At 43.9% G+C, this 245,922-nt stretch overlaps 7 protein-coding genes and 1 pseudogene across 17 annotated transcripts; 3 read left to right on the top strand and 5 right to left on the bottom strand.

Moving 5' to 3' along the window:
- Positions 1 to 28,487: 28,487 nt before the first annotated feature.
- Positions 28,488 to 33,511, top strand: LOC115909255 (annotated as a pseudogene).
- Positions 33,512 to 35,747: 2,236 nt separating this feature from the next.
- JPT2 (Jupiter microtubule associated homolog 2) lies at positions 35,748 to 48,353 on the bottom strand. 3 transcript variants are annotated; one of them, XM_030958217.1, is made up of 5 exons: positions 48,221 to 48,353; positions 41,759 to 41,907; positions 41,157 to 41,299; positions 38,865 to 38,910; positions 35,748 to 38,110 (listed from the first exon to the last, which is right to left on the bottom strand). In XM_030958217.1, the coding sequence occupies exons 1-5, from the start codon at positions 48,262 to 48,264 to the stop codon at positions 37,926 to 37,928; spliced, it is 567 nt and encodes a 188-aa protein (XP_030814077.1). In that variant the 5' UTR covers positions 48,265 to 48,353; the 3' UTR covers positions 35,748 to 37,925. The 3 variants fall into 3 exon arrangements, with proteins under 3 accessions (XP_030814077.1, XP_030814076.1, XP_030814078.1); XM_030958216.1 differs by lacking the exon at positions 48,221 to 48,353 and adding an exon at positions 47,816 to 47,971; XM_030958218.1 differs by lacking the exon at positions 48,221 to 48,353 and adding an exon at positions 47,122 to 47,660.
- A 3,284-nt stretch (positions 48,354 to 51,637) lies between these two features.
- On the bottom strand, positions 51,638 to 100,649 carry CRAMP1 (cramped chromatin regulator homolog 1). 3 transcript variants are annotated; one of them, XM_030957915.1, is made up of 21 exons: positions 100,309 to 100,649; positions 97,786 to 98,135; positions 88,616 to 88,809; positions 87,036 to 87,189; positions 84,067 to 84,150; positions 81,578 to 81,626; positions 74,201 to 74,286; positions 73,399 to 73,522; positions 72,233 to 72,314; positions 69,918 to 71,177; positions 67,534 to 67,708; positions 65,180 to 65,361; positions 64,437 to 64,511; positions 63,140 to 63,221; positions 62,346 to 62,450; positions 61,498 to 61,676; positions 60,891 to 60,959; positions 59,352 to 59,586; positions 58,871 to 59,035; positions 58,096 to 58,241; positions 51,638 to 55,796 (listed from the first exon to the last, which is right to left on the bottom strand). In XM_030957915.1, exons 2-21 carry the CDS (start codon positions 98,132 to 98,134, stop codon positions 55,632 to 55,634), a joined length of 3,960 nt encoding a protein of 1,319 aa, XP_030813775.1. In that variant the 5' UTR covers position 98,135; positions 100,309 to 100,649; the 3' UTR covers positions 51,638 to 55,631. The 3 variants fall into 3 exon arrangements, with proteins under 3 accessions (XP_030813775.1, XP_030813773.1, XP_030813774.1); XM_030957913.1 differs by lacking the exon at positions 100,309 to 100,649 and adding an exon at positions 98,609 to 98,703; XM_030957914.1 differs by lacking the exon at positions 100,309 to 100,649 and adding an exon at positions 98,609 to 98,703 and having other exon boundaries at positions 88,616 to 88,806.
- A 3,876-nt stretch (positions 100,650 to 104,525) lies between these two features.
- On the top strand, positions 104,526 to 189,650 carry IFT140 (intraflagellar transport 140). Of its 3 annotated transcripts, none has more exons than XM_030958543.1 (30): positions 104,526 to 104,643; positions 109,793 to 109,968; positions 111,086 to 111,307; positions 114,691 to 114,812; positions 115,478 to 115,620; positions 119,299 to 119,474; positions 122,514 to 122,605; positions 123,723 to 123,829; positions 124,991 to 125,139; positions 132,217 to 132,420; positions 132,812 to 132,884; positions 134,004 to 134,095; positions 134,892 to 135,019; positions 136,516 to 136,633; positions 137,064 to 137,191; positions 141,539 to 141,674; positions 143,289 to 143,420; positions 145,659 to 145,855; positions 181,047 to 181,224; positions 183,371 to 183,561; positions 184,506 to 184,601; positions 184,948 to 185,080; positions 185,160 to 185,303; positions 185,695 to 185,823; positions 186,031 to 186,213; positions 186,904 to 187,110; positions 187,273 to 187,485; positions 187,565 to 187,731; positions 188,705 to 188,846; positions 189,310 to 189,650. In XM_030958543.1, exons 2-30 carry the CDS (start codon positions 109,822 to 109,824, stop codon positions 189,508 to 189,510), a joined length of 4,350 nt encoding a protein of 1,449 aa, XP_030814403.1. In that variant the 5' UTR covers positions 104,526 to 104,643; positions 109,793 to 109,821; the 3' UTR covers positions 189,511 to 189,650. The 3 variants fall into 3 exon arrangements, with proteins under 3 accessions (XP_030814403.1, XP_030814401.1, XP_030814402.1); XM_030958541.1 differs by having other exon boundaries at positions 141,539 to 141,686; XM_030958542.1 differs by lacking the exon at positions 104,526 to 104,643 and adding an exon at positions 104,686 to 104,798 and having other exon boundaries at positions 141,539 to 141,686.
- TMEM204 (transmembrane protein 204) lies at positions 146,072 to 173,895 on the bottom strand. Its single transcript, XM_030958551.1, has 3 exons — positions 172,957 to 173,895; positions 159,974 to 160,129; positions 146,072 to 148,317 (listed from the first exon to the last, which is right to left on the bottom strand). The coding sequence occupies exons 1-3, from the start codon at positions 173,234 to 173,236 to the stop codon at positions 148,073 to 148,075; spliced, it is 681 nt and encodes a 226-aa protein (XP_030814411.1). The 5' UTR covers positions 173,237 to 173,895; the 3' UTR covers positions 146,072 to 148,072.
- Positions 181,912 to 209,551, bottom strand: TELO2 (telomere maintenance 2). 3 transcript variants are annotated; one of them, XM_030958545.1, is made up of 21 exons: positions 209,170 to 209,550; positions 208,465 to 208,742; positions 207,905 to 207,973; positions 206,797 to 206,944; positions 206,314 to 206,416; positions 205,497 to 205,565; positions 204,508 to 204,649; positions 203,111 to 203,247; positions 202,307 to 202,395; positions 200,953 to 201,063; positions 200,231 to 200,316; positions 199,889 to 199,986; positions 198,881 to 198,997; positions 197,869 to 197,940; positions 197,163 to 197,333; positions 196,428 to 196,519; positions 195,518 to 195,617; positions 194,943 to 195,007; positions 194,230 to 194,345; positions 191,120 to 191,230; positions 181,912 to 184,425 (listed from the first exon to the last, which is right to left on the bottom strand). In XM_030958545.1, the coding sequence occupies exons 1-20, from the start codon at positions 209,490 to 209,492 to the stop codon at positions 191,127 to 191,129; spliced, it is 2,490 nt and encodes an 829-aa protein (XP_030814405.1). In that variant the 5' UTR covers positions 209,493 to 209,550; the 3' UTR covers positions 181,912 to 184,425; positions 191,120 to 191,126. The 3 variants fall into 3 exon arrangements, with proteins under 3 accessions (XP_030814405.1, XP_030814406.1, XP_030814404.1); XM_030958546.1 differs by lacking the exon at positions 181,912 to 184,425 and having other exon boundaries at positions 190,479 to 191,230; positions 200,953 to 201,060; positions 209,170 to 209,551; XM_030958544.1 differs by lacking the exon at positions 181,912 to 184,425 and having other exon boundaries at positions 190,479 to 191,230.
- An 89-nt stretch (positions 209,552 to 209,640) lies between these two features.
- RNPS1 (RNA binding protein with serine rich domain 1) lies at positions 209,641 to 218,902 on the bottom strand. The gene is made up of 8 exons (XM_030958422.1): positions 218,841 to 218,902; positions 218,300 to 218,461; positions 214,944 to 215,099; positions 214,479 to 214,670; positions 213,227 to 213,329; positions 212,511 to 212,664; positions 211,923 to 212,064; positions 209,641 to 210,717 (listed from the first exon to the last, which is right to left on the bottom strand). Exons 1-8 carry the CDS (start codon positions 218,900 to 218,902, stop codon positions 210,612 to 210,614), a joined length of 1,077 nt encoding a protein of 358 aa, XP_030814282.1. The 3' UTR covers positions 209,641 to 210,611.
- A 2,059-nt stretch (positions 218,903 to 220,961) lies between these two features.
- On the top strand, positions 220,962 to 232,391 carry LOC115909325. Of its 3 annotated transcripts, none has more exons than XM_030958549.1 (4): positions 220,962 to 221,174; positions 229,249 to 230,200; positions 230,380 to 230,552; positions 231,278 to 232,391. In XM_030958549.1, the coding sequence occupies exons 2-4, from the start codon at positions 229,864 to 229,866 to the stop codon at positions 231,653 to 231,655; spliced, it is 888 nt and encodes a 295-aa protein (XP_030814409.1). In that variant the 5' UTR covers positions 220,962 to 221,174; positions 229,249 to 229,863; the 3' UTR covers positions 231,656 to 232,391. The 3 variants fall into 3 exon arrangements, with proteins under 3 accessions (XP_030814409.1, XP_030814407.1, XP_030814408.1); XM_030958547.1 differs by having other exon boundaries at positions 229,249 to 230,248; positions 231,278 to 232,384; XM_030958548.1 differs by lacking the exon at positions 220,962 to 221,174 and adding an exon at positions 221,189 to 221,507 and having other exon boundaries at positions 229,249 to 230,248; positions 231,278 to 232,384.
- The last annotated feature ends 13,531 nt before the right edge of the window (positions 232,392 to 245,922 follow it).

Here is a 245,922-nt window from a genome sequence, read left to right as displayed (position 1 = left end):
TGAATCTAACAACCAGATTTTCAAATGTTTCCACACAGAGCAGACCCAGCCAAGTGCATCAAAGGCACTGGGCACATAGATACAAGAAACAAATGTGAAAAAACTCCTGCTCAAAAATTTAAAACGCAGTAGGTCACCCATGTTGGGCCTTGATTCACTCTGTCTTGTATGGGAAACTTTATAGACCAAGAGTTGTACTGTTATTCACAACAAACACAAGAGTGTGCCTTATTAAATGCAAGATTGCATTTAACATATTATGAATAAAAATGTACAGGTGAACAGACAGAGAAGCAAGGCAGGCAAAGAGAAAGGTAAGATTTATTCACTAATTCCATATTACACTGAACTTCTAATCTCGTGTAATCTAGATAGCATGTGAAAACATTTATAAAGTTTTCTTGCATTTTGTCCACATACATAAGAAACTGAAACAATGGATGTGACACAAACTAAAGCCTGTTGAACCGCAGAGACTAATGAGCCCATGGCATTACCTACTCTTCTGATTCTAATCCCAACAGATCTGGCAGGCATCCCTAAGGGGAGGGGATATCAACTGAAGTGCATCCTCCCTTCTACAACAGAATCCTGGTTCAGATCCAGTGACATTGTTAAAGCTCCCGCTGAAAGATAGGAGCCTTAACTTAAATTGTACATTAAAATATACATTCCTATATTTATAAATTCATAAATAACTTTGAGTTTATAGATCAGTCAAGAAATGGCTGGAATGCTAGGTGCTGCCATGCGTGAGAAAAAATTAAAATACCACTTCCAGATCAAAGCTGGCACAAAATATTTGCTTATTCTACCCTTTTGGGGTTTTATTGCATCTAGCATAGGAGTTTATCTAATATTCAAGTTGTTAGTTGCTTAGCACTAAATTAAGCAAACTAAAAACTGACTGTGCTATACATATGCAATTGTGTTATGGCTGTAAGGGTGCTTTGCTGAAGAGCTTACCTTTCCAAGTAGGCAAACTAAAGGCACAAGGAGTGAGAAATGCATAGAAACACTGAGACTATGCAAGGAAAATCAGGATTCTTATGATTCATATGATCATATGATTCATATGATCTCCAATTAACTACTGGGGTTTTTTTTCCCTTAGACAGGTGGAACTTTGCTTTGTGAAAGAGTAAGTATTTTTAGGTGTCTTGGTGTGGATATTCTCAGTTCAGTCAAAGAAAGAACAGAGATGACTTCTCCCAGGCTGAGCCTGGTAATCTTAGAGGAAAAAATTTAAACAATTATTATCTCTCTTTCTGTAACCCTTGTTTATAGATATTCTCCAGAGTGTGCTATTCATAGTTCACCAATAGTGTGAGATGTTTCTACTTTGAGACCAATCAAGTATCACCTTAGTGAGTCACATTATAAAAAGACCCGCTACTTTCATTAAACGCTTTTGCCTTCTGATCCACCTGAAGACTGCAGTGTTCTTTCTGTCCCCGACTCAACAGCGTCACCTTGGTTTGAAAGACAGGTGTCTGCCAAGGAAGGTGGTGTAGTATATGGTAGAGATAATTCATGCTATTTATGTATAAAATATTGTAAACTCCAAGCTATGTCTTTGACCACCCCGGCTGGGAGCAGAGTCTTATGTTTATTCAATTAGTTCCCCGGACAACGTTAAGATAATATCAAGTCTGCTAACTAATGAATGAAACCTTCCGTGACTGCTGACTTCCCTGGAATGTCAGGGCCACTCATGAGGGATCTGCACCTGGGAGATTGCATCTAACACACTCAAGCACTGGAGCCACTCTGCTACATGTGCATGCGGACTCTTCCGAAGCGTTCAGACAACCATCTAGACACCTGGACTCACTTTTGTCTATCCCTGCACATGTATAGCCACAGTTCTACATGTGAAGAGACACAAGGAAACATTCGGTCATCTCTGCCTCAGGCAGAATAAACTGTATATAAGCTCGCTGCATGAAGCAGTCAGGGTGAACCACTGGGGAGACGCTGACACTTTGTCGGTCTGGTCCAGGTTCACCCAGCGCTGATCCTGGGTTCAACGCTGCCCAAGGCTGTAGTGGTTTTTTTTCCTGATCGAAACTCTGCTTTGCTGAAAATCTAATAAATCATTGCTAATTTTTCTTATAAATTTGGCTGTCGATTTGATCATTTATAACAGTGGGAACCTCCCTTGGAATAGAAAATGTGACTCCCTTCCCTCCAAATTATTATAACTCTGAAATTACGGGGTTTTCGGGAAAAGGTATGATAAAAGAAATAACGGTTCTTTACTAGTAGATATATATATGTATGTATAACAAGGCAAAGAAATATGAACAATGGCAGCAACAACAAACCAGAAACCCAACCACAGCCTTGTCTCACCCGCAGGCACCTTCCCCCTTTGGTGCAGTTCTGGTCACAGCCAGCAGGGGCACTGGTGGCTCCTGGCCTGGCAGGGTAAGTGCCATAATTCCCCCGCGGCTGCAGGGGGCACTGTGGCGTGAGATCAGCCGCTTCTCCACACGGTAATGGCAGCTCATCTGGTGAGGCAGAGAGAAAAGGGGCTTTATTTACAAACCCACAGGGGCGGCCAGTCCCAGTGCCCCTCCAGGTGGAGAAATGGGCTGCAGCGGGAATCTCGGAGCGCTGGCTGGAATGGCAGAGGTGGGCACCCAGGGTGACAAACAAAATGTAGCAGAAAACCTTAGCTTTAGCAGGAGCTGCAAGCGTTGGATGGACGTGGCTTGTTGGGTTAGGGTGTAGCAAGAAAGCCCAAGGCAGCGGCAGAAAGCAGTGGGCTGGGCAGCAGCAGCTGGGCTTCTCTGTAGCAGTGGCCGCACAGACCCAGGAGACGCACCCTTGGGGAGGAGGGAAGGGTTTGGGGTTCTGGGTTTTCCCTGGCAGCACCCAAGTAGATGGTGATGGTCCTTTCCAGTCAGATCAGGTATTACTAAGGTCCCAGTTCAATGGCTGCTCTTAGGAGCAGAGGCTGACCCACAGTAAGGAAGAAAGCAGTAATGGGCTTGACTCCACAGTGGCAGCAAATTACCCCGTGGTAGCAGCAGCTCAACTGTTCCCCTCTGATCCCTAGAGCAAAAAAAGAGCCAAGCCCAGCCCTCTGACCCCCCTGCAAAACGTCTCCAGCTATCTTTGCCCTTCTCAAGAGAAAAGCCCCCGGCTAAGTCTGCAGCCAGCCGCACCCCTTCCCCTCACCTTGGGCACTTTTGTCTCTCTTAAGTGCTGGTCATTATTATCTCTTAGACAACAGATGGGAGAAAATTCCCTGAGGGGGAAAAAATTCCTAACATTAGGTTTCTACTTTGATGGCACACAACCAACGAAAATATGAACTTGTTTTTAGTACCTAGAATTCACCTTCAATTAGTACTGAGCTGCAGCAAAAGATGGACCACAATAACATAGGACAGTTGTGGTAGAGAAAGAATTTATGTAAACCAGGTTTTATGTGCGAAACAGAGTTCACTTTCTAAAATCTTTTAAAGTTTAATACTGGATAAAAGAAGAATTCAGTGCTGGGGTGCTTTTGGCCAAAGACCACACTGGTAGCTTAAAATCGTGTTCTCTATATACAGTTACATTGCTGGGGTTACATGCATATTCATTATGTTATAGATGAGTGAATGGTTGACTCTCACAATTAAGGGGTGAACATTATATGTATGTTAAAACAAGTTTTATAAATGTACAGTTATGATACTGCAATGTGCTCCCTCCCCCCACTATGTGTTATCATGGGATGGTCTTGGTAATCTGGGGATTTAGGAAGGTTGGCTTGTTACTATGGCAGCACCTGACCTCCAATCAGAATGTAAGAAAGCGACCTCTACCACTGGACAGCAAGGTAGGAGTTGACTGACAAGGCTCTAGGAGAGGCTAGCAATAAAAAAGGCAAATTATCCATCTTGAAGACGAGATGGCCACGTGGTAGGCAGCCATGGGAGGCTTCCAGCGCTGTGTTCTGGTTTGAAAGCAAAACCAGTGAGAGACTCCAAATCAGAAATACAATTTATTAGGAAAAGGGAAAAGAAAACCAAAATACATGCAATAATACAAAAGAAAAACCACTGACAAAGTCAGAATACTGTTGTATTGTACTAAACAGTTTATTTAGTTGTTGTTTTGCACTGGGTGATTAGAGGTTTTGCACTGCGTGGTCCTTATATTGCACTGAATAGTTGATGTTATCACATGGTTTGTTCTTCCCCCCATCACATGGTCTTTCCCTCACCCACCCCACTACCCCCACAGTGGTCACTTCCTGGGTTACCCCTCCCCTCGCCACTCCTCACTGGTATCCCATTGGCTGTGGGCCTCCTCCTCCGCCCCCCATTCCCCCAGGTATAAAAGTCTCCCGCCGTCAGGCCACGCCCTCTTTCTCACCTGGGGAGTCACCAGAGCCTGAGGTGTCTCCTAGCAAGTCAATAAACAGAGGACGGGGAGAAGAGCGCTTCTTGTCTTTTGCTTTTGTCTATGTAAGGTCGTGTGGGCTACGGTCAATAGCTAGTCGGAGTGGACCCACACAGCCCGTCCGAGTCACGGTCTTACAGAATACAACCTGACACCCTGTTGGTCAGGGTGTTGGCGGCAGTCCAGTTGGATTGGTGGCTGCAGTCCTCCTGGAGTGGCAGATGCGGTTATGTTGGAGCAGTGATCCTGTAGAAAGGGTGTCGTCTTCCTCTGAAGATCCGGTAGGAAATATGGCTGTTCCTCTGGGAATCCAGTAGAGAGACTAACTGTTCTGTCCCAAATCCCAGATTATATCCAGGTGGGGATGCTTAGCTTCTTTCCCCCTGGGTGGAGCATCTCACAATGGGCTGTTATTCTCTGAGTCATGTGGTGGGTCCATTAAAAAGAAATGGCTCCTGAAGGGAGTTATCTCTGAGTCATGGGGAAAGGCATTGATAGGCCCATTAACAGCAGATAAAGAAAAAATGATGCCCCTCCTGGTTTCAACAGCTCTTGAGGATGGGAATAGAATACATCTTAATATTGTAACCTAGGATATGCTGTTTTTCCTTATTTCGTCCTTTTGTTGCACTTTTGCTAAGGTTGAATAAACCTTTTAAAATTTTTGAAGTGAACAGTTGTTTCTCACAATTACTTTCTACATTATTAAACATTCCTTTGAGTTTTTGATGTTCCAGGAACTCTTGTTTGGTTTTAACCTCTGACTTGTCTGCAGGATATTCTGTAGATTAGGTCTGTATATTTTATTTCTTCCTGTAGTTCTATTCTGTTGTTTCTCCCTGATACACTCCCTGATAGCGCAGAGTCAATAAATCTTTCCTGGATGCTTATGCTCTGTTTTTTGTCACTGTTATCACTTGGAGAGGCCAGTCCGCAGATGTAAGAAACAGAACTGATTTATACCTTTCTCTGAGTTAGTTACATAAAAGTATTTTAGTCTCTATTTTAACATTTTGCTAAAGCCTACAATATATTTATCACACTACTATTCATATGAACTATACAGTACATATGTTAAAAACGGGACCATGCTCCCAGTACTAAAAGTGATTTCAGCATTTATTATAATAAAAAGACTTAAAGCAAGGGACCTGCAGGCTGAGCAGGAGCATTCCTGTCGAGGATGCTGCAGCGCCGGCGCTGGGGCTCCTTGAGCAGTGATGTCCCCGATATTCCAGGTGGAGCAGCCCAGATTCAGTGGGTCAGAAGCCCCTTCTTATCCTGTTTTTTGTCCCTTTGGATTGGTTTCTTTTTGGATCCTTCATTTGCATGAAGTTTGAAGGCACTTGATTGGCCCATTACAGTCCTGTCCAGGCTGGCTCTTTCACTTGGGAGGAGGTGCACTTTACTTAGGTGTATTATGGTACGTTGAGTAGCATATTTCTTATAACTACCCTTTTAACCCCTTTTACCATAACCAAACTAACAGTACATGCTTAACAATTATCAACTATTTTACAACAGTTTCTAACCTATTTTTGACACATACATAAACTGACAGATTATACTATTTACTACTATTTAAAGTAGTTAAAAGTAAGTATAAATTGTTCTGTATCAAAATACTTGTGATGCAAAAAGCTAATCTATGAATGCAAAAACCAACATTATATTATCATCTATAACATCTACAAGTGATTATTCTTGTTTAAAAATACATGGACAGCAGGAACTACTTGTGCTTTCTTTCAATAAGGCAGTAGTATCTGGAGGGGTGACTGACAAGCTTTAGCTCCTGGGATAGGAGTGTATAAAACCTTTTTTAAAAGGTTTATCTCTGTCTAGAATAAGAACTGGTTAGTGGCATTCCTATTTAAAATTTTAAAAGGAGTTTGTGATTTGGCTTCAAATTGTCAGGAAAATTCATGCACAAACACCAGAGGTTTATGTCCAAAAGGGAGACAGAGGAGTCTTGTAACTTTATTTGAATAAAGGGAGAGGTCATGGGGCATTTCCCCTGGGGTCTCTCAATATTTGGAGGACACAGCCTCCTTTTTATCCTGATTTCCTGGCCGCATGTCACTCTTTCTTTCCCCATTGGCTGAGGTACTTGACAGGTACAGACTTTCTAAAACGCCCAATACCTGAAATGCCTAATACATAAGACCTTCTTCTAATGTATAACCCCCCCTTTGTCTTTTTCTTGTGTCACTCAGTGGAATTCTTCACAGAATTTATGGTTCTTCACATTGTTTCTTTCATCTCTCAGTATTCAATTTGATTTATCAGCAGACCTCCAGTTTGTTTGTAAAGACAAATCTCTCATTCCATTTATCAGTCAGTGGAATCCTTCCCATTGTTTCTTTTATCTCTTAGTATCTAGCTTTATTTACCAGCAGATCTACATTTTGTTTGTAAAGACAAGTCCCTCATTCCTTTCAAAATAGTTTAATGAAGTTCAGAAGCTTATTCCATATTTGTTAAGGTCAGGAAAACCCATTGTGGTAGTTTTACAAAACCTCATTTGTCAAGTAATTTCTGAACTGTGACTGGTGGTGACTGGTGCTTTGGCCAGTAAATGTGTGTTATACAGATTGTTAGCCTTTATTTTTAAATAGACAACCTGCCATGTATCTTGGAAATCTTTATCAGTATGTCCACCTTTAAAGTTTTCATTTTTAGTTTACAGCCACAGGGTGAAAGCAGTTGACCAACAGTTAGCTCATGTAACTATGAGTAAACTAGTGAGTCAGCAAATATTAATCACAAGCCTAAGAAGCAGGATGCACCTTAGCTTTGTTAAGATAAGAGAAACAGAATGTACCTTGTCAAGATGAAAGGAACAAAACCTGTTGAAACTGGCACAGAAAACGTGTAACCAGCCAGCAAAGGACTGGGCATGCTTCAGAAAGGTGAAAAGCACAAAGTGAGGAAGACTGCCAGTCTTTGGCAGAACAACCCCTGAGGAAGACCCAGAGCCTTCTTCAATGCAACCACCAGAATACACTGTGCTTCTGTGTCACATATGCTAATGATATTAATAACTTCTGAGAATTGATTTGTATAACCACTCCTATTGCAAGGAATGTAATGAATATGCATGACATTTAACCATATATTATGCTGTGTAAAAGTGCTGGGTTAGCGTGTTAGGAGGAGCAATTCCCCACATACCCACCTCACTGAGTCAGTCTCTGAGGTGACTCTTAGCTCAGCATTGGAGTGAATCAGAAGCTATCTCAAATCAGACATCATCCTTGTTAGGTACTCAGAGACCACAGACTCTACTATTTCTGTTTCTTCTGTTCTTGTCTGACTGCAGACTCTATGTAGTTGTCTACATTATTATAGAGTTTTATTAATTAAATGGGCTGAAAAAAAAAAGATAAAACTATGGGTTGGATACATTCACAACCAGGAAATTTTTGTATAGACTAGCTGTGTCCATCTGAGCACTCCATCATCGTTTGGCAAACAATACTCCTGTTAGTCAAAATGTAATTAATGGCTTCAGTGTAGCATTTTGCTTTCTCTAACCAACAGAGAAACAGGTGAATATGCTGGTGTGTTCCCTCTAATCCTTTATATTGCTTCAGTGTAATAAGTGGCACTGGTATAAGTGTGCAAAATAAACAAAATAAAAACATGTTCAACCAGGCAAGACTGTGAAAATACCAAGCAGGATCTCAGGCTGCTGCTCCCTGTTCAACACTAATGTTACATCAAGGAGGTGTTTGGAAGTTTCTGAGAGTGCTGTACCCAATGCTTCAGTGTGCAGAGGATGGGAAAGGAAAAGGGAACAGAAAATAGAAGGGAAAGGGAAAGGGAAAGGGAAAGAGAAAGGGAAAGGGAAAGGGAAAGGGAAAGGGAAAGGGAAAGGGAAAGGGAAAGGGAAAGGGAAAGGGAATAGAAGGAAAAGGGAAAGGGAAGTAGAAGGGGAAGTCAGGCCTTGTAGGGAAGGCTCAGGAGAAGTTTTGCTTGGTGTTCATGAAACATTAGTGAAAGCAACTTTCATTCTGGGTGAAACCCCCAAGATTCACAAACATGGATTTCTGCATCCCTGAAAGCAACTCCAACTCTTTCTTCATACTCTATTTTATTTAACTTCTTTAAAGAACATAAGAAAGCAGAGGTGAATTCACTATAAGCAGTGTGATTCTGTATTTGAAATGCTTCAGATAGTTATATTTTTTACAACATTTTGATCAAAACACAGATTTATAAATTTTGCTGTAACATTTTTAATCCTCTGATTTGATGAAGGTTGAAGTGCCCTGCTCATTTCTGTGCTGAGGTGGTTTGGCAACAGAAAAGTTATTTTCTCCCCTGCCTTCTAGACAATGTTAAAAATGGCATCTGTGCCTAAAGCAAATGCCTTTTGCCACAGTCCCCCAAATTAGCACATATCCAGTTACCATCCACTTTTTGATCTGTAACAATAAACTGCTGGACTTGTGCACTACCTACCTTGTCCCCAACACTCACAACTGAAGGTCCCCTGAGAACTCTGTCATCTATCAGGAAATGATGGTTGAGTGGAGCAGCATTGTGCTAATTGCCAAACCTTAAGTGAAGTGGGATCTACTCCAAGGAACTGTAGGATAGAGGTCCTGTCTTCCAGCCCTGTATTCCACTAATTCCCATTGCTGTGTTATTGATATCAAAGTGTGCTTTTCAGGGAAAGTGATAATAACATTCACAGTGGATATAAACATCAGAAGTGCATACAAAAGTGTAAGTTCAGAGTTGGTTTCTTTCTATTAACTTGCATGCAAGCTTTATTAGTTTTTTCATGCATATTAAAACAACGAATAGACCTTGAACTGAAGGTAAACAAGATTTCCTGAATGAGGCTGTAATATATGTTGGGAAATAATTCATGCTATAAAAGAAAGTATTTTATAAAGATTGTGAAATCCAAACAAGTCTCTGACCACAAGCAGCCCAAGAGGAAGACGTCTATTCGAATTCCAAAATTTCTGAAGGCGGCAGGAGAACAATCGGCAGTTAACTTATGAATAGACGCACCCAGCGCGATGATCACTGTTATCCCGAGCCATCGGAAGATGCCTAAGAGCGATCATCGCCCTGTTGATAACATCGATCAAGATAGCCGAAGTCGCCAGAAAGATACATGTGAATACGCGACTTCCCGGGATTCAATCAACGCTGGCTATCAACCAGGAAACGGCTATTGTCCAGCTCTGCACAGTGAAAGAACCAACTATGAATATGCAGCATTGCAAAAGAAACTGGGACTCCTCCGCCTCAGGCACAATAAACTGTATAAAACATCCCCGCAAGAAGCGGCTCTCGTGAACGGGGAAGGGTCCGATGCGATAGAGGTCGGATCCAGGTTCAGCCAGCGCCGAACCCGGGCTTGATGCCATCTCTTTGGCTGTGGTGGATTTGAGGACTGTATTTCAGTTGCAGAAAAAGATAAAAAAATCTTTTCGCATTTTTGATAATTTGGCTTTTGATTGATCATTTATAACAAGGCCAAGATGTTCTAGCCTGCTGATCTTACACATTTCACTCCCTGCCCTATACAGTATAGAGTGGACAGAAAAAGCAAGCTATGTTATACATAAACCGTAGCCTCTGCTAGGAACAGGTATCTCATGTTAAACTAAGAAAGAGCTAAAAAGTGTAGTAAAATATGCAGAAGTGCTGGCTGCTTCTAAAATGTTTTGTAGTAACCCTTTGCACCCAATAGTGTTCCATCCAGTGAGAGACAGAAAGATGAATGGAGTAGGATGGGAGATAGCCAGTGTCACTTTTGTGCATATATTCAGTACCTGCATGCTGCTTTCTTTTCCCTGTCCCGGACTCCAACCCCTGCCCCACTTTTCCTGCTGTACTCTCAGCTGACAAGCTGCAGGGGCAGACAGGCCTGGCTGAGGACAATTTCTTCAAGCAGGAAGGTGCAGCTGCACACACCTTAGTGGCTCAAAAATTTACAGCAACATCCCCATTTATTTCATTGCTTTGTACAAAGCAATATGTCTCGGATTAGAGACAAGTTTAAGAGAAAACGCTCTGGAATTAATGTTTCCTCTGAAGAAAAGGGTTTCAGCAATTTCTTCCGACAAATAAGAAATTAATGTTAATGGATGAAAGTGGGAAAATCCAGCCATTTACTGACAAACCAAGTGTCTACACGGCGCAGGAAAAAAGTGAATAAATACTAGATATTGAATTGTCAGAACCATACCACACCCACACCAGGGGAAAAAAAGGAAAAAAACCCCCAACACTTAAAAAAAGAAAAAACACCACCACTCCCACCACCACCCCCCCCTAAAAAAAAAAAAGAAGCAAGAAACAAACTACGGCTGACCACATGGCGGGGAGGAGGGAGAAAAATGGCAAAAAATGGCTTTTGTCTCAGGGAAGAAAAAAACCAACTTCACGCAGTGTTATAAGTTAAGTTTGTGAATTCTCTAAGCCAATCAAGAATTCTCTGAGCCAATCAGAATACCAACTGAGAATCTATTGAGCAAGGATAACGAGCAAGTTCAGCGCACTGGACAGGCTGGGAGTCTCTGCTCCCCAAGGCCCGCCCTTCCCACCCCCTGAGTTCGTCTTTTATCTGCTCTTTCTTCTGCGTACATGCGCCTGCTCTGGTCTGTTGCTAGGGGTCTTTTCCTGCCTCTTGGTGGTCGTGGGTTGCTTCTCAGCCGACCTTTCTGTATTTTGCAAGCGAGCGGATTCCTATCCTGGTGGGACTTCCTGCTGTGCTTATCGAGGGTCTGTGCTTTTCCTGTTAAACACAGCTTGCAAGCTATTGATTATTGTCTGCATTCATGGCTTGTGCAGTTACAAGATTTCCTGTTAAGTATACAAAGCTTGTGACTTATAGTTACATTACATATTTTGATGAACAAACATCAGTTATTTATAACACGCAGCAGTTCGGGGGAAAAAACATATGGGAACCTGATGCATCTCTGGTCTCCTCTTTACAGCACGTGAAGCTGGTGGATTTAGGGTCCCTTCGTCCAGTGGGTCGGCTTTCCTGAGGTCTGGGGCCAGGACGGACCAGCTGCTCGGCTCTCCCGCTTCTCTCGTCAATAGTCCTCTCTGACCAAACCAAACCGAACAGTTCAAGAGAAAAAGAAAGGCCACCGAGGGATTGTTGCCACAGCCTCCAAGGCCCGGGGAAAGGGAAAAGCTTTTCTGCCTAGGCTAACAAAAAACCCAAGCTAACTAAGCAACGAAAAGAGCCCGCTCTTCTCACACCATGGACGCCTGGGGAGTGAGGTTTGGAAATGCCCCCGCAAGAGCCCAAGGGCTCCCCCCTGCCCCAAACTCACCTTAAACCTACAGCAACCATTCCTGGGCCTAGAGCAGACGGTCAGGGGATAGAAAACTACCCCAAGACACAATGCATGAAGGAGATCAGACTCTAGCAGAGAAACCAGAAACCTCAGCTGCCTCTAAAAGAGACCTTCAGAACAAATTTCAGGTGACAGACAGATGCTCAGGTATGGTTGTTACTCTTTTGCCAAGAATGACGCAAGAACAGATGAACGACCCAAATGCAAGTGTTGTATTGCATTTAGTTGTCCTTGCACTAGGTGATAGGAGAAATATTACTGAGTCACTGGATGGTGTGGTCCCCCTTCCTATCAGATGGTCTCTCCCGCAGGTGTCCCTTTCCATACCTGGTTCGGTGGTCTGTCCCACGGGTGACCCCTCCCCATTGGCATCCCATTGGCCACGGTCCTCTTTCCCCGTCCCCCTCTCCCCTGGGCACAAAACCCCACTGCAAGGGGACCGCACCCTCTTTCATGCCTGGGTGGTCGTACCACCTGAGTGTCCTGCCTTAAGCCAATAAACGGATACCTGCACCCACGTGGGGAAGAGCCCTTCTCGTCTTTTGTCCTTCGTCTATGCTGGTTCCGTGCTGGGCTTGAGTTCGGGCTGGCCGAGTTGGACTCATATAAAGCCTAGAAACCCACGGAACCCAGCACAAAAGGATAAAATATTTTATTACAAAAGAATCTTTGGTTTTTATAGACTGATACGATACATTCCACTTGATTGGCTAGTTAATAAAAAATATTTTTCTCACACACTGTTCTTGAGAAGAACAGGAAAACAAGGTGGAGAAACACCACATGCAGATTGTTTATACTAACAAGTTATCACATTCTTCCTGCTTCCTAAAAATTCTTACAAGCCACTGTGAGAAACAATTGTCGTTTCTGTCTCCCTGACCAGCTGGCATCCACATATGGCAATAAAGGGTGTAGGACAAGTACCAAAGAGTCAAGTTGCCTTTATTAGACACTCAGCAAAAAGGGAAATGTGACAAGAACAAAGAATATAATTAACTAACATGTCTGCTTAACTCGGTGCCATAGTAAATCCATAGTGAGTTTGTGTCTGTGCTGAACCTGTGGGAGGGATGGTCTCTAAGCTAGCTGGGATGAACTACAGCAAGTGGAACAGCAATGCCAGGGAAGGGGATTTATTAATTACATGAAAGAGAGCTCTCACAGCAGCAGGACATCACAGGAAAAAATACACCGAAGCTCACAAACATTCACCAACACTCAGACACTGAAGCACACAAACACGCACCAACATGGGGTTTCCTGCCACTGTGAACACTTCTCCTTCCTGCTATTTGTTACATGCTTTGGGATTTTCCTCCCTTTCAGCCCCAACGTCAGCAGCACATATCACTGATAAGCCTCGGACAGTAGCAGTAGTGAAGGGAGATCTGGCAGCAGAATATCCCCTGGGGACCCTGCGAGCCTGAGAGGAGACATGGGCTCATCAGTGAGAATAACAGACAGCCATCAGAAGGAGATGGCAAAGTATGTTGAACTACTACATAATAACCCTCCTGCTGCCTCTGTTTTCAGAGGAAACACACATTTTATTGCAAAATTAAGTATAACACCTGAAAAAATAAAATCCCTCTCCTGCCTGAAAATGTTACCTATACTACAACTGTACTTTAACCTGACTATTCATGACTGAAGAGAATTTTTTTTTCAAAAAGGTTTAATACATGTCACAAACCAAATCTTGCTGTTTTCTCTCATGTAAAGTAATAACTTGGGAACAGGATGCAAATAATGACATATGCTTCAATAAGTTAAATGTTAAAGGACTGTTTATAACACTTAAGGAATCCCTGAGACTGAGAGCTTGTTGATAGAAAATCCAGATAAACAAGGGGAAGCATATACCAGGAGAGATTGCCTGTTTTCAGATAGAAAATTAAATCCATTAAATCAGAAAAAAACTGGCACAAGAAGATCAGGGGCAGGAGGACGACTTGATATTACTTCCAGGGAGTTTTCTGTAAAACTTACATTAAAACTACAATTCTTTGCATAGGTTTTTATGAGAGGACTAAAACCAGGACTTCCAAGAGCTCTAGAAAATAACAAAAGTGCTACCATTTTGCAATAAATTTACAGCCAAGGCAAAATGTTATTATGATATATTTATGGATGCACAAGTGAAGGAACCTGGTAATAGTTCAAATGAAAATCAGAATGACTGAGCATCTATAAATTCAAGTTAATTATTAAGATGACTGGGATTTGACAGAACATAAGAGGCCCAATAGCCAGGAGACAATACTAAACTCATATATATCCTTACAAGGTAGAACCTAAGGTAAATCTTGAGTAAACCAGCTTCTGACAAACATGCTCCAGGATTTACAAGCCATCATGGATCCTCCTCCTCAAAGGGTTTCTTCAAGGATGATTTCCATAGCTTGTGTTCAGAATCTCCGTCTTACTTGTCAGCTAATTGATTTTTCTTAACAAATATTAGTCTTCCTTGAAGCAATAATGGAAGAAGAATGCTAGTCTCTATCTGGTTTGGTCTGGTTTTTGTGCCATAATTGCTGTGAGTAGATGAGGTTTCTGATGCACTGTTGCTTCTTCGGTTTTAATTTTTTTTCTCTCCTTCCTCTATTTCCCGTGTAAAAGCCCACACCTCATCTACTCCATAAGGGCTTGTTACTAGATACAGGATGGAAATAGCAACACTGATGGAAAATACTATTGTTGAAGGTTCAGACTGACATCCCAAATGGTTTCTGGATCATAGGTTTTTAATCAGTCATGTCTATTAGATCTGATTATCTCTTGGGAAGTTCTCACAACAGCACAGACACCAGAGTTGCTGACGTGGAGATTCAGGAGGAAGTATTAAACCTGGCCATGTTGAGAAAATTAATGGATTAAGCACCTGAAGTATTTTTACGCCTGTCCCTTTCCTTACTAAAAACAGCCTAGAGATTCTTCTAGACACAGGGTAGCCTGAATCTGTACAAACATTCATGCGACCATTACAAATCTTTCATGAGTATCTGACCTCTCCATCACTAGTCCTATATCCTCATTCTCACTAAGGGCTTAGAAAGCAAATCCACTACCAATCTATATTCCAGGTCACTTAGGAGCTGGTGCTAAAAAGGAGGAAAAATAGTAAAATCCAAAAACTAAGTTAATTCTACACAAGAAATTCACGCAGCCTGTTATCCAAGGATTGAAAGGAGGGAGAGGGCAATATGTCATAAATGTGAAAATACCATATAAAATTTACATAGATATAACATGGAACATTATGCAATATATATAATGATAGATACTCCCATATACACACACAATATATACAGAAAATATTTCTAAAATGTAGATATAGATATAGATGATATTGATAGATATAGCTATAGCTGTAGATGATTGTCATGGTTTGACGCTGGCACAATGACAGTGCCTCCATGAAAATATATGCTCCCTGGTGTCTGCTGTGAGATGTGACCAGGTGTCCTAGGGTGACGTTATGATGCTTGTATCCCCATTCATATGTTCTGTTTCTGTGGGTTATTATGTTCTGTGCCTTTAAGACTGGCTTTGAAGAGTGAAAGTTTTGTTTGGGTTTTTCTTGTAAGGGACACAGAGGCCAGGCTGTAGCTAGTGCTGCTTTCACTTTTTTTTTTGCTTTTGCTTTTTGCTTTGCTCTCTCGCTCCTGCTTCTTCTTTGCTTCTGCTTGCTTTTTGCTTCTACTCATTAGCTAGTTTAGCTAAACAGTCCAAATTGCTTCCTGGACTGTTTCTCCTCTCCTTTTTTCAACCATCTCGAACCTGCTCCAGACTGGGACCTGGGAACATGGAGAGTTGGCATCTTGTGACCTGCAGCAGCTGCCCCAGCGCCAGAGGGACTGAGAACAGGGCGACCACCCCCCAGAGAGAGACTTTCTGAATTTGTCATCTTTTTCAGAGCGGTGTCATCCGGTATTGTTCATTCTGTGTGCTGGGGGGTGCTGTGCCTGTTAAATAAACAGGTTCTTTCCACTTCTCTCTGAGGAATTCTTCCCGAACCAGTTGTGGGGAGGGGCCGTGTAGGTTTGCTTTCTGGAGGGGGGCCCTCCTTTGGAAATTGTCCACCAAATTTGCCCTAAACCAGGACACCAGGAATACAGCAAAGCAGGCTCCAACTTAGGAATAAAGAAAAAAAAGAAAACTTTATTAACCTACAACTATATGTAAAAAGAAACACACACAGAACTCAGAATGAAAACCTTCTAAAAACATTCCTCCTCCCCCCACCAAATTTCCAATACATCACAATAAGACAAAACCTTGGATTCTCAATTCAGTTACCACCCCTCAGATCACCAACTCAGTTCATCACCACCCTTTAGATAATCAATTCTCAGTTCATCAAGGAGAGAGGAGTCCCTCTTGTACCATAGGCTTCCCCTGGAAACACAGTTGAGACCTCTTGTGTTTCCATGTCACACGTGGCACCACCTGGAGATCATTTGCCATCGTGACATCTTCCTTCCATATCCGGTGCTCTCACCACTGCACATGGACCAGGGCTGCTTCTAGGGTTTCCCTTTTTAAGGATGCTTTGCCCAGTTCCAAAAAGAGCACAGTCTCTCGCTTTCAGGACACCTGTCCCCCCCCAGATTTCTCCCCCTGGGGCCGAGGGGTCTCAAGAACAGAGATCTTCTCCTTCAGTGAAGATCGAGGGCACCACCACCCTCCTCACCTGTCGTCTCTGTTCATGCCACTCCTTCACATAACATCACTGCACTCTCTTGGCTCCAAGCCATTGCCTCCCCCTAACTGCAGTCTCTGTGTCACAGGAAAAATGATTCTGTCCATGGCTATACAAGAAGAGTCCAGCCAAAGGACACTCCATCATCTCCTCCCACCTAGGATTCTTTTCAACTTCTCTCAGATATCTTCCACTTGCACAAACTTGCATCACACTATCCCATTTCCTCCTATTTCATCTCTATCTCGCTTCTCATTCAGCTCTAAGAGGATCAGCATTTGTAAGGTTTCCATCATCCAAGAAAAGGGTTAAAATCTCAGGCTCTGCCTGTCCAGAACTCCCACGATGACCCTGCCAGGCACCTTCTCACTGCACCACCAACCCCCTTCTCCTTCTCACCCATGCTGCCCACACAAGATATCAAATTTTAAGGTGGCACAAGCACAGGCATAGGCTCTCTCTCTTTCTGGGGAGGCTGCCTGATGCCTCTCAGTGCTCCTCCACCTTTCCATCCTGCAGGGGCCTTCACCTCCCCTCTCTGTCCAAGGCCCGGCTCACCTCACCCGGCCACATGGCTTCCCCTCCCGCACCCAGCCCGCAGCTGGGCAGGGCAGCTCTGACCTCCGTCACCCACCTGAACCAAGAGAGCTTCCCCTGGGAATTCTCTGGTTTTAACTCCCTGTGCTGTCAGAGGCGTATCCATGTCCTCAGTGCCCACACCAGGTGCCAAATTCAAACCTATTGGTTTGACCACAGCATCCCAAAAAAGTCACTTCCTTTGCAAACCGGGATGTTGACGGTGGTCACAAGGGTTTCAGGGTGAAGGAAGAGACGAGGTGGACTCCATGATCAGAAGGCTTGATTTATTAAGTTATGATATATACATCTATTATAACTATACTAAAAAGAAAAAGAAAGGAGAGTTTCCAGAAGCTGCTAGCTACCTAACAATAGAAAGTAAAGAATGAATAACAAACCAGCTCTCTCAGACTGTGTCCGAGAGATCTCAGTTCTGGATTGGTCACCAACCCCAAACATCCAAACTGGGCCAATCCAGGCAGACCTGCCACATTCCACAGCAGCAGATAACCTATTGTTTATGTCTGGTTGCTGAACTTCTCAGCTTCAGCAGGAAAATCCTAAGAGAGGATTTTTCATAAAAGAAATGTCTGTGACACCGGGACACTCCACCCTTCACCTCTGAGAATGCACAATTCCAAAATTATTATCAAAATTACATGAAACACACTTCTACTTAAAACAATAAAAAAATATCCCTAGATTTTTACTATCAATCCACCTTAACCTAACAGATGCTTTGCTCTTATTCCTCTTTGATCCCATCTCACAGTTGAATCTTATCACTTGCCCAAAATTCGATTCCTGGTCAGGGGAACCAAAAATGTCATGGTTCGACGCTGGCACAATGCCAGTTACCCTATGAAAATATATGCTCCCTGGTGTCTGCTGTGAGATGTGACCATCTCGCATCATGTTCAGCAAGTAAGCTGGGGAGGAGGTTTTTCCAAGGTATCCATGGTGATCATTGCCTGGGACCAGGTGGACATAAGTCTGTTGATGGTCAGTGATTGCTTGTGCATCACTTGGTGTGGGTTTTCCCTTCATTTTTGTTCCCTTTCACATATTTATATTCTGCATTGCAACCTACAAGTCTTTGTGGCTTTTTTACTCACTTTTGCCCTCTTGCCCTTTGTCTTGGTTTTAAAAGACAGGTGTCTGCTAAGGAAAGCAGGAGCCTCTCTTGAAATGGAAAATGTCAACCACCTCCCTCTGAATTGTTATAATTTTGAAATTAAGGGGCTCTCAGGCCAAGATATGGGAGTAGGAATAACAGTTCTGTATTAGGGAAAATAAAAATAAAAATGCAGTAATACAAGACAACACTGACAAGAGTCAGAACAGGACCTGGCACCCTGTGGTGTTGGCACCACCCAGGGTGGTGGCACAGTCCCATTCAGTCCCATTCACTGCAGCCCTCCTGCAGTGCCAGCTGTGGTTCTGTTGGAGCAGGGATCCTGGAGAAGGGTGGAGTTTTCCTCTGAAGGTCCAGGGGTGCTGTAGATGACCCTGGTCTTCCTCTGGGAATCCAGTGGGAAAAGGCTGCTGTGGTGTTCCAAATGTCAGATTCTATCCAGGTAGGAATGCTTGGCTCCTCCCCGTGGGAGGAGCATCTCCCAATGGGATGGGATGATGGAATCATTTTATCAGCCAGGCAGTGAGACTCAATGGCCCAGTAACAGAAGATGTCTCCTGCAGGCAGGGTGGGTCTGGAAGAGATAAAGAAAACTGCCCCACCTGGTTTTAACAGGTGGCCCAATTAACAGAAGATAACTGCCCCAACTCTGACAGATGACAATAAAATACACACTCCCAGTCACATCTTGTGTTTGCAACTTAAGACACAGCAGAATGAGACACAAAAAATGTGACTGCATCTGCTGGGAGTGCTTGGTCTTAGCTTTCAGCAAACACCAGAGCAAATGCCAGAGCTGGGAGCAGAATCCTGTTTATCAGTTTGTCCCATCAAAAACATGTAATACTAGTCTCTGTTACATCTGTGTCAGCAAAAAGTGTGGTTACTGCCATGCTGTGTCAATTCAGTTTAAGTCAGTGGTCAAAGGATGAATGTCTCAGTTGCTTAGCTGACCATCACACCCACCCACAGAGCTGTCCTTACCCTTCACGCCTCTGTGGTGTTACTACAGTGGAACCTTGAATCATCCCTTTGAACTATTTGAATGCATTGAAAGGGCAGCCTGACATTCCACTTCAGTACATGAATAAATTAATTGAATCCCAGAATTGACAACAATTTCCCAGTTTATCAATCAGGTGTCCAGCCAGAATAACCATCACTGCATTTCTAAGAGAAAACCAGAACAGAAATGTACATCTTGCATTTGCAACTTAAGACACCCTTCCAGTTCTCTTCCCCATCCCACTGGGATGCATTGAGCAGGTGACTGCATGTCAGGGTCTCTGTCTGCCCAGCACAGCTGGGTAAGGACATGGGTTGGCAGCATGAAGCATCCTCCTCATGTAAGACAAGAATGCTGTTTCAGCATCCTCCACACCTGCAGATCAAGGAAGGGGGAAATCATAGGGTAGGGCAAAATAAAAACTACATGGCTGCAGAATTATGTCTAAAGCAACAGCATTTATAAAAATAGACTTTTAGGATTCCTTGTAGATTGACTCTTCACAAGTCAGTTACTCCTAAAATTATTCTTGAACTATTTTCAGTAGATATTATTGAAAAACTTTTGTTTAACATCACATTTCCTTCTGTGTGTCAATCTTTGATCCATTGACATGTGTGGGAAGAAACTCCTGAGTTCGCAAACTGGCTGCCAGCCATGAGGGACAGACTGCCACATCATAATCTTGCTCATGTATTTCCCAAGGTCTGTTTAAGACCAGGTAATGCGCTGGCCTGCAAAGATGTCATTGAGGGTTTGCCTTATTGATGGCTCTTTATGCCTCATTTGGCTAGGAAATCCTCTTCAAATGGATAGAGAAATATACTTGCCCTTTCAATCATACATGGGCTTGGAGTGTGGGATGCGTTGTTTTCTCTTGACATTGGCATGCTCCTGTGACAATGAAGAACCTCTAATTAACACTTGGCTGGTTTCTATCAATTCATTCGTGCTAGTCCTCCCTTCAGAGAGCTCTTTTCTGTGTCTTATATAAGGTGGTGGGAGGCTGCAGGTTGAGCTGGGCCCCCTGCACCCAGGGCCTGGCTGGGGCCCGAAGGGACCCACAGGAGGGATGTGATGGGAGGGTGAGGAGGGTCCGCTCTACCTCAGCCTCTTACAGGTTTGCCATACTGCTCTTCAACTACCTTCTCACATTTGGCTCCTGCTTTGACATCCCCGGTGTCCTACAGCAGCAGTTCCAGGGCATGAGTGCCACGGGTTGGTTTTGGGGGTACATGTTGGGCCTCTGTCCAGGCCATGTGAAAAGGGCTGAACCAGCAAAACAGAGGCATTCGCAGTGGAATTTCCAAACCTTTTCCTATGGTGTCGCTACCTGAGTCATGTTCCAGGGTTTTACCTCCCAGATGCTGGGGGTGAGTGGTTGTTACAGGCACATCCACCGTGGAGATGCATGAGCCGGGGCAAGCTGTGAGAGGTTTGAGCTTTCTCTGCTGCCAGGATAACTGGAATTTAACACCTGCCCTTGCTCAATGGTTGTCAGCTCCCCATCTCCACACTAAAAAATGCCAATCAGGACTTTGCACCACTGCATGTAGGAGACCCATAGCACTGACCATAAGTACCTGCCCTGGGCTGGGAGACAGTGGTCAAGAAGAGGCACTGGAGGTTGGGCACAAGAAAAGCTTTCCTCCGTCTCCAGATCCAAACCTCCTGGCACTGCAGGCATCACTTCACATGTTTGCTGACCCAGAGACAGAGATGTGCAGGGGGGGTGGAGGATGACTCTATCTTGTAAAAACTAGATACAGCCTCAGATGATGGAAAACGCTATTGTTCAAGGTTCAGACCCACATCCAGCAGATTGTTGGGATTTCTGCAGAGATGCCAGAGTGCAAAGGCTTAATTTCTGAACGCCTGACAAATTCTTATTTGACTCATTTTCCTGTCATGTCTGCGTTTAGTTCCATGTCTCCTGAGAGGATTTGCCTCACATGTGCCGTCTTCTGGCAGGTCAGTGTCTGTAGGTGGAGAGTCACCATCCTATTCTCTGTGTGTCTCAGTAGCCAGGGCAGAATAACTAGAGCTTGCAAGTTGGTTGTTTGTTCTTTTTAATTTGAATGCAGTCAATCCTTAATATTCAGACAGTGAACTCCAGGCTAAATTAGGTGCAGTTTGTTATTGCAAACATGAGCTTGACCCCTGAAAAATAGGTCAGTATTATGTCACATTTTGTAACGTAGGTAAGTTTGTGTGGTAGTAAAACTAAGCCATATTTTTCTGTAACTTGTACTGTGCAAACAAAATTTTTATCTGTTGACACTTTTGACATATTTTTACTCTAGTGAATTTCGCCTCTCCCTGTCACACACCAGTGGTACCACAGTAGTTGGAGCAGATGAGATCAAGACTTGCAGTGAAACACTTCATTCTAGAGAGCTGCTTCCTTGTATCCTCAGATATTCCTGCTGCAGCATATCTGAAGGGTTATGAATACAATGGCCATATAAAAAAAACCACCTAATTAAAATAATATTTCTCTTGTGCTTATTTGAGATGTTTAGCTTGTGCCTGCTGGTGTGAAGACCCAGAACTCATCTTTTAATGCAGATGGATTTTCAGTAGCTGGAAGATCATAGTGGGGGTTTCCTGATCATATGGTGTTGAGGAGATGTTGCTTTTCAGTAGCTGTGTTGGTTTTGAACAGAATATTTTTTTGGTAGTTGAGGGTGGGGCACAGAGGTGGCTTCTGCTGGAAGTTTCCACCATGCCTGGCAGAGCCAATCCCTGATGGCTCTGAAGATGGACATGCTGCTGGCTAAGGCTGGGCCAATGCGAGATGATGATAATGGCTCTGTGATAACAAATATTTAAAAAAGAATCAAAACAAAGTGGGGCACAGTTTTCTAGCCAGAGAAGCAGAGGAGGTGAGAACATGTGAGGGGAACACCAAGGTCAGTGGAGAAGGAGGGGGAAGGAGAGGAGGTGCTCCAGGTGCTGGAGCTGAGATTCCTCTGCAGGCCGTGTTGATGACCATGGTGAAGCAGATTGTCCCCCTGCAGCCTGTGGGGGTCCATGGGGGATGCAGAGATCCACCCACAGCCTGTGGGGATCCATGGGGGATGCAGAGATCCACCTGCAGCCCGTGGGGGTCCATGGGGATGCAGAGATCCACCTGCAGCCTGTGTGGAAGGTGCCCAGGCCAGAGCAGGTGGGTACTGGTGGAGGCTGTGAGCCCGTAGGAGACCTGGTAGAGGGAGGGGACCCTTGCTTCCAGGCTGGAGCAGCCTATCCTTGGAGGAGTGTGCCCCGCGGAAGAGTGACCCACGCAGCAGCAGTTTGGGGAGGACTGTTTGTCTGTGGGAGGGGTTCATGTTGCAGCAGGTTGCAGGGAGCTGCTGCTTGGAACCACAGAGATTGGAACCACACTGGAGAAGTTCATGGAGAACTGACTCATGTGGGAGGGACCCCACAGCATTGCAGGGGAAGGACCCCTCTCCCTGAGCAGTGGAAGACAACCTAGGGTGATGAACTGACCAAACCCTCCAGGCCCTGTCTCCCTGCACTGTCGGCGGGAAGGAGGGAGAGGTTAGGGGGAAAAAGGTGTTTTTAAGGGCTTAATTTACTTCTCATTCTCCTAATCTGATTTTGTTAATAATAAATTCAATTTGTACCTCTAAGCTGAGCCTGTTTTTCCTTTGGAGTGGTTTTTTCCCCAGTCCTTAACTCATGAAGCCTTCATTACATTTTTCTCTCCTCGGCCCAGCTGGGGAAGGGGAGGGCGAGTGAGAGACTTTGATGGGTGCCAGGCATTTGGCCAGCGTCAAACCACAACAGTAGTTAACACTATTACATCATGCCAGGTCTACCAGTTTCCAACTCTTCAACAAAGGCTTTAGAACTATGAATTAATGCAGACTAACACTAAGTTTCATATTTACATGTTGCTTAAAACTTTATACTATGGAACAAGGAGTCAGATCAAGGTGAGCTATAGCCAAGAAACTAAGGGATCAGACAAAGCTGATGGTGGAGTCTCCTGGCTTTACTTCTGGACTGAAATGTGCATAAAAGTGCTGAGCTACTGCTGCCACTGCCACAAGAAGGGAAAGGGAAGCTGCGCTGTGCCAGTGGCCAGTCATTTCCCATTTGACAAGGGGTGGCTTTCTGGGAGAAGACACAAGCCCCCTAATGGCTGACTGGTCATGGAAGTGGGAACTGAGCAGACAAAATAGAAATCTAGCAGGGAAGAACTTCATTTTTAAAGACATACATGGGTTTTTGTCTGTATCTGCACCTCACAAATGCTTTGTGACTTGTGCAGAACTTGACCTCAATGGAACTTACCATAACAGCATCTGGTGTAATGGCACAGTGCACTGTGTGGAAGGCTTGTGAATGACTCCAGCTCAGTAAAACCTGCCGTAGGCAATCTATGCCTGGACATGAGTCACTTTGCTCTAGCTTTGGGAGTGGGTGTTTTGGTAGTTGCTTCCAGGCAGTGAGATGTACATTTCTGTTCTGGTTTTCTCTTAGAAATGCAGTGATGGTTATTCTGGCTGGACACCTGATTGATAAACTGGGAAATTGTTGTCAATTCTGGGATTCAATTAATTTATTCATGTACTGAAGTGGAATGTCAGGCTGCCCTTTCAATGCATTCAAATAGTTCAAAGGGATGATTCAAGGTTCCACTGTAGTAACACCACAGAGGCGTGAAGGGTAAGGACAGCTCTGTGGGTGGGTGTGATGGTCAGCTAAGCAACTGAGACATTCATCCTTTGACCACTGACTTAAACTGAATTGACACAGCATGGCAGTAACCACACTTTTTGCTGACACAGATGTAACAGAGACTAGTATTACATGTTTTTGATGGGACAAACTGATAAACAGGATTCTGCTCCCAGCTCTGGCATTTGCTCTGGTGTTTGCTGAAAGCTAAGACCAAGCACTCCCAGCAGATGCAGTCACATTTTTTGTGTCTCATTCTGCTGTGTCTTAAGTTGCAAACACAAGATGTGACTGGGAGTGTGTATTTTATTGTCATCTGTCAGAGTTGGGGCAGTTATCTTCTGTTAATTGGGCCACCTGTTAAAACCAGGTGGGGCAGTTTTCTTTATCTCTTCCAGACCCACCCTGCCTGCAGGAGACATCTTCTGTTAATGGGCCATTGAGTCTCACTGCCTGGCTGATAAAATGATTCCATCATCCCATCCCATTGGGAGATGCTCCTCCCACGGGGAGGAGCCAAGCATTCCTACCTGGATAGAATCTGACATTTGGAACACCACAGCAGCCTTTTCCCACTGGATTCCCAGAGGAAGACCAGGGTCATCTACAGCACCCCTGGACCTTCAGAGGAAAACTCCACCCTTCTCCAGGATCCCTGCTCCAACAGAACCACAGCTGGCACTGCAGGAGGGCTGCAGCCACCACTGAATGGGACTGTGCCACCACCCTGGGTGGTGCCAACACCACAGGGTGCCAGGTCCTGTTCTGACTCTTGTCAGTGTTGTCTTGTATTACTGCATTTTTATTTTTATTTTCCCTAATACAGAACTGTTATTCCTACTCCCATATCTTGGCCTGAGAGCCCCTTAATTTCAAAATTATAACAATTCAGAGGGAGGTGGTTGACATTTTCCATTTCTTTTCAAACCAAGACATACTGTTAAAGAGGGAGTTGGGGATGATTTTTTTTTTGGATAGATTTCTCAGACGAAAATAAAGAGCAAACGGGACAATATTTTATCTGAGAACCGTTTATTGGTAAAGGAGTGTTCCTACCGAAGGGGATAGAAATGCAAGCAGAGAGGGAAAAAGAGAGACGGAGAGAGAAACAGAAGACAGGGACAGTGTTACCATAGGAACCTCAGCGCTCTGTCAGCATCAGCATGGCAAATGGTGTTGCGTGTCGCAAGCCACAGCGAGCTGCGTGGCTCTAGTGGCGGCTTGGCACAGCTTTCAAAACGGCAGCCTGCCTCCGGCATCGGCTGCAAGCCACAGCGGGCCTTGCCTGGCTCCAGGCTGGTCACTACGGATTGGTATCGCGGTGGATGTGGTCGCAGCTGGGTGCAGGCAGCGGCAACGCCCAGGAAACACAGCGGGAGCGGCTGCGGCGGCTGCCCTGCTGGGGAGGCAGCGGAGTGAGAGGTCAACGTGGTGATGAGCTGGTTCACGGAAATGGTGAAGCAGGGCAAAGCAGGTGTGGACAGGGAAGCAGGACCACCAGGATGAAAAACCGAGGGGTGAAGGGGCCAAACCGACACTACAGGCGAGCCCCCACTTCCTCCAAGAAACCCAAAGAATAATGGCTCTCGTTGTGTCGCAGTTAACTGCTTTTATTCGCTAAAGCTCCTCCCCATAGCCCGATTTCCTGGGCATTCTTCCCAGGCATCCGGGCATTTCTCCCACCGGCAAATGTGGGGGAAGGGGATGTCGCTCCCAGCCCGATCGTAGAAGCTTCCTCTGCCCTGACTGGCTGCCGGGCAAAGCCTTCCCGGAGTCAAGGCTGCCAGCACACCTAGAGCCCTTACAGGAATCTTCCATATGTGTAACATATGTTGAGGCATAAATAAAAGTCGGATTAGTCCCTCTCACTCGGTATCACAGAGGTAAGTGTTTTAGGAGAGAGGCACAGAGGAGATCATGTTCTCTAGGTCATAGCCTGCAGTGGAGCTCAGGGCAGAGTCAGAGACTACAGAGTTCAGAGTTCTCTTGAGAGTCCCCCGCCCCTGCCTCTCTAAGCTCCCACCACTGATAATATAATTATTTTGATGATTGCCAACTCATTTAATAAAGAGACCAGTCTTTACAAAATTCAAAGTGGAGAGCAAACTGATAAGGTTTATTGGTGTGTTTTGAGGTTGTTCTTTAGCTTTTTGACACAGAATGTCTTTGTCCTGACTTAAGCATTTCTGTTGAGGTTTGTGCATTTTTTCTGTTTCTTCCTAGATGGTGTTATTACTTTCTCTTTTCTCACTGTGCTGGGATCCCCCACGTTTGCTTTAGGCTTGCACTTCAAGGGCTTGCCATACCTCCTCCCAATGATGGTCATGGCTCTTTGGTTCTGGGAATTGGTCACTTAGTAGTAAGGAATTCACATATACATATTTTCATATTTACATTTTGTAATATATGTTATAAAATAATTCATGCTTAAGGGGAGAATGTATATATAATAAAAATTGTAAAATCCTCTGACGAGCCTCTGACCATGAGCAGCGTGGAGACAGATAACTACATTGGAATTATGAAACTCCTGGAGGCAGCAGGAGAACAATGCTTTGTCTACTAATGAAAGAACATGGCCAGTGCTGAGATGGACTTTCTCTGGAGCTATCAGGGAACACCCAAGGATGATCATCACTTGGTAGATATCATCAATCAAGATAACCAAAGTTGCCAAGGAACATACATCTGAATATGCGACTTTCCCTGACGTGATCAGCGCTTGCCACTACTCATGTCCAGCCCTGCACAGTGCAAGAAGCCTTCATACATATGCGGGTATACAAAAGAAATCAGAGCACCTCTGCCTCAGGCAGGAAAAACTGTATAAAACAGCCCTGCTGGAAATGGCATTCATGAACAGAGGGAGATCTCATGCTACAGAGGTCGGATCTAGGTTCCCTCAGCGCCAATCCCGGGCTCAACGCTGTCTCTTTGGCTGTGGGTTTTGAGGACTGTATTTTGGTTGCGAAGATAAAAATCTTTCGCATTTATTAATTTGGATTTCTGGCTGATCATTTAGAACACATCTTATGAAAGGGTCATTTGTGACGGTGGTCACAAGGGGTTTCAGGTGAAGGAAGAGACGAGATGGTTGACTCCATGATCAGAAGGCTTGATTTATTATTTTAAGATATATACATCTATTATAACTATACTAAAAGAAAAAGAAAGGGAGAGTTTCCAGAACCTGCTACCTAACCTAAAAATAGAAAAGTAAAGAATGATGATAACAAGGCAACTCTCTCCAACTCTGTCTGAGAGAGTTCCCTCCCCGGATTGGACATCAACCATAAACATCCAAGCTGGGCCAATCCAGACAGACCTGTTGCATTCCACAGCAGCAGATAACCTATTGTTTATGTCTTGTTGCTGAACTTCTCAGCTTCAGCAGGAAAAATCCTGAGAGAGGATTTTTCATGGAAGAAATGTCTGTGACAGGTCATTGTTATGTTTGTCCAATTATCCCATCATAAAAAAAAACAAACAATATTTGAGATAGCAGCAATTTTAATTGAATAGTTTAGAAAATATATATTGACAATATAAGTTGATTAAAAATAAGGGATAATTTGGTTCAAATAATAGCGCATAAGCAAAAGATAACTGCGGGGTACGGAGTGCAGGGCTCTTGGACCCCGGCCACCTCACGTACCAGCTTGCCAAGGGAAGATTCACCCCTTATAAGCCAGGTGTCAATGCCATCTCCTCCCATTTTCGATTCATCACACTTCTACCTCCACCCTCATCTCCACCTTTACCACGCATGCTCCACCACTCTTTTAGGTGGTCGCACCAGTCTTTTGGGGTTGTCCATGATGAAGGCCTCTCCTCTTCCTCTTTTGTCCTTTAGTTCACCTTTGGGTTACACATGCGCACCAAGCCTGTACAATGTAAGCCAAAACGAACACATTACTATATTTTAGCATCAAAGCAATAAATCTCTTATAATTAGCATTTTCCTGGGACCCAACCAGATTTTCCCTTCTTTTTGTTAATTTTTAGCAACTGTTATCTCTTGCTTTTTCCTGCCTTGAACATCTGCAGGGAAGGGAGGGAGGGGTGGAGCCCCTCCTCTCCCTTTTTTTTTGGCGTTTCAACTTTTTAACTGTTTTATTATTTCCAAATATTAATTACTGTATCCATATTAATTAAAATGTTTCAATTTTATAAGCACGAATCATACCTATTTACCACAGTCATGATACGTTTTTGCCTTCTAGACCCTTGTCCTACCAGTCGGCTTCACTTCCTCTTCCCCAGTGACTTTTGTGGTTGGCAGACCATTGCTCCTTGATTTAATGAGTGCTGAAATGTTTAATTCTTCCCCTCTAACAAGTTTGTCCTTCTCTCAAGGGTGGGCACTGACACGTGATTTCTCTGCCTTTGAAATTATTTTTGCTTGCCTTATAGGATGGATAAGTTCACCTCCCATGCCCCTGCATAATTTAGTACAAATGGACTGTGAGGCTAGCACATACCTTCTCTGGCACATGCCTCCTCTTGGCATGTGTAGATCAGCTTCCAGCGTGAACTCTCCAGCTTGAGAGAGCTCTTGCTTCTGTGCCATGCTGTTGGTCAAGCCTGTCTGTTCAAGAGAGGATTTTTCTCTTCTGTAAGTTGTGCTGAATTGTTATCACAACTTTCTGGTTCAAGGGGAAGGAGCTGGCACTGGCATTTGGATTGACTCTCCAGTCTTGGGAGTGTCTTCAATTTCTTCACCCAGAATTTTGAGACAAAGTTTGGAATGCAGTGGACACTCCTTTAGTGTTTTCTAGACCCAGGCCAGCTTGCTTTGTCCAATGATTAAAAGAACCTGAAAGAGGTAGTCAGATAAGCAGGAAGTGGCACATGATTTTCCAGTTTTTCCTGTTGCTTTCTATGTGCAATGAGTGGTGTTTTCTGCACTGATGCCAGAAAACCCGCTCTAACTCTATAGTGTCAGTCTGACAGTTTTATTTTCTTGACATATTTTAACATCTGCAGTCACAGATAGTCAGTACTTAATATAGGAGTACTCCCATGGAATAGAAACTTCAGAGTGAAAGAGACAGGAATGAAATATGTTTGTTATTCTGCACTGTGGCCAGCAGAACCTGCTGATTCTGCAGCAGTGTCTGTACTGGTCCCAGCAAAAGATGTCTTGCACATGGCTGATTGAAACCACATTTAAATTACTGTGAGAAGAACCTGAATTGCATATTTCTTGGTGTGAATCTGTTCTAGGGCTTGTATCTTTAGAAGATTTGAGCTTCTCTCCTTCTTTTGGTGCAGCGAGATGAGATCTGTCTCAAGTGGAAGGGAAGGGTTAAACAGCACATGAGTAGTCTACTGGAATGGTGATGTTAGGGAGACTTGCTTCAGTGATTATAGAGAAGTGTGATAATTGAAAAGTGTTATTTACAAAACAAGGCAGTATAAGCCATCATCCACAGAAAAGAGATTAATCTCTTGCAGAAGTTGAAACTGATTAGTGTCCTCTGATTCCAGCTCTCCGAGAAAGCTGTGGTGGGCACAGGATGTCACATCTTGTCTGACATTTAGTTTTGTGGTCAGGCAGCATTTGCAAGCACAGCACAGCACTTCTGTCAATACTTCTGTGTCAATATTTCTGTCAGTGAAGGGGTCAATACATCAGATAAAGTGTGCATTCATCTCAGAAGCTGTTTCAGAAAATAAAATGTGTACAGAACTCCTTCTGAGAAGGACATCTGCAGCAGATGACCATTGTAAAACTTGCTGTGGCGTAGGCAGCATAACCAGACGCACTACTCTGGAGCTGCCTGTGCTCACAGACCAGACTGCTGGGGTAACTGCAGCAGGTCAAACCAATGAAGAGGTACAGCCTGGCTTCCTGTACAGCCATGATATGCCTCCCCTGCTCTGGGGACCAGAGACGTTTCCCAATGCTTTTATCTTGGATTTATTGCATAGTTCTGCTGCAAGTCAGGAGCATTCTAGCCATAGGCCAGCTGAGCTCTGCCTGAGAGACTGGTGGCTTTAGCCTCACTGGCCTCAGGCAGTCCTGCAGCCATGGGAGCTCAGTGGCCAGAGCTCAGGGATTGTGACAGGATGGTACAAGGTGAAGGGTCCTACTCTGTTTTCAGAGAATCCAGGCTTAGGAGTCATGGAGAATTCCACATTTTACATGCAGTGGGTTTTGTCATTCAGTGTTCTCCACTCCCAGGAATTTCCAACACCTCTTGTTTTTCCCAGGGAGCCTCCTCTGTGTGCTGGGGTTTGTTTCAGCCCTCACAGTCAGTGTACTTGATAAAGTGGGTAGCTGGGCTTGGATGGTATTATCCAGCAAGAATCCAAAAAAGTGGTAGGTGGTTTTTTTTCCATCTCCATCCTGGAAATCCCAGGTACAAAAGCACTGCCACCGGAGTGTAGGGAAGGCTGCAGCAACAGGAGCCAGTCCTAACCAGGAGAGGGCATTCGTACGCCTCTGTTCAACCCTACAGAGCAGTGCTGAGGAGATTGCATCTGTGAGCCACCAGCCAAGAGTTCCCTGCCTAGAGCCTTCCAGAACTCAGGTAGTACTCAGAATGGCAGTAGCTTTCTGATCCAGTTACTTTCCGACTGTAGGTGGCTCAGAGGAGCATTCTGCTGGCCTCCCTCTGAACTGCTTTCTGGCTCACAGGATCCAGGATAGGAAATAGCTAATCTGGGCAGTACTGGTCTCTTGCCAGCCCTTATCTTCAATTCCTCCTTGCATTCTGTCTAGGAACAAGCATTATGAGCAATTTGGTCTGCAATTTTTATGCACCTTGATCTATTAGATGGCTTCCTTCTCATGACAGTACTCTCAACCAGTTTCTGTAGTTGGGTTGTGACTCCTGTTTACACTGTACCTTTCCGCTGTGTTTCTTTTAAGGGTGTGCAGTGAACTCTTAACAGAGCCTGCTCAAAACAGTCTCTTGCAGACAGAACCTTCATAAAAATAAGAAAGCTTTTTTTGTTTTCTTTACTGGATAGTGTTACAGAAGGAATGTTTTAGTCAGTACATCTCAACTTTCACTTAGAGGTATATGAGCTGCCTTTTATTTCCCTTTAACCTGTTGTTACTTCTTAAATCTCTTGTGCCCTTCAGTGGTTTGCAGAAAGTGACAATGGTGTGAAGCTGGGCTATTTTCTTGGGGAGTGAGGGCACATCTTGTCTTTGCAGCAGACTCAGGACATACAGCTCCTTCCCCTTCCCTACCAGCTCCTGGCCCTCACCATCATGTTCTTCTAAAACTGCATCTTCCCCTTTGTGGCAAACACCAGGTACTGTTCTATGGCTGTGGCCCACTGACTGACATGAGCCAACAGAGCTTTGCAAGCCTCAGTTTTGGAGGGACTAGGAAATATAGGGGTAATAGGCTTCTTCCTTCCACTTGTGAAACGTGGAGAAACATGCCTTTGACACCTAAAGGTTTGAGGGCTCTTTGACCTTTCTTTCCCTTCATAGATGAGAGAAGCTTCTGAAAGACTGCAAAAATACCTTAAAGGAAAATGATTCACCCAATATTTAGAGCTTCAAACACTGTCAAAGGAGGATCAGAAGGATTTGGGAGAAGGGGAAGGACATAATACAATTTAAAAAACAGCCCATAGACATTTCATCTTTGTGATAGATCAGCAAAGTGGGTTCTCTTGAGCTGGGTGGGGTGTCAACATCAGAGGCCTGGGGCAGCTCTGCCCTGCAGCTGCTGCACTCTGCTATGTCTGGAATATAACTGGGCTTGCTCAGCCTGGGTTTGTACAGGCTCCTCTGTATCTGGTGAAAGCTTCAGACTTCCTTTTTAATGCCTGCCTTTGCTTAAAAGAAAGCAGCAACCTGGCTATCTAAATTAAGACTCCTGCTTCTGTCCTGGGGCTCTGCCACAGACTTGTTTTGCTGCTTTGTTGCCCTTTGTGGATGATGTAGCAGCTTCTGTCACACTACGAGGATGAACTTTTATATTAGGTAAGGGCCTGAAGTAAAAAAAAAAAAAATATTTTGGTAGTATTTCATTAGTGATTTGAAAAAGGCCACTGTGAAATCAGGAGGGAAGAAATGTCATTAGCATGACAACTGATGGGAAGCAGCCATATAGATAGCCAAATCAAATTTAAGTAGGTACAAGATCTTTAAATAAACCCCTGTGAATGACTATAAATTTTATAAAGAATTTGAGGAAGTTTAATGAAATTTCTGCATGGCCCTAACAAAACAGAAAGGCTGGTTTTGACAGTTTTTTGTTGGTTTGTTGTTTTTTTTTTTCTGTAACCAGGTCTTCTTAAAGGAATTTCCTGCACAATTCCTAGTATTTCTTGAATGCAGATGTTCAATATTTTTTCTTGCTGCTAGATTATTTTTAAACCATGGTCCTGCCCCTCAGCATTGACCCCCTTGAACTGATAAGGCTTTTAGCCTCTTAAAAGAGGATGTCAAAACTTCACCCATGTAGCATGGACAAGCAATGGCACACTGCTGCTGTGAGCTGTGCTGATATAGGAAACACATGCTCCACTTTAACCTGCAGTTTCACTCTGCACTTGCAGAAGTGTCTTGAAATTGTCTGAAAATACCAGCTCCTCTGTGGTGTGTATTAATTAAAAAGAAAGTAAACCATCAAAGGCTTGGCACTACAAACCAGACAGAATCAAGCTTGTTTACAAGTCCTCTCATTCAAACCCTTCCTGCCCATATGCTTGTGCTCAAACTTACTTTCTATCAAAATAACCAGATCAAGACTACTAATTATTTTATTTTCTTGGCTTCATTTTATTTTTAGCAAGTTTATCCAGGATAAATATTCTGGTTAAAATCAGCAGGCAGCTGCTTATATTTTTGGGGCAGTATATGAAAGCTCCCTCATTCTCTCTCCAGCAGTTGGCATATTAATTGTGAGTACCCAAAACATGAAGCACTCGCTGATAACTTGTTCCTGATTTTCTGAAATGTCCGCTACAGCCCCCTCAAACAGAATTTCACCTGTTGTGGCTAGACGAGGAGTCCTTTATATCCTTGCAAACTGCAAGACGCACCTTAACCTGACTTAAATTACAAGAAGTAACATTTGCCGATTTTTACCTCTGTCCTGTAATTGTGCTGTGGCAGCATCAAGCCATGGTATATGGCTGTATGTTTTGGGAATTCTGAGATGGAAACAGAAAGGACTGGGATAAGCTTTGCAAGTAGATGGGCAAGGACAATTTGCATGCAATCAGGCCCTGTTTTGTCATAGAGCTTCCATTCCTCATTTCCATAATTACCATGGTATAATGTTTTCCCTTCCCCTTTGTTAAAACCTGGGGTTTTGCTTGAGTACCAGACACCTAGTAACACTTCAGTCTCAGTTCAGAGGTATGCAAGTGGTAGAACAGCTGCTCTGCTACACTGCCAACAGCCAGGAAAGGTCATGCCACTGCCATTCCTGCTAGCCCACTTTGCACAGCCCCGTGTGCCACTAGGACCTATGGGAAACAGGGTCTCCTGGAAGAGGCTTTCTGTTCATTCTCTTCACCAGGACTATGCTGGACTGAGAGGTGTCCTTGCTGTTGTCTGTGCCATGCTGACTCTGCCAGTCTTTGCTTTCCTGGCATTCACATCTGAGCCCCTACTGGTCTCTACCATCTGGCTGGAGATCACTTACTCCTTTGCTACTGCGAGTTCCCAACTGTAGCTGGGTGTATTGTGGCAACACTCCTACATCTGGATGGCATATTACTGCTGCCCTGGTTTCCTGCTGAGCAGGTTTCACAGCCACAGTTTGAAGTCACTGACTTTGCAAGCCTGACATCTTTGCTTAGTAAACAAATAACCCTAAAGAATCAGCAGAAGGCAGAGCACAGAGCAAACAGAGTTTGAACATCTCTGTGGATGGAGACTCTGTAGCCTCTCTGGGCCATCTGTTCCAGTGTCTGACCCCTCACAGGAAAAATGTACATATTTGTATTCAGATGGAATTCTGTGTGGTTTCCCTTGGGCCCACTGAGTCCTGTCCAGAGCAGAGTCTGGCCCCCTCATCCTTTCTTCCTCCCAGCAGGTACTTGAGCACACTGGTCAGATCTTCCAGAATCTTCTTGAGCAGCCCCAGTTCCCGCAGCCCCTCCTCCTGTGAAAAATGCTTCAGTCCCTTTATCACCTTTGTGGGCCCATCACTGCACTCCCTAAATCACATCTGTCTTGTACTAGGGAGGCCAAAACTGCACACAGTGCTCCATGTAAGGCCTCATCAGTATTTTAACACAGCTGGCAAATCAGACTCCTGCTAGACGGTGACTTCAAAATATCCTTAAACCTCCACTTGCTGCACTACTCTTCCGTGCTGAAATCCTGCACTTGCATTTTTTCAGAGGAAAAATCCCATGATGAATTTCCAGCTGTAACTATGAAAAACCACAGGCAGCAGGGCTGTAAATGAATGTTGGAGACTTGCAAACAGAAGAAAATATGTGTTTAGAACTGATTTGTATGTTAATATCTTGGCTTAAAAGCAGTGACTTCAGCCTGGTCTGCTGAAGCCATCAAATTTCTTAGTTTATGCCATGTGATGCAGCAGCTAAATGCAAAGGGGGTTGGTGCTGTAACAAGTGCTGGGATAACCGCTCAAAGTCCTGTACTTACTCCTTCATGGGAGTAGCTCGCTCAAAAGCCAGCCACTCCTGTTTGACATCCCACATCTACCTCCAAATTACTAGAAAAGAAACTCCAGTCTTCTGTTTTGAAGAAGAGATGACATACTTTCCTTAAAGTCTGCCAATGGTTAACAAGATTCTCATTGGTGTGGCACCAAAGCCTCAGTGCCTGCTCTGCTGAGTGTCACTGGGAAGCATTCCTGTCCCTCTCCTGTGTTCACTGCCTATATAGAGAACTTCTGTTGGCTAGAGAGGGTTTTATAAAAACTGTTGAGCAAAGATCCTTGCACTTGCTTACAAAAGCCCTGTCACAGAATCTGAAGATGTGGGGACATCCTGGTGACCTTTGGATCTCTTGCACAAAGACCATCTTCAAGGTGGGAAAACTCTACTGGAGCCTCTCACAGGCAGGGTTCTTCTGGACAGACTGCTCCTGTCTTTCAGCTCAGATGGAAAAAGCTCAAAGCTGACATAAGAGTAGGGAGCCACCCAGCTAGCCAAAAGTGTCTCTGGGTTGAAACACCACAGTTGCCGCTATTTGGTTCAGCAGCAAGGACCAGACAAGTTAAGGCATGCCCCGTTCAGCAAAATGGGTAATAATATCAATACCCACCCAAACTGTACATGCTTCAGAGGAGAGTTCTGAACTGTAAATGGCCAAACACAGAAGTCACTGTAGGAGTGAGGGCTGGCCAAGAGGCTGTGAGAGCATCACAGCCTGGAAGTTCAGGGATGAATGCCACAGATACAACATCCTGGCTGAGAGGCCACTGTGTCCAGCTCACCCAGAATTACAATATCAGTAACTGGAGTTCCCTCCTCTGTCAGCCAAGGCAGTCTGGCACATGAAGGGTGTTTTATGCACTCACTAGAAACACACAAGTGAGGGTATGGCTTCTCCACAGAAAGAATATCCCTCGCACAAGGGGAATTACTATATTTTTCTACAAATAGCTTTAACTATTTAAAATATTTGAATATTTATTCTATTTACAATATTGCTGAAGAACATAACAGAATCCCATCATGGATTGTTGCCCACAAAAAGGCATTAAACTGAGCTCTTGCTACTGTACTACCCCGTCCCCAGAGATAAGAGGTGTCTGTCTCATGGGCAGCCTTGGGCAGGATGTCACAGCTCCTGGGCACAGTCCCATGTACAGAAGGCCTGAAAACATATGTGCAATTTTTCCCATTTCGGACCATAAAATTCACCAGTGCATCTATGGTGAAATACAGTACTGACCGATTTATAAAAGCAGGCATCTATAGCACACAATAAAGTAACAAAATACTTGTTTATTGGTAACTGCACGTTCTGTCATTTGATTTCCAATCCCCTTCTGTCCCAGAGAAATGCTCAGATCAATCTTACTTGAAGAACTGAAAACATTGTTTCCATTTCAAAGAAAGAAATGCAAGAAATTTAACATACTTTAACTAATTTAAGGCCTAGTTAAAATTTGCTCTTTAAAGGACAGGCACTGAAGCCAATGCACATTAGTACTAAATAAAAGATGCCAAATGCTTGGCATTGCAGATAGCATCAGCTACACCAGAGTTTGCAATGTAGGAAGCAGCCTCTGGTTGACTTTTCTATATGACAGCTTCCTGTCAAGTACTGGAACAAGGAACTGAAATGGCTAACATGTCTGAGACTCAGACAGAGGCTGGAGAGCACAGACTCAGGAGGAGGGGCTAAGAAATACATATTTGGAAGTAACGTAAGTTCATTCCAGGGCTGCAGTTTGAACTACTGCCTTGTTTTCCTGGGGGAAAATTAACAGGCAGCTCCAAACCAATCTGAAAGGTACAAAGGCATTTGAATACCTACTTTCCATGGCTGTTTCTATCCTAGCACTTTCCCATATGTTTCACTATTTGAAAAGGCAGCTAAGTCTTAAAGCAATCACCCACAGCTGCTGACACAAGGGAGCTGAGCGGCCTAGGAAGCATTACAATCACAGAAAGGTTTAGCACCTGGCCCAGCATCCCATCTCAATGGCAGCAGTTCTCAGGGAACGTGGGCTAGAACAGCAGTGGATATACACAATAAGGCCACTTGTTCTTTGGTGTACCTGAACAACGCCTGTTTTGATATGTCAGATTTAAAAGGTCAGTATTCAATATATTTAACAGAAAGCACCTAGAGTTAACATTCATATATCAAAGCTCTGGATATGATAATAAAATCCATTCACAGAACAAATCCTCCCCCAAAAACATCTGTGCAAAACATGCACATCTTCCAAACATGATTTATGACAGATTTCAGTAATACAAACCTTCTGTTTGTGCTGGCTTTGATTTTCCAACTAAGGTAATCTACAGCAAAATCAACTACAACTCTAGGTTGGGGAGAACTCACATAGTTTTCCCAACAAAAATCTGAGACAGTCAAAGGCAAAGATAAGGCTGATGCAAGACAGGAGAATTCACTAACAGACTCAGCACAGGCAAAACCAACAGGAAATTCATTGTGGTGGAGACAGGAGAACTGTCCTGGTTTCCACAGGGAGCCAAGTGAAAACCTGTGAAAGCCCTTTCTATGAAGGCTGGGTCAGAGAGACCTGGCTGACACCTCAGCATACGCTCCATGGTAAATTTCCAAGTTGCCTCTGTTCAAAGAGTACCATAAAGCTATTGTTTGCATCCACATTTTTACCAGAAAACATACAAGCACTCAACTAGAAGCACCTACATGAAACAGCAAGTTGGACTGCCACATGTAAAGAACTAGTTACAGTAATCAGCAAATTACTAAAAGCATCCAAAAGACCTGAACACCTAGGCAGGGGAAGACCATAATCTTTACAAATATATGATTGTTTACGAGTATAAAAGAAACTTTCAACATATTTTGTCATTGTATCAGCAATCATGTGCTGCAAGCAAGAAAGGAGAAAAAGAAGCAATGACTGAAGACACTCTTAACCATGTCAGTACTACTTGTTCCAGCAGAACATATTTATAGTCACATGACTGCAAGTCATCTCATGCTGGAAGCTGCATCCCATTTCCGAGGGGAAAGCCCAGCCTATCTGCTGTACTCCAGAATCTCCAAGTGTGACCTTCAGGCCCCTTCCCATTCACAATGTTTGGCGTGTTGACTGTATGGAAGCCTGATTCTACAAGAGCGTCCTGAGCCACAAGCTAGCTAGTTATGTTCTTACCTAACAGTCTGAGGAACTCACCACTAAGTAGCACTAATTTTTCATAAAGTTACACTAATGTCTGGCTCTGCCACCCACCCAGGCAGGCCAGTACTCACATCTTCCACAAGGCACCCATTCCCTCCCCAGCCTTTCCTCCCAAATCACCAGATTATCCTTCCTACGTACTCTAACATAACCCTCATTCATCTGCCTAAGAATCTATTCACAAGCAATAGTGTGTGTATTAACTGACCTCACCACCACAGACAAGAGTTTCTCCATTAGTGACAGTGACATCATGACCCTAATAGAACGCAATGCTGGATTTCCCCCCTGGTGGATTGAGGACTTTGTTGTGCGAGCGTGGCCTTGGTCCTAGTCGGGGCTCGTGATCGTCCATCTTGGGTTCTGGCTCCTTGCATCGCTCCTCTTTGCCCAGAGCTTTTTTCTCGCCTCCGTCTTCCAGGTGTGGTTTGATATTTTCTGTAGCTACATTAAAGAAAACATAATAGATCATCAAATCACTCACTATTCTGTAGTGCACAAAGTGCCTCATTCTCTGTCGCTGCATTTTTTCCCACATCTCCCATCCATAGCACACCAAGGTTTCTCATTACCAGTTCATTTTTCCTGAAGGAAACATGTAGTAAGAAAAGAATTTCACTTTTCACAATAATTCCTCTCTTCTTTCAGCAATCTTTCCAATATTTCATATCCTTTCTAAGGATATAAAGACTGAGCAATACATTCAGAATTATTTTGGCAGTTGCAGGCAATTAAGAGATACAATGTACCAATCAATCTTTTCATACTGAGCTTGAAAGCAGGGATCCCATCATTCTTTAACAGTTAGTTGAGCAATAATAAATTTTGTCAGTCAGCTGTTTATTATTTACAACTACAGAAAGCCAAAATTAGCCATTTGAAGGAGATGGCAAGAGAGGAAGTGGTAATCTGATGTTTTGCCATATACAGATTCCATGCATATTTGTATATACACACACGTGGTATCAAGCAAAGTCTAAACACAGACACACAGAGTATCACAAATCACACCTGTGCTCTCCTCAATGAGAGGAAGAGAACCATTTCCCTGAGACAAGCGATTAGATTTCTGACTAAACTTTTCAGTCATATTATCCTAAACACATGAGACTAGGCTAATGTTTAAGCAAAAGGACAAGAAACTTCCTCATAGTTTATCTTTCCAAAGAGAACAAAGAAAAGAATTTCTCTTGCTGACCTTCTAGCTTCTTTGGTATTTCCTCTTCTTTTAAGACAATGTGATCCTGCAAAGAAATCAAAAACTATCTTAGTGTATTATTGTTCTCAAACAGCAAGTCTGCCACAAAATCCTTCTGGAAATTTTGCTTCATTTTTAAGTTTATAGATCACTGATCAAATAAAAGCAAGCTGCGTGCAGCTCTTCATCCCTTCCACCTCTACAGAACCCCAAAAGCAGGGGAACAAATCTTCTATGATATGGCAAGATGTACATCTCAGACAATTCATTGAAACATGGATGAAGAGGCTACATTAAATCATCAAAATTTAATTAATAACCCAGTGGTGGGTTAACTGCCAGACAATTTTAGAGGCCTTCCCCAGCCTTAAGGATTCATTGATTTTAAGACCAGGAATTACCCTTCTTGTCAAGTACCTGCTATCACACAGAAGTTGGTACACACAACTGTAATACAAACAGCCCTTGAAGACCCTATGCAGCAATTCCTGTCTTCACCAAGTATCCCAACAGTCAGGTAATAATCAAAACATTTTAAGACCATTTCCCCAACAATCCAAACTGACTGCTGGAAATACACAGCCACACTTCAGAGAAGTGTGTTTTCCCACACATGAAACTCAACTTGCCTGTCTTCTTTCCAGCTCAGTATCTCCCACAATTCCAATGCTCTAATTAATGACATAAGAAATTCCACAATGGTGTCTTCCATTTAGTCACGAACTAATGGGAATTAAAGTTACATTTCTAGAAGAGCAGCTAAAAAGAAAGAGCAACCATCCCAGTAAAGGTGTACAAAGAAACAAAGCAAAGCCCTCTCCTACACCAACAGCACTACTCCTGTCAAAACCTAGCTCCCAATCTTATTTTTCCTCCTCATCTTTTCATATGGCCCCAGATACTATTCAGAACATGCAAAAAAAGAAAGCACTCTACCAACACCTTAAATTTAAGGGGAAAAAAACCAAAGGCAAGAAAGGTAAATTGGACTGATCCTTTCTTCCTAAGCTTCCAGGAAAAACTAAACACATTGTGTTTTCAGCACAATGACAATTTCTGTCCTGGTTCCAGTCAGTACAAGGTTAATTTTTGCAGTAGCCAGTGAGGGCATGGCAGGGACCTGAAGCTTATTCTAGACCACATCATGTGCAGGGTGTGGGGTGAGCAGTGGTGGCTGAGCAGTTGGGGTAGTGCTGTGCTCCATGTGGTGAGCCCTCGCGCGTGAACTGTTCATCCTTCCTGTACAGTCCATTATTAATTTTGTTGCTGTTACTGTTCTTTTCTTATCTCATTGCTATTTCCAGTAAATTGTTCATATAGCAACCCATGATTTTACCTTCTACCTCCAATTTCCTCCCAGGGGGAAGGGAGCATGAGTGGTGCACATTTTGGAGTGTTTTCAGTGGAACACTAAACTGGGGAATACCATTCCTAAACCACAGCAGTTTCATAGAATGTTAAATTTCCACGTTATTTGATGTGCCAAAAACATTATCACCCTAACAGCTACTCACTTATTAGTACTTACTTAGAGTAGGGGCAGCAGGTTGTAAATCTGCATATAGGGCACTTAAATACAGTAACTGGTAACGTATCCTGCTTTTTCCAAACACAGATGTGGTCATAACTACAAGTAACTATTACACATCCAGGCTTTAAGATCAAAACTCAACTGTATAATCTATGTGTAACAACTCGAACACTATAATAAGAGACACTTTTGTCTATCTTGTACAAATCAAGTACCTGCTGGTCCTAACACCACTGATCTTGAAGTTCAGTTTTTCACTGTTGATCACTGTAAGCCTAATCTGCTGAAGTGCTTTTAAGGTGACTGTAGATACAAGTATTTAAGAGAGCTGAAGTGCATAGCCAGGCCTCACAAAGGTTTATGACTGTAGCTCACCAACTTCCCAAGTCTGCATCAAGATCACATCTGCTAAAATGCAGAATAAGGAGAAATATTTCCTCCCTATTCAGTTTAAATGCCTCTTGGCTCTGTCAAGAGCTCCAGCTGTACCTCACTTACAAGAAAGATCAAAGGCTCTTTTCTTTTCTTTTTTTTTTGAATGCACATCTATAGTCTAATTAATACTTTCACAACAAACTGCAGAGATCTGATACACCCAAAATAACAAGCTATCAAAAACATTTTGGGAATAACTGTCTAACTCAAAGTCACTCCATGCACATTCAGTTCTGTTCTTAGGGAGAGCACAGGCATATGACAGAGCACAACAGGACCCTGGAGCTGCTTGCTTCTTGATCTGACAGCAACAGAAGTACAAATACCTTGGGTTTGTTCGGGTGTGCTCGCACGATGCCAGGAGAGACAGGAGACCCAAAGATATCGCTTGTCTTCCCACCAGGTGGATTCAAGCGTGGACGAGGCTGAGCAGAACTAGAGTCCTCAAAAATGCCACTTTCTTTTCCTCCTGCAAGGCAGTTGTTAAAACATTTTTTCTAGATTAATTTTATCACATTATATTAAAAAAAAATATATATATATAATTCAAGGACTTCTACAACCCTGCTGCCTAGGGACTTAGTCGTATTTGCCTAGTTGAAATCCTTTGTTATAATTCACCGGCAGGTCTCAAATTGAGCTAACTGCTGACAACTCTACAATACGAAACGGTTTCCCTTCATAATTTCTTAGAATCTAATTTTGGAAAGAACTAAGACTTGAATAACGTGCTAAAAAGTCTGCGAACATGCAAATCACTGAAATATTCATATATCCAGAAGTTTGAAGAGATTTGTTGTTCAAATCTACTCCGTATGTAAGAATGCAACATAAAAAGACAGATCCCAGTGCTCCAGTTCAGGAGCACAAAACCATTCTATGCTGCAATTCAGAGGCCAGTCACACAGAAAGAGGGGGCAGCTTTTACCTGGAGGGTTAGCTCTTTTTGGAATGTTCTGAGGTTTTTCTGATGCTCCAAAGATATTGGATGCCATCCGGTGTGGCCTGCTTGAAGAAGACACTTCTTCTGTACTCCCAAAGAGATTACTAGAATCTCCCCCTGGGGGTTTCAATACTCTATATCACAGAATAAGAAACAAGAGATGAAAGTTCATTTAAAATTTATAGCATTCAACATATTTGATATCCCCTTCCCATTCTCTCCTTGTATGTAACTATCCTGATTTTAATTTACTTTAGGTAATTCTACTATATCCATGAAGTATCTACTTTTCAAGAGCTGTTTTAATATTCTTAAGTTCAGCACAAATAATGCCAACCTCCTGGTCAGTCAACTTGATCATTAAGGTATCTATGATTACATGGAATGATCTTAACACTGCCACCTACACAAATGGCTACACTATCTGTGGTGTTCCAGAAATAACAGAGATTATGATGGTTAGGATTTTAAAAATAACCATTAGAAAATCAGACTTTGTGCTAAACTGCATATGCCAACTTTGAATCTGTGATACAATTCATACCCACTGACTTTTAAATAAAGGCAGACATTTCATAACTACTAAAAAATTTGCTAGTCACAACCATCAGTTATCATAACAGCTGCTGTAGTTTAGAATGGAGAGACAGAATACCAAAAAGTCAATTACTCAGCAATCAAGCTGCAAATCCATTAAAACTAAAGCTTTGCACCAGAGGATATCAAATGGATCTGCAGAAAAATTGGAGCTTACAGCAAAAATCATCTGACTTCTTGAAAACTTACCAAAAGTCATGCTTGTCCTTCAGTAGTAATTCCACAGTTAATGCCTAAGTCTTGTTCAACAGACTACAGGTCCCTCCCCAAAAAGGAACCAAATTACTATCTGGGAGTAGAATCAGTGGAAATCAATTGGAAAATTAATTGGAAAATTAACAGAAAAAGCACATGAAAGAGATTAATACCTAAATATGGCTGAAAGAAGTTCAACAGAAAAAAAAGGCTTGGGAGTGCTGGTGGACAATGGCTGAATATGAGCTGGGTGTGCCCAGGTGAGCAAGAAGGCCAATGACATCCAGGCCTGTACCAGGACCAGGACAGTAACCTCTGCTGGGCACCGGTGAGGCACCTGAAACCGTGGGGGCAGTTTTGAGGCCATCATGACAATAAAGACTTTAAGTGGCTGGAGCATATCCATAAAAGAGAATGGAGCTGCGGACGGCTCTGGATGAGGAGTCTGATGAGGAGCAACTGAGGGAGCTGGCGGGGCTCAGCTTGGAGAAAAGGAGCTCAGGGGGAATGTTCTGGCTCTGCACAACTGCCTGATGGGAGACTGCAGCCAGGGCGGGGATTTGGGCTCTAATGCCACGGAGTAAGGAACAGGGGAAGAGGAAACAGCCTCAAGTTGTGCCAGGAGAGGGCATACTGGACATCAGGAGGAATTTCTTCACAGGAAGAGATGTTGAACATTGGAATGGGCTGCCCTGGGCAGTGGTAGAGTCACCATCCCTGGAGGTGCTCACAAAATGACTCAATGTGGCACTTAATGCTCTGGTCTAGTTGACAAGCAATCAAAGGTTGAACTCCATGATCTCAGAGGGCTTTTCCAACCTTAATGATTCTGGGATTCTGTATCAAAAATAATTTTTACAGTTACATCTACCAATTACCCACAGTATTAGCAGCTGAACAAAGGTAGCAGCTCAATTATACTACTTCTAATCTTAAGCCTGGATCTAGAACCTAAAGTAACCTTTGCTTTTAAACCAAGAGAACAGTTATAAATTGCAAGATCTTGATCCCACTCTACTTGAACAATTCAGATATAAGTGAATTATTACAACCCCTCCTCTCCCTAGCCCTGTGACAACAAAATGTCATCACAGGTGAGCTACATCAAGTATAAAATGAGGTACCTCTTGGTGCCAAGATCTACTCCAGTTAAAGATTTAATTTCACAAAAGTAGAGATATTTGGCTGCTCTGTCAGAAAATTAGTTTTGTGCGCATTTCAGATCTCAAGATGCAGAATGCAGTTTTAGGCCTTTTAGGAAGAAAAAAGTTCTTCTTTTAGTCTGGAAACAGTTTATATACACAGCACTAGCCTCGGAGGGCTGCCTTTGCTGGCCGATTTCAATATTTTAATTCTTAGTACGATTGTGGATTTAATAAACACCTTTAGCTTAAGGAGTAACTAGAATTTCAGCAGACAGGACAACTCCTTATCCAAAGCACAGGTTAGATCATACAAAGCTTATTTATTTACAATTTAGTGTCCAATAGACTACAGATCCAACTAGCCTCTGTGCTCTCCACGTATTTTAGAAGACTTAAACCCACAATTAAAGCAGACATTGTATAGGAAAATTATGTATTTCAAACATTCACAATGCCTCACCATGAGGCAGTTTAAGTACTTAAAGCAGGGAGACAAAGAAAAGGGAACTCTACAAATAAGCAGTTTGGGAAGAAGTCTCTGTTAAAGTGGACTCCTCTCACATAATTTAAATTATTTTTTACTTTACCTGTTCTTTCCAGCTATTTTTAAACTGCATTTCGTCTTTCTTGCATTCCAACTACACTAAGTATATGAGCAAAGAGACTGAAAGAAAGTAAAAAGCTGTTTATACAGCTGGAGTCTCTTACAGCCCAGATTCATTCCATTTACCACACTGTTTGCTTAACACGTGCCTACAAGCATAGGAGGGAATCATAAAATAACTACATTCAGATTTTTTAAAAGAAAAATAGCCAGTCATAAGAATCAAATTACTTCTCATTCTTGTAATGGGTTTTAAGAGCTATTGCAAAAAGAAATTCTAGAGAAAATCCATTTTAAAAGTCTTGATAATTCAGTAAAGAAACTTCATCAAAATCAATCCACTGATTAATCTTATACTGTCCTTTTATTTTCAGCTTAGTAGCTGCACTATGAAAACCCTACTGTTGAACAATTAACCAGAGGCATCACTGGTGGTACTTACAAGGTAGAAATCAGCACAAGTACCTTTTCTGCCAGCATCACGCAAAATTATGTCCTGACTCTATGTACACAAAGCGGATTTACCATCTCAATTTCAAGAACTTGGTAATGCTGGGAACCTTCCTTCCAAGCATTAAGTAAACTTTCAGTGACATCAGGTTAATAAAATTTGAACTAATACAAAGTCAGATAACTAAGTCATTGACAGGAATTACCAAAAACAAGCTTGAAGTACAGCAACAAAGTCTGTCAGCTGACGCCAACAAGAGGAGAGGGCTTTGCACTGGCTTCCTCCAACCAAATATGTGGGAGACGACAAAGTTATTTTCTTTCTGTGTAGCCTCTAGAGCACTGCTGGCCTCCCTGTACTACCATGTACTCAGTTCTAGACCAGTGAGACATGCAGGTCCCCTACACCAAGTAAGAAAATCAGATTTCACCTGTAAATCCTACCAAAGGAAAACAGCATGCTAAACTCAGCTAGCCAAGATGAGCTGCTCCAACAGAGTACACAGAAATTTAACATATAATTCAACATATGTACAGTAACATATGTTAAATTATATGTTAAAAAACTTCAGTTAAAATATGTTTTAAAACTTCAGTTTATACTTTATAGTCATATTAGTTTACATCAGTATTATGCCAGTTTATACAGAGACATTTTTGTTTCTTGTAGCCAGGTATGTTGGGTCTTTATTCCTTTGGGAAGGTATTGCTTTATTCTTTTAAAGCATGAAAAAACAACCCTTTGTCTTCTACAAAATCTAAATCTGCCTCTCTCTCTCGCCCCTCCAGCAGACCAGAAGTTTGTGAACTCCTCGAAAACAGCTAAATCAAGAGCCCTATTCTGCAAGTTTAAAAGCCCACACTAATTGCTTTGTTCTCTTCTGGCAGATTTGAAGAATTTTAATTAGTTTTTCTGGTCTTTTTTTTTAATATCCCCTACATTCTAAAACACTTGATTTTGAATGCCCTTTCCTCATGAAGCCTTTCAGCCAACCTACAGAAAGTTTATTCATTACTTCAAGACACCTGCTACATAATTGTTTTTAATCCTGCCTGAAAGTTAAACACTGAAGTTTTACCAGTTTTTAGACTGTTCTAATACACCAGGTAAGTGCTGCATTATAGATAAGAGACTGGCAGAAAGCAAGTGTTGAGGTTTGGAACCGCAGGCTCTAAAACAAGACCAGAGGTCCTGGGGTGCTTCTGCTGTGGGATCAGTGGAGACTCGCGGCTCATTAAACAGCTCACTCATACAAACAGCAAGCTGTTTTATGCAACCATGATCTTGATCTGAAAGCCCCAAGAGCGCTGCAGTGGCCCCAATGGGAGTAGAGTAACATGAGTATTACATTTCCAAGATGGTTGAATTAACCATTGTCAGCTCTTTGCAGTGGTTGTGAAACTGCTCATACACAGGACAAATCGAGTGTATATTAATACAATGTGTCTTTATAGCGCACAATAGCAGAATGGTACAACCCTGTCCTGTTTTGCTTTTAGAAGCTCTTAGACACGTAGTACCATGTTTTATTTTGAAAAAGCCAAACTTGCTTAAAAATAGTGTCATTGTTGAAGTTTAAAAAAATAAAACTAGGCAGTTAATTCGATTCAGCAAACTAGTTGCTTGCTCTATCACTCTACATATTTAAAGGATCACTAGAAACACATTCCACTGGACAATTAAGTGAAAGCTTTCACTTAAAATCTTCTTAGTATAATTTATTTCTAACAGTAATACCCCTGTACTATGAAGTTCTCAAAATGCAAACACTTGTTTATAATTTTCTAGGCATGATTTTCACACTAGGAAGACCTTTTTTTCCCCACTTTCACAGCTGGTGGTGGTTGCTGCTGGGATTTCGAATTAGGCTCTGATTTAAATAGAGCAACTTCTACGTACCAAGAACTGCAAAAGGATTTGCATTCTTGCTAAACAAAGTTTTGTTCAAGGAATGAGTAAGCCGTGTCTTTAAACCAGGTACTTTTACCCTTGATGGCACAGGCCATAAGTCGATATAGTAAACGCCTCATCGACCACGCTGCAAACCCGCTAAAGGAAGTTCCTGCGGGGCTGCCACAGTCTCTGGTACAGAGCTGTAGTGGCTCCAGCCTGCTCTCAGGCACCACAAACACACCCCGACACGGCAACAGGGAGGAAGCTGTAAGGCCACCTCTGCTCGCTGTTAACTAACAAGTTGCAATGGTCTGCCTGGAAACCCAATTTATGCGTTAAACGCAGTTTCAAAATTATTATGAAAACAGACACTTCTCAGAGACTACACCAAGGACAGAGCATCCTCAAAAGTCTTCTAAAACCATGTTACAGCTTGGACCGACTGGAATACGGGAAAACTTACAGCGTTCTTGGACAATTTCGAAACCCTTCCTCCTTCCCCACGCGACAGCCTCGCACATGGATTAAACACTACACTCACGCCCTGCAGTATTCAGGGCAACTGCCCTCCTCCAAACAAAGCAATATATTTCAACTTCGTAGGGCGAAAACAAGTCGACATCTGTAGGCGTTTGTGCACAGAGAGTAGCTGGGGCCCCTCGCTCCCCGTGAGTAGAAACACGGCGGGAGAAGGTGCTCCCCAGCGCTGGGCCCTTCTCTCCGCGCCAGAGTCCCTGCAGGAGCTCTGGGGTCGGGCCGGGAGCGGCAACCGTGGGTGCCCCGCCCAGCCCTGGGGCTCTCCTCGCGCGCCCGAAGTAGCACCAACGGGAGGGCAATGCGGCCACTCCCCGTCCAGCCCCCGGGGCGCGGGACGAGTAAATTGAGGGACGGCGAAGGCGCCAGCTGCGCGCTGGCTTCTATCCAGCGGTACGGGAGGTAGGGGGCTCCGCTTCCTCCCGCCGCGGCCAAGAGGTCCCTCGGGGGAGCCCGATCTCCTCGGTCAGAACACTACATCCCCGACCCAACCCCCTCTCCCCCTTATGGCCCTCAGCTGGAGCCTGCACCTCCCCGCCCAAACAAAGCCCCGTCAAGGGCTCCGCGACGCCGTACGACTCTTCCCCCCGCCCCGCCCCGCTGAGCGTCCTCCACCGCCCCACCTGGAGCTAGGCTTGGCCGGCTCGGCCTCAGCGCCCTGGAACATGGTGGCACTCAGCAGCTTCGCTCCGCAGCCCCACTCCAACAGCGCCGGGGGGAGGCCGGCCGCCCCGCCTTGCCCGGCTATTGGCCGATTTAGCTGCCCATCATGACGAGCAGCCTATCGAAAGCAGTTAACTCGCTCGAGATCCTGCCTCTTCGGCCAGCCTCGCTGAGGGAGGGAAGCTTAAAACGACCCGCGTCGGCGCTTATCCTGGATGCCTTCCATTGGTCGCTCTGCCCGTCCGTCAGAGGAAACTGCACAGCCATTGGCTGGAGGAAGGGCGGGGCGAGCAGGGGAGAGTATTTAATGCGACGGGGGGGGTTAGGGGTATGCGTTGTAGTAGCGGAGCGGGGTCTGGTCTTACCTTCGGCCCTGCCTGTTCTCGCCTTGCATGGTAATCAGATACATGCCCTTCTGGGCATGCTTTGTTTGCTGTGGTGGTCGCACGGGGGTCTTGGTGGTCTCTGAGGCTGAAGATTGTGGTCTTCCTCATGACTGAACTTTCGAACTTTTCTCCTTTGCGCATGCGCTTTTTGGTCCCTTGGTGCTTATCTGAGTAGTCTGTCGGCATTGATTAGCTTGGAGATAGAGGAGTTCCTTTATCTGGGCCTTTTGTATCTCTTGGTCTTCTCTGGTATTTTTCTTTATGCAAGAAACTTCAGATATTTGCATTTTCCTATGCCCTTTGTACCACGGCAGAGGTTTCTTAAGTAAAAAGGTTAAAATTCAACACATAGTTCTACAGGCTAAACTTTAAATGCTTAATTCATATTGCTAATTCAAGTGAACTCCAAAAATCTCTATTTCAGCATCAGATAAGACCAGGTGGATGACCTGTCCAGCCTGGTAGCAGAGTTACAAGACAAACTAGAAAGGCTGAGAAGTATTAGAAAATCAGAGAGGGACATAGACTGGTGGGACCGTAGCTTTCCTGAGACAAGAGCATCCAACAGAAAGGAGATCCTCTATCCATCCTCCAGCAAAGAGCAGGTACCAGTTGTGAAGTGAGAAGCAAGTGGAGGGCAATCCATACTCAGGGAAGCAAGCAAAATTCTTCTTTGCCCACCTTGCTTTTCCCTCACAATACCCTCATAGGCAAACTCAAGAAAAGTGGGTTGGATGAGTGGACAGTGGGATGGATTGAGAACTGCCTAAGTGGCAGATCCCAGAGGCTCTTGATAAGTAATAGAGTAAGGTTGGAGACCTGTCACTAGTGGTGTCCCCCCGGGCTCTCTGTTGGGCTCAGTGTTGTATAACTTGTTCATCAATGACTGGATAAAAGAGCAGATGTTCAGCAAGTTCACTGCTGATACAAAGGAGTGGCTGATATTTCAGAGGGTTGTGCAGGCCTTCAGAGGGACCTCAACACCTTAGGGAGGTGGGTAGAGAAGAACCTTCTGAAATTCAACAAGGGGAAATTCAGGTCCTGCACCTGTGGAGGAACAGCCCTGGTCACCCCTACAGGCTGGGAGCCACTGGACAGCAGTGCTGCTGAGTAGATCTGGGTGTCCTGGTGCACAGCTATCTGTCCCTGACCAGCTGTGTGCTTTGGGGCCAAAAAGGGCAATATTGTCCAGGCCTTAGAAAGAGTATTGCCAGCAGGTTGAGGGAGATGATCCTGCCCCTCAGCTCAGCCCTGGTTGAAGCCACATTTGGAGCATTGTGTACACATCTGGGCCCCGCAGTACAAGTGAGACATGGAGTGCCTTGAGCAGTTATATCAGAGTGCTATTAAGTTGGTCAAGGGTCTGGAGAATCTCTCTAATGAGGAAAGGCTGAGGGAGTTGGACCTGTTTGACCTTGAGAAGAGATGGCTGAGAGGGGACCTTATTAATGCGTACGAATATCTAAAAGGTGGGTATTGAGAGGATGGACCAGGCTCTTCTCTTTGGTGTCAGCTAGTAAATCAAGAGGCAAAGGCAGCAACTGATGCCCAGGAAGTTCCATGCAAACATGAGGAACAACTTCTTCACCATTCAGTGCACTGAGCACTGAACAGGGTGCCCAGAGAGGGTGTGGAGTCTCCCTCATTGGAGATATTCCAAAATCATCTGGACACAGCCCTATGCCCTATGTTCTGGGATGACCCTGCTTGAGCAGGGAAATGGGATCAGATGAGCCACTGTGGGCCCTTCCAACATGATCGGTTCTGTGATTGTTGTGTGTTGGGCCCTCATCTGGCCTTGTCAGTGTGCACAGGGGTTTGTCAGCACAGTGTTGAGCAGAGTCTGGCTGCTGTGATCCACCCTGCTCCCTGGCATGTGTCCATGGTTTGCTCGCAGCTCTGTGGCTGAAGCATGGGATGGCTGCCATATGAAAACTATTGGCTGTCTGGACAACCTGCACTGGGAGGAGATGGTATAGCTGCACCTGCAGGGCCAGCCTTTACATGGCCTTTCTAACCATTTTTCATTGACTGTGACATTACAAGCTAACATTTTCAGCTGAAGGTTTTATTTCACAGCTCTACAGCTGTGATATGTCAAGAATTAAACTTAGAGGCATAGATTTAGCAGCATAGTGCTGCTTTTGTTTTGAAGGACTGAAAAAACCAAATCAAATAAAGCTAACAAAAAAGCACGAAACATATGTACTATCACTGCAGTATCTTGTTTTGCTAATAATTTTTCAGACTAATTCCTTTTGTTTTTACAGTCTTAAATTTTGGTCATTAAGGGCAAAATTAGCTAAATTGTGAGAGAAGATTCAGTAGCAGCTTTGACAGAAGGTGGAAAAGATTTAAAGGTCTTTTATACTTGACAAAAGCTCACAGCCAGTGGAGGGGTGAAGCTGCACAGAAAGAGCTCAAACTTGTTCATAGCCCAATTTTCTCAGTAAACAAGCGGGAGAGATAACTATGCACTTTTTAGATGGGAAGGAAGTATCAAAATAATACTAATAAAACTTATGTTGAGCTTTTTAGAACATTCCTAATTTCTGATCAATTATACACTTGTGCTTTCTCGGTGCAAAATTAAAGCTACTTTTTTGTATGTCCTAGACACTAAAATCCTAAAAGTGTACAAAAAGGAGTTAGTTACTGACCTAGATCACAGGAACTTCAGGCCTTGAGTCCAACTTGCCCAAAGCAGGGTATGCTGGGTCAGCCCACCTTTCTATGGGCTTCAGTTAGTTTTATCTTGGAAAGCTCTGAAGATAGACTACGCAACCCTATCAGGGCTTCCTGTTCTTGAGTGTCCTAGGGTGAAAAGGTGTTTCTGGTAGTGGCTGTATAAAACATGATGGCCTGAATGCAACATCCACGGCCAAGTCTCTGCCTATCTGAAACTCTGAATAGGAAAAAAAAAAAACAAACAAACCCCCAAGGTATACACTATCATTTTTATTGTACCTTCTTGGTGGTGGTGCTGGTTGGGATTTTTTTGGTGGTTTTCTTGTTTGTTATTCTCTCTTTCTCCCCCTTGTTTCTGGTGCCCGTGGCCCAAGACAGGCCATTCATGATAACCAGTCCTCTGGCTTGCCACATTTCTGAAGCTCACCATGAGCAGACACTACTGAGAATGGAAGCTATAAAGCAAAAACAACCCTACCAAAATTTTTTCTGATCATGGTGAGAATCATCAAAATTCTCGGATGGGAGATGCCAATGGGAGTTAGGCAACTGATTTCACTGCAATTAAATCACCCTGAAAGACTTGGCCTAATGCAAAAATCTTAACTCCCACCCCCACAAGGCCATGATCATGTAAATAAAGCTTAAATTAAAAAAATCTGAGAGGACATGAACAGCAAGGAACACACTGGACACAAGTTAGACCAAGTATTAGTATGTATTTATGCACAAGAATAAAAACAGCTTTACAAGTTGAATTGGAAATTTAAACAGAAGAAGTTTAACAGCCTTTGTATATTATATTAAATAACCAAAACACCTTTTTCCAAAATTGGTAAAGAATAAATAATATAATTTACAGTATGGTACAAAAAATAATCAGTAAGGACAGGCATTTTGCTTTATACATACACTATATAGGTATATTTATAATCTATAAAACAAATTCACATCTCAAACAAGCCAGAAACCTTAGATGATATGGCTTAACTATTATTAAAAGAAACAGCATTACATTCTGCTGCCAGAACCGTAAGCTCTAAAGCAGTTATCATGTTCAATAATTAATGATAACTTATTGCCGTAGTGCTTGCCAAGGTTTCACTTAGGTAACATTTACAACTTGCTGTGAAATTAACAGACTGAAAGGTTTGAAAAGGTTAAAAAAAAGTGCAGTATTTTCCTTATAAATGCATCTGAAGTCTGAGCGTAGAAAACAAAATGCAACTGAATTTCCACTCTGGGATCTGCTGTCAGTATATGAGATGTCTTTATAAGTTAGATTTGAATCAAGCCATTTAATTCAATTTAAAAATTGAGGGTGTCAAAAAAAGGCTTAACAATGATATATGAAAAACAATTACTATTCCTATGCTTAGTAGATTTAGGGATGCAGTATAAAATGGATTGTATGAATGATCAGAATGCAACACCCTGTACAGATCTCTGTCAGTGTGTGCACACACACCTGGGTGGATCCAGCCTTGGGCTATGGTACTGCTCTGCACCCAGCCCATGGGGATGAGACACCCAATCTTCTGCCATTTACCTTATCAGCTACTCAGAACTGCCTTATGGTCACTGAGAGGGAAAAGCCTAGAGCAGTTAATCCTAGACCTGGAGACTGTTAGTGTCCCTTAGTCCTCTCCAACACCTCGTAGTGCTCCAGGAAGGTACTAACCTAATGAAGTCACTTCTGCCTCGGAAATGATACTGTGTGCAATTCAGTGTTACTTGCTTGGATGTCTGCTTAGCCTGACATTGTCCCTCATACAGATTTTGTTACTGTTGTTGGGGAAGCTGAAATAATTGAGAGTGAAGAAATTTTGAGTATTACCACCTTCCCCGCCATCTGTGCACGCATGCACGTGTGCGAGTGTGTGTATACACCACCTCCTTAGCAGTCTCAGGCACAAACTGATGATGACCACTATTGCAAAGTACATTCACCTAAAATCTAGAGCTGGTCTGATCAGAAATGTGTTTAAATGGCCTTTCATATAATAAGGGTAACAGATACTGCATCAATTCAGAATTACCACAATGATCTTAATTATTCTTAAGTTCTTCCCTTTTCCTCAAAGGGCTTTATTCTTAAAAAGCAGTTTGCAATGCACTACATTTCTGAAATCAAACTCTGCTTCATAATGCCAACTTTTAAGGGGCTGATGCCAAACACTTCTAACCCAACCTTCTGAGTGTTGAACTGATTTCAGCAATTTATACTCTGTAATTACTGGGTGTTTCAAGCCCACTTGCAAAGGTTCAGGGTATTAGAAGTTTTCTGATGTTACGGTATCATCAAAAATAGCCACCTGTTCTGCCTTCATTCTGCAGTAGGGTCCTTCCCCCTGGGTATGCTGAGGCAAGGCAGCTGACAGCTCCTTGTATCGTGGGCAAAAAGCCTTCATGGATCAGGATGAAGTGCTCTGCTCTCCACTCCTGCAGCAGGTACAGCAACACTGGTCTTTATTCTAGGCAACTTCAGAGCCAAACCCAGTGTCATATCCACTGTGTTACCAGCATCAGTAAGGAAGATGAAAAGTTTGTCAAGTTACAAATACACTGGAGACCCCCACATTACTTTTGCAGTATTTAGAAGTTTAAGAATGAGAGTTCAGATTTCTTTTTAGACAGTACTTGATTAGAATGTAACACATTTCCTCCTGCACGTTCTGTAATCCACAGCCATAGTAGGTGCCTTCTACTTTTGTCCTGCAAATCTGAAGGATTTCTGGAGACACAGCATATAGAATAATCAGCATTAGTAATGGAGGAACCCAAAGCCAAGAAGGAACAATCTGGGAAACTCCAAACCATAACACAGCTGAATTATAAGTAAAACTGAAAAGTTTTAGTGGGCATGACTCTTGAGAGTAACAGGTGTCTTCTCCATACCAAGGGAGAATGCTCAGAACAAAACAGGCCCCAGCATTCATTTCTGTGACAGCCTTCAACTTTTCCTATTCTAGGTTTATGTGATTTTCTGACAATTCGATCAGAATTCTCAAACTAGGCTCTGTATGCATCAGAAAACTTGTTCAATTTTCTCCTAATGACATAAAACACAAGACCAACTCCATAGAAGCTAAAAATCATCTGCCTAAAGCAGAGTGAAGGGACTGGGCAAACAGCAGTCAGTGCACTGTGAGCAAGTTACAATAGACTCCCAGTCAAAGAAATGCCTCCTATGAGTAGCTAAAGGCAGGCAGAACTACATCCACCAAGTATAGTGCAAGTTAGGAAATGAACCCATGATAACAGCCTACGGGATGGAGAAGGTTTGTTTATTCATTATTAATACAAAGTTGAGGTGTATATAGGAGCAGCCCCTTGGAAAAGTTCAGATCTACTCACACCAGCCAAGGAATGTCCTCTAACTGGAGAAGCAGACAAGTGCTTAGAAAAGGGGCACAACATGAGGGGAGGGGAGGGGAGGAGGAGGGGAGGAGGAGGGGAAGGGGAGGATTAACTATTAACTTGCTATCCTGTTGAACCCACTGGAATCAGTATCTGGGTTTTTCCTACAGTAAAACACAACATTAAATGCATAGGGATTTCAAAGAGGGAGTGCCAGACCCACTCATGCCTGGGAGTGACTGTAATGAAGAATGATGGTGAGGTACTACAGAGCACCCAGAGTTCACAGAAGAAAGAGGAAGCAGGGAAGGACTAAGGGATTAAGCTAGGACTTGACACTTCTCTTCATAACACAAAACTGATCTCAACTGCTTTAGCATTAACCTAGTATTTGTTCCTACACATTACAATATTCTTTCCTATTTCCTCTCCCAGGTAAATCCTCAGTTTTTGCGAAGATGGCAATATTTACATGTTTCCAGCAAAGCCAAGACTAATTATAACAGAGTTTTCCTGGCATAAGCTCTTCTGCCATGTTTCCAGACCTAAAAAACAACTGTTCTTCAGGGAGAGGAGCAATAAAGCACTCTTCCACTCACAGGGTGAACTGTGCAATGTGCTGAAGAATCTCAAAGGTTAAGAATATAGTGCAGTCAGGGTCATGATGATGATTGTAATGTGATGGGGTTTAAAAGTAGGGGATCCAAGCAGCATGGCAGGAGGGCGGATCAGAGCTTCCCTACCAAACAAGCAAGCAGGTGTGAGCCCCGCTGGAATGGTCAAAGAGCCAAAGGAACAGAGTGGTCTGTAAGAACATAGCATCGAGGAGTGGCAGTGCCCTAAACAGAGTGCAAGAACTTCAGTTTGACTGAATGGTAAGAAAGCTGCCAACTAGGACGTGTCGAGATACACAATGGTTCCCCTACCCACACCTACCCTTATCCTCCACAACTTTCATGGGGATCAGAAAGCATGGCGTTTTGATCACTACTCAAACAATAATTCAAAAACAGGAGCTTGTGGCAATCCCATCCCTACTTGAGCTGCTTGCTTAGGCTATTCCAAAGTACAAGTCCAGGACTGTCCCACAAACCTGCAATCTTACATTGCTGATGCAGGGACACACTATCTTCTGTAACATTATTCCATGTTCTGTTGTTGCCAGCATATTGCACATTCCAGGACTTGCAAGAATTTCTTGAGACCTTTGAAACCAATGCTTCTCTGTTAGAAAGAAGCACACAGGACAGGGATAACTCAGACTCAGCTGCTCCCTCATCAGTTCCAGCTCTGCAAGCTCCAACTTAGCCGAACAGTCTGCACCAGCCTGCTGGTCATTTCCTTACTGTGACAGATCCCCAGTCGGGGGACCACCACCTCCTCCATCAAACAGGATCTCCCTACGAGTGGGCTCAGGTATTGACAGTTCCTGGGCAAGGTCATTAAACCGAGATATGTAATCTATGCTGTTCTCATTCATCATGCAAGCCAGCTGGGAATCCACCACCTGGAAGAGACAAGGAGAGAAGAGATGAGCTACATGTCAGTGGCAATTTCATGGAAAAGCTGAGGTTGGAAGGGACATCCTGAGAGCATTTTATCCAACCGTCTCACTTGAGCTGGGTCAGCTTAGAACAGGCTGCCCTGGACCTTGGCAGGTGTTGAATTATCCCCATGCACAGACATTCCAAAACTCTCTGGGTATCCTGTTTCCATGCCTGATTACCTCAAAACAGATCTCGTCTTCAGGTGGAATTTATTGTGTTCCAAATTTTGCTTGCAGCCTCTCATTCTGAGAAGTGTCTGGCTCCCTCAGCTTCCTTCCCAGCCTCTCCTCATATGAAAGAGACACTTTATCTCACTTGACCTGAGTTAGAGAACAGCTCTTCTCATCCACAACTAAATGGAAGCTTCTAAAAAGCCTAACCACCTATAGTCTCAATGGGTCTTACCTGCTCCAATTTAGCATTAAGGTGCACAGGTAGATGATCTAAAGATATGACCTGTACCACAAGAGCTGCTCACCTGTGCATAACATGGAGGCTTATCTCATCTTCTAAAGGGAGTTGGTAATACTGAGGGCTCCAGTGTCACTTCAAAACCATGCAAATAGATTATCATATATTGCTTTAATTAGAACACACCTTGACAACTTACCACCAAGCAAACAGAATCTTCATATTTATGCGAGAAGTGGATCTGTGTTTCAAGTCTGAAGCTGCCAATGTCACACTAAATCAGCATGAGCTTGCTGCAGCTCCTGGTTACATGGTCTGTACAGAACCTCCTTTTGCAAATCCAAAGGGGAGTAGAGAAATGACACATTCCTTCCATAAGGGAAAGTCCCCAAGAAATTACAAGTTATGTGATGTTGTAATGAGTTTAATAACTAAACTGTGGGATAACTGAGACTGGAAGGGATCTGAACAGGTCTCTGATTCAACCACCTGCTCAAAGCAGGTCCACCTATAAGGACAGACCAGCTCACTCGGAGCTTTATTGATGTGAGCCCTGGAAAGCTCTGAAAACAGTCACTGCATAACATTTCTGGGACACTTGTTTCCTTGCCTGCCTATCGTTGAAGTGAAGTTTTTCTATAGATAAAGCAGAACCTTTCTCAGTTCAGCTTTTGCTTGTTTCTCCCACCTCCCATCACCATTCTGTAAAGGGCTTGCTACATCTTCCTAATGACCCTACTGCAGGCATTGACAGGCAGCAGGGTCCCTCCCATCCTGAAGCCTTTTCTATGCTGAACAAGCCTAGACATCACCCTTTCTTCACCGCCTGATTCTCCTGGTAAACCTCAGCTGAGCTTGCTCTGGTTAATCTCTCTCTCCTATATATTGGGTATTCAAAACTGGTGACAATATTCTAGGCATGATCTCACAGCAGGTAGACACCACTGCTCTACAGAGTAGAGCAGGTTAATAATAATTTTGTTCAATATCCTGGCCATGCTCCTGTTAAAAACAGCTCATGATATCATTCACCTTTGGTTCCACACCTTTGGATCCACTCTGGATCACGCTCAGCTCACGTCTGAGGTACAGCAGAGATGCTTCCCAGGCAGCCAATCCCCAGCTGATACTGCTGTGGGGTTATTCCTTAGTCCCTTCCTAGGGCAGGACTTTGTATTTTCCTTGCTAAGCTGCATAATGTTCCTGCAGCTCATTCTTCCTGTCTGTCCTTCTGAAAGGGAGCTCTGTCCTTGAGTGTGTCACAGCCTTAAAAACTGCTGGGCTTCATTCTACCCCTTCAGAAGAATTCAAAACAAAGGGATACCTCTGCCAACAGAGACAAGTAATTCAGCAGCACAGAACCTTCTTCCATCCTCTCAAGTGACCTGCTACTAGCCATGTCCTACTTCTTCCTTCTGGACCTATCTATTTTTTCCTACCAGGCTTCCAACTGTATTGTAGCTGCATCACTATTAATCTTGCTCTTATATTTGGCACTTTCAGTTCTTGCTCTACAAAGCAGGACTCACACAACAGAATGACTGAATCTTTCTCTGTCAGAACAAAGGTATATCCAACAGATGAATATGACCTCCCTCAGCAAAAAGAACCTGGGTTGAAGGCACTTACAGCAGCTTCTCACACCAGCTCCGGGGTCGGGTAATTGCCCTCAGATAATTTTACATCTTTCTGTTATGACTGTAATTCTTCTCCACTGAGCTGAAGTGCAGGTGTCAAAGCACCTCTGTGTTTGAACTATCTCAGGAAGGTCTGAGGCTGAGTACCCAGTAACTGTAACTTCCAGCACTGCAAGGGGAAGCAGACTCTGAGTATAATTTGCTGACATACCTCTGCCACATCTGCCAGGGACCGTGACACAAAGGAGTCCCGTGAGTTTCCATCCAGCAGGCTGGGTCCCAGTAAGGAGGTGCCACTGGTGTTCCCAGCTGGAGTTGGTAACATTTTTCGTCCCTTCTCTGGGGAGATGAAACTTGCTACAAAGAAAAGACACGTCAGTAAGTCACTGCACTGAATGTTCTTAACTGGGAGGATAAAAAAGAAGGGCAAGGAAATTCAAAATGGAGGACAGATATCCATTTCTTCCATCTTTTAAAAATTATGTGTTGCCAGCATTGATACCACACTGCTAAGAGTAAGAAGACTTATTACAATGGCTCTGTGAATTATTAATTAAAAAAAAACTCTCAACAACTAAACCTCAACCAACCCCAGTGAGTGACCTCATGTCTTTGAAATAGTACTTATCAAGCACACACAAAGTCTGTTTTTCCACCAGCAGAGCCAAAGACATCTGTTCATTTTGGCACAACAGTCCAAATGTCTCACCCTAACTGATGAGTCAGGCTCCAAACAGACTACATGGAACTGCCAAGGAATTACTTGTCCCAGGCTATGGGCCCCAATCTAGCAATAGGATCTTTTCAGGAACAGACTTGTAAAGAGAGAGAAAATGTACTCAAGGCAACACTGTGGAAATGAAAGCAAGAAGTATTTGGAATAATTCTACAAATGTCCTACTGGGTTTACAATTTTTCAAAGGATTCACTTCTGTTAAACAATGTTGGGGTTTTTTGGTTGCACTTCTCTGTATCTGGACACTTACAGAACAAGCTGCTGAGGGAGGAGTCTGTGGAGTCATTGGGGTACCATTGGGGATCATGGGTGGGAGACGCAATCCAGTTCTGCTGAGGACTACTGGATGGGGATGGAAGACTTTTGGAGCTGTCACTGCCATTCAGCTTTGCAGGAGAGAGAGAAACACCTTCACCTGTAAGCCGATGTCAGGGATCATGAATTCAGTCAATATGGTAAAATTACAGGACACTGCAACAATTTTTGTTTAGAAAGGAAAAAAACCCCAAACAACAATAACCTCCCCCCACCCCATATTTGCTAGAAAATAAAGGTCGGGCACAGAATTTTATTTCCAACAGATACTTGGAAACAAACAAACAAACAAAAAACAAACCCACAAAAACCTCATAATCCAAGAACTCCTTCCTGGAAAAGTTTCTGCTGCTATGTAAGATGTCAAGAATTTTTTTTGAAGTTGATAGGCAGACTTTAGCTAGTCTTAGACTTACTGTATTGGCCAGAGCTAATGGCTATTTCAATGATGGAATCACTGATCTGAGTGGCAGGTTCGCCTTGGGAAAGCACATCTTCAGGTGGTCCAGGCAGGGAAATATCCAAGAGAGCAGAAACATTGGGAGGAGAGAGCCGAGTACTGGAAGCTTCTGATGAGGGAAGTGGAGGGGTGGACAGACCATTCTGGAGAGAAGTCTTGGCCAGTTCTGGCATAGAAAGGACTGATGTACCCTGTTACAAAAAATGGAATTAAGTGTTCATAAATTTATTAAGAACTCAGAAAACTAAAAAGGCACATTTTGGCTCCTGAGTATCAGATTAAAACCAGACTTCTAAGGGAAAAAATCCAGTAGATATTATGCCTAAATTAGAGGAATATACTATTTATATAATAAATCTGTATTATTTTAATGTAAAGTACCTATAAGAATAAACAAATATGCTTCAGCCCATATCCTGCCAAATAATCTGAAAAAATATGAATCTGGAACATTCCAAAGACAGCCTACATAACGGAACAAGCATAATCTTAAAATTAACATAATTTTGATATATCTACAAGACAGTTCCCAATAGGTATGTATTAATTTGACTTTGTGTAGGCAAAACCCCTTTAACTTCTGGAAGAGAATACACATATTTTAAACTGGTAACTCACATTTATTCACTTTTTGCAGCCAGACTTCCCAAAATTCAACTGATCTTTAAGGAGCCTCATTACCAGTACCTCATCGTAGAACTGTAACTTTTTTTTTCATGTAGTGTATACACAGCTGTCCTAACAGCAAGAACCGGAACCCAAGGCCCCATTACCATAATAAATACCTCATAGGTTCATGTCCTAACATCTTAAAAAATCTTAATCTCCTTTACGCTCTCCAATCAAACTAATTTTTTCACATGCAGGCATCACAGTGAGCATGGAAAGTGCTTCCACTGAAGAAAAGAAGAGACTGTATTCTGAGGCCTAAAAATCCAGCACCAGGTCCTGGATCCCAGCGGAGAAAGAGTCTGGGGACAGGATGAGAACACTCCTACAATAGTGCCATCACAGTTACTATTTAAGTATCTGTCTATGTCTCACTGGATCCCGTACAATGAACAGTGAATTTCTGGAAAGGATGCTGACATTACAATCACAATTTTAGTCCTAATAATCCTCCTTTAGCTACATGGAGGCAGCAGGACTGCAAACTGCTGAAATGAACCCTTGCAATGTCTAAAATATGCACATAGATATAGCAGAGCGATTATAAACTCCTCCACTCTATTAAGAGAGATGTAAAGCTTGTTTGTCCCTCACAAGTCAGGGACTGTCATTGTCACTTTGATTTTAGGGAATGGCACACACACATATTTAAGCAGCTTTCCTAAATTTCTTTAAACTTCTTCAGATGCTAAGGATTTCATTTCCTCTAGACAGTACCAGTGGTGCACAATTACCTGGGAGTACAGAGTTTTAACTAGCAATACCAGTGGTATTTTCACAGAACATTACCCATTCCAGAGCATTGTTCCTCCAGCACACACTGTACCTGGAAGCCATCCTGCTCGGGCCGGGTCGGCAGGCTGATGTACGGCACCCGGCACCCTGGGCCTGAGCCCTGCAAGCACAACAGAAACCACATGAGTGACCAGCTGGGGAGGGAAGAGATAAAGGCCTGTCACCATTCATCTGTGCTCCTCATATATCTCATGTCTTTCAAAATGGTACATCAACTCCCTCAGAACATGACATGGACTAACATGTGTCTGGGTCTCAATGAAAGAAACAGCAAGGAGAAATTACAGTTTCCATTCCAAATACAATCCCAAAAAGTCGATGTTTTGCCCCAGATTTCCTCCTGAATTTCTGAAATGCCATCATCTTTTTTCCAAGCGAGATTCTGGATTGCCAAGTTCAATGCTCTACCAGCTGCAACCCATTTTACAGGATGAAAATTCATTCAATGAGATGATGCTTTGATCCCTCAACCCCAAATACACAGTACACAACACAGACTGGGTCTGCCATGACAGCAGTGTCTAACAGCAAGCCCCAGGAGAAACCTCACTGAGGAATCATAATAATACAGCTTTTTTATACAATGAAAGAACAAGACAGTTAAGCACTTGAAAAAAGCTTGTTTAAGAGCCTCTGACCTCCACAGTGGTGATGGAGCCTCCATTCTGATGTGCTACTGCTGGCTCCTGCCCTGTCACTACTGTGGGCACTGCATCCGGTGACAATGGAGACACACCTGGCAAACCATCTGCATCCAGGACAGGCATGGGACTACCAGGGATAATGCCAGCACTTTTAGCTGCCAAGTCAATAGCACCTTGGGTGAGACAAAACACCAAAAAACATATTACAAGCTTCTTCTTCACTTTGGTATGATTCTCTAAAAGATTATTTTTTTAAACTTACCCAGAGTCAAAACTGCACCTATGTAAAAAAGCAGCAATGATAATCAGATATCAGATGATAATGATCTGATCATCTGGGTCAGCTGCTTCTGTGCACCAAGTGTAACACTGCTTTTAGCTAAAATGTTTAACTTTTCTGCCCTGTTCCAACCTCTTACTAGGTATATCAAAATAGCTGAGAAACATCCCAGCTCCCCTCCCATGCTCCTATTTTTTTTTTCTTTTTGTCCTCCAAATTGGTAAGTAATTATGCAATTTCCAGAAATTTTCCATGGGTTACTAGAGGAGGTCTAGAAACATTTAATGCCTTATTTTGTTATCTTGCCTCTGACAGCCATGTAGACTCTGTGTAAAAATTGCAGGTTGTTGTAAGGGTCAACCTCACCCAGACCTTTTAAAATCCACTTCAAACATCTGAATGTCTTCTCATCTCAAAAGAATCCTCTAGGTAAAACATAGATGCTGTCACTGTTTTAACCTCATTAATTGTTCTAATTATGGAACTCACTCTCTACTGCGAGACAATACTTGCCTGGAGGACACCAGCATGGGTTTTATTGCAAGAATTCAGAATTACTTACTAGACAGATGGTTGGTGGCCTGTGTTGGAAGAACTTTGGGCACAATTGGACGAGAAACAGCAGCTTTAGTCAGTGAGGACTGGACTGGCCGAAATGAACCTCTCCCTGGGGGGAAGCATTAATACCTTTCAGGCAAATGAAATCTAACACCTTTAAGGCAAAACACAACACAATTCAATGGAAGCAAATAAATTCTAAACAGCGGCAAGCTGCAGGAATGCAAGTAGTGGAGATGATGGTATAGCACTAAAATAGTGATGTGAGCTAAGCAGTGTCTTGCCACGGACACGCAACAGTGAGTGCTGCTGTGCCATTGGTGCTGCTCTCATACTGTCAGTGAAGACAACCCTTCAGGCCTCATGCTGCTTCTCATGGGGGATCACCTGTACTACCACTGTACTCAAGAGTGTACCAGCAGAAAAGGACATATGGGCAGTGGATTGCTTATGCTGTATAAAATTTAGACAGTATCCCAGGTACTAGGCTAAGCCCAATATAAAATCTAGACAAATTATTACACCCTACAGAACAAAAATTCCTATCTAAGTATTTTATTCCAAATTTCGTCTTCCTGCTGAGAACTCCTTGCTCTTCTGTGATTTCAATCTTGGGAAATTGAAGAAAAAAATTTTATAAAAAGCATGACTTGCTTCACAATGATCCAGGAGAGCAATTCCATCATCCTGAAGGCTAGTGACACTGTCATTTCGAAAGAGTATTTTCTTCTTTTTAGAAATTACTTCTTTATGCAGTTTTAAGGGACGCTTTTCAGTTTGTAGAAGTGCTAGACTCACCTGTAATGGATGAGTTGGATAAGATAGAAAAGGAACAGACATGCTGGGATGGATTTCCAGACGGTCTAGGGAGCAGTGTTCTCTATGTGAGAGAAACAAGAAACCAGAACAGATTTAAACACAGACAGTAACACTCATGGTGTAAGTTGCAGGAGTTCACAAGACCTTTCAGAATAGCAGAGTATTTCTGTAGCATTACTATCATGCACCAGACACAGCAATGTGATCAGTGTGCTCTTGAGAAAAAAGCTACAGAAAGGAATGATGTGTTTTCTCTGTGAACTACTAAAACAAAGTATTTCCACATGGAAATTCTCAGAGAAAGGCTGATTAGAACTATAATCCTCTCTGATTATACTTGCAGTGATTTACAAATCTCTCTCAGAAGTAATTTTAAGCATGGTACCTAGTCTGTGTACAAACTTATCTGCCCTTAAAATTCAGCAAGTGTAGATGAGTGAGACATCTGTGTGTGCTTGGGAGCTCTTAAAACACATGAAACTGCCCAGATCTGAAGATGTCAGGATCAAAAATAGTCCAGGGGTAATTTCTGCATCCCCCACTCTTACACACAACAGAAGAGAAAAAAATGGTATAGTGACACTTGTGAACTTTGTTTTCCCCAGGTTACTATTAATCAGGTTTCAGATTTCTTTTTTCTCACCTGCCTCTGGTGTCCCTGTCACATGTGCCTTTTCCCAGGGTTAACAGAGCAGTCTGAAGGAAGGTAATACCTGTCTGTCACCAAAGCACCAAGACAACCGGCCATTCCTTCCATACATCTTTTTCCAAGTCCCATTTTTCCCCAAGAACCATTGTTCTTTCAGCGTGTGTTATGGCTTATTTCACTACAGAGGCTTATATCCACCACAGTTTAACATCCACTACTGAGAAGGAAGCAGGAAAAGGATATAAAGGAAAATTTTGTAGTTAAGAGGGCTGCCAGCTCCAACACCGCCAGCACAGGACAGTACAGGGACAACACTGCCTGCGCCTCAGTGCCAGAAGGCCCAGGTAGCAGAACCTGCTTCTAGGTTTCAAAAGCCTCTTCCTGAGGCTTTTTTATTTCTCCAAACTACCTTAGGCACTGGACTTCCACTGTTGTTGATATTCTTCATACAGGGAATGTAACATGGCTAATTACACTAGAGATTGAAGTGTTTGTTCCTTCATAATTTCAGCTTTATATTTCCAGTGGATGCATGAGGGAAATTCAGGGTTTTTTTTGTCACGTACAAATTACTACAGCCTTACTGATGCTCAGGGAGCAAAACAGGCATTTACACTTTGCTCTGACCTGTACTACCAGTGGCTTCCGCAAGTGCCTGTTCCGTAACTTCCTGGGCTTCGGAAGGAAGAAGTCCGACTGCATCTGGACAACAACAGGAAATGCATTACAAGTATTTAAAGCATCCAGACACAGAATAAATTATATCCCCCAAATTCTTATTTTCGATAAAGATGAATTAAGAATTAACCAGAATACTATGTTTTGTTTCAGATAGCACAATATCCTTCCTGCTAGAGTCAGAATATTTTCCACCAAGGATGTATTTTTTCTTCTTTTTTTATAGAGATAAAGCTTTGTCCCAAAAAGCCATTTCATTACCAACTACTTCAGCTTCCTACAAAATTCTTACTGAGATTGTGTACATAAAAATTAGAATTTGACTTATGTACAGCAATGAGGCTATGTTAAAATTAGCTACACATCAGAAGGGGATAAGTTTTTGCTAAATCTAGCACATATATTTGCTGGAGCAACTTAATTAGACAGCAAATAAGTGTCATCAGGCTGTGGGATGGCATTCAGATTTGAATTACCTGAATTACCCGAACAGGTAATGTCAGTTCAAAGCACAGTTACATAGTTAAAATCTCACTCAGCTCATTTAATACAATGTTAAACTTAAACATGATAAGAAGCACTGCTTCACAAGGCAGGCCATACTTTCTGAGGAATTCAGAATCCCTGTGATACCTCCTGGAAGCTGGCTCATGCACACCATGCTGCATTTTCTATTCAGTCCTCTCACTTACACTGATGGTGTCCAGGTGCTGCCGGAAGGTCAGCTCTGCTTCCTTGCTGGGTAGGAACAGTTTCCCATGGCGGCTGTTGGGGGGCAGGGTTGTAGGGACTGCAAACAGTCCACTGTCGGCCTCAGTGCTCCCAGAACTTGAAGGACTAGCCACCAAGATAGGTCTAGGGAGGTTTCTCAAACCTAGAATATTTTAACAGCAATTTAAATTAAATAAAGTGAAAACAAAAAGGAAATAACTCTTTAGTAGCTGAAGGGTTGTAGAGAGCTGGGACTTAAGGATTCAGGCTTTGTCACCAGCTGTTTTCAAAATCAGGAATCTCTCCATATTTCAGTTGTCCCACCTGCAAACTGACAGTATTTACCTGCTATGAACACCACTAATATTCACTTGCTTTGAATTCTTGGAAGTATGAGAGTCAATGTAATTGTACACTACTGAAGAAACCAGAATTGAAGCCCTATTTTCAGCCCCACATAGACTGTGATAATCAGTTTATCTGTTCGGCTTGTAGGCATACCTGAGGGCCTATCCCAGTAAACAAACTATATCTACCATTTCTTATGTAGAGGAAGATAATACAATCACAGAGCCATTTTACAGTGTTTATGATTTATTTACACTCCCCACCCCTTCTTTCCCGATAGTAATTTGAAGTGGAATCCCAATAAAATCAATCTGGTGATGGAGCGGAGATCAATTTACCAAAGACCTTCCCAAAGACAGACTGTCTTCAAAATACATTTGGCACAGTGAAATAATGGTAACTTGTCTGAGTGAAATTTCTCTATTTATGTTTAAGTTTAAAAAAAAATGTGGTAGGATTTCCCTCTGCACACAGCCAGCTTGGATGAAAGCCAGCATTGGTAGCCTGTCCCTCTGAGGTAGCCAAGATCCACACAGGTGCTTTACAGCACCAGTTAACCCAGTTAACCTGCTCCTAGGGTTCACTGCTTCTCAGAGCAGGGGTGTGAAAAGGACTGCCTAAAAATCACAACTGATCTGAGTAATCCCAACACCATCACAAACTTTTCTGAAGGCATAAACATTTGGTGGCAAATGCAACTGGGCTGAAGCACAGAACCAAAATTCTTGGCCTGCATGGCTGGGGCTCACAGGTTACAGCAGCCATACCTCCTATTAGAGAAAAGGCAATTCATAATCATTCTCTATCTTATAATCATAGAATCACACAACTGATTTGGGTCGGAAGAGACCTTGAAGCTCATCTCATTCCACCCCCTGCCATGGGCAGGGACAACTTCACTATCCCAGGTTGCAGTATTCAGCCTTGAATACTGCCAGGCATCCGGGGCGGACGCAACTTCTCTGGGCAACCTGTGCCAGGGCCTCACCACCCTCACAGGGAAGAATTTCTTCCTAATATTTAATTTAAACCTATAGTGGCAGGATGGCACAGAAAATTTTCAGTACATACTTATCAACAGATTTTACACTGGGCATTTATTTGCCTGGTTTGTAAGCTGATATATCTCACACCCTGTGCCAGTCAGCATGTACTGGTTCAGGCTGGGAGGGGGTCAATTTTCTTCAGTGGCAGTTTTGGATTTGTGTTGCAAACAGTGCTCATAACTCAGGGATGCTCTAGTTACTCCTGAGCAGGATTTACACTGGTCAAGGCCTTTGCTGCTCCTCACCCCACACTGCAAGTGAGGGGGCTGGGGATGCATGAGGAACTGGGAGGGGACACAGCCAGGACAGATAATCCCAGCTGACCACAGTGATATCCCACACCATGGGGGGGTCATGCTTAGCATAAGGAGCTGGGGAAAGAAGGGAGGAATGGGGTGGACATTCAGAGTGATGGCATTTGCCTTCCCAAGTTACTGTTACATATGATGCAGCCCTGCTGTCTTGTGGTTGGTTGAACACCTGCCTGCCCAGGAGAAGCAGGGAACGAATTCCTTGCTCTGCTTTGCATGCACAGCATTTGCTTTCCCTAATAAACTGTTTTTATTTCAAACCATGAGTTCTCTCAGTTTTACTCTTTCAGTTCTCCCTCATTCCACCAGAGGGGAGTAACTAAGCAGCTGCATGGGGCTGAGTTGCTGGCTGGGATTAAACCATGACACAGCTCCCAAAAAAACCCAAGCATCTTCTCTAAGAGTGACTAAGGAGAGTTCTTCTGGATTGTGAACTGCATTACTGATGTGCATTGTTATTCAAGATTCAAAGCAGCACTGGACTTAGGACAATTCTAAAGCAAATTAGCACACACCAATGCTCTCAGACAGCGAAGTTCCTAAGAGTAAGAGCACTACTCCTTCCAGTGTTCCATCTCTGGGAAGTTCTCATTATGGTGTGAGGTACTGTGGATTTTTAGGAATACTCACCTGAGGAGCTGGAAGCAGCACCAGGAGAAAAAGTCTTGTTGCGAAGGGCAGACTGATTCCGTGCGCAGCCGGGACTCCTGGTGTTGATGGCAATTACCTTTCCTGGGGGAGTCAGGGCCTGCTCCTCCTGAGCAGGCTTTATAGGTGATGTGGCAATAGAGCTCATCTCGGGCGTCTGAAAATGCACATTAAATGAACATTTTGTGCTGGTACAACAAATGTATTGTGAAACTCACTGTACTTAGGAAGACTTAAAATCTGACATACTACAACACCTTAAAGTACTGTAAGCAATATCTCCTAGTGGGCGTGAGGGGCAGCTGAAATTACCTTCCTGCCCATTTAGCACTGTTGGATGTCACCAATTCAAAACATTAATTTATGTTACAATTGGGTTAACACTCAACAAGCTTCACACAACATGTTGGATCACCGCGGGATAGAAAGAAAGAGAAAAAAATAGTGTTGGTTTTAATTCAGTGCAAAGCTATTTTTCATAAACTCCATACAGAGGGCTGCTCTGGTGAGAGCAGACAAAAACATTTTAATTCTCTCTTAATTCTAATCAAGTAGAGTTTTGAATTTTTTCCCTTCTCTTTCACACTGTAACACAACACTAACAAGAGACACATGCGCATCGATAATTTTACAGGCCTACCCAGTTGTTTCATTAGGTTATTTAAACTGTTTTCTAGAAAACCCTCCCTTTTAAATTAATTTTAAGCAATCACAGGCTTAAAATTACACCCACTGCTCAAGTGCAATGCCACTTCACAGTTTATTTTATGCTGATGATTTTCATTTAAAGAATGAACCACAGCACAGCTGGCTACTTTGGCTGTTACAGATTATCTGGAGAAAACAGCAGGAATGCACACAATCAATCCTTCCTCTTAAAATATCCTGGGGCAAAAATACCATAGTTCCTGTCATTATTTGATGAAATGCAACTTTAAAGACATCTACAGTGCTTTCAGTGAGGCTGTAAATATCTTCCTGGCCTTTGCAATATCAGTGCCACAATGTTCATGTTTCAAGGAGAGTATGTTTTTCTGAAAAACAGTTAGAATAAAGTGGTATTTGACAAATTAAAGGTTGTGTTCCTTTTTTTTTTTTTTGCTGGAACGTACAATATAGTACATATCCTTAAAGAGCTCCTTTATTGTTCAGTAGTGCTATGCTACTATAAGACAGCCAAGAGTGTGAAAGTGACAGAAAAACACATGCAAATCCTAACTGCTGGTTCCTCCCCCCTCTCTTCAATTCCTCTCCCCCCAGGTCTCAGGGATGTCCTTCTTTATAGTTTGTGATTGTTTCATCATGTCATGCCTAGCTGTCACCTGTGTCACCAGAAGTAAAAGTAGATGCCAAAGAGGAGACAGCAGCCCAGATCTGTAAGATGTCAGACCAAAGGCCTTTGCAGTTTAAACAAAGTCTATATCTGGAGCTGCATCTGAACAAAGATGGGTTTAAATTTATAAAATCCTTCATTCCATGTCTGTAGAATCAGCATCAGAAGGAACTTTGAGTGGAGTTAAATCACCAACAAACAAGGATTAAAGAACTCTGTGTTTGGGAACAGTGATACATTTGCATCCTAGGTGGAACAGAATCTTTAGCTCATTGTATCTACCAGAGGCCTTTGAGTAGATCTGCTAAACTCTGTGTCTTTTTAAAAGATGTTTTACTAAGTTTCAATTGGCTGCACTAGGTGGAATTGGCTGCCCAAGTATCATTGGGGCAAATCTTAAATACAGGTTTACAAAGCACAAGAAGGAAAGCAAGTTCATTCCCTAAGGTCTGCCTAAGGACTGGGACTGTTGAACAGCCATCCTGGAGTCTGGGAACTTTTACACAAATCAACTGAGGCAGGCACAGTTCTACTGACTCTGCTGTTCTGAAGAAATATTTTCTTTTCACTCTCACACTGTGTAATTTGAACTACATAAATATTGAAAATCAATGCAGTTTTCATGTGCAATAATAATCTCATCCAGGCTCCATCTCCCACAAAAGGTTGGATTAGATGAGCTTCCAAGGCCTCTTCCAACCTGGACTGTTTTAAGGTTCCATGAATCTGAGAGAGAACAGAAGGCACCTCGCCTCAGAACTGATCTTTTGAGTAATCACGTTAAATGTTCACTGGAACACCAATGAGACTCACAGCAAACTAGAAGCTAAAAGGTAGTATAAAAAGCATATTGAAGCAAAGTTCACTCTGTAGCCAGCTGTCTTGTGTGGTGATTTTTGTATAACTTAAACACAGGAATCTCCAAAGCTCTTGACATGGCTAGCTACCGATTTATTGTGAATGCACAACTGGGCAATTATTCCCCAAATGAAACCAGAGTTTAGCATCTGGTGCATGAACAAGAGCTACTTACTGGTTTGGGATTGACTTCAGTAGAGATGAGTCTCAGAAGGCAATTCAAGAGTCTCTGCTTGTGCAAGGTAGGACATGCAGGGACAACACTTGACTCGGATATCTGCTCTCTAGCATGCTGGGTTTCTGGCTCCAAGACAGCCAACCAGTCATATTCCAGCTGCAGCTTGTTCGGTTTGCCCATCATGAGGTAGACTTCAGCCAGTGTAAGGCTCTCAGAGGTTCGCAGACTCCATCCTTCTTCTCTAACTTGTTGGGAGAGCCGACTTGGGTCATCCTTGAGAGACTTTGTACTGGATTGTCCCTGAGGTGGAGGTGGAAACGAGGAGCCCAGCTTCTCTTGAGAATCCTCCATTACTGCATCCGTGATATCCTTGGTACAAGCATCAAGCTGCTGGCCCTGGCTGTGGCTCACCTGAGTTTCGTATCTGCTGCTGCCAGGGGAAGCCACACCACCTCTCAGTAGCTGGGAACAAGAGTCAGAGGTCTCTGCACTCCTCCTGCTTGGAAAAGCCACTGGAGAAGCATTACCAGCTGCTGAAACAGAGTCTTTCCCATGCAGTTTGTCTGTGCAGAAACATTTCTCTGGGACGATTAGGTCCTGGCAGGACTTCATGTACCGTGGGAATGGATCGAGCAGAGAGAGCTCCTCCACATCAGGGATCCTGCTGCAAGCACACTCTGTGCTGCACGAAGATAGCACACCTGCCTGGTCACTAGCCAGGGCCTCCCTGCCCTCCATGCAGGGGGCCACTGAGCTCACCTTTTCCTGGTGTCCTCCTGGATCCTGAAGTCCAGAAGGTGGTTTCTGGAGGGAATTAGTGATGCCAAGATTTGAGGCTATTCCGTCCACCAGGACAGGCTCTGGGGCACCATCTTCAGTGCTTGCAGAAACTTCAGTTGTAGGCTGCAAGGTTCTGATGGGCTCTGTAGTGCTGTCTCCCCTTCCCACACCCTTACCTTCCATCCCCCGCAGGTATTTCAGCTGTCCCCTTGCTGTCCCCTGACCACTCTGTATGCCAAGGATTTGGGCAGGAGGGAGTAAGTGAGAGTCTTTTGCGTTCTGTTTGCATTTGCCCGTTTCCTGCCAATGTACGGTACAGAAGGCCTTGGAGTGGACCACTCTGGCTACCCCAGGCAGTGGAGTGATGGTACAGTTCTCCCCTGGAAAGAGATGGAGCATCACTTTCTCCTCTGAGAAGCTGCCTCTTGTTTCTGAGTCTCTGGAGTCTTGAAGTTGCTGTTCTTCAAGTGTTTTACGCTGAAAAAAGATGTGTCAAAGAATGTAACAGTCATCTGCCCCTTCCAAAAAAGCACCTGGGAGCCTATTTTGCAAGTTAAAAAATAAAAAAGAAAATAAAAGAAAACCTAGCTGATCGAGGATATATTCTCTATTCGCACAGATTATAGTGAAGACAACTATAATCAGAAATTAGGTTCTTTGTGGTGATAAAGACTGCAGTGAAGACCTGCTACAAGCCCAAATATCCATTCCAAACAAAATTACCTCCCTGTTTCACACACCACTGTAATTGTAAAAAAAAAACACAATCAACAAATTCCAACAAAACCAAGCAAAACCTCTAACACTGCACAGCAAAGCAGCCTCTCATGAGTGCAGTAAACTCCACCTTACACACTCTGACACCCTTCAGAGTTTCAAGTGCTATGCCGCTGCTTCTTCCAGGCTCACAAATTAAACAGAAAAGCCTGAATGAAAGGCCAAAGAAGTGGATAAAACCTACAAGTCAGAAGGACTAGGTTCAGAACAGAACAGTTGCTAACTCACAAATCCTTCTATTGCATGGATCAAATTTCAGAGGCAGGGACACCCTGAACACTGTATGGCTCAGACAGCGCAGATACATTGCAGGTATCAGCAGCTACCTCAACAAGAAGCTTAAGCCTATATTGGTGAAACAGCACAAAGTGCAAAGATCTGTCCTTAATCTCTTGGCTGAAACTGGAAAAAGAATAGTCAGTTATTATCCAGGCTGTACTGGGGTCACCCAGTGATAATGAACCAGACTAAGATCCCTGTTTGAGTAAACTAAATAAAGTCAGGAACATAATTTTTTCTTAACTAGCTTTTATGGGATCATAACAGAGAAGAGTTGAGGTAAAAGCAGAACACTATGGGATCTCCCACAAAAGCTTCCACTAGTGATGCTGAGACTTTATCTGTGTCTTTACTAAGCAGGGACTGGTATATTTATGAAGTAGATTCACTTCTACGATGCAAAACTGAACTCGGAATAGGACGCGAATTTCTCCCAGGACACAGCACGTGGAACAGACTGAGCAGGAAAAGGATACAACCCGCACTTCATGTAGAGCCCACTTCTGCTTCAGGAATTCAAGGAGGCTGGAGACCTTCCGATGTAACTCCACGATCATCCTGTACGCAAGAGAAGCAGAGCGAGGGAACAGAGAACAACTGTCAGCAGGAGCTCCAAGTCCTAACCTTGATGCTAGAAGGGGAATTAAGGAATAAACTGGCATTCTATAATGCCAGCACAAAGAACACTCCCAAGCGCTAAGAAAAACGGCCACAACAAAAAACATATGTTACCCCACAACTTTAAAATTTCGGTTAACTCACAACTGTGACAACTCAAACATTCTAAAAGCCTGTCAGATAAACCTGACTGCCATGATTCAAGAAACTATTTTTTTCCAGATAGAAGAAGACAGGAAAAGATGGCAGGACTTAGCTGAACTGCAGAAGTGCAGGCAAAGCATGAAGCTACTACATAAAGTATAAAAAGAGAAAAAAGGGCACAAAAGACAAACATTTACTTTTTGAAAGCATTTTACTAAATAAACCTAATGCAGAGAAGAGAAGGGATATTTTTATCATTATCTTTGGTCACTACAGCGAAGTGTTGCATTTGAAACAACATTCAACATCACAGAGGTCTCACGTTTGCTGTTCCAAGTTCTGGATTAGATGTAAGGACCAGGATGAACAGCCACTGATGACACTGAACAGCTGCACCAGCAGTGTTTTTCAAGGGAGAAACTACAAACACTTTCCATGCTACTTTAATCACTGGGTACAGGTGAAACATTCAGAGCCTTGGTGCAGGCACCTCTGACCACTGTGTATATTCCCTTCTCTCTGTCTATGGTACATGCAATACAGATTTTAGTAGAACCAAGGCTACTATCTCCATTTTACTTGCCCTCTGCTCTGACATTAAGTGGCACAAACTGTACTCATCTCCAAAGGTAGTAGCTCCTTCATTACTCAAATTAAAAGATATAAAGAACAATGGTAATCTAATTTTCCCACGTGATAACTCATGTTTACAAACCATGCACTGGTTAGACAAAGGCTTCAGACTAAGTACACTTAGGACAACTGCATTATCACAATTGACCTGCCCAACTGGCAAAGAGAGCCCTGAAGAAAGAGGAAGGGGCTAGGATGCTGCTCATCTATTTCCCTATTCTGAGCACCACAATCAGTTCTCCATTACCTAAGCCGTGGGTTCTGGGCAAGACTCTGTACTCGAGCCCATGCATGGTTATTCCGTGGCTGCAACTCCACAGGGACCTTGAGAGGAAGTCGTACTGGCTTTTGGTCCTCTTCATCACTCACACCTGAATGGAGATGAAGCACAAAGGTTCAAAGCAAAGACAACTCAGTCACAGCACTGTATGCTCAGTTACACAATATGAAAGATCAGACACCACCATCACCTACAGACAACTTGAGGAGCTCAGCTTCACCAGTGGAGCCCACTTCCTTAATTACCTTTTGTTTCAATATGTTCTTATCCTTGGACACTGTAGTGGTACTGGGGATTCCAGTTGAGCAAGCAGTGTCAAAAATCAGACCTCTAGAAACTTTAAGCCAGTACAGTATTTCAGACCTTTGAACAGCCTGATTCTACTTCTTGAGAACAAGGAAGTAAACAAAAACCCCAAAATGAAATCATACACAGCTGAATAGGAGAAGGTAAAAAATTTGAAAATGTTCAATGCTAAACACTATACTACTGCTGATTCACTAGCACCTTCACATACAGTGAAAGCAGCAGTGAGCTGGTCGGGTGTGGGTATTTCCTTTTCAAGTTAGCTGGTAAGAAAACTGCATGAGTCCTGAAGTTACTGGGGTTACACGAGCAAACAGGCCAAGACAGAATACTATGCCCAGGACAAACATGCAACAGCCCAAATTTCCCTGCCAGCGATGGACACACCAGAACAAGCCTGCTCACTTTCTATGCTTCCAGCCATCTTCTAGAACACCCTCATGTTCCAGCATCTTATACTCACCATCTGGATCACAGAGTTTCTTCAAAGCCCTGCACATGGGAGCTTTGATACGCAGGTTTCTGCCTTTGTAACGAACAGTTGTAGCCCTGGATATATGAAGAGAGAAGTACTTAGAGGAACCAGTAACAACAGTATGTGAATACAGACCTATCCATCTTAGGCCCTGTCCTCTTCACCATCCTCATATATGACTTGGACACAGGACTGGAAGAGATACTAAGCAAGTCTGCAGATGATACAAAATTGGGAGAAGCCGTAGACTCCCATGAAGGCAGGGAGGCCCTGCAGAGAGAGCTCAACAAATTAGAGGAGTGGGCAATCACCAACCATGTGAAGTTCAACAAGGGAAAGTGCCAGATTGTGCACCTGGGATGGGGCAACCTTGGATGTATGACAGACTGGGGAACAAGATGCTAGGGAGCAGTACTGCAGAAAGGACCTAGGGGTCCTGGTCAAGGGCCAGTTGGAGCTGAGTCACCAGTGCCCCGGAGCCAAGAGGGAAATCCTTGTTCTGGGGGTACCAGGTCCAGCATTGCCAGCTGGGCTGGGAGGGGATTGTCCCACTCTGCTTTGCACTGGACTGGCCTCACCTTGAGTATTGTGTGCAGTTTTAATCACTACCATATAATAAAGATATTAAACTATTAGAGAATGTCCAAACGAGGGCAATGAAAATGGTGAAGGGGGAAGCCATATGAGGACTGGCTGAGAGCACTTGGTCTGTTCAGCCTGGAGAAAAGGAGACTGAAGGGAGACCTCCTTGCAGTTGCAACTTCCTCATGAGGGAAAAAGAAGGGGCAGACACCAACTTCTTCTCTGTGCTGGTCACTGGTGAGAGGACCCAAGGAAATGGCCTGAAGTTGTGTCAGGGCAGGTGTAGGTTGGATATTAGAAAAAGCTTCTTCCCCCAGTGCTTGGGCACTGAACAGGCTCCCCAGAGCAGTGGTCACAGCACCAAACTTGACAGATATCAAGAAGCATCAGGACAATGCTCTCAGGCACAGTGTGACTCTTGGGCATGGTGTTGTGCAAGGCTGGAAGCTGACCTTGATGACCCCTGTCCCTTCCAACTCAGCTTATTCTGTGATCAGGGACACAGCAAAATACTATCATGGCTACAGGAATGAATACAGAAATGTAAGGGTCTGTAGGGCAATTTCATGGAGCATTCAGTCCTTCGTATCACCTTATTTTTCATTGTGGAAGTGCTACTCTTGTGACTCTCCTCTTCCAGACTTTCATTAAACACTTGGTTGTCCACCCAGGGAGGGACTTCTGTTTTATAAGTGGATCAGGATCATGTTACTTCGGTTCAAGAGTACCCTCACAGACAGCTGCTTCATAAAAGACAAGTGGTTTTGATTTAGTCTTCCCTTTATAGGAAGAAAGAGTCTGAAGTCCTTGCAGTCTTTCATTTGGAAATATGATCACCATATCTGGTGCAGACATGAGGTCTAAGAGCTTGTGCAAAAACCTAAACGAAGTAACTTTTTACAGTATGATTTCACTGGTTTAGTTTCAGTATCACTTTAGCAGTTTCAAAGATCCTTAAAAGTCAGAGGTCATTTTTGTTTTCACACCATGAAACGACTTGATTTCTTCAATCCATCAGTCCTGTTTTCTTTGTAGGGACTTAAAGGGCACACATTGAGCCTAATCAAATTACCAATGGCAGTATTACTACCTAATACTCGAAGCATTAAGGATCAGCTGGCATAGAAGCAGCAGGACTGAATGCAAATCCTTGTAGTAAAACAAAATAAATTATAAAGAATATTCCTATGCTGTAAGTAAAACACCATCATGCAGGAAGAGCAGTTGTCTACAGTGCTAGGAGGAAAAATCTGCAAAAGGGCAGCAGAAGTGGAGGCAGACCTGAGAAGATGGAGCTGATGGGGTGAGCAACTCAAAAGTTTCAGTTACTGAACTGTGACTTTCTATAGATTTGGAATATCCCTGGGCTGGAAGGGCAGATTTCTTTTCAGCTTAATTCTTGGAAAAAAGAATTGTTTGAAGACAGTTGGCCCCACCAAGTCCAACAGTGTAAAGTCTCTGTCAGGGTCTTCCAGTGAAAAGACTCTTAGAGAAGGACACAGAAAGCCTTGCAGATATCTAATCAATAAGTTGAGGTAAGGACTAAAGTTAAAACCTCGTCCTGGGCACCTAAGCCTTAGCATGCAACTCCATATCCTCTTGTATTTATCCTTATATTAAAGTATAGATATTATTTTATCAGAAAATCAGCATCTTGTACAATGATCTTCTTCCCTATTTGTAATCTATTTTAATACAGCAAATTCTTTTCACTATTTGTGCAAGCTGAGACTGTCCTCCTTGATTTTAGCTAATGCAATTCTTTATTATCAAATGTGCCCTTGAAGCATGTGAGTGAAGAGTCAGAAATGGCATTATTAGTATAATCATCGTAATTATTATTTTGACAGTTATAACAGTACAAGTAAGAAGAGGTTTGGGGAGAGAAACATTTTTGTATTAACTGATATAATTATATAAACCAATCAAGTTCTGTGGAAATTGTTTCATCACATGAGTGGAAAGTTATTGAAACAAGGGCCCGGCTGCTCAGAAGGCCCAAGAAGGTTTGATCTGCCTAAAACAGATGAGCTAATTGATCTAAGAAAAAGAAAAAATAAGAGAAGCGCTGTTGTTCATTTTTATATTTCCTATTTCTGCTCAAGAGCCCAGCAAGTTGGTCATAAAGCATTTATTGTTGAATCAGGCTTCCTGGTAGTTGTTCATGTTCCATTTGTCTGCCACCTGTGCAGGTGGACCTTGGGCTGCAGGTATCCACCATCTGTTACCATGGAGCAGCTTATAAACGAACATGGATCAGCATTACAAACTCCTGAATGCATCTCTATCTGTGCTTCAAAGGGCAGAGAGATGAGAAAAAAACAACCAACCTAACCAAAACCTAAGATAAAAGCCAGAAAAGAAGTGTGAAAAATATAAGTATATTATGGAAAAGATATTATTTGAAAAAAAAAAAAAAAACAAACCAAAAATCAAACAAAACAACAAAACACTAGGAGGAAAACCACATTGGAGGAAACCAAACAACTGCAAACCTGCTGATACCTATATGGAGAAGCAGGAACCACTGTCTTCCCCGAGCACGAGGCGAAATGGCACAGTTCAGAAGTCAGCAAGCAAAGTACACCATTCAGTAAATGAAGAGACATTTACTTTCATGTTTTGTCACAAATGTGACAAAACATGAAAGACCTCCCATGCAAGTTTTCACCCTGCCACTACAGCACTCTTCCACGACAACAGTTATCAATGTTATTTCCATGGTTCCTTCGAACACACTTTAGAATATCCCAGCTCCCCACATTCAGATGTTCTGCTTCCCCTAATTCCCTTTTCCATTAAGCACACTTAGCTTCAAGGAATCTAGGACAGAGTCTAAAGAATAACTTGTTATCAAACTGATATAAAAGCAGATACACATTTAGACACTATAATTTTCTAATTGAAATCTGTAGCTGGGAGGCTGGAAGAAGACTATTTTTACAAATTTAGGGGAGAGTACAGTAGAACAGTCAGTCTGCAACAGAACTACTTTTAGCTTCAAAATCCCTTTTTTCTTCTGTTACCTAGATCCTGGATGTCTCCAAATGCAGAAAAGGGTAAGTCTTAAAAAAAGTCACTCTACTGACTATGCATTCAGAATTACCTGTCTGACTTGACACCAAGAGCATAACCTGCCTACTTAAAATGGTTTGGTTTATATACTATTTTTTTTCAGTATACTAAAATGGTTTGGTTTATATTTTTTTTTCAGTATGAACTGTTATTTTATGATCAAGATTTTTAGAGAGTTACAGATTTCCCCTCAGCATGCCAAAGAGCTTTCCCAAGGAACTGGAAGATGGTGAAGAATCACTCCTGTCTCACATAAAGTACATTCAGAATCTGAACCAGACAGAACAACTAATGCCTTTTAATGGTTTCTGTCTTTCTTACCTAGTGTTATAAAGAGCCTCTCAAGTTGGGGGGTAAAACCACACACACTACAAGACACTGAAGAGTGCTCTGCTTAACTAGTGCACCATTAAAATACTTCTTTAATCAAGTGTTTTTTGTGGTTTGGTTGTTTTTTTTTTAACTTACCCAAAATTTCTACATATTTACAAAGACATTGAGGAAATATTTTTATTTGTTCCTATGTAGTTTTTTATTAAATGTAAAGGGTGTTGCAAAACCTGTTAAGTAATAATGTTTCCCTCCTAAATATGAAACAAAACAACAAAACCTTCAGTTTATTTAAATTAGTTACTGAGCAGTTCTGCTATACCACTATACATCCTTTTCTTCTTGTTATACATCCAATGACATAATAAATGTGTAGTAAAATTAAAATGCTGTAATAAAAATCTTAGCACAAAGGACTGGACAGAGAGTGGTCCTGTCTTTCAGCAGCTAGAGCAGGCCAGTGTTGCCCTGAGTATGCTGAACTACTCAGAACAGTTACAGAAGCTGACAGAATAATTCTTAGCTTCCCCTTGCATTTATAAAGATGTAGACTGTGATCTATTTTCTGCAAGATTCCCCATTTATTCAACAACTCCTGTACCACTGGCTGTTGACTAGCCTCATTTGCCTGTTTCTGACATTCGGAAGCCAAGTACAGAGATGTACAACAGGCAAACAGGGATGCACCACACAGAGACTTTGCCGATACTTACCAGGGTCAGCTGACAACTGGAGTTGTCAGGCACTCCCCAGTATGCATGACCTGGGTTATAAGCTCAACTAGGAAGCTTTTACATATGGTTTTCTTATGAGTCCCTGACAGGGTCATTTGTTTTTCCACACTCCAAGAGATTAGTACAGAAACAAGAGATGCAAAACAAGCACTGAATTAGAGCATGTAACTCCAGGGTCAGGAGTTGTGCTGCAAATAAATTGCCAGGTAGCTCCTCAGAACCTTTCTTGACTTTTCTTACCAATTAAATGAAGAGAATGTTTACCAACTTAAGGAGCAGATCATCGGAATAATGCATGTTCATATTCCCTATTTTTAATCACTTTGGGTTCACTTTCACTGCTTTCCTCAGTGACAAGCCTTACAAAGTGCATTGCACTCAGAAAAAGAGTGTCACACTTGAAAGAAACATGTTAGCAACTGGAGAAAGAGCTGATTACAAAGAGGGAAGAGCTCATAGAATTGTACCATCACTGAGCAAGATGAGAAGTTGAACCAACCAAGGTACATGCAACGTGTTTGCTTCTGGGAGCTATGAGGCTGCCCTGCACGTGCAAGTGGTGCAGACATCCAGGTGGTAATGAAGACACAGTTTGTTCTTCTTCAGCTGATGAGGGACGCAGGAGAAAAAGGGAAATAAAAATGGGCCTCCCAGATGGAGACAAAAAGCCTATGCAAAAGCAACTGGTTAATGTTATGTACACTCTAATTTTGGCGTAGAAGATTAGCATTAATACTTCCAAATGCAAAGACTCCTCTTCCCAAAATGGTTTGTCACAAAACTGGCTTTCATGAAGTAAACACCTAGACTACACAGAAATCACTAACCCTCGTTAACAATTAATTAGAAGAACTAAAGCCTGAATCATGCAAAGTGATAGACTGATACTACAGCTCACTAAACAGCATCAGGCTCATTTACTATGCTTTAGTTTGTTTGGATAACCCAGTATAAGAAAGGCACTCTAGTATAGCACAGAGTGACTAAACGAACTGCTGATACTCTGAACCATAGAGATATTCGGGGAACTACAGATGAAGGCTCATCCCAGGTCCACTTTAACTGGTAACTCAAATTTAAAGAGGTAATTTGCTTTAAGAATAATGCCATTAAACATACTGTTAATATTTTCCTAATTGTACAAAACCCAAACCACATGGGAATTTCTCTTCTAATTTAAAACCTTGCAGTTAACAGAAGGATGAACAAGTGATTCAAGCATCACACTGAAGACCATCAACACAAGCACACTGTACAAACAGCATTTCCCAGGAGAGGAAAGATTGTTCAACTCCTAAGAAACTGATCTGGGAATTCCATTTGAGAACAAGAGAAAGGGAGAACACCAAATATCTGTATTTTGCAAGGCAAAGTCAAAAGACTGCAGCTGCTGAGGGGGCAAACTCCTGCTCCTGTCTACAGTCAAGTTTACCTCATCAATAACTTGCCTACTACAGTGAACACCCTAAAAGCAAGAATGTAAAAGGTAAAAGCAGACCTGTAAAAGACAGAAAATATTGATTTTTCAAATCACTCTTAAAGATGGGGTCAAGGACACATCAATGCCTCCTAAGTAATCACATACCTTGTCCTTTGAAAGAGATTTCACTTTAAAAGACATAAATTCTAAAAGCTGAACTACTTTGGAAAAATTGATGCACAAATCAGGTATGCCCTCATTTATAATAATAAACAACATCTAACCCCTTCTGCATTCTGGGAGGGCATCGAATCATAGACGGCAACCCCAAATCCCACAACACTCTTTAGAAGTGAAAGAGAACACTCGTTCTTAATGTCAAGGAGATGCAAAAGTCACTGGAGGGCTGAGGCTTCCAATGTGCTGAAGGGTCATTTCAGGTCTGAAAGTCAGGACTTGTGAGCCCTGCTGAGGTAGAATGGTTTGGACATGAACCCTCACTGCAAGAAGGGCATTAAGGGGCTGGAATGTGTGCAGAGATGGGAATGGAGTTGGGGAGGCTCTGGAGCACAAGTCTGATGAGGAGCAGCTGAGCAAGCTGAGGGGGGCTCAGCCTCTGCACAACTCCCCGACAGGAGGGTGCAGCCAGGTGGGGGTCGGGCTTGGCTCCCAGGGAACAAGGGACAGGACAGGAAGAAACAGCCTCAAGCTGTGCCAGGGGAGGTTTAGATGGGATACTGGGAAAATTTCTGCAGTGAAAGTGTGGTCAGGCAGTGGAACAGTCTGCCCAGAGCAGTGGTGGAGTGACCATCCCTGAAGAGATTTAAAAGACCTATGGATGTGGCACCTGGGGACAGGAGTTAGTGGTGGAAGGGCTGAGGTAATGGTTGGACTTGATGATCTTGGATTCCAACCCAAATAATTCTATGATTTCCCTGAGTGAATCTACATGGTTAAGTGCTGTAGCTTCTGTAAAGAATTCTCATTTAATTATTTTATTAAACTTAACTCATAATTTCTTATTAATAACAATTAATGGCTTCATGGAAAAGGGGAGAAATAATAATTTTCCTAATATATTTCCTAATACAAAACAAACTAAGAATGGGAAACATCAAACTTCTGCTCTTGAAAATTAAAAAATGCCCCAAACTTTGGATGATCAATACAACATCCAACTGAACAACACAGTTTCATGAGTGTCAGGAGTAAGTTCTTACTTACCCGGCTTGAATGAGCTCATTGAGTTTAGCTGCGTTCTTGTCATCCATACCTTTCCAGTAAATGAGATAACACAGTGAATTAGGATTTACACTGTTAAACCCAGGGCCTTCTCTGTGTCCTGTTTGGTTTCCAAAGCTATTACATTTTATTCTCACGTAGGATTAACATGCATGTGCTGTAACATAGCTCTTCTGGAAAGTTCGTATTTTCATAACATGCAAGCTTTACATGATCCTTGCAACAAAAATTACTTTTTACACATGGATTAAATAATCCTAGTTTAGATACTACAGTCATCTTTGAACATTGGGCTTTAATCTGACACTGGGTTATTAAAAAGCAAAGCTTCTTCCTGCTCAGTCTCTGTTACTAAGGCAGCAAGGCAGAATGAAACAGCACCCTAGTACTTAACAAGAGTAAATAAAAATAATAAAATGCACATGCAACCCTCACTTTTTCATATGCATTATAGAGCATGTTTTTAGACAGAAATTTTGGTAACTCGATTTATATGACAGTTAGGCCTAGATCTATTCACTGAACAATTAACCTCCCTCTGGCAATGCTAAAAGTATTTCTGGAGTGTTTTCGTGTCTCAATAGCTCTCAGTAAGTCTTCTCCATTTATATGACTGTGAATACCACATGAGGAAAAAAAGAGGGGGGAGAAGGAAGAAACTGCTTTTCTACAGAGTAGACCTGTCATAAATGCGTGTACAGTCTTGCATCTTGAGTACATTTGGTCTTGGAGACAAAAATTTTCTAAGTGACAGTGAGCAAAGTATGTAGCCAAGTCCCAAAGTTCTAAAAAGACAGAAGCCGAGAGGCTGCAGGCATTGCCATGGTGACTGTGTAAAATCTTACTCCCAGTCACAGCAAGAAGGGTCTACTTGTAAAAGAAATGTGGGTACAGGAAAGAAACACTAACACTGATCTCTGCTGACAGTGCAATGTGCCTTGCTTCTGCACCTGCTTTGTCATCAAACAGCTCAAAATTGCTTCTCCAAATTGAGCACTGCTTCTCAAATTAACACACTAGAGATCTTTAAACAAACAGAATAAAGTCGGTATCAACATTCACAACAGTCTCGTTCATTACCTGTTACGACAGCAATCCCAGGTAAGGGAATAACATAGCTAAAAACCTTTCCCAAAATCCCGTAATCCTTTCAGGAATTGTACTTGTTCACTCATGAACACTTTCATGTCCATTTCACCTTACAAGTAGTATGACTTCACAAAGAAGTGAAGGTATTTTGATGGTTTTCCATGTCCCACAAATTAAACAAAGCAGGTAGAAGATGCACTATGATGTAACACTGTGCAAAAAGCCTGGGGACAAATGAAAAAATACGTGGATAAAAAGGTGCATGCACACGAACTGGCACATGTTTCTCTGCCCATTCTTCAAGGCAATCATGTCACAGCTCTCTCTGGTCTGGAAGCCAAGAAAACCATAGGAACCATGTCCTGGGGCTCATCACCCCCAGTGTGGACAGTATGGTAAGGTAGGGATCCTCTATTCTACTCAGGTGAAATTCCACCTGCAGCTCTGGGGGTCCCAGCATATGAAGTACTTAAAGAAAGCTTAAAAAAAAACCAAGGAAAGTCTTCTCAGCAGGGCCTGGAGGGACAGGACAAACGTTGATGGTTTTAAACCACAGGAGGGAAGACTTTTTATTATGAATGTGGGGAGGCCCTGGCACAGGTTGTCCAAAGAAGCTGTGGGTGTCCCATCCCTGGAAATGTTTAAGGCCAGGTTGGATAGGGGTTGGAGCAATATGGTCTAGTGGAAAGTACCCCTGCCCATGGCAGGGGGTTGGGATAAGATGGTCTTTAAGGTCCCTTCCATTCCAAACCACTCTGTAGTTCTGAGAGCCTAAGCTCAGGTACGTTGCTAATGCAGTTAATCAACTGCCAGCAAACAGCAGAGCATTGTTATGGCACACACTCCTCCATCTCTACTCACCGATATAGACAAAACTGGACTCTGGGACTGACAAGGTCAGAACCTATCTTGCTTAGGCAGTAAAGTTATTTCCAATTCTGATTTGTGCCTTTTCATCTTCAGGGTACAGTGAGCAAACATTTAGAGGAAAAACTTAGAAAAATACACCATCCCAGATTTTGACTGCATGGGCACAAATAATTCTGGGTGTAAGCAGTATCATTTACACCCTTAATTGCTTAGGTTTCAATAATAACAGAATAGATAATCTAAGCTTTGTGTATGTTTTCCTATCACCTGTGGGCAATACATGCACAGCATTTTGCAGACAGATAAAACTAAAGAAATCTATCAAAGTGGACTAATGCAACAGACTAAGGAAGGTCTGTAAAAATAAAAATGCATTTAATGAAGAAATAACACCACAGATTACAGCAACAGTCAAGAACTTAAAAGTGGAACTGAACTAGACACTGCCAACCTCAAGGGTAGTAACTTCTGATTCTATAATATAAAAATAACCTGAAGTCATTCATACTCACATCCCCCGATCTTTTTCCTTAGTTCCCCATAGCAGATTAAGCCATACAGCTCCAGGGAAGATTTTTTCAGCCCTTGAGAAAACACTAGAAAGCAGAAGAGGTGTCAGTGAGATGCAGGTTGCAGATACGCACAGCTACATTGCAGATGCTCATTTCAACACTAAAAAGGAGAGGATTTGTATTTTCAATTATGAGACAAATCACAAAGGCAAAATTAAGTTCTGGTTCAAGAAACACCATAATGGGATTGGTTCAACAATTTCCTTTATATGGCATTTTTCAGATTACAGGAAAACAAACTCCATGGAATTTAAACAAATACGCAACTGCTCAATATGCAAAATAAAGCTAATTCATAATAAAGCTAGGTCCAGTATGAACTGTTTACAAAATCTAAACAAAATGTCCAGATGCCACTAAGCACATGCATACAGAACAATTTTACATGAAAATTCAGGGGTAGGTTTGTATTTTCCAGATGACAGATTTTTTGGGTGCACAAACACATCCTAAGAGATTTGATGCAAATTCTAGATTCTAAATTTTTACACAAAAAATTGATGGCATTTTATTCAACCTTGCAAGGGATTTTTTTGTCCTTGCTCTTCAACACACAAGATGCGGACATTAATGCTAATACACCTAAACATCTATGACAGCAAGGACAGTCTTGTGATTTACAAACCAAGTGAAAATATTTATTCTTGTCTATTCATCAAAACTTTAGTTCTCTTTGATCCCAAAATGCAAGCACACATATTTCTATTAATACCAAACCTAATCCTAACTACTGCACTGATTGTTAAAATTCCTTCAGACAATGAGATTCTGGACCCCAAAGACACAGATACATAACTGATTTTTATTTTAAAAATTCTTCCATACTGTGTTCACTGCAACACTGGCTTTCAAATAAAATACTAATGGCTTCATCTTAAACTGCTGCCTTGTTTTGAAAAAAGGAACTCCCAAATACACTTTGTGCCAGGTTGTTGAGATACTCAAGTCCTCCTTTAGGTAACCTAAGCTCAGGAACACAGAAGTTCATAAAGAACTACATATTCATATTATAGTATGTACCATCGTACATAGTATGATACTAAGCATACTGTACACTAGCTTGCATTCCTTCAGCTTCTTTCTAGCCATATCAATTTCTCCTTAATGACTTACTTTTAATAACTCATTATTTTTAATTTTTAGTGAGATTTAGCAAGACCAAGTGCTGGGTCCTGCACTTTGGCCAAAACTCCCTGCAGCACTACGGTCTGGGGACAGAGTGGCTGGATAATGGCCAAGCAGAAAGGGACCTGGGGGTGCTGACTGACAGCTGACTGAACATGAGCCAGCAGTGTGCCTAAGAAGACCAACGGCACCTGGCCTGGATCAGGAATGCTGTGGCCAGCAGGACAAGGGCAGTGATTCTTCCCTTGTACTCAGCACTGGTTGGGCCACACTTTGAGTGTTGTGTCCAGTTCTGGGCCCCCCCAATTTAGGAAGGATCTTGAGATGCTCAAATGTGTTCAGAGAAGGGCAACGAAGCTGGTGAAGGGTCTGGAACACAAGTCCTGTAAGGAGTGGCTGAGGGAGTTGGGTTGTTTAGCCTGGAGAAAAGGAGGCTCAGGGGAGACCTCATCATTTTCCACAACTCCCTGAAAGGAGGGTGTAGCCAGGTAGGGGTCAATCTCTTCTCGAACACATTCAGTCACAGAAAGAGAGGACACAGCCTTAACCTGCATCAGAGGAGCTCTAGGACAGAAATTATGAAGTTCTTCACAGAAAGGATGACTGAGCATTGGAATGGGCTGCCCAGGGAGGTGGTGGAGTCACCGTCTCTGGAAGAGTTTAAGAAAAGACTGGATGTGGCACTTGGTGCCATGGTCTACTTGACAAGGTGGTCATAGGTTGGACTTGATGATCTCAAAGGTCTTCTCCATCCTAGTTGATGCTGTGATAAAGAGATTGTATTTTACACTAGCTTCACATTCCTTTAACTTCTTTCCACATCCATTTCTCCCTGAGGAGTTATTTTTAACTTGAGAGGCTCTGGCCACAGACTATAGATGAATTTACTGTCGAAAATTTTGCTGATATTCAGGAGTTATTCAAAGACCAAAAAATTCAACCACGACAAATTTATGCATCTTAGAATACACCATCAGAATGACCTGAAAACTCTGGAGACTATTACTTAATTACAAGCTAATGGGAGAAATTACATTTTTGATGCCCTCAAGTCAGAACAACTCAATCTTAATAAAATCTGGTCACTCTGAAATACATTTCTTTAGCCTGTTATTCAGATCAGGCCACCCACAGACTAAGCTGAATCCTCTCTGCCCATTCCTAAGTAGTATGGATTTGATAAAAATCCATTTTAAATTAAAATGTTACTGTTATAAAACACCACCAGCAGTTTATCTGACTTCCTAATTTTGTTTTCATTAAACCACTTGCAGAAGGAGGGAAAAGAATGGGAAGGGGAATATGGCACTGGGAATCGTAAGTTATTGGACCCATGGTACAATTTCAAACTTCTTTGAAGTGGGAGCAAATATGTCACCATTTACACTTGTATTGGACTGTGATTTTTTTCTACCTCCCCCCAAGAATTGCAAAGTAGTGCTGGGTCAGTGTGCTTGATGGAGCCACGCCTGATTAATGTCTAGGCAGTTCTTGAAGGTGTGTTCCTGACAATACAAAAACATTTCCTTGAACCTGATTTCCCCCCCAATATTAACAGAAGGATCTGCATTTACTATGGTGCGGTGAATTCACAGAACAGTAGTGATATAAACACCAGGCTTTGGAAAGCATTTTTCACAAAACATGAACTTTGATCGGGCCATGCTAACAAAAATAAGAAGCCAGACACTGTAAACTCCCTGTTCCTCCTCAGTATTTATTTCCTCACCTCTAAAAGGCAGGACTGCAACCCTTGCACCAAGCCCATTTTGGTGCATACTAACCATTGTCAAAGTCAATGTACTTGGAGATCTTGTGCCAGGTGCGGTAGTAGAAGTGCCGGACCTGCTCCTTGTTCTTCACCATGCTTGCTGGTTTGCCTTTCTTCTTGTATTTCAGGGCAATGTTGTTCTGGATAGCTTCAAAATCCTTCCCATGCTGAAGAAAGAATAAATCAAACAGAAATACTCAAATCCAAACCTGGATCTTGTTCTAAGTCAGGTCAAACAATGCGAGGGGCTTTGGGGTTCTTTGAGGGAAATTGGACTTCAATGGTCATAAACAAAATTTTTGGGGACCAGAACTCAAACGTGAAAGAATGACACTGGCTTCCTTTGTTTTAGATAAAATGCAATATGGATACCAAATTAATTACTTTCCAATTTCTTTAGCTGTTTCAAAATAAGAACAGTAAGCTGCTAGCAAATTGAAAAAATCACCCAACTTTACTGACAAATGTGTTAAGTAGCAGGACTGAAAACATTGATTTTCTCCCTGAGCGTTCTTTACTTTCCTCTGCATTTCCCCCACCACTTCTGACTAGAGTAAATGAAAAACATACTATATTTACCAGCTGCAGTTTTATTTACAGTACATTTCATGTTACTGTTACTAGGAGTAAAAAATTTGAGTTTCAAAAGACTTGATTTTATACACATTAACTCCTGCTACCACAAAATTTTTGTATTCGGAAAAGGTTGTAACTGATTTCAATACGAAGTATGAAAATCTTTTATGAAAGGCAGTGCCACAAAATGAATGGTAGGAGGGACTGAACAAACTGAGTCTTGGATCCACCTTAAAACAATTTTTAAAAAATTTGCTTCACTATTCAAAAAATATCAGTGAAATGGCTTAAAAATTACTTGCTTCCCAGGTATACTACTGCAATTCAGAGGAGTTAAAAAAACCAAAAACACTGTTTAAGTGTTCCTTTTGTCCACAAAACATATGCATATGATACCATACCTATGATGAAAAAAAATAATTCAAAAAGATGCACGTGTGCAAAGAAAACTCCCCATCACTGCTTTTTTTACATTGGGCATGTAGTTTCAAAACAGACAAGCTGTTGAAATCATCACAGGAACGGGACGAGCAGGAATCCATCATATAAAACATAAGAGACAGAAGAGAACTTCTTGTCTCTCAGCCCAAGGACTGAACTGGCTCTAGCCTCTTCAGGGCCAAAGATTAAACACAATTCTCTTTAGAACAGAGCAACTTTTCTTGTTTGGTATTATTACTGAGCAAGTGTGTTGCTTTTGAAAGTTCAGATGGGGACATAATTTTTTTAAATTTTAAACAGAACCATAATTAACTAACAACTGAACTTACTATAAACATTTATTAATAAAACTCAGAAATCTTTCCTGTGTATTTAAAGAAAAAAACACCAAGAAACTTGACACTTTTGACATGTAGTTCTGACAGACAGCTGTTTCACAGCCCCGTGTATGGCCCTACAAATGCTCATCTGTAAGTGGCCTTCTGCTCCTGCCAATCTCACCTTAATCAACCTTCTTTAGGAATATCCAGACTCTAACCAAAGCCATCTATGCCTGTTATTTTCTTCTACATGTACCTCATACAGTCCCTCAAAGAAAGTATTCTTGTCCTCCGTGCTCCATGACTCCCACTGCCGTCGGACTTTCTTCCCTTCTTCCTTCTCTCCTGTCGAGGAACCCAGGTTCCTTGCCGCTGACTTGGAATTCCCAGCAGGATTGCTGGGAGGAATTCCTGATGTGCCACAAGGTGCAGCCCCTCCATTATCTGCTGCTGTAAAAAACCATGACCAGAGTGAATATTAAACCAACAAGAGGATTCATGGATAGAGGTAAGGGAGTAACTCAGAATTTTCTTCTTTTTCACTTGACATACAATGGCAAATAACAATGTTCATTTTACAGGAATAAAATCTCAAAGCACAAAAAACAAGGGGAAGATTTCAATGGCTTAATTTTTTATTTCCAGAAGTAACACAGATAAGCAGGCATGTACCACAGCAGCCTCTAGCAGGTAACCCTTGCTGATGCTTATATGCTGCTGAGCCCTGCAGTCACTGCCCTGCAGGCAGGGGGACCTCCTGAGCAGTGCTGAACAGAGAGCTGACCAATGGAGCAAAGTGATGTCCATGAGGAAAATAGGCAGAACCGTGACATCCTTGTCATTGATCCTGCTGCCTCCGGAATAACTGTGGAAAGGGAAGGATTGAGAGATGTCGACTTCAGTTCACCACACAACAATAGATCAGCATTTCCACAATCTGATCCACAGTGTATGATCCTCAGGGCACCACCTCTGACATGGCCCATCTAGTAAAACCTCAGCTATCCAGAGGACAGCAAGTCTCAACCCCTTCTCCTTTCCCAAATCCTGCTGTGGCTATCAGAAAAAGGTACAGAGGTGTAATCTTGATTGTCCCTTTGTCAGTTATCAGCATCCAAAGAACATGGAAAAAGAGATATGAAAAAATAAGAACAATGCTGGATAAAACTAAGAGAATTTGCTGTTTACTCAAGTAGGGACTTGGAAAGAAAACGGGATGGAAAATCTATAAACAAAACACCATGCCTAGTCTGACACTGTATATCAGAGTGCTAATCCAGAAACTAAGGTAAACCCCCCAAAATGTACTCTTTTTTTTTTCTGTAAGAATATAAACATTCCCAGTAACTTATATTTCCAAAATAAATTATCTTCAATTTTATTTTAAAAAATTATTTAGGATTTGACTGTCCTTATTGATGCAGACGTGTACTTAATAAAGAAGTCTTTTAACACTAAACAATCACTGCTTATTATAAAGAATGCTCCTTACACTTTCCTTTTTTCCAGTTATTGGCCTTTACACTTTGTGTTTTACCCCATGATATATTTGCTTGCCTTAGTTTATTTGTTTATGCACCCAGTTTGTACAGCACAGTGGTCCCAATTGGTTTCCCTAACTTTTATATATATCAACATAATTCTCTCTTTCATATTTAGGCTTAAAAAGTTCAATTATCTTTTCTCAACTTCATGAAGCAGGTTTTTTTACCTGACAAAGCCACTGTTTTATATATATATACATACATACATATATATCTATACATACATATATATCTCATTCAAGAATCCAGAGATCCCACTTTGACAATTCTAACAGTATTTTTTTTAAAGTATCAGAAGAATCAGCTGCTACAGGCCCACCATGCTTTAGAGATTTAAAGACTTGTATGTAAATCTTAACAAGTCAGTTGCAATTTGAAAGTAATTCCTTTGGGCAACAAAATAATATTTTCTCCAAATCCTAGAGAAGGTGGTTTGCACAAGTAATGGAGAATATTTGAAATCAAACCTGGAAGTAAACAGGATGTGGGAAAGTACATTTTTTTCATGCATACAATAAATATTTACTTGATATAAAATATGATATTGTGACTATTTTGGAGTTAATATTTCTTTCATTTCCAGGGATGACTATTTGCCTCTTTTGAAAAAATTACTGTCTACCACAGGGAAGCATACAAGGCAAAACATGAAAACCCATTAGACATATAGAAGAAAATGCACTTATAAACAGCTTCTCAAATAAACAGCTTCTTTACTTCCTAAAGTCTTCAGCCACTAATAAAATAATTGAAACTTAAGCCATTTAATTCTGGCACTGTGGAGGTAAATCCTTTAAAAAAAGGAAACCACAAGAAAAAAACGGATCACTTTAACAGATGGCTGAGAAGAAACCCAACACAAACAGAACTGACACTTCCTCATCCTGCAAATGTGAGATTGGAACATCATAATTTGCACAGTAATGAAATACAAATCTTTGGTCAAGAAGGGGAAAGTCAAACAAGTCAGTTCCCAAACTCAATCTCCAATCTCCTGTTGCTACCAGCTCCCAACACAGAAGATGTCCTTTATCAGAAGACAGGTACAGGATTTCAGTCCAGAGGTACTATTCTTATCACAGATCTGTAACTACTGAGAAATCTTTCAGAGGAAGAACAAATGCAGGATTTGGGGGTTTCATTTGTGTGCTGGGTAGTTGGTTTTTGTCTGGGGTTTCTGGGGGAGTTTTTCTTTTTCTTTAATACTTACTCAAGTAAATAAAATCCTAAGTAAGTTGCTTGAACAGATCTTATCAAGGATTTTCTAAAAATTGTTCAGTACACTTGGTACACAAAGTTTTCCTTATAAAAAAGCATAAGAAGCTAAAATGTCAGTGAAGATTTTATGCTCTCATTAGAATTTAAAGTTCAGTTAATGTTCATTTATATTTTAGTGGTAGGTAAGAGATGGACTGAAGAGTTCTAATGGACACGCTGAGGACTCCATGAATTCAACTTCTGCAAAGGACACGTAGCTCATAATTGATAATTTGTTCTTTTATGCACACTTACTATTCCACAAGACAAACTGTAGTCCTGGGAATTTTATCAGAATCTTTTTTGTTTTAAACTCTTTTATAAATTACCATCCAGACAATTGTTCAGAGTATTGTATACGAAGATCTAAAAATCCGAATATCCTGTCACCTCTACAGAGCTCTTACGTGTCATTCAATTGTTTCAGGAACAAAGGCATATCCTCTATCATTCCTTTCAATAAACTTTCTTACCGCTGTGCATGGTAATATTTATCATCAGGTTATCCCAATCCATCTTAGAGCATACTGAACCTTGGTATAGCAACAGAGTACACTATATTCTAAAAAAAAGAACTATAGACCAGTTCAGGATAAAAGGCAAAAACGAGACCAGTCATACATCAATAAATTACCCCCCATAAATTCATTACTTCAATCTTACTGTATGCAATTCTTGTAACATACAGAACAGCTAATGAGATTTCATCCCCTCACTAATGACTGACGATTCTATTATTAATTCCCAATAATGGATGATTTAAAACTTCATCAATGCATTAAAACAAGGAGCTCCCCTGAGGCCAGCTATACCATTACTGCTTCAGAAAGCTGGGGAGAAGAAGAGGACTCACTCTTAACAACCTGCTGAGGTGTTTGTTCAATGTGAAATCATTTATAGAAAGGACAAGACAAAGACAAGCTGGACATTCTCCCACTGTCTACTCATCTTTCATCTCCCAGTCAGTGACCTAGACATCCACATCATTACAGCTGTAACAACTCCTTCTCTTTGCTCCAGGTACACCAGAGCACCAGCACTTGTGTACAAGGTACAAGGCTGTCATTTGGATATGACTGCCAGCATTTTCCCTCAGCCTTCCACACAGTTTGCAAAGACTCCAGGTTTTTGTACTCAGTATTTGAACTACAATGCCCAACAAAATCATGGGTCGGAACACCAGTGTTCCAGAGAAACATATTCCTTCCTTTTGTCCAGTGTTCTCTACCCATCTATACGTCCCATTATTTATTTATTATCCCGTAATTTATCTGTGACTGGCACACTATCATATCAAACTACATTCCCATGGAAAAAGCTGTCTCTGTAGTACAAAGCAAAACATAAACACTTGCAAAAATTTATATAAAGACATTTAAAAACTGCAGTTTCAGAATCTGATATGAAAATGACAAACAATGGAATACACGTTTAAAATAACAGACACTGATAGTATTAGGATCTCATACTGACTACTACCACAACTTCTTCCTTCTAGGTAGCATCTCAGAATCTGCCTTTCAGTCTTCCACTGACAGCTCTTACAGGCCAGCTGATTCGTATCTTCTGTGACAGATTACACACACAGAAGCTGGAATCCCCAGAGTATATTCTCACTACACCCTTGTATCCCAACATATAGGCTGGATTATAGGCTTAGCTCACAACATCTCAACTTCTCCAGGAGCCACCAGTCACTGTAGGTGGAGTGTTCATTTGGGAATATCTCTATAAACAAAATGGGGCATTCACACTCTTGCCGGCTGCAGTTCAAATACCAAATGCAAGGACTAACTCACTCCCCAAAGGGTGGGATGCAAATGTCAACCTGTAACAGACAAGTTCCCCACAAGTCAAGCTTCATTTTGCTAACTTTGTAACTGGAAAGGAAGTTTCCACCCTGCCTCCACAGGACACAGCATGGACACCTGAGAAGGGTGAGTCTAGAACAGCTTATGTCTTATGGCAGGGTTATGCCATAAAGCGTTCTTGTTGTGAATTAACATCCGAAGTTTGAAACACAGACTCACAGAATATTCTGAGTAGGAAGGGACCCACAAGGATTATGGAGTCCAACTCTTACATGAATGGCCTATACAGGAACTGAACCTGTGACCATGGCATTCTTAATATCATGCTCTAACCAACTCAGCTAATCTCAGGCTCAACTGGTAACTGTCCTACACAGACAATGGTAACCTGTCTTCTCCTAACTGCTAATAGTTAGAAAATTAGAGATAGTTGAAAGTATTAAAAGCATACAGAGTGTCAATTGTCAACCTGAGCCTTCTAACAAACCTATACTGAAGGCTTGCTTCTCTCTACGGACAGGATCTGTTTAGTACACAATGTATGAAAGGCAGCACTATCTCAGCTAACCCAGAAGAGCTATAAAAAAACCCCCATGGTTTATTATACATTTGGTCACTCCTCCATCTCCTGTAAATCACTATTCTCTTGCTCCTCCTGAAGAAAACACCCATAAAGCTCAATACAAAGTTCCACTTAACACTGTGGCCATGCAGCCTTGCAGGCAGGCATCTGTCAGAGCTCAGTACCTACTGCACAGAAGGAGAAAATCCTCCTCTTGTGGCATGGGATGAGATACTGTGGTGTCCTGGTCGTAAGCCACTTCAACAGGGAGGGAGGGAGAACTGGTGTAAACAGGATGGCAAAGAATGAATCATGTCAGGGTAGGATAGAAGGAAGAGGTATTAAGTGCAAGTGAGATGGACAGAATTAAGGAGAATGTCAGAACAATGGACTGTGCCACCAGGTTTTAAACAGTGGTTCATGTCTCAGTGAAATAATGCTGGAGGAGTAACATCTCAAATGATGGTTACAATATATTCTGCAACACACGAACTCAGGAAGTTACAACTGAACACACTGTAAGCACATACATCAGGTTTTTTGGTATCTACATCCTCTCTACAGAAGACAGTAGTTGATCTAACCCACATGCTACCAAACATGAAACAAACCAGACTGCTTTTTAGCAAGCTCTATACCATGCCAAAAGACTGAACACTTTAATTCAACTAAGCTTTCAGCTGAATAAGTCCTTTTTCAAAAAAGAACTGATTATTACCTCAAAATTAACGCAAATACTTGTTTGAGCCATTCTACACATTTTAGGAATAAATCCAGAACAGCATGAAAGACATCTTCAAGCTTCAGCTTATCACCATTAGGCTAGTCTTCCTGACTTCATTCTGCATTCAGAAAATGGATAAAAACATGAAAATGGCAATACTCTACTCTAGTTCAAGCTGCATCTACAGCACACTGTGGCCGTGTATTCCGATATGCCTTTTACCAACGTGGTCACAACACACACATGCATACATATTTCATCCACTCTGGCTTCATGGACCAAAGCCTCAAAACACACCCTAACACCTGTGCTCAGCAACCATGTGGCATACTGGTGTTTGAGAAGCAAACTCTCAAAAATGCCTCTTTTTCAGCAACCTTAATTGGTCTGCATCTCCTGCCTCAACAGACCACGCTGCATTGGAACTCCCCCAATAAACTGTCTCGACACCACTAGTCCTTCAAGTTTCTGCTATGGTTTCATGCAAGTTACTTGAAGACTTCCTTTCAAACCTTCATGCTTTAAAAGTCATCCATCAGTTGAAGTGTAGACTACAACCTTGAAAATACAATTAAAAGATGATGAACAGAGTATGATAATAATTCTAAAAAAAAAGCAGAGATTTAGACATTTGTGCAGAAAATTTGATAAACCTTCCCACAATTCCAAATGGATTGGCTCCTGAAGTGAAATAGTTTCCAAACTGTATTTTACTGTACTACTTCCTATGTAATTTTTGCCCTAAACTCAAAAGTGCACCTCAGTACACAAAAGGCAAGAGGCAGGATTCAAAGGTGCAATTAAAGAGTACATCAGGGCAATCTGACTATTAGCAGCATGTTTACACACTCCATGAGGCGAACTTGGGAATTATTATGAGCAAGCTTCCCAGAACCACAGTAAGATAAAGTTGAAAAGTCAGCAGCTGCTGAGTGGGCACACTCTTTTCAGTTTACAGCCAAGTTTACCAATAATTTGTCTGCTACAATTAAGGACCCTAAAAGCATGAATGTCAAAAGTAAAAACGAATTTGCAACACGCAGAAAAAAAAATACTGTTTCCAAAACTTTTCTGAAGACAAACCATCACCTGCTGAGCAACCACAATTTGAAAGAAAGTGCATTGATCACACTCCGTAAAAATTGGCAAGTGAGAGTCTTCCTTTCAGAATACAGAGGTTCTAGAAGTAGAATCACTTCAATAAAATGTTAAGGGTTACACAGCATTATTGAATGCCTATGACAGAAACAAGTTTCTGGTTTCACTGGACCAAGCATAAGCGTGGTCTGGTCCCTCCAGTTGGCCACTGTCAGAGTTACTTGTGCAGCCATCACCTTGACTTTGACATAAAGAATGCAAAAGCTTTCAGGTTCAGAGCTGATGCACTCCAGCTTTTCATCATTTTTATACTTACAGAGGGAGGAAAAAGTTAGTGGGACAGCTAAATGAAAGGATTTAAGTCCAATCTTTATTAGTCACCTCCACCTTTCCATTCATTCCCATCAGAAGCTGGCTCTGTGAGACACTTCGCTCGGAACACAGAGCACTATCTGATCACTAGGCATTTCACTAGGGAGAATTTAGACAAGCCTGGAAAACCTCTCATTAGGCATCTGTGAACATAAAGAGCTCAAATTAGAAAGGATCCCGCTCCATGGCTCTGTTCTCCAAAATCTAACAATTATAATCTCCACTAGATCAGAAAATCCAATCAATCAGACACATTCACACCAAATCTGGCAAGGCAGAGCTGTGGCTGGTCTTAAAATTGAAAAAGTGAAAGCACAGTCATAATTCTAGCACTGTCACTCCTGATGAGTTTAAGAAGTTCTCCCAAACCTGACAACATAGTACAGTGATCGCAAGCACTATCCATGACTGCTGAGTTAATATTTTCTGTTCTGTATGTAATTTTCTTATGTTTGTTTTGGAATCTGAATTGCAAAAGTAAATGAAATTTCTTTTCCTATTGTCTGGATATTCTTAGTTAAAAATAATTCTGCTGCTCTGTAACTGGAAATAAATGCTCATGTACAAACACGAATATACACTTACACAAACACACGTACTTGTTCACACATGTATGGACTTCCAAATCAATGGAATACTTTCAAATGGACATATTCAACTTGTGAATCACAGACAAGACATATTTCAAAGAAACACCTCCTCACATCCAATACTATTTACAATCCTGGAATTAATTATACATAGCTAAACACTCCTGGGTATTCCATTTCTTTATTTATTTGGTTTCATGCAACTGGAAGAAAAATTATGCAGGCCCTTCTGTTCTGTCCTCTACCACCACACAGAGCTTTCATTTAACATTCAAGAGATTAAAGAAGACTTACTAAGGTATTTAGAAATACTTTAGTCAATTATACCAAGTCTCAAGCAACTGAGTTCAAGAACATTTTTCTGATATAACAATAACTAAAATATCCCAATTTGCACTGCTTTTTTACTGCAACATAAAACGATTGTAACTGTAATGCTTACTTAATGCCCAGCATGTGCACACCCCTGAGACGGACAAGAGCGAGGTAACCTCCAAGACAAATTTATGCTACATGGAATTATACTTCAATTTAGCAGACAAGAGTAAATTTCATTATTTTAAATGTTGATGCAATCTTTGAGTGCTGTTTTTCTCAAAAATTAACAGAAAATAACACTTGAGTACTTTAGCACATGATATCCAAAATTAGGCTCAAGTACAGCTCAACTGCAGTGCTGAGATGTCATCAGTCACTGCTGAGCACACACAATAGCACCAAAATGTTTAAATATCCCTCCTGCCTTCCAGCTATTCAAGTTAGAAACAGCACCAAAAATAAAGTCAAATTCTTGTCTCCAGTGCTAAGTGGAAAAGCAGGTGTATGTACGTCTGTACCTACAGAGCTTCAGATGTATACAAACCAATCTTAATAAAAACTCAAATCACAGAGATTGCTCAAACTGCTGTGAAACAGGACTCCCAATACCTTAGAAACAAATATGCCAATATGAGTATTTCATTGCTGTTTCCAAAATAATTATTTGGATAACAGAAATAACTGGGGGAAATCACCAATGCCTTGTGGGCGGGACTTTTTTCCCTATGTTAACTAGCACTCAGTGAATATTTTGTTACTATCCAAGAACAGAATTCAGAGTGCAGCCACTTGATTACACAGCTAGCTAGAGTCTGCTTCCTAACAAAAATACAGGAATTTCCCAAAACTCAAGAGAGATGAAATAAAGACATTAAAGATTTGCTTCAATAATGTAGAATTTTTCCCTCCTCCACCTAAATATCCAGACCCTCCATTTCTGGAAGTGCAGAGGACAGTGGGCAGCAGAGAAGCTGAAGCCTTAGGACACAAAGAAGATTCAGCCATGAGAAACAAGCCCCAAAACACCTTCCCAAAACCAAACAAAAGATGGCATCTACAGAAAGAGAATTATATCCCACAGCCCCACAGGTGCCTCCCCTCTTTGCCATCCCCCTTCCCTGCATGTTTTTAGGGTGTCAAAACACAGTACCTTTGCCTTTCCCGGCAGTGCTGCTGCCTACCGAGGAGGATGCCTGGGAATCCTTCTTCAGTCTCTTGCTCTGAGGTCTGACACTGGACCTGAGAAAATGATGCTGGTCCTGGCTCTGGGAGGGCTGGAGAGAGGCAGGGGCCGGTGACAAGCTGGAGTTCGGTGGGGAGCTGCTGGTAGTGTTGCTGTTAATGATCTTCTCTTCTTTCTTTGTGCTGCTGCTGCCTGGAGCTGCCTCTCCTCCTCCTCCTGCCCCTTCTTCTTCCAGGGACTCCTCATCTCCTCCTGCTCTCTTGCCCAGCTTTTTCACCCCTTCCTCCCCGCTGCTCTCTCCCAGTTTCACTGTCATCCTGCAGGGGAGGAGAGGGAGAAAAGAGGGGGGTAACAGTCAGACCAGGGAGCCCCCCCGGGGAGGCAGAGAAACCCCTGGGCTGAGAGGGGAGAAGTTTAGCTGCAGAAATTCCTCTCAACATGGCCGCCGTTGTTTGTTACTAAATCCCCCTTCGTTTGCTGTCCCGACCCAACAACCTGTGCCGAGGGTGGGAGGGGGAAAGCCCCACCACAACCCCACCCAAACCGGCCCAAACGGCAGTCAGGGGACCCCGGCAGCCCCCCGTCTCTGTCCCGAAGGGCTCCGGGCCGCCTTTGGCCGAGAAATCGCCCGGCCAAACTCGGGCGTGTGGCAGCGCTCGCCAGCGCCGGAGGAGCGGTAGCCGCTGGGCCGGCGGAGCAGAACAGAGCGGGGAGTGGTGCTCCCCCATCCCATCCCCTCCCATCCCACCCCTCCGCGGCTCCCAGGCCCAGGGCTCTCCTCTCTCCTCACCGCGGAGCCGCAGCCCGGCCCGCCGCGGGGGGGGGATCCATGCTCTTGGATGCGGCGGCGGCTTCTCCTCCTCTGTGTGTGTGTCTGGGGCTGGGACTGGCCGAGGCTCCCGAGGTTCCCGCTCCCCTCCGCCCCCACCCCGCACCTCCCCGCTCTCCTTTCCGCCGGGCAGCCCCGACCCCGCCGCCCCCGCCAACGGCAGCACCGTGGGCCGGGTCTGTTCTGTCACCGGGAACGGGCAGGGACTGGCTCCCCAGGCCAGCACCCCTGCCTGCCGCCTCTGCTGGGAGAGAATTAATGCCACCCCATTTTTTTCCCTTTTTTAATTTTTTTTTTTCAATTTGGAGGTCAATAAACTTCAGATTCACCTACAGCGGTTGTGCACCCTTGCCTCGTTGCTCCTGACCATGCAGAGACCCTGGCCAAGCAGGGCAGCCCGGAACCCTTGTGCCAAGGGAGCATCATCCCTGGGCTTTCAAAGGCATCTGTCAACTTTCAGACCTGACATTGGGACCAGTTGCTGGGATGACTACTTCTTGTGCTGACTTCACAAATCCTCTCAATTCTGAAGGCTTTTTTCAAATACTTGGAACAAAATGTCAGATATGGACACAAGCTTAAGACATTAAATCACATTATCTGTTAAAACCCAACAACTGCTTTAATTTTTCCTAAAGAGTGTAAAAATATTACTGATAGCATATCTAAAAGAAGTCAACTTCCAAGAAAGAACCAGTTAGAACCAAGGAGTACTTGGGATGCAGCTGCCTTGACACTTTGGCAGGAGCCACCATCCAATTTCCCTCTAAAAGATAACAAACAAGAGAAGATATCCAACAAGAGGTGGAAATAGGTGGAAATTCTGAATATGACAAACACTGGAATCACTACAGATTAGGCTGACACCAGGATAACAAGGTTCAAACTAACAAAAATGCATCAACATGATATGGCATACAAATTCATCGAGTTACTGCTTAAGAGCTGTATTCCTACTATTAAAATTATATTTTTCCATCTAATTTTCAGCTAAAACACTGAATCCATCCAGAACTGTGTTGGGCAATGTTTTGCTCCTTGAAAACGCCCAATAAACTGCTCTGAACTGTGGATCTAAACTCACACTGAAATTTGGTTATTCAGTCACACGTCCTTAGTTACAGACTGGTTCTTCACTCACCAAAACTTACAGTTTCTAGTTATTTTGAGAACAGAAATATTCCAATTCTGACAGTGTGTGCTCAAAAACTTTGCATAAGCAAGGCTTAAATAGTTTCAAGCTTAGTTTTATTACAGCAAATTAAACGATGCACCCACCCACTGGCCTCCCCCAACAATTAGCAGGGGGGAAACGAAGACACACTCCTTGGGGACAGCTCCTTACAGGACGCGAGTAGCACACCCCAGGATCTGCCCCACTTCTCAACTGCTGGCTCCTTCCAGCATTCTGCCTAAGCCGTGCAGTTTGCCCGTTACAGCTGCTTTCTCCTTTCGTTTTCACCTTCTTCCTTCTTTCCCTTTCTCTCCTAAACTGAAAATTTCTTCAGCCTAGCTGCTTTAGTCGTCTACACCCTCGCGGCCGTTCCTCCGCTGCCTCCCGTAAGAGCCGCAGAGATGCGTTCCCCAAGCAGGGCCGGGCCGGTCTCCCCAGGGCCAGGTGCGTCCCGCCCGGCAGGCTCCATCCCCCGCCCCTGCCTCACCTGCCGCATCAATGCCGCCACGCAGCCTCCGCGCTCCGGCTCCTCCGCCGGCGGCTGCCTCGGCTACTCCGGCACCCACAACTCCAGGCACCTCCGAGCTGCGCCCACACCCGCCAGCTCCGGAGGCGGCCGGCGCGGAGCCCAGCGGCCCTCCCAGTTTTGCTGGCGGCGGCAGCCCCGTTCGTGGCAGTGGGGCCGACCTCTTCCCCGGGCTACTCCGAAACCCTGCCGCAGTCCCAGCGCCTCCAAGCTCGGCCGGGCTCGGGACCGCACTGGACTCGGGCCGGGCTGGGGCTGTGGCGGTTCCGGTTCCTCCTCACCCTGCCCGGGCCGGGGGCGGGGCCGCGGCGCGCGGGCCCAGCTGAGAGCGCCGGCGCTCCCCGCCCCCCAAGCAACGCGCCCCATTGGCCGGGGGCGAGTGGGAGCGAGGCGGGGGCGGGGCCACGGCCCCAGCGCGAGCCAAACAAAGCGCGGCGCGGGGCGCGTGACGAAAGCTCCGCGCGGAGGAAGAGGCGGGGGCGCGTGTCGGCTAGGGGTGGATCGAGTCCCGAGATCTGGCTGTTGATTGGCTGAAAGAAAAGCCAATGGAGAGCCATCAAGCTGAGCCCTTTGGACGGGGCCCAGGATTGCATTGCTCAGGGAGCGGGTGGTTTATGTGCGGCGCGGTGTTTGCGGCCGCCGGGCGGCGACGCTGCAGCTCGGCAGCTCCGTCCTGCTCCGCCGGGCTGCGCCCGGGGTTCTCCGCAGCCCGGCGGCAGCGGGGCTCGCTACCCGGTGACACCGGATCCGCCGGCCGTACCGCTGACTCTCGCTCCCTTCGCCGGGACCCCCAGGAAAGCAGTGGGGCCGCTCTACCTGGAGCAACTGGGACGTTCGTGGGCTGCATTTGGGAGCAGGCGCTTCCCCCCGCCCTGCCCCCCCCGCCCCCCCTCCCGAGGCCCTTCGCTGGACCTGAGTTTTCTGCTGGGCATTCTTCTTTTCGCAGTGGGGGCTCCTTGATGTGGACTGATACTTCTATGTGGTGAATTCACGTTAACTGCTAAGCAGGATAATTTTAAAAAGTCTTATAACTGATATTGCATGAGATACTTTTCCCTTAATAACGTGTTTGTGGAAAGAACATTAGATCATTCTCTTTTTTGAATCTTTATAATTTTCATAGCAGGAAAGGGTGCCTTAGTCCTCTTCCAAGGAAAATCTCTGTAAGCTTAGAAATAAAGTCATAAGTAGTTAAACCTCATGGTGGTGTCCAAATTCTGGAAAATTGGGCTCCCTTAGAGTATGTTGCAAGTAATTATCTATGATGGTAGAAATGTAACGTATCTTGAGCACTGTGTTATCACCTGTAAATATGCTGTAAAGTGTATTTGTGAGTAACCAAGTCGACTGCTTTAAATGGAATTTGTTAAAAAACGTTTGTCTCCAGTGCTGAGCTTTGCGTTTAAATCTACATCTTAATTGTTTGGGTTTTTTTAAAGAAAATATTTTCCAATTTTGTTATAATCTTGCACAAGATCATATAGTTTATTTTTCCTCCTTGGCCACAACCAAATTCAACAATACTGTTAGGAAATGGATTCTGCATCTCCACTACCATGTATTTCCATAGTGCTTTGCAGATAGATGTGCAGTTATGTTCAGCTCTCCAGATGAAGGTTTCCATTATCTGTATGTAAATAACTTTCCCTGCTTGAATAGCCTCATTGCCTCCAGTGGACTGTTAAAGGGTGAAATTGCTCATGTGTCTAAATGTTTGTGAGAGAAAAGCTGACTGGAAAGGAGTTGGACAGGAGCTGAGAGGCAGGGGGTAGGGTGAGACACCAAAAGACACTTGAGCTTCCATTTGTTTGGTTTTGATCATGGCCCTTCCTCGCTATTCTGGTTTTACAGACCTGCACAGCTACAAAATGCAAATAATCTTCCAGTGTTTGTTGTCATGGTTTTCTAGGCCAGGCAAGAACATTAACTTGGATTTGTCCCACATCCTGTGTATTTTAAGGTGTGAATAACAAATTGCATTTTTACTAGAAAATAGAGCAAACAATGCAGAACTGTTCAGCAGAAGGACAAAGTTAATACTTTACGTTTGTTAATTTTTTAAATTTTGAACCTAATGTGCATGATCATTGCAAATTATAACATGGAAGTACTTTTTCCAAAGATCCTAGGTGTAAAAGTCACCAATATAGTGAATGTTCTATATTTTCCTTTTAGATTACTTAGAAGCTAGCAGATTTCATTAATAATTTATTTCTTCTTAAAAGGCTCTGAAATTGTTTATTCTGGCAGACAATAATGGATGATCTTTGCGTTGCTAAAGCAGTTCTTTCCCGTGCATGTAAGAGGATTTAAATGGAAGGACAGACTGCTATTGTTAATCCCGTATTGTTTACAGAATAAGGAAGCACCTAGTCATGCAACTTTGTTTCCTTCTTGGTGTGTGAGATCAAGCCCTTAGGGGAAAGGAGGAAATGGGCTGTGAGCAACTGCACTACTGCAGCCAGTCCTGGGACTTAAGGGATTTGGAGCTGTATCTTTTATGATACCAGGGACTTGGAACTAAATGATTTTTAAAGCCCCTTTCAACCCAAACCATTCTGTGGTTATGTGACTTTATGAGTAGAAGGGAAGATGTTAAGATCCTAGGAGTCCACATTCACTTGTCTATTTATCATAGAAACAGGGCTTCTCTGTCGAATATTGAAGAGCAGGAAAACTTCATTCCCTGCTAAGCCTGCACAAGTAGGAATATGTAGTTTAGTTATTGGGGAAAATATTGTGCAACATTGAAACCAGCCAATTCTGAGAGCTGTAAAGTGTTCGCTTGAGCAGAGACTCAAGTGGGTTGTTTAGACTATTTTTATTCCAGCCCAGAAAAGGATGATAGACTAGATAATTTTTTGAAGTTTCAGCTGGCTGTATGTTTCTTACTCAAGTGTATCATGTAGTTGCAGTAGTTTCCATGACAGCTTAGTTGTCTAAGAAAACAAGGCATCTGCACATGGTCTGCTCAAATCCTCAACTTCTAGTCTGATGAACTCAAGGCTACAGTGAGAACAATTGGCTGGGCAGAGGCAAGGGATGAATTTCTGATTTGGGGAGTGGCACCTGAGTGAGCCAACTGGGCTATTGCATGTTCAAGGAATCCACCACGAAGAGATGCCATAAATGACTGTTAGAGCTGATGCCTTGTAGAGGGAAAAGACAAAAAGCTCCAGGAAACAGGACTTTGTCAGTTCTGTTGCTCTGGTCTATGGGAGTTGCTGACTTGTAACAAGGTCTGAAGCCAGTGTTTTGCCTCTCTACCTGAATGCTGCCCATAATTCTAGCAGATATACAGTGTGTTTCAATGTACTGTATGTCTCTCACTGTGTACTTTTTTTCTACTTGCTACCAAATCAGAGGTGGTTTTTTTTGTTGTTTATTTTGTGGGGTTTTTTTGGTGTTTGTTGTTGTTGTTGTGTTTTTTTTTTTCTTTCACAAGAGTCTCTGCGTATTTGGGAAAGGAAACTTATAAACACCACATAAATGACACATTACACATGGCCAGTCAACCTCAAAATATACAGGAGCTGCTTGTTGTAGCTGTACCAGGTGTGGCTGCTTTTCATCAGCTTGCATAGAAGTGTTGTGACTTCAGAGGAATTACAAATGACTATGGGTAGGACAGTGCTGTGAGGATTTGGTCTTGAATTTTTTCAACCCTTTTGAAGGTGTTAGGCAAGCCTGGCTCTTAGAGCTGGCTGCAGGCCCAATGGGGGCGAGAGCTGGGAATGAAGCTGGGCTGTACCTGACATGGGTTGTAGGCGGCGTGCTGAGGGGGTGTAGGGTGGTAGGAGGGCTTTACGGGTTGTCTTCATTTAGATGTTACTTGAAAGACATAGTCGTTAAGTTAAAAGCTTTTCCCCCCAAAACTCTGAAAGACCCGCTGAGCTCCGGGCGGTACACTTAAATATGGTTACGATATGCGTTTCTATATCACGGAGGTTCAGCTGGGTCACACTTCGTCACAGCAGGTGCTTGATAGCATTGGGGATCGGGAGGGTTTGGGGAAGGATCTCGATTCTCGGAACGGCGGCACAGTCCATCACCTGCGGTAGAAAATACTGCTCACAGGCCAAGCCACCAAACCCTGAAGACGCCTCTGAGACCGTCGGGGACAGCGCAGCCGGACCCGCTGTGCTCGTCACTTTCCGCCACTCTTCGTGTGCCGCCGGGTGGCTTCGCCCATTCCCGTCACTCCTCGGCTTCACTCGGCTGTTTCCGCTCCCGACTCGCCCCGTTGTCGGGGTAACGCAAAGCATCGCGGAGCGAGTGCGGCCTGCGGCGCGGGCGGTGAGCGCGGGGGCGGGAGAGAGGGCGGCGGGCGCTGCCCACGGGCGGGGGAGAGTGCGCAGGGGGCCGCAGCCGCCCGCGGCGTGTCGGCCGGCTCTTCATGGTTGTATCTGGGCCCGGCCCGCGACAGAGGGGTTGATCGCGGGCAGCCGGAGGTAAGGGGCGCTTGTGCTGCTGGCGGCGGGGGCGGCCGAATCCACCCGCGGACGAGAATGTGGTGGCATGGCCCGCGTGTTTGTTTTCTCGGAGCCGTGGAGTTTATGGAGCCCCTTGTTCTGTGCCGGCGAGTGGCGATCATGGGCCGGACGGGGAACGCGCGCAGGGTTCGGTCCACTCCAGGAGCTGCCCACGGCAGCAGCAGCCTGGGCTCTGCCTGGCACAGGCTCCCCACCCCTTCTCCCTCTTTGCGGGTGCAGGATTCAACCGGGTTTTTGCTTCATCTGTTTTATTAGTTAGAGAAGATTGTACATAGTCATTAACCATCTTTTTGTAGCACAGAGCAGTTTTGTATTACCTTTTTTTTTTTCCTGGGGCTGACTCTTTTAAACAATTTCAAATTTTAAAACCAGCATTCTCATAGGTAGAGGTTAAAGGAAAGACCTTTGCTTTGGGAACCTTGCCAGAGAGTCTTGTTAAGGCATCTTGGACAGAGACCCCTTTCACCTTCATCACACTTTTCAGTGTGGTGACTGAGGGGCTGATGAGTCCACAGCTCCACAGGTACAGCAAACCAAGTTGCTATCAACCTCGATTAAATGTGCTGATAAGACTGTGACAGACATAAAAGCACCTTTTTAAGCATTGTCCCCAAAGACAGAATAGCATATATTTTTTTTCCTGATCGTTGATATTATTTTGTGAAATATGTGCACGTGTTCTGGCTCGCTGCTGTCATTTGCAGTCGTTAATGTTGTCTGTAGTGTTTATCTCTGTGAACCTCATGAAGTTTAACAAGGCCATGTGCAAAGTTCTGCCCTGGGCAATCTCCATTACCAATATAGTCTGAAGGATGAACAGATTGAGAGCAGCCCTGAGGAGAAGGACTTGGGGTACTGGTGGGTAAAAGACTAGAAATGACCTGGAAATGCGCACTGGCAGCCGAGATACCCCCATGTCCTGGGCTCATCACCACAGCGTGGGCAGCAGGGAAGGGGGGAATTCTGCTCCTCTGCCCTGCTCAGGTGAGATCTTCGGGTATACCTCCAGCTCTGGAGCTCCAGTGTAGGAAGGACACAGAGCTGGTGGACAGAGTCCAGAGATCCAGAGTCCAAAGAGATGCTCCAGAGTCTGGAGCCTCTCTTCTCTGGAGACAGGCTGGAGAGCTGTGGGTATTTAGCCTGGAGAAGAGAAGGCTCTGTGAACACCTCATTGTGGCCTTCTAGTATTTTAGGAATCCATTCAGTGCCAGTGCTGGTAGCTCAGGGTGTTCTGGCTCGCTGCTGTCATTTGCAGTTGTTAATGTTGTCTGTAGTGTAGTGTGATGTTGTCTGTAGCGTGCAGTTGCAGTGCAAGCTGCAGGTTGAGCTTTGGGTGGCCAGAGCAAGAGGCTGTGAACTGCTGACTCTGCATAACACAGAGCATGGGGACCTGTGGCCCAGCCAGGTGAGGGACACTCAGAGGCACTCAGCAGCAGCTGACAACCCCCAGACTTTCCCTGCCCTTAAACTGAAAGGGTGTAAAAGCCCAGGGGTTCCTTTTTTTGACATTCCTCCTTGGAGATACCAGCTTGAGCTGTGATTTTGTTATTGGACCAAAATGAAATTATTTTAATATCCAGACATCTGAGACTACTATGGGAAACCTATGGTTGCGCTGGTAAGGAAAGCTGGTTTGACTATGGAGGTGTAGCTGCACAGGGGCCTTGGTCCCTGCTTAGGTGGTGCACAAGAGTGATTGTCAGGGTGGCTTCTGGATGGCTGGACAAGGAAGTTGTCTTAAAAAGAACTTTATGGGATCTTGTAAGAAAGATGGATACAGACTTCTTACCAGGGCGTGTACTGACAGGATGAAGGACTAATGGTTTAAACTGGCAGAAGTAGTTTTATTGTGAGAAGAAAAGTTTTATTGTGAGGGTGCTGAGGCCCTGGCACAGGTTGCCCAGAGAAGCTGTGGCTGTCCCCAGATCCTTGAAGTGTCCAAGGCCAGGTTGGACACGGTTTGGAGCAACCTGGGATAGTGTGAGGAGTCTCTGCCCATGGCAGGGGTTGGAACTGGATGAGCTTAAGGTCCCTTCCAAACCATGCTGAGATTCCATGAGGTCTGACCATTTTTAAGAATTGCCTGTGGGCTGTTTCAAAAGTGTCTGTCAGATGTATCTAATTTGATCTTTGAGATCAAGTGTGGGGGCTTGGTCATGTTCTATTCTAAAATACAAAATGGTTAACTTTTTCAGAAATTTAATTTTTTTTGGAACTTTGGAAAAATAGAACATGCCGGATAGTTTGTAGAGGTGGTGTTACTTGGTTTTCTTTTTCTTTTTTGAAGAGTTTTTTGAAGAGGCAGTTGTCAAAGCTAAAGTTTAAATGCATGAGCTAGCAGTAATCACGTGAGTAATGAATTCCCAAGATCACAGCAAGAAAATGAATATTGGTTCAATTATTTTTACACCACTGAGTAATCCACTTATGTAAGCCATTTATTTATTTGTGTGTAGCAGTCTGCTGCACAACTCTGTGTAGTTACTGTGATGGTGAAGAGTATTTTATATTTGGGGTTGTCCATAATTTACCCAACAGTACCACTGAGTCTTGTTTTAGTAAGTGCCAGTCTGCCATTTTAAATTTACACAATTTTGGTTGAAAATTTTTTCTTGCTGTCTATTAATTCCAAAAGTTAAATTAATGAATTAGACAAGAGATGCAATTTGGAAGCTTGATAAACTTATTTCTGTCATTGAAGGAGACTGAAATATCTGAATAATAATAAGTAATATTAATAACTGCAGATGCAAGGAACAACTAAAAGTAGAAAATGGTGTCTGTAGAGAAGATATTACAGCTGTATGGCTTGATAAAACTGTTATTTTATATGAAATGTAGCTTTGTTTTCATTTAGGCATCTTACATTTTTATTTTAATCTGAAGTGAAATTCTTTATTATTTCAAACTTTGAGCCCATCTAAAGCTTATAGTGAAATATGGACTAAATCCTTCCTCTCTTAGAGGAAAATGAAACAGATAAAATAAGGAGTAAGGTAGTAGTATGGGCACAGGATTCTGGAACAGTACTGGAGATGTAAGAAAACTTTTAAAATACATGAAATCAAGATGAAAAACACTCCAAATTTTATTTGAATGGTTTGTTGGTGTGGTTTTTTTTTGAGTGGTGATAAAAGGGGACCATGCAATGCCACTTTGGGAATGCTGAGGATTTTGAAGGATTGTACAGATAAAAATGAGTGGATCTTGTTGGAAGATGAAATGGTTTGTCCTTAGGGTGACTGCTCTTGTCTGCTCTCATATCCAGTAGTTGATGTTGTTCCTTGTATGTGTCAGAGGCAAGATACAGAATTCCCAATTTACTGAACAGTGTTGCCCACCTTTCTAAATTAAGTACCCAGCAAATTAGTTATTTGAGGCACTGGCTGAAGATTTAAAGAAAAGAGACCTTAAGAGTCTGTTGATGCCCATTTTACATGCTGGTGGCTTAGGCTGGTGGCTCACTGCTGTGCATGTGTGTGCCTGTGTATTCTGAACTCATGGTTTACCTGTGCAGAAGAAAACATCTCTTCCCCTTAAATGTCACAGAAGCCTTTTAAACGTTTCATGCTTGGGGGCTTTTTTGTGTGTATGTTTGTTTGTGTTGTTTTCTTGGGGATCTTGTTTTGTTTTTCACCAGGTCTTGGCAGGGTTCTGTACCTGGGGAGGAGTAATCCCATGGACCAGTCCAGGTTGGGGACTGCCCTGCTAGGCAGCATCCCTGTGGAGAAGGACCTGGGGGTCACCAGCTGTCCTTGACCAGCTGTGTGCCCTGGGGCCACGATGGTGGATGCTGGGGTGGGTGAGGAAAGGCATTGTTAGTGGGTTGGGGAAGGGATCCCGCCCCTCTGTTCAGCCCTGGTGAAGCACATCTGGAGCACTGTGTCCAGTTCTGGGAGCTGGGCCTGTTGAGCCTTGAGAAGAAACAGATGAGAAGGGACCTCATCCCTGTCTGTCAGTGTCTGCAGGAAAAGCTCAGGAGAATGGACCAGGCTGTGCTCCATGGGGCTCAGCAATGGCACTAGAGGCAATGGGCAGAAACTGGAACATGGGAAGTTTCATCTAAATATGAGGAAGAACTTCTTTACTGTGGGGTGATTAAGCACTGAATAGGCTGCCCCAGAGAGGATGTGAAGTCTCCCTCATTGGGGATATCCAGAATTGTCTGGACACAATCCTATGCAATGTGCTCTGGGAAGACGTTGCTTGTGCAGGGAGGCTGGGCCAGTTGACCCCCTGAACTCTATGACTCACTGATTATTTGCTAGGAATTTGAGGTGTTTCACTGCAGCTGTTTTTGTTTTGAAACTGAGCTGACTGAATCCCATGACACAAATCCAAAGACCATGTCTGTGTATAAATTATTACAAATTATTACTGATGCCCTTGATTTCTGACCCACAACACTGAAAAGGGTTTTGTTCTCATGTTCTTTACTGTGCAACATCAGCACTTACTTTTTTCATTCAAATGCTGGTAACAGTTCCAATATAAATAGCAGATAGTGTGATTTCAACAGTACAAGCTCCAAAGTGGTGACAACTGTTGAAACTTACTTTGAAAGCCGAGACATGAGACTTAACAACATAAAAGAGTTCAGTTTGTACATTAATTAACATCTTCGGATATGAAGCTACTGGAAGTAGCTTTCTGGTAAATACTGAGTTATTTCAGAGTCCTTTGAAGTAGGCTAGCACAAGCCACTGGTGAGAGACTTGGTACTGGCTTATGCACACTGTGACTCTACATGTTTCTCCTTTTATTTTTAAATGCCACTCTGACATTGTCATGTCTGTGTAGTATATGCAACAAGATAATGCTGTAGTTTTATTTTCCCTCTTGTTTTAACCCGTATATATGTCATTATATATAGTACATAAATTTAATATAAATAGCGTATATGTATTATCTGCATAAGCAAACCTGATAGAGATGTTTTATTCCTTGTACAGGTGTGCAGTCTGAGACAGCTCCTGTTTTTATGGCTGTATACGTGGATCATCGAACAGATGCTCCTGATTCTGTTGCCTCCCCTTCCCACATAGCATGGCACCCACTTCATCCACTCCTGGCAGTTGCTTCCATCAGCACAGCAGGTGGGGGCTGTGTGGATATCTACCTGGAACAGGTGAAAAATCAACAACTTTGCTTTTGCTCTCAATACAGAGTCACAGAATTGCAGGATGGTTTAGATTGGAAGGGACCTTTAGGATCGTCTTGTCCCAACCACTTGCCGTGTGCAGGGACACCTTCCATAGACCAAGTTGCTCCAAGCCCCATCCAACCTGGCCTTGAACACTTCCAAAGATGTGAGATGTGTGAGAAGTCACACAGCTACTCTCAGCAACCTTTATCATTGTTCTAATTTAAAACTTCACATTTTTAATCTCTGTTTTTGCAGGCTTACTTATCCTCCTGAAGTATCTCTGGGTTTTAATTACTGTCTGTGTCCTGTGCTATACGGAACATGACAGATTCATCAGCCACTCATTATATGTATTTTTAAAAAGGTCTTCATAAATTAAATTGATCTTTCCTTTGAAATTTGATGTTTGCAGTCTATAAGTCTTGTTTGTGATGATTACTGATTTGCTTTTTGCTTCTCATAGTGTGAGATTTTCAGACGTGTATGTAAATGAACACATGGTGCTGCTGCTTTTTAACTCTTAAGTGAATAGAACATACTAAGAAATGGAAACTGAACAAATCACTGTACCACCTCAAGACTGAACTGATTTTCTGCCTGTAGACAGATATTTCTTTTGCATACTCTAACTTTTACACGAAAGCCTTGTGTAAGACTTTGGTTTGCATAATTTAGAGAAGTAGCACTAAAAGGTATCTAAGTCTGCAGCAGGCTTACTGAAACACGTCTCTTAATACGATAGCCTATAAAATGTGTACTTTTCAAAGTGTATTCTGAAAAATTGTTATCCAAGTTTAAAAAATGGAAAAAGAAATACTTAGAGAGGTTAAATAATTTGCATGAAATATTCTTGTGAACCATGCCTAAAGGAGGATCTGCCTTTAAGAGTTGTTGAAGCATTGGATTATTCTATGTCCTTAATGATGTTCTTTGTTCTTTTTCAATAGCTGGAATTTTTTTTTTTTACTTTGAAATGTGCTTGAAGCCTTCTTATATCCTTTATATGGGAGAAAAAGCTTGATATTGACAGGGCTATGAATTGGAAGGTTTGGTTGCTGAGTTTCCACTGGGCTGAGCTCACACTGATTTTTGTTTGCAGGGAGAACATGTGCCTGATTCCCATGTTGAGAGAAGTTTTCAGGTCACATTACTTGCCTGGCACCCTTCCAGACCCATTCTGGCATCAGGATGGGAGACAGGAGGAGTTCTGATACTGAACAAACAAGACAAGGAGCAGCACACTGTACCCCCAAATCACAGCGCCAAAATCACAGTCCTGAGCTGGAGTACAAGTGGTACCTGCCTTGTGTCTGGGGATGGGGTGAGTAGCTGAAATGCCGTATGGGTTTGATGTGGAACACAGTCTTGGAAGCTCTGTAATAGGAAAGGATCATGGAAAGGAGATTAATGGGGAAGGGAGACTTGTGTGGGAGGGAAATTTCTTTTCCTTAGGTACAAATTAAAACTGATAGGGAATAAAATAAACTCGTAGTGTTTTAATTTTTTCTACAATATTATTCTACAACTAAAGAATTGCCATTCTGTAATTTTTCTTTAAATAAAATTGTGTTGGATCTCAGTGAGTGCTGAGCGTTGATGAAGGTTTAAGGCTATTTCATGGATGGAATAATTGAGATATAGACCGTTTGATTTCTTTTGCTTCTGTCCATGCACAAGTTTTAGGGCACACTCAAGAATAGCTGTTGAGAAACAAATTCCAGCTACAACATATTCATCCATACTGAGTGCAGAGCAGTGCTCACAGGAAACCCATGCTAACCTCTCTTTTCCTAGTTTTATGAATGCCTTAATATTGTGTCAAATTGATTGTATTGGGAAATGTGACACTCTATTTCTTAATGAACTGGTTGCCCTTTTACATAGTGAAGTGAGAAAGTAGCTATTGAATATTCAGGATTAAGTATTCATAGAAGATTCTGATTTAGCCAGTTCCTGAGTCAGCCAATGAAGAAAAAAAATGCGGTTTTTTCCTGTATTTTCCCTGATTCAAACTTGAGCTTGCCCAAGAATTTCAGTTCTGCTCTTACCTATATGTTAGAATTCCCAATATTCTTATTGAGAGGAAAAGTTATTAGAATTCATTGTTTGTAAAGTTCTGCTGCTGCATTTGACAGAAATGCAGAAATTCAAAATTTATAATAAGGAGAATTTATAATCTTCTTTATTAGAAAAGAGAAAATTCTTCCCAGGCGAAAGATGGACACATCTCAGTGTAGCTGAGGCCTTAATCATAATGAGCCAATGCATTGATATAGACAGAACTTACATTTATGAGCAAAATACTTTTCAAATTGATTTCAAACCAGTGTCACTATGCTATGGTCTGAGGTGCAGCCGAGATATACTTCATTTCTTACATATTATCCAATAGTTTATACGTTTATTTTTAATATTTTTCCCATGAGGGTTTATTTTTAGGAAACTTCCATTAGGTGAGTGCTGCCAGGATCATGTTCTGCTTATATTAGAGGAAATTCTTTAGAAATAAGATAAATATTTGGATCCTGATTAAGTTTCTGTTTCACCTAGAGGCTGATTGGACACTGGAAAGGCTCCCCAGGGAAAGCTCAGAGCTGCAAGGCTTCCAGAGCTCCAGGAGCCTTTGGACTAGCACTCGGGCACAGGGTGGGATTGTTGGGTTGTCTGTGCAGGCCAGGAGTTAGGCTTGATGATCTATGTGAGTCACTTCCAACTGAGCGTATTCTATGATTCTATCTTCAGTAGGGTTTCTGTCATTGTACATTCTGAAATGCAAGAAAATTATTTGAAAATAACTTCATACGGTTGGAATAGGATACTGTGAAAATCAGAAGCTTTTATTTTGTTTTAAGTAAAAAGAACATGAATGATTTCCCCGTTTTGATCACACAGAGGATCTAGGTGCTTTCTATAATGAAAGCCTATTTGTAAGGCAAATTGCTTTCATACCAAGTAACTAAAGCTTTATGTTTTTAAAAATTATTGGGAAGTTACAGGATGGAATCAGAGAATATCTCCATTTGGAAAGGACATTTAGATAGATGATAAGGTCAATGTCCTGTGTCCTTTAAAAATACCATTTGAAAACAGATGAGTTCTGCATCCTTTCCAGTGTGACTTAGGAGAGGTTGTGAGCCTTTTTAGTTTCTAATCTCACGTGCTTCTAACTAAGAATTGAGATTGTGCAAGTCAGGTATCTAGATACAGGCTGGAATATCTAGAAGGAGGTAGAACGAAGGTCAGCAGCTTTAGAAAGCTGCAGGCTTTTCCTCCAGGTTATAAATGGTGCAGGTGATTTTAGTTGGGATCCTTGGAAATTGGTGGCATATAAAGTTGATGGAAGAGTGAGAGGAGGAACCAACAAGGTTGGTTCATAGGATCCTGTGATTTTCAGAGGTAACTAGCAAACATTTTATGAACTGCAAGTATCCTCTTGGGACAGGAGTACAGCAGTGTCACAGTTGCATAGCTGAGTGGCATTCTTTAACCTGCAGACACATAGCACTTAAACAGTTTTGGATGGTATAACTATTGCCATCTTACCGTTGAAAAGAAGTTAGAAGTTTGAATCTTAGGAAAAACAGAAGGAAATGTTACTTTGGAAGGCCTCAGCTGCATCTTGTCTGGCTTCTAGTTAGAATTGTGAAGAATAAGTGACCACTGCTACCACTTCCAGGAAAAGGATGATACTTCATTGAAAACAATAAATAAAAATAGAACAAATTCTAATACCACTTTATGGTTGTCTATCTTAATGAAATAAAATGAGATTGAATTTGATATTGAAAATTGTTGCTGGGTTTTTTAATGTAGTGCTTACAAGGAAGGTTCCTAAATGCAATTTGGTTTCATAAGCACTAGCATAACAACAACAATAAATAATCATCTTAGCATTCCAACTGTGAGGATATACTGTAAGTCAGTTTGTTGGAATTTGTCTCCATTCTTTTCAGTCACCAGGGGTTTGTTGCTCCTGAGCTGGCACTGCAGGGTGTGTTATGTCAGCACCTGTGCCAGGCTCAAGGGCTGGCCTGTGTTGACCACTGTTGAGTTAATTGGCTAACCAGACTTCCTTTCTTTAGCATATATGATTTTTCTAGTTACTAGATTATTTTTCTAAAAGTAAGTTCTTGATTTTTCTAAAAGTAAGCTCTTGAATGTCTGCTCTGAAAGAGGAGGAAAGCTCCAGAAATTAAAAAATTCTGCCCTTAGTCTTTCTACACCCTGTGACTTTACATGTCTAATCATATACCCATGCTCATCTACATCAGTTTTATATACACTTACTGATGCATATGCTCTGCTATCTTTTATTTCAATTGCTAAAAAATAAGCTATCAGACTACTTTCAAGAAAGAATGTGGAAAGGACATTATCAAGACAAATATTTACATCTGCTACTTGCAGAAGAAAACTAAGACTGTTGCATGTAATTGCTCTGGCAGTGTGATTTAACTAAGAAAGGATAGGGCCAACAAGCTTTTTTTAGATAATTTGATTTTAAGGGAGCAAATAATATAATGTTAAAGATAGCTTTGATTCCCTGTGGCTTAGTTTTAAGTGGGCGTAATTGTATGTGACAATTAAACAAAAGGAAGGGTGTTGCTCTATCAATAAAACATTTATTTTTATGTGCAGTGATTAGCTTGAGTCTGAATTCTCATCTGTGTGCAAAGGGTAATGAATTAACTTGTCTTTTTCTAGCACGGTGTCTTGTGTCTCTGGAAAATGGACCATAGGGGCAGAGTGCAGGGTCCTGCCCTGGTTAAGCAGGAGTATGGGAAATGCTTGTGGCACTGTGTCTTTCGGCCACCCCCTCCTAGCGAGTGAGTATTGGCCCCATCAGAGCTCTGATAGACCAAGTCTTTGTCTTGTTCCACAGAAAGAAAGTCCTACCCACAAATGGACTATTTTAAAATATATATAAAAACGTTCTTTTCCTAACTGCCCTATATTTCCAAGCTCTTCTTCCACTCTGATAGCTGGCTCTGTGTCCTGTGTGCAGTAACTGGTCTTCTTTCTCTTCTCCACATCATCTGTCGGTTACTCTTGACTCTTCTGTCTTAGTTCTTCTAATTGGAAATATTGCTGATTGTGGAAAGCCATAAACACACTGGAAACACAATTATCATTATATTATTGTCAAAAATAATTAAATTAAAAGTCAGTTCTTAAACATTATTATTTCTTTCCTGTCCAAGCAAGAAATAGGAAGCAGCTGTAGTGAAAAATAAGAGTTCTCCTTGTCTGGCTTTTCTGTTTCACATCTCTGAAAAAATAGTGATGTGTTTTGAAAAAAAAGGTGAAACAATGCAAATGAAAACTAATATTGAAATTTTGTTTTGTATCTTTTTGAGTTTGCCCTTTTTTCAATCAGTGTATGAAATATTTGTTCTCTTTATACAATATGCTTTATTAACTTCTCATTTGTTCTTTGAGACTGAAACTACTGTTATGAAAAGAATTAGGAATGAAGTATCTCTCTTTTCAGGGACTTTGTACAGCTGGCAAAAGCAGCTGTGAGCGGTGATGAGAAAGCCTTGGATATGTTTAACTGGAAGAAAGCTGGAATAGGACTGCCTCTGAAAAGAGCAGTCCAGGAAGGACTCTCCTTCTTTATCACTTTGACAGATGGTAAGAGCAAAACCACTTTTCCATTTGGCTGGGAAGTTGTTTCCTTAGAGCTTCAAAATAGCTCAGTGCATGATAGTCTTGGGTATATTCATATATCCCTCATATTAATATACTCAATAGGGTAGAGTATTCTATAGGAGTTGTAGAATGTTTGGTAAGAAATGAATAAAACTACCGAAATCTTATCTTCAGGATGGTCTTGTTCACAAGGTCACCAGAGGTACTGGGTTAGTCAGGTTCCGAGGAAGTGAGTATGAGGAAAACAATCTCTAACACACAAGTGTTAGAGATTTTGTGCAAAGCTTCAAAATAATGCATGTGTTGTGGGTTCTTTTTTCTATAAATAGGCAAATTCTGCTAAAACATACATCTTAAATTCTCAATTTTCTTTTCACTTTTTTCTCATGCTTTGAAATGATGCTTCAGTCTTACGGAGCAACAAAAAGTCTGAGAATCTGTTTTGTTTAGTTTGCTGCCTAATAGTGTTTCTTCTCTGTATTTTCCTCTTCCTTGCCTTTTACTCTTCCCTGTCTTTTCCTATCCTTTCTAGTTTTCTGGGTACTAGTTTGCTCTAAGCTAACTTTCTTCCCACCCCAAATTTTTTTGTGATGCCATCTCTCTGTAATTTGCTCTCTCTGAACTGGAGCCAAAATGTGTGTGAGAAGTTGCATAATGGGTGTTTCTGGTAGGTGATTCGAGTCATCCTGTTGATTCAAGTATTAACTGTTCTGAAAACGTTTCAGTTATGCTGGTTCTGCAGCTCCGTTACAATTTGATTCAGTGTCGTACCAAAATTGACACCCCTTGTTTACACCAGTACAGCACCAGTACAGCTTGCAGGAGGGGCATGGGCCAGCTGCGTGGTTGGTTTGCAGTGTACCTTCTTTTAATGTGTGAATACAAGCCTCTTTACTAGAAGGGTACCATTTAAATGGAAAATGGACACAAGGTGTTTCATAAAGATACGAGGAGAGAAGCTTTAGGGAGCTGTGCCGATTCCGTCCTCACCTTCAAAGACGCTGTTGTGATGGTGCAGAGCCCCATCTAGGGACAGGCTGTGTGTCCTGCAGGTGCTGTCCTTGGCTTGGGCCTCTGTCTCGGTTTGAGACAAGTTAGGAGGAAACGTCCTGAAAGGGGCGTCTCCTCTGAAAAAAAGGCCAGTTTGCGGCGCAGCCTGTTCCCATCAGACGAAAGGAATTTCTTGAAGAAAAGGGAAAAAACCTGTTAATTTAACACAGAGAGTGCACGCCAGCACGGGAACAAGAATGAATAATGTTAGATATGAAAACCTTCTCGCTGCAGAGAAAGCTGGTGGATTTTAGAGTCCTGCTTGGCTTCTCCCGAGGTCCGGAGCCGGGTGTCCCTGCAGCCTCCCCCCACTGGGCCGCGGTGTGGGACTCCCTGTGATGGTCTGGTTTTTTGGACTGGAGCAAAGTTGAACAGTTCCAGAAGAAGAAGCCACAGTCCTGGGAAAAACTTCTTGACTCAGCTAACATAAAAAAGCTAGCTACAAGCAAAAGAATTTAACTCTCTTCTCTCCTGAGAAAGACCAGGGGAAGAGTCTGTGTTTGAACACAAACTGACGGAAGAATTCCCCTGGCTTCTCCCCCTCTCTCAGACCTAGCTCTGAGTTACAGAACCTGTGTCTGGGCATAAAGCAGATGATAAAGGATACAGTATTATAAAGTCACCCCAAGACAGCCTCCTTGTTGTATTTCTCAAATTTCAATCAAATGATACTGTCTGACTGTTCTTGTAAGCAGATTCATTGCTTGGGTTGGTTTGAGTGTATGTATTTTGGACTCAGTTTTTAGTCTAGTAATGATCTGCTCTAACTTCCAAATGTCCTGAGAAGGACTTGGAGGTGCTGGTGAGTGAGAGCTGGACATGCCCCAGTTGTGTGTGCTGGCACCCAGAAATAGTCTGTGTGCTGGGCTGATCCCACAGTATGGGCAGCAGGGAAGGGGGGGATTTTGCACCTCAGCCCCACTCAGGTGAGACCCCACCTGCAGAGTTGCCTCCAGCTCTGGGGTTATCAACACAGGGGTGACATGGAGCTGTTGGAATGAGTCCGGAGGAGGCCATGGAGATGCTTCATGGACTGGAGCCCCTCTGCTCTGGAGTTAGGCTGGGAGAAATGGGGGTGTTCACCTGGAGAAGAGAAGGCTTCAGGGAGAGCTCAGAGCCCCTTGCAGTGCCTAAGGGGGCTCTGGGAGAGCTGGAGAGGGACTTTGGAGGGCTTGCAGGGACAGGACAAGGGAACGGCTTCCCACTCCCAGAGGGCAGGGTTAGATGGGATATTGGGAAGGAATTGTTCCCTGGGAGAGTGCTGAGGCCCTGGCACAGGGTGCCCAGAGCAGCTGTGGCTGCCCCTGGATCCCTGGAAGTGTTCAAGGCCAGGTTGGATGAGGCTGGAGCAACCTGGACTAGTGGGAGGTGTCCCTGCCCATGGCAAGAGGATTAAAAAGAGATTCATTTTTAAAGTCCCTTCAAAACCAAAATGTCCTGTGATTTAAGAAGATGAGGATATCTATGCAGGGTTTTATTGCAGGGAGAAAATAAAGCAGTAGGACAGGACTTGGATCAGCCATGGAGTGGCCACAGGCCCAGCACAGAGAGCACCCCCTGTGCTGGATGCTGCTGAGGCACCTGGATTCTGGGCCTCTCATGACAAGAAGGACCTTAAGGGGCTAGAGTGTGTCCAGAGAAGGGAACAAAGCTGGAATAGGGTCTGGAGCACAAGTCTGATGAGGAGCAGCTGAGGGGGCTCAGCTTGGAGAAAAGGAAGCTCAGGGGGAACCTTCTGGCTCTGCATAACTCCCTGATGTTCAGGCAGGTGGGGATTTGTGCTCTGCTCCTAGAGAGCAAGGAGCAGGACAAAGGGAAACAGCTTCAAGTTGTGCCAAGGGAGGGCAGACTGGTGGAAGGAATTTCTTCGCAGGAAGGGTTGTTAGGCATTGGAACGGGCTACCTTGGGCAGTGGTGGAGCGATCATCCCAGGAAGTGTTCAAAAATTACTAGATGTGGCACTTCACTGTATGGTTATTGGGTGTGGTACTACTTGGTCAAAGGTTGGACTTGATGATTTTGGAGGTCTTTTCCAACCTTAATGATTCTGTGAGTCTATGATTATAGAGTAGTACAACTTAATGACATTATAATGGCTTTTAAAATGTTGATGGGTGCATTAGTTACCGATGTCAGTGTTTTTAGGAAAACACTGTCCCATTTGCCAGTCAAATTATGGATTAAAGCTGAATTTGGTGTGTGGTGCAGTGTTTCCTAAGCAATGAAGAACTTCAGGTCCACAGTTTTCCATCATCTCAACTCTGCTGTAAATTGAACCAATTCTTAGCTGCCATTCTTCTTTCACAGATTTTTTTCCAAGACTGAAGATTTCAGACGCTATCATTCATACAGAAAGTTTATTTGCAGTTTAAAATTATTTAAAGTATTCCCCTTTGGATCTTCTAAATGGGGAAAAATATGCTTTGGTTTATTGCTCTGGTCAGCTATTGTACTGTCTATCCTGAGAGGAACTAGAAAATGAAAGAATTTTTGTTATTTTTACATTTTCAGCACTTGAGGAATGTTTTATTAAGGCAGAGAGCATCAACTTTGGCTTTTGTAGCTAAAAGATGTCAGCTAAAATCTGCACCTGATTTATTTGTCCTACAGGTTCTGTGCACTATGTGAATGAGGAAGGGAAGACAAGGCAGGTATTGTCTACAGACAGTCTGGTCCGAAAGCTCCTGTTGCTAGAGGAAAGAGATGTTTTACTTGTAATAACAGAGACTCTGCAGTTGTCTTTACATGCAGTTTCTCCCGAGGGAGAAGCAGAAGAGCTCATGAAGGTAAGAGTCATACTACAGGATAAAGTTGCAATATTTATTCTTTATAAGTTTGTTTTGTTTTTTGATTATCACTATTTTGCTTTCAAATGAATCAACTCTCATATTTGTTTCTCAGATAATATGTTGATGAGGAAGCAAAAATAGCTTATCTAAAAATGGAATAGAATGATGTGGTACTGAACTTGGAAAGATGGTTTTCATATTTTCTTCCTGTTTTTTCATAGTTCTTTTCATTTTGACCCTATCTTAATTCTTTTACACTTGCTTTCAGTTTCTTAGTGAATTGGAAATTCCAGTTGTCCTGGTTGCAGAGGTGGGTGGTGCTTAGCACCATGTAGGTGCAGCTAAGTTATTCTATACCACCTATATCATCACTATTTTCGGGGAGAAAACACACATGCCCCATTAAGTGGGCACCATTCTGCCTTGCTCTCTCTCATGGGGAGGTTGTCAGCATCAGCCCTGCAGACTCTGTCTTCTGCCCCTGCCATCCACCCTCTTCTGTTTTCTCGGAGACACTATGGGATATGGTGCTGAAAGGAAAACTGCAGAACACAGAACTGATGTATGTTGAATGGCAGCACCAATGGGGAGACTCTGGGCAGGGGACAGGGAAGGCCCCCATTCCAGCCAAAGGGAGCCCAGCCGAGCCCAGTCCAGCCAAGACCATTCCAGCTAAGCCAGGCCAAAAGGAGTGCAGCAGAATTTCAGGGAAGTGGCAGCAACCTGTAGGATCAACCCCCAGTATGGCAGAGCGGTAGAAGCAATGGTGCAGGCCCTTGTGTGGAACTGAGCCTAGCAGGGCATCCATCTTGGATGACCCAGTTTTTGGGAGGGTCTGTATGCCATTGTTTTTTGTTGTCTTGGTCTGGGAGGGGCGGTAAGCCTCTTGTCATACTGCCTTTGTTTGCGACAGCATGTGGGAGCCTGGGGAAGTCATGTAGACGCAACCTATGGGGAGCATCCACCATTTTGGTGTTGGTCTCAGCAGTCACATAAAACTAATTTTTTGTGGCTGAAGCACCTTCTGGTTTTGGATATTTTTTAAAATTCATATTGCTGTTTCTTATTCCATTGCTTTTTGCTTTCAGTAAATTATCTCAATCCATACTCTCTGCACGTCTCCCTCCGTTACCGGAAGGGGCAGGAGAAGGGCCATGGCTTATTTGGCATTTAATTTTTTGCTGGTGTTAAGCCACCACATTTAACTGGTGCCCAAGGTAAGGCTCAAGAGGATTGAGATAACTTTGATCTAACCATTTGTGTTTTAGGTAGAGAGCTCCCTGGTTCTAGTGTTGCTTGGTGTGTTCGTGAGGGTATGATACCTAACCCTGCATGTACTCCCGTATATGCACTATGTATCCACCACAGTGATCTGTTTCACAGTGACCTGGGAAGCATGCCCTCGTTGATATGTCTAATAGGTTTCCTCTGTCCAGTGTACACCATGTTAAGATTTAGGACAGAGATTTCTAGGGAAGTTGTCCAGAAACATGTCCTGGGATGGATAGTCATTAGTGGTGTGGCATGTAGGAGAAAATGGGCCAGCTTTTGAAAGAGTACTCTACTCCTGGTTTGGAAGTTCACCCCTGAACAACTACAGGGCCCTGATAAAGTGTTTGAAAGAGAATTGCTGTGGCAGTTCCAGAGAGGTGCAAAATTATGGAATGTGCTGGACCATGGCAACTATTTATTGGACACTGCTTGTTTTTATGCAGCACCCTCAGAGGGAGGAGGAGGAAGGCAAAGCAACAGGCACTATGGCCATTCAAACTGCAGCTTATCCACAAGAGCAGCCTGTGCTAAGAGCAGTTGCCTGTATTCAGAAGAAGAAATCCAAGACCAAATCAGTTCATGTAGTGAGTGATGAAAAGGAAGCAGGGCCCTCACAACAGGAGGAAGAGACAGGGCCAGAGATAATCACCCAAACCCTATCCCTGAGTGAGCTGCAAGACATGCAAAAAGATTTCTCACTCCAGTCAGGTGAGCCCCTGGTGACCTGGGTGCTCTGATACTGGGCTATCGTGGCCCGTGACATGAAATTAGATGGTAGTGACACTTTGCCACTGGGATCCATGTCCTGGGATGCAAGTATTGACCACAGGATTGGGAAAGGACTAGAAACTCTCAGCCTCTGGACGCAGCTCCTGTCAAATGTGAGGGAAAGGTTTCCTTGGAAAGATGACCTTTTAGTGCGCTGAGACAAGTGGAACACTATGGAGGAAGGTATCTGGTACCTGAGAGAATTAGCTGTGCTGGAGATAATATTTTTAAATAATGAGCAATTCCTTACTAATCCAGAAAATATCCAGTGTTTGCAAAACATATAGCAGAAATTCTTACTGAGTGTGCTGATGTCATATGCAAACTCATTGGGAGTGATGTCATGGAAAGAAGAAGAACAGAACATGGACTATTTGGTTACCAAACCTCAGATATATGAAGAAACTATCTCCACCCCATTGTGGGCCCATGTCTCCTCAGTGGAAAGACTGACAGAGGATCTCCAGAAATTAAGAGAGGAAGTTAAAGAGAAAATGTCTCACAGCCTGCCCTGTGCTATTACAAAATGCTGCTTGTGGGTAGACCCCAAACCTTCACTTTTCTAAGATGTTTTTTTCTTTTTATCCAAGACGGAGAAACACTGGACGCATGTGTATTACAGCAGTGTCCACTTCTTATTGATCATTACTTATGTTTGACTAGAAGTAAGATCTGGAATTTCACATTTTAAAGGAATCTTTATTAAATTCTAAGAGAAGTTCTAGTGCAAGAGTAAAATACTGCTCCTTATCTACTTAATTAACCCACTCCAGGGTTTCTTTTATTAAATTTATACATTGCAGTCTTGATGCATTTTATGGTGATCATTGTCAGAATCATCTGAATTTACTATCTGAATATGTCTGAATTGACAGATAGGTCTAGTTAATTTCATATTTTTACTGTTTAGCCAAACCGTGCAGTTCAGATGCTCAGTGTCCTTCAGTGTGCTCCTCTGACCTTCTGTAAATGTATTTATTTGCTAATGGTTAACAGGTGAAGTTGAGTGGGAAGACTGGTCATTCTGCAGACATGATTCTAGTAGACCATAGCCTGGTTGTTACAGCACTAGGTGAGACAGTCATCAGGTAAGAATGAAAGTTGTTCTGGCTGCCCCTGAGAAGGGCCAGCTAAAAGGTACAGTCTGCGATGAACTGAGTATTTTGCTGAAATGTTGGCTGGGGGTTTTTTACCAATAATGAAAAAATCCCAACATTTCCTAATTTTGTTTGTAAAAATAAGTAGAGAAATTAAATGATTTTTTTTTTCAAGGACAGAAACTAATTTGGTATGGCTTGCTTTCTCTCTAGGTATTTTATTTTGTCAGGCAGTGCTACCTATTCTGTTCCTTCCTTGAGTGCTGTTACTAGTTTATTCTGAAAATAAATCCAGTTGGGGGTTTTGCATGAAAGTGCAGCCCCTTTGCCATTCTTGCCTATGTTACTTTCTGATCCTTAGGATACTCATGGCATCAGCAACCAGGATGCTTACTTTTCAGGACGTTTATTTTACTGTAATGTAAGACAAGTATTTCAATTACTTCTTTCCCTAATCCTTCAAAGTCTGTTGCTTTGCCATGCTGTTATGTTACTGTGTTCTGTAGTTTTACCTTTTTTACAATCTTTTCTACCTTGTCTTTACTATGACCTGCTCTACCTGCTCCTCTAACCTTTGGGAGGGTGAGAGTGTTCCATTAATATCAGTATTTCCCTTTATTGAGCCTCTGTCTGCTACTATCAGACAGAATCTTTTGTTCATTTTGTGAGAATGCAATAAAGACCAAATATCAAGAAGGAATAGCTTCGTGGCAGTATTTAGTTGTAGAAAATAGATCTGGAATCCAAAGGACTACTGACTAACCCAGAAATATTCTTAAAATAGAGGAGAAGCATAATTAGGGAGGAAGAAAATTGCAACTGGCCCTTACTTCTTTCATTTTTTTTAGAGCTGCACTTGCTTCTGACTTCTTTCTTCATAGGAAAATATCCCAAAACATGCTGCAGATTAAAAACTCAAAGGAAAAGGAGGAGATTGTTAAGAAATTCACACTCCCCAGGCAGCTTCTGACAATTTAATTTTAAAAATTAAATTATCTAGGTATTGTGGAAATAGTAAGTTAATGCCATGTACGGCATCCTATTGACTGGGTTTGGCAAGACACTTGGAATGAAAAGCATTTTAACACTCTTGTTTTGTGTGCCTTAGGTTCTGGGATTTGGATCAAGATGAGAACTATATGCTCTCCCTAGATATGCAATTTGGCTTTGAGGGGGGAGAATGTATTAACTGTGTTTCTTACTGCAGTGCTAAAGGTGAGAAATAATGTGGCAGCTGTGATCTCTGGTACTAAACCTTGTCAAACCTCAGCCTTCCATGCCCTGTAATAATTTCAGTATGTTTGTCTTGTGACTGAGGATCTCAGTGGTAGTATGTGATGTTGAAGATTTTAGTTTGGATCAGAAATATGCCTTGAAAGGTGAAGGGAAATAATTCAATACTCAGCTACACTTGGACTCACTGTGGAGCTGTCTTGTGGCATATGAGCTGGATTCCCTTTGACATGAGTACCCCTGGAGTACACCTAATGAGCTCCAACATCTTTTGGGCATTCAGTCTACAAGCCTGCACTACAGCTAATGCAAAATAGAGCTTAGTGACATGTATTGTGTATATGCCTGGTCCTTACAACAGATCGTTTCTACAGACCTGCTCCTGGGCACCACCTTGTTTGCTAGCGTAGGCACAGCTGATATCTGCTGCAGTGGTTTTCAGTGGTTGGTTGCCCAAAGTGACTACAAAACTAGCTATTTAAAAATAAACATAAACCACTGGAGGAATGGCTGAGACTGGGGGGTGCATGCATGGAGCAGCTTCCTCATGAGGCACGTATCCAGCCTCTGGTTTTTGTGAGCAGTGACAGGACCCAAGGAAACAGCCATAGCTGTGTCCAGCCAGGGAAGGGTTAGACTGCATATCAAAAGTTTCTCCCCCCAGAGGGTGGTCAGGCACTGAGCAGGAAGTGGGGACAACCCCAAGGCTGCCAGAGGTAAAGAAGTGTTTGGACAACACTCCCAGGCGCATATTGGGATTGCTGGGACTGTCCTGTGCAGGGCCAGGAACTGAATTGGATGACCCTTGGGGACTCTTCCAGCTCAGGATATTCAATAGTTCTATATTCTAAGAAAAGGTTAAAATGAAGTAATTGTCTGATGCATTTAAAAAAATCACTTCATCTGGTAGCTTAGAAGATGCACCTTACCATGTGGAACTTCTCCCACTGGTTCTTCAGAAAAGTTCTCCAGTTCTCCAGTACAGGACTAGGATGTTGGTTTGCAGTGAGGAGACAAATGCTGCTGCTAGAAAGTGGCTTCTCTGTACCCAAGAACCAGAGCTTGCTCCCTGTTACACTGTGTAATGTGGGTTTGTTTTTCTGAAGTGCAAGATGAAATGCCTGAAATGTTTGTGAATGGCAGGTATCTTGGCAGCTGGAACTAGCAAGGGGAGAGTAGCAATGTGGAAGAAAGCAGCAGGATCTCATCAGAGCACATGGGCTTTGGAGGGCAAAGAGAAGTGGAAGTTCCAGGCATCTACAGAACTTGAAGGAAATGTCACTCAGATAAAGGTAAAAAAGGAAAGAGCCTCCTTGAATGTTAGTGGGCTTCACAAACCTTAGATGAAAAGACCATCTTTGTGAAACCAGTGAACATGATCTCTATCATATGGGTATGTGTTCCAGCAGAGGCTGGTCCTCCTTCAGAAGTAGGAGGAAAACCGCTGAGAATCAAGTAACTTTTAAAATTGGATGGGCAGAAGTACTCCCTGTTTGTACCTAGTCTCTCCATCATATCGCTCGCTGGCAAAACCTATGGATTCAGCTCCCTGAAATTATTTTCTGGGAAAAAAAAGGATTATCAGGAATGTCAATTTTACTTAAATTTATTAAAAAGGCAAGAAAATCTGACTAAATGAGTGATTTTATTAGTTAATATTTTTTTTCTATTTGTCACTTTCTCAGTGTAAAGTTTCATCTCACTGGTAGTTGTAAAAATAAAAATATATATTTACAACCAAATATTCTTTGGTGAGATGTGCCATCTAGAAAGGAATGCTATATATTTTAACATATTGTCTGTTAAATGTCAGGATGAAGCATTTTTATTTATTTGGAATATTTTGTCACAATGCGGTTTAACATTGTCATTCTATGCCTAATAGCATTTTGATATGCACAGAAGAGAAATGCTGAGTGTAACAATCATAAATTTAAATTTTAAAAATTTTATATTAATGAACAGCTTTTTTTTTGCCACCAGCATTCTGCTAAAAAGGCAAAGCTTGTGCTTTAGGTTCTCCAGGATCTTTGGTTGTTGGGTTTTATACCATATTATTAGGTTTTTTCAATTTTTGAGTGTTTCTGTTATACTTGACATCATTCTGTTGCTGTGCTTCATATGTGAGAACAGTCGCCATTATTTTTATAAGGAAAGAAAATCAAATATATCTGGTGACTTTCAAGAGAAAGTAATTTTATATTTGCTATTATTCTGTTTTCTCATAAGAGTAGAAAGTCTTTTAAAAGCAATGGTATTTGCTTGCTCTGTGTTGGTATAGAGTGAGGGTCTGTAACACCATCCTACTTATAAAGTTAAAACAGAAGTGCTGTGAAAATGGAGAATCCAAGTGTTTTATTAACAAGCTTCAGTAACAAAAGATCCAGGATATAGGAAATAAAGTGTGCCGTAAGTATCTCATATATCTCCTAATAGATACAGGTGATTGTGTCAGCTTTCCCATTCAAGCCTTTTCCAGGTAACAGGATATGGAGCACTGTCCAGAAATAGCACATCCCCTGCAGCCCCTGTAACTACACCGAAGGGGAAATCGGTCATTGGGCTTTTTTATTGTTTTTGGTTTTTTTTGTTTTTTTTGTTCTGTTTTTTGGGGGTTTTTTTCCCAGTAAAGAACTGTTATTCCTTTTCCCATATTTTTTTCTTGGAAGCTCTGTATTTTTGAAGTTATAATAATTTGGAGGGAGGGGACCAGCTTTCCATTCCAGAAAGGTTCCTGCCTTCCTTGGCAAACACATATCTTCTAAACCAGGACATTAATTGGTGACCAGTGTGGGGCTCAAGGGCATTGAGAGGAGAGGGTGAAAAGAGAATACTAATTCTTGAGTAACCCATTTGTGTACTGGATGTAGAAACCTTGTTGGGCAGCACCGTGTGGTCTAGCCTACCCTGCTTTGGTTGGCATATGATCATGGCTATGTTTTTCCTGTTTGCAGGTCATTTATTCAAACATGGGTCCTATAGCTAAGGCCATTGTGGCTGTTACCCTGTTTGTAGAATGGTTCAATAAGGTGAGGAATACAGTGCTCGTAAACTTCTGAAATGTGGGCACAAGGCTATATAACTATCAGATGTGAAGTCTGTATCTTTGGGGTTTCCTTAATAATGCTACCTATTGAGAGGAAGCAACACAGGGGGGAGTTTTCTCCCAGCCTTTCACCCACTTCTTTGGGCCTACAACAACAGCTTCTGAAGAGTTAAATTTCCCTTAGAAGTTAAAGATTTTTTTTTTTATGTTTTTATTCAGTGAGATCCATTCACCATTCAGAGAGACAGAGTGAGGTTACCTTGTGTAGCTGCCTCAAAACCTGCCACAGAGGCCAGGGACACTGCCCAGCAAAACCACTGCAGTCAGAGGGAAAGGTGGATAGCACAGTAGTGGAACAAACAGATGTTACAAATGGCCAGGTTCTGGCTAAACCACAGGGGCAGCCACAGCCAGCAGCAGCAGTCGGCCCTTTGCAGTGAGGAAGGATAAACCAATTAGGTGTGCCCAGCTCATGATGATGCAGAACCATGGCCCTCAAAGCCAGCAGAGGAGCCTGAGATCATCACTGAGTCCCTGTTGCTTGACAGTCTCTGCAGTCTGTGAAAAGACATTACATGATTAGGGGGCGAGGCTTTTTTGGCTTGGTTGATTCAAGTTTGGGACTTTACACGTACAGGCATGCAACTTGATGGTACCAAAGCAAGGCTTTTGGGACCCTTGGCCCAGGGTGTGGCCATTGAGCAGGCATTTGTGAGGGAGTCAGGACCCCTTTCTTTCTGGGAGTGGCTTCTAGCAAACGTAAGAGAGGTTTGTTTACAGGGTCAAACTTCAGCAGCACCATCATAAAAAGCCATGCAAGACCATGGAGGAAGGATCCAATGCCTGAGAGAAATGGCAGTGTTGGAGATACTTCTTGGAAGGAATGGACAACACGATAATGACCCTAACGAGGTCAGGTGCACAGTGCAAATGTGGTGGAGTCTGGCACATCAGGGGCCATCTGAATACTCCAGTTTAATGGCAAACATGCATCTCAGGGGCAACCAAGAGACAATGGGCTCTGTAGCAAGCAAACTTAGGAATTACGAGAATAGGGTCCAAGGCCTGATGCAGACCCACATCTCTGCTGTAGAGACATTGGTTGAGAGTCTCAAGGATGATAATAAAAAAGGGAGAGATGTTTACCTGTAGCACCAGCGCAAATCAGAGTCCTTGAAGTCATAGTCAGATGCCCTTCAGACAGAGAGAGAGCGGGTATGCCTCGCAAACTGACTTAAGATATTTCCTACTCAACCATGAAGAAGACATGAGATGGTGGGACAGGAAACCTACCTGTGTCCTGGCACCCTGAATACAAGAACTGACGGAGAAAGGAAAAGGGAAGTTAGTGAGAGTGAGTGCAGTGCCAGTTTCCCATGGGCAAGTATCTGACCTGCTGGAAGGTACCTCCCATATGTATCCACAAGAACTAGTATTAGAGGGGTCCTGCCTCTAGCCAGGTAGGGGCACCAGGGGACCACCATGTCTACTGGACTGTGTGGATATGATGGCCTGGCATGTGAAACCCACAAGAGTACAAGACTTTAGTTGACACTGGTGCTTAATGTATGTTAATGCCACCAGGATGTGTGGGGTCAGAAACAGTCTCCATTTCTGATGTTACAGGGGGTTCTCAAGTGCTGAGGTTGTTGGAAGCTGAAGTGAGCTTGACTGGGAAGGACTGGCAGAAGCACCCCATTGTAACTGACCCAGATACCCCACGTATTCTGGGCATTGACTGCATTAAGAACGGATACTTTAAAGACCCAAGAGGACGTTGATGGGCTTTTGGAATTGCTGCTGTGGAGATGGAAAGAACTAAGCAGCTAAACACCTTGCCTGGACTCACAAAATTCTTCTGTGGTTAGGACTTTTGAAGGTAGAAGAAAAGCAAGTACCGATTGCTGCCTCAACAGTGCATCACCAGCAGTATCAAAAAATCAAGATGCCATGATCCCCATTCACAAGATGATCCATGAACTGGAGAGCCAAGGAGTGTTCAGCAAGGCCCACTTGCCCTTTGGCTCCATTGGGCCTGTGTGGAAGTCTGATGGGCAATGGAGATTGACAGTGGACTATCATGGCTTGAATGAAGTTACACCATTGCTGAGTGTTGCTGTGCTGGTCATGCTGGAGCTCCAGTATGAGCTGGAGTCCAAGGCAGTGAAGTGGTACACCACTATTGACATTGCTAACGTGTTTTTCTTCATTCCTCTGGAAGCAGAGGGCAGGCCTCAGTTTGTCTTCACCTGGAGGGGTGTGCAGTACAGCTGGAACTGACTGCCCCAGGGGTGGAAACACAGCCCCATCATCTGCTGTGGACTGATCCAGACTGCACTGACGAAGGATGAGACTCCTGCAATGAACATCTGCAATACATTGATGACATCATCACGTGTGGGAACAAGACAGCAGAATTCTCTTGAGAAAGGAGAAAAGTTCATCCAGAGTCTCCTGAAAGCTGGTTTTGTCATGCAAAAGGCTTAAGGTCAAAGGACCTGCTCGAGAGATCCAGTTCCTAGGGATGAAGTGACAAGACGGATGGCATGATACCCACCGAGGTCATCAACAAGATCACAGCAATGTCTCCGCTGACCAGCAAGAAGGAAACGCAAGCTTTCCTAGGTGGCATAAGTTTCTGCAGAGTTCACATCCTGGGGTGCAGTCAGTTTGTGAGCCCTCTTTACCTGGTAACCCGCAAGAAGAACAATTTTCACTGAGGCCCTGAACAGCAGCAAGCTTTTGCCCAGATCAACCAGGAAATCGCTCATGCAGTTGCCCTTAGCCCAGTCAGGACGGGACCAGAGGTGAAGAATGTGCTCTACTCTGCAGCCAGGAGCCATGGCTTCTCCTGGAGCCTTTGGCAGAAAGTGCCTGGGGAGACTCGGGGCCAGCCACTGGGATTGTGAAGCCAAAGTTACAGGGGGTCCAATGCCAACTACACCCCAAGAGAGGAGATCCTGTCAGCCTGTGAAGGAGTTCAGACTGCCTCAGAGGTGATTGGCACAGAGGCACGACTTCTCCTGGTACGTTGACTGCCAGCGCTGACTGGTGGATGTTTAAAGGAAAAGTTCCCTCTACTCGTCATGCCACTGATGCTACGTGAAGTGGATTGCCTTGATTACACAGCGTGCCTGTATTGGAAACCCAGATCACCCTGGGATCTTGGAAATAATTATGAATTGGCCTCAAGGTGAGGATTTTGTTCTGACAGATGAAGAGCAGGAACAGGTGATGTAAACTGAGGAAACTCCACCATACAATCAACTGCCAACTAAGAAACATGCTACACTCTTTTCAGTAATGATTCCTGTCACATTGTAGGAATGAACTGAAAATGGAGCCCCATATGACAAGTTACAGAAGGTACCAAAGGAGAAGGTAGGTCAAGCCAGTTTGTGCAACTCAAAGGCGTGCAGTTGGCCCTGGACATTGCTGAATGAGAGAAGTGGCCAAAGAATTACTTTTATACTGACTTTTGGGGATTGACATATGCTCCATGGGGGGACTGGACAGATGGAAAAAGACCAACTGGCAGTGTAGAGGAAAACCAGTCGGGACTTCCTGAAGAATGGCAAGACTTTGCCATTTGAGTGGAGAAGCTACTGGTGAAAGTGTGTCATGTGGATGTCCATGTCCCCAAGTGTCAGGCTAATGAGGAGGTGGAAAATGAACAGGTGGATCAGGCTGCAAAAATTGAGGTGTCACAGATAGATTTGGACTTGCAACACAAGGGAGAGCTGTTCCTAGCTCAACGGGACCACAATGCCTCAGGCTGTCAGGGCAGAGGTGCCACCTATAAGGGGGCATGAGACTGAGAGGTCGATCTAACTGTGGACAGCATCTCCCAGGTAATCCATGGTAGTGGAATGTGCACTGCCATCAAACAGGCCAAGCAGGTGAAACCCCTATGGTATGGTAGGTGGTGGTCCAGTATAAGTATGGGGAGGCAGAATGATTACATCACACTGCCTCAGAACTGCCAGGGCAAGAGCTACATGCACCACTGGATGGTTGGAAACCTACCCTGTGCCTCACACTACTGCCTGGAACACCATCCTGGGCCTTGAAAAGCAGGTCCTTTGGAGGCATGGTACCCCTGAGAGGATTGAGTCAGACAATGGGATTCAAGAACATTTTATTAAACACCTGTGTTACACCTGGGCTAGAGAACATGGTATTTAGTGGGCATACCACATTCCTTACCATGCACCAGCTGCTGGGGAAATTGAGCAGTGCAATGGACTACTAAAAACAACATTGAAGACAACAGGAGGTAGAACCTTCAAGCTGTGGGATCTGCACTGAACAAAGGCTGCAGGGTTAGTTAACACAGACGTTCCACTAAGCAAGCTGGCCCTGCCCAATCTGAACCCCTGTGTACTGCAGATGGCGATATGATTCTAGTGGTACATATGAGAGGTATGTTAGGAAAGACTTCTTTGGATGAATTCTGCCTCAAGCAAAGACAAAGGCATTTGTCAGGTTGTCTTTGCTCAGGGACATGGTTGCACTTAGTAGGTGGTGCAGAAACATAACATATACCTCAACAGGACCTTGTTTTGGGGTGAACTGTCTGACGTTGTACCTGTATCCATATCTGCATGTATATATGTATATAATTAGGATAATGCATGAATGTCTATAGTTAAAAAGTGCAAGTTCAATGTAACATGTTGGTATGGGAAGAAAATTTGGCGTGGATAATGTTGGGGGCTAGGTTTTCTCAAAGGAATTGCTTCCCATTTGTTGTCTTCCTGAGGCCACCGTTAACCCTGGGGAGGCTCAGGGCTCGCGTCGGAGCATCCCCTGGGGCCGTGGGGGAGCCGCTGCAGACCCTCTGCCTCGCCCAATGGCGCCCCCCGCTGGTTTTGGTCATAACTGCAACCAAGGGGAAATTGCTTGACTGGTGGGAAAACTTACGGTTTTTTCTTTGTTGTTTTTTGTTTGTTCTGTTTTATAGATATATATTTTCTAGTAAAGAACTGTTATTCCTTTTCCCATATTTTTTTCCGGGAAGCCTTGTATCTGTGAAGTTATAATAATTTGGAGGGAGGGTGCTATCTTTCTATTCCAGGAAGGTTCCTGCCTTCCTTGGCAGACACATGTCTTTTAAACCGGTACGCTGGATAACAAACATTATAGTTTGAATCTGTCATATTTCCCCGTCATTCCGTATAGTTTGTATTTAGATAGTAGGACTTTGCATATGTATGAAAATATTTATTCCGTTTTTTCCCATGTTACTTCTCTTGCGACACTGCTGTGACAATTCAAGACTAGAGATGAAATTGTGTGGTTTTTCTTTTCCCATTATGTACAGTGGGGGTCCCGAAAAAACCTGCTGGCAGTGAACAACATCAGCTCTGTGGTGATCCTCAGTGAGCAGACCATGTTGGCACATTTTCATCAGCAGGTGGCTGTGGTACAGGTGTCTCCCTACCTCTTCAATGTGACAATCTTCAGCACAGGAACCACTCACAGCCTTCGTGTTGACATGAATGCTAGTGGAGTCTTTGCTACTCAGGTTAATTGGTTTGGCTTTCTTTGTTGTTGTTTTTTATTTGCCTAATCAGTTGCCTGGTTAGGTTTATCAAGACCAAATTTCCTAAGTCTTTAAGTTTTTTTTAATATTCAACATAGTGTGTTATGGAGGAATTGCTGTAACAGTAGCAATGGTGCTGCAGTGGAGCTGTTGTTTTCTAAGATTGAACAGGGACTCAGAAATACTCCAGGGTGCTCACCAGAACCCAGAGAACCTCTGGGCTGCTAAAAGCCTTCCAACCCAATGTCCAGAGGAACTAGTAACTGGTGGCTATTGTAGGGGGGTTCTTGCCATGTTACTGCATGAATTCCTGCATGCTTCCAAAAGGAACTAAAAGTATATATTTATTTGGTGTTTTGTTTGTTTGTTTTAGGATGCTGTAGTATTCTGGAATGGGAAGCAAGTGGCTGTCTTTGAGTGCTCAGGTGATACCTTCAGAAGTGCAGGTAGGACTTAAAACATTGGTCAGAGTCTGAATGCTTCTTTTCTTCCAAAGTTATACATTCATTCATGGTAGCTGATGCACTGTAAGCATAGAATCAAAGAACAGTTTGGGTTGGAAGGGACTTTAAAGCACATATTGTTCCAACCCCCCTGTCATGGGCTGGGACACCTTCTTCTAGACTGGAAAAACCCTCAGGGCTAGAGAAAGCTTTTATATGATGTAGCTAAATTACATTATAGAGGGCCTTGCACAAAACACCATGTGAGGCTAGATCTACTTCTTTTTATATTTTTTAAGTACACCATTGATTTGATCAAGAAGACCAATTTTTTCCTGCTTTTGTAGCTGTCGCTCCTGTTGCTTTTACAGATAAGACATGGCAATGACTATTGAATGCTTTTCCACTTTGCTTGAGAGAAAGTGTAATCAAAGGATCTGGGAAAGAGGCTTTTTGTCCCAGCTCTCAAGAGAAGTTATCCCGTAAATTGCTCTGTACAGTGCCAAGTAGAGTAAATTAGGTTTTTAAATGATTAATTCTCCCTAAATATTTCTACCTCAAGAAATAAGTGGTGTAGAATTCCATCAATTCCATCATAATCTTGGGATTTGTCTTTTAAGAATCATTAAGTGTTTTCTGCTTGTCTGTATTTACTGATATATTTTATAACTTTTCCATGCTGAATCATTGCTTTGTTACCACCAAGGTCCTAACAGTCTACACCACTTCTGAAGTTATTGCAGAGCCACTGTTCTGACAGAGATTCTGTTATCCCTCTTCAGTAGCAGTTCACTGAAGGGAAAAGTGAATTCTCTTACCAGAACCTCACACTGCACTTTTTCTGTCTTTCACTCCCTGTATCAACTCTTTGCCCTTCCTTTCTCACTTGTTTCCATGGACAGAGTGTACCAACACCTGTTTATAATGGGAACCCCAGCTTTTAAATGTAGTGGCAGTATGGAAGAAGGCTAAAACACCAGGGAGCTGGGATTCAATAGTGACTGACAGATTGAAAAAGATATTTGGTGCAAGATAGTGGAAATTCTGTGCTCTAAGTTACTTTTTTTTTTCTTTTTACAGAACATATTTATTGTAATGATGGCTTTGTTGTGATTGTTCCAGGCTCTTTCCTTTGTGACTCTCCAGTTCTGTCTGTTCATGGAGAAAATCTGTACACAGTGGAGCCGTATCGGATCCAGGTCCGCACCTGGCAGGTAAGGACTGAGAAAACCATGAAGGGATAAAAAGACCTTGTTGTTTTCAAAGATTGGTATTAGAGCTTAAAAGTAATGTGCATGATCTTCCTAAATCTATTAACTCTTCCTTGTCATAATACAATACTCAAAATATATTTTGAGTATTTCAGCAGAAAGATCTTTGACATTTTGTGTTCTTTAAAAAGTCTGCAACTCTGAACACTACTGCAGTGTAACTAATAAGTATTTACAGACTTTAAGACAATCAAAATTACATGCAGGTTGAGATACATATACTACTTTCAGGAAGATGATTGTATTGAATATTCTCACAAGATAATGAAAAATATCACTTGTACATTTTGTGTGAACCTTTGCAGCCTCTGCTAGTCTGTGAGAACCAAAAAGAGCAATCTAATTATCAGAGTTCTGTGACACATAATTTTATTTAGGAAGCAAATATTATATTTTAGAATGGGTGTGATTCATCACATAAATATAATGTATTTGTTTTTACAGCTATATATTTAAGGACCTTCAGGGACTCGATATTTCTGTATGTCTTTCACTTGGTAAAGGTTGTGTTACTAAAGAGGAAATTATTGCAGATGCCTTTAAATTTAGACTTTTTTTGAGATTACGTACATACCTGAAACCCCGATTGAATTTGTGTGTGTGTGTTTCTCCAATTTGCTTGGAGTGATTCATCTGACAGAGAAGTTCAGCAATTTGTGACTCAGCTTGGTGACAAAATAAGTCCCTTCTAGTGAGGCCGTGGCCACACACAAACCTGGTGTTACACATTTCTTCCCAGGGCACAGTAAAACAGCTGCTCATGTTCTCTGAAGCAGAGGGGAATCCGTGCCTCCTGGATGTCTGTGGGAATTTCCTGGCTGTGGGAACTGATCTGGCTCACTTGAAAATCTTTGATCTCTCACGCAGGTATTAATAAGGCTTTAAAAAGAATCTGTTTATAGTTAATCGTGTATTTTGTGGGGAATCTGTAGCTGTTTTTGATTTGATGAAAAGCAACAGTCCCTTTGAATCTTGAGACAATACATGCAGCTATGTGAACTGATGGCATATTTCCAAAGCAAGGGAGGAACCATGGAATTATTAGGCAAGTCACGGATTGATGAAGATGATGATTATTATTTTAAAAAAAGGATACCATGAGGGATATTTGAGTGCATTTTAAAGTGTGTAGAGAATTTATGGATGATCAAGCTAAGGATATCCCATTTCTTTTGGTATCTTGAACAAGACTTGAATCTCAAAAGAGCTGAAATAAAGCCAGGTCTTGTATTTCCTCATAAATCAGGAAACTTGTTGCAATGAATCTATGGAGAAAGTGAACCTAGAACTGTGGAGACTCTGTTCTTTCTCCTGTTTAGGTTAAGGAGTTTACCTGACTTTGTTCAAAGGTTGCTGTACTCTCATACTGATGAAGGTGAAAAAGATACTGACATGACGTTCATTTTGAAAATGTAGCTGCTGATGACAAACATAATTTTGAAAAGCTTAAAAACCTGAAGAGTGAAACAGATTCTGTTCTTCTTTGCATGCTGTCACCAGAGGAATGCTAAAATCTAGTTAGTTGCCATCTGGAACCTACTTGGGTTGAGATCACACACATTCCACCTGGGGCAGTTTGAAGGTTATTAGATTCGAGCAGGTTGTAACTAGCATAAATATTGGATTATGATGTTTGATAGTGAGAAAAAATAGATTTACTCATGCATGCTATGATAAATTTTTGCATTTGGTACTGAAAATACCCTTTCTCAAATTATGATGCTTTAATTTCAGGGCACTGTAATTGGCTGAGAACAAATGTTATTTTTATAGAATCAAACGTTTTTTTCATGAGATTGTATTATAGCTCTAAATTGCTGTCACTTCAAATTACTGTCACTTTTTGCTGCATTCTTTTGTTTCATGACATTTGTCCTCTTTGTTGCTGACTGATTTCTGGGTTTGTATCTATACCAGCAATAAAATCCTTTTGAGATAATAAAATACATAAATGTGCCCTGCTAATGACATTTCTTTACTTCTGCTGCACTATGTGCTTTCCATACACAGAACTTTTATGTGAATGGACTCTATTCAAAATTCATGGTACTGTTCGGCTTATTTCTGTAGGAAAAGTGGGCCTCTGAATTGAGAGTTATGTTCAGATGTTCTTACTGTATAGCCATGTTTTGGGAATCCTGTAGAAACACTGACATTTATTCTTGCTGATTCATTGAGGAAAGAGTGTCTGTTAACTTAGTCCTGAAAGAAAGGCAGTGGCAGCAATCCTCTGGAGAGGAAGTGGGAGTCTGGGGCAGTTGTGTCATATAGTCAAAATAGTTTGCTTTTAAAAGTCTTACCCATAATTTGCTAAATTGCCAGTTGCTTGCCACCATATAATTGAAGTTTATTCCTTCCCACAGAGAGGCAAAAGTGCACTGCAACAGCAAGAGTTTATCCAAGCTGCTTCCTGGCCGTGGAGACATTTTGTCTGTGAAGTGCAATGCTAATGGCAGCAAAGTCAGCATCCTTGTCAGCAGGGTGAGGCACAGCTCTTCACTCACCGTCTGGGACTTTTCCATTGGTTCATAGGCTGGCATGGGTCAAGATTACTGAGGACACAAGAATCACTTCTCAGAAATAAACCTACCTGGTCCAGGCAGTGTATTGAGTCATATAATGAAGTGTCATGTCCCAGCATTAATTAAGATCTCTTAAGGCTTTGTTCTGTGTTGGAATTCAGAAAAGGAATATTTTAGTTACAGAAGCTGCTTTGTAGCATTTCAAAGAAATCCAAGGCTGGCTTGTCGGAACAGAAAAAGAACCAGAAATTTTCTGGTATTTCTTAGTAAGAATGACCTCATGTGATTACTAAGAAGGAAAGCTGAGGGCATGAAGCATATGGGATAAACTTACCTAATTCTTCTTTTTGACTGCATGCTCCAGCACCCTTTGTTTTCTTTTCTTGTAGGTGGATGGGAACATCGATTCCAAGATTTGTTTCTATGATGTTGAAATGGACCAAGTTACGCTCTTTGATTTCAAGGCTGAACAGGGAGATGGTAGAGAGAATCTTTCTGCTGGACAAAGCATTGGCAAGTAAGGAGCTTTTGCTTCAAGAAGCATTAATGGTGGATTTAAGACGGAAATCTGCCCTGTGGGGACAAGCACACCCTGATTCTGTCATTCCTCCATCTTGGGAAGGAGTTTGTGTGAATTTAATTATTTATTTCTAAAGAACTAATTAACACTGAATTGTATGTCCATCAAGCTGCATCCCTATCTATTCCAATAATCCGAGCTAAGGAGTGTCGTGGTTTGACATTGGCCAAATGCTAGGCGCCCACAACAGTCATTTGCTTACCTTTGTCTTTAAAGTTGGGCAGAGAGGAGGGAAGAAAAAAAAAAGGAATTAACAAAGGGTTCATAAGTTGAGATAAGGACTGGGAGAAAAACGCTCTAAGGGCAAAATGGGTTTAAATTTAAAGGTATGAAGTATATTTATTATTAACAGAGTTAGAGGAGGATCATGAGAAGTAAAATAAGCCTTTAAAAGAGCTCTTTTCCTGCTAGCCCTTCCCTCCTTCCCATCCTGCAGGGAGATAGGACATGGGAGTATTTGGTAAGTTTATCACTCAAGATCTTCTGTTCACTCAGGGAGAGGAGTCTTTCCTCTGCTATGCCATGGGGTCCCTCCCACAGGCAAACAGTCTTCGCAAAACTGTTGTGGCATGGCTCACTTGTCCATGGGATGCAGTCCTTGAAGGATAGGCTGCTCTAGTTTGGAAGCAAGGGCGCTCTCTCTCTCTCTCTCTCTCCCTCCCTCCCTCCAGGTCTTCTACTAGACCACAGCTTTCTCTAGCCTCCACCTGCTCTGGCAGGAGCACTTTTCTTATGGGCTGGGAGTGGATTTCTGCGTCCCCCATGGACTTCATGCATTACCAGGTGACAGTTTGTTTCAGCATGGTCCTCACCATGGCTTGCAGAGGAATCTGAGCTCTGATGCTTGGAGCACCTCTTCCCTCTCTTTTTCCACTGACCTTGGTGTCACCATCTTGTTCTCCCTCACGTGTCTTCACTTCCTCCTCTTCTTTGACTTGAAAAAAACTGCTGCTTGTAGATACCATTGTCAAAAAGTTCCACTAATTCAAAGATTCTTGCAGGATCCTGCAATGCTGAGAACTTGATCCTGTCTAGGTTGCGCGTCAGGGAATTGCTCACCATGCTTTCACTGCCAGCCGGGCAGCCCTGCCACTCTTGCAGGGGCAGTAGTGGCTGCCATGGTGCTGGTGCTATTGAACACCTCTCTTCATGTAGGGCACCGGGAGCGGGAAGCTGCCCCTGCCTTTCTGCCTGTGATGTGGCTGGCCAGGGGTGGCCAGGCAGGCAAGGCTTGCCTTGGGCTGTGCCAGCATGGTGGCGACCCTGGCGCCTCCCCACCCCAGGGGGGAAACTGCGTGTGCTCTGTTCTGATTCTATTCTTAAACATGTTATCACAGAAGCATTACCAACCTCTCTAATTGGGCCAGCAGCATGTCCATCTTCAGAGCCATCAGAGATTGGCTCTGTCAGATATGGTGGAAGCTTCTAGCAGCTTCTCACAGAAGCTACCCCTGAGGTGCATGCCCTCCCCTGCAGCCAATCACCAGGCTATGCCAAATCAACACACTTCGAAAGCAAGCTCAAAATAAGCAGTAGGTAGTTCTTCAGCCAACATGCAGCTGAGCCAAGGAACTCCTTGCAAAGTCAGTAGAGAAGATGAAGGAAGTGCTTATGGAGATACTGGACAAATTCATAGAAGAGAAATTCAGGGAGAACTACTAGCACTTTAGAAGCCATATCAAGCTAGAGATCTCTGAGGAGAGGATGATTTGGTGTTGGGAGTTTTATACAGAGGAATACATGATTGGAATCAGGATCCAGATCTTTAAATTTTAAAAAAAATCTTGGAAAGCTACCCTTCCTTGAAGACTTTACATAATAGGGAACTGAGAAGAGGACATTCTGAAGGTCCTTGTAGGAATAAAGGTATTTTTAAAATATAATAAAAATTGAGTTTGTGTGGGTAAAAACTCATGACATATCTATTTAGAGCTGATGCCTTTCTGTCCATGCAAACTGTGCTGTAGGAAGTGCATTAGAAATCCTAGCAGCACAATGCAATGAAGTGGGAATGCTTGTGAAAGTATGGTGTAATATTAGAGTACAAATTCCCATTTGATTTTACAATAATTTTTCTGACTGTATTTTTCTTAAGAAAAACCAGCATTGGAACAGATGGATTGCTTTTTTAGCTACTATCTGCTATGGGTATTACAAGCAAAGAAAAGGAATTACTCTCCTTACCACTGAAAGCCATAAGAAACTACCCAGCTCATCAAAAACTAAGGCCAATGCAAATCTGGGGCCTTACGTCCTGGTTAGTTATGGGGTAGTGTTGTCAAGAGTTAAGTGAGGAAGTTGTTTCCAAGTGCAGTATCTTGTATAGCCCAACAGAAGCCAACCCAAGCCAGGAATACTGTTTTACTGTTTGAGTGTTAAATACTGTCTGTGTGAATAATTTATCTGTGCGTCCTTTTGAAGCATCTTCAAATTAGAGTGAGTCAACTCAGCAGAAAGTGATAATAATCTACACCTCTTCTGCTTCTCTTCCCGCCCCTTGAGGCAAAATCTAAACACTCCCAGTTTTTTTTACACAAATTCTTTTTTTGATTTGCAATTTACTGATTTTGAATTCCATGGCAGGGAGAGGACTTAGGCCATTTCTGCACCTCTTTGAATGTCTCTTTCAATTTGCCCTCTAGCCCTACTCCAGTCCTCCCCACAACTTCCACCTTTCAGTGGTGACAGCAAATGAGAAAATACTTTAATGGTGTCTTTGGTTTTTCTTTTAAATAATTTGACATTTTTTCAGAAGAATGAATACTAAGCCATTGCTAAAATAGTGTGATTCTGTATGTCTGGAGTCTTGACACAGCTGGCACTGAAGTAGTATTGAAATGCCCGAAGGAGGCAGTAAGATGTTATTATTTTAACTGCTGACAGAGACTGGCTTTCCCAAGTGTTCTGGTTCAGGGCAAATTTGGGAGAGAGCCCCGAGAGGGGTTCCTCTAGAAAAGCAGATTCAATTGACCCTTCTCCCCCACTGGTTTGGGAGAAAATACCTCCTTGGAGAAAAGTGGAAAAAACTGATTATTAAACAATAAAACCTAAACAATATTAAACAATAAAACCCCTTGTTGCTCCAAAAGAGATGACAAACTGAGAAAGTCCCTCCCCGGGTTGCAGCTCAGCTCACTCAGTCTCTGATCAGTCCCTCCAGTGCTGGAAATGTCACGGGCCAGGCCCGGCCCGGTGGGCCACAGGTGCAGCTGCCGGTGCTCCCCTGGGTGTTCAGTCCAGAGCAGGTTTCAAGAGGTCCAAAGAAAAGGGAAAAAAGAAAAAAACCCACAGTCCAGGGAACTTCTTTGCCCTCAGCTAGCTATAACTAACTGAAACAAAGGAGAGCTCTGTCCCGCTGTCTGTTCATCCACAGACAACACAGTCCAGGGGCAGGAATATGGAGGAGTGAGTGCAGTGTCTGAAAAACTGCACGCTTCTTCTCTCCCCTTTCACTCTCTGCAACAAGTGTTAAAGGTGCAAAACTTATTATTCAGCATAAACAGAACAAGACTATTGGGGATAAAAGCATCATCTAGTCAACCCAGGACACCAAGGCTGCAGGGGAAGTCCTTGTGCTGTTCCACAGTGCCTTAGAATTCTTGACATGCAGTAGTCAGGTGGTGGTTGATCTCTTCTCCCAGGTAACAGTCAATAGGATGAGAGGAAATGGCCTCAAGTTGTACCAGTAAAGATTTAGATTGGGTATTAGGGAAAATGCCTTCAGGTGGAATTGTCAGGCATTGGAACAGGCTGGCCATGGCAGTGGTGGGAACACTTCCTTCCTGGGAAGTGTTCAAAAAATGTACAAATGTGGCACTCTGGGACATGGTTTAGTGGTGAATGTGGTGGTGGTGGTGCTGGGTTCATGGTTGGACTTGGTGATTTTAGAGGGCTCTTCCAATCTTAATGATTCCATGGTTTGAAGACAGAGCTGAGGTAACCGCTGTGTTACAGCAGCAGGCACTGAGGTAGATGTTCAAGGGTTTCTGTAGAACCTGCAATCCCAGGGCAGGCAGATTTTGAGTACCTATTTTTATAGGTGATACCAACTTTTTTTCTACCGAAATGCTTTATGTCCTGTCCCCACTCTCAGTGTAACAGACCAAACTAGAAGTGTCGTTGCCATGTGTAAAATGTTAGGAGTCAGGAAAATATATCTGGTTAATGTTCTAATACAGAGTATAAATAACTGAGAATGATCCCTTGGCTTTATTTACACTCATGCAATGAATGGGCTGGAATTACTTAGTCTCCCTTTCTACATTTTTTCTTGTCTCTTGGTAGGTTTGTAGCGGAGTATCCAGAGTTGCACAGTCACATCCCTGCTTGCCATTTCTGGGACCAGAGTGAACCAAGACTTTTTGTATGTGAAGCAATTCCTGAAACAGGCCTCCAACCTCCAGACCAAAAGAAAATCCAGGTTGAGGGCACAGTATGGTCTTTTTTATTTGTTTCATCTTGTTTTACACGGAGTTCTCCCTGTCCAAGTAGTAAATCCTTTGTGCTTCATTAAAGATGTAGGAGTGGGTAGTACATATTACTACATGCAAAAATGAGTAGTGACCCCTGTGTTTGCTGTTGGTGCTTTGGGCAGTCCCTCTATGGCAGCTCTCTGGCTTGGGCCAAGCTTGCATACAATGAAGAAGAAAAAAAGGGATTTCTTTAGCTGTGATAGAATTTTGGGAATTACTATAATGCAAGCTTCTATCTGGACTGCAGTTTTTCAGGTGACATTATTGGGTGGATGGATAATCTAGAAGTTTGTAACTTTAAAAATTGCTGATTTTTTTATCTTGAGTACACTTTTAGCAGCAAGAATTAACTTGATAGATTAACAGGGATACTACTGTTAAGGTGAACAGAGAAATATGCTCTTCTACCCAGTCCCTCCCATCTTCTGCTTTTCCGGAGAGATATTGTGCATTTTTATGGACTTCCCAAATTATCTGTTGTGGTCTTTTTTACATTAGAAGAAAATTTCATTTTTATTCATCAACAATTATCTAATCAAAGATTTCTTTCATCATACAAACAATTCTTCCTTTCTTCCCCTGCTATTCTACTTGTAGTGCTCCTTACCACTTTGTTTGTACAGAACTGCCTATCCTGCATAAACATTGCATAGATTTGACACATCTGTTTTAATCTCAAGGTTTTTTATTTGTGCCTTATTTTAACTAATCTCATAAAATTAGATATAGAAAGCTCTTTTTGTCTTTTGTTGGTTAAAATGACCCTAGAAGAATCATGAAAAGATCAAAGTAAAAAGGAGAAGTGGGATACGGATAGGGATGTCTCAAAAGGCCTGGCTAGGGTCTTCTAGCAAAGAGAAGAACAATTGAACCCAATATTACTCAAGTAAAAAACTTAAAAATGCTTGGCTTCTAAGTAAAGTTGAAAAAAAGATATAAAAGGAATGCAACTTTTTGCCCCTTATTCAACAAAACATTTTACTGTCTGCTTATGCCTTAGTAAATGACAAGTCTGATTAACTTCTGGTGGAAATAAATGTTATTTTAACTTGACTCAGGTCAATACTTAAACTGTTAGAGGAACTATTTTTGCATGGATGATATATTTCCTGGGAACTCAAAACTGTCACTGATAAACTTACAATGGGAATAATATAATGGTTTTTTTTAAAAATATTTTTTAAGGCCCCTTCCAACCCAAACCATTCTGTGATTTTCTTATTCTGTGATTCTGTTTCTTTGCCCTGAGCCAGATCTCTCGGAGAGATGCCTGAAGCAGCCATCTCTGCCAGGGGCTTTTCTCTTTCTGGCGGGTGAAGCTGGTTGCAGAGGCAGAGGTGGAGGTCCCTGTGCAGGAGGAGCAGTCTGGAATGCAGAGCGAGGTGCTGGCTGCTTGCTGCAGGGAGGAAGAGTGTGGCTCTGCCCTCCCAGCAGCTGTGTGTCTGAATGTAGAGGTCATACTATTGTCAAGAGAAGCTTCTGCCAAGTGAATATGGAAAACAAAAACAAAGAGAAGGATATTGCAGCATAAAAATAAAATAGTGCTTCGCTTCCCTTTCCAGATGGATGTTTGGATTATATCATTCTTCAGCACTGAAGAGCATGGCCTTTTGCTGCAGGACAGCTTTCCATTGCCTTCATCCTACCAGCTTCTTCTCGGCATAGAGGTGCCACATTATTACTTTGCAAAAAAGGTGAAGGTAATCTCTAAGTCTTTCCCTTCCCAAAAATTCAGACTTTCCACTGTACAGGGATCAAATTTAACCAAATTGAGTCTGGGGTAGGTAGAGCTATTCCAATGGCAGGGGATGCATCACATGTAGAAATGGCATAAAGATAATTCTGATGCAGATGAACTTGACAGAATTGTGGAATTTGTAGTGAGATGGCTTTTTATGGGTATTGTAAACTGAATATGATGTACAAGTGTACAAGAAACAGGAATTACCAGGTAATGCAATTGAAAAAGGGATGTGGAAAAAACTCTGCTTTATCTAGTCACTGTGTTTATTGCAAGTACAAAAGGGGTGTGTGTGTGAGATTTATTTAGGCCATATGACAGGACATTTCGTACTGGCTTTGGCAGAAGCATCCTACTTCCTTGCAGGAATAACTAAGAGAGCAAGAATAGTCATCTTGCACCATCAACAAGTGCCTATGTGCTGCAAATGCCAAGAATGCAGGCTCTAAATTCTAAAACTTGATTTCAATCCAAAATTGTTTGCATCTCAGGTAAATAATACTCTACATAATTCCATGCATACTGGGCAAGCTGCAGCCTTTCACCTACAAATTGGTTTCTGGTGAAGTTCTGACCTGAGTTTCCTGGTGCTTCTTAGGATGAGGATTTGCTCTTTTCCTGTCTTGTAGGGGGAGTGCACAGAGCCCATTTACTATACTAATGTATTTAGGTTTGTAAAATCGACAGGAAATTAATATTAAGAAGATTTTCTAATCTCTACTTGTGTAGTTTCGGAGCACTGTTAGACAGGGAGAATGTATCTACTTATTATGTTCAGATTCAGAACAGCATTTGCAATTCATTTTCTTCAAAGCACTGTCTGTTGTCAGTCTTCCTGTGCAGACTGAACTTTTAGTGTTACACTGTGTTTTACTTTCCTTTTTCCTTTAAATTGAAAGATCCAATGTGATATGCTGTATTTTCCAATCTTTCTTTTTAACATTTCTCCATCATGTCTCATGCTATTTTACTTTGATATTGTTTCCTTTTTTTTTGACTTTGTATGGATTGTTGCTGCCATTAGTTGTGTTTTCGAAGGGGATGTATCTATAAACCTGTAAGTATCTGCATTGCTTTGGTGCTCTTCCTTCATCCTCTGCTCCTCTCTTGCTTCCATTTTCTTGGTAGGTGGTTGTCTCTTTCTGATGATGTCACTTTTTACATCACTTGTATTCATTTGGGAAACCTAATTTAGTAAAAGAGCAGAGTCTGCTGTAAATACAGTAAATCAAGTTGATACAACAAGCCTCGTTGACCAGGTTTCATTCCAGGGTTTCTCCTTATTCACCATAATGTCTTTACTGTCCTGATTCCAGAAATTCCTCAAGTTCTAGTCAAACAGATTTGTGCTTTTCATTTCTGTCTTTTACTTTACCCAGGACTTCCATTGTATTATAATATAATACAACTTTTATTAGCTTCTGTATGCCTTAAAATTTAGTTACCTTATGTAGCTATCCAATTAGGGTAGAGTGTACATGGACTTTGGCATCCTTCATGACTCAGATGATCTTCCTCTGTGCCTGGCTTGGGAAAGTTTCCTTGTTACACTCCAGACAGATAATTTGACATTGAGGATTGAGACTTTATTGGTTTTCTGCATAATGATTGAATTGCTTTGAGTTGCCTTTCAGTGGGTGGTGAAAGTACCCCTGAAGCTTTAGAACTGCCAATTGTAAGGGGAAGGGTTTGAACCTGAGGTTCAGTATTCATAAGATTTACATGAAGGCAAGGATAAAAGAATTTGGTCTGTATAGTTAACTTTCAGAACAGCAGACTAATATTTGAGAAGAGACTAAACTTGGAGAGATGCTTATCTGAAATCTTCGGAAATTTGGGAACTTAACAGTTGCTATTATAATAGTAGTACTATTAATAGACATGTTTATATATATAAAAATAATAATGAATGTAATAAAAGGACGTTACCTTTCTGTGGTATATTACCAATCTCCAGTGATCACTAGCATGCTGTGATTGTTCACTGCAATATGCGAATCTCTTCTATGATATTCCATATTTTGTGGCATTTTCTAGAAAGCTCTGAAACTTTGTAACTATTGATGCTATTGTTTATGGTCCTGCAGATATAAAAAACTTAGACTGCAGTGGGAATAATGTAATTAATTCCATGTACAAAGGAGTAAGTTTCAACCTGCTTGATACGTATGTGACAACCTTCTCCTTTTAGCTGGGAGAAGCTGAGAAGGGAGCATCAGAGTCTGGCTCAGGAACAGTCTCTCAGATGGCTGCAAGAAGACCCATGAGAGATTTCACTGGACTGGGAGACTGTGATAAGACCACCCAGGATGCCATGCTGAACTTCAGCTACTATCTCACTGCTGGAGACATGGATGAGGCCTTCAAATCCATCAAGCTGATAAAAAGGTATCAGAACTATTTGCATCTATTTCGTTGTGGGTGCAGTTTATTTTTGTTAAAAGTTTGTATGAAGTGTAAATCCTTCTAGATTCTCCTTACCTTTTCCCTCTCTGATTTCATTCTCCCTTTCATTTTTAACCAGGTGAAACATCTTTATCTCACAGATTCTAAGCATTCTCTGCTCATTCTTTGTCTATAATACATTGTAGATTATTTTTTGCTAAAAGAGAAAGAATTACTGATAACCTGCAACCTTATGCTGTGTCTAAATAGCAAAAATCGTCATCACTAGAAGAAAATGAACCTTCACAATTTTATTTATACATCTAAAATAATCACACCAATACTGAGTGTTACAGATTTACCAACCACATAGCTGATTTTTAAATTCACATGTACATTATTATAATATGGATATTGCAATATTAGAGGAAATAATATAATGTCTCTTAAATACTCCAATATTTTATTTTAAAAACCACTGCATTTAATCATAACATATTATTTCTGGAATTCTTTTTTTTTCCAGAAAATTAATGCAGGCAAATGAATACTAATCTTAGTTGGTTTTTACAAACCTACTGCTAGAAGAAACTCTTTGTCAGCTTTATGGTGTTTCCCCTGACAGTCTAGAGCAGTGCAGTTGTTCTAGAGCATCAGTCTCTGTGGAGAGTTGCTCATTTGGAACATGGTGCAAATCAGCGGTCGGGGTTGAGTTTCTTATCACATCCAAACTGAGTGCAGAACAGAACTCAAGAACCAGCTTGATGATCACATTTTAACAAAGTGTAGCAATAGTGATAAAGAAGCAAAGCACTGTACTCAGCTGGGAGCAACACAATAGTCCTAAGGAATTTGTAACACTCACAGCTCATGGTCCCTCAAACCTATCACTAATTTTGCTTAGAGCAGCATTCTGAGAGTACTTACACACCTGTCATTGCCTCAGGTTCCTGTATCCCACATACTCCTGTATAATAGTTTTTGATGTGTTGTTTTTCTTTCTGAAAATTATATGCATATGACTTTTGTGAGGCCACGTGCTTCTCAGGGTAAGGCTTATAAACACTATACCTAATTCTAAAGGCATTAATTTTTCACTTCATTATCATATTACGTTATCAGGCAGGTTGTTTTTAAATCTCAGAGTCCTGAAGTCCTGTATATTTGTCTTATTCTTCAGTCTGGATGCTTGAGTGGCAGCTCTATTCTCCAATATTCCCTGTGTTATGTGGCTCTGAGCATTGCTGGGCAGAGCTGGTGTCCTGTCATAGCTTTCTAATGCTACAGCAAATGTTGTAACTAGCTGGAGAGAAAATAAGCTAATTTGGGCTGGAATATTTCTTTCTTGTAATTGTTCCCAACAATGTATTTTAATCACATATCTGATTCTTAGGGAGCCTCCTGTGGACATTTTCCCTCAGTGTAATATTGAAACATTTTTTCAGCAGCATGTGTAGCCTGTTCTAGCTGTGTACCCTTCTCATTTTTAATGTCTGTCTACGCAAAGGACACTAGCAAACCTGTGTCTCAGGATACAAAAGAAATGTCTGAAAAAAAATGCAACTTAATTCTTCTACAATCCCTTTCCTTACATGAGAGGGAGTTAGAGTTAGAGTTGCTTTTGCTTTTTACTCTCTGGTCTGTTCTGGGACTGGGAGCAGGTGTTGCAGCTAATGAGAATCTGTTCCTTGTAAAGAGGTGAATAGAAGGACTAGAAGTCATGAAATTTAGACAGCTTTTAAACCCGTCACTTAATCTATAGTGAGTTTTCTGCTTTCGCAGATTGCCTGTTAACTCCCAAGCTATTGCCATTGGTCTCCTATAGCTTTTTGTTTTATTTTTAAGGAGCAGAAGAACTTGATGCAGACAGAGAAAATGTGTTTTGTTCCCTCTTTCCTGTATTCTCATTGCACACACTTGGTATCTTTTCCAGCTGACCCTGCTGCCATGCAGCCAACCCAACAATTCTGTGCTGTACAGCAGAAGGAGAGTGCAATATAATATTTTATATATTTATATATTTATATATATATATATATAAAATTATGTGTTTTATACATATGTATATAGATGGAGCCCATCTGAATAATGATTGAGGGCCTCTGCCCACTCAAGTGAACATTGTTATGTCTTTCAACCCTTAAATTATAGCATATATTTATAGAAAATAACTCCAATGCAGATCTCCTTGGAGATCTTTCACCTTTCAAGTGTGCTCTTTCAGCATGGTGACTCAACATAGTCATTTTCCAAGCCCTGGCGAAAGCGAGCGGTCAGGGTGCGGCTGATGACGATGACCCGGGGTGCCATGCAGTCCTCACGCCTGTGCAGGATGTTCCAGATGAGAATGGCAGCTGCCAGGGTGGCCAAGAGGCAGGCTCCAATGTTCAGGTAGCAGGACCACGAGAGGTTGGTGTATGGTCCGATACGGTAGAACGTCACCAGTCCAATAACCAGAACAAAACCTGCAAACAGAATGGCAGAGTTATTTTTAATGAGTTATTCTCTTGAATTTCTGCAGTGGCAAAATGCCATAGAATTTCAACATTTACTATACAGACTCACTCATAAGTCTGTAGAGCCTTTCTATCACTATTATGATGTGCTGGATGTGTTTTTGAAGGCATATTTGGGCCTTATGATACATTCAAAGAGAGTGCCTTAAACAGAGGCTCAATATTAAGTTTTAATATGTTCACTTAATTAAAATTTCCTACACCCACTGACCTGTATTTCACCTTGGGTTTTTTCTCCCAATCATTTGAATCACTTACACAGATGTCCTTTTTCTTTCTCCCATTGCCAAAAGAGAAAACAGCTGTATTAATGATGATAATAATAATAATTTCAAAAAATTTTTTTTCACAATATATACTCTTATTCTGAAATTTAAAATATTTATTAAGGCAGGCAACTGTGTAAACTGCAAAGATGATGAATAGCTAAATATCTTACAGAAATAATAAAAAGCATTGTATAGAATCTTAAAAGGGAAGGTGAAATAAATGGAACTTTATGGTCCTATGTTTTCCTGCTGGAAAAAGGTATTATGAGGCAGTAGTAATGTCATGCCTTCAGAAGCTCTTGAAGGCAAAGTTTTTATTGTCCTCATAACTTTAAGCACAGTACTAAGTTCCCTAAAAGGTAGGTAATATTAGAGTAATAACACTGCACTTGTCTAGCATTTCCATTCAGATGTCACAAAGTGATTTGCAGAAAAAAAAACTAAAAAAAGGAAAAAAATCTCAATCTCTTTGGTGGTTACATTACTGATGAATAATAGTAATGTTATTTCACAGGTGAGGTTGTGAAATAACTGTTCTAGTTATGCAGGAGACCCATGTTAGATCAAGGGGAAATCTGCATCCCTTTACACCTCCTTTTTTATGTTACACCTGCCCATTCCTTGAAGAATGCATTGATAACCACGATTACTTTTCTGCCCTCTGTTTATTGTATTATCAGAGAGCCATACGATCCCAAGATGGTTTGGGTTGGAAGGAACCTTAAAACTCATTGCATTCCACCCTCTGCCATGGACAGGGACACCTCCCACTATCCCAAGTTTCCCCAAGGCCTGTCCAACCTGCCCTTGGACACAGCCAGGGATGAGGCAGCCACATCTCTGGGTGCCCTGTGCCAAAGCCTGCTCACCCTCACAGGGAGGACTTTCTTCCTAATTTTTCATCTAAACCTGCTCTCTGACAGTTTGAAGCCATTCCCTTGTCCCGTCCCTCACCAGCTCTCCTGGAGCCCCTTTAGGCCCTGGAAGAGGCTCTGCGGTCTCCCTGGAGCCGTCTCCTCTTCTTGAGGCTGAACATTCACAGCTCTCCCAGCCGGGCTCTGGAGCAGAGGGGCTCCAGCCTAGTCTCTCTTCCTGTACCTACTGTCAAACAAAACTACTTTTCAGCTTTTTAAAAGAAATTCATGGATGTAATCAGATTGAAATAAACAAAAAGAGACAAATATGCCTCACTAACCAAAAAAAAATTTCTCTTTTTTATCCTACACACTTCCTTAACTGTCACCATAACAAAGGAATGTCACTGCCAAAATGACCCCTTCATGAAGGAAGACTGGAATAAATAAATATACATGAACTGCCAGAACATATCTGGACACCATCTTCTAAAGTTCATGGGCAAGGAGAAGTCAAGAGCAAGTCCCAGTTGCTGCATGCTTTTTTCTGTTAGCCACAGTGCCTGTGCCTGCAAACACTGTCTCCGTGGATACATGGCAATCGTGTGACCCCTGGCCCTGGTCCTTGATTTTCCATGAAAGAGCACATCCTGAGTGTGCATTGTATCAAGTTTTTTTCTTCAAAGAGTGCTAGTAATGCAGTGAAGATGGAAAAGACGTAAGTTGCGTACAGATTAAAAAAACACAGAAGAGGGAAAAGACACAAGTTGTATACAGATAAACACATAGAAGAGGGAAATAACATACAAGTAGGAGGAAAAATATCAATCATTACCTAAAGGTGTGACACTTGTACTATTCTGAGAGTCAGTAAAATGAAGGCTGAATCCGCCTCCTCGTAATACAAACACTGAATGAATATTCCTTCAGGAGCTGTCTGGCATCCTTGGTTCTCTTGTGTCTCTACCTAGAAGGTGCTTTGTAACAGTTGCTGACATGTCCAGAGAGGGTTTGGAGTGAAGCACTTCTCTCTCTGAGGACAAATAAGGAGAAATAAGTGCTTATGAAGGAGGAGTAGCCCTTTACTGCTCTTTCCCCACTCTGCTGTTAAAAAAGCCTAATGTATTGTGGCTGGGTTTTAGGTTGTTGATACAGTTGTAAGGACACAGTCACTCCTTGGTTTTGTCAGTAAATCTGGTAGTTATTTTATGGTTCAGCCTAGTTATAAATAAACAAGTTTTATTTGGAGAGAATATGGCCATGTGAAGCGCATTGAGTTGTAGAAATTACTGATCCATACAATAATGGTTTGCTGTTGCAAATAAAATATTTTCCCTTCGTTTCCAGTGTCAGTCTCCAAGTTCAGTTTGTCCTGAGGCACATGGTAGAGAAGAGAGTGGTAGATTAGGTTCTGTTTTGTGAATGACATCAGGTTTTTTAAACTTTCCTCTGAGATGGCTTGGTTCCCCATCTGTGGAACCAGGATGATACAACTTCCTGTGTTTATTTTGTATTTCAGAGTATTGGGAGCAGAGCATGCTAGTTGTGATATGCTTATAAAGAATTTGGATGTCTACATCTTCCTGTAGGTCTTATAAGGATGATACATGCTGATACTGCTTTCCAATCCACTGTTCAATGGATGATAGATGACCATTTTCTTATGAAGGTAGGAAATCAAGAGGAAAGGTGATGCTTGCACCTCCTGCAGCTGAGTTGACCAGCTTCATCTCCTTGTGGTTTAAAATTGGCAGGAAGGAGGGTATTGATATAAATCAAGAAACCCATCTTACTTAGTTTGGCTCATGAGAAGACTTTATGTAATCAGTTTTCCTTTTCAGTTTTCCTTTCAGAACTTATTTGAAATTCATGCGCACTTTCACAGGGAATCCATAAAGTGTTAATTTATTTTTTTTAAGTGTGAAGAAAGTCATAAAACCTTAAGCAGGTGGAATTTTGAGCAGGAGCTGTTTGGACCAGTGACCAGTCACAGGTGCCTCTAAAGGACAGATAGAAATATTAATAAGTGCCTACTTCCCACTATCTTGCAGTATTTTTTTGAGGCTCTCTTGGCAGAGAGATATGGGTTCAGGAATACCAGTTACACAGAGTAAACCTGATGGTATGTTGTGTCTTGCAGCTTAATTCCCACTGTAGGAATATTTTCAATATTTAAAAGTTTTTCCAAATACCCAGCTTTTAATGAAATTATTTCACTTTGTCTTTCTTGCTTTTGTATTACTTATGGCAAATTACTGTCCTAAATGGCTTAACATCTCCGTGTTCCATCTAATGGAGCATTTATCTACCAGGGAAAAGCACTAAGGCTTCCTTCCAGGTCCCCAGATAAAACTATTTTTGCTAGAAGGACTATTTTCCTTCACAAGCCCTTTGCCTGATCCCTGCTCAGAGGAGCAGCCAGTCATGCAAGAGGCTTTATCTCCTTTCCCAGTTCTGTGCCAATGGCTGAGTGAGGTAGAGGGACTGGGTTTGAGAGCTCCTCAAACTGACAGATCACAGGAGCCAGTTGCCAGAGCTCTTGAGTGAAAATGTGCATTCTGCTTCAGATCCTTAGCTGTAGTTTAGAGAGGAACTGACATTAAGAACAGACAAACACATGACAGAGGCAACAGAGGTGGAAGCACATTACTGTAGAGTTTATACAATTAGTTTTACAGTTCTGCAGGAGTCACAGAACTCCAGAATAGAAATGTAACTGAGAAAGTTATTTTCCAGCATTCTTATTTCATATTAGCATGGCTTGATGTGTAAATTATAAATGTAGGAGCTCCAGAGCAAAGGCTGAAGAAATCGTAATAATCCAAAAAACTGAGTTTACATAGGATGGTGCATTTCAAATTTTGATGAATGCTGCTTTTGTGAAGATGATGATGTATGAAAACCCCAAGGTTTGCTTGAATGGATTTTGTCTATAACAGCTTAATCAAACTTGGACTTTTAAAAGCAGTGTTCCAGTGTGCTACATATGTTTTCCTTGCCCTTAGAAGAGTCTTGTTGTCTTCTTGTACACTAGCCAAGAACTGGGGTGGAACATTTACTCTGTCCTCTAAATGACTGGGCAAAAATATGCAGTTCACGTATTTGTGCCATATAATAGTTAGAAGTATCCCTATAAAAATTAACTTTGTTGTAAGAATATTCTCCAAAGCTTATTGTGGTGATTTTCCCATTTAGATAGATATTTGTAACAATGTCTGAATTCAGTTTCAGTATTCCAATAAAACACCTAGAGGAAAACAGCTGGCTTCTCAGACTATTTCCCATAAACAGCTCTACTAAAAATAACCAGAAAATTGCTTTCTTTGCCATCAGGATTCCTGAGCTAACAGTGTGAAATACAGGTTGACAAGGGCTGTAGAAGGGACATATTTCTTTAAATTTATTTATGAAAATATTGAACATTTTAATCTGATTTTGTTTCTTTTCTGTTTTGTAGTGATGACAGGACTTTGAGATGCATGGCTCAATTTCCCTGAATTGATTTTATTGTATATTGTCGCAAGACTGTGCAGAGGCCACAACTTCACTAAAAATCCTGATGAGATTGAAGTACTTTTTTTTTCCCATTGAACTGCTGTTTATCTCTAGTTGTTTCCCATCTGCAGCAAAACAAGCTGGGAGGGGGGTGGCTTTTCCGCTGGGGAAGGAAACAGATAACGAAGTCACTCAGAAGACTTTTGGTTGGAACAGTATTGACTGGTAGTGGGGGTGGGTTGGGAGAATGTTACTTTTTGAACTTACATTTCAGAACTGTATGCTGGATTTCCTGTTTGACTGAGGCAGAACTCGAATAGTCACTTTTTTATTTCTGTGATAGTTTGTTGGGGTTTTTTTTCTGACACCCCTGGATTCTTACTCTTCCTTTTTATTAGTATACTGATAGTGCATTTGAAGAAATACACATTGTTTTTTCTACTTTACCAGAAAGTCTATATTGGGACTTATAATCCCCCTATTTACAGCTTGTCCTGGAGGATGACTTTTGCTGTCAGGAAAGGGAAAAGGAGGAAAATAGAGCAGCCAGAGTGTTGAGAATACACCACCCACGCTTGTGCAGAACTGTAAACAGAGAAGGGAACTATTTCACTCCTTTTCTGTGTACCCCACTAAGCTTCACAGCGACTCCTTTAGCTGTGGTGAGTCATGTGCCTGAATGGGCTATTTGTAGGAGCTCAGCTGTATTTATCAGCATGAGACAGATTCACAAAGTGATTCCTATAGGACTTATGCAAATTATTTATAAATACCTTTTCTTGTATCAGCTTGGCACAAAAGAAGTCTTTATAGTTGAAGGCAAATATGGGGCGTCTGGAATAGTCATGTGCTCTTCATTGTAGCACCAGGCTGGATGATGCTTTGGTTTCTAATGCCACAGGGAATTAGAGTGTGACTATTAGAGTCAAGTGACCTTTGAGGCTTCAGTTGTACATTAAGTACAATAATTTGTTTGAGGTTGGGGTTTTTTTGGTTTTTGTTTTGTTTAGTTCTAATTTAAAATTTCCTTCCAAAGATTTTGGTAGCATGTAACATCTTAGAATTAAACATGTGAGTAGCACAGCTTCTCAGGGGCAATAAGACCCTTTTGTTGCTCACTTTTCTGAATTACAAGGGCTTTCCATTTGTGTTCTTTGAGTTTGTCAGTCCTTGTCTTTAACCTGATGGGAGATGTAGTCAGTGTAAGGCAGTGAATCCTACCTTATGTTGGAAATCTTTAACCAGTTTAGGTCTATTAACAGTGAATTGCTTTTGTTTGTTACTTTTTGGAGGTTTCCTTAGAAATTATGCCAGTCTTTGAATGGAATGGTGAAAAGTATTCCCAGTGAACTAGGCAGAATTCCTCTTGGGCAGCTGTTTAAATAAGGAGGAATGTGCAGACTCTCACACTTGATATCAACTGTTAGCATTGCTTGGCCTCTTGGGTTCTGAGGCAGCTGGAGCCAATTAAAGCTCTGCTTTAATGTAGTAGGCCTCATATCAGGCACAGCTATGGGCTCCTGTCTGGAATCAGAACTATGGAATGTTTTGGGTTGAAAGGAATCTTTTAAAACCATCTTTTTCCAATCCTCTTGCCAGAAGGCAGGAACACCTCCCACTATCCCAAGTAGCTCCAAGCCCCACTCAGCCTGGCCTTGGACACTTCCAGGGATCCAGGGGCAGCCACAGCTTCTCTGGGCAATCTGTGCCAGGGCCTCTCCACCCTCACAGGGAAGACTTACTTCCTAGCATTTAATCTAAATCTTCCCCTTTCCAGCTTAAATCCATTCCCCTTGTCATTGCTGTCTGTCCATGTAAAAAGTCACTTTCTGTCTTTTGTTAAGCACCCTTTATGTATTGAAAAGCCACACTACGTTTTCCCCAGAACCTTCTCCTCTCCAGGTGAGCACCCCCAGCTCTCCCAGCCTGGCTCCAGAGCAGAGGGGCTCCCACCCTTGGAGCATCTGTATCGCCTCCTCTGGGCCCACTCTAATAGGTCCTTGTGTGTCTCATGCTGAGGATCCCAGAGCTGCAGGTGGGGTCAGCCTGAGGAAAAATAGCCTGTGCAGAGAGAAGTAGTTATTGACAGGTGATATTTTTGGACATTTCAGCATCATCTTCTGCTTTTATTGTTCAAGTGCTCTGTTCTTCTCTGGATACATCAGAGGGTAAGAGCTGTGTAATTGGATCCAGCAAGGCAACTGGGTTTGAAACAGTTTTAGGAGACACCTCCATATATATATAATGTGCATGTTCATAAGCAATAAAGTGAATATTTGTGTTGAGATACATCCCGTCTCACACACTTTCCTCTGCAGTACATGTTCCTTATGCTTGCATATCCATATTATATTTGTTAATATCCAAATTATATCTGTTAATAAATTTTTTTACCGTATTTCTGATCAGCATATATGCCCTTGACATTGGGATGCTACAAGAACCTGCCTTCTGCTCTTATCAGAGTTTAGCCTTAAAGAATACAGGCAGATCTTCTTCCTGCTGCAGCTATACCAGATGAGGAGTTCACCAAACTTCTTGTGAGCTACCATCCTTCCCAGTTTGCTGGTTCAGCTGCTCCCGGGAACTATTTCCAACAAAATAAATAATATAGACATCCAGATTTTAGATCTTTGCAAATGTGCTTCCTTTTGCAAATGTGCGAAAACAAAATCACTTTATTGTGATATTTGTGGTCTGCATAAAGAATGGGGAAGTTTGGCACTGAGGGTAAAATAAAATTGACAAATAATGAAAACAGCACAATTCAAGCAGTCAGATTCTCTATTTTTGCTATGATTTTTAGATTTTTAGGTTACTTAGAGCATCTCATTTACTTGCTTCCTTTTCAGGAAGTTTTAGGTTTACAGTTCCATGGAGTTCATAGAACAGATCTGGCTTGAGGGTATCGTGAAGCAAAAACGTGGAAGGAAGTAATACGGAACTCAGGATCACACTGCTATCAGCAATATCTTCAGCCATGTTTTCCAATGGCTGCTGTGCTGTTCTTTTCTATATAGACATTTTCTGAATATCAACTAATCTAAAGTGGTTGGAGAAGATGATTCAAAAATTGTCTGCTTTAGTTTTAACAGCACAGAAATTAGAGTATACCTGAGCTGAGCTTTTCCATGATACATTAGGGGTCTGGAGTGAAACACTTTCATCAGAAAAACATGTTGGGCAAAGCTGGAATGCAATGCTTGAAATTTAGGAAAGATGAGACTAATTTATTTGGCTGTAAATGACAGGCTCAGTGGGAACATGAAACTTTTTAATCTTCAGGATGTTATGTATTAAAGTTATTTAATGCTGAAAGCAGACTGGCAAAATATTAATCATAATTCAGGCTTATTGCAGTCTTGGACATTCAGAAACCAGGATGAGATCTAATGTAAAGGATATTATATCCCAGATTTTTCCTATTAAGTTTCTAATATTTCTCTCTAAAGTCTGTGATAATCATCACTGGAGAAGATCAAGACTTGGCTGGAGCCCCTTAAGGCCTGATCCTGTCTGGGAGGTTAATGTTTGTAGTAATTCAATATCCTCTGAAGTGCTCTTTCTTCCCTGTGCTGTTAGTATGGATTTCCCTTTCCAACAGCCCTTCTGTTGGCTGTTATCCATCCTATACATGGAGCCTGTAACAGGTCCTTGGAAAAAACCAGAAACCCCAAAACCCTCTAGAGGAAAATTTCTGAGCATTGACACAAAATTCCACATAAAATGCTGGTTCCATTTTCACTAGGAGCCTTTTCCAAAGCAAACAGATCACTTTCCTGTTAACAGGGAGGTGTGAGGCTCTGGAGCTTTGGAGCTGTGTGAATCCCATTGCTGTCCCAGACAGCATTGCTGTTTCCTCTCTTCTTTGCTTCCCGGGGCTTGATTTTGTGTCAGAGGTTCATCCTTTTTGAATGACTGTCAAATGCTTGTGCAGGTGGCAGAAGTGAGGAAGTGGTGGAGTCTGGAGCCACTGCAAGCTCTAGTGGATCTTAGATCATTGACTTGAGCTTGTGATAGACTTTGGAGATAATACCTAGCACTCTTAGTTTTCTAAGCCAACAAGAACTTTTGTTCAGGCCATGGGAAACTGTAATGAAGTCCACACAGTTTCAGTTGAGTGAAAACAAGAAAATTGTGGGTTCAACCTTTCCCCATAACACAAGATTTCAGTCTACCAGTGACCACTGTGGTTCTCTTCAGCACTTGTTGGCATAATCCAGGATGAAAAGGTAGAGATCAAGGAGAAGTTGGAATTAGAGGGAATATGATTCAAGATAATTTCTGAAATTACTGAAAGGATGAGGAACTGCAGAACAATTCTTCAGATTATTTGGGTTTTGAAAAGGAAAAACCAGAAGGTTGGTGCTCGTGTTCTTTCATTTGAAAGTGATATAAACAGAAGTTTCACAGCCAGTGCTTCAGAAATGTTTAATAAGATCTAAGTTTGTTCATTCTTAAACATTACCTGCCCTTCTCACACAAATGATCTGCCTGACCTAAAGTACCTTGGCTTTAACTCCTCAACTGAAGCAGGAGAGAGCCTTGCAGGGGTTTCTCTTGGATTCTTTGCATGGGATAAATGCTTTTAAATACAAGTGTCATATTTACTGTTCTGAGGTTTTTGCTCCATATTGCTCCTTTTCTTTGAGAATGACTGAGAGGTTACTGTCTCAGAGTGGAGACTCAGAGACTGAAAATCACCTGTGGCTCATATGATGTGTGGTGGCCACTGTCTTCCCCTTCAATATGTAACTCTCAGTCTCCAGATGCAGCAGCAGCCCTTCATCAGAGCAGTGGATTTGCTGGGCTTTCTCACTGCACATGGGTTTTGTCTGATTTCAAAGGCACATAATCTATAATGTCTAAAATGGTATCCCCTGAGTCCAGTCCAGGGAGTTTAGTGAGTGCAAACTCCTGTTTGGTGAGTGCTAATTCCCAAGGAATCAGCAGTTGATGTAACACTTTTCTGGAAAACTAAGGAGGTCTCCAAGAAGTCTTATTTTATATTGGATTAATGCAGATATGACTTCTTCCCACTTTTTTCAAAAGTATGCATTCTAGAAGACTTCAGGTGATTGTTCTGGATATCAGGAAGGAACTTGTTTAAACAGGAAGTTACAATGAGATAATGAGATGTAAAATGAATATCATGACTTCAAGGCAGAAAACCATCTGATGATGGTAAAGGAGAGTGTGGCATAACTGCAAAGGAGGCTGGGTGGGGAATGGGGCAGGGATAATTACTGTGTTATTTCTGCAGATTCACACAGCACAATGTCTGTCCTCATATCATCACAGGCTGCAGCTCCATCCCTTCACGCCTTTTGAACATAGGCAGGCAGATTGACATAGGCTCCTTGATCCAAAAGCTTCTTCAGCCATTCTCATTAGTGTTTTGTTAATCATTCTGACTGTGGCTTTTCTCCCATGTCCCCTCCCAGCACTAGGGATTTCAAGGTTCAGCTTGCATAACAGGTAATAGCAGGCATTTCCTCCTCCTGTGTCGGGATATCCTGGCGCCCTTCAGTCTCTCTCTGACTGTGTTTAAAACAGACTCCAGCACAGGAAAAAAAAAAAACAAAAAAAAAAAAAGAGCTCAGTCTAAAATTAGCAGCCATGGCAGAAGAAAGGCCCATGGCTGTCCCCTGTGCTGTTTGTCAATGAAACAACACATCCAAACAGGGCCAGAATGCATTTCCGCTCTGGAAAAACAGATCAAGTTTGGAGAGGATGGGAGAGTACAGCAGGCATCATGCTGAAAGTCAGGGAGAACTATCCAGAAGGTATCCACAGTTACACAGACACAAAGGGGCTGTAAGGAGGGCTTTTATGGCAAGGTTTATATCTGTCTTTTGGAAGCACTGTCTCGTGCTTGAGGCACTTGCTGCATCTGGAAGATGGATCAGGTGCTTTGAAGGTTACAGAACCTCTGCAGTCTCCTCCTCTCATCTGGATTTCAGGTTCCTCATCCTTAGTATACCTAAAAAAAACCTAACTATTTTATTGCCATGAGACTGTGCTTAAATCACCTAGGCCAGATTCTGATCTTGTGTTTTTGAAAACCTGAAGTCTCTGTAGTTTTATGCCATTCTTAATATTTTGAGTTGTTAAAGTCAAAATTAAAACTTCAAATAAAATGGTGTTGCTTTATTATAACCTTACATTCTTTACATTAATAATATATATGTGTGTGTGTGTATATATATTTATATATAAATGTTGTATTTTTAATCTGATCTTGTAATCAACTTGATTGTTACTCCATTAATGATAAGTTTCCTGCATGGATATCGTCTACGATTGGATTCTTACTGTAATGAATGCTGAAGTTACTTACTTTATGTAATAATGAAAGGTGTTATTGCAGAATGTTTACACTTTGTTGCCGCTGCTATCAAAATGGAATTGTGATAAACCCATTTCCTCTTTTCCTCGTGCAGTTCTGTATGCAGTCCATAAGAACTGCTATGGGAATTTTATTTATAGCAGTCAGTGGTATGAATTGACTTCAGCTTTCTTTGCTGGATTGCAGATGTATCTGTCAAAATCCAGCTGGTGGTCATTGAGTAAAATTCAGTTAACTAAAATAAAATAATCATGTTTCAACAAGGCTTAAAAAATTTGCTCAGCCCTTCCGCTCTGCTTTCTTGAGTTCCTTGAGTATATTTTGCCCTGCTAAATTGTGGGATTACTGTGTATCCAGTTTGTCTCTTATGTTTGCCTTCCTGGTTTCATAGGAAATAATAAAGGCTTGGGTTTTTTTTGGTTGCCAGAAGCTCATTATGATATATCCCAGTTAAAAGCTTCTGTTCAGGTACTGCAGAATCTCATGGGGAGAACTTGTTGGAGACAATGAACTTGCTTTTAGATATAAGCCTTTTTGCTATTCTTTGTCACCTGAAAGATTTATAAAGTAAGAAACACTTTTCCACCTGGGTTTAAGAGAGACAGCTCTTTTCCATCAGTAGTAAGAAGTGGACTTACTGGCAAGTTGGAACACAGCAGCTATGGCCTCCTCCCACCACTGGGTATCCTGGGAGATGATGGGGAGCTCCATCAGCCCCAGGACGAAGAGGAGCTGGCCGGCAGTCAGAGCCACCGTGGCAATGAGGTTGCAGGCACGCATCATGTCAAACTGCACTAGGAAAACAGAAGCAGCAGAAAGTTACAATAATATAAAATTATGAAAAAGAAAATCCTGACTGAGCAGGACTATAAACTTTGTCAGTCCACAGAAAAAAATTCTTAAACAGCAGTCCCTTCTCCCAGCAGTCCCTTGTTGTAACTGCCTTTCTTGTGGTCTGATTAAGAAAGGATTTTCTTCAGGATATGTATTGATTCCTTCCTTTAGTTGCACAGCATCCCATAAGTATTGCTTCAGTGCATGGAACAAGCAGCTAATTTCCCAAAATGGCCCACTGGTGGTGCTGGAATTCTCTTCACTGAAGATTCTATCTAATTCATAGCCAGAATTGTTTGGGGCAGGATTGGTGTTTGTTTTTTGTGTGACACAGAGTGAAATGGAACCATAAATAGTTTTTCAAGACCCTAAAATAATAATCATTGCTAAAACAAACCAGTAACACCCTGAATTTCTTTTTCCCCTAGTCCCTCTGTATTGTCCTAAAAAACATCCTGTGGATTTTAATGCTTGGGTCTTACTGGTTTACAGAAGCATTGTAGAGAGGATTCTTAATTTTTACTTTTTTTAATGATTTATTAGTCTTTGGGATACACTGCAAAGATCCTTATATTTCTATCTGTGTAATGAAGGAGATGGTTGAAATGAAGATATCAAGGCTTGGCAGTTCTGAATGAGGTGTTAAGGCATAATCTGCATGTACAGGTAAAAAGCTAGTTTTTAAAATAGGGTGTTTTGAGAGTGTGTGCGTGTGTGTTTAAATATATATATAAAAATTTCATATATATCTAACAGTGAAGGTCTACTATTGACCACCTGGCCAGGACAATGATACTGATGAATTACAGTACAAGGAATTAAGGAATATCTCTAGATCAGCTCCCCTGGGCCTTAAGAGTGATTTTAAGTTTCCAGACATCAACTGGGAATATCATACAACAGACACAAAGGGATTCACAAAATTTCTGAAGCATGTTGAAGGTAATCTCGGGTGCAGGGACTGAAGGTCCAACTCAAAAAGGTGCCCTCTGAGATGTGCAATTTGTAAAGAGAGACTTGTGAGCAAAGTGGTAACCTCTTAATAGTGCAGGAACCAGCACTTCTAAAGCATAGGGAATCATGCAAGCAGGAAAGAAGGAGGGTCTGGCTGAGCAGGGATCTTCTTGAGCTGAAAAGGAAAGTGTGTAGGCCAGAGTCTGTACTGAACACCATGACAGGGAAGATGACAAACTTAAAATAAAAATGATGTTGAATGATGGCAGTATGCCCAGGGCCTGGTGACCAGGATGATGAAAGGCCTCGAGGGTAAGACACGCAAGGAGTGGCTGAGATCATTTGGCCAGTTCAGCCAGGAGAAGAGAAGGCTGAAGAGTGACCCTGTTGTATTCTGCACCTTCCTTATAGTGGGGAGGTGCTGGTCTCTGTTGTCTGGTGCCAGGACCTGAGGGAGTGGCTGGAGCTGTGTCAGGGGAGAGTTATGTTGGTTATTAAGAAAAGATTCTTCCCCCAGAGGGTAGTTGGGCAGTGGAATAAGCTCCCCAGGGTAGTGGTCGTGGCTCCAAGGCTGCCAGAGTTGTGGTTTGTGTAGGATGCTCTTAGTGATCTAGTGTTTTAGTTTAAGGTAGTCCTGCAAGCAACAGGGAGCTGAACACAATGGTCCTTGTAGGTCCCTTTCAGCCTGAGATAATCTGTGATTCTCTATTAAAGAACAAATGCAGCAATGATTACAGACACAGACATCCACAGTCTTGGCTAGAAACCTGATTAAAATGTGTCTCCCAGCTGGCTACTGAATGGCTTATATCAACTGCAAAGTTGGGTACTTTTAGTCAGACTTTTTTCCTGCTTTTCCTGTTAACCTGATGGATGCCCTGTTTTTATCCTTTTCCTTCTTCTCTAGCATAAGGTGGGAGTTACAAATATCATTGTTCCACATTGCTTGCTAATGTGTCATTGCTATTGTGAAATAGAAGTTGCACTATGAGTAAGTTGGCATATACTAGAGAAAGACTCTGGAGCAGATTTTTTAGGAGTGCTTTAGCTGGCTTTACCAAGGAGACTGCTAGGAAATGCAGAAAACAAAACTTGATGTAAACAAGAGTAAATTTAATTGTGTTAATCATGATGTCTGACCTACTTCTGTGTTTACCCTTTATTTTACCCTCACAGGCTGTCTTCAGCTCCCTGTGTTCTAAGTAGCAACTCATGATTTAATTAAAATGTAATAAAATATAATATTGCATCTGAGGAGTTAGTTAAGAACCACAGTTCATTAAACTTTTTCCATTGAATAAAATGTTAAGATGGTAACATACTAAGTATTTTTGGCTTCTCCTAGTGAGTTAATTTCTGATCAGTTACTCAGAAAATTTGTTCAAAGATTTTGTGTTTAACTTCTAAAGTTGCCCTTTTAGCATTGGCAGCATTTCCATCTCTTCCCATTTTGAATGCTAGCAGATCATGAAGCGCATTGGATGGATAACAGAATCACAGTCAGATGAGCTTTTTAAACACCAGTAAACTTTGAACATTCAGAGTGTTCTGTTTTTCCACTCAGATGGACTTCTGTAATGCTTGGAGCACCAGTGCTTGCTGAAGAGATAGTAATGACTTTCAAAGGAGAAGTGCCCAAAGTAAGAGCAGGTTTGCAACCATTATTAATACTTTCATTTGGTGACAGAACTATCTGTAGTGTCAGATTAAAAAATTGTTGCCATAATGGATTCTCTTGCCTTGCTTGTATATAGTATGCAGGAGCTCAAAAAAAAAAAAAGCCTCTGTATATAAATAACCTTTAAAAGTGTGAAGTTTATGCCAGAAATACATACTGGCCCCTGACAGAAATTAACATCAAATTTTTGCTTTTGCTCCTATTTGTGACTTTTTAACACTTAACTTAACTTAAAAAGTATTACAGACTTAAAGCTTTGCCACAGGTGATGTTATATCATGCATACTAAAAATAGTACATTTCTGACTGTGACTCAGTTGAACTTCAGATCAACTCAGTTGTATCTTTACAAAATAGTTATTTGATCATTGTCCTGTCCTGCAGCTGGAAGTGCATTGAATGGGTAACATGATCTTTGCTGCTGTTTGTAAGAACTCCACACTTAGGGATGTTTCTTGGCCTAATACACTACCACTATTCAGAGACATGTGGAAATGCAATGGGTATTTTGTGTAGCTGCTCCTGTTAACCAGAAAGAAGGTTGCACATGGTCCATGGAACTGCAGCAGGCTGATGATTTGTAGAATAAGAAGGACGTAGCTGGTATGATTTCATTAAATGTGAAGAAAATTATGTTTATAGAATAAAGTATTACAACCTGAGTACCTTCCCATCTGTCATATGAGAGATGTTGGTTTATTCTAACAGGTTTAATGTATGATCTGTCATCTTTTGGTTTTGTTCTAGAATTGCAATTATTCCTCTTAGGGAAAAAAAGCAAACTTAGGGCTCATTTTCAGGTTTAACAATTCTATGATTCTGAGATCATCAAGTCAAGCTGTTCCCTCAGCACTGCCAAGGCCCCCACTAATCATATCCCCAGGTGCCACATCTACACATTTGTTAAATCCCTCCAGGGACGGGGACTCCACCCCTACCTTGGGCAGACCGTCAATGATGTATAACTCTTATAATAATGCATAAAGTCCATTCTTCTTGCAGTAGAGCTTTTTAATTGTATTCAGCCTAAAAATGTGAGGTGACTGTGCTTCCTTACTCACCATTGTGACTTTGCATGCTGTCAGCTCAGCACATTGTAATTTTACTTTGTATGTACACAACCCTAAGCTGAGCCTCTGCACCAGCATCTCTGGCCTCTTTTTAGTGATGACAGCCAATGGACAGTGTAAATCAAGAAAGGGAATTGAGTGTGCAATGTTAAAGTATTTCTTCCGAGCTCAGCCCAATGCTGTTGAAGAGGGAAATCTTGTTGAGGAAGGCCAAGCCAGAAAGCTGTTTTCCTGCTTGAATGATTGCTCGATCCAGGAATAAACATTTATAATATCTTATAAAACTGGCTGCAATATAGTTTTTGTAAAAGCTGTGAAATGTAGTATTTATCTTTGTGCTCTTTTACTCTATTTTAAATTATATGTACAGCAAAAATGCCTCAATAGCCAGCTTTAGTCTATTTTGATGAGTTATCTATAGATTTAATAATTAGTATAAATTTAGGATCAGCTGTTCAACTATTTCAGCTTCATTTATAGTAGCCATGATTCCAGTGTAACTTTTTGTGGCCACTCCAGACTTCATTAACTTTTGTGTTTTGTTTGTTAATGACAGTTTGTAAAACCAGATGGTCATAGTGGGTTTAGTGTCTGCACAGTTACTGGTGGCATTTGTGTTAACCCCTCACTTCTAGAATCTATTGCCTAAGACTGTCATGACATAGGTATTTTGGATATTCTTCTTTTTTTGTTTTGTCAAACTCATTATTGTTAATGTCAGTTGTGTCTTGAAATTTAACTGTGATGGAGTTCTCTGTGGCCAGAGGTGGATGTTTCCTGTAGCTAGAGGTCAATAATTCCAGCAGAATAGACCTAGACTCTGCAGAAAGTGTTCATTCCTTTGTGTGCATCTGACAGGTGAAAGAGAGAGGACAAGCCCTCCATCCATACCTTTTCACCTCCCTTAAGATGCAGCTTGGCTGTTGAGAGCTGGAAAGGATTGGAGCTGAATGACTCCAAAAACTCTGCTCTAAGTGTCTACTGTTTATCAGCATACAGTGCTAGTCTCTGCCTTTTTCCTTCCTGAAGCCCACTGTGGGCCCCATTTTCTCAGAGAAGCAGTTAATTCCTGGACAGGGCATCCAGCTGGGACTCTTGTCCAGCCAAGGGTATTGGCTTAATGAATTCTGCCTTGTTTAAAACAGGGATCAATCAAGAGTCAAACCCCAAACTCTTAAGGATGAGACCAAGTCAGATTCCTTGTTGTTGCTCACTTCCTAAACCATCTCTATCCATCTGGATTAGAGATGTTAATTTGATTTTCTTATTTACAAGCAGCAATTTTGTTGTTGTGATCCATGACAGGCCCAGAACTGTTGGTGTTATGTTCCAGGATAGACCCAGGACTGTTTGCAGAAGTAGGTTAGTCATACTGGAGAGTAATTTGCAATGTTTTGGGATGATGAGAAAGGATGATCTCACCGGAAGATCACATTATGTTAATTGCTTAAATGCAAGCATTTCTTTCCCTTTTCTGTCTGCACTGAGGGGAAAAAAACAGTTAAATGGGAATTCAAGCATTTTAATGGTTAAGAAAAATGGCTCCAGATAGTTTCATAGTAATCTAAAACTCCCCCTGGGAAAGACCCTCTTGATAAACAAAAAATTTAGTGCAAACTTTAATCCAGCTTCTGTGAGGAAATTATTAAGTATCCAGCCCTGGGAAGAAGCTAATGACCACACATTTATTCAGTGCATGAGGACAGTGATGATTCCTAAGCATCCCTGTATGGCTTCACAGTCTCCTGATGGCCTCTGAGATGTAGGGGCTGACTGGGAGTGTGCTGTTATCCCTGTCCACTGTGGGACACTAAATCTGTTGCATCTCAAAAATGGTACTTAAATTCTTAAATTGCTCTTAAACTCTTAACAATGCAGGATGGGTTATGCTCAGCTGAGGGATGGTGCCACCTTAGCTTGCTGTGAAGCTGATTGCATCTATGATCACATCCATTCTTTAAATCTCCTGAGGGATATTGCTTCTTAGTTTTGTAATGAATGGAATTTAAAAAAATACTCTATTGATGCTATTTCCGATGGTTCTTGGGTTTATTTATTAATTACTTGGTGAATTATTGAGGACACATTCTCACATGTACTTGTTTGTCCTTTTGAGTGCTTCATGTTCATACATTATTCTGGAAAAGAGAATAAATGGTTGTGTTTCTGAGAAGAGATTTCTAATTGATTATAGATGAAACTGGTAATGCTCCTTACACTTAAGTTGCTTCTCTTACTTTTGTTAGAACCCTTTTTCCATTTCTTCTCAATGTGTTAGACTTTATCTTCTTTTATCTTCTGATAAAAATCTAACTAGATAAGTAATTAGGTTTTATCTAATATAATCAGAGATTCTAACTGAACATGCCATTTTCCTCTTAGAACTTGTTTTGCTGAGCTGTTATCCTGAGATAAAGAATGCATCATATTTTTCAGCCTTTTGGAGTAATTTTTAAAATCCACATTATAGGGACTTCAGAAATGCAAACCAAGTACCAGGATTAGGAAAAGCCAGAATAGTGTGCTTGAATTTAAAAGGATGAAAGGCAACAGGATGAAAGAGCAAAGCTTCTGTCTTGCTCACTCTTACTTATGGTCTTGCTGTTCATTAACCTGAGTTCTGACCTGGAGAGCTGCATTCAGTATTAATAAATAATTTTAGAAGAAATCCTTAAAATTAAAAAAAAAAACAAACCAACACTTCAGTCAAACTTTTGGCAATGAATCGTGTTTCTTTTGTTTTGCATGTCAGCAAAGGTGAGATGTGCTGAACAGTCTCTGCAGCTGCCATGGAAATCAGTTGAAGCTGTGCCTTGGACACCAAGAGCATTAAGAAAGTGCTCTTGGTGTCCAAGGTACAACTGTACTTCATTTTACAACACAGGCATAGGAGCTCAGCATTTACTGTTAAAACAATTCTGAGATAATAGGGGCAATAAATAGAACCACTGTAATTATCAGCATCATGCTGTGCCTCCCAAACCTGTGCTGTATTTATAAAGCCTTTGACATTTAATTTCTTCTGACAATTTAAACATGTGGTATTTATATTGCTAAGCTCTTTGAGTATGAATTAGGAAATATATGGAAAAACTTAAAAAGTACTTGTGAAACAAACTAAGCCAAATGTTGGCAGTGTCTCAGTGCACCTTTGCATGATTGTGTCACTGAGACAAAGGAAGGTTTAAAGAGAAGCTTATGTGATGCAAGTGTATATTGATGGTCAATTTTTTTTAAAGTGAAACAGTTCTGGATTTCTTTTTTGCCTCGTACCCATTCCACATGATTCTGTTGTTTGCAGGTCTTACTGACTTTGTCCTGAAAAAGGAAGTCTCACCTGCTCTTCTTAAAAAATCTTTGCAAGTAGCCATAGAGCTTTCAGCAGCAGGAGTCCTCAGTACATTCTGTTGCTGCATGAATATCTTAAAAATTATGAATGTGTGGATATTTCAAAAATTCTTTTGTTTTTTTTACCTCCTGGGAGACTTTCTGAAGCATGCAATTTATGCTTTTTTTTTTTTTGCTTAAAAAATAGTAATTTAAGGAAGAGTTAAGGAAAAGGAAGGAAGCAGGGAAAGCCCAATCTGGTTTTGCACAATTACAATAAAGTTCTGATGTGACAAACTGGTGGAATCTTCCAAGCCTTTAGGTATTTTAGAACTTAACCATTCAGCTCATCTAAGTGTGAAACTTCAGATTTCAATATTTATTTTGAAAGGCAGACAGATCTTGTTGGGGAGAGTGTGGTTGGGGGGTGTTTTTTATAACAGCTTCACTTGTTACTTTTGAAGACATGTCTCCATTAACTATTTTCAGTATAAGCAAGTGCTTATGGTTAAGTGACGGGCCCTTGCAAACCCAGCATTGAGAGCCTTCAATACAGCGATCAGTTTTAATAGGCACAGCTATTTCTGATGAGATATGAGTTGTCTAGATATCATGATTTGCTTCTTTATAAATCTCAGCAGGGTATTCTGATAAATGCATTCATCTGAAATTTTCAAAAGCTCAAGAGCCATTTTCACTCATAATGCTTTAATTGATTTAAAAGTCTTGATGGCAAGAGTAACCAAGCTCCAATTGCTCTGACAGTACATATGTGCAACACTTGTGGATGTACTGCATTGAAACATGTATTAGGTTCATTTTCCTGTCCCAAATTCCAAGGAGTTTTGCACTTTTCCAAAATGAGTACACAAAATTGCACCCTGAATTAAAATGAGCATTCACTCTAAATTGAGAAGCCGTGTCTCTCAGAATTCATCTCTACTGGCCTCCATCATTAAATTAGTAGTGTCACTTATTTAAATGTTTCTCATATTTCAGATATTAGGATGGGAAATCACAAACCCTGAGCTGCCAGCTGCCCGTGCTGCCTCATCTCTGTGTCTATCATGCTATGTATATAATGTGTATAATTAGGTTTGGGGCTTTTTTTAATCTGATGGTAGTTCCTGTGTTCTCCAGATGCCCTTGGCCTCCTTTCTGGGTTTCTGTGTATGGAAATATATATATATGTAGACAAGTAACATGTTTACAGCACAGTCTGCTGCTTGACTCAGCCTAGCTTCCAGCCAGCCAAATTTCAGAGAAATTGGAAATTTTGGAGACATTGGAACTTCATGTAAATGCAGTGGACATGGCATTAGGGTGAATGGCTGCCTCTGTATCAAACCTCAGCTCCTCATTCCCACTCTGAGCAGCATCCTGCCTCAGCCAGCAAATGTACCTGTGTCCACGTGTGTGCAACAATCACCTGTCCAGGCTGGACAGGTGTTCACCTGACGTACTGTGGCAGTCATGTAGCTGCTCCTGATGCTGTGCCTCTCCCTGGCATCAATTATACTCCTCGGTAGAACTGCAATTCCCACAAGCAGTCCAGCTCTGAGCATCAGAAGTTGAAACACACATCCTGCTGTTGCAATTTTCCTTATGTCTCTTGCAGCCCTGAAGAACCCAGTGAGGTTTTCTATCTTTTAAACCCCTCCCCATTCCTGAATTTCTACATTGTTCCTAATGTTCTTGAGACAAGGAGGGACAAACTGGGACCTCGGCTGATGAATAAATCATCTCCCTGTGCCCATCCAGAGATAGCCTCAGAGCACAGCAGAACTTAAGGGTATATGTGAACTCTACAGTGTGGTTAAAAATATCTGTGATGATTTCAAGTAATCTAGTGTGTTCATGCAGTATTCCTGGCATGGTACTTGGTCAGGACCTCGGTGGCTTTGAGAAGGGTTGGTTCTGAGAGGCATCAGTGCTGGTGTAGCTGCGTGTTCTCGCCACTCAAGGTAGCTCATGTGTCCCGCTGTGGGGCCACATCTCTGGGTGTACTGCCCTTGCTCGCACGTGACATGGGCACAAAGCTCAGTGTTGACTACTCATGACCTGCTGTCTTACTCCAGCTCTTATTGAGGCCATGAGGCTACTACCTCTGGGCTTTTTTGAAACATAAAGAGATGCAGGCAAGAGCAAAATCTTCCAAAATTTTTCAACAGCTCTGAAACTGCAGCTCCATAATCTTTGTCAAATGTCTTTGCCTACACTGAGGTGACAGGAGAGTTAGGCTACCTGGCCAGGTTTCCTTTAAGTGTGTGAAGAGGGGCTATACAACCTGAGTTCTCAGTGAAACGTTGAAGTTTGTATCATTCAGTGGTTTGTCCAGGCTATAAAAGCTTATATGTATGTCCTCACAGCTGGGCTGATTCTCAACATAGGTGAAGGTTTCAGATCTGACAGTTTATTACCACTAAAAAAGGAGCAATCTCAGCCCTCCTTACACTTTTATCACTTAGTGTTAGCAGCAGCACTTGTTGGACTCTGATACCACTGCTTAATCCAACGGAAAAATATCTACCAAAAACCCTATCTCACCCTATGTCCAGAACTTCCACCCTAACCTGGGGATTCTTTTGCTGTTAGTCATCTGAACCATCACAGAAGCTGTTCAGCATCATAGGGCATTGAAAGAGAGGTGCAGGGCTGCACAGCAAGAGGGAGAAAGAGAAAGGTAGATAAAGAAAAGTGAAAGAAAGGGCCTGGGATCTCCACTTTCAGGAGCAGTGAGGTTTGAAGGACAGACTTGAAGTGCTTTCCCATGGAATCATTTGCCCGAGCTTCTGATGCTGCGCCTTGCAGAAGTAGTTCACATTGCAACGTTTCATTTCCCTGTATTTTTAATATAATTTGCTCCTGCCCCTGGCTTTCTTTTAGGGTTTTTTTGACATTTCTAGGAAGAAATCCTTCCCTGTGAGGTTGGTGAAGCCCTGGCACAGGCTACCCAGAGAAGCTGTGGCTGCCTCTGGATCCCTGGAAGTGTCCAAAGCCAGGTTGGATGGAGCTTGGAGCAACCTGGGCTAGTGGAAGGTGTCCGTGCCCATGGCAGGAGTTGGTATGCAAGGGACTTGAAGGTTCTTTCCAACCCAATCCATTCCATGATTCTGTGATTTCAATGGGAGAAAACAGCAGGCAGAGGAAGTCAGTGAAAAGCAGGTTCTAGAATGTATTTCTCTTTGCCAGGGAGGAAGCCAGCTTATAGCAGTGCCTATAGTTGGCTGTTAGATACATACTGCATGTACAGGAGTCTTAAGTATATGGACAAGCAGATTCCCAAAGAGTTTACAGTTTTTCTGTTGAACTGTGAGATAAATAGCTTGCTTCTCAAATATGTATGTCTGTATGAGTATATAAATACATTGTTTCACATAAACCAGATTGTGGCCTCTTTTGCATTGCTATTACCAGAACAGCTTTTCTGTATTGTTCTGCAAATGGCATCCAAAATACTTTGTGGTAACTCAGTATTAAGGAAGGCATTGTCTTCCTTCATATAGTTATTTTTAGATGAATGTATGTATATGCATACACACACACCCCTGCATGTCTGTGATTTATCTACAACTGACAGATGAGGATTGCCATAGGTATTGCTAAAATAATGTATGATTTCTTATTAGAGAAATTCTTTAGGATGACAAATCCATGGATGCAAGATCAGGCTCATAGTAACCATGTGTACATGCACGGAAACAAAATTGTCGTAAAAATAAATGCCACAGTCATGTTTCCTACTGAGTTTGTCATGACAGCTGCAGAGGAGGGATTTTCCTTTAAATGCTTTATCAAGATTCAGAATTGGCCTTTGCTTACTCTTTGCTTCCAGATTAAATAGGGAACGGATGCTTTACTCCTATACAGATCAAGTCCCTGGGCTTGAAAAGCGTCCTTTAAATTAGAATTTTAACAGTGATTGTCAGATAATTCTTCTGAGCATTTGACCATGCTATAATTATTACTTGGAAATTTTCAAATTTTCTGTCACATTATCCTACTATTTGACATCAGAAAGTGCTGCCCAGAGGGTTCTGCCATGAAGCTAATATCTCTCCTTGTTAGGTACCACACACTGCCTGCCCGGCACACAGCAAGAAATACAAGCTTGTGTGTTGAAAATGCTGCAGGAGCCAAATTCACTCTGCAGGAGCTCATTCCCGTACTGACTACATAACATGTATTTTTACTATTTGTGAATGTTACACATGTTCTTCAGGTTAGAATTGGGCTTATCAGTATTAATTGGGGAAGTGATTCCAGAGATGAAGCTGCAAAAACACATCAAGGAACTTCTCCCACAGTCTAATCCTTTTTATAGCCATTTATTGTAATAAAAAGTTCTTTCAGTTAGAAGTATTGAAAGGGTAAGGACTTTAAAACATTTGAGAAATTTTCTGGTTTTGATTTATGCAGCTCAGTATTAGAAAATGTTCAAAAATGTTTCTGTATAATTTTATTGGAAAGTATAATCTATAATGGGTCCACATTAAAGCATTTTTAAAAGAAATTCCTCTAATATTTCTTTGGTTTCTCTCCAGAGGGATCTAAGAAACTCCAAGGACCAATTTCTCTTTCTCCACATTTCAAACCATGAAAAAATCTGGTTTGAAATAATGTATGTTACAGATGCTGTAACATACCGTCCCTTGGAGGTACCAGAGCTGTTTTTGAGCATCCTTGAAATCTTGGGAGAATCCTGTAGTCTGTTGAGGCATGGACTTTATAGCCATTTGTTCTGTTAAATTCCATGCCTTGAAGGGTGTAGTGGAAGCACTGATTCCCCTTTGAATGGCTGCTCACAGCCCAGCTGCTGGCAGTGGAGGGGGTTTAGGGGAGAAACCTCTTGGCACCGGGGTAGTTGTGGTCCCAGCCACGGTGTCTGCAGGTATTTTGGACAGTATTTAAGGTCCCTTTCTACCCAAGCCTTTCTGTGATCCTGTTCCAGCACAGTTCTGCTCTGGGAGAGCAGGGTTGCACAATTAATGCAATGAATGTGATAGGTAAGGTTTATTATTTATTAATCAGTTCTGTAATTTTCATGTCGTCCAGTAATTTTCCCTAGCTCAGTGTAAGCTATTTGCATTCTTCAGATCCCACAATCTGTGAAAGTGCAAAATGAAAAATACACCATGGGTAATGATTTTTGTAGTCACCAAGTTGTATATTAATTGCATTTTTTCACCAAGAAACATAGTTACACATTTTAAGAGCTTTCTCAATTTTACATGTTTTTACCACGACTATTTTTGACGTTTCTGCTCCTGACATTTCCAACAAAAGCAAACAGAAGGGAGAAAGAACTCAACATGTTGTTCATTGCAATACCTTTTTGGGTTTGGATTTGTGGGGTTTTTTTTAGTTTTAGGGTATTCAGAGCAACTGTGGTTGCTGTTGTATTGAGGAGGAAGGGATATGTTATGACAGGAGCCCAGGAGGGAGAAGTGAGCCCAAGATGTCTCTGAACTTTGGGCTTACACTTCTTGGATAATTTTTTCAAAGCAGATCAATTCCTGAGCTATACAAACCAGGCAGCACCATGCAGATGACTGGTTTTGAGGGGGAATGAGGAGTTTAGTTCACTGGTGGACATAATACTCCTTATTTTCTGAAATTAATTTATTTGGGAATGAATGTGAAGAGATGTTTAGACTAAGACAGACAGCATGATTTCAGGGTTAGGCCATTGAACTCCTGGGGACCCAGATGCACCCTATCAATTGTGTCTGCAGAGAAGATAAGAGGCTGCACTTACGTTTGACAGTGCTGCGTGACTCCTGGAACCCAGCTGACTCTGAACCCCAGCCCAGGACTTCACACTCCTGCTCCTCTCCTTGCCCATGCCTGGCACTGGTGCTTGCAGCCCCTCTGCTCCGCTCTGCCAGCCAGCACATCCTCCAGAGCCCCACACTGCGCTTGCGCCCGTCCTCCAGCGTTTGGTACACCCAGTTGGGGGTAAAGGCAGCCGCGTTGTTAAGGATGAGTGAGACTAGAGCTACCAACACAGCTGTGGCTACCAGTTTCTGGACAGTCATATCTGACTGTCAGCTTGCTGCCAGACTCTAATTGCAGACAACACGAGGTCCCAGTCAGCTGCAGCACATTGAAATTGGGCTGGGAACAGGCGGCTGCGCTGGGTGTTACAGGGCGCTAGAGGACATCACCGTTCATTCTTGAAGTCAATTCCTGAGGGATTTCTGACCAAGGAAATGAGAATTTTGTGAGGTAGATAGGAGAATTCCATAAAATAAGAACACAAAGAAGCTTTGTTGTCCTTCCCAGCGTTGACTTATCCACCTTCTTGCACTTTGATAAGTAATGCCAGTCTTGTGGTGAACTGGATGACAGGGAGGTCCATTCCGTATTGGATGGAGTGAATCCAGACAGAATCCAGTCTCAGAGCAGGAGAGCTTGAGCTGAGGTGGGATAGGATGCTCCCTGTAGCCTGCCGAGTGCTGGGTCCTCCAAGCCAACCAGTGCTGCTCCAAAAGCCTAGGTTTGGGTGCAAACTTCAGAATATCCTGCAAACGGTGACAGATATCATCCTCTCAAAGCCAAGCTGAGCCAGAGGGGAATGCGGTCACCCCAAAGGTGATCTACAAGTCTGGAGTATCTCGAGGAGGTTGCTCTGCCCTGTCCCTCTCCGAAGAGCCGAGCTGTGAGTGCCGGGACGAGAACAGCCACTGCGGTGAGGAAAAGGCCCCCCCCCCTCCCCACCAAGAGGAAATGGCTGTTTTTGTGGCTCGTTTTGGTGAGCCTCAGGGCGTAGTCGACTGCAAAAAAAAAAAAAAAAGAGCCACTGCCACGGCAGTCAAACATTAACAGGATGCGTTTCCTGAAAGGAAAAGACTGTGGAGACTTCTAAAGTTGTCCCTCCTCCCCTCGGAGGGCCCCCCTGCCTCACGCCTCCTCCCCTCGCCGCTGCGGCCAGCAGGGCTGCCGGGACCCGCGGCGTCTCGGAGAGCCCGGGGAGCACAGCAGAGCTCCTCGGGAAAAGGAGAGAAGGAAATCCCAGCTTCAGCCCTTGGGGCATCAGCTCTGTGGAAGCGGATCGAGGAGAGGGATTTTGAAATACCTTTTACTAGAAGCAAAACAATATTGGGGTTCGCTGCTGGACAGCGCGACGGAAGCTCTGCGGGGGTGCGCTGATGTCCGCGTCCTCTCGGCACCATAGGAGGGACCGTGGCAGATAAATAAGAAGTATAAAATCTCGAGACTCTCAGCCCGGTAATAACCCAGTTTGGGGGTGTCTGCAAAGGCAGAGGGCAAGTGTTGGGATATGAGTGAGGTTGAGAGTCAGCGCATGGCGAGCCCAAGTCCCGGCGTGCTGGGCGCGGTGAGGGCTCCGCAGGGCCTCGAGGGAGGCTGCCCACCCCGCTCGGTGCCCAGGTCGTGCAAGCTCTGCTGCCGTGTGGGATCGCCCAGCTGACAGCCTGGTAGGGACTGCACTGCCACAGGGCAAGTGGCTTCTCTTCACAGGGCAGGTGCTTCTCTGATAAACCCCTTAAAAAGAGTTGTTGAGGGTATTCCAAACTGTTCTTGAACTTGGATGTTTCCAGAGCGGTCTTGCCCAGACTGGCACTCCAAACGGCTCTTTGCTGTTCCCATCAGCTGCCTCGGCAGCACCGGGAGGAGGACAGAGATTCTGGTGGGCACTACCCTGCAGCCAGGTGGTACTGCCTGGGGTTATGCCCCTCCTGAGCTGAGCCTGGCACAGTTCTTCAGGCTTCACAAATACCACACGAGTGTAGTGTTGCCTTGTACACACTGCACTGAAGGCACCACATCCGCTCAGCTCTGAGGACACCTGGCACAGACCTGCCTTGCCGGGCACTGCCACACCTGAGGGGCTGGCACAGGATTTCACATCCCGATAATCAGTACATTAGATTACAAACTGATTTCATTTTGTAGCGGCTCCATTTTACCAAGACAAGAGGCTTTGCCCCTAACCAACTGATCTGCCCTGACCCAATACACAGAAAGAAACAGGTCTGAATTTTTTTGCAAGGCAAAATTTTCTTTTCAGACTTGTTGGTGAGAGAAGGGGGGGGGGAATTCCAATAAAGCTGATGTGCTCCTATAATTAGTTTTCAGGTACTGAAGTTGAATGTACTAACCTGGCTATGAACTCAGCCCTCCTCCGTGTGCTCTGATAGTTTTTAATCTTTTAAACAAATTAAGTTTTAAGTACTTGGAGCATCTTCATCCCTTAAGAGCACTGTAGCATCTTTGGTTTCTCTTTTTCCCTGTGATTGATCATGTTTCTGTACATTTCTGGGTTTAGAACTTCCAGTATAAGCACACCAGTGTCTGCCATTCTTCAAATAAATTTCTTACCAGCAATGACTGTCTTTGCATATTTTAAACCCCTTGGATTACTTGTTATTATGATTCTGTGTTTATTTTGAGCCAGGCATTCAGCAGCAAGGTAGATGATGTTTACATGCAGATAACGCCAGGAGAGATTTACCTTTAGGGAAATGTCACACACCTGCTTCTGCCTCCCCCCATTTGTTTTTTGTGATTTGATGAAGTCTGAGTATGTATTTTCAGGGGGGTCCAAGCTTCCTTCTCATGTAACAATAAAAACAATAGCAATTATATTTTACAAAGGCTGAACAAATCAGTCTAGTTATAGAATCATAAAGGTTGGAGAAGATCAAGTCCAACCACAAACCCATGTCCCCAAATGCTACATCCACACAGCTTTTAAATCCTTCCAGGGATGGTGACTCCACCACTGCCCTGGGCAACTGTGCCAGTGCCCAACCACTCTTTGCATGAAGACATTTTCCCTAAAATCCAATTTAAACAGTATGGGAATCCTGATCCTTAATAAAAAACTGCCTTAGTGAATGCTTCTTTGCTGACAAACAGGCAGCAGGATGTGCATTTTGCAGCACTCACGGCATTCTGTGGGGCACAGGGGTTTGTGTCATATAACCCACATGGAGCAATCTCTTGGTGTTGGTTTGATGAGGGTAAGCTTGGAACAAAGCTGTGTATTCAGTGGGATATTACAGATCCATTCTGTGAAGCTGCTTTATCAAAATGATATGTTTCTTACAGGGAAGAGTTTTTAGGAGTAGCCTCATCAGCTTTCAGTGTTTGGATCATACATGAAAAATGCCTGACTTTCCTTAGAGTAGCTCATATAATATCATTAACACAATCAAGAGTCCCATTGAACTGTTACAACTTTTCATGTATCACTTGAATTCCTTGTTGTCTTTTAGCCCCACGGAAAGTTATAACCAGGATCCCATAAAGGCATTTTATTTTAAAAGTATCAAACCTAATTTAGCTACATCAGCTAAAACCTCATTTTCTCAAGTCCTTAGGGTTTTCCAGTCTAGTGGAAGACATCCCTGCCCATGGCAGGGGTTTAGAATTAAGATGGTTTTTAATGTCCCTTCCTACCCAAACTATTCTGTGGTTCTGTGATTATCTACAATATTACATTATAGGATGCAATAATAATTTGTTATATATAATGTGTATATTATAGGGTCCAGTTCAACAAAGTGGGGCCCAAATTGAAAAGAGATTTTTTTTTACCCTGATCAATGTTCATATTCCAAATATAGCCCATTAAATAGAGGGAGAAAAGGTTTTTCAGTGAAATGCTTAAGACATATAAATCTCCAGCCCTTCTAAATAATATTCCATTTTTTCTTTAAACTTCAGTGCTTTGGGCAATGAAAAATATATGGGAGCAGAAGGGTTTGTGAGGACTGTGGATGCTATAAACACAGTTCCACAGACAAACAGATGTGAAAGGTCAGATACAAAGCAAGGACTTTCATCAAATATGTGGTAAGATTTGTGTCCGCTCTTAAGAGGCATCAACATTTGCTTCCCCAATCCCTGGTACTGTGGATGTGGCCTGGAGCCTGGGACCACAGGGTGCAGCAGTGTATCCCTGCACCTGGTGGGGGGCTTGGGGCTCCCAGGCTGCTTGGGATGCCTTTCCATGGCTCTGCTCCCGCTGCTGCTGTGCCCGGGCTTCATTAAATTTCCAACTTCGGCTGATGAAGTACAGATGTGAGAGGCTTTCCAGGGGGGGTGAAAGGAGGAGGAGGGGAAGAACAGGAAATTCCTGGAGTCACAGTTGGGGGCAGGGAAGAATATTACTTGGCATTTTTATATGGACAGCAGGGCCAGGCCTGGAAAGTAGAGTTGCTACCTTTTAGGGATGCATGAAGAGATTCAGCTTTCTTACTACACTGGCAGCTGTTGGGAGATAAACTGTGGTTTTCCCTGGGATTTAACTGAACCTGTTCTGCACCTCTTGTTTTTTGTTCCCTCACCAGACCCACATCCATCTGCCCACATTTCTGAGGGGCAGCAAAACTTGCCCTGGTGCTGGAGGTGTGTGCCTGCCAGGGAGGTGGTGCATCTCATGGCTGAGGTTGGTGTTCATGAAATGAAGAGAGAAATGGAAGTGGATTGTGGGTGCTGCCAGGATCCCCTCCCCTTCCCTACTCTTTCCTCTCCATGTACCTTATCTGAGCACTGTCCCTCTTGTGAAGGATGTGTCTACTGGAAAGAACCAATGTCTGCTGTAGTTCCATGGGGACCATGGCTGTTGTTGTTGCCTGTGCAGCTGCTAAGCAAACTGAGTGGGGTGTGGGAACTGCTCTGGGCAGAGCAAGGCTGGAATCCTTGGGTAAAACACTCCTTCAGGTGTTTCAGCAGGGTGGAAGCAGGAGAAGGAACAGTCAGGGGGAGTCAGTGGTCTCACCTGCCATGGGTTCTTGTGCTGGTGAGCTGCTCTGATCATGTCTCTCAGAATCTTAGAATCATGGAATGGTTTGGGTTGAAAAGGACCTTAAGGACCATCTAGCACCAACTCTCTGCCATGGGCAGGGACACCTTTCTTTGCTGTCCCTCTCATCTCTTGCTGTGGTCTCTGTGCTGGGTGAGTCCATGCAAGATGTGCTCTGCTGTGAACACTCCCAAATTCAGTATCTTTGCTGCAGTTTGAGCCTGGTGTGCTTACCCCCTGCCCAGCCAGGTTGGGAGAAGGCGGTGTCTGTGGGAATAAAACCAACTGCAGAGCACACTGACTGCAGATGTTTCTCCCTCTGTGTTTGTTGCTGCTTGCAGCATATCCATGGCTCAAGACTCTCAGGTTCATTTTGCAAATGGTTTGGAGTGTAGGAGAAAGAGGTGGGATGGCAGAACTCCAGCTCCTCAGGGCAGAGGTACCTGGGTGCCTGCGTGGGCCACAGGCAGGTGTGTGGGGGGCAAGAGCTCCCAAAGAGGAGTCCTAGGGGCAGCAGCTCCTGCTGAATTTTGACATTGGCAGGAGATGTTGCCATCCAGGAAAGCATAAAACAGCTGAGAGATGATGAGCAACATCTCCTATCTCCTAAATCCTGCTATGACTCTCTGCACGCTGTTATCTTCTAACTTTAAAATACACTGTGTAGTCTGTTTCTTCACAAAAGTTTCCACTCCCTGAAGTCTAAATAAGAATCTCATCCGCTCGCCTGTTTGAGCCCATGAACTCTCATCTTCCTGCATGGAGGGAGTTGAGAGCTGTCGGAGCTCTGAAAAAGAAAGACTTTGATTTCCTTTCAGAAACTCACTGTTAGTCAGCTTGACAAAGCCCAGCACAGATGTGTGTTCCTTCACCCCAAGCCAACTGGCTGTTGGCAGCTTCTTCTGGCACACTGCAGAGCTTGGGAAATGTACTTCTCCTCAAGTCTTGTGAAGCACAGCTGTGCCCAGGCACAGCCTCGAGCAGCTTTTCCTAAGGACAGAACTCAGATGGCTGTGTTGGTCAAAGCCAGGTGACCATAACTAACATCATGTTGATTGTGTCAATGTTGTCTAAAGGTGTTTTCCCACTTTTCCCAATTCCAGATAGAGATAGTGTCTGGAATAAAAGAGAAAACTGTTCCAACTTTTCAGAAATTAGGAAGGTTACATCTGATGACACAAGGCAGCATTTTTGTATTGAGTGGTGTTGGTTTCTGTCAGGCCCTTCCAGGTCTGAAATTACCATGCTTTATTTCAATATTCCTTTTGGCTCCTCGGCTGGGGAGCTTGGACATGTGGGATAAGAGCATGAGGAGGCTATGATTGAATACCACTCAGTTGTAAGAAAGGCGGCACTCAGACATGCATTTTTGCTTTTCTAAACCAGAAACACTTTTGATCTTTCTGAAATTTGTCCCTGATTTAACATTTTCATTCCTTTTTTATTTTTTCTGTACCGTTTGTCTCAGTGAAGTCTGTACTACTTATATTGATCAATACCCGAAACCTTCATATGAGTTGCACTGCAAGTAAAAGATGCTCTAATTCTTAAGTAAATTACACAAAGAATTTTTCCTGTGCCTTTTCTTAGTGTATGAGCACATCGTGGTTCACCTGTTCCACTGCTTTCCAGTTAGTCACTTTCTCCTGTGTATGCAGGGCTTTCTCACAGCCACTAGAAACAGAAAAACATTTTAATCATAGGAAAACTGGAAGGGAATTTGGTGGCAGGTCATAAAGTGTCATTCTATTCTATTATTTTCTTCTTTTTTCCTTGCTTTTAGAATTTAGATCTTTACTTTGTGCTGTGTTGGTGCCTGAGAACTGCACAGACTGTACCGCTGCTGGGGGTGACATTGAAAAAAACCTTATTTTGAATGCTCATGTTTTTTATTAGTCAAACATACTGCATGAAATTTTGAAGAGTCTCAAAAGTGAATAGAATCTGTGAAAATATTTGCTTGTCCCACTCTGTGATGGTCAGTTCTGTTGTGCTCCTTCTGCTAAGCAATTCTGCCAGCCATTCCAGCTGGAAGCATGGTCCTCAGTCCATCCTGCTTTGCCTGGGCAGGGGACTTTGCAGTGTTAACTCCAAGCTCATAGCCCTGAGTTCTTGTTCTGAGCATTACAAAGCTTTTCTTTTTGTCTGTTTTATGCAAGTTTTAAATTAGAACATGGTTGTTTGGTAGTTTTGCTACACATCATTCCCTATAACTGGGTACAACAATTGTACTCCCAGTAGTTGTTCAGTATTTAAACTACTCCAGACTGCAACAGGAGATTTCCAGTGTAGGTTAAGACTTTTTTTCTAATTTAAATTTTCATTTCTGAACATCATTGTGGGAGTTGTGACTGTCTATAGGTTGCAGCTACAACAGGATGGGCACATGATAAATGTTTATATACATGCAAACATGGACTGGTTTGGGTTGGAAGGGACCTTAAAGACCATCTAGTTCGACCCACCCCTGCTTTGGGCAGGGATGCCCACTATTTCCAGGTTGCTCCAAGTCCTGTCCAATCTGGCCTTGAACGCTTCCAGGGATCGGGCAGCCACAGCTGCTCTGGGCACCCTGCGCCAGGGACTCCCCACCCTCATAGGAAAGAATTTCTTCCAATCTGAATCTCCCCTTTTGCAATTAAAAGACATTCCCCCTTGTCCTGTCCCTCCAGGTCCTCATCCCAACTCCCTCTCCAGCCCTCCTGGAGCTCCTTTAGGCACTGGAAGATGCTGTTAAGTTCTCCTCAGAGCCTTCTCTTCTCCAGGCTGAACATCCTCAACTCTCTCAGCCTGTCTCCAGAGTAGACGTGTAATTGCTGTTGTTTAGACATTGGTGTAAATCAAAGTCCACAAGATTTCCTGAAGGTTGGGGTCATTCAGCTCAAGAAGTGACCTTTGTGTGTGGGCCTGCTTCTGTTCCTCTTTGATCTTGACACAGCTGCTGGAGTCTCTGTTACAGTCATCCCATTCCCAACGTACTGATGGTTTCCCCTTTCACACTCTCCCTCCTCACACCTCACTTGCCTTCCAGGTGACACAATAACAGCTCTCCTTTTCTTTCCTGTTTCCTGCAGTGAGGCTGTCTGGGAGAACATGGCTCGCATGTGTGTGAAGACTCAGAGGCTCGATGTTGCCAAAATTTGCCTGGGGCACATGGGTCATGCCAGAGGAGCCAAGGCACTGCGGGAGGCTGAGCAAGAGCCAGAGCAGAAGGCCAGGGTGGCTGTGCTGGCCATCCAGCTGGGCATGCTGGTAAATCCCACAGCCAAGCTGTGAATGGTTTATATCAGACTCTGAAAAATTACTCAGTGAAAGAAACTGCTGACTAAAGGAAACATATTTTAAAGATTGTTTTATGTGTGAAACATTATCAAAAATCTGCTTTCTTGGGGCATAAGCCTCTTCCAAGCTAGATTTCACTGGATTTAAAAAAGCCTGTATTTTATTATAGTTAAAATATTTCAACAAACATGTTTTAAGCTCTGATATGGAGCTCTGATATTTAAGTTCTGATATGGAACGCAAGTTCCAATTTGAACTTATTTGTTTCTAGAGTGAAAGGCTAGAGCTGTGTGCTGTCACAGAGTGAGGGCTGACCTGAGGTTGTTGAAGGAGTTTACGGAAAATAGACTTTTCCTGTGGGGCTGGAGAACTCTGGCCAGTCACATTCATTGCCTGTACTGTCCCAGGGATGCCTAGTCACCCAGATTTCTATCCTGACTTCTCCCACTGTGTGAGCAGGAACTTGGCTGGACCCAGCTCAGACAGAGGACAAGATCTGGCGGTTCCACCATCTGGAGCCCCACCTAGCAGCAAATACACCCCAAAGTGGACCTTGTGTCTCATGTCTGTCTTCATTCCCCTTGACTGCCAATAGAACTGAGATCTAAGCTGAATTTGAGATCAGCATTGTCATATGGATTGAAAATTGACTAGTGTTGGTTAATTTAATACCTTTAGCTATGATCCATTAGAAAGCCAGAAATTTTTCATTTGGGAACCATAAGAGATCCAGACATATGATCTGTCAGAGGGAAAAACTGGAAAAGAATTTATGAATAACCCACAGTCCATAGGAAATACTGAATTAGATAAAAAATAGCAAGGTGCTATGACAGCAAAAATCAGTTTGGGGCCATGTTTGAGGAGATGCCAAATCCTGGGGCCTGGATTTGGTAACTCCTGTCTGTGTATTCAGGGCAGCTACAGCTGGAATGATGACCTCCAGCCTTTAAGTATCTCATTACAGAAAAAATAGTTGATGAACTGGAAAAGGTTCAGACAAAATCAATGCAAATTTCTCAGCTCTTAGAAAGATTTCACAGAAATGGAAGTCTTGAAAATGGTCAAATAATAAAAATTTGGCTTGAAAAGGTATTTTGTAATCTATAGTTACTTGATGAGTATGAGAAAGAGACAGAGTAACTATTCTGAGTTAAAGGAAAAAAGGAAAATTCAAAGTAAATGTTTGTAAAGGCTTCCTGGCAGAGAAAACTATGAGGCTGAAAAGTGTCAGCACCGCTTCTCTTGGATATTTTGATCTGTTTGGAGAGGTGGAAGGGAACTACAGCAAAACAAATGCAGTTCTACTGCTTTTTTCCATCTTGTACAGAGTCTTAGTGCAGGCATTTTCCTTTTCCACTTTCTGTACTTTTTAAAATTTGAAACAATAAGAGACAGAAAGCATTTTTCTGTCTTGGACAGATAATCTTTATTTACTAAATATAGTGTTCAGCTGGACAGCAGTTGGGTGGAGCAGGAAAGTGCTCCTTCCACAGGAGTTAGAACCTCTCAGAGAATAAAAATAATAGTTCCAAATTTGCCCACCCTTGCGTCAGCACCGGCAAAACCCTCCTGTTCTAATTCTGCAATAAATTACTAACATTTATTCCCAGGAATGGAGCTCAGTTGTCCACAAACAGCATTGCTACCTCTGAGATCAGCTGGGAGGCCACAGGGGTTCCCTGGCTTGCAACACCTTAATTCTCAAACCCTGAGTGCCAAGATCTTCTCTTAAGCCCCACCCCTGGGTGGGCAGCATGATAGGTAGCTGTACCCCCACCTAAGCATGTCTCCATTTTTGGTGATTAAAACTCCTGATGACAGCATTTGATTATTGATGACTTGCTCGTGTCACTCCCCTCCCTCTCAGGCAATCCTGTACAATAAATGTCAAGATCTGAATGCTTTCCTTATTTTTACATAACCATCCTGTTTCCCAATAACATGCTATCCTAGGCCATGTATATTTAGTTGGTTAAACCCTCTGACTGAATGATTGTTGCTTTAATTGCATTGCAATGCCCTGCACTAATAAACTGCTCCAAGAAGTGCCTGGTGTGACTGACATGCAGCGTGGTCGGGGCTGATGGGATTTTGGGTGTTCCTCTCCCCCCAGGAGGACGCAGAGCGGCTGTACAAGGATTGCAGACGCTATGACCTCTTGAACAAGTTCTACCAGGCCTCCAACCAGTGGCAGAAAGCCATCGAAACGGCCGAGGCTCATGACCGAGTTCACCTGCGCACCACCCACTACAACTACGCCAAGCACCTGGAGGCAACCGGGCAGCAGAGCCTGGCACTCACCCAGTAAGCAGCAGTTGGGTGTAAGCTGGGGGACTGGGAGCCTCTATCCTTTGAAGATGGGTGAAGGAGGATGTTTGATGATGACCAGTAAAAATTAATTAAAGTCTTTTCCTGTTTCTGGTGCCTTTTATCTCATAGAGTGAAAGCATTCCCAGTGAAACCTCCCAGCACCCTCCCATGCAAATAATGTGTAGCGTCTTAAAAAGTCAAGAGTCTGTCTGGGCCAGTAGTGAAAACCCACTCATATCCAATCCTGTGTTTGTCTCTGGAAGACCACTGCCATCTTCTCCTTCCTTTTCCATGAAAAAAACAATTATTTGCTTTTCCCGAGAGTCCCAGACACAACTGCTGGAGCAGAATTGAGTTTGATGTGGTTGCTTCTGGTGGCTGATCCTCTCCTGTGACTGCCAAGTCCCATGACAAGTTAGGGGAGGGTATTTTTGATGTCTTGTATTTCTTGTTTGAGATCTTGTTTTTATGTGAGTTTTCCAATATGAAAAGTTCTCATCATCATCATCATCATCCAATAAGGTCAATTCTGTTCAGAATCAAAACAGAACTCTGCTGTGCTCAGGCAGACCCACTGGTGGCCATGGTGGGCAGTGGGGTTAGGACATGTGGGTGCTGGGGAAGGGCAGTGACCTCTCAGCAGTGGCAGAGGCTGATGTTGCAGTGGGTACAATGTGGAGCCTGGGCCATTTGTGACCTGTCCAGACAGGTGTGCTTGATGCTTGGGGAACTTTCTGGAATACTTCTTTGGGCCATCACTGGCACTTTTAATTTTTGATGGTGCTGGTGGACTGCAACTAGTCGTAAAGTGAACTTATACAGCTGAAGCAGTTGTTGCCAGTGTTGTCTGTTGTTTGGCTGGCAAACAAGATTAAATAGATTAATAGAGAGCTAATAAGGAGGCTATCATTTCACATCTAATATGTTCTTCTCTACAGCTATGAAAAGTCAGACACACACAGGTTTGAGGTACCTCGAATGCTCTCTGAAGACCTACAAGCACTGGAGAACTACATCAACAAGATGAAAGACAAGTAAGTGCTATGCTTGTTCCTTCTACAGGGGCTGTCAGGTCTGATATACAATTTGTGATGAGTGCAAGGATGACAGAGTGTGAATCTTAGTCTCATTCACCCCCTGCCTTATCCACTATGACCCTCCAACAGCTTTTCAGGTTTATGCTGCACTTGCATAAGAACTGCCACATTGTTACCCAGGCTGACTTCTGGTATAGTGCAGATCTTGGGAGTGTCACACTTGGGTTGGGGTAAACCATGAACACACTAAGAAGTGTGTTAAGTCTTTAGTTCAAGCTCTCTAGCAGTGACAAACAGCATCTGTCAGTTCTCATTGCTGCAGTTAATATTGTTGCTTTTCCAGGAGCCTGTGGAAGTGGTGGGCACAGTACTTGGAGAGCCAGTCAGACATGGAGTCCGCATTAAAATACTATGCACTGGCTCAGGATTATTTTTCCCTAGTCCGTGTTCACTGCTTTCAAGGCCACATTGAGAAGGTAAGGCAGCCTGCTTCCACAGCTCTCAGTCTTGGGAGGAGCATGGACATGAAGTAAAGCTGTACAATTCCCTCTGCAGGCTGCTGAAATAGCAAATGAAACGGGGAATGGGGCAGCCTCCTATCACCTGGCACGCCAGTACGAGAGTCAGGAGGATATCAAGCAGGCCGTGCACTTCTACAGCCGGGCCCAGGCGTTCAACAACGCCATCCGCTTGTGCAAGGTACGCTAGAGGCACCGTGTGCCCACACCAGCACAAGCTTCTGCCCTTTGGGAGTATAAGGTGTTTGTGCCTGTTCTGTCCCATAAGACACTGCCTGCTCTTGCACAGCCCATGATGAAGCTGCTCCTGGTTTCTGCTGACCTCTTCTACTAAAGGTGGATCAATAAAGCCTTGGTGATTTGGAAATGTATTTTCTTAAACAGCTCATCAGAAAATCCCTGAAAGAAATAATCATAATCAAAGCTGAAGATCACTTGGGTTGTAGAGGTTTTACACAGAAGGGGGTGAGAGTTTAGTACTATGGGACAGCATAAAGACACAGGCTTGCCAGCAGTTGGAATTACTAAATTTTTGTGTGCACACCCAGAGCCAAACCTTTGCTTTTGAACAGGCGAATAATTTAAATGATCAGCTGATGAACCTGGCTCTCCTGAGCTCACCAGAAGACATGATAGAGGCAGCCTGCTATTATGAGGAAAAGGGAGATCAAATGGACAGAGCTGTTATGTTATACCACAAGGTAAATGTTTTTTAGTAAAAACTCCCAAACTTTACTGTGAAGCAGTTCCTACAGCAGAGGAATTGTAAATCAACTGTGGTGCTTACTATGTCCTGCTTATTTGTAATTTTTTTCATGGTGAGTAATGCTTTATTAAGCCAGGGTGTCCTGTGAACTGGCTCTGTAGTGCTCATTTTAGTCTTTGAAGCCTCATTCCTAATTTTGCAGGCAGGACACTTCTCCAAAGCCCTGGAGCTGGCCTTTGCCACGCAGCAGTTTGGGGCCCTACAGCTCATTGCTGAGGACCTGGATGAGAAATCTGACCCAGCCCTGCTCGCCCGCTGCTCCAGCTTCTTCATTGAACATGCTCAGTATGAGAAGGCAATGGAGCTGCTGCTCACAGCCAAGAAGGTGAGCTGAGCCCTCTGGTCCCCTCTGCACAGGTAGAGGAGCACAACAGGTGTGTACCCGCACACAGCCATTCATCTGTGCAGATAAACAGATACAAGAGACACTTATAAAGTTTCAAAATTCCTCCTAAGCCAGTGATTCAGAGGCACTGGCAGCTCAGCCTTGCCAAAATGGTGGGCACCAGACCATTCTGTGCCTCCTCCTCTTTAACAGGCTCCTATGGCTGGCTTTCTTCTACACTTTGCAAGGATACCATAGCCCTTTTCTGGACAAGCTTTTGTACAGCCTACTCAGAATTTGTTCCTATATGGGAAGTACCAAAATATTTAACAGAATCTTTCAATTTATTTGTATTTGCTGGAAATGTTACTATTGATTGTGCCTAACAAACCTGACTTGTATGTCTCTGAAAACCTCATGTTCAGAGTCAAAATGGCTGAATCTTTAATGGCACACTTGTGTGAGAGCAATGTGGTCATGGAAGAACAAACATGTTCTTCTTAGCGAACAAATGGGACAGTGTGTGCCTGAACAGGGGCTGATGTTGACACGTAACTACGGCCCAGTGTTCCAGACCGAGCATCCTCAGATACTTGTGTTTCTAGCAGATTTCTGTAGGTTACTCCACAAGCAAATGTGAGGTATCATGATAGTGTTTGCAACATCTCATTGCTCTCTTGCTCCCATCAGTACCACGAAGCTCTGCAGCTCTGCCTGGAGCAGAACCTAACCATCACCGAGGAGCTGGCTGAGAAGATGACAGTCTCCAAGGAATCCCAGGATCTCTCTGAGGAGTCCCGGAGAGAGCTGCTGGAGCAAATTGCTGACTGCTGCATGAGACAAGGCAACTACCACATTGCCACCAAGAAATACACACAAGCAGGAAACAAGTTAAAGGTCAGCCTGGAGAGCCTCAAAACGAGGGTGTTTTGAAAAGTAAACCTTGAAGCAGACTTCCTACAGTAGCTACCCAGATGCAACTTCTGAGCCATCTTGATGGTGTTTTTGCATTCACAGTATTTTCCCTCTCTCCCTCTGTGCCACTCTTTCCCTTGCCAGGCTATGAGGGCATTACTGAAATCTGGAGATACTGAGAAAATTATCTTCTTTGCGGGAGTTTCCAGACAGAGAGAAATTTACATCATGGCAGCCAACTACCTGCAGTCACTGGATTGGCGCAAGGACGCAAAGATTATTGCAAATATCATCAGCTTCTACACCAAAGGAGGGGCCCTTGACCTCCTGGCAGGTTTCTATGATGCATGTGCTCAGGTACTGCCCTTTCTGTGACTGCTGAAGGTGTTTGGTTTATTGGCTCTGGAACAAGACCATCTCCTTTCTCCTCTTGCAGGTAGAAATCGATGAGTATCAGAACTATGAAAAAGCCCACAGAGCACTGACAGAAGCATACAAGTGCCTTTCCAAAGCAAAGGCCAGAAGCCCTGTGGAACAAGAAAGCAAACTTGCTCACCTGCAGAGCAGGATGAGTCTGATGAAGCGGTTCATCCATGCTCAGAGGTGAGCTGCAGCATGAATAGTACAGAAACTAAGTGACAGAAATATCATACCAGAATAGAAGTTGTAACAGCACCTGAAGTTTAGTAAGTAATTTGCAGCTTGCTGCAAAAAAAAAAAAAAAAAGCTGCTGATACATTTTTCTAGCAGGGAAATCATAATGTGATTTTTAAAAGTGCATTTAAAATGTTGCATTAAAGATGGAAAGGTAACCTTAAAGAGAAGGATATAGACCAAGGGAGGTGTAGCCAGGAAAGGTGATTATCATAAAATCACAGAATCACTGACTGGTTTGGGTGGGAAGGGACTTTAAAGACCATTTTGTTCCAAAAGCCTGTCATAGGCAGGAACACCTTCCACTACGCCATGTTCTTCTAAGCCACATCCAACCTGGCCTTGAACACTTCCAGGGATCCAGGGGCAGCCACAGTTTCTCTGGGCACCCTGTGCCAGGGCCTCAGCACTCTCCCAGGGAACAATTCCTTCCCAATATCCCATCTAACCATGTCCTCTGGGAGTGGGAAGCCATTCCCCCTTGTCCTGTCCCTCAGGGCCCTTGTCCCAAGTCCCTCTCCAGCTATCCTGGAGCCCCTTTAAGCCCTGGAAGACGCTCTAAGGTCTCCCTGGAGCTTTCTTTCCAGATGAACACCCCCACCTCTCCCAGCCTGGGTCCAGAGGGGCTCCAGCCCTTGGAATACCTTCATGGCCTCCTCTGGACTTGCTCCAGCAACTCCATATCCTGCCTGTGCTGGAACCCCAGAGCTGGAGGGAACTCTGCAGGTGGGGGTCTCATCTGAGCAGGGCAGGCATCCCTTGCTGCCCACACTGGCCAATCAGCCCCAGGACAAGGGGCATTTCTGGGTTTTGTTTGGGCTTCTGTCATGAAAACTTATGCAGTAAAAACTCTTCCCTGTCCTTGTCTGGATAAGCTGAATGCTCTCGTTGGGCTGTGACACTTCCTTTTCCTCTTTCCTAGAGTTTACCCTGAAGACACTGAAGAAGCAGTCAGGCAGTGTGAACTGCTCCTGGCTGAACAGGACTTTGACAATGCCATCCGGCATGGTGACGTCCTGGGATTTTTGGTTCAGCATTATGCACAAGTGGAGGAATTCCATACAGTAAGTAAAGTCTTAATTCTTCTAACTTACAGAAGCCATATTGTCCGCTGGTACAGCCTGGTGGAGCATGGCTCTCACGCAGGAAGATGTTCCATGGTAGGAGCCTAAATGTGCAGCAGGGTGAGGCACAGCTCAGGAACTTTACCTCTATTTTTCATTCTATGGGAGAAAAGGAAAGCTCACAGGACACAGAGGGTAAGTCCTTGGTGCATGCCTCAGCAATGCCACCACACTGTGTTTGCTACCTGGCCAGAGAAAAAAACTGTAAAATGGCAGTTATTTGAGGAAACAGTGAATTGCTCCTTCATGGCAGATGTGCCAGTGCTCTGATGAAACATGAGGGTGTCAAGTGCGAGTTCCTCCAGGTGTGCTGATGAACTTCACTTTTAATGTGCAAAGTACAAGAAATGGTTTACTGGGGCCCCTGTAGCTCCCTCTGACAGTGATCTCTGCATTCCTTTAGGCTTATCGCTACCTGGAAGAGATGCAGAAAAGAATTCCAGCCTCAAACCTGAGCTACTATGTGTCCCCACAGACCATGGAGGCTGTGCACCGAGGAGCTGGTGTTCCCATGAGCCGAGCCCAGGCCCCAGCACACTCCGGCCATGGCAGCATGGACAACAGGGAGGAGGAAGAAGTGGCTGATGAAGTGGAGGACCCCTGACAATGATCATTTACCAAATGCAAAGCTGACTTTATAATCAGCTCATTTATTCCATCCTCATTAGGGGGGCCCAGATCAATCACATGCTGTTGCCACACAGCTTTTTGGTTATTACCAAGAAATTTCTTTTTCCTGCTTGACTGTATAAGCAACAGTATTAGAGTTAATACGTTCTCTCAAGCACAGCATACAGCAATTCACATGTACATTCTGTCAGAAGGCTGGTTTTAGTATTTTAATAAATTTGAGGCAGAAAAACCCAGTAAGAACTGCATATTGTAACTTCACTTTTTCTCAGTACAGAAGAGCTGAATAACCAAGGTGGTAACTGTGAGTTGCCTTTCAAGTACAGCTGTGATCTGCTAAGGTGCAGATCTGTGATTCCTTAGAAGTGAGACCTTCTGAAACAATCCCTATCCCATTTGGGTAGGAGCTTGGTTAAAATCAAACTACCCTCTTCTGCAGGCTGAAGGCAGAGTTTCCCCAACAAAAGCTTCTCTGTTTAAATACATCAGAGGGTCATGTGGACTAGAGCAACTCCTTACAGACATCTGGGGTAAACCTCAGAGTCACAGAATGCCTGGGTTGGAAGGGATCCTGGATGCCCCCTAGCCCAATCTCTGCTCAAGCTGGGTCACTCTGAGTGAGTGAAGCTTTCTTTCTTGCTTTGAAGCTCCTTCTCTTGCAGTTACATCAAGCCACTCTGTACTAGTCAGATTTTTGGAGGTCAGTTTCTCCCCTGGCACAAGCACGACTGAGAAAAGTGAAGCTCAACGTAAGAACCAAGGTTCTGCTCACCTCTCTGCCAGTCACCATGCCCTGCCAAGGAGTAGTTACGGTCACTCACATTTCTTACCAACTAGCCCTTACACTTAGAATGATTTTTCTTTTTCATGTTTTGTGACTTGCTTCAAAACTTGGGGTAAACATGAAGTTTCTAAATTGCTTTCAGGGAAGAAGGTTTGGGAAGATTTTAAAGTCAAAATCTGAACATTATTTATTCTTTAGTAGAAACTTCTGTACTAAGATTATACAAAAAGAATTCCCTGTCTTATTCCTTCCCAGGTCTAGCTCAGGCTGTTAAAAGTCAGGCATACTTTCAGCACTTCAGTGTAGTTATCTAGTGCTTGCATCCCATCAGCAGTGCCTTATCTTCCACTCCTTCCAGCAGCAGACCAACAGCTGGCCCACTAAATTCCAGCTGCTCAGGGACGTGGGAGCCTTCGTAAAGGGCAGGTCATAGTGGCAAGTGGCCCTCCCCAGCCCTCCTGTTTTTTTGACAAGAAGGCTCTGTGAGATCTTCCCTGTATTTTTAGCTGAGTGCTCAGACCTGCCAAGGTTATAAATAGCTGGGGTGGGGGCTGGGGGCGCGGGAGGATGGCAGCACTCGCCTACCTTCCTGCATCTGTACACGTTGTACCGGATACCCAGAGCTCACTCAATTGGCCTCCACTACAAAGTCCAGATGTCAAGTCAGGCTTGCTGGCTTACAGCTCAGCACCCTTCCCCCTTCTTCCTCTCCTCCAGCCAGGTGACTGCTGAAGAGGCCCCAGCAGTGCCCAAATACATCCAGCTGGCAAGAGCACAAGGAAACGGTCATTTCTGTTACCCTTCAGCTAGGAAGAAACAGCTTCAAGTTTCTTTTTCAAGTTCTCCATTAGCAGCAAGTTTTGCAGGGCCAGCCTTCTGCAGTCCCCATCAGGGTCTTTCTCCATCACATCTGCAAAAGAAGCAGCCACTGTTAACTGGAGAATAGGAAAAAGTGCCCTTAACACTTCTCACTATTTTACTGACAATCACAGAACTAAACAACAGCATTTGCACCTATGGCTGGGCTTGGACATCGGGACTTGCAGGAACTGCATTAGGCTAGAAGGCAGAGATGTACAAACTTGATCATGTAAAGCAGCATGAGTTCAGCCAAGCCCTGATTGCCACATGGGGCAGTGCTCCAGTTTTGAGGGAGAAACAGTCAGTTGGTCTGAAACATTGTAGAAACTGTCTGACCTTGGATCCCATGGGATAATCTCCATGCCAGAATTTGTACTTGTCACTTTGAGCTATACAAAAGTTTCGTACAGCTGAACTACAAGTGTGAATGAAGTCTGCAGCTAGAAATCCACTTCTCCAAAGTCTAAAGTCTCCACTCTGCCATTCTTGCAATCTAAAATGGTCAGTGCTCCTTCCTGAATTTGGGGTCAGGATGCCAATGGGGAAAGAAGGAGACAGGCCCCAAGGTTCAGCATATTCTCCACTCTGAAAGACCAATCTTCTGATCAATGGGTTCCACACTTCCCACAGCATGTAAGGGCAGCGTGAGGCTGTTCCCAGCAGCTGTTATTCCAGGGGCCCTTCATGGGCCTGCAAAGTAACAACCAGGATGCATGCAGGATGTCTGAGCAGGGTAGCCTGGAAGAGCAGGGAGCCTGTGTGAGGATATCCTGTACGCACGAGTAGTGTGCTGGGAGCCCGGCACTGTCAGGCAAAACACATGACTCATGTCACTGGAGCACAGCTATTTATAATCTAGGGAGAGCTGCACCCTAGTGCTTCCATTCTCCCTCTGCAGAAGATGAAAAGGAAGGTTACAAGGCAGACTGGAACAAGCTCTAAAGCTTAGAGTGCTGTTGGTGCTGTTTCTGTTCCATGAGCATGGACCTGGCACTGCTGGCACTGCATGGGAGGCACAAGGCATCAGAGTGTTCTGTTGGTCCTGACATAAACCTCACTTACCCGTGACAGAGATGCAGAGCACTTGCAAGGGGTGGGGAATTCCCTCAAAGGCAGCTGCTGAGGAATCAAAGGGATCCTCAGGGAATGTCCTTTCCTAGGGCATTTCTTAGAAGCATTTAGGTATTCCCTTCCTCCCCCAGGAAGGATCAAGCTGCTCAGCAACAAGTCCAGCATGGCAGCTAAGGGTAATGATGGACAAGTCCAAAGTGGATTCTAGTCTCTCTCCATAACTGATATGTCCCAAAGCATCCAGTGCAGACAGTGCCAGGGCTGCAGCCAACACGTTGAAGGGCCAACAGTTAGTCACAGGACACACTACAGCAGTTTGCAGAGGTCCAGATGTAACAACCAACTGAAAGAAGTCTCTGGATTTCTACTAAGCACTTCACATGTAGCATTTCATATCCCACTGTTCATCACTGTGCTTTGGCCATGAGAGAAACACATGGGAGAAACAAAGACACTTTAAGCTAAAACCAAAGGGGCTAAAGGCATAGCAGCCAAGGCTCCCATGCAAGACAGCTTGTCATTTCCAGCTACAGCACAGCTAATACATGACTCCTCTTGCAAATCTTGTCTGGAAAGTCATGAAGCAACAGCCAAGTCCATGAGCTCAGACCTGTGATTCAGTCACAGAAGCAGGTCTCTAGCGCCAGACTTGACCTGTTGGAGCAGCAGGGAGGGCCCAGTACCTCCCTGTGAACTGTTTCCCCAACAGCTTTACAATAAATAGCAAAGGCACAGCCCAAGAAGCTGGTGTGTTTCAGAAAGCAGCTCTAGAAGCCCTTTAAATTGCACTTAAATTGCACCTGACCATATGTGAAACTGAATTCTTTAAGGCTTCTGAACAACTCCTACAGCAGTTTTCCTTTCTCTGGTATACCCACAACAGTTATCTTACCCTGCTCTCATTCCCACCAGGAATAACCATGCAGCTTTCATGCTAAAGCATTAGATAAAAAGACAGGGCTATTACACTACCCATAAGCATGAGAAGATGCTACTATCTTGGTCATCCTCTTCCTCCCCAAAATAACTCACAGAAAATGGATTATGCAAACCCTCATGCTGGAAATACATTCCTGAAAGGCTTCACTTGGTAACAGCAGTGTTAAATGCAGAGACAAGCAGATTCCTGAGAGCACATAGTGTCATGGGAAAAGTGAAGTCTTCAGCCCCACATGGCGGCCCTCTTCCGTTCAAAGGGCACAGAGCACCCCAACCCACCAGGATCAGGGGCCAGCTGGGTCAGTTTGCTTCCTGCTTGCTCCCTCTGGGAAGCGACTCACTGAAAGTGAGAATGGTGAAGGAAACCAGACCACGGAATAACAAGAATCACCCTCACAACACAGTGAAGGCTTCAACATTAGTTGTTCTTTTCACTCCAGCTCACTGCAGTACCGAAACACTGATCTGTGCAGCTCCAGCCTGCCAGAACCCACAGACACAGTCTGTGTTGATGTAAGGTGTGCTGGGTACAGCATTTAAAGTAATTTGCTGTCTTTTGTAGCTTTTTCTTTCCATTGACAATAGGAAACTAGATACTAGCCCATGCTCCTCTTCCTCCTGTTTTTAGCTCTAACACCCCGTCATGAGCACACAGTGTGAAAAGGCTGTAGAAGCTTTGTGTATTCCTGCTGGCCAAAGTCACTGCCTGGGGGTAACAGCCAACGTGACAACACTTCCTGCAGCTTCATGAGATGAGTAGTTGTCTGCTCACATTGAGAAAGGGGGCACAGACTATCTTTGGGGATTTTTCTGGGTGGCCTGTGAAGACAGTCACAGTTTGTAATGCCATACCCAGTTCTTGGCTTATGCCTCAGGTACCCCAGCATCTCTACAGCACACATGTGCTCTACCTGCTGATCCTGCAGATCTCTGATGCACAATGCCAGGACATCACTGCTGCCATCACAATTAAAGAGATGCTGCACAAAGACCACGCCACTAACCAGAAAAGCACTGCTGTACCCCACCAGGTCTTACCTCCCAGCCAGGACTGAGTTTCCAACAGCTCTTCTGTCATGTCTGCCAGAATCCGTTCCGCAGGGACACTGAGGAGCAGGGAGGAGATACAGGACAAAAGGCCCTGGCGCACATACCTGTGGACAAGGACTGAACTGGTAATGCAGCTTTATGCTCTGCATTGACTTCCTCACCTCAGGGGCTCTCCAGTTTCAAATGGCATGACAACTTTTTCCATATTCCTGCTGCTTAGGGGTGTAATCTTGCAGTGTGTCTCACATACAGAGCCCCTGTCGTGCTGTGCACAGAAGCCTAGCACAATTCAGAGTTCTGGACACATTTGAGAGCAAAACAGATATTGGATGTTTACAGACTTTTGGCTACATGTCTTAATTCCTTTCCAAGACTGAATGCTGGAATTGAATCTAGAGTTTTCTGAGCTCCCTGAGTAAACACAGATGAAATTATCACATGGACAGGTAGTCAGGAAATTTGTCAACCTTTCTATAGGTAATGGCTGTACTGCCACACCAGAAGACACCAGCGAAGCTCATATGTTGGGCTGACATTAAATACAGTCATAAGAACACAAAGCTGGAGGAGAGCACAAAGTAAATGCATTAAGTCACTGACACCCAGAGCCAGATGCTCGTCTTGGACAAAGACAAATCCTGACTGGAGGCTGGCTCACAGCTGATCTTTAAAAATGAGAGTATACAACTACAGTAACTCACGAGTCCGTGTGGAAACGCAGTGCCCAAACAAATTCCAGCAGTGTCTTTCCCATTGCTGTCACTGCCTGCAAAAGAGGATTGTGACAGCAGCACTGAGTACCATCCACATTGCCCTGTAGAGCTGGGCCTCAAGACATACTGCTCATGGAATCACAGTATGTCCTGAGCTGGAAGGAACCCACAAGGGTCAGGAATCCAACTCCTGCCCTGCATAGGACACCCCAACAATCCCATCCTGAGCTTGGGAGTGTTGTCCAAATGCTTGAACAAAGGTTTTCTTAAGATCAGATACAACTGAATTTATTTTACAGATGTGGAAACTTTGGCAGCAAAGTGAAATAATGTGTCCAATCCCCCCAAGAAATTGACAAGAAGCAAAAGACAGTGCAGGGGTGGCCTGAATCTCATGTCTATTTTCTGACTATTTCTTCCCAGCCCATTTCACAACTTCTCAGCCCACTCAACTCCAACTTACTGCCAGTCTCAGTGCACCAGGCCCTGAAACACATGGCTAATCTGGAAGACGCCTCAAGTTCCCAGGCTGGAAGTCACGCCTTCCCTCTGCCCTTCCTTACCACAGTGTTGACAGCCAAGTACATCAGAACTGCTAAAGTGTGAACCAGTCTTCCAAGTACTAAGTGATCTTCTCCCAGGAGATCAAATGTTGTTAAAGGCCTGCAAGACACAGAGTTGTGTAGCAGTGAGAAGGATGACCAGTGACTCTTTGGAACAGTCAGGAGGGTTGTGCAGGGGGAGTTGTCCCCAAAAGCCTGAATCCCTACAACAATAGCCATTATACAGGCACTACCAGGTTAACAGAGATCAGAGCTGTTTGCTCTCATCTTTCCTCCCAGACCAGTATCTTGCAGAGCAATATCCTCTACTCATACAGCAGGTATCACACATCTACCAACAGGCTTTACCTGTAAAGACCTATAGACAAAAGCTGCCCCCACTGACGTACCATTACAACTGGTATTACAATAATCTTGGTTATCATGGAACTGATTACTCTGCCTTCCTTAGGTTCACAAAGACTTAAGGGACTGACAATAAACTGTGTCCTATACTGTGGCCTCAAAGACTAGTGCAGGTGATAGGCCAAACCAGAGACGGAGCTAACTTTGGTTCAAGACTGCAGTCTGAGCTCTGTGGTTTGTGTGAACCAGCCCACAGTAGGGGCTCAGCCAAGATAACTGGTGTGGTGCTGCCAGAATTACTTGTCTGAGTACCTGCTGATGGATCTTCACTTCTGCAGGGTCCTACATACTCCTGCCCCACAAGATTTCAAAGGATAAGTCCAAGAGACCACAACCCACTCCTCCACAAGCTTTGTGAAGGACGCAAGTGTCAGTGTGGTGTCACCGGGCTCCTGCACAGCTCCTGGGCTGTAGCCTGCAGCTTTGAGGCAAGCAGGACAAGCAGAAAGGTTCACTCTGGCCGTTGATATGTCCACATCCCACATCCTAAGGTGTTCACACTCACCTGTCAAAGTGCTGAATCAATGGGAAAAAGAAATATCCAGCAACAGAATTGAACTCGTTTGGGCAGGAAGCCAGTTCCACACGAGACTGACCCTGTCCAAGAGAAAAATGAAGTCTAGGCACAAGATACAGCATCTAGTTCTTCCACTTCACTGGACACTGTCAAGACTACAGATTCCTTGCAGACAGCCCATCGTCAATTACTGCTTGTACACCTACGGCTACCAGTTTCCCAAGTGGATTGCTCACCTCCCATTTCGGATTTTCTCCACATCTAAACATTTCAATACAATATGCCTCAGTACTGCTCAGTTAGATATAAGAACATGCAAGGGATAAAGGAGTTTTGCAAGGCAAACTCTCCAGGCTGAACCACAGGGGAGATCTGAAAACTAGGAAACTGGCATCAATTTATCTCCCTGGAAAATAGGAAGGCTGAGACAGTGTAGCCCAGAGGCAGCTAGTCTGATGGAGGCCCTGGGATTGCGAGGTGAAGTCACAGCTCCCTGCAGTGGCCACACAAGCTCAGAACAAGCACAGAACAACAATTATCTCTCAAAGCCAGGTAAGAAATTTCAGGTTTATCTTCCTCTCCCTGCTGGAGAGGGGAAATCCAAACTTTCCTTTGGATTGGGTCCACTTTCACAGGTATTTTGCTCTTTCCAGACAGAGCTTGCAGTAACTCCAAGTGTCCCTGTTTCTGGTGGATTTTACATTAGTTTGCCTCTGGCCTCACCGTATCAAATCTCCGAGTCTTTCTTTTGATCCTCTCATCAACAATTCTTCTCCAGCCCTTAGAGCTGTCACTTTCCGGAAGGAGCTGGATACAAGGCTTTTGGACATCAGAATGTTTGCTCTTCCCATGGAATTTGGGACAGGACAGTTCCTGAGCTGCCAAAACCAATACCTAAATAAAACAGAGAGAGGTTCCGTTAAAAATGGGTAATTCCTAGGGAACAACAAAAGCGTTCCCTGCATCCAAACTGACAAGAGCAACAAGGCAGAAAGGCACAACAATTTTAGAGTGAAGAACAGCAGGAAATTGACCTTCAACAGCCACCTGGCTCTGAGGTACTGGCCAAGCACTTGGTCACTTAGCCCTGAAACAGAGCGGCGGCTCCTCCTTCAGACTCAAGTGTGGAAGGAGTCACAGACAGATCACTGTCCTTCAGAAAGGGAAGATAAAACAGACTGATGATGTGAAAGTAAACAGCGGCTTCTCCCAAGCAAATGCCCAACACATGCTCTGCATTCTGTGGGGAGAGATCCCTATGTGATGGAGTGTTAGCAGGGTTAGGAATGAGAGGGGAATGCCACACACAAATAGTAATGTAAGAGATTCCCATGCCTCTGCCTTCTCCCATGAGGAATAAAAGGTAATCCCAATACACCTCAGCACCGGTGCAACAGACAGAAGGAAAGTGGGAAGTAAGAGCACTCACATCAAGGATGTCCATGCGCTGACGGAGACTGTAGTTCAGAGAGTAGAACTGAGAGGTCAAGTACTTTGCAACCTGTACAGAAATATCAGGGTACAATGAACACAGACCCAGGCTAGAAAAAGCCTTCCCATTAACTCTAAAAGCATTTAATTTCACAGGTTCTGCTTCCTGTTAGGTAACAGCCTAAGAGATGGGAAGAAACAGTGCAAATGGGAAATTCAGACACTTCCACTTCTAGATTCTCCCAAAAAATCTAAATGACAGATGAGACAGCATCACTCTTCTCACCCTCCTATGCAGAAGTACCCAAACAAGCACCACAGCAGCTAGGAGACGTCACTGTGGCCTTTCAGTACTTAAAGAACATTATAGGAAAGATGGACGGAGGCTTTTTACTCGGGCCTGGCTAGCATAAAAGATAAAGATGTTAAACTGGCAGAAAATAGATCTAGATTGGATATTAGGAAGGAATTCTTCCCTGTAAAGGTGCTGAGGCCCTGTCACAGGCTGCCCAGAGAAGCTGTGGCTGCCCCTGGATCCCTGGAAATGTCCAAGGCCAGGCTGGACAGAGCTCAGAGCTACCTGGGATAGTGGAAGGTGTCCCTGCCATGGCAGGGGGTTGGAATGAGATGGACTTTAAAGATCCTTTCCCACCTAAACCAGTCTGTGATTCCCTGATTACAGTCACCAGTCAGGTCTTTGTAGAAGCCCTCTGTGCCCTAGCTTCCCTTTATGTGAAACCCTTCAGTACAACAAGTTCTTATCTGATCTGCCTTTTCAGGTACAATCAAACTAACAGCCTCCACACAGTTCCTCTGTTTGACAGGGTGCTCTTCTTCCCACTGGTTCAGACATTCCTTGCACATTCTTCAGGAGCATAAATGTTGTTAGACCTGAACTACCTGTTCTACCACCCAGACAGCTCCCTCTACCAAATGAGAAAGAGACTTCAGCTGCTTCAATTTTTGCCTGTGCTTCAATTGGAAAAAGGAAAATAGTAGGAGGAACTCACAGGTATTGGGTCTGTGGTTAAAACAGCTACTTGAGCTCTTTGACGGAGCTCCACAAAGCCTTCAATGCACGTCTTCTCCTCCAGATGCAATAATATTTTTGCCAGCTCCACGCTAACCTGCTCAAAGTATGAAAAAAAGAATCAAAACCCTGATGGTGTTTGGGATTTTTCCTCATAGGAATTATGGACCACTTCTAATGGTCAAACAAAGACAAGGAGGTATTTTGTTTAGGCAACATGTCCATTCCTTAGGAGCGAGAGAACACATTAAGCCAAATGCCATCAGACTTATTTCCCAAAACCCTGAACAGATTCTCCACCTGCCAATTCTCTGTTCACATTTCACTGGGACTGTTTTGGAGAAGTAGTAGCATCATGACATTGAATGAATAGTCACTGTAACAGATGGGTTAAAGGGTACAGCAGCACAGCCCTTCTCTTTCTCAGCTGGTGTCTCTGACACTTGCAAGTGCTCACTAGCAGGTAGTGACAAGCACTCTTCACACAGTGACCCTGTCCCACATTCCTCTCCCCTGAGCTTTTTATCTTGACCAGTACAATCCAATTACTTCCTCCACAAGACATTATGCTTGTACAAGCAAATAGGGAAAGTGCATTTGCTTTTGCCTCCATTTTCGTTGGGGGATAACAAACTGAATTTCGATTCAAAATACAAAATGCCTGCTCTGTAATCTCATTTTTTAGTGTTTTTCCTGCCCAGCATAAAGCATGGAGCTTCCTCACACTAGAAAACACTACTTGTATTATGTTTCATTTTGAGCACTGGAGATGGCAGGGTGCTGCCAGCACTTTTGCTGCTTCTCTGTTCCCCCGTGCCTCACCTTCAAGGCAACTATTTCCTTCTACTTCCAAGCTGAAAGCTTGTGAATGTGTACCATTAACCCAGTTACACATTAGCCAGGCCTTCTGCTCCACTGGCATGTTTAGTCTCCTCATGACAGCAAAGGGCAATACAGCCCTCTTGTAACCTAGTTCATATTACTTCACCTCTCTTGTTGCTACTGGATTCCTCCGAACCAAGCTCTCAAGTGCCTTGACTGTAGCTTCCCATTTGTCCACATCTTCAGATCTTGATCCAGTCAGAACTGAAATCAAAGGACAAACAAAGTTATTAACAGAATGGCTGTGTTTGGGTATATACCCAAACTTCCTTCTGCCAATCATTTGTCTTGGTACAGAACTCAGCATGACCAGCATTAGGAACTAAACTGAAATGACTCAAAAATTCTATAGCTTCTTCAAATTAGATCAGAAAAATAAACCTATGCAAGAGTTCACTCTCCCAAGTTCAGTAAGAAACAGATAAAGACTCAGCCCAAAATCTCCTACCTTCAATACAGTCTCGGATATACATAGGAGCCTTAAGTTTTAGCTCTTTATCCTCAGACATGTCATAAGGGATGAGGTCATCATCACTGTAAAAGAATTAAAGGTAGGGGTTAGTTTATGGGGTGCAGATGTTCTTGCTTTACCCAGATAGCCAAACAAAGAGAAAGAACCAACGCATACACTGTTGTAACCACATCACTCCTGTATGACTCAGCAGCACTGCTGAAGCCTGGCCTGAGAGAGATCCTTGGGAGTTCTAGGGCAAGAGCAGTTCTGTGATCAGATCTGGAACTGGATATCCTGGTCAAGGACAGGATACAGATGACCAAGGGACTAAAACTGACTCTTGAGATTTCATTATAGATTTATGTGTGTGTGTATATATATATATATATATATATATAAAAGAAATACATACATATATACATATTAACATATATATACAAAGCAGGTCCACTATTAAAATGGGTAAATCCATCCACAATTTCGAAGAAATACATATTTAAGTCAAACAGAACAAATACAGCAGTTGCACACAACACAGGCCTTGCCTAATTTAATGACTATGCAATTTTCTACGCAAAGCCCTGCTCTGCTGCAAACCACTCAGCTGACCAAGGTCAGAAATCACAACAATTGCCAAGAAATGCAGGTACTGACAGATCCTTTTCCCCCACATCTGCCATTTATTTCCCATTTCCTCCCTGTTTCTTGCTCCGTACCTGTCAAGTTCAGCATCTGACTCCTCATCTGCCTTAACCGGGGCTGCTGTATAGGATTTCTCATTCCTCTCTGGTACCAATGGCAGTGCAGCACCTGCTTTCTCACTCCTGCTGTGAAGAACAAGAAATTTTAAAATGGATACAGTAATAGTTCTTACAAGGAAGAAACTACCCACCCTACCAATCCTTGCTGCCTAAATAGAACAGCAGGTAATTATTTCTGCTGCAGTTTCACACTCAGCTTGGCTGACACAAAGAACAAAGTACTGGGAAGGAGAATGGAGTAAGGGGAGAAAATAAGCAGAATTTTCTAACAGAAGAGCAATGGATTAAAAAAACTTGACTGGCTAGTTTGCTGTGCTCCCCTGCACAATACCTGGGACTGCTAAGGAAAGACTCCAATAACCAGATCACATTGACTTGCACCAGATTTGAAACTGTGAATGAAACTGAACTGAGAGTTGGTTTAGATTGGATATTAGGAAGAAATTCTCCCTTATGATGGTGGGCAGGCCCTGGCACAGGCTGCCTAGAGAAGCTGTGGCTGCCCCTGGATCCCTGGAAGTATTCAAGGCCAGGTTGGACAGGGCTGGGAGCAACCTGCTCTTAATAGAAGGTGTCCCTGCCCACGGCAGGGTGTGGAATGGAATGGACTTTAAGGTCTCTTCCAATCCAAACCATTCCATGACTTTTCAAAATTGGAAGAAAACATCTTTAACAATTTCTAGATCTTGCATAAGATGAATACAATAATTGAAATATTTTTTCTGTCTCAACCAATTTCTGTGGACTTTGGCATTGTCCTTTCATCTCTCTAATTCTCAAAACCAGTCTCTAACAGCTGACTATGCTGATCATGCCCCTAAAATGGGAGCAATAAATCTTTTGTACTTCCCTGGAGTGCTGGACAGCTTCATCTGCTAATAACATAAAATGCTTCACTCCAAAGCTGATCAAAAAGTGCTCCAAAGAGCCTCAGCAGATGCTCTGGAAGTTAAGAGCAGTCTTTAGAGTGACAGACGCAGTAGATTTTAGTCATGGGTGAATGGGCTGGGGGCATACAACACAAATACCAGCTTTCCAAGAAGCAAACAGAAATGTCCGTTTGATTGTACCAAAGGGCACAGAAGACCCCTACACCACAGTTTCACCACATGCAGCTATCAACAGGCAATTTTAATACACACTACCAATTGAATTATGAATGTAACTAAATCACATTGTAAGAAGGTGGTGCATTATGATGTTTAAGAATACATAAAACATCTTGAATACTGTACATAGTTCTTGTGTGTAATGGGAAAAAGGCATGGAGAAGGGCAAAAAGACAGCATGAATAGTAGCAACAACTTACTCATCATCTGGAAGGCTGGGGACAACACAGAATGATGGAGTCTGCACCAGAAGGGACTTCAATTCTCTTGTTTCATCGTCCTCTTCATACTAGACATTCAAAATAACTCTTGCTGCACTCTATTACTTACTGCAAATATGCCCAGCATTCAACATTTCACCCTTGTAGTACACATGGACTAAATCATGAGCAGATGAACCCTCACCAATCCTGTTTCAATTCCTGTGCTGACAGCAGCAGGCAGCTGTAATCTTTGTCCTTATGTTTAAGGTACCTGATGACACCTTGTCTGAATGTTATTTCCATATTTCAAACATTTAATAAATGGCAATGTGGCAGGAGGAATGTGGCAGGCTTTTAAAGAATTAATGTGATTTATTCAGATAAGTCACATAAATTCTACTGGAAAGAGCAGAGCAAATATCTCCATGTCAGACTTGATAATCCCAGCTCAGAACAGATATTTTCACCATGTCAGGGACTGAATGCTCACCTCTGCTTCAGGTTTGAAGCTCCCCTCAACTCCCATAAATCAGATTCTAATTCCCTCATGCAATAAGATAAACTTTAATTACCAAGTTTATCCTAACCTCTGCCAGTTGATTGCACTCCTGAGGTAACTCTCAGCCACCTGATCATTACACACAATTGGTTTTCGTAAAAAGATTCTCTCTTTTTGAAGGTGTGACTGCCTCTCCTTATTTCCAGATAAAAAAGTGCTATAATGCCCTGAATCACCTGGTTTAAAGCTTTTACTTCCTCTAAGCTTAGCACACCAGTCATAAGTTTCAGTAAAACCTTCACCTCAAACTTCAGGACAGGCCCCTCGGTGTTTATGTTCAAGCTGATGCTCTCTGCCACCACCATGCCCAGACGCCGCAGCTGGGGCAGACTGCTCTCCAAGTGGCATTTCACACCCTCCATCATGCTTGTCAGAAGCTCTGAAACAAACAGCCAGCACACACTGCATGTTTGAAATTCTGAAACAGTGGCAGAAACACCCATCTTTAGTACTTCCCTGAGGGAAGCTTTACCCACTCATCACACAATAATGGATAGAAAGGGCCCCTGAACTGTGGCTTCCTTCTCTGCAGTGTCAGCGGTGCCCTTCAGCACCAGCACAGCAAACCCACACCCTTCCATGGGGGTACAAAGTCAACAAAACATCACAATATATTCTAAATTTGCAATATTTTGGTTTTCACTGAAACAAAAAAGGATGGTAAGTCAAGCCAATCTTTAGTTTGGCTTTAGAGCGTCTCAGAGTCACTTAAATAAATGTTATGTTTTGAGGACATTACAAGTTCTGACCACTACAAGAATCACATAGAGACAGATATTTGCCTAACTTTGGATAAGCTCAAACAGGCAGGTAACACAAGTATTTCTCAGCCCTCAGGGAACACCAGTTGCCAGCTTCACCAGGCAGGCTTACTGCTGTTTGACTGATCTCCTTCATCTCAGAAAGCTTATCTTTCCAACAGCTGTCAGACAAAAAACTGACTATAAAACTACAGAACTGGTAATACATATCAAGTTGCTTATTCACTTAAACAATTAATTCTAGAATGAAACAGATGAGCAAGTCTTGAAGTGAATCTTCACATCCCCCACAAGTCACACACACACATAAGTAATTCTAGACATTTTACAGCTTTTTAAAAAAATTTCAACAGAAACAGATATGTTAGGCCAGGACCTCAGTGTCCTATGCACTGTGTGAGCACATAACCGGAGGTCCGTCCCAGTGACTAACCTGCTCACTTCACACTGAGGAATGCCCATGGACTGTCAGACACCGAGCTAACAGCTTTTTACCCCCAGTTACTTTCCCTGCCTGTCTGGAGCTGCACCCGTGCTCCAAGGTTAAGCCTATAAGTTACAAATCACACCATTCCTCTCACTAGTCCCAGAGTCAGTCCTTGTTTTCCTGTGACAAAAATTCTGGGTTTTTAAATCACAACTCAGGTAAGAACCGAAAGACAAAAATAGACCTTCTTCAATTCCATAACCTAAAGTTATGCACTTGGAATTCTATCATATCAATGCTGAAGAGGACTCCAGCAGGTTACCCCATTTGCCAAGGTAAATATGGGACAATTCTGCTTATCCACAGATCAAAACAAGATATTTTTCTACACACTCTGCTAGTAAGACACTCTGCTGAAAAAATCTAAGCCCCACTTCTCATATAGCCTCACCTTGTCTGCAGCTTGCAATTTCAGGCTCCTTCAGGTGGGAGAGGCAGATGAGGATGGCCTTGCTAATGTACAGCTGCTGCTCAGCTGGCGAGTGTTTCACAGCACTGCTGCTGCTCCAGGTCTCCAACAGGTCCTGCAGCACCTACACCACAGAAATCAGGTTGGCCTGAAATGGATCTTTTCTACACAGAGGTAATTTTTGAAGTACATTTTTACTCTCCCTACAAAGAGGGAAGAAAATACAAATTTTGTATTTCAGAGCCCAAAACGTACTGTGTTTGACCACCCAAGAACTGCACTTTCAATTAAGATACGGTTAAATATAATGGGTTTTTAAATTTAAAAGTGATGTTTATTTCTCCTTAATAAATATTATATGCAAAGCATATAATGCAAAGTATTATTATCAAAAACCAGTATGATATGATAAGGTTTTATCTGAGTTTAGTCCCATTTTATATAACTGTCAGTCCTTCCATATCATCTTAGAAAACGTAAACAGTGAAAAAAAATTTGACAAAATGGTAGGGATTTCCAGATATTCAGATTTCATCAAAGTTTCATCACACTGCTGACTTGAAGAGGCAGAATATCAGCCATCCCCACTGAGGAAAATGTGCGTGAGAGAGAGTCTGAAACATCAACCATTTGGTAAACAGACAACTGTCCACCAATTTGATCCCTTATTGCCATGTGCCCAGCTACATAAACAGGGCTACTGAGGAAGCTGAGAAGGACAGAGGACATGGGACATCTGTCAGAACCCAAGCCTCATTAGTTTTGCTACATGTAAGACAACTTACCAATTAAATATGAAAAATTAATGCCAGCAGTGCAGAAAGCTTTGATTCATTTATCACAGCTCACTTGTGATATAGCTGGGCTTCCCTCACTCTCATGAACAGCAACCAGAAACCAGAATCAAAACTGTGCACCCCCAGACACACAGAGAGCAGAATGTTCCCCATCAGCCAATCAGTGAACCTTACTCTGAGCAACAAGGGGCGCCGGCCGCTGTCCAGGGCCAGGTAGCCAAGGAGGTTCTGCAGCACTGCTGTCTGCAAGGAAAACCACAACTCCTGCTTCAACTGGTTATAAAGCTGCCATCCAGCAATGACAAGTGTCTGTTTTTATTTACTACATTAAACTTCATTCTAAGGGACTGGTTGACAACATTCAGACACAGAAAAGTAAACAAGTTTAAAAAACAAGCAAGCACACATATGCAGTTGCTGATGAAATACATGGAAAATCGTAACAAAAATACAGTACAGTGTTTTACCACCAAAACCAGCACAGTCCCAGGCAAACATAGAACTCATGAAGTCTAAAGAACAACTCTCACAACAGCATCACAAGCCACAGCATAGTTCCTAATATCCCATGACAAACTTAGGTGCACAGGAAAAAACCCAATGGTCCTTATCTCATGTCTTTAATATAATTCTTATCCCCAAGGATTGATCCTGGCTGTTTCAATCTCCTCTTTCAGATTCTAAAATAATTTAATGCCTTCAGCTCCCCAAAATCCTGAAACTTTGTGCAAATAATCACTTGGTTCCAGAGGAGTACAGTAATTTCGCTAATTACCATTAACCCTGAGAGAACACATGAATCCCATGATTTCAAAGCTACTGTTCACCACCCCCCCTCTGTTAAAGCTGCACAAATGTGGGGAGACTGAGGACTCATTTTGGAATGAAGAGTTAAACCTTACTCAGGCAGAGTAAGAGCTCAGCTAAGAACTACATTGGTACCAGGGAAAACCTGGCACTACTACACTGCTGCTCCCCACAGAATCCTCACCGTGTGGCCATATTGCAAGAGCAGCATCTTCTGTGCCACCACAAACTGAGCCTTCTTGTTCTTCACAACCAGGTTACCCAGCAATCTGGACAAGACATCTGCCCTAACAAGACAACAATAAAACATCAGGAATCCATGTTATTGCTGTCATGCTGCTCCTAATCACAGGAAAATCTGAGAGCAGCTATTTGCAACTAAGTCTCTAGAATACTTCTAAACTCAGACAGTGATCCAGTCATGGCAAAGACTGCTTTCACTTGTTTTTCTTGTTTTTCCACTGCATGTCAAGATGAACATACTCAAGAAATGGTGTAGGTTCTCCCTAAGAGGCAACAATCAACTACTCTATCCCTTGAGTCTCTTAGGAAATGGCAGTGTAAAAAACCACCTACACAAAGAGAGCACCTACCAGAGACCAATTCTGCAAGTATTTGTGACAACTCCTGCCTTTGCTGTGGATCAGGGAGAAAGCAGAGTTCTTACCCAGGTGCTCTCTGCACAAAACCAAGGACCACTGCTTCCATCCAGCGGTCTGGCACACATTCCACCAACTGCCAGCATATCCTCTGCCAGATGCAGTCTGACTTGGTGAGGTCTGTCAGGCGGGGCACCAAAACTCCCAGAATTTCCTCTGAAGCGCAAGAGAAAACAGCAAAAACCCAGATGAGCAGGCTGGTACAACAGCATTTGAGACTAACCTGAGAATTTCAAGATCTTCACAACATGAAAAAAATACAATGTACAGTTTGAAGTTCTAAATTTTTCCTGCAGTACAAATATGACTAGAATCATGGAATCATTTAGGTTGGAAAAGCTCTCTAAGATCATTGAGTCCAACTATAACCCAGCACTGCCAAGGCCAACACTAAACCATGTCCCCAAATGCCAGATCCACATGGCTTTTAAATCCCTCTATGGATTTAGTGACTCCACCACTACACTGGGCAGTCTGTTCCAATGCCTGACCAAGCTTTCCGCAAGGAAGTTTTCCTTAATACCTGATCTAAATCTCCCCGGCACAGTCTGAGGCCATTTCTTCTTGTCCTGTCCCTTGTACCCTAGGAGCAGAGCCTGACCCCCACCTGGCAGCACCCTCCTGTCAGGGAGTTGTGGAGTGAGAAGGTCCCCCCTAAGACTTCTTTCCTCCACCCTGAGCCCCCCCAGCTGCTCCTCCTCTGACTATGCTTCAGATCCTTCCCCAGCTCTGTTGCTCCTCTTTGTTCATGCTCAAAACAGAAATGGAGAACTGACTGGTAAGAACCACCCTAAGCAGCCTAAGGAACTGGCCAGAATTCCCCACGACAGTAAAGAGCCAGAAAATCTTCCTTCTTCTTCTTCCCCAGCCCTGTTAACTACTGCATTCAGTAGCTTCGAAGTTCTAAGCAGTACCAGACCAACAGCTGCTCCCACAAGACTTATCTACCAGACAAGCAGAGCAGCCTCAGAGAGCAGTCTGTGCAGCTCAGCTCAGAACAGCTCCAAATCAAGTTGTTGGTCTCCCATTCCTTCCGTTGATCATAACAGTCATCCTCCCATGCTAATACACTAAAACACTTTCCCCCTCTCCAGAAGAGCACAGTAAAACACTCACTTTGCCATCCATGAACACACACCTTCCCCAAGACATGAGAAACAAAAGAGATGGAGCAGTCCAAGCCACCTGGGATAAAACAGACATAAGCTTAAGTAAGCATGCCACTAGCACCCTCCAACCAACCTTCAGCAGGAGGTGCAGAGACTTCCAAAAGTGCTGCATTCTGAAAACACACTGACTTTTTCCCTTCAAGCATCATCTCTTCCTCCCTCCACTACCTGCCTTCAGGCATAAACCAGCATTCAGTATTAGTTACAGTGACAGGCAGAAGGCTAAAGCAACTCAGTTCCACTTTAGTGTGATGGCATGGGTGGCAATGCCACTGGTTGATTCAGTATCACTCACATCTCCCAAACAATTCCTTTAGAACACACAAAGTAACCATAACAAAGTTTAGCAAGAGATTATGCTGTTTAAATGCTTGGAAGATTAAGGCTTTTGGTGGATTCCAAAAGGCTTCAGTTATCATCTGTATTTCAAGCAGCACACATGGGGTCCATGCTCAAAACACTTCTTCAGGAAACGACCTTACAGTCCAGTCATCCTTGCAGCCTTACCCTGCAGAGAGTCAGAGATCTTCTCTAACACCTGGAGAACTGCATCACCCAGGAGAGGGAAGTAGTTCTGTGGGAAGAACACTGGTGGGTTTTTCCCCTGGAGTTTATTGCTCACATGCTCGGGCAAACAGACGATCTTGTTGAGCAGGGCACCCTGCAGTTCCAGGCAGCCTGCCAGTGCCTGGGGCTGACAGATCTCCCACAGTAATGCTGACAGCCGGCCCTGCTGCAGGAACTGCTCCAGGACCTCAATTACCTCCCTCGGGTCAAGGCCAGAGCTGGAAGAAAATAAGTTTAAGTTCCTGCCTCTTTTAAATGGCAAAAATAAGATTTGCATGCTACTGCTTTTCTATTGTGGTATCACTACTGAAATGCCTCTGTTCTGCTACACTGGATTAAAAAAAAAAAAAAAAGGAAAAAGTGAAAAAAAAGCGATTTTAATATCTTTTTATCTGCAGCTTCCTCGACTCCAAACATTCAGGACCTTCAACAAACACGACTGATAAAGCTCTGTGTCTGCGGGACGCGTAGCATCGTGCCGTGTCTGAAGGCACTCAGGGCGGGGTAAGGGCTGTCCGCGCTCACACACATCTCCGTCCCCCTGCACACTTGAGCCCAGCTGAAAGGCACCCCCCACACATCCCTGCTGCACGCCGAGACCAGCCCTGGGGATCCCTGCCCGCCTGCCCCGGGGAGCAGACTGACCTCGCAGAGCCAAGGGCCTCCAGCAAGACGCAGAGGACAAGGCCAGGCGGGCCCTCCAGGAAACAGCATTGCCACAGGCCCTCGGGCCGCGCCGCGCCAGGCGCCCGGGCCAGCCTGCGCAGGAGGGCGCCGAACAGCGCCCGCTCCCGGTCCCCGAGGGCGGCTGGGCCGCCCGCTGCCGCCAGAGCAGCGCGTACCGCGCCCAGCGCCGCCACCAACCCCTCCCCAGCCCGATCCAGAGCCGCCACGGCCTCCCGCAGAACGGACTCCAGCCCCAGATCGAGAGCGAGTCCCGGCCCCAGTGGCGCCAGGGCCGCCGCCATGGCGCTGAGGAGAGCGCTCAGCGGCCCCGCTTCCGCCCGCCCTGCGTCGCAGCCAATGAGCAGCGCCAGCCCGCGGAAGGGGCACGAGAGCACCGCCCCCCCCAAACAGCCCCGCCCTGCGCACCGTAAGGCAGCGAGGCGGCACAGCCCTTCTCAACCCTACCGCTTTATTCAGTAACTGCTTGTCCTACACAAGTACAAACACAACATGGCCCAAAAGGATACAAAGTTATACAAAACAAAACAAAAAACTGTATAGTATCGACTGTACAACAGGTGGTAAATTCTTTGCCTTTCCCTGTGTGAACCCCAGTTAATCCAGCCAGCATCATGGCTTCGAGCCTCCCTCTCTGCTTTGCAGTTTCCAAGGGGTTGGTGCTCAGTCACGCATAGGGGATTTGTAAAAGCACACTGTTTCACTGTGGGCTGAGTAGGAAGTTTTTACCAATACCCTCAACAAAAAGGTGAAAGAAATCATTTAAGGGGGCAGGTACAGAACATTTCTTAGGCTTTCCACTTCTTCTCTACAGTGTCATGTTCACTGGGCTGGACCATTGTTTCTGTGGTGATTGCCTGGTGTAAGCATTACAGAAAAGCTTACTCTGCAGAAACTAACCATCCAGGGGAACTGGAATAAAGCAACTCTGTATTGAATTAAGTTTCAGGCAGGTCTGGGCTCCAGCTGCCCTGATAAACTCTTGTGCTGGCATCTGGAAATCAAGGTATGTGGCTCACTGCCTTACTCACTGGGGTTCTGAACTAGCTCAAGATTTACATGCTGGTCTGTACAGCGTGCTAAACGTTTACAATCACCAAGCAGCAGCTGCTAACTGGAGAAAGACAGGCTGAAACATTTTTCCCTCCCTCTATCTGGAAAAGATGGTTTTTCAGCCTTTAAAATCAAAGCCATTTTTAAATAATTTCAATTCAATGCCAGGAATCCAGAAGCCTCACAGCAAAGGTTACTGGCCAGGAACTGGTGTTCTCTCTTCTTACACTGCCTTCACTGCCAGGATAATCTCTCACTCCTCCTCACCCAGACTCATTATAAAAAAAGGTACAATATTCCATCTGATGGGATTTAAGTTAAAAAGTAAAAAGCTGTCCAGTCCTTTTGCTTTATCTTGAGGAGTTAGAGCTGGAGCGGCTGCGATGGCGCCTCCGCCCGGGAGACCTGGATCGGGATCGCCGGCGAACAGGGGACCTGCGCCGAGGAGAGCGGGACCTGGCAGGGAATGAGGAAAAAGTTTCCGTTAGGAGACAAGCAGCAGGTTCAAGTAATTGGTCAGCTCAGCTACCAACGTTTTTAAAAACACTTCCCTGCCTCCTGCCAAAATCCCTCACACACGATGGGAAAACAGCTTGAGCAAAACACAGCTCCATAGAGGACACAGCAGGACTATTCTGGCTATCCCTCCCTCTGCTTAAGGAACCGGAAAAAATTATTAATACCTGAACAACAGACAAGAAACTTATCTTCTTCCTCAAGGAAAATGAACTCAGATCCTACATCAGATCCTCCTTCACCTGAAGTCATCTTTGACTCCTGTAAGAGTGATATTCAGGGCAAGGATTTACCCAAATCCTTTCAAATTACAAGGAAGCTCCTCAGAGGAAGCTTACTCCACAAGCAGTTCAGCTTCAAGCCTCTCAGTACTACAACCAACACCCATATCAGTATAGCTACTGCTATGACAGAAGTTCCAGGCACAGAATACTAGCAGAGCTAACAGGACAGTAGAAGTTGGAGTGGGAAAGATTACAAAGGAGGCAAACCTGCATCTGTGAGATCTCAGCAAAAGGTGTGTTTAAAGGAGCACCAAGAAGCCTCCTGGATCTTATGCCACAGTAACTACTGCTCATTTTTAAACCTTTGCTGAAAGCTGCTCAGCAATCAAGTTACTACTGACAAGTAAAATATTTTGAACACATGTAAACACCAAAGACTCAGAACTTACCTGAGCACCATCAGGCAGCTCCAAGTTGCACAACTGTTATATCACACCTCAGGGACAGTGTACGCCACTCACCTGACACAGGACTGCTTTCTGGTTCATGTGCCCATTCAGAAATAAGGGAGGGAGGGAGGTACAAGGGCTTCCAAGAAACAAGAAGCTGGCACAGCCTGCTACAAGTGTTCTGTCAGCCAAAGTCTGTACCCATTTCATCTTGAAGCCTTTATGCAGAAGGCACTCCACAGAATAGGCTGGGAAGGGTGAGACCTTTCCCAGAGACTGTGCTCAGGGTGCAGACCAGAGCAGGCACCTGGAGCTAATGAGTTAGGAACTGCAAGCCAGGTTCAACCAATGCCCAAAATGTGTTACTGTCACTTGCAGGGGAAAGGGAAGTCCAAAAGGATTGTCCCCATGCCAAGTCTTCCAGCGATAATGAGTTGCTACTGAGAAAGAAAAGCCTGGTCCCAGCTCTTACCTCCTCCTCATGCGAGGGGGGGACCTGCGCCACATCGGTGGCGGTGGCAGCATCCTCCTGGGGGGGCTGAACCGTCTGGGAGGTGGTCGAGGCCGTGGTGCCAGCACAGCTGTGGCTGTGATCTCCTGACCATCAATCTGGCCTTTTTAGGGCATCACAGAAATAGGGAGAAGTAAGTATTTTACACATCATATTACTGCAACTCACTGCTTTGTCAGAAGCAACTGAAGTGGGATCAGCCCACGGAGCTCCACACCCTGCTCAGGGGCTATTATGACATAGTCCTCACACCTACTAGACTTCTTTATCTAATCCCACCAAACTGCAGTTCAGATGTAAACCTGGAAAGGTTTTCATATAAGCTTAAAATTATTTTTTCACTGTTTTGAAAAAAAGATTAGTTTTAATAGTTCTGTGGTTTCTTGCATCTGTCCTGAACCTCACAAAAGCCACTTGGGCTGAAAACTGACAGTATTTTATATCTGCTCACCAAAGACATCCCCATTACCTCTAACTCATTTTCTGATCAAATCCATCTACTCTGAAGCTTTTTTAAAGCCCACAGGCTCCTTGCAGGTCAGTACCTACCTCCATCCATGTGTTTCAGGGCTTTCTCAGCATCATCTGGGTTTTCAAACTCCACATAAGCGTAACCTTTGGAGAGGTGTGGGTTTAGCCTGTCAACTGGCATGTCAATCATTTTAATCTTTCCATAAGTGGAAAAAATTTCCATGATGTGATCCTGGAGAGAGAGAGAGAGAGAGAGAGAGGAGAGGGAGAGAGAGAGACTAAGCCTTATGAACACAGTGCACACTCACCAGCCAGGCCTGAAAGGCACAGAGCAGTAAATCCACAGCACATCATTTTTTCAGCAGCCTAAACTTTTTACCCCTGAAGACCTTTAAACTACATTCTAGCAAAGACAACTCAAGCCAGCCCAGCTCTCTACAGATCCTTTATCAAGAACTGGCCAATACCCTTTATACCTCCAAGGTAATTTCAGCTGTTGTCCCAAATTCTATAGTTTTCTTTCTAGTAAAGCAGAATATAACGTCTGGAATACTGACAAAACAGGCAGACTTCTTAGGCACTACAGTTTCTCAGAAGGCTTCATAGTATTTGACTCAGTAAAATCACATGAAAATTTTCCTCACTGATCAACCTGAACACAAAGAAACAATATCCAATAGCAACACCCTGGCAACTCGCTAGTAACCAAGGCTCAGACAGCTTTGAAAGAGCAACTCACACATTTTCATAGAAGAACACAAATGCTTGACTGCAAGGGAACATGCCATTATTACCTTTGTCACATTTCTAGTGAGCCTTCCAACATGCACTTTTGTGGGTCTGGGTGATGGGCTCCGCCTCTTCCTTTCCTTTTCATCTCTCTTGGGTGGTTTGGACCTGATTTGGACAACAGAAAACATTTACTGTTTTCAGGGAACATGCAGGACAAAACCTAAGCCAGTCATTATCACATGATTAAAAATACCATTTTTATTGAAGGGCATCTTTGTCCTGAAGAAGTTACAGCGTTGGGGTGGTGGTGAGGGTGTTCCATCCAGAAACACCTCAGGACTTGCATTTGTCTGCTTTTGCTTTAGAACCTTTTGAAATTTGAGAACTTTTTTTTTGCAAATTTTTAAATTCACTGCAACTAGAGTAACAAACACAAAATTTAGCAAGCACTTCTATGAAGTTGTGGTCATAGCTAAAGCATTTCCCAGTAGTAAACACAAAAACATTCTTTGCCTCAACAACTGAAGAGGCAAAATAAGGCCATAAAGATCACAGCATACCACAACCACACAATGAATAGATTCAGCTATTTACATTTCTGTATCTTCCATTGACTACAGAGTTCCAAAAATGTAAACAAATCTATTTAAAATTAGCTGCATATCACATGCCTTTGCAGTTAAAAAAAATCTGAAATGAAACTTTAATCTATTAAAAAAACCAGTATGTAGAAAATTTATGCTTCTTCCTAATCTTAAAGTCCATCAATTGAGTGGAACTAAAAACCCACACAGCCTTATGCAGATTTTTATCAGCCTTCATCACCTTACAAAAAGGAAGAACTGTACAGACATTAACATAGCTTGATTCCCACGTTACCCTTACAGGGGCTTCCTCTGCCCTCCTTCCTATTTTATTTTTCATAAATAAGAATATAAATATACATATGTACACATATATGCTGGTTTTAGCCCTGACTTTTCTGTTAGTCATGGCTGTAGTTTACAGGAATTGAACAGCTTCACTCTGATCTAGACCCATACTACTAAGTAAACACTGATTAAAGCCACCTCTAAAAAATGTAGTATTTCAAATTTTTAAACTATTAAAAATTAGGTTTTTAACCTCTGTTCCTATAGGGCGTATGTATGAATTCTAAAGAAACAGAGCACATCCATTCTAACAAAATTCACATCTCTAAGTTATGGAGAAAGCAAATGGTCTTCAGCGAACAATCTGTTCTGATCACAATCTTGCATTCTACATAGAATTAATGTGACATCTGGCAATTCCTAGAAGACAAATAAAACTCACTTGGAGCGGGACCGTCTCCTGTTGTCATGTCTCCGTCGAGAAGGACTGGGAGAGCCAGAAGAGCTGCTCGAACTGGAACTGCGCGAGGTGCTGGAGCTCCCAGAACGGCTAGAGGCAGAAGAGGAACTTGAGCCACTGCTAGAACCAGTGCTGGAACTGGACCCTGAGCTGGAAGTTGAGCTGGAACGGGATCTTTTTCAAGGGGAGAAGGATAAAAATTAGCGGAATACCTAGAAAAACAATGGCTGAGAAACTTCTGACAATTAGAAAGTAACTGCGACTGAAACTCCACAGCTCACCAGAGAACCAAAGAAATTCATACCTAAAATATAAACCCTCTCAAGTTAGACAAAAATCACACAGTGACTAACACAACACAAGCTTTCAACAGGCCCAAGACTACCACAAATAAAGCTACTGATTTCTGAAAATGCTGTCATTTGATATTCCCATAAAAATACCCACCTGGTACTGCTGCTCCCACTGGAGGCACTGCGTCTCTTGCGTGTTTTGTCCCGACCACGATCCTTTTCACTCGATTCTTTAGCAGCTGCTTTATCCTTGGACCGGTCCTTCGATTTCTCTTCTGACCTGTCCTTGCGCTTGGTTGGTGAAGGAGCCCTTTAACAACAAATTGCAGAAAGCAAGCTTTTTAATTGCTTAATTAAAAAAAAATAGACAACAAAAGCCCCACACCCAAATATAGAACAGAACAGCAACAAAAAACACTGAACTTTGAATGTAACTCAGGATTACTGAAACTGTAAAGTTAAAGCATTACGGCAATTCCAGACACTTCAGAAAAAGTTCTAGCAAGCTCTTCTTTTTTAATTCTGGTAACTCCTTTTCCCCTTCAGAGATATCCATAGTGGCAGAATGGGTCCCATGCCTCACATCTCACTTTTAACTCTTGGATTCAGAGAATCAGTTCTCTCTTTGCTCTCGATCCAAAAGGAGACAGATTTAACACTTCTCTATTTAGCACTGAAATGCTGGGCATTAGTTGACTTCCAGATGTTTACTATATGAGGGCTGCATCCATCACAAAATCTGCAACATCTATAAATATGTAACATTTTGATTATTCCATGGGGATTGTTTAAAATCGGCATTACAGACCTGCCTCTAATATTTTAATAACCTCTAAAGGAATATGACACCCTCAACTACCAAGGAATTAAACGTTCAGGGAATGAGTAGAAGTGTGCTGGAGCTGCCAGCCTTATCTGTAGTGGCACCGAACACGCACTGTAATGCAAGATACTGGAAACATCTCCATCCCCACATGCATCACAGGCAAACTGAGTGAACAAGAAAAAAACTTCGACAGCTCACAGCATCCAACAATCTTTTTGCTTCTGTGCTTCTGGTAAGCAATTACTTTATTCTCTGAATTGCAATTAAATGTATGGTTGGGAAGAGATTACTTTTGAACAGCCAAACTTGCTTTCCTGATTTTCAGTTTCACAGTTTTCCCTAATACACCAACTGCAGGAAACAACACAAATGAATATTCACAAACCCAGCTCCCTGCAGAAACCAAGAACCACCCGTGGCCTTTCTGCATGGAGGAGAGGAAACCCACACCACAGATGTGCTACTGGTGCAAGCTGCTGGGAAAGGAAATGTCTCCTCCAGCACCAGTGGCAGGAAGAAAGCAGACTGTCCCATGGGTGTTGCAAAGGGAGCCAAGCAAACCTGTGTATGTCACTCAGCTTTAGGACATTTCTATCCAGCTCTGTGCCTCTCCAGTGCAAGGTCTGAGGGGGATGCAGCTCATAAAGCCACTGCATGAGCCCAGCTGGGTGGTACAGAACAGACAGGTTCCTGGTTTCACACGACCAGAAAACCTAAGATTTTCCTTTCATAAAATTACAGAATCACTGACTCATTTGGGATGGTGTGAACCTTAAAACTCATCACTTTCCAACGCCCCAGCTATGGCCTTCGCTACACCAGGTTGCTCCAACCTGGCCTTGAACACTTCAAGAGATGGGGGCTTCTCTGGGCATCCTGGGCCAGGACCTCACCACTCTGACAGGGAAGAATTTTTTTCTAATCTCTAATGTAAGCCTGCCCTCTGTCAGTGGGAAGCCATTCCCCTTTCTCCTGGCACTCCAGGCCCTTGTAAAATGTCTCTCTCCATCTTTCTTACAGGTTCACTTCAGGTACTGGAAGGCTGCAATTAGGTCACCCCAGAGCCCATTTTTCTTCTTCTAGATATCCCATAGGTCTGGCTTATCTTTGCCTACACATCAGCTCCTCCTGCACCTGTGGACTATCAAACTCATGATGTTATCAGCATACAAAACTGTTAGTACTCAACAGTCAGATCTGGTTTTACCCCTTCTGGGAGAAGAGGAAACACAGATAAAGACCAGCATGTTTGCTGTTACCCAGACTGCTGCTGAGGCAGGAAATAGAATCACATAATCAATTACATTTGAACAGACCTCTGAGACCATCAAGTCCATCTTCTGACCCAACACCACCATGTCAACTAGACCAGAGCACTAAGACTGGATGCAGCACTTTCTATAAACACCTCCAGGGACGGTGACTCCACAAGCTCCCTGGGCATCCCCTTCCAGGGGCCCAATCGCCCTTTCTGTGAAGACATTCTTCCTTACCTGATCTAAACCTCCCCAGTGCATCTTAAGTCTGCGTCCTCTTGTCCGGTTGCCCATTGTCTGGGAGAAGAGCCTGACCCCCACCTGGATACAATCTCCTTTCAGGTTTCACTCCTTACTGCTCCTTGTGACAGGCACTTACCAGGCAGATCAGCCACATGGCTTTGGAACATTCACCAAATGATGTATGGAATAAGCAGTCTCCAAACTAACTAGTGGTTTTAATCCTTTCTCAGGAATGCCACTGGCCAAACTCACTTTAGTTGGAAACCTCACCCTATCTTGTGGCATTTTCACGTGCACAAGTTCAGGCATTCACTGGAAAATGTGGAAAGAATAAATCACAGCCGTCACACAAGGCTAAACAACATTGCATTTCTAAGCGACATGCTTCTTCCTTACAATCAAAAACCTCTCACTCGCTAAAAAATAGCTGGTTTAGGAGCATCCACCCAAAACAAGAAAGTCTAAAGAGCAATCGACACAAACCAAACGTCCATCTCACACACGCTTCTGCTTTAGAGATAGAATCTGCACACTCAGAGCAGCAGTTCTGTGGCAAAGGAAGCAAACTCGCTCGCTCTCAGGCTTCCCGTAAAGCTATAGGCGAGTCCTTTACTGACAGTTTGCTCCAGGTCCTCAGCTGCAAACCGGCAGAATTCCTGGTGTGTGGAGGGTTCGGCGCCCGGCACTTGTCTGCCCTCTACGGCCTCTCGGCCCAGCTCCGCGGCCGGCGAAGCGCGGGCAGCCAGATTCGCACGCCGTGGGTCCGGTATAGCAGCCGTGGGGCAGGGAGCCGCGAGATCAGCACAGCAACCCGCCCCTCGGGCCCGCACAACGCTCCTCCCGCGGGCCGGGCCGCAGCGGCGCCGACACCCGGGCCCAGTTCCCCGGCCGGGCCCAGTTCCCCGGCCGGGCCCAGTTCCCCGGCCGGGCCCTTCCCCGGCCGGGCCCAGTTCCCCGGCCGGGCCCAGTTCCCCGGCCGGCCCCGCCCCGGCCCTCCCTCCCCTGCCCTCCCCGCCTCCGGCCGCGGGAGGCCGCGGCTCCGAGGCCCCATCCCTGACCCTCGCGCCACCATCGCCTCTCGGCGGCCTCAGCGCGCTCCCCCGGCGCCCCGCGCGGCGGAGGGGCCGGTCGGGCCGCGGCCTGGCCGGATGGACGCGGATGGCGCAGCCCCCGCCCCGCACTCACATCTTCGCCGCCGCCGCTCCGCGCCCGTCGCGTGAGAGTGACGCGAACGGGCGGGAAGGGGCAGCGCCGGCGCGCGCGATGGCGTCATAGCGGGGGCGGGACGGGCGGAAGGGCCTGAAGCGAACAGGAGCGGGCTTGGGCAAGGGCGCTGCTGCCCCAGCGCTGCAATAAAGTTTCCTGCAAACCCTGTCAAGCGCAGCAATGGCAGTAGCTGCTGGGGCTTCAGCTCTGGGCTTTAAGAGCTTGACAACCCAGCAGGCTGCAGCCTCCACACGTGAATTCTGCTCCTCTGTGTCTCAGGTGCAGGTTCACAGCACACCGACTCTGATCTGAGGTGGTGGCGGGTGTAGGGGCGGTACTACTGTGAGGGGATTTGCCCTCTCAACTGCAAGAAAATTGGGAAGAGGAGAATGAAAGACTTAAGATGGAGCACCATACAGTGGCAATTCATGTGGGACGGATATCCTCTCTCTCTCCCTGCCAAATGTGTTTGTGAACTTAAAATTTGCCACTGCAGACACTGAACCTCTGACCTTCTCACCACACTGGCTGCCTGACTTTTGACTTCAGATGAGCAAAGCCAGAAGTGTATTTTGACCCCATCCCCTAATGCAGGGCCTTGAAAGTGACAGATCTTTCTGAGAAGCAGGTGTGCTGATCAGGTTATGTGTATGGCCACATCTATTAAATTCCTGATGGCGGAAGCTTCACCTCTTGAATGCAGTGGAAGGATATGTCCTGTCTACCTCCATCACAGGACATGAGCAAGACCAGGGCAGGTGTCTGTAAATTCATGTTTGGCAAGAAGAAAAACAGGCTTATTTTCTGTTCTGCTGAAAACCAAGGGGTATTACATAAGATCTGGCATGGAACAGGTTCAGAAAACAAAGAAAATAAACAAAACCCCAAAGAAAGCAAAAAGGAAGTTGTTCTTCTGTCCACAGCATCTTGTTAAAGGGCAGATTTCTCTCGCAGGAGATTTTGTAGTCTACTAAAAGTCCACATGGATTCAATGAGAAACTGCATTATGTCAAATGAGGACTATTAGTAGACTGTCATGATGAACTTAGAATCATGGAATCGTTTAGGTTGGAAAAGTCCTCTAAGATCACTGAGTCTAATTCCAATGCCATTCCCACTGTGCTGCCAAGGCCACCACTAAACCACATCCCCAGATGCCATGTCTACATATTTTTTTGAACACTTTCAGAGATGGTGATTCTACCACTGTCCTGGGCAGCTTCTTCTAGTGCCTGACCACCCATTCTGCAAGGAGTATATCCCTAATATCTGTGAAAAATGAGGTTCACTTTCCTGGTAAAAATTAAAAAGTTTAATAAAAAGGCAGTAGGAGACAGAAATAAAGCAAAGCGTTAAAAACGGCTGAGTACTTGGCATTCAGCCAAGAGCACACTGTTATCTTCCGAGATACCCCTTATATACCTTTTCCATTACATTAGCCTGTTGCATATTCATAGACTCATGCGTATTCGTATTTCTCCATAAACTAGTTTACCTATTCCAGGAACTATTTTTCGTGGCCCCTGCTTGGGTTCGCCTTTTTAGAGCAGCCGTGTTTCTTGGCTGTGGTTTTGGTCCCTTCTCTTTACCACTTCTAGTTTGGGCCTTGGTCCATACTTTCTTCAGATGGCAGATGCTGATAGCTGGCTTATCAATAGCAGGGGCCTCATTACATGTTCACTGGATGTTATCTCAACCAAACAGACAGTTCACTCCTAACTGTATCAGCTACCACTACTACCATGTCTAAGTTTTTGTTAATAGCAGAAATAAAAGCAAAGTTATTTTAATGTTATACATGTAGCATTCATCTTAATATTTGCAAAAAGCCAACAATATAATATGTATTTATAACATATCCAAACGAAACCACCACGGGTGCAACATGAGGCCATTTCCCCTCATCCTGTCCCGCATTCGCTGGGCGCAGAGCCTAACGCCCACCTGTCTGCATTCACAGTGTTTAACATTTTTTTCTCTCTCAGTTATGGCAAAGCCATAAAGGCTAGCTGATCCCAAAATCCTCCACACCCTTATTCTCAGCTGTCATCTCTCCGGGGGTGGGCAGGTAAGGTCACTGACCCAGCAGAGAAATAATAATACTGTAAAAATAGGTCTGCTGCTAGCTGTTAGCTGAAGCAGGTTCCCGCAGTTGTGGGCCGCAGGGCCAGCCCCAGGGCGGCGGTGGCAGCGTGTGGGGGTTCTGATCCGCTTCCAGGGGCTGCCAGCAGCTGGCAGGACTGAGCCTTTAAGTCAAGCCTGAACGAGGAGAGACATTTTAACATCTCATTTGGGGGCACTAGCAGAGATGAGAACAGCTCAAAGCACGCGTCTGCTTCAGTTCCAGAGCGAATGGCCCCGCTGTGGCCTCTGCCAGCAGCGCGGCTGGCACAGCGCAGCACCATCCCCCGCAGGGATCGAGCTGGTGCTTCCAGGCCTGGAGGGCACCTGTACGGACGGCAGCGCTGCCTCTTGTGAGGCTTCTCCTCCATCCTGTGGCACGGGTGTGACCAGCCACGCCTGGGCTCTGCTCCGGGACGAGACACACAGGTCTGTGCCCTAGGGTGACGTGGCTCCCAACAGCCCTGGAGCGCGGCTGCCCCGAAAGGGTTACGAGGCGGGCTCCGCCCTTCCTGTACATCGGTGTCCTCCTGGGTGACCTTCCCGGCAGCCCTTGCTGGCTCTGCCCCAGCCAAACAAAGACGAGAGGAGATTTTCAAACAGGCGCTTCCCTGAAAGTTGGCTGTGGTAGAGCTGGGCTGCGCTGGCCCCTGGCTGGTCCCGGCCACCGGAGAACGCGGCAGCGAGTTGGTGCCGTCGCCTGAGAGGACCCCGGCAGCCGTCGGGAGTCCCTGTACGTGGGTGTTCTGCCCATTTGCTTCCGTGCATTGAGACGGTTTGGGTGCTGGGAGTGGCGTGGGGAAGGATGAGAGGAACTCCCGGCAGTGGTGCGAGCACAGGGAGGGTGCAGCAGGACAGGGCTCCGGAGCCGGCGGCCGTGCGGAAAGCTGGTGCGGTGCTGAGGTTCGGTGTGGGAGCTGGGCGTGGCATGCCCGATCTGAAGTGCTGTCCTCCAGCCGCTTCTTGAATTTAGAAGCCTGCCCAGCAATTTTCCAGCGAAGTGCAGATTCCTTTAGATACTGCCCATGTGTTGGTGGACGAGCAGGAGATGAAATAACAGAGCTGTGTGAGTGCTGCTTTTGGCTCTTACTTCAGTGCTTTTCTGTCCCTTCCCTCCTGCACTCCCAGGCTTCTGCTGAGGACAGGCCATTTACAGCCACCTCCGCAGGTGAACTGCTCCGCTGCGGTGCCAGTGGGGTTGGGGCTCGTTGTCTCTAAACGCTACCTGAGGCTGAGGGCGCTTGTCGCATGTGTTGTGCCGACTTGCAACTGGCGCTTTATTTGTCCTTTCTATTAATTGGCTTTGGGTTGTGGTGGCGACTACAGAGAGTTCTCCTTGAGGCCCCAGAGATCCAGGTGATCAGTGGGTCATTCTGCCCACAGCAACACTGGCATTCCTTTATCATGGTGAGGTGTGAGCGCCCTGTACCAGGCATTGCTTAGCATTTGTGGGGATTGCACTGCAGCACTGGCCCAGCCCACAGCCTCTGGATGCTGGTGTTTTCCCTGTGCTGGGAGATCTTTGCTCTGCCTCCTGTTCAGTCTGCCACTCCCGCACTTCTATGAGAGTAGGGGTGTGTGGCTCCAGAGGATACGGTCTGTGTGGCTTCCTTAGAGGAATTTTGCAGGGTGGGGCATTTGTCTTCTGAGGACTTGGAAACTTTTCATCCAAATGTGTAGAAACAGCCTTAGTTGTCATTGCAGGGAGTTTCCAATGGCTGCATTGTTGAGTAGCTACATAGATTTGGAACGAAAATAGGAGATTTTGGGATTTCTCTCTAATCAGCAGAAGGGTGTGAATTTAGCAATTTAGTTGAAATACTTATAGGTCTATTAAGCCATCTACCATAGTTTCTGAACAACTGGCCCTCTCGAGGTCTAAGGCTATTCTTGCAGTGCACATTGGTAGCTAGGCCATGAACAGGTTTAGGACTTCATGACTGTCTGCCCCTGGATGTGTCAGTGTATACATTTGTATATTTCAGGGCTTTTAGCTTAAAAACTGTGCCTTGATGCTCATTTTCCTGCAACACTCTTCTGTCCCAATACTGTAGGAATATACCTGCTCAATGCTAAACTTAGGCAAACATCCTGGTTTCACCACAAGGAATAAATACTATGTTACACTTTGCTGTGATTTATTTGTTTCCTATTCAGGTATGTGAAAGACTAGAAATTCAAGGTGTGCTGGTGGCGTAGCCAGTGCAGCTCTCTCTACTGGAAGGGCTGTGTCTGTGGAGAGCAGTGACTGAAAGTACATAATGCTTTACAGAGAGGCACAGGTAAAGGCAGGACAGTGAGATAGTTGGTATTTATTGTTCTTGTTTGAATACCAAAGTTCACCTTGATTAATTTGTTTTGTGTGAGGGCAAAGATAGATTTTGGAGCCAGAATGTGAAATCTAGCCTGCTCCTCTCTCACAGGCCTCCAGGTGCCCTGTGAAAGAATCTTGTTCCTTCAAACTGTGGTTCCACAGTTCTTAATATCATGTTTGGATGCTCCAAATAATTTCTTGATACATACCCGACCTTTACCAGACACAGCATCACAGCCATGCTGGGTTTGTCAGACCAGGTAAAAATGTTGAGGGTGACCTCTGGGTTTTGGGCTGTAGGAGAGTTGATCCAGTGCAAAGCCTTTTGTTCAAAGCTATCAAAAGGTGATTTTATACAGTGTCTCTGCTCTGTGGTGTACGGCCTGGGACCCTTTCACTAATACGGGAGGATTTTCCAGTATTCCCGATAATGTTCCCTTTCTCCCCTCAAAGGTGAGGTAACAGTAATAACAACACTAACACAGTGTTACCCTGTGTTCCTAAACATCCCAACACATTCCTCTTTATCTTTCCAGCATATCTCTATACCCTATTTCCCAATGAGCTCCAGGCTGTAGTAGCATTATTTGAGGCAAGGTGAACTATGTGTACTATTGTACTCACAATTTTTTTTTGCAACCTCCAAAACTGTTAAAGAAACTTTGTGGCGATCCAACTTTCTTCAGTGTTCACATTCTGCAAATCTTAAGGCATAACCATAAATTTTTATGTTTTCCATATGAGGATCTGATTTTTAAAGTGTGGCCAGGCAGGGGTAGCTCCTCAACTGCTCTGAAAGCACAGCCTAAACGAATGAAGCAGTTGTCAGAGCAGGTGATAGAACAAACCAAGCTATGGGCTCTAAACAGCTCACTTCAAACCCTGGGCCAGACCCAACCCTTTCTCTCTGCCATTCTGATGTCTGAAGTACAACTTGATTAAAATCTTCTTCTGAGGTTATCCCTTCAGAGGGGAGCCAGCATGGCTCAGGTAGCAGCAGCACCATCTAAATTCATCTGACCCATCACCTTTTGACAAAACCAGTAACAGAGCTGCTCCTTCACCAGTTTTACAAAGAAAGGGTAAGGTACACAGGTAAGGTGGGATGCTGCCTCACTACACTCAGTACTGTTAGATAATGTTATTGCTTCCATAAGGCTTGGCAAATCCCACAGAACAGTGGCACTGAGTAAAATTGCAGCCTAGGAGAATTTCCCTGGCACAGATCTTTCTGCTTTGGCAACATTTCAGCATTTGACACCTAATACTGTTCATCTTTTTCCAGGCTAAGTTCCACTGTACCACCTTGGCCAGCTCATTGCCATTCTTGGAGCTGTCCTGTGCAGGGCCAGGCGTTGGACAAAGAACTATCCATGTCCCTTCCGAGCTGTGCCAGGCAAGCTCTGGAACAGGACCTGGAGGGCAGGAAGCCCAGTGGAGAGTTGTACTCCCCATGGACACATGACTGTGTTCAGAGCACAGTTCTCTGCAGGGTGAAGATTTGGGCATCCCTAGCAGACTCACTCCTTCCACAATTCCTTTGCTCTACTTGATATATTTCTTGCTGTCTGAATCTATATGTGAATCCCATGTAAACCAGCACTGTCTTCCCTGTGCTTCTGGGAGATGTTTGTAATAATTATTTTCCCCTCCAAGCTGATGCAGAGTGAAAAAGGACTCATCTTGCCAGGTTTTGCAGGAGCTATTCAGAACACTACAGGAAAGCAACAAAACTAAACAAGATGGATGAGTGTCTCTCCCCAGCTGCTTGCAGCTGCTCCAGCTTCCCAGGCTGTGCTGGGGGTCTGAGAAGGAGGTCTGGAAATCAGACACAAAATAAAGTAAGACAAGTGAGACAATTGACAAGAGAACCTTGTCGGAGCTGTTTCTAATCACAAGGCCCAGATCTGACAGATTGGCTTGTGTCTCCTTACAAGGTCCGTGAGGATCAATCCCCTTTTGGCAACACTGAATCCATTGTAAATGAGGTAAACTGTTTCCCATGGCTTGGTAAACCAGCCTTGCGCTGTACAAGGGGCATTGAAAGGAAAGAGACATAGCCACATCCAACTTTGTTCTTCATGATCTGACATGGACCTTCTTAGGGCAGGAGTATTTTGCACTCTGTGCAGCACAGCAAGCCCATAAGCTCAACATGCTTTGGGATGTTAACAACATGAAGTGTCTGTTTTCAATTGCTGAGACCAGACAGTGAGCTGTATCTTCTTGCTCTGCATCTTTATGCTCGCTGTGGGTCACAGCTTTTGCTTCTCTCCTTCCTCCCCTTCAATCACATCTGTTCTCAGCATCAGCAGTTTGTCTCTCTGGTGAAACCTGTTGCTCCACCTCTGTACCTGCTGCCTCATGACTTTGCTGCTCCTGAAATAGTGGATGGGAGCTTGTTGCTCTGATTAAGACCATCTGTACCTAAATGCCTCCATGTCTGCAAGGCTATTCCATCTCATGGGCCAGGCTGGCCACGGGCATGCTGTGGTGCAGCTGAAACAGCCATTGAGAAACCAGCCCCAGGGTAGCACAGTGACCTGTGCCATGTCTGTTGAAGGATTAACTCTTCCTTGCATCACCTCAGCATGAATTCTAGAAGCAGCTTTGCTTGTACCTGTGTATAAGGATAAAAACTGCCTGTGTCCAAGAGCAGCTGTGAGACAAAAGGGAGAAGTTAATCTTCCCAGACATGAGCCAGCTCCATGGTCACACAATTAATGTTTTACTCTTGGAGAATTTGGCATTCAAAGCCAGGTAATCAGGGCTTCAGAAGAACTGTGGTAGAGACAGGTGGCAGTGGCTGGGGTGGATATGTGTGCAGGCAGGTGAGGGAGCTCCACCCCAAGGACTTGCAGGATGGGGAAGGTCCTCTCTCTCAGATTCACCTCCTAAAGTGGAGGCTTGCACAAGCACAGGGACAAGTTGTGCAGAGGAAGAGCCTGCTTGGCTTAAGGCTAGTGGTTACGTCACTTGAATTGTAGGAAGACTGAATTCATGCTCTTCCTCTTTTTTAGACCTTAAATCCACTCTGCTCTGAAAGGAAGCCTGGAGCATGCTGTGTTCTTTCTCCTCCTCTCTTGAGGCTGTTTCATTTTGTATGTAGTATTATCTGGGCCAGAGCGTAGGGGAACTAAGGAAACAATTGTGGTGATGGGAAGGCTGCTTCAGTCTCTAGGCTGTGTTTCTGTGGATATAGCTGCATGTGGAGTTATGGAATAGAGCATTATCAGCAGTAATACCAAGGTAAAGGGCCTTTCTCAGCTATAACTAAGTACATAAAGACTTCACGCATTGCAAGCATTCAGCAGCATCTGAAGAAAGGGTGGCTAATCTGAAATTTGGACAGACACCTAAATTGGCAGGCTGGAGTAAAATTCCTGTTGCAGGTGTGGTGGTGTAACAAGGCAAATGTGTATGTCCACCTGGCTGTGTAAGGTCTCAGAAGCCAACCCACTAAAGGGAAAAACTTGTAGACTGTGGTGCTGCATGACAGGCCTCTCTGATTGGAACTAAGTAAACCGAGTGATCCAGTCACCACATCTTCCCCTGGAATCCTCATCCAACTGCAAAACACAAGGGGTGTGGGGGAAGACACTTTCATACCACAAGAAGCCATTGCAGCTTGCAGGGGAATAATCTCCGGCTGCAGAATCTGGGTTTGCCAAAGGACTTGCAGCTGTGGCTGGAACACAGTGTGACAGCCAGGGAGGCAGAGGCAAGCAGGATTTCAGAACAGGGGACTTTTATTGCCCACACTCAGCTCACAGCACCTGGTCTTTGTATGGAAATGCCAGCCAAGCCAACTTTGTGGTGCTGCTCTATTTTAGAAATCGCAAAGATTGAGTCAGTCCAGATGAGACTTTGTCAGGATTTTCTGGAGGAGATGAACCCTCTCTGTATTCCTGACATCCACAGAAAGGGAAAGCTTTAGAGGCAGAGGGTGAGCTCACACAATTGCTGTGAATTTTCTTACACAGATGTGCTCCCTTTTCCTATCCTCCTGCAAAACCACCACTGGAATTAACTTTTCCCAAGTGGTGTAAGAAACTAGAGGAAACATGTCACTCTCAGCCTGGTCCTGGAAAGCGAAGGGAACCTTATCAGTCACAGGTCTAGCAAAATCCTTGAATCTTTCCCTCTCATTGAATTGATTTTTGTTTTTCCTTATGCAAACATTATTGGAGAGTAACAAATACCTTGAAGGCCAGATGAGTGTAAAGATCTCGTCTCTTTTGTGAATGTGTAAGTTGATAAGGTGTGTGCATAGCACAGGCTGCAGCTCCCTGGGGAAAATACCTGCTGGAGAGGGAGAAAGAGGAGAAGGTGATGGACTCAGTGTGGAAATGGGGAGCACATTTAGTGCAGGAAAACTGTGAGTTTGCAGCAAGACCTGGATAAATAAAGTTATAAGTAGAGATGGAGCCAGGCCCGGCTGTTGCAAGGGCTGACTGTGGGATCTTATGAGTTGACCTTCCAGTAGTTGAAGGGAGCTTGCAAGGAACATGACGAGATACTTTTTACAAGGGCATCTAGAGATAGGACAAGGGGGAATGGCTTCAAACAGTCAGAGAGTAGGTTTAGATGAAATATTAGGAAGAAAGTCTTCCCTGTGAGGGTTGTGAGGCCCTGGCACAGGTTGCCCAGAGAAGCTGTGGCTGCCCCTGGAAGTGTTCAAGGTCAGGTTGGACATGGCTTGGGTGAACCTGGGATAGTGGAAGGTGTCCCTGCCCAAGGCAGGGGAGTGGAACAAGATGAGCTTTAAGGTCCCTTTCTACCCAAAGCATTCTGGATTCCTGTGTTTTATGGAATAGACTCATGTTGCTTTCAGTGGTAACCCTTTTTCCCTACCTGACAGGGGTGGAGTAGCTGTTGTGCACTTTTTCCACCCTCAAGGTGTAAGTGAGCAGGGTTGGAGCTGGTTTTTGACCTGCACTTAGGCCTGCACTTGCCTGTTGCATCTCCTGCGCACAGGCTGGATTCTGACCTCCAGCCTGCTTTGCAGTGTCTTCTCTGAAATGGCTTTTCAGGTCTTGGTCTACCTCTGATCAGTAAATAGATTTTTTTTTTTAAAGCCCTGCTGCAGAGGCAAGTGCTGTTCTTGAAGGATAAGGAGCTTGGGTGAAGACTTGAGCATTGATGGTACCTCCATGCAGCTGCTCTCCATAGCCAAGCCCTACTGCCCTGAAGCCATCCTGGCCAAACTCCTCATCCTGCTGATCCTCCAACAAATGGAGAGTTCTGAGGGAACACTGTGAATTGGGAATACTGAGTTTATGTGGGGTTAGCAGGGCAGGGATCGTCTCTGCCTCCTGTGAACTTTCCCCAAGCCCAGGAGAGCAGGGCAGGGCGGTGGGATCTCAGTTGAGGACTGGGAAGGGCTGAAGGGGATGAGCATGGGATGAAGGAGGGACTTGGGACATGGGGATGCTACACAAAGAGGAACACCTTCAGTGGAGAGGAAGCTGGAGGAGATGCAGTGTGGAGTTGGTGCTCCTCCAAGGTGGTCTCCTCATCTTCCCTGTGGAGGCTGGGTGAAGGCTGCAGCCGTGGCTGTTTGCTTTCCTGGCATTTATGTAAATGATGTTTCTGTCACCAACTGCTCAGATACTCCGGTGTCCTCTGGCCATGTCTGGAGGCACTGTGGGAGGAGGGCAGAGTATATTGCCAGGGCTCAAACACCTCATACCTGTAGCTTTAAGGTGGTGGTCTCCTTGGAGCATCTTCCTTTGGTGTGGGGAAGGTTGAGAATTTCTGACCTTTTGCTCTTGCTCTGCAATTGTACTGTCCACATCCTAGGATGTCTGTTTTCCAATATCCACTGCCCCAGCTCTTATTTATAAGGTCCCTCATGCACACAAGCAGGGCATGGGGTGGCCTCTTGACATAAACAGAGCTGGATCAAAGTAGAGCCTACATCTCTGGAGCTAATGTGTCTTTCTTTTGCCATGGAACAAGTAAGATGCAGAGGGGCAAAACTCCTCTATCAAATTGACTCCAATTCTCCCTGAGGCTGATGTCCAATAGTCTCTGTGCCTTCTTGGCCAACGTAACACATTATTGTCTTTTTTAAGATCCACATGTACCTTGGGAAATGTGGTTTGGAAAAGGTTCCTATATCAAATCTGCTTGGCAGCAGCCAACTTGAGATAGTCTCTAATCAGAAGTGTTTTGCTGCCTTCTGGGAATTCCTGGAAGATATTTATTTTAGTGAAGTGAAACCTAAAAGTATGTCCTTTAGGGAGCAGCTGCAGCACTGAGGGTCCAAGAAATGCCTGCAGATTAAGGAATTTGGTAGAAAGTGGAAAATACTTTCCACCATAGTTGTGCAGACACATACATGTGCATGGATAGACATATATAGGTATATCCCTGTGTGGTACAGGCATGTACCTGGTGTGAGAGGGGAAGCACAGGAAGTGCAGCCATTATATTTATAGTTGTGCCTTCTTTACGAGTCTATCAGTAGTTGCATTTGCTTCTCCCAAAGGTGCAGGACGGTGTCATCTCCAGACCCAAGGGCAGGCTCTGCAGCACCAGCAGTTCCCACATGGAGTTTCTACAGTTCTGCTTGCTGTGACCTTCTGGGCCACCAGGGAAACACAATGGAGTCCTGCCAGCTTCCTGCGATGAACTTTCACTTGCCAGGACTCTCTCCAGTCTTCCTGAGACACTGAGTTGCTGCTTGAGGTCCTGACTGCTTCTGATTCCTCACTGTGCTGCTGGCAGGGTGGGATTGATGTCCAGTTTGGGACACTGGGCAGAGCCAAGCCCATCACCATCCTCTGTGCCCTTGGCAGACTGGGGGACAAAGCTGGATCCCTCTCTCTAAAGGGGTTCCAAGTAAGCAAGGGACAGGCTTGGGGCTGTCCATATTCACTCTGGTGGGAAGAGCCACCTCCTTCACCCTTAACACTTGGGAACCGTGTCACTGCTGGGGATGGCACCACATGGACGCAGAGCAAGGGTCAGCAGCCTGGCAGCAAGGCACTAGCTGAGCCTGGGCACCATCACGGGGCACAGAGCTGCCTGGGGGGTGCCAGCATCCCCACCACGGACACACTCCGGGGATGTAGGTGCCGGGCACGGGAGGAGTCCCGGCAGGATGGGCCGGCTGGATGACCATGCCAAGAGAAGGATCGTGGAGCTGCGCAGGGCTGGGCTGAGCTTCCGCAAGATCAAGAAGGTGCTGGAGCTGGATGACATCCGAGTGACTCCGCAGGCCGTGTACCTCTTCCTCAAGAGGAAAAGTGTGGAGCCGGGGTCAGCAGCAGCTGGCTGGGATGGGGACCAGCCCTGGCCCCCACTGCAGGGGCATGAGGCTGAGCTCCCCAGGCTGCTGGGCACCCGGCACCCTGCACTGCCCACCGGGGATCCTGTGGGCAGCCAGGACACCAAGGAAGGCATCCAGATTGTCAGTGTGGCCTCACTCTGCAAGGACGGTGGGCAGCTTGGGAACACTTTGGCTATGGGGCTGGCCCCTGGGAATGGTAAGGCCTGGCCCCACTGGGGTTTACCATGGCCACTTCCTGGCACTGCTGGGCTCATGAAAGGGCCCTATTCCCCACTGGAGACCCCCCAAGGGTCTTTTTTTGAGGTATTTCTCTCTCTGTTGTTGCAGGTGATGACATCTCCACAGGCTCAGCCCTGGTTCCAGGGACTGCTCTGAGGGGCCTTGCCCCCCTGCCCCAGCCACTGCCCAGCCGAGGGCACCTGGTCACACCCCCTACCCAGAACTCAGCTTTGATGGTGAAAAAGAAGACAGTGGACAGGGCTATCCTCCTGCAGAAAAAGGTAGGATGGCAGGATGAGAGAGTCCACATGCTCCAGCCAGGAGCTGCTGCCATCTGGCCAGCCCTTCACAGAACCCTGCTGCATCTACACCATGTGTTGGGGCAGGCTTCTGAGGGTGAAAGGCTTCCAGAGTGTCCCCAACCTGTGCTAGCTGCACTCCCCAGCAATGCTAACCCTGGCACTTGGTGAATATATCTGGGAAACCCCTCTGGGTGGGGATGAGGCCATGCACCCACCCGTCTCCAGCCAGCACCCACTGCTGGCCATGGAGATGCCAGTCATGCCAGGCTTGGCCTCCAGCTGGCAGCTACAAAACCTGTTTTTAGGCTTGGTGCCAGTACCATCTCAGGAAGTTCTACCTGCCACCCAAGGCTATAAAGCAAAATCCAGGGTATGTTGTTTCTGTCCGTGCAGAGAGTAAACACAAGCCTGGCATCAGCATGGGCAGCCCCACTGCTGTACAGTGGCACTCACCAGGATGGATCAGCATCTGCTAACAACATGGTGCACCAGGGGCTCCGATGGAGCAGCAGCTTAGGGGCTGGGTGGGGCTGAAGAGCAGCACATGGTGAGGTCTAGAGGTCTGCAGCAAGGTGATGTCTTTCTCTGAGAGCTCTTCTCTGAGCCTTGTAGCTAAGTGCAGAATAAATCCCATGTTAAATGCCATTGAACAGGCAGCTGATAATATTTCACATTCCCTTCTCTCCTGCCTCCCACTATTCCAGGTCAAAGATGCCAGCACTCAGACTGCCTTGCCAAACTCTGTGGGTCTGGGAAATCACAGCCTTGCTTGCAGCGGACCAGTGCCCCCCACTGCTCCCAGCTGCCCTGCCATCGCCGAGAAGCTGGATGCTGTCCAGATGGAGGTGCAGAAGCTGAGCCAGGCCCTGCATGCCATGCTGGAGCGGCAGTGCCACCTGGAGCGCCAGCAGGAGCACCAGCAGCGGCTGCAGCAGGAGGTGCTGATGACACTGCAGCAGCTCAGCTCCACCGTGAGCCACAGCACTGTGCCAGCCACCCAACCCTGTGGCCCCTTCAGCAGCATGGCCGAGCCCTCGCCCAGCATGCCAAACTTCAGCCAGTTCAAGATGGAGCTGATCTGAGCTCCCACAAGGCCTGTGTGTGCCAGCAGTACTGTGCTAATGGAGCCAGGAGGAAGAACCATCTCTCAGAGGCTGCCCAAGGATTACATGCAGCGCCCAGCAGATAAGGTCCCTGATGCCTCATCTTCCCAGCCCTGTTGACTGGAAGGGGCTGCCTGGCACAAGAGGCTGGACAGTGGAAGGCTGAGGCCTTGCTCCTCCTGTGCTGCTGATTCTGGCTGGCACTAGAGCTGGCTGGGGCCCATGGACCTCAGGAGAATGCAGTTGCTTGCAAGGAGAAGATGCAGCTAACATGGGCACAGCAGGGAGGTGGGACTCCAGGGATACAGGACGCTTCCTTCTCATAAGGGTCAATGCCATGATGATCAATCTTGCCCTTCCCTCCACAGAAGCTTGTTCAGTAAAAATCTGTCTACACCACGGTTCAGAACCAGTGTGGGATCAGTATCTGCGTATTCCGTACCCCTCACCCAGCCAGTGAGCAGGCTGGAACTGTCTGGGTCACTATCACCATGCATGGAACTGCACAGGGTGCAGAAACCCATGAGGTGAGACCAGTGCTCCACACACAATGTTGCTGGAGCCTGGTATCAGCTGCTGCACCATTAGGGATAGATCAGACTTGTAGGAAACAATCTTTTACTGAGCAGATTCCACCCTCCTCACCCCACAGATCTAGAGTCTGGTACTGCTGCTGCCCACTGTCTGGTGAGATATGGGCAGGATCGTACCAGTAAGAGTTGCACCTGGGCAGGAGCTGATTAACTGGGTCTTTAGCTCTCCTCTAACTGATTTTCCTGGGCAGGATACCCTCCTGGTTGTGATCCCCAGTTGCAAGGGCTCTCCCCAGGGCAGGCTGCTGGTGGTGCAGTGCTGCTCTAGCAAAGCAGGTCATGATGCTGAGAACCCCCTTGCCTGCACCAGAAGGGCATGGAGGAGGCTGATGGGCCCTCGCTGAGCAGTGCAGTCCAGAAGGACCAGAGACTGGCCTTGCCTGCCAGCAGGAAAGGTCTGATGGGGGTGGCCTTGGCTCAGCACCCAGTAGTGAATCCCAAGAGGAGGCAGAGCAGGTGTCCTTCCTCCACATCAGCCAAGCAGGCTTCTGTCTGTGCGGGCACCACGCTTGGCATAACCTGTGCCTATGAGAAGTCCCCAGCCTGTTTCTGAGGTCTCTTTGAGTCAAAGGTCAAAATTAAGAAGGGTAAAAACCAACTGAAGTGTTTGTACACAGACACACACACAGAGACCTGTACGCACATGCACAGATGTAGATGCATGTGGCACGTCTGTGCAGCAGCCCCAGTGCCTGGGGGAGCTGGACACCTGCTCTGCTGCCCCAAGACACGTTGCTGGCCTCAGGGCTGTCAGATCCAGCTGTGCCCAGGGGAACTAGAAGTCTGCTGCCATCTGCCTGCAGTCACTCATTTGGATGTTGGTGTAATTTTCGGGATGTCTGAAAAGCAACAGATGAAAAAAAACATATGATCAGTTGGTCTGCTCTTTTGCACAAGGCAGGTAATCTGCACCTCAGGTTTGAAAAGAAGAGGCTGGATGATCAGCACTGAGCAGGCACAGTTCCCTAATCTCTCTGTTAACGTTTCAGAGAAAAAGAGAAACAGAACAATTGCTATTCCCTGGCACATGTACTTAAAACCATGCTGGTTTCTGAAAAAGCTTCCCTAAATCTGACTTGGGCTATTACTTAAATTATTAAAAAAAATATATATATATACATACTAGGTTTTCTATTCCCCAAATGTATTCTAAGAACCTTCCTCATTTCTAACTCTTGCACATCAGCCCTTTATCCAGTGCTAAAAAAACCCCAGCAAAAATTAGTAACAACAAAATCACTTGGGCTGGTTAAATAACCTATCCACCGTAACATTTATTTCAGACAGACGTACAGCCTGAGTGTTCAGCCGCTGTTTGCCTCCTGACCACATTAGGGAACACCAAGTTAGTATTTAATGCGGGGTCATGTTATAACACGGAAGGTGTTTCCCACCAAGGTAATCCTAAGGTGTCTGTCATTTCCATCCTGCTCCAAGGAAGAGCTCTTCCCTGTGGCCACAGCATCATCTGTTGTGTGCCACATGCCTTCAGCTTTCTGCTCTCCCACCACAGCATGTTGTCAGTACTACTGATGGCCCTTACACTGCACCTGTTGCCATTCCCAGCATCATCCAGGATTTACTGGTGTTATCTCAGCCTCCCGCAGAACCTGCAGTCTGCTCTGTCAGAAACAGAGGCTTTGTGAAAAGGAAAAGACTTCACTGCAGGAATGAGGAGCAGCATGTTGAACAGTCTGAAGGCAATGTAGGTGTTTAGCTGAGTAAAGGAGCAGGTCTCTGTGCAGCAGAGAGGAGGCCCTGGGGAAGGAGAGGGTGGGGGATACACAGGAGATACAATGGTGGTTTCTCACCTTTTGATGAAATAAAAAGCCAGGCCAACAAACAATAATAGGATTAGGAGAGATCCCATAACAAACGGAAATTTCCCAGCCCTGGAAGGAAGCTGAGGGAACAAAGGCAGAGAACAGGCATTACAGCCATGACCTTTCCCAGCATGGGGGAGCCCTAGGAGGTCATGCAATCAGAGTCAGAGAATGTGTTGGATTGGGCCAGGTTGGGTTGGGTTGAATTGAAAAGAACCTTTAAAGGCTACCTAGTCCAATCTCCTGCCATGGACAGGAACATCTTCCACTATCCTATGTTGTTCCAAGCCCTATCCAACCTGGTCTGGAACATTTTTAGGGATGGGGCAGCTACAGTTTCTCTGGGCAACAACAGGTGGGGCTGTCTCAGCTTCTCACTCTTTTTCCCCTGCTACAGCTCTTGTGACATCCCACCTCTGGACAGTTCCAGCCTGGGTGCCAGTAGCTGCTCCCAGCAATTGAGCCTCTGTGTGAGCAACAGGTCCAAAAGCAAGGGCCTTCCCACTGAAGCCCAGTGGCTTGCCCACATGTGCCCTCTCCTGTGGAGATGTCACCTGACCCTGGTCCCAGCCCTGCTCACTGTGCTAGAAGCAGAGTCCCTCCTACTTACCACCACTGTGTGACAGGAATGGCATATTTTTGGGGGTGACACACTCAGGACTGGTTTTCAGAACTCTCCCATCCATGGAGAAGGGATGGGAGCTGGCCAGGAATCCCTGGAGACATGTTTTGATGGATTGCTCCTGCTCTGGCTGCAGACCCCACACCTGGCCCCAGACCTTCACCAGTGAACCCACACATTTCATGTTAAGCTCTGCCAAGAAACAACAGTGCATTTTGGGTGGTCAGAAATCCTCTGGTGTCAGGGATCACACTGCTTCCATGACTTTGTGCCCTCCTGCTCCTATGCTCTTCACCTTTCTCCCCCCCTCTGCTCTGAAATCATGCTGCCATGCTGCATCACAGGTAACTTGAGCACATGCTCAACCTTGCTTTTGGTAACAAAAAGGATTTGAGGTTGTCATCCCACCCACCAGAATACTTTCTACTACACTTTGTATCTCTACCCACTGCTCAGAATTGACTGAAATTGTTCAACTGGTCAAAAAGGCATTTGGATTAGGGAGTGTCCTGGTTTGAAAAAGAAGTGATTTTTTTGGGATGCTGTGGTGAAACCAATAGGTGCTGAGATTTGAATATTGGCACCTGGTGTGGCCACTGAGGACATGGATACGCCTCTGACAGCACAGGGAGTTAAAACCAGAGAATTCCCAGGGGAAGCTCTCTTGGTTCAGGTGGGTGACGGAGGTCAGAGCTGCCCTGCCCAGCTGCGGGCTGGGTGCGGGAGGGGAAGCCATGTGGCCGGGTGAGGTGAGCCGGGCCTTGGACAGAGAGGGGAGGTGAAGGCCCCTGCAGGATGGAAAGGTGGAGGAGCACTGAGAGGCATCAGGCAGCCTCCCCAGAAAGAGAGAGAGCCTATGCCTGTGCTTGTGCCACCTTAAAATTTGATATCTTATGCAGGCAGCATGGCCAAGAAAGAGAAGAGGGTGTGGCAAAGAGGTGCCTGGCAGCCTTAAGAGAGTTCTGAGCAGGCAGAGCCTGAGATTTTAACCCTTTTCTTTGATAATAGAAACCTTACAAATGCTGATCCTCCTAGAGCTGAATGAGGAGATAGAGATGAAATAAGAAGAAATGAGCCAGTGTGATGAAAGTTTGTGCAAGTGAAAGATGCCCGAAGAAGTTAAGAAGAATCCTAAGTAAGAAGAGATGATAGAGTAGCCTTTAGCTGGACTTTTCTTGTATAGCCATGGACAGAACCATTTTTCAGGGATGTTATTCACATAACATCTCTGCACTCTCTCGGCTCTAAGCCATTGCCTCCATTTAAAGGGAGGCAATGGCTTGGAGCCAAGAGAGTGCAGTGATGTTATGTGAAGGAGTGCGTGAACAGAGATGACAGGTGGGGAGGGTGGTGGTTCTTCAGTGAAGAAGAAGATCTCTGTTCTTGAGACTCCTTGGCCCCAAGAGATGAATTTGAAGACAAATGTCCCGAAAGTGAGAGACTCTACTTTTTTTAGAAATGGGCAAAGCATCCTTAAAAGAAAAACCCTAAAAGCAGCTCTGGTCCATGTGCAGTGGTGAGAGCACTGGACATGGAAAGAAGATGTCACGATAGCACATGTTCTCCAGGCAGTGCCACATGTGACATGGAAACACTAGAAATTTCAACTGTGTTTCCTGAGGAAGTCTACAGTACAAGAAAGACTCCTCTCTTCTTGATGAACTGAGAATTTATTATCTGAAAAGTAGTGATAGACTGAGAGTTAGTGATCTGAAAAGTGGTAACTGAATTAAGAACCCAAAGTTTTGTCATACTGTAATGTGTTAGAATTTAGTGAGGGGAGGAGGAATGTTTTTAAAAGTTTTCATTCTAAGTTCTGTGTGTGTTTCTTTTTACATACAGTTGTAAGTTAATAAAGTTTTTTTTCCTTTATTCCTAAGTTAGAACCTGCTTTGCTCTATTCCTAGTCACTTCTCACAGCAGACACTAAAAAAACCATATTTTCATGAGAGCACTAGCATTGTGCTAGAGTCAAACCGCGACAGGGAGACAGAGCATGGTAGCAAAGTCTTCTCTTCCTTACAAAACTAGCCAAAACCCAGAAAACATTTTTCCTATCCCTCAAAAGCTGTAGGCCCTAAGACTTCCAGAATTGACTATTTGGTCTGGGTACTTTGAATAAATGTAGGAGTTGGGAACCAGATTCCTCTGGACTGCAAAGGCTGTTTGATTTGTGGGTGTAGGTTTGTCTGGCAGACACCACAAGGATCAGCAGAGACTGCTCATGGGGCCCTCCAGCTTGGCCTCACAAGCAGCTCAGGTCAGACTGTCTCCTGCTCCCCTCATTGAAATCCTAGTGCCCACCACTGTTCCTCGAGGTCCCCTCACTCCAATGCCAGCCTGCAGGGTGGGCTGGAGTGGGAACTGTCCTGATAAGGCAGCTGTGGATGAGCAATTACAATGGAAGAGGACACTTGAACTGGGCACAAGGAGATGGGTACCAGCCTTGCAGGTAGAGGTCAGAGACACCGCAGGAGCACTCCTCCTCCAAGGAGTTCACCAAGACCCTCTCCAAAATTTCCAGCATCCTCCTGTGGTGAGGGGTCCACGTGGAACAGTCTAGGGGAAGAGGATTTATGGTTTTCCTGGGTGCAATTCCGGACTGCTAGTAAGCTCCTGGCTATGTGCCTCTTCCAAAACACTTGGCTTCATCCTATCCTCCTCTGCCTCCCACTCTCCTCTGCCCTCTCCTGCCAGGTAAGTCTTTACTTCTGGTCTTCTATCACTGTACACCAGCTTGGCTCCTTTGGCAGCATCCCAGGGAAGTGGGGAAGAGGCATGTTCCACAGCTCACCACAAGGGCCAGTACAGAGCAGTCTCATGCTGGGAGAGGAGGGAGAGACCCACTCTTGCCCCTCTCAGGAGGATGGAAGAGGAATTTCCATTTTGCCAGATCTTGGCATGGTGATCTGTCGCAGACATCTCTTTGTGAAAAATCTTTTCTTTAGGATTTTTCCTTCTGAGAAGCTGTGGCCTCACAACCAGACGTAAACAATAGGTTATCTGCTGCTGTGGAATGTAACAGGTGGATCCATGATTGGTCCCCTGTGGATGTTTGGGTCTGGTAACCACTCACAGCAGAGCTGGCTCTTGCTCTCTGTTGGGGCCAGCTCCTTTGTTATCATTCTTTTCTAGTCTATTCTTAGCTTACCAGCTTCTGGAAACCTTGTCCTTTGTTTTTTTTTTTAGTTTAGTTATAATGTAATATATATATATCATAAAATAATAACTCAAGCCTTCTGAACATGGAGTCAACGTTCTCATCTCTTCCCCCAATCAAGAACCCTTGTGACCACCGTCACATTGATCCAAGTGTGGTCTTTGCAGAGGCTGGAGACCCTCCTGTACATTTCCTTGCTGACTCTGGGTCAGCACTGAGGCACAGGAATTGGTTTCCACTGATGGGCTGAGATTGGAGTGTGTGCTGGCAGTTTCCCTGACTGTGCCCTCACCACCATGAGAGACTTGGAGCAGGGGGTTCCTGCCATTGCTGCAAGTCTAACCCTGCAGAAAGAAATCCTGATCAGGGCTCAGCCCAGCCTGAGCAGAGACAACTCAAATGAAATGGCCACCTTCATATCATAGAATGGTTTGGGTTGAAAGGGACTTTAAAGCTTATCTTGTCCCACCCACTGCCATGGGCAGGGACACCTTCCACTATCCCAGGTTCCTCCAAGCCCCTCCAACCTGGCCTTGGACACTTCCAGGGATGGGGCTGCCACAGCTTCTCTGGGCACCCTGTTCCAAGTCCATACAACCCCACGCTGGAGCTGTAGGTGCAGGTGTTCTCTTAGGCTGGCAGCCTGTCCTGGTTTGAAAGGAAGTGATTTTTTTGGGATGCTGTGGTGAAACCAATAGGTGCTGAGACTTGAATATTGGCACCTGGTGTGGCCACTGAGGACACGGATACGCCTCTGACAGCACAGGGGGTTAAAACCAGAGAATTCCCAGGGGAAGCTCTCTTGGTTCAGGTGGGTGACGGAGGTCAGAGCTGCCCTGCCCAGCTGCGGGCTGGGTGCGGGAGGGGAAGCCATGTGGCCGGGTGAGGTGAGCCGGGCCTTGGACAGAGAGGGGAGGTGAAGGCCCCTGCAGGATGGAAGGGTGGAGGAGCACTGAGAGGCATCGGGCAGCCCCCCCAGGAGAGAGAGAGCTGGTGTCTGGGCCTGTGCCACCTTGAAATTTGACAGCATGGCCGGCTGAGAAGGAGAAAGGGGGGTTGTGGCGAAGAGGTGCCTGGCAGGGCAGCGTGGGAGTGCCGAACAGGCAGACCCTGAGATTTTTAACCCTTTTCTTAGATAATAGAAACCTTACAAATGCTGATCCTCCTGGAGTTGAATGAGAAGAGAGATAGAGATAAGAGGAAATGGGCCACGAGAGAAGTTGAGAAGAATCCTAGGTGGGAGGAGATGATGGAGTGTCCTTTGGCTGGACTCTTCTTGTATAGCCATGGACAGAATCATTTTTCCTGTGACACAGAGACTGCAGTTAGGGGGAGGCAATGGCTTGGAGCCAAGAGAGTGCAGTGATGTTATGTGAAGGAGTGGCATGAACAGAGACGACAGGTGAGGAGGGTGGTGGTGCCCTCGATCTTCACTGAAGGAGAAGATCTCTGTTCTTGAGACCCCTCGGCCCCAGGGGGAGAAATCTGGGGGGGGACAGGTGTCCTGAAAGCGAGAGACTGTGCTCTTTTTGGAACTGGGCAAAGCATCCTTAAAAAGGGAAACCCTAGAAGCATCCCTGGTCCATGTGCAGTGGTGAGAGCACCGGATATGGAAGGAAGATGTCACGATGGCAAATGATCTCCAGGTGGTGCCACGTGTGACATGGAAACACAAGAGGTCTCAACTGTGTTTCCAGGGGAAGCCTATGGTACAAGAGGGACTCCTCTCTCCTTGATGAACTGAGAATTGATTATCTAAAGGGTGGTGATGGACTGAGAGTTGATGATCTGAGGGATGGATGTATTGCAAATTTGGTGGGGGGGAGGAGGAATGTTTTTGGAAGGTTTTCATTCTGAGTTCTGTGTATGTTTCTTTCTATATATAGTTGCAGGTTAATAAAGTTTTTCTTCTTCATTCCTAAGTTGGAGCCTGTTTTGCTCTATTCCTAGTCACATCTCACAGCAGACACCAGAAAGCATAGATTTGCATGGGGGCACTGGCATTGCGACACCATCAAACCGTGACACAGCCCCACATCCACACATTGGTGTGTGCACCAGTTCTCTCCCAGTGTGTCCCCCTTCACAGCAGCAGGCTGCCCAACAGCCCCTCTCCCACGCCATGGAAAGCTGAGGTCAACCCCTGTCCCAGCCTGCCCCCACCAGCCTGGTGGGATGCCCTGCTCCTGTCCCTGGGTGTGAGGAAGCAGAGGTGGCCATCCATGGCGAAGCCGTGCTGGGGCAGCTGTTCCACAGCCTGAGTGAGGGCTCCAAGAGGGCAAACTGCAGTGCTGTGCTGGCGCTGCCACAGTGGCTCAGGACACAGGGCTGTCCCCAGGAGAGTCAAAACTCACCGACATGTTACATACCTTCCTTCCCACCTCTAAATCCCACCCTGGGCCCCAGTTCCTGGCACTGGATGATGGAGAGTTGGCAGGAGCTGGAGCTGGAACTGAAGCTATTTTCATGGGGGCACTGGCATTGCGCCAGTGTCAAACCATGACACAGCCCCACATCCACACATTGGTGTGTGTACCACAGAGCCATCGTAGAGATGGGTCCCGCTTACTCCTCCAGCTGGAGGATGTGTGAGCTTGGCCAGAGCAAACTTACTTGGTCTGACCGGCTTCTGCAGGAGTAAGATTGCTGCCTCATTACAGCCAGACTCCCACACCTAAGAGTTTGTCCTCCAGGATAGAATTTTCCAAGCTACACAATACCTGCCCCTGCATTTCATTAACCTATTGCTCCCTCTTCACACCAGGAAATTTTCTAGAGAAGTAACCTCACCTGTCACCCTTGCAGGACACAGTTTAAGATGGCTCAAGGAAGCTCAAGTGTTCTCCAGCTGCGCCAGGCTCACACGTGTAAACCAAGGCATCCATCAAGTTTTCTGGCATTGCCTTCCCACTAGCAGGAATCCCACTGGTGCTGTACACAGCTATAGTGCTGATGCCTTCACTAGTAACAGAAGTGTTCTTGGAAGTCAGGTTTGTCTCATCCAGAAATGTCAGGGAAATAGATGAGATTAATATCTAGAGAGTGTTAGGCTGAACTTTGAGCCAGACAGGACAAGCTGGCAACAAGGAGGACTCCAAGAAGAGAAATGAGAAACACAGTAATGGTCGTGATTGGGGCCAAGTAAAGCTGCACAGAAGCTGCTTGCTGTGAACGTGTTTCCAAAAAGATCAAGGTTCCTCTGAGATGCAACTGTCTTCATGCAGCCCAGATAGAAATTAAGGTGAACATGAGTAAGAATGCGAATGTGTTAAGGTGAACGAGATAAAGGAATGTGCTGACAAAGCACCAGCTGAGGATCAGGAGAAGGCAGCACCACTGCAGGATTCAGTGAGCAGCAGTGAACATGACATAAGGGAGCAACCCACAGCCCTGGTGGGCCCTGCTTCTCCTGAAATCCCCTTGTCTTGGTACCAGCAAGAGGAACTTTTGGTCCGGCTGCTCTCCTGCATTAGCAGAGGCATGGGGTAGGACTTATCACCTTCTCAACTGGAGTATGACAGAACCGCCCAGGCAGAGCAAATAGAGGAAAAAACAGGAGTGAAGGACAGGAAAAGCAAGGCAGAATTGTTCCCCATGTTGTGCACCCTCCTCCATCTGTTTCCTCTAAACTGCTCAAGCCCCTGTCCATGTGTTTGAAGACAGACCCCACATCAGACCCATTTCATTGCACTCACCATGCCCATGTTCTCAATGCAGCACAAACACCAACAGCCCTGTGACGCCAACAGTGCCCTGCAAAGGGATGCTGGCATGTGCCTTCCCCTCCTTCCCTGAGAAGAAGACCAAGCTGAGTCCTCTGAGGGTGGTGCCAGGCTTCCTCTCCAGCTCCACGAAGCAGATGTGGGTATGGCCACTAGCCAGGCATAGCTTACTGATACAGACGGCAGGAGGGCCCGGCACCATGGAGCTGCTGCACAAGTTCTCCCCCAGTGGTGTCCCCATGGTCACCTGTGGGGAGACACAAAATCTGTTGCCACTACTGACACTGTAATTTCATTCTTGTGGAGTGACAGCTGCTCACAGCATTACCTCTTGTTCACCTGAACACCTCCTGAGGCTCCCTGGTGAGGCAAGAGGATATAATCAAAATCAAAACCATAAAATGCTTTGGGTTGGAAGGGATCTTAAAGCCCATCCTGTCCCACATGAGCAGGGACACCTTCGACTGTCCCAGGTTGCTCCAAGCCCCATCCAACCTGGCCTTGGACACTTCCAGGGATGGGGCAGCCACAGCTGCTCTGGGCAACCTCTGCCAGGGCCTTACTATTAATAAAAGCCTCTGTTATGGCCTTATTATATCAGGAGCCCCGTCCCCAGGGGGACAGGGTGCCCGAGTTGCCAGGCTTAGCTGAGGCCAGTGCTGCGGGCTAAACTCCCTTAGCAAGCTTGGTAGTGGTAGTGATTGCAAGCTCTTAGGATTTCAGCTCTTGCTTGCTAGGTAAGTTTGCCTTTAGCGGAGGCAGCAGCAGATGGAGAGGGAGGAGAAGGAGGCGCTCGGGGGTTCCGCAGCGATGGTTTTATTGAGGAGATCTGCGAAGGGTCCCGGGTCAGCTCTTCTTCAGCTGAATGGGCCGAAGTATGCCCCTTTTATAGGGTTCAGGGGGATCCAGATTTGACCAATAGTAAGGGTTAAAGTAACATAGCCTATAGGGTTACAGGGATAGGCTTTGGGGCGGAGGTCAGGGAGACAGGGACTAAAGTTGCTGTCTCAGCATTCCTATTGTTCAATTCTCCATGGGGCTTTACCTATGTCCATGGGGTCTACTACACCTTACTACTCTCACAAGGAAGAATTTCTTCCTAATACCCTACCGAAATCTGCCCTCCTTCATCTTAAAGCCATCCCCCCTCGTCCTGTCCCTCCAAGCCCCTCTCCAAAGTCCCTCTCCAGCTTTTCTGGAGATCCTTTAGACAGTGGAAGGGACCCTAAGGTGTGACCAGAACCGTCTCTTCTCCAGGCTGAACAACCTCAACTCTCTGAGCTTGTCTTCACAGGAGAAGGGCTCCAGTCCTCAAAGGATCTCTGTGGAGATTTCATCTGCACTTGTTCCAACAGCTCCATGACTCTCTTATGTTGGAGACAGTACAGGGCATGGTGATTCTGTCTCACACCGGTAGGCCCAGCTGCTTTTACCATTGTAGATGACCAGCCAGTATCCCTGGAGGTTGAAGCATGTCTGTCCAGTATAGAAGAGTTCAATGTATTCTGCAACCTCTCCTTCCCCGGGGTTGTCTGCGTTCACCTCATTGATGAATAGGTTGGCCAGTTGCACAGAAAGCCCTGGAGCCCCTTCTGGTATCTCTGATGGGACTTCTGGAAAGCAAAGATGTCCCAAATATGGGCCTAAGCACCGAGCTCTAAGGAAAAAACAAAATGTTGCACAGTATTTTGCTGGGATGAGACAAAATTTAGCAGAGGACTGAGGATGTTGGTTCACACCTTTATCATCCATGTCCTTTATAGTCCTTATAAGAGCAGTCCAGGCAACACACTGGTTAACACCAGCTGTAACAACAGGGCTTGCTGTTAGTTCAGACAGTGAGCAGTACATGCTCTAGTAGCAGGATGCAATGGAATCCCAAGAGACTTTTGCTAGGTTGCAGAAAGGGAGGGAAGGATATTTCCCTCTTCTAGGAGAGCCAGACCCACATGTCTACCCTGAAACACACAGTATCCCCCATCCTGCAGAGCTGATCCTCAGTGTGGTGGCACGCTGTGGCCACAGGGTACAAAGTGGCCAGCAGCACAATTCCCGTGGCCAGAGGGCCGCACAAGAGCGGCCGCCCCGGTCCCGCCTGAGGCCTCTGCGGGTGGCGGTGCTTACAGGGACCGTGCGGCTCCCTGCAGCAGCTGTGGCACGGGTAGCACAGCAAGGAAACCGGGCACGAGGAACCAAGATGAAGGAAACTGGGAGAGATCACTCGTATTAAATCCAAGGAAGATTTATTCACAGGATGGGTCAGAGACGGGCGACCGAGAAAACGGCTCCGACTAGCATTTTTAAAGAGGGGATGGTACAAGGCGGGGGATACAACTCTTATCCAATGAGGGGATCTTAGGGGAGGAACACATCACTCAATATAACCAATAGGGCTCATTCAGGGAAGGGAGGAAGCCTTACAAAACAATCAGCCATTGAAGCAGGGCTAACTGACACAGAACATTCGAACACAAGGGGAGTGACTTCGGAGACTGACAAGAGTAAGGGGCAGTACAACTGGGATTGACAAGGGTTTATAAGGGAATGAGGGGAGGAACAGGGAGACTGACACAATGATGGGCAGACAAGTGGTGGGAAAACTTTGTGGTAAACTACTTAGGAATGAACCATTTGAGGGAACAAGATGGGGTACATGGGAGAAACCATTATAACTGACTAACACAGAAGGTGTAACTTTTATATTAAAACAACTTTAAAACACCAACTACCACACACCAGTACCTGGAGGCAAGTCCAGCACATTCATATCCCTGAGGCTGGACCTTTCTGCTGTGATGTTCCTTCCATCAAAGTTCACAAATCTGGGTGTCTCCAGGAAGGTATTGAAGGCCAGCAGAACACTGCTCAGCTGTTCCTCTGACCTGGCAGTCCGCAGAGTGGTGAACACAAGCCCCGGGTCCTGGCAGGCTGCTTTTGGCTCTGAAGAGGCAAGCAGAGAACTGCCTCGGTTTCCCCATGTCACCAAAGACCCACTTTCTCCTGGGCTGAGGCCCAGGGCTCACCTGCTCAACTCTGCCAGAACTGTCCTCATGGTCAGACTGACTCAGGGCAGCTTATCCCATCAACACACCACTGGGAGTTTTGCCTGTGCCAAGTGGCACCCTGGGACCAAGCCTATGTCCAGCTCTGGGATCACCAGCACAGGAAGGACATGGACCTGGTAGAGCAAGTCCAGCTGAGGCCATGAAGATGACTTTGTGACTTAGAATGGAATGGTTTAGGTTGGAAGGGACCTTAAAGACCATATTGTTCCAATCCTCCTTCCATGGGCAGGATCCATAGATCATATGGATCAGAAGGTCAAGTAGACAACAAATGCCCTGCAGAGATGTCAGTCCTGCTGCCACTTCTGTGGCTGCCAATGCCCAAGGCCAGAGCAGCTAGTGGTCTGTGTACTGAGGGAGCTGGGGATGAAATGCTCTGTGGAATGTGGAGGAAGAGCACCATGCCTGGACATCTCTGTCATCAGCACCAAGACCAAATTAGATGCATCCAAGCCAGGAGGACATAATATGAGAGGGAACACTGGGCTGAAGATCAAGAGCAGGTGGGCATTATCCAGGGGAGGTCCCTAGACTGCTCTGCTCCTGCCCAGCTCACCTCTGAAGTAGGCGGAAGAGACCAACACTGCTGGATGCATCGAGGGCCTGGACCAGAGTCAGCAGAATCTCCACCTACTTCAGGAGCCACTCCTCCAATCTAGGAAACAAAGAGCCCAGTGTTACCTGGCCAGTGCCAGCTTGGTCATGGGATACAGCTCATCTGGGATGGGTGCAGGTCCATTCCTGCTTATCACCCAGAGGACCCCAAAAGCTTCTCTTCACCCAGTCATTTACAGGTGGGAGGGAAGTCTGGGGAAGCTCAGCTTGGCATGGGCTGCCATGAAATTTTTGCAAACAACTGTCAAGTGTCCAGGTTTAGTTTCCTTTGGGATTAGTTCACACAACCCAGCAGGACTCTGGGTGGTCACCCTGGCATTGTGTGTGTGCTCTGGCCCTCAAGAGGTCCTACAGAAGCAACCTATGTCCACCTGCTATATGGAGGCAGAAGGAGAGAGCCTGGCTGAAATGTTTGTTTGAAATGACTGTTTGGGGCAGTCATTGAATGTTCCAGGGGTGGGCCTGCTGAAGATGGAGGATGTGGAGTTCCAGGTCACAGAGCAGCAGTTGCACTGGCTCATAGACACATCTCCTGGCTGATGTCTGCAAGAGACAAAACATGGCCTGCCAGTCACTACCAGTCACACAGACCTCCACCCGAGAGTGAAACTGTGGTCGCAGCCTTCTCCTTTCACAGGGTTTTGAG

This window comes from Camarhynchus parvulus, chromosome 14 (genome assembly GCF_901933205.1).
Source record: "Camarhynchus parvulus chromosome 14, STF_HiC, whole genome shotgun sequence".
Lineage (NCBI taxonomy): Eukaryota > Metazoa > Chordata > Aves > Passeriformes > Thraupidae > Camarhynchus > Camarhynchus parvulus.
This window is presented reverse-complemented; position numbering and strand designations above follow the sequence as displayed.

Coding starts and splice junctions, on each gene's coding strand:
- JPT2 (XM_030958217.1), bottom strand. CDS start 48,264: ATGTATCTGATTACCATGCAAGGCGAGAACAGGCAGGGCCGAAG. Junction 41,300..41,758: donor AAAAAGAGCTAACCCTCCAG/GTAAAAGCTGCC, acceptor ACTGCCTTGCAG/GAGGAAAAGAAAGTGGCATT. Junction 38,911..41,156: donor CACACCCGAACAAACCCAAG/GTATTTGTACTT, acceptor ATTTCTTTGCAG/GATCACATTGTCTTAAAAGA.
- CRAMP1 (XM_030957913.1), bottom strand. CDS start 98,649: ATGGATCCCCCCCCCGCGGCGGGCCGGGCTGCGGCTCCGCG. Junction 84,151..87,035: donor GTACATTGACTTTGACAATG/GTTAGTATGCAC, acceptor TCTGCTTTCTAG/TGTTTTCTCAAGGGCTGAAA. Junction 59,036..59,351: donor CATTAGCTCTGGCCAATACA/GTAAGTCTAAGA, acceptor ATCGGCTTACAG/GTGAAGGTGTTTCTCTCTCT.
- IFT140 (XM_030958541.1), top strand. CDS start 109,822: ATGGCTGTATACGTGGATCATCGAACAGATGCTCCTGATTCTGTTGCC. Junction 141,687..143,288: donor AAATCCAGGTTGAGGGCACA/GTATGGTCTTTT, acceptor TTCCCTTTCCAG/ATGGATGTTTGGATTATATC. Junction 187,486..187,564: donor TCTATGATGCATGTGCTCAG/GTACTGCCCTTT, acceptor CTCCTCTTGCAG/GTAGAAATCGATGAGTATCA.
- TMEM204 (XM_030958551.1), bottom strand. CDS start 173,236: ATGACTGTCCAGAAACTGGTAGCCACAGCTGTGTTGGTAGCTCTAGTC. Junction 160,130..172,956: donor GTCACGCAGCACTGTCAAAC/GTAAGTGCAGCC, acceptor CTGTTTTCCTAG/TGCAGTTTGACATGATGCGT. Junction 148,318..159,973: donor TGCTGTGTTCCAACTTGCCA/GTAAGTCCACTT, acceptor TTCTGTTTGCAG/GTTTTGTTCTGGTTATTGGA.
- TELO2 (XM_030958545.1), bottom strand. CDS start 209,492: ATGGCGGCGGCCCTGGCGCCACTGGGGCCGGGACTCGCTCTCGATCTG. Junction 206,417..206,796: donor TTTGTGCAGAGAGCACCTGG/GTAAGAACTCTG, acceptor TTGTCTTGTTAG/GGCAGATGTCTTGTCCAGAT. Junction 196,520..197,162: donor AGACTCGGAGATTTGATACG/GTGAGGCCAGAG, acceptor TCTCTTGGACAG/GGTCAGTCTCGTGTGGAACT.
- RNPS1 (XM_030958422.1), bottom strand. CDS start 218,902: ATGGGGTCAAAATACACTTCTGGCTTTGCTCATCTGAAGTCAAAAGTC. Junction 218,462..218,840: donor AAAGTCAGGCAGCCAGTGTG/GTGAGAAGGTCA, acceptor ACTTTATTGCAG/CGCTGGGGCAGCAGCGCCCT. Junction 210,718..211,922: donor CCCCCTCGCATGAGGAGGAG/GTAAGAGCTGGG, acceptor ATTCCCTGCCAG/GTCCCGCTCTCCTCGGCGCA.
- LOC115909325 (XM_030958547.1), top strand. CDS start 229,864: ATGGGCCGGCTGGATGACCATGCCAAGAGAAGGATCGTGGAGCTGCGC. Junction 230,249..230,379: donor GGGGCTGGCCCCTGGGAATG/GTAAGGCCTGGC, acceptor CTGTTGTTGCAG/GTGATGACATCTCCACAGGC. Junction 230,553..231,277: donor CTATCCTCCTGCAGAAAAAG/GTAGGATGGCAG, acceptor CCACTATTCCAG/GTCAAAGATGCCAGCACTCA.